A 279,345-nucleotide genomic window follows, 5' to 3' on the forward strand; every position below is an offset into this window, starting at 1 on the left:
TTTAAACAGAGTGCAGGCCTCTACTTCACCTGGAGGTTTTTGGCACACTCTCGGGGATCCCCGTAGATCTGTCTCCACAACAGAGACACTATGGGGCTGTCTCATTTTCTGTGTGGCTGGAAACACAACAACAACAACAGATGGTGGGCACACACCATGATGTTTATCAAAGAAATTGACTTAATCGGCGGGTTTGGACCTCGTTAAAACAGATTGTGAGACTTCACAGATTGACATCTATGTGGAGTTTCACTTTATTCGTTTTGAACACAAAGTATTCTGACTTTGCTTTTAAGTTATTTTCCTTCGAGCCCACTTCTCGTCACTTCCCTGTGTGTCCTGCAGCAAAGCGAGACCCCATGCCTTTATTGTTTAATGGGGCCACAGATTGAGAGGGGAAGAGGCGAGAGGTTCAGGACACGAGTACATCTGATCTAGAGAAGCACTCAAGAGCCTCTCTATCAAAGCAGCTTTCCTTCCGCCCATAAATACCAAGTCAATGAATGATTTCCCTTCTTCTATCCATACGACGGGCACCGAGTCAAAACCACAGATCTGGTCAACACATGAGCACCCAGCATCCCTACAGTCCAGGTCTCTCATTCATGAAGACATTATACTCGCGGCAGATCTTCCTACTCTCTTGTTGGTGTCAGTGTCGTTGTTAGCTAGGGCATTACCTGTATGACTGGGATTCCTATAGGTGTAACATTGTAGGAGCTTACCTGTGTGGCAGGTGTTTCTGAGGAATCAAATAAGTGAAGAACTTTATAAAGTATTTTTGACATTCATTGAAAACTCATCAACTGGAAACTCATCCATCCAGACATTCAACCCTTCTGTGGAAGAGGAGCAGAGGACCTGAATACCCAGTGGTTATATTTCCTCACTAATGGCATAACCTGGATGTTGGCTCTGACAGACGGATGCTGGGATGCTTCAATTCCTGTGCTCCTGGGGGGAGTCTGACCTCACTTCCTGTACTCCTGGTGTGTGTCTAACCACCGCGGCGGTGTGGTCTGACAAAGGCTTCTCTGGCAGCTTCAGCAGAGGTCCTGTGGTCCGAAACAGCCTGTTAGAGGATTACTGCAGGATCCCCCTGCAAAAAGACACACTTCCTTTATCCACCACAGAGGACAGGAGGGGGACATTACTGACTATATTCTGTGAGGCCTCCCATCTTTTCTTTTTAGAGAGCTTGGCAGACGGGAGGGGTTGTTCCCTTCTTCCAGCAGATATGCAACGCTGAGGACTTCTGCCAGCGAGCAGCGCTTTGAAAGTGAAACGTTAGATTGGCAGATCACAGGGGCCAAGAAAAATGATATTCTCCTCGTTATGACTCCCCCGGCCGATCCCTTTGTTGTGGGGCTTCTGCTTTAAACTGGAAACAGGTCTGCAGTGTCCTAGAATGGGCCTGCAAACACGCACACACACACACACGTGCATTTCGACATGCACACACACACACACACCATCCTTTTTTCATCTACTACTAAGGCATGGTGTCAGCTCGTTAAACCAGATGCCACATGCACAAGCTCTGCATCTGCAGGTGCTACACATGTCATCACCTGTGTGAGAGTAAAGAAAGAAATGCAGGGAGATGAGGGCAGAAATGCAGGGAGATGAGGGCAGAAATGCAGGGAGATGAGGGCAGAAATGCAGGGAGATGAGGGGAGAGCACCAGAGACGGCAACAAGCCGTGAGCTGGGTTAGTTAACACACAGCTAAACAGGACTGTCATTGTCACCTCTAGACAAGTGTAGGATACTGAGAGGAAACTCAGTGTGGAAGGGCAAGAGTCGGCTCAGAGTGACGTGGCAAGGCTCTAAATCCCTCACACTGTTCCACTGCTTTGGGCTGCAGGCGTCCTGGCCGCTGGTTTTATGGCTGAGTGCTGGTGTTGGGAGCCAAGTCTGCACAGCGCTTAAATGAAACACCCTAGGGCGTGCGCGGCGCAGCACAACACAGATCTTTGTCCCTTCTGCAGGTCCTTCCCTCAGAACTCTTCAGCGCTCATGCTTTCTATTTGCCATCTGATATTGCTGAATTTCAGGGATTTCATGCTTTGTTGAATAAAACAAAAAGTTGTGTAAAACTAATGCGGCGCCACTTTTATTTGGGAAATATGCTTTTGTCTCCGTCACCCCGCTTGTGCTTTCCGAAGGGGAGGGGTCAGCAGGCTTCAGAAGCAGAGTGGAGCCTGTAGCGTGTGAGCCCATAGCATGAGAACACTCATCTTTTCAGGATTAAAGCACAGGGGGTGATTGACAGCCTTCGATGGCTGCTGGAGGATGGGATTTGGGTCTGATTTTGGATTTTCTCGTCTGTACCGTCACACAAACGCACAAATGGTACAGTCTTAATACACAAGTCGACTTGAGAAATGCTCACATTTCAGCAAGACAATGAAAGATGTCGCACACCTGACAGATAGTTTCTCTTTTCCGAAGCTACTTTTCTAATTAGATATTCAAGTCCATGACAAATGACAGAAAAATGAAAGTCTCAACGTGGCCGACTGTAGGTTGCATCTCTGACGACTCTAGTCTAGGTCTCCAACCTATCGGTTCTTGTCTCGTCTGTGACAGGGACCGAGCTTCTCCCTCCTTCTCCCTACACATCTGCTGCAGCTCGTTAAATGAAGAAACGCTGTAAAAAATATTTACTTCCCTCCTCTCTTTGAGCTAAATATACTTCTGGAGACACTGTAATTATTGGGCCCTCAAAATGGCGTTCCTCCATCTTTATGTGCAGCTGTAACAAATTGAGTGTCTGATTTTCATCAGTTGTGTACTTTCCCAGCCTGCAATGAATTACTGTCACCCACATCCCCTCGCCAGCGCGGGGTGTCTGAGAGATGGATGCCGTCATGCTGTACTGTACCTCCACAAACAGACAGCCCCAGAAGCACAAACACTGGAATGTAAAGTCAGGGATTCTAACTTCTGCTACGAAACAGCATAGAGACAGAATCAAGGTTAGGCTGTTGACAACCAAATGACCGGGCTCTTTCCGAAGTAGACAGCAACCTTCTCAAATGTGTTCACGGGCTCCTTGGCTCGTCTTTGTCGGGAGCCTCAAGACTTTGGCTTGAGACTGCATCAGTAATCCAGACACAATCAGACTGAGTAATGCTTGCAGCACATGTGCACAAACGAAAGTGACTCAGAACATCACATGAACGGTACAGAAGTTCCTCCAAAACAAGAAAGACAAATGGCAAGAGAGCTGCGGGCCATTCGTCTCTCTCATCACTCGCTCTCATACCAAATGAAAGTCCTCCATGTTTTTCTTAAAAAGTGGAGAAGCAGCGAGTGCAGATGTAGGCTGGTAGCTGAGTAGGAGGATGGTGACAGTGCATCACAGACGCCCTGGTCCTCCAGTGAAACTGAGAGCCTGACTGCCTGGTAGAGACTCAGCTAGCATACACAAACACACATGAACTATGCAGACACATGCACACACAAGCACACGGAGGCCCAAGATGTCTGATGTCACTTGTGGGTGACTAGAAATGTCCAGTTCTTATCAGAGTCATCAGGCCCTCACCAGAGCGACCCAAAGAGCTGTTCTTTTCTCCGCTGTACATTTTAGTTGTTGGGTGACATTTTTGCAATCATTTACAATATTTTACAAGAAAATGTACAAAAAGTAAAGAAGTCTGAACTCCCCCATGGTTGAAAGGATTTGTGAAGTAAATGGGCTGGATCCTGAGGCCTGGTTAAACTGCCGTCACAGTGAGTTGAAACTTCCAGACTTCACCAATACCATGAAGAGCCCCAAGTCCCCACATAGTCGTTCAGGTCAAAAGCCTGATCTACGTCTGGAGGAATGATGGTTTACACCATTATGTTAGAGCCAGAGGAAGCTCAAATTGTATTATACATATTGAAAATAAAAATGTGTTTTTAATGTTTCATACGAAGACAAGAAAAGACAGGATACAGAGAGGCTGAGTAGAAAGAGGCAGGGCAAAGAGAGGCAGGGTAGAGAGAGAAGCGAGATAGAGGCAGGGTTTACAGAGGCAGGACCGAGAAGCAGGGTAGGAAGAGGCAGAGTAGGAAGAGGCAGAGAGAGGCAAGGAAGAGAGAGGTAGGATGGAGAGGCAGTGTAGAGAAAATCAGGGTAAGAAAAGGCAGGATAGAGAGAGGCAGGACAGACGCAAGGTAGATAGAAAGTCAGGGTAGAGAGAGGGCCAGGATAGAGAAGGGAAAAGTAGAAAGAGGCAGAGTAGAGAGGCATGGTAGAGACAGGCAGGGTAGAGAGAGATAGGGAAGAGAGAGACGGGATACAGAGAAGAAGGGTATAGAGATGCAGGGCAGCGAGAGACAGGGCAGAGGAAGGCAGGGTAGAAAGAGGAGCGGCGAAGGAAAACACCTAGACAATGCATCCCACATGTCCCGGGCCAGCCTGGCTGTTGCCTGGGGGCAGACGCAGCATATGGAACGGGTTTTCCACCCGCACCCCCCAAACACGTCTCAGGAGCAGCAGCGAGATACGGTCCACGATAGGCATCAGAGCCAACTGAGCATTAACACAATTTACACCTCACTTCTAGCAGGTAACACCACCCCTCCCTCAGGGGGCGCCAACGTGTGAGACTTGGCCCCTGCCTCAGACCCAGCACTCACCTTCACAGTCGACGCACTTCAAACACATACTACTTTCACAGAGAGAGAGATGTTTTCAAGAAGCCTGGCTCTGTTACCGTAGAGATTGAATGTACAATGAATAAATTGAATTTGAAAGCTGTAATGAAATAGAGAGACAGAATCTAATTTAAACATCACTGCACCCACTGCTGTTTTCAAATGCTTGAACAACTTCTCTGGGCGTTTTGTTACGTTCGTGGAGAGTTGAGACACCGTGACATTCACTGAATTTGCTCTCATGCTCTCTCACGCTCTTACACTCTTGCTTTGGCTTATACTCTCTCACGCTTCTCTCTCACTTTCTTCTCATCCCTCCATCCACAGTTTAGGAGACTGCAACATTTTAAGAGGAATGACCAAGGACCTTTGTGTAATGGACACCAGTCATCGATGACACCACAGATATGTGTGAGCTAGAGCTCCTTGCATTGTGATAAACACAAACAACAACTTTCACGGTAGCGATCTTCACAACTGTGCCACATGGTGTGGAAAGAACTCGTCTGAGGGAGACAATGGTGATTTAAGAACTGAAAATCAGTCTAATCAATGAAATCCATTCAGGGAGGTTATCCTATGCATCGGGACATGTCCTGTCAAAGCACACACACACACACACTGTCCTGTCAAAGCACACACACACACACACTGTCCTGTCAAAGCACACACACACACACACTGTCCTGTCAAAGCACACACACACACACACTGTCCTGTCAAAGCACACACACACACACACTGTCCTGTCAAAGCACACACACACACACACTGTCCTGTCAAAGCACACACACACACACACTGTCCTGTCAAAGCACACACACACACACACTGTCCTGTCAAAGCACACACACACACACACTGTCCTGTCAAAGCACACACACACACACACTGTCCTGTCAAAGCACACACACACACACACTGTCCTGTCAAAGCACACACACACACACACTGTCCTGTCAAAGCACACACACACACACACTGTCCTGTCAAAGCACACACACACACACACTGTCCTGTCAAAGCACACACACACACACACTGTCCTGTCAAAGCACACACACACACACACTGTCCTGTCAAAGCACACACACACACACACTGTCCTGTCAAAGCACACACACACACACACTGTCCTGTCAAAGCACACACACACACTGTCCTGTCAAAGCACACACACACCCTCAGAGCAGGAACTCTGACACACCAGGCATTCAACACGCTGTTGACCCGAGGTGCTGCTCTGCCCCTTTTATATGAATGCATACAAAGAGGGAGCGGGGCCCGCAGAGTGCTGACAAGAGAGGTTGGCCTCTGTGGGCCGAGCAAAGGCTGAGGGGGGTGGGGGGGGCTGAGGGGGGGCTGAGGGGGGTGGGGGGGGCTGATGGGGGTGGGGGGGGGCTGAGGGGGGGCTAAGGGGGGTAGGGGGGGGGGCTGATGGGGGTGGGGGGGGCTGAGGGAAACTGGGAGGCGGGAGGGGGGAGTGTGTCTCACATGAGAGGCAACAGGCTAGGCCACCAAACCAGGACGATTAAGGTAAGACATTTCGGATTTACTCTTCCTGTTTAATGTGCAGCAGGGTGTTTCCAGATACCATCTACATTCCTTATCCCTATCTCAAATGGATGCAGGAAACAACCATCATCTTGTTGGATAGGACTTGCTGTCCATCCCACATAACACAGGACTCAAAGAACTTTGTTAGTTAACATGATGTAATGAAACACATTGGCATTCTCAGGAGGGGGTTCACTTCTAATTCTTAGTTATTAGATTTGAAATGATAGCAACTTTTATTATTATAAATTATAAACATTGTAATTATGAACCAAGTCTCCTGACCACTATCTGAAACAAAATGATCCATAGATGGTGTATTCATGAACAAGTCTCACACACCTTTGGGCCTCTGGAAATGTACTTCAACTAAGTGCATCAATCAATCTCCACTGGGAGTTAATGGAAAAAGGATTGTTAGCAACGATATGTTACAACAGAAAAATAAATGTAATTTAAAGAGGAAAGAAACAACACTTAGTGTGTTGAAGTAGCTGTGATGTGTTCCTGTCAGAACTGCCAAGAGTTGTTGGTGAGCTGTATGCTGTTTTGTTGATACTTGTTGGTGTTTGTACTGGTGTCCTGCTCTGGACTGTCATGGTTGCCGTTGGAGATAAAGCACGTCTATTATTCAGTATTACACTGCCCTCAAGTGTTTACAGCTCAGTGCTCAGTCACACACAGTATACATCAAAGCTCTGGTGTTTATACAGGTATGAATACAGCTCTGCCAATGAATATTTAGCTTATTTCCATTCTTTTGACTTGGTGTATGCTTCAAACAGTGTAGCACCTGTTCAGTTTACTGTGATATCCTCCTCAGGTTATGTATATTTCAGGAGCTGTCAAGTCCATCCAAATTGAATGAGCATCTCTCGTTGTGGCTGTTACCGGTGAGATACACATGTCCACACCTCCAACACAAACCCATCTCTGCTGGCTGACCCAGCCTCTGTGTTGAGGGCACCCTGGTCAGTCATCTAACTCCAGTCATTATTGAATGTACAGTATGTCAGGCCCTGTGTTATGCTTAATGTACCTGGCCATACTGTAGTGTGCAGAGTGGTCTAACGGTCACCATGGTAACAGCTCACTATGGGTCTCACGGTCATCAGCACATTTCCTGCCATTGTAAATACAAAGAGGCCAGGGGTCACCATGGGGTCACACACTCACCGGTAGAGCTGATCTCTCAGTTTAATAGGTATTAGAATTGATGACGTTAAGCATGCTTAACATCTAGGCAGGATTGCATGGTTCTACCAAGGGATGTTTGACAGAATAGAATGTCTGGTCAGTTGTTGACCGAAGAATCCTGGAATTAACTCAGAACATGGTTATTCTATAATGGAGTCCATAGTGCAAGAGAACTGAGTAAACTTTAACTATTTACTGTCGGTCTTGTTTTAGAAAGTTTTGTCGTTTATAGGGGTCACTTTTTACTTTAATCTTACCTACTTTTATCAAGTCTTATCTACAACCACTGTTGCTGGGACAATCAGATCAAATATATTCTTCTACTTTTGCTGTATGCAGTAGGCTACTGGTTGTACACCCCTAGTTTTTCTCTGTTAGTTGGTATAGTTCACCAGAGGTGTGCTAATCTTCAACCCTGCTCTGACTTTGTTGGTTGGTTGACTACCTTGATCTGGACAAGCTAACAGACGCTCCGAATGTCATCTAATAGGTACAGTAGGTATTATACAGGCTGAAGTCCACTGTAGGCTATCCACTGTTAGACTACGACTGTATTTTGTAAACGAAAGTAGGCCTACTATCGTTGGGTCATAGAATGTTAGGCGTAGGCTATTTCTGTGCCGTTCAGTCTTATGATTTGGCATTTCAGTATTGGGTCTAATTCACAAACAGCTTTGGTAATAGAGCGTTACCAGAAATCTGTCCGTAAACTGTGTTTACAAATGTTTTTCGCACAAATCCCGGATTCGTGGATATTTCCTTAACTGAATTTGTTCGTACTCTGAGAAATTATGACAGCCCGGCTGTTTTAGAAAATGTAAACACACACCTTTTAACTAAAAGCATTCCATGTTAAAACATTAAAAGAATATTTAATATGCACTAATAATTAAACCCGTACATTTTCGAATACATTGACCAAATTCATAACCTTAACATTGACGCCCTTTCATCCTCATCAATCATTGTCATAATAAAATATTTTACAATAAAAACAAAAAATCCCGGTCATAGCGCACAATGCGAAATGTTTCGGTTGTCATTGTTTTTATTGACCTGGCCTATAATTATTGGTTATTTGAAGTAGCAAATTGACTACACTAGCCTACTATCTAGTGCCACGAAACAGCGCTTGTGTTAATTGGCAGCCACTTGGTCTTCAGAGACCGACATGCGTGAGTGACGAATAGCTTGTCAGCCGTTTCCGACTGACAAGATGAGTAGAAACAGGGCGTAGAAGTATACTTATTGCAAATTGCGGGCACGTGCCTGTCTGTTAGAATTGTAGAATAAAATTAGCCGGTGCACTCGTGTCACGAAAACAACTGTACGTTTGCGTCCACACTTATTGAGTGAATGTGGCCCAATAAGTGTTATAACCAATATACTGATAATTTGTAAAATAAAAATAAACAATATTGGTGAAGCAGGTACTAATGAATCCAAAATACTATTTTACATAAACAAAAATATATGTATACTTCTTCATACCAATGCACCCACTGATGTGACAGAGAGGGTGGGCGCTGTGCCGAGATGGCTATGGTGTGTCTCACAGACTTCGAGGTGTATGCCAAGGAGCACCTGTCCAAGGCCACCTGGGACTACTACGCCGCCGGAGCAGACGAATGCTGCACCAGGGATGACAATCTACTGGCCTACAAACGGTACCTCCTTGAACAACACTTCCCACAATCCCCGCACCTTAACAGAAGCGCAAAGAATACTTCACCCATAGACCTGCACATCCCTCCTATAAAGGGGACCTTTCCAGCTCCCTCTGTCCTACATTGTCCTAACACACAGGCCAGATGTACGGTCAGAGAGAGGGCTGGCTGACCGCAGCGTGTGTGTATCCCCCCCACCACCACCCTCAGGATCCGTCTGAGACCGCGCGTACTGCGGGACGTGTCCGTGAGCGACACCAGGACCACGGTCCTGGGCACGGAGATCAGCTTCCCCGTGGGCATTGCACCAACAGCCTTCCACTGTCTGGCCTGGCCTGAGGGAGAGGTGGCCACTGCTAGGGGTGAGGATAGCCTGCAGCCATCTGCAGCACTCTCGTCTATGATATAAGGTTGCAGTCCTAATGGAGGAACCATGTTTGCGTGTCTACAGAAGACATTTAGAAGGGAGAATTGATGATACCAGTCCAACTCCCAGGCATGTAACCACTAGATGGCAGTGCAGCACTGCTGTGGTGTAGCATATAGCAGCTGTGGCTTATACACCAACACTGCTGATGGTGATGTGGCTGATAACATCTCTCTGTCTGCCACCTGGCTTCCTGCACCTCAGCTACGGAGTCTGTGAACACCTGCTACATCACCAGCACCTACTCGACCTGCTCGGTGGAAGAAATTGTGGCTGCAGCTCCTACCGGCTACCGCTGGTTCCAGCTGTACGTGTACCGGGACCGCAAGCTGTCCGAGCAGCTTGTCAACCGGGTAGAGGCGCTGGGATACAAGGCCCTCGTCCTCACTGTTGACGTTCCCTACACCGGGAAGCGCCGTAGCGACATACGCAACCAGTTCCAGCTACCTCCACATCTGAAAGTGAAGAACTTTGATGGGGTCTTCCAGGTAACAGTAAATATCCTCAACTTTCATAACTTGCAGCATGCAATAGACGTACAGCTGAATGGTAGCATATGGCAACACCGTTTATTCACTTCACATAACAATACACCAATCAATCAATGATTTGAGGAAGGGTTACTGATACTAGGTGGTTGTGTGCGTGTGTTTGGTTGATTGTGTGTGTGTGTGTGTGGTGTCTGGGTGTCATGGCTAACCTTGCAGGAGGCCGCTGGGCCAGAGGAGTACGGGGTCCCGGCCAACACCCTGGACCCCTCCATCAGCTGGAAGGACGTGTACTGGCTGCAATCCCTCACCCGCCTGCCCATCATCATCAAGGGCATCCTGACCAAGGAGGACGCTGAGCTGGCCGTGGAGCACGGCGTCCAGGGCATCATCGTGTCCAATCACGGGGGTCGGCAGCTAGATGGAGGTCCGGCCACGGTGAGGACAACTACCTCCAAGATGTGACACCTTCTATAGCCTCCAACTGCACCTTCTATATAAATTACTTTACCACACCCTTCTACTATATAACATCCACCACACCTTCCATAACCGACACTAGAAAACAATTAATTGGTTATGGTTAGGTGCTGCGGCTACCCCAGTAGTTACAATCGCCACACCAGACATAATTGTACGTAACTGTATGACTTGATTGTGTTAACTGTAGTCAGACTCTCATCTTGGTCTGAAGATTATCTCCCAGTCTAGGTCACCTACCATGAGAACTGACTACTGACCTGATATCTCCATGAAAGTGTGTTTCTGCCATCTCCTACCACAGATAGATGTCTTGTCTGAGATCGTGGACACGGTGCAGGGCAGGATCGAGGTGTACCTGGACGGAGGGATCCGCACAGGCAGCGACGTGCTGAAGGCCGTGGCCCTGGGAGCCAAGTGTGTGTTCATTGGCCGGCCAGCCGTGTGGGGCCTTGCCTACAAGGTAACAGCAACAGGCAGGCTGAGTTTTAGGGACATTGAAATGAATCATGAAAAATGTATACTGAATCCCCAAATATTAAGTTACTAAATGCAAACCATTTCAGTTGTAATTATTCAATTTGAATTAACTTTTATCTTGAAACGGTTACATTGTTTTTAACGGAACCTCACCTCCATGTAAAATATGTTGGAACACCTATGAGAGATTCTATCTGGTTCTGCAGGGTGAAGATGGGGTGAAGGAAGTACTGCAGATTTTAAATGATGAGTTCCGTCTGTCCATGGCTTTATCTGGTGAGTTTACCAGATAGACCCTCTTAGTCAAAGACTGACGTTATGTTAAAATAGTTTACAAAAATACATATTTTAATACAATATTTTGGGGGGGGGTGTCTTTTATTTCAGGGTGCAGGAACGTGGCTGAGATAAACAAGAATCTGATTCAGTTAGCCAAACTTTGAGATGACAGCAGGGGCTAAAGCAAGACAACTATGACCACATAATAACTAGTCAAACTGTGGCTTTCTGCTTTGAGTTTCAGATCATAAATATCTCTTAAAGAGTTAAGATTTTGACAACATTATTCATTCACATATGGATCTTAGAGTGCATGCCATAATATAACTTTTCAATATGAAAAAAGCTTCTGGAATATGTAATCATAGATTGATAGTTAATTTCTGTACCTTGAGGTCACAAATCGGCCACTATCGGAAAGCAAGATTGGCCTCTGATGCGAATTATTTCAGACTCTCAGGCTGTTTGGGTGACTAAAGGGTAGGTGTGGGCAGAGTGGCTTGAGTAAGTGAAATAGGAACGGGAGGATGCTGCAACAGTGGGGGTTGCACGTCCTCAGATCTGATAGTAATGATTGTTATGGCTGTAAGGTGAAGGTAGAGCTATGAATGGAAAAAACACAAAAGCATTACACTCCTAGCAACATGTCAGATGGTAGATCTAGTATGTTGTATTCTAGAGTGTAATGTCTCCAAAAAGAGTGAGACAGTAAAGGCCTCAAGCTGTGGAGTCAAGAGAGGCTTGATGCTTGATGACATGAGATCTGACGACTTTGAGATTAAAAACTTTGTTACTGGCTTTTCGTCTCTTTTCTGTTAAGTGTGTGTGTTAAACAATCTTAAACATTGTTGTTAATGGTGTTTTAGGTGAGACATGGGGTTAGGTTTATGGTCTGTGTTAAAATAATATATCAAATATAACAAAATATTTATATTACTATGATAAAATTAAATGTAGTTTGTAGACACTTCTTCAGAGAAGATCTACATCAGTTGTAATAATATATTTAATATAAATGTAAACTTTTAATCTTAGTGAATTCTTCAATAGATCAAAAGCTGTTCTCTAGACGAGTCTTGACAATAGCAAGTGTGTCAACAGAAGGGTGGTGAAAGTCAAGACACGGAAAGAGAGAGAAAAAGAGAACTGACACAGGAAGTCCCTGAGGTCTGGTTTGCTCACCCCAGTGTTGAGAGAACATCCAGCTTCTGCACTGAGCATTCAGAAACTGGGTTATTCTAGGTGTGCATGCTGGAGGGCGACCGGAGAGTGAGTCTGTTGAGGAGGATAACTTCAAGGTAAGTTCTTTTACAATGTGAAGTTGGTAGATGTTGTGCTGTGTGAAGAGGACCCAAGCAGAAAGTGATGCAGAATATATACTTCTGAGACATGAGAGATTTTGAAAGGCAAAACTTCAAGAAGTTTGAAATATGCAGTCATTAAGAAATTCTAAAAGTAATTAAATTGAGTTACATCAGAAAACCAAAGAAAATCTGTGATACCATGCATCCACACATGGTTAACACAGAAACTGTAAAAAAGATGTTGAGGATGACATGTTTTGAAACCTTGTTTTTCGATGCAGACGATGACCTTATGATCATAAAACTACACAGTTCCAAAACAGCAGTTTCAGTATTACTTTAAACAACTAGGTCAGTGCAGTTTGATGCAGGAAGCAAATTATCAGGTTCCTCTTTTTTCAAACTATGACTAACTTTAACTCACAATATGTCTTTGTTAAAGGAGTTCTTCACAGAGACATCAGCAGCAACGCCAACAAATACCAGAGCACATGGGGTAAGTGACTGGGACTTGCTAAACAGTTGCTATGCTAACAGATGTTTAACATTTGTTACAAGACATGTGCATTGCTGTAGACATCAACATGTGTAAGAGCAGCTGGAAAGAGCCCATGTAGGAATGTGGGCAGAGAACCACATGTAAACAAACAAACACCATCAGGATGAATGTTGTACAGGATGTCCTGCTGTGGATGGTGGTGTTACTCAGACCTGTCCTCCATCTGTTTCCATGGCAGCGGAGATGACAGTGGACCGGGGAAACTGCACCGCAGGTTGTCTCGTCTGGGGAGCCGGAACCACAACAGAGCCCCGCCCCCCCAGCCTGCCCCGCCCCCCCAGCCTGCCCAACCCCCCCAGCCTGCCCAACCCCCCCAAGCTGCCCAGCCAAACAGACCCTCTGCTCAGGAGGACAGACCAGCACCTCCTGTTCCTAAACCTCTACCCCCAGCACAATCAGAACTAGCCTCCAAAGCTGGTGAGACCCCCTCAAAACTCACCCCTGTCACACAGAAGCCAAAACCCCCCCCTCGGCCCCTGAATAGGGTGTTCAGCAGCACAGCGCATGGGGCGGCCATCTTGCAGGTACAACGCGAAGAACATTCATTTCAATACACACACTTATGGTGACAAAGTTGTACACCTTTATAATAAGATATGCATATATTCCATGCACCAGCCTCTGTGGGTGAGTTACAACATGCTTCACTTTTTCCAAAGGGACTTGAGCAGCTCAGAGGAGACAAGGCACTGTGTGACGTCACCCTGGTGCCGGGGGACAGCAGTGACACGTTTCCAGTGCACCGAGTCATCATGGCATCCGCCAGTGACTACTTCAAGGCCATGTTCACAGGTGAGTGTGGAGGAGTAAATCCTTCCCCAGTACATATTAGAGGTTGAATCATTTTAAAGTACAGAAGAAGATGATGTCACCTCAGGGCTGTCTGAGCCATTCAAAGATGTGTCCATGTGTTTCCTGTACTGAATAACACTTAAAGGGACAGTTGTTGTCGTCGTCCCCCCGTCCTGTCCCCCCAATTATTTTTTTCAAATATATATTTTTCCCTCTTACCTGTAGTGCTACATTTAAAACAAATTCTGTCTTCTAAACTACACCCGGAAACCAAATCACCGTGCAGCGCTCTTACACATGAGTAGATGTACACTTCTTTGATGCATGTTGATGTAGTTAGCGAGTACAGTTTGGTAAAAAGAAAATAGTTCCTACATAAAATTGCCCACAACAAGGTCTTTGGATTGTCTTGAGTAATTGGGTCTCGATTTCTGCCAAAGGCATTGGTGTTGAGTTTTCCTTGTATACCATGTATTTTTTGGCGCTTTGAGTACCACAAGCCGAGTGCCCTCCTGCTCCTTTATATTTGAGAGAAGGCAGACAGCAAAATGTACCTACCCTGCTTTAAGTAACTAGTGCAGTGCCCGTGATGCAGCTGGTGATGAAAAGTTATTTTCAGTGGCTTTGGTAGGCCTACTTCTCAGATCACAATTGAAATTCTGTCATCTCTGAAGTACTTCCACGTCATCTATTCTAGTCACTTATGCACATCATAAAAGCAATTTCTCTCTCTTTTTTTTAACTAATTTTCAATGTTCTGGTACATTCCTGCAAATGATAATGTAGCCTAAGGGGTGTTTGCTATGTTTATTTGTATTTGTGCTATGCAATACTGTAAAATAGTACTGTATTTTCTTTCTCATAAATAATGACAGAGGAGACTAAATTTGTAAGAACAGTGGGTAACACTTTAGATGAGCTCACCAAATTCATAATTTATTAACCAATTTGTTACCTATTAGTTAACGGTTTGTTCACCATTAGTTATTTATTGTTTATACAAAATGTATCATTAGTAAAGCATTTGTTCACACAGTTAGGGTTATGGTTCGGGTTTAGGGCTAGGGTTTAGGTTCAGGGTTTAAGTTTTGGTTAGGGTTTAGCTTTACTAATGCTTTACTAATGATACATTTTGTATGAACAACAAATAACTAATGGTAACAAATTGGTTAATAAATTATTAATTTGGTGAGCTCATCTAAAGTGTTACCGAACATTGTTCCTGTCGCTATATCCATGCCTTAAGAAACCGACCCAAGGAGGCTAAAGTGGTAGTAATTCTGCCCATGTCCGTGATGTGCTGGTGATTATAATGTCGTAGTTGATTTGGTGTTGAGTTTTGTGCACATTTGCATTGTGCAGGTAGTTTTGACATCAGTAAACACGTAAATGTATGTAACAAAATTCACTGATCTATACTGAAAGTATATACTTTATATTGTCGTTCTGTTAGCTAGCCAGAATTTCATTCATAAAGGAAACCCTTTGAAAGCATGCTGATTTAGCAGTCAGTACTTGTAGCTAATAACCTTCCAGCTACACCTACTGAAATACACCATTCACTTAAAATATTCAACTTGTCACGGTGAGGGTTAAAGGGATGACTAGAGGACAAATCAGAGTGAAGGGGCTGTGAGGAGTTCCCATGATATATGGGGATTGTTTCCCCCCAAAATCTAAATACTGATCCAAACACTGCACTCTTGGATTATAAAAAGGACACGTGCAAAATTATAAACTTTGCAGAGTGCCCGGTTCTCCAGATAATCGTGGGAAATTAACAAGGACACACAAACACACAGATATTCCTGGCGTTATTAGAGAGATGAGAACTTATATTCATACAGTATGCCTGACATAAACCTACAGCTTTTAAGATCATTGGTTATTGCCAAAATTGGACACCGATTCCAATGTGCATACCACATTTTCATATCCATATGGAGTTAGATTAGTTTCATAATTCAAACAAACAAACGCAACACGATTCAAACAAATTTAACACGATCCAAACAAACGTAACACGATTTATACAAACATAACACGATTCAAACAAACAAACGTAACACGATTCAAACAAACGTAACACGATTCACAAATGTATTTCGTGATTCACAAATGTAACGCGATTCACAAATAAATGACCCTATTACATTCGTTTGCAACCTGACAAACACAAGTTACAAATCCCTGCATTCGTTGGTGTGAATCCTTGCATTCGTTCGTGTGGATTTTTGGAACTTTCCTGACGCGCTTTGATCCACAAATGCATTTTTTCTAAAAGATATCCTCAGCAGCCTATCAGATCGTCTCTTCCAATTTTAGCCAATCACATTAACGTGTCTATGTGGACTTCAACAACCTGCCATAAAGACGGACATCGTCTCCTTCAGATCACGAGCAATGTCGTCTGGTAGCATGTAGGTGAATTATTGCTTGTTAATCTTATTAAACCGATTATCATACCTGATTAAATATTGTTGAGAATGGCAGGATTCATGTTTAGTCATTTTCCGTGTTTCCTAGGCTAAGGCAGAGCCCGTCTACCCATATTAGACATTCTCCGGTGATTGGCTAAAATTGGAGACATCTGATAGGCTGCAGAGGATATCTTTTAGAAAAAATGCATTTTTGGATCAAAGCGCGTCAGGAAAGTTCCAAAAATCCACAGGAACCAATGCAAGGATTCACACCAACGAATGCAGGGATTTGTAACTTGTGTTTGTCAGGTTGCAAACAAATGTAATAGGGTCATTTATTTGTGAATCGTGTTACATTTGTGAATCACAAAATACATTTGTGAATCGTGTTACGTTTGTTTGAATCGTGTTATGTTTGTATGAATCGTGTTACGTTTGTTTGGATCGTGTTAAGTTTGTTTGAATCGTGTTGCGTTTGTTTGTTTGAATTATGAAACTAATCTAACTCCATATATCCAAGAGAATGTTTTTCCTGTGTGTTTGACAGGGGGAATGAGAGAGCAGGAGATGAGGGAGATCAAGCTGCACGGCGTGAGCAAAACAGGCCTAAAGAACATCATAGACTTCATCTACACCTCCAGGGTGAACCTCTGCTTGGCCAACCTCCAGGACACACTGGAGGCGGCCAACTTCCTGCAGGTGCTGCCTGTCCTGGGGTTCTGCAACGAGCTCCTGAGCAGCGAGGTGAGAGGACCACAGCTGGCTGAGGTATAGAATGTCCGATATGGGTTTGAATGGACACCTATGGATCCATGTTGTCTTGTTTTCCTGTTTCTTTCAGATCACCATCGATAACTGCATAGAGGTGGAGCGCATCGCCGCAGACATGCTCCTGGAGGAGGTGCAGGTGAACATCGGGGAGTTTGTGTGTCAGAACCTCCCGGATCTGGTGCAGAGCGGCCGCTACCTGCAGCTCTCCCAGACCAGCCTGGCTTATGCCCTAGCCAGCGACTCCTTGAAGGGTTTCTCCGAGATGGAGCTGTACCGCATTGCCAGGGCCTGGCTGGACCACGACCCGCCCGCCCGCCGCTCCTCCGTCTACGCCCTGATGCGCCACATCCGCTTCCCCCTCATGAGCCCCATGGAGCTCATGCAAATCTCCCAGGAGGACGAGGGCACCAACGGGAACACCGTGATGCGCTCCGACACTGCCTGCGTCAACCTCCTGCTGGAGGCCAGCAACTACCAGATGATGCCCTTCCTCCAGCCGGCACTGCAGACCGAGCGCACGCGCATCCGGTCGGACGCCAGGCACCTGCTGGCGCTGGGCGGCGTGATGCGGCAGCAGCTGGTGGTGAGCCGAGAGCTGCGTCTCTACGATGAGGAGAGCGGCCACTGGAGGGCGCTCCAGCCCATGGAGGTGCCTCGCTATCAGCATGGCGTGGCGCTGCTAGGGGGCTTCCTCTACATTGTCGGGGGCCAAAGCACCTATGACACCAAGGGCAAGACGGCGGTGGACAGCGCGTACCGATACGACCCGCGCTTCAACAGGTGGCTGCAGGTAGCGTCGCTGAACGAGAAGAGGACCTTCTTCCACTTGAGCGCTCTCAAGGGGAGGATCTTTGCTGTGGGGGGTAGGAACGCCTCGGGAGAGATTGGTAAGTCACTATGGCTCCTCAAGATGTGAGTTCCATTCTGATCTACATGTTTTTCATATTTGTTTTCAACCCTTACAGACTCAGTGGAGTGCTACGACCTTAGGAAGAACGAGTGGACGTTTGTGTCGCATATGATTGAGCCCCACTACGGCCACGCAGGGACCGTCCATGGGGAGCTGATGTACGTCTCAGGTGAGGCTTCCATTCGAATTTTAAATTCAGATTCAAACGGCAGTAACCGTGGAGATCTGGACTGTTTTTAAACAAACCAATTCACGACGCGCAAAGGCAGTTACAATCTATTGCTCCACAGTTTTAAAAGACTGGCAAAGCATTTCTGGTTTGTTCGAAATGCATCTTGGTTGGGTTCTGTAATGTGACCGTAGCAACCATGGAAGATAAACTAGTTTCTAGGCCAAAATCATAAACAGATGTTGCAGTTACTGTACATGAGCAGATATGTGACCCCAAAAATACTGTAGAACTATGCATGAATGCTATAAAGCGTCCGTTAAATGAATAAAATGTCAAATAAGTATGTGACTGTCAAATATGTGACTGCCAGCTAACACAAATACATTTGTTTAAATGAGGTCACATTGTCACTGAGGTTAACCAAAAGCTATCGAAAGCCTTTCAAATGTCAAGAATTGCTTTGGTCAAGTAAACATGCACTGTTGCAAAAGGAACAGGTGAATTCCATTGTGTGTGGGGGTGACATTGTTGTGATGGACATATCTCAAAGCACCACATCCTTCCTGTTCATACCAGAAATGTTTCACTCTGTGCAGTTCTAACAAAAACGAGAAGAGAGATAGAGGGTAGGAGTACCTGACCACTATCTCACAGCTCAGACATGCCTTGCTTCCTTCTCTGTGTCATTCTTTCTCAGATACTCAATACTGGCACAAAAACTGTTATTAGAAAATGCATTTCATTGAAATATTACTTGATGAAAAGTGTACATGTATTCTCTGTGCATCAAACACTTAAAAACACTACATGTCCCTCATCCCATAGGTGGCATCACCCGAGACACGTTTCAGAAGGAGCTGTATTGCTACGACCCCGACACAGACTCCTGGAGCCGGAGGGCGGACATGACAGAGCTGCGTGGCCTGCACTGCATGTGCACTGTGGGCGACCGCCTCTTTGTCATGGGCGGTAACCACTTCCGAGGCAGCAGCGACTACGACGACGTGCTGGGCTGTGAGTACTACAGCCCCGCCGCCGACCAGTGGACAGTGGTGGCGGCCATGCCTCGCGGCCAGAGCGACGTGGGCGTGGCTGTGTTCCAGGACCAGATCTATGTGGTGGGCGGCTACTCATGGAACAGCCGCTGCATGGTGGACATTGTGCAGCGCTATGACCCCCAGACAGACGAGTGGGACCGGGTGTTCAACGTCCTAGAGCCCCTGGGGGGCATCCGGTCCTGCACCCTGACTGTGCATCTGCCTGAGGGAGCCGTGGACGACGCCCAGATACAGGACTGCCCGCTGCCTGCGGCTGCCAAGACATGAAAGCGGATCCTTCCAAGGACTCACTTGACTCTTTAAATCAGGGGTGTCAAATCCTGGTCCTCGAGAGCCGCTGTCCTGCATGTTTTAGATGTTTCCCTAATCCAGCTCACCTGATTCAAATGAATGGTCGTTATAACAACCCATTTAATTGAATCAGGTGTGTTGGAGCAGAGAAACGTCTAAAATATGCAGGACAGCGCCTCTCGAGGACCAGGGTTTGCCCCCCCCTGCACTAAATGCTCATGCTGCACTGCTGAAGTATTACGTTTTGGCTTTTGGCTCTTCTGTTTCATTGTTGGATTATGATCCCTACATATGAGCTCCCACATTAACAGCCCAATATAGTAAATTGGTACAGATGCATCAATAACAAGTTTGCAACATATGTGACCTATGCTCTTTTGTAAAGCTCTCTCTTGGAAGTCGCTTTGGATAAAAGCGACCGCTAAATGCATGAATGTAAATGTAAATGTAAACATGACTTTTAATGTTTTTGTTTTTTTGACATAGGATTTGATTTAGGATTATTTGGCTTTACTCATGAAACAATTTTTCATTCATAATAAAAATACTAAGGTACGATTTGATCTTTCAATTCAAAATGACCACACAAAATTCATAACTCCAGTTTACAGAGCACACATACACAGCCCTGACTGACGGCTGTGCCAAGGTCTCTTGACACAGATAGATGAAGCTTCAGGGTAAGACATGGCCCAGGCAAACACTACCAAAACAATGTCAGTTTGTTACATCTTTACCTCTCTCACAATTTAAAATGTATTTCTAGCTGGTAGGTACTAGTTCAGTCTGAAAACAGCTGTTCATTTTAAATATGGAAAACCAAGCACAAAATGCCAAACATGTACAAGTAAAACTATGAAAAACACATTCAGAAAAACTGGTGCAGTGCCTGTTCCGTGATCCCTGTGATGCAACCATTGATTACAAAGTCCGTTAGTTGATCTGGTGTCAACTTAATCAACCTGTCAACCTGAGTTTGTGGTGATTTATTTGCATTATGGCTTGTGCTCCGTATTTCCCCCCGAAAAATGCACTCTGATGATGATGTTGAGATATGATGCGTTTTAAGAAAGGTTAACTTTTAAATCTAACATCATGGCCAACAATGAATTCATCAGAACAGTATTCTTGACGCAGGGCTGTCCCAGGGTCCCTGGCCCTGGTCCCCAGGGGCCACTGTCCTGAATGTTTTAGATGTTTCCCTGCTCCAGCACACCTGATTCAAGTGAATAGTCATTACCAGGCTACAGAGCTTGATAACCCATTCATTTGACTCATAACGAGGCGTCAAAGACTACCAAAATAAAAGACTGCTTTAACCATGACCAATGGAAGTTAATCGCCATGATGAGCAAGAACAAACAAACGCAATGTGACCTTGACTGCTCCTGCACTGTTTTCATTCGTCTGGAGTTGGTGGCCTTGGGCTGTCCTTGGCAGACACAGGGATATAAAACCTGCTCCTTTGGGCTGTTGCTCCCAGCATGCCTCCTGTCCCACAGAGCCGTGTCAGTGTTTCTTCCCTCTTCCAGCACGTTCCACGAGGGTGAGCCAGGGAGATTCCAAGGGTTCAGAGCGGCCGCTATGTCTCTGAGAGGCGAAGTGTGTGTGGTGACAGGGGCTGGTGGATTCCTGGGGGAGAGGTTAGTCCGGCTACTCCTGGAAGAAGAGAGACTTACAGAGATCCGACTGTTGGACAAACACTTCAGACCCCAGCCCTTACAGGCTCTGGAAGGTCAGTACTGACAGAATGATTGCCTGTTGTCTCTGTCTTGAGACAATACTAATTTGAAGTATCTATAATATACTTCAAATAATAGTATATATAAAAATTGTATACTCAAGTAGTTCTACTACTAAAGAGCTGGAAAATATATCTGAGCCAAGCTAGTTTCGCTGGTGAACATCAAACCAGCTATCATATCTAATATCCTGAGTCACAAACAATACACAGTTTGTAGGGGGAAGACTGACTGATTTGATTTTGTATGTTAAGATTGCAGAGGTGAGACAAAGGTGAGTGTTTTTGAGGGGGACATTCGGGACAGTAATCTTCTGAGGAGAGCGTGCCAGGGAGCTACCCTGGTATTCCACACTGCATCCCTCATCGACGTCATTGGGACTGTGGAGTACAGTGAGCTACATGGTGTCAACGTCAAAGGTATGGCGGTCTCTAAAGTTTTCAGCTGGTGACAGCTGAACATTTACTTTCTTGTGTGGATAGTTAAGGCTAGTTTGCTGAGAGGATTGGCTGTTCTCATGTATCAATCGAAAAAGTATCAAGTATTTCATTTCCAAAAAGTGGTTGATGTGAACTTAGTGCATGTTTCCAAGGGACCCAGCTACTCCTGGAGATGTGTATCCAGGAGAACGTGGCCTCCTTTATCTACACCAGCAGTATTGAGGTGGCCGGGCCCAATCCCAGGGGCGATCCCATTATCAACGGTGACGAGGACACCCCATACACATCCTCCCTGAAGTTTCCCTACAGCAGAACCAAGGAAGAGGCTGAGCGCGTCACGTTACAAGCCCAGCACGAGGGGCTCCAGAACGGGGGCCGGCTGGCCACCTGCGCCCTCAGGCCCATGTACATCTACGGCGAGGGCTGCCGCTTCTTGCTGGGCCACATGGCTGACGGGATCAAGAACGGGGACGTGCTGTATCGCACCTCACTTCCAGAGGCCCGCGTCAACCCGGTGTATGTGGGAAACGCGGCACTCGGCCACCTCCAGGCAGCCCGCAGCCTCAAGGACCCCCAGAAAAGAGGCACTGTCGGAGGTAACATCTACTACATCGCAGACGACACACCTCCAGTCAGCTATTCTGACTTTAACCACGCCGTGATGTCATCACTCGGGTTCCGCATTCAGGAACGGCCCGTCCTGCCGCTGCCCCTCCTCTACCTCATTTGCTTCCTGCTGGAGACGCTGCAGGCGCTGCTCCACCCCTTCACACGCTTTGTCCCGCCTCTGAACCGCCAGCTGCTCACCATGCTGAACACAGCCTTCAGCTTCTCCTATGGCAAGGCTCAGAGGGATCTCGGCTACTCCCCCAAGTTCAGCTGGGAGGAGGCTCGAGGGCGCACCACCGACTGGCTTGCTTCCCAGCTGCCCAAGGAGAGAGCTCGAATAAAGGGCAAATAGTTTTTGTACAACTGTTTCACCATTACCATCCATTTTATTACAATATAACCCTTGTTATTGTGTATGCCATAAAATAAGATGTAGTGCATATGAATGATCTGAAACTGTACAATAAAGATGTGTGAAACAAATCTGTGAACTTCATTTGTATTAATAATACAAAAAATTATGTAATATTGAACCAGATAGGCCTACTTAGTAGGCTTAGTCACAGACATAACAATGCATTTAATCTAGTTCAATCAAGGTCATAATCTTTGCCTTTGTGTAAACTGCTGGGGTTAGTCAAACCCACAATGAGCTTACAACTGTAGTCTCTAATAACTTTAATAACTCCCTCAGCATGGAAAACTCCAAAGTAAAGGCCAATTCTAGAACTAGCACATGTATGCTCTATTGTTCACTAAGAAAAAGGGATGGTTACGAGTATTTTAATTGACTAAAACAAGTTAGCTGCATTTAATTTAATGGAATGCTATGATGCAAGAGAACAAACGCAGGGAGCTTGGTATAGCCTCTATGGTCGTCTATTAAATGGTTTCAGGTGTGCGACACAGGCATGTAGCAATCACGCGCATATTACAAAGAAAAAAGTTGCATGTATAATCCCTTTCATCGAGCTAGGATTGGCTAGGGAACAACTGATTTAAAACGCTAAATGGTTCAATTAATGTGTGCCTTGCGGTTAGTTGTGATAATGGTGGAGGATTAATCAGATTTTTTTTATTTTTAATGGAAATACAGACCAAAAGCGCACTGCTACGTTGGAACTGATGCAGTGATTTCGTGGTCAGGAATTATGATACCCCGCTAGTGCTCTTGACATGTATAAGGTAAGAAATCTGAATACTGAAAAAAATAATGTTGGTGGCCATCCCTAATCCAGAGCAGCTAATTGCTTCTGAAAAGTCTCTGACGTCACACGCCGAGGTGTAAGAGTGTGCCCTCACTCCCATACGCTGAGTTCAGTAGACAGCAAGGCCAGAGTCCAGCCTTCAAACAAACAGCCATTGACCACCAATGAGGTCATGATTGCACCAGTAGCAGTGTTGTGGGATCGTTTGTCCCACTGACTCGGAGCAGGAGACGTCTGTGGGTCTGCTGTAATAAGACTCGGTTACTAACAAATCTCATTTACAAGAAAGGACCTCCTAACCCCCTGTTAATCAGCTGTTGTAGCATTTTCAGTGCCAGGTATTGTGAAACCTTTTAAACTCCTATAAGTGAATTCCTAACCAGCTTGTGGCTACTGTTTCACAGTAGGTGGGATTTAACTGTGTTTTTTTCCTAAGAGTTTCACTGTCAACAGCTACAGTGAGATAGAGGGCTGCACAGGCTGGTGAGAGACAACGCTGTGGACCAACCATTCACTGTTCATGACTGGATTCTACCAAGAGACAAGGAAATGAAAACTGTCACACTACTCATCATTGCGGCACTCTACATTACTAATGTGGTGTTAGGTAAGTAATCTGTTCTGAGGGGAATTTGGTTTTGAGATGTAGATTCCTTCAGCATTACCCAAACAATATGAATGTGGCAGTATGTCATACAATATAATGAAGCTACGGTAGTTTGTTTTTCATTATTAGAATCAAAATTGTTTTTATTGCCATGTAAGTTTATGCACACAGAATTTACTGTGGTAGGAAGGTGCATAGATGAGAGGATTTCCCCACTTTTAGATGTTACATGTCTTATTTTTATAAAAAAAATGTGCATGCAAATGTAATTGTTGAGATGTTAGGAGCTGGTTCAGTATCTCTAAGAGGAGTCTTCCAGTCAAGTGGCAGTGGAGCCGTGGTGGTTGAAACCGGTCTGGGACCTGAAGCTCTATTAACTAGTTCCAGAGTTATCTACATTTTCACATGCCTGCTTCCTTTTGAAACGTCCGACTCCCAAGACTTTTATACATCACATAATTAAATACTTCTATTTATTATTATTCATTTATTTGCACGTGAAGCTAGGAAAACACGTACACGCACCGGAACTCCTCAGGGCTGCGTCCTTTCCCCTCTGCTCTTCTCCCTGTACACCAACAGCTGCAGTCATCAGTCTGTCAAACTCCTGAAGTTTGCAGACACTCTCATTGGGCTCATCTCTGGCGGGGATGAGTCTGACTGAAGGTGGGAAGCTGACAACCTGGTGACCTGGTGCAGTCAGAACAACTTGGAGCTCAATGCTCTGAAAACAGTGGAGATGGTTGTGGACTTCAGGGAGAACCCCACTCAGCCCCATCACCCTGTGTGACTCCCCAGTCAACACTGTGGAGTCCTTCCACTTCCTGGGCACTATCCTCTCCCTGGACCTCAACTGAACATCAGCTCCCTCACCAACAAAGCACAACAGAGGATGTACTTCCTGCAGCAGCTGAAGAAGTTCAACCTGCCAAAGACAATGATAGTGCACTTCTACACGGCCATCAATGAGTTCATCCTCACCTCCTCCATCACCATCTGGTACTCTGCTGTCACTGCCAAAGACAACGGCAGACTGCAGCTTATCATCCGTGCAGCTGAGAAGGTGATAGGCTGCAATCTGCCTTCCCTCGAGGACTTGTACACTTCTAGGACCCTGAGGCGAGCAAGGAAGATTGTGGTCCAGATTGTGTTGGCCTGAGGCTGTGGTCCATCAGGACCAAAACCTCATGTCACCAGAACAGTTTCTTGCCATCTGCAGCTGGCCTCATCAACAAGGCCCAGGATTCCCAATTGACACTAACTCACGTATAAAATACTGAGCGTTACATTAACACTCCTCTGGCAAACAGCCTCACTGCACTCTTTTACTTTATATTTATATTTTTTTTTACTTTGTACAGTTTTGTATTTTTATATTTAAGGACTGCACACACTTTTTTAAGATGTGTAAATGTTTACTGTATGCACCTGCCTACCAAAGTAAATTTCTTGTTGTGTAAAGATTAAAACGTATTCAGATTCAGATGCCTGGGTCTGTTGTTAGAACAGACATTAACTGTATGTATTTTGAATGTCAGGAGAAGCCCAGAACAGCTCCTCAGGCTGTGCTGACTTCAGCAACACCACCTGGCTGGAGTACAGGCAGGGCTCCAAGCTGCAGGTGCACTACCTGCTTTTCACACGCAGAAATGCACACTGCCCCAGCGTCTTCAGCCAGGACTCCCTCAACAGCACACGCACACTCTTCAACCCTTTTCTGCCGACCAAAGTCATTGTCCATGGATACAGGTGAGGGGGAGCATGGGGAAAAGTAACAGTTTTGTTCTATTGGTATGAAATGTTACAAATCCTTTCCTTTCCATTGTTTTGCTTCAATTTCTTAATTTCCCTTGAATTTGTTTTCTTTCTTTATCCTTCTTTCTTTCATGATTGAATTTGTGGCAGGGCTCTGGGGACCAAGCCGTCGTGGGTGAGTGTGCTGGCGCGAGCGCTGCTGGGTGTCCAGGATGTGAACGTGGTGGTGGTGGACTGGGTGTACGGAGCCTCCTTCGCCTACAACCTGGTAGTAGAAAACTACAAGGAGGTGGCGGTACGAATCTCTGTCCTCATCAACCAGCTTCAGGTGAGGAACTAACACTAGAAGCACTGGATCACTCCAATACTACGCCTCAGTTTGAAGATGTCATGGAAACTAACCACACTGGAGTTGATGAGGATTTGATGTGTATTTGACAGAATCATGGATGCAAACTGGAATCCTTGCATTTTATTGGTGTTAGTCTGGGAGCACACGTAGCAGGGTTCGTAGGAACCTTGTTCGAGGGGAAGCTGGGAAGAATCACAGGTGAGAACAACTGTATTTAAGGTTTTTTGACTGAAAGGCTTTGTAGTTTAAATTACCAATCACAATTAAGTATGCATGAAACAAAAACAAAAAAACGAATCAAATGAGTCTGTTTGGTAGCACAGGAGCTGTCTCCGGGGCAAAGGTGAGAAACAGTCCTCATTTCTGCAAGTATGTGTGAACGATGCTTTCAAAGAGACAGAGAGCACTCCAAAAAATGACAACAGCCCTTTTGAGAGGCACTCTGAAATTGGGAGCAAGGGAGATGCCCCCAGTCTGGGCCACGAAATGATCACAATAGTGTTCTTGTTCATATCAGATGGTTTTATCTGGGCAGAGGCCTTTATTCTAGTCTGCAAAAGTTTGAATGGTTGCATTCCTTTTTTATGAAAGATTAATTCCTTTCAAAAGGGACTTATTGATACCTGTGGAATGCATTTGTATCAGTAAGGTTTGTGTTTTATTACTCTTCATCAAGCTTTTTATTTTTACTAGGTCTGGATCCAGCTGGCCCAATGTTTAAGGGAGCAGACACCTTTGACCGCCTTGACCCCTCAGATGCACTGTTTGTGGATGCCATCCATACAGACTCTGACTGTGAGAATATACTTGATCTCAATAACATACTTTTTTTTTCTAAGGTAAAACATAACAGGTTCCTATATAAAAAATGCTCAAGTGAAATGTCAAGTTCCAGTCACATCCATTCTCTGTGAAACAGAACCTACTGTCTCGTAGGTCATTGAAATTTACAAGGTGGCTTTAAATTATTGCCTGATGGCTTGCCTTCAGATATGATTAACAATGTTTTAACTTATTTTGTTGTCACTCCCGTTTCTCCATGTTGTTCTTCAGACTTTGGTATCTCCATCCCAGTTGGCCATATCGACTTCTTCTTAAATGGCGGGATGGACCAAGCTGGGTGCGCTCGGTCCAGGTTTGCTTCAAGTAAGTCACGTGCACATCCATCCCGAAAACGTATATTTTTATAATAAATAACATCTATTCATGTTTTTGTTGATGTGGTACATATATATCTAACAAACATCAAAATTAATCCATTCATTTCCAGTTTTTAGTTAGCAGGCAATAGGTCTGGCTGGATGCTGTCTCCCTGAGAATTTGTTTGTTGTCAGTTCTTGTGTATTTCCCAGTGTATGGCTATGTGATATGTGACCACATGAGGGCGCTGCACGTCTACATAAGTGCCCTTAATGGCTCGTGCCCATTGATCGGCATTCCCTGCTCAAGTTATGAAGACTTCCTCAAAGGCCAATGTGTGGACTGCAAGGGTGTCCTTAATGGCACCTGCCCACAAATAGGTACGAGCATGTAATGATGAATTCACAAACATAAACCCCCTTTTAACAATGTCCCCTTTGCTTTTAGTGGAATTTAATCAAATGAATTTTCCAGTAACTGTATTGCAGGATGTCGAGTTCTACTTTTGTCATAAACATTATTGTTATTCTATCTTATAATTGATTACTTCGTTTGACTTAGCTGAAGCTGTTGCTGTTAAGTAATGAATGGTGATCTGCTCAGGTTCGGTTCTGCAGGCTGCAGCATCACAGCTGAAATGCAATCAGGGGGAAAGTTTGCACAGCGCAAGTCACGTCTGGCCTGGAGATTCCCTATCTCTGTGGAGCTGTAGATAGAACCTGACTGATACAGTAGCAGAGTTAATGCACTCTGGGCTGTGTTAGAACATGTGTGACTGAGGCGTCGCTATGGGACTCTGCTTTGTTTCAGGGTTATCAGACAACAGTGGGATAACAGTCTCTCCTCCTCCCAGAGAACAAAGACTTTTCCTCCTCACAATGGCAGCCCCCCCTTTCTGTGGTAAGCAAGCATGGACTGAACAGTAGGTTTGTCTGAAGGTTTGTGTTTTTGGATGTCTTTGTTTGTCTGTTCCCAACACCCTACCGTTGTCCCTACCAGTTCTCTCTAATTCAGACTCAGCACCTCCGTGTTCCATCACCAAGGCCAAGGTCATTTGAAATGTGTAATGTTAATTACCATAACATCTGTTGTGTCCTTGCTGTGCTCCTCCACCCCCCACCAGCACACCACATCCTGGTGGAGTTGGAGGTGTCTCCCCTGGACAAGAGTGCTGAGGTGGAGGTGGTTCTTGGCACTCAGGGTCTGCCTCTGACAGAGCAGAGACTCAGATTGTACGTATAAATGTAATCCTGGCTATACAAGGCTTTGTCACATTCACTCTGTGGACCTGAGCTAGACGGAGGTAAGCTACTAGTAACAGGCTCCCTGTGTGTGTGTTCCAGAGAGACAGGCCGTACTGTGTACAGGAGAGTGGTAGCCCACCCCTTGCCTCTGTGTGAGATCGACTCCATCCTTCTGAAGAACACGGGTGCTCGGTTCTACAGACAGGGAGATATCCACTTTGTGTCCGTGTGCTTGTCGGAGATTCCCTACCTCAGGTCCGATCCATGGCGTCTCTGCGCCACATTTGTACACGCTGATAAGGCCAAAATGAAACAACATGGTGTATTTGATGGTTTATCGTACAAGTAGTGTTGTGTGTTTCTGCTTCAGGAAGGAGGAGCCGGTGTGCGTGAAGAACGTTGCTGTACGCCGTGGAGTTCCGTGGGCCCATGACTTGGTGCAGGTGTGTGGGAGCACCTGAGGGTTGATACTGAGCCTCCACTCACCCTCGTCCTCCGGTCTCACCCACATTCATGCATGGGACACTAGCTTCAACAGGCGAGAGAGATGTGTTTGGGTGTAGGCTTCTACATGGCACAGACACATCCAAGTTACACACTCACTTTACCATGCTCTTTATTTACAACCAAACAGTAGAAAAGATGGACCTCTCATTTTTTCTAGACACTAGTGTTTATGCCGGATTTTCCCACAGCAACAGAACTGCATATCTGCATATTGCTAAATTCCAATACAAATCAGAAGAAATACACTAATTATAACAATCCTATAACGTATGCATTCATCTCTAAAGAATGAGGGGCAACAGTCATCATACTGTAGCAGAGGGGAGATTTCAAAGCATTTTGACCCAGAGTTTAATCGAGAAGCATTGGCCCCATGAAACTGTTTCTATGATGTATCTTTGGACATCCTTAAAACAAAACAACAAAAGCACAGTTGATTCACAGTATTCAGTTCCACTGTCTGTATACTGTGAACTCAGTTCATTATCTAGTACAAATATCTACTGCACATGGACCAAACACTGCAAATCTGTGAATTATATTTCCAGGTATGTCCGCAAGCGAATATAATTCAGACTTTACAGCACTTTGCATAAACCAATAAGATACATGTTCCCTTTACCAACTGTTCATTTCAAAATAAACAACTGCTGTTCCAGATGAATTATAGATGCATGTGTGAGTGAAGTAAAAACATCACTTAAGTGACCTGACTAATAAAACGCTCTTTCTCTGGTCAGTGTCTCGCATGGTCAGTGTCTCGCATGGATGACATCAGGAGATGGGGTGGATGGGGGGGTGTAAGGTGTGTATGTGTGTTCAGTCAATGACTGGGCCGAATGTAACTGAAACCAAGACAGTGTTTCCATGTGCACTCCGGGAGGAACCATTCTCACAGCTTGGGGGTGTTGGTTGGGGCGAGCGGAGCCCTGCCTCTCTGGTATCGAGGTGGAAGGTTCTTGGCACTTTCACCTGAGGAAACAACAGTGATATCTTTAAACGCATGTGTGTCCAGACCACAGGCACTCTGACATCTGTACCTCCATCTGTCCCACTGGAACGCTGTCCTGCCCTGGCTGGCTTCTAGCAGCTCAGCGGTCACGTGACCCACATCTCCCCCGCTCTCTCCTTCCCGAGAGAGCCACAGCTATCTGAAGGTCATATGAAATATGATCTGTCCTCCCTGATTGGTTCAGGGATGTTTTGCAGTCGGGCAGGTGGGAGGGGCTTTAAAAGGGTGAACACGTGGATGGATGGCCTGGCATGAGATATTTGGATATCCCCAAAGTTACTGTGCTCTAATCCTGACACACAAACACACACACACACACACACACAACACACACAGTCACACACAGCTGCTATGGAACCTCAGGCCTCTGCTCTCTACCATCCCTCACCAAGGCCCTCATTAAGGCTCCATCTGTTACAAACTAAAATAAACAACATGGTCATTTTGTAATCAGCAAATTTATGTTCAAAGCCAATCCTCTGTCTGTGGAAGCAAATTATTTCAGTGGGGAAGGACAAATTAAACAAACAGTGTGCATCCTGGACAGAGAGAGCAGTAGGAGCAGAGAGGTGGAGGATTCCTGGGATTTCTTCAGTTGCTGAGTAGTTAAGAAAACTGTCTTAAGAGCTTGGGGCTCATCATTTAAATATTTTTATTGAATTTCTTTGCCCCTGAATCGCTTGCCATGAAAAAATTATAAAGTAAAATGGCCAGTGCATAGCATCTGCACCAAATCAACACAGTAGACACCTTGCTCCCCCCTGTATTACCATCATCCTTCAAGCCAATTTAAAACTATGTTAGTGAGTGAGTGAGAATGTGGACACAGCAAACCAAACAGACATATACACACCCCCACCGCCCTTTCTGAAACAAGCCGGTGTACTTACATGTAGCTTAAGTAACGGCCCAGTGTGTTAGCTCCAGCACCCAGCGTCCTATCTTAAATAATCCCTCTCACTCCCATAATCCATTAAGGACCCCGTCATATCAGCAAAGTCCTCCAAGACCAGGCTGGTCGAGTCCTCACCAGAGGGCGGCTCTGTGTCTGAGGTCCAGGGCTGGCGGCACGGGGGGGCCTGGCGCTGGGCCGGGGGGGTCTGGTCCTCTCCTTCCTGGGCATCCTGGGGCTGAGGGGGGGTCGACTGCTGGTAGGCAGGGGCGGGGTCTTCCTCCTCCACCCTCAGCTGCTCCCCCGGGGGCCCTGGGCCCCTGCCGTCACCCTCGCTGCCCGGGGGGGAGGGGGCCAGGACGTGGTACAGGCTGGGCAGGCGGATGTCCAGGCGCACGCCACTTTTGGCAAACAGCTTGTCGTTGAGGGCGTAGAGCTTGTCAGCGATGTCGCTGCCGAGCATGACAGAAAAGATGCGTGCGATGTAGCGCTCCTTGGACAGCAGCATGTAGAGACGACGGCGCCGCCACGAGATGTAGCGACACTCCGTCTCTGCCGTCAAGGTCACCTGGGGGCAGGGTTAATGTCAAAGGTTAAGGTTTTGAGAGAAAGAGTTGAAACCTTTAAGGTTCATCAGTCTATCAGTGTTTCCTGAGTTAGCTGAATTGAATTTCCTTCTGTCCTGATCCTTCCAGATCCAAAGCAAATGAGAAATGAGCCAGATTAGAGTATTGAGTATTGTGTCCTGAAGAAATATTTCTACACACACAGACTATGAATGCACCGACAGGTGGACAGAGAAGAGTTCATGTTTAGCAGGCGCCCAGGATACCTGAAAGTTCCCTTCCTCATTGGGTCTGAGAGACTCCCACTCTGGAGAGTCCAGGAACTGGTGAGGGAAGATGTAGTGGAGAAACTGACCCTCCAAAGACACACGGATCCTAGACGGGAGGAAAGGGGGAACGGAGGTACGAAGGGACATGGTTAGGATAAGGGAAGAGGGGGACATTAAGGGTATTAAGACAAGGGAAACAGCATGGCAAAACTAAAACATGAGAACGAGCTAGCAGTAAATATCAATAAAATATCTAAAAACTATTTGTTTATGCCATCCTTCCAAAAGGTCAAGAAACTGAAAATCAAGGTGTAACTGATACCACACTGCTTTCACAGTTTTAAAATGGCATAAACAGTCTAACAACTGATCACAGTTGTGGAGATCAACATTATGTGGGGGAGCTACTATGGTTACCTACTGTCAGATATTTGGCTAGCAGAAAGCTGTCAACATTTTATTTTAGGAAAGACAGCGGAGCCGTTTACTGTGTCATTACACAACGCCAGACAGCAGTGATATTAAGATATCACAACACTGCTGCTAACACCCATGGTAGAGACTAGAACACAGTGCTTTACTCTCAGAGACTAGACCACAGTGCTTCACAGGTAGACAAACACTGTTTAACAACCAACACGTCTGGTCTCAACTTAAGGAGAACCAACAATTCTAAACTACAACTCTTCCAATCCACAACTTCCACTGGCCTGAAGATCCTAACTCATTATAGCATCCGTAAAGCTACTTGTGTTGTATCTGTGCCCCGGGTTCTTTGACACAGTCCAGTCCAGTCATAGGGACAGTATGTCAGAGACATAAGAGCCGGCAGGAGCATCAGACAGCTAGCTATATGTCTGCTTCTCCAACAGCTCATTACAGTAAAGCTTAGTCTCAGCACGAACAGGTATATTTTCTTCGACCCCTGTCTCTGGTTCACCTGGCTTTACCTCTGTCTCATCAAAGTTACAGAGATGCTGACAGCACTTTATAAAGAATCATTAAAACATTGTTGTGTCTCACCTCCCCGAGAGCAGAAAGGACAGCTGGTCGATGGGGGTTTTACCCTCCACCGCATAGGTCTCTTCCACATCCAGCGCTAGCACTCTGTTCTCACAGGCACTGGCGATGTCCTTGAACGCCTGCACGGGCACGTCGAGGGGCAGGTAGACGGCAGAGAAGAGAGCGGAGAGCTCGGGGCTGGGGAGGCCCTCCTGGTGGAGCCGGTAGATGAGGTGGCAGATCTGGGCGAGGCAAGCCAGCAGCAGCAGCAGGTTCCAGATGAACACATCCAGGCCACACATGCTAAACCAGCCCCACATGTTCAGACACACGTAGGAGGGCACGAGGAAGCCGAAGATGAACAGTGCCCCGTATGCTCCGCTGCCCCCCATGTACCCAAGGAACATGATGGTGTTGCCCAGGTGGTAGAAGGCACCCTCGGTGTTGTTGGTCCAGCCCTCACATAAGGGGTGCCCGTAGATCACAGAATCCAGCATGGTGGAGTTGTCTGCACTCATGTTGGTTACCCTCACTACAGCACTGCACTGACTACCAAAACAAGTGGACCGAAGTCTATAAAGCTACTAGAAGAAAAATATTCTGGTGGTGGACCACAGAATTGTCCGCAAACTTACAATCGATTCTCAAGCATTCAAGAGATTAATTGTTAAAAGAAAAAGCATCAAAAAATACGATTGTTGAATTTAAAATGTTGTTCCCTGTTGTTCTCTTAAAGTAAGTGCAGTTGGAAATCCCGACGGAGAGAATTTTTGCTTAGCTGTTAGCTGCTTCACCATAAACATGACTGGAGTGGCTTTCCTCTTACATTGTGTGGCTCTCCCTCACTCCTCCACCCTCACCTCTTCTTTCCCAGTGTTTAGAGGTGTCTGTCACTTGCTCTTCTGTCTGTCCTCCTCACCCATACGCTTGCTCTGGAAAGCTGGCCGTTGGCAGCACAGAGAGAGGTGGGAAGAGAGAGGGGGAGACCACTGACCCCCAGAAGGATAACCATGTTTGGAATTGAAACCCAAGTAGGAGAGTCACAGACAGAAAACAGACCAGCTACTTAACATAACACTGGTAGAGAAGAGGGGGGGTGATAGCAAGTGACATAAACGGCCCCTGGCTAAATCTCCAGGAACTCTTGAATCCTTGCTTCTGCCAGTAGTGAACCAAATTGCCTCTTCAACAAATAATTGTACCTCAGTTCTCACTGATGCAGTCTACTGCCAGAAGAAGGGCTTTGCCTGTGCATATTTAGAGACACTGAAATAGGCAGAATGACTGCACAGGTCAGGTTTCAGAGATGGACGACCTCCCCCCATATTTCACATACTATGCCCCACCAACCTTGGCACCCATAGAGAGCTAGTTCATGTATCACTGGCATAGGCATCAAGATGGTGTCTCCCTAATCTCACATGAAAGAATTAATGTGAGTCTACTCTACACACATTTTGGTTCAGGGACGCTAATTTGTAGGCTCTTATCTCTGTCGGTAACTTCATACAAAAGCTGGTAAGCTCTGAGCTGATTGATGCATAATATTTTTATTATTTGCTGATGTTTTCTATTTTTGCATGTACAAATATTATTTGGTAGGTCTAATTTTGATACAGTTAGCTGTACTGTGCAAGCAAATGATGAGACATAAAATGTATTTCGAGCAATTGATATATTTTGTTCATATAACTGGTGGATTGATGGAACACATTTTAGTGATTAGAGATGAATGTAGTTGACAGTTGAATCAAGTCACTGTTTACGCAGATAACACAGTCTTGATGACACATGACCTCCTTTCAACAATCTCTGAAGCCATTTGAAAGACATAAGTCAAATGGACACTATGTTACCACCTCCAGTCAAACAGTCCTGTTTCACACACACACACATTCTCCTTACAGGCTGATGAGAATGTTGCTAGGTGCATCAGACTTGCCGGCCAGGGTTCTTACCACCCAGCCTGGAAACACCCCTCCTGAAGGGAAAGGTCACTACGCTTTAGTCTGGATTGGCGTCACGACCATACAAGGCACTGAGCCAGAGACCAGTTACCCACCCTCGTCACTCCCAACATGATAACAATAACATTCTCCACGACATACTCATTACTAAAATGATCCTGTATGTAAAATCAGTATTGAACCTTACAATTGCTCTCCTTCGTAGGTTCATTTCAAGCAACGGGGTCATTGCCCATATTTGCTTTAGTTATAGATCTTTCTGCCATCAGCCTAAAAGATTTGCCAACTTCCCACAATGATGCTCAATTGCTTATAAAATAGCAAGGTAGGGCACATGCTACTTCAAAAAACTGTGGCACATTGTTAAGGGAGGAATGTTGATATGCCAAGTGTTGGCTGCAGCAAGGGTATGGGTTATTTTAAGCTTGGGTGCATACTTGAAAGAGCAGCTGTGACAAGCCAGTCTTTAACAGGAAACAAAATACGAAAGGACCTTTAAACCAGGAAGCTTATGCCAGAGGAAACTGTCAAAAAAGAACATTTTATTTAACCAACTCGTTCTGCCAAATAAAATAAATTTAAGTTGTGTTGCATAGGAGATTTATTTAATTGCAATCAGCTGAACAATGTATTCACACAATTTCTCAAAGACAGACATTAAGACGTTTTACTCCACAGCCATTAACATCCCAGCAACACATCTCTCACCACAATGCCAATCTTCCCTTCACATTTGAGGTATAAATAAAAACCAGCCGATTATCGAAGGTCCCCTTTCAGAATGCTGGTCAGCCATGACACTGTAACAGAGAGGAGAGTGTGCATGAGTTCCTATGGCACACGGGTCAAGCAATTCAATGAGCATCAAGACAGGGGTTTATCTTCTGTTAAATTACATTAGTAGGCCTAGCAGGTGAACAGTATATCGTCTACTTAACCTACTGATCTTATTTTTTATCTCTAAATTGACATAAGAAATACCATCAGAAACATGTATCTGTCAATCTTGCAAAAGGCCGTCGGCAGCCACGAAATGATACCGCCTAACATTGCCGCATACCAGCAAAAAATCCTGGATAACAGGCTTCAGGGGAGCAAGTCATCTTGAGCCCCACCCGTTCACTCCCATCGTCCACAGTCCTCTCGCGAATGTTTAATTTGTGTGATATGTGACAATCCATTCCAGTTTACGTTTTATGTATTTTGGACCACCACCAACCACATTGGCTACATATCGTTTAAGATCAGTTAACACTAGCGGGAATACAAGGCGAAAGTTTAGAAGTACGCTGTAATTAGTTAAGCACTTACCAACACGCAATCTCATAATGGGGCACTTAAATTTTAAATCCAAGCGCCCTCATACAATCTTTATGAGCCTCAATCAGATCTGTGCAATTCTCTTCTCCTTTTTCAATGATGCTGCAAAGCAAGAACAAAAACGTTACAACTTGCACTACAAACTGCATGTAGCAAATGATTAGCCAACTCGCAATGAAACTACACGTCAACTACTCACCAAGCATCTCTGACTTTCTTCGTTTCGGGACACGCACAACAGGGTTTCAGTGGTTTCTTCTCATCCGTGCCCTCAATTGCAGGAGTAGGCTCAACACTGGCAGCGGATAAGGATGACATCTTCGGGCTAAAAACGTCGGTACAGACATTATTTTTCTTAACAGATGGGAGGTACTGGAGAATAATTTCACACTTACGATCACAAGCAATGTTTAGAAGTATGTTAATATATTGATATATAAATCGTGATAGTCCTTCACTTTCATTACTGTCACACTGAAATGGAAAGTCGACCTCTAAGTAATGCGACAGGCTAGCTAATGTTACCCATCTCATCACCTGCTATGTTGCACTTGCGAATCGCCTGCACCTTGAGTAGGGTATGTGACGGTATACTGCACCATGTGTATTTGGTATATGTCAATATGGTATAACAGGTTAAATGTAGATATAACAATCATGAGCTCATCCTACAACATAGCTGGCTACCGATATTTACAGTTTGCTAGCTAGATCGAGGTTGATGAGGTTTCTAGCTTGCTAGCTCACACGCTAAACATCCTCAATGTCACAAACGAGCCAGGAAAATATGCAGGAATGGATCATTCATTATTGTAAGCCAGCGAGTGAAAACTAAACTGCACACATACTGTACTACTTAAATAAGCCTCGTACAACTTACTACTAGCTAGTTGTTTGCTCGCCTTCTGATATGGAAGATGACTCACATGTGTCCTTCCTTACACAACATATTAGAACCATGCATGATTATAAAAAATGCTTCCGCGGCTAAGCGGCTCTGGGACATGTAGTTTTGACTTGACAACCTCTCGCGCGTGCGTGCATGGGGCCATTTCTGTCCAGAGAACGTTTGTTTACTTTAATTGTAGCCTAATATATTACTGAGGAGGAATTTAATAGCCTACATAACTTGCATATTTAGAATATAATTATTTTAAACTAGGAAGAATGCCTGGTGCAGAACATCTAGACGTTTAGTTTAGGACCAGACAGACGGGGAAAACCTGAAAAACATGGACCCATTATGTAGACCAAACATCAAAGCTGATGATTGGGAAATAACGTACGAAAGTCACTATGTCAAGAGCTCAGTAGCGCATTGAAGCTCGAGAGATATGGTCAGCGCCATGTTAAACTACTCTTCTCGCGCAGGAGATCTCGCTGTGCTCCACTTTTTTTCTTTTCTTTTTTTTTCTTCCTTTCTTTACTGTATGCTTTATCAACAATAGAAATTCACCCCCAAATCCTATCAAATTACAACTGTACATTGCCAGGGTTCCTAAATTGAAATATTATACACAATACTACATGTTTTCATGGCTTGCTTGGTTAATTTGACATAAAGTAAGCTGGTGTCATATACATTTCTTTCAGTAATGTACTGATGATAACGTTATCATCCTGAAAACATAAAAAAATATCTCTTCTATACAATTCCATATTACACACCCAGTGTTTATCTTTCAAAAATGATATATCTAAAATATCCAAAATATTATGTGCATTAACATTATAAATGTCTCTTCTTTTCCAATCCATAAAAATCACAATTATAAATAATGTCTAGTTTAAACCTCTCTAGCACATGTTTAACAGGATATATTCTGTGCGAAACCTTAAAAGAAACTTCCTTTACTTTGTTGTGATGCAAAATTCATATGTCATGGAAATTACACAAATGTTTCCAATTTAAATGGCTTAAAATAGGAAACATAAACAATCTTGCTGGAGGTAATGTAGCATTGACAATAAGATTTCTGATACTTTTATTATATCATTTATCTCCCAACATTTCCAACATAAATATCAACATCTGTACCAACTGAACTGCTACAATATTGGAGTTTCAAAATAAATTATGCCCCCTTGGGAATAGCATCAAACATTATAGGAAATTCCTTTGGTGAAATCAGAATTTTTATTAATAATAATATTTTTGGTATGAAAAAAAATGCTGTGCTCCTGCCTTATTGAATGGCCAATGTTGTCTGTGACACAAGAATAAAATGGGGTGCTAGTTTACCCATTCCTGATCTGTTTCAAACTCAACAAAATCAGCAAAAAATAATTGTGAAAAGCTAACCAAATTCGAGAACAGGAAAAAATATATTGGTTAAGAAAGGTTTGGATATTTTGAGTGAAAGTAAGACTGAAAAACGTTTGCAATGAAATAAAGACATTCATTGAAACTCCACCAATTTTATGTTTACATTAATTTAACACTCTTTGATGTATTTATATGAGGTTTGATGAGAAGGAGATTTACAACCTGGTGTCCAAGTACTTGAAAGAGATGAATAAGTATTTGAGGCACATTGTGATTAAAAACCTAGATATAAATACTGACTGCCATGTGCTCAAAACTACAAAATAGCACATCTATGTTCCAGAACCAATTTAATCGGCACAATTCTTCTCAAGCTACTGTTGAAGGTCTTCCAGGAAGGTGATAACATTGTTCACCAGCACGCACCTGGAGACCACATGTTCTTTGAGCAAGGCCAGGTGCTGATGGAGGCAAAGTCCTTCCAGAAGGAGTTGTGTGACAGAGACCACTTTGGAGGTGGGCTGTGAAAATACCTGGAGTGTGTGTGTGCGAGCGTTTTCCACCACACCTTGCTTCCACTGTGTAATTCTCTTGAATCAGCAAAGCACTAGGACAGATTTACCTAACCAATTTATCATGACACCTTTGCAGAGGGCCATATTTAGCTGTGTAAAAAAAATGTTACAGCAGGATTGGTGCAATAATATAATTATGTCTTTGTTCCTCAGAGATCTCCCTCCCGACCAGAAACAAGCGTGTGATCACCATGAAAGCTCTGACTCTGCTAGCTGTTCTCCACCAATAGCTCTGAGCAGGTTCTGCAGGCTTTCCCAGGTGCAGGGGCAGATGTGGAGAGATTGGCCAAGCAGGACATGAGGAGTGACAAAACCTCTGGGAGTTTCCGCTTAGGACCACCTTTGTCCCTGCTGTGTGTACATGTTACACATGCCTTGGACATTTAAAAGTGAGGTTTGTACTTCTACCACTTGTGTTTACAGAGTGCAGCATGCAACAAAGTGGCTCCAAACCGAAGCATACAGCAGAACATGAAACTGACTGAATGAGGCTGTGCACGAGACAAACCATTAATCATTAGTTTTACAGTAACCCACTTTCAGTTAAAGATTTCTCAGCAGTAAATAAAAAAAATGGATGTACAATTGTATACAATATGCATTGCTTGCATGTTCTATTTCCCCTGTGTCACCTTACTTTGTTACCTAACATTGTAACAAAGCAGCTTCTCCAACCTGACGGATATAAATGTTGTTTCCTGTGGGTGTTTTACATCCTCAGTGGGCCTTTTGAAAAAGATTTTCAATGGCTTTTTCTCCTTCTGTCACTACTAAGCTTGATGTCACGCAAGCATGTGCTCTGATACTCATTAAGCATTAACTCTGAGCTTAGCATAATAAAGTATCACATTAACCAGGCTGTCCAAAATATTGCATCCTTGTAATAAATGATTTGATTACATAATTAAAACATTTACAAATAACATCTGTTTAATTACATAAATATAAATTATGTAAACTTACACCTGACCTCTTATAAAATATTTAAAATAATTAGAAATGAAAATATTTTGATGTCAGCTCTTGGTAAATACGAAATACATGCACATGTTTGTGGCGTTGTTTACCTTTCCTTCTTTATTTCCATGATCAGATTACACTTTTTATTATCTACTGCTCAAGACAACCTGACCTGTATTGAACCTTTCAACTGTATACTGTATACAGTAACTGTATCTGTCTGACAGATCTGTAGTTCAAATTACAGTAATTGTGATACTCAAAACCCCCCTATTGTGTTCAGTATTAATGTGAGACAGCCATACCCCTTTGACTAGGCTTGATTCATGTGTGGATGAGACCGAGATGCTGAATAGTTGATGAGCTGGGGGAGAGAGAAAAAAATAGAGAGAGAGAGAGAGAGAGGAGGGAGAGAGAGAGAGGAGGGAGGGAAAGAGGAGGGAGAGAGGAGGGAGAGAGAGAGAGGAGGGAGAGAGAGAGAGAGGAGGGAGAGAGGAGGGAGAGAGAGAGAGGAGGGAGGGGACAAAAAAGAAAGAGGGATAGAGCGGAAAGTCTGCTTCTCATTTTCCTCCCACCAAAGTAAGCCCCGGACAGGGTGCTGTGATGGAAAATTACCCTGTGACTAAGGAGAGAGGTCAGCAGCATACAGCAAGTTCCAGCACTGATCCACAATCTTACACTGGAAGGATGGCCAGAGCATTCGGCTGATCCGAGTGGGCCCGCGCTGGGATGAACCGGTCCAGACGCCCTGCAGCGGGGGTTCCCGTGGCCTCGACCTGCGGGTGGAAGGCTCTGTTACTCCCTCAGCAGAACCGGCAGTCTCTATACGTCTACGGCAGTGAGGTGGCCGTGGAGAAAGAATGTATTCGACAACTACAGAGCGGCGTGTGGGTCATCCACCCCTTCAGTCAGATCAGGTATCTGCTAACAACTGTCTGATGATTCTTTGCTTTTGGTTTCACATGAATAGTGATGCCAAGGTAAAGTGGCATTATTGTTTGGCAAAGGAAATTGATACAATGATGATTCATTAATAGGAATTTGCTATGTTTGTGCGGAATTTGTAAAACGTGATTTTTAATTCCCCCAGGAGTTATTACATTATGTGTATGATGGCCATCACATTTCTCAACCTTATTGGGATCCCGATGGAGATAGCTTTTCTGGATGGTCGCAGTGGTGTGGGCTGGGAAGGCTTTAACGTTTTCTCTGATACACTGTTCCTGATTGACGTGGCCCTGAATTTTCGGATGGGCATCATTTCTGAGGACAGTGAGGTGAGAGAAGCCGCACTCCACTTTCAAACAGTTTGGGATTGTTTATAATCTGCTTCACAGAGCATGCAATCTCCCTTTCTGCCCTATTTGTAATCTACTCTAAAAATGTAGGGGTAGATTAACCATTCTCATGCACGAACTTGGACATGGTTAGCACCTGTTATAGCTTGAGGGGATTAAGTGCAAATGAAAACTTCAGAGCGACGCAGTACATCAGTGGAATTAATGTGTTGTTTTCTGTTTCTTCTGTTGTTGTCAAATCAGAGACTTTAATCTGGTGCTCGGAAAAGAGATGTTGGTTTGTTGTGTCTCTATGGGCTGGTTTATCAGGACACAATTAAACCCAATCCCAGAATACTTATTACTTTTAATGAAGGATCTCCACTAAGTATGTTTTTTAGTCTTAGATTGTCTTTAAGCTTTGACCTCTGAATAACCACTGTTATGTAATGTTTTATCTAGCTGTTTTTAACTAGCAGCTTTGGGGCAACATCGTGTCAGCTTCTTTATCAGTTGTATTCATGCAAAGTCGTTTTGCAATATTGATGTACAGTTTGGCCATTTGATGATGCTGTCAAGTTAATATTAATTTTCCTGTCTATGAATAGAATCCTGACTCTGAATCGCAACAGTCCCATCTAAATTTGGGCACAATCCCAAAACATTTTTGTTCAGTTGAAGTGTTAAATTATTCAAATTGCTGAGACATACTGCCAAGAATTTTCATCCATCAACCTAACAATTTCTCTGTTTGATTCCAATTGCACAGGTCGCTATTCTGGATCTCAAACAGATCCGCCTGTGTTACCTCAGGACCTGGTTTATACCCGATGTGATCGCAGCATTCCCTATTGGCTACATCCTGCTAATTGCTGTAATTATACCTAAACTATGGGAACAGCTCAAAGACGCTGTATTGTCATTGTAATCATGATGGACCAAATGCAATACTTTAACATGTCTTCATTTTCTTTCATGACAGGACTTACAGTTTCAGAGTGATCCGAACTCTTCTAAAGCCAGCAGAATGATGCGGATCCTAATGTTTGTCAGAATCCTCAGTCTGGTGCGGCTCCTTCGAGTGTCCAGACTCGTTAGATTCTTCAATGAAGTGGAAAAAGTAAGTCCAGACGTGTGATTATATCCAAATTACAACTCAAGATCCTATAAAATGATATGCACACAATTGTTTCTGCTGGTGGGCCTAATAATAACCCAAACGTAAAAATGGATGTAATTTAGGAGAATAAGATTGTGGGTGAGCTGGTCTGCAGAAAAGGATGAGTGTAACTTTTACAGTTCAGATTGTGGGGTAATTTAATATGAAATCAAATCAAATTTATTTGAATAACCCTTTTTACAAGCAATGTCACAGAGGCCTTCAAAACCACATTGTTACGATCAATTTGTTGTTTATGTTTTACTCCCACAGATTTCAAATGCAAACCTGGATGTAGTTCGGCTATTTTTCAGGGTACTGTCATTGTTCATGATGATATTCCTGCTGTGCCACTGGAACGGCTGCATCCAGTACTTCATCCCTATGCTTGAGGAGTTTCCCTCAGACTGCTGGATCAGGAGAGAGAACCTAATGGTGAGCCCAGAATACCACCGTGGTTTTCAGATCAATTTCAAAGGATTGTTTACATTCTGATACCAAGGTCAGACTTCTCCTACACTGACGAAACATCGATTTTAAGGATTTATATAGCCTTAATGGTTTTGCGTCATAAAATAAATCTTGACTTCAGCCTCCCCGAATCTATTTGTCCCAGAATGCCACTGTAGGTGAGAAGTACTCCTTTGGCGTTTTTCGCGCTCTGTCACAAATGATTGCGTTATCCTACGGGTCCACAGAAACACCGACCAGTAAGTGTTCTAGCCTTGCCAAGACATAAGAAATATGTTACACTGGTTGTGTTCCCACCTATGAAACTAAATGAGTGTTATTGTGGTCACCTGGCCAGATGAGACAGAGATGTGGATCGTCATGGTGAGCATGGTGTCAGGAGCGCTGATGTACACGGTCCTGGTTGCCAACACGGCTGCCATCATAACAGAAGGAGACCCTACAGCCCAAGCATACAAGAGCAAGGTACTCTCAGCAGAAAAACAAAACATGTTTTTACACAGATTTATCAGAACAATGGCCTTCCTCAGAGAATAAGGGTTGAATAATCCACAGATCAGTCACCTGGAACACTACATGACCTTCATGAAACTTCCAGCCGACCTTCAACTCCGCATCAACAAGTACTACCAGGCTCGCTTTGGGGGAAAGTGGTTTGATGAGCGGGACATTCTCAACCTGGTATCCTCCTCCTTGAAAGAGGTACCCGACCCAGTGCCACACAATATGAACAAACAGGAATGTAGTGTTTGACAACATGCCCGACATTGCCCCTGTTTTGTTTTGTCATCTTGGTAATGTTTGGTCATCTTTGTAATTGTTGATCATACAGAAAGCCACTCAAAACAAATCTAATACATTTTATTTGCATAGCCCTTTTTACAAGCAAAGTCACAGAGGGCTTCACATAGAACTGAACCATTGAACTGACCCTCAACCAACCTAAACCCTCAATGAAGACAAGGAAAAACTCAGAGTAAAACTCATTGAGGAAAAAATAAAAAATAAACCGTGGGAGGAGCAATTCGGAGAGGGATCCCCTCCTCCACTGGCGCTTCACAGCTGTGTATCTTTCTTTTCTCTATCGTCTTTCTCCAGGAGATTCTAACAATCATGTGTGCCCGGCTGGTGTACAAGGTACCCATGTTCCAGAGCTTCAACTGCAACTTCATCAACGCTCTCCTTGTCAAGCTCCAGCACGAGGTCTTCCAGGAGGGGGATTTCATCATCCGGCAGAGCGCCCCCGGTGACCGCATGTTCTTCATCGAGCACGGCCAGGTGCTGGAGGAAACAGAGTCATCCCAGAGGGAACTGTGTGACGGAGACTACTTTGGAGGTGGGTTCATGTCCTCAAAGTAAACAGTATTATTAGATGCGTGATGGTGTTCATCTGCCCGGGATCTAATCCAAACTAAAGCATTCTCCTGTTTGACCTCAAGCTCACTGAGGCAGTACCGCGCTGGTGCTGGAGCTAAGCAGCTGGAGAACATCCCTGTCATTAATGCAGCCAGGTGTTCATGTTCGGAGCTGAAACATATGCTCTGTTCGTCCGACACATCACCACCATACTGTTTCATCATTTTGAGCATCTGTGATCACATGAGATGAGACTGCAATATGTTCCATGTTGAATTTCTGTGTGCTGCTTCCACAGAGACATGTCTGCTGACCAGAGGGAAGCATGTGTCCACAGTGCAAGCACTGACCACCTGCCAGGCTTTCTCTCTTGACGTGGACAGCTTTCATTCCACCCTGGATGGCTTCCCCGATGTGAAGACCGAACTGAATAAGATTGCCCTGCAACAGCAGGAGTCTGTTTGATGCAACTACAGACTGAACTGAATAAGATTGCCCTGCAACAGCAGGAGTCTGTTTGATGTAACTACAGACTAAACTGAATAAGATTGCCCTGCAACAGCAGGAGTCTGTTTGATGCAACTACAGACTGAACTGAATAAGATTGCCCTGCAACTTGCAGGAGTCTGTTTGATGCAACTACAGACTGAACTCTATATATTACTGTATAGAAGAGTAGCGCACATAGAAACAACACTAATGAACATGTACAACATTTAAAAGGTATTTATATAATCCACTCCATTCCAGTGGTTTGTTTGGCAATATTTATATAATTACATATCAAGACTTGCCATTTTCAGTCTTACAGTATCATTAAGCAATATCTTTGTGCAACTATAAGCCATATCAAACCATAGATTATCTCAGTGTGTTTGTGAAAAAAGTAAATCATCAGAATGTAAAGTTTTTCTAAAATCTTTATTTGGAAGAAGTAGTTACAGTTGTCAATAGCACAGTGGTACAGTAGAAATAAAGAGATGCCATCTTTGTTCGTGTCTGAGAGAGAATCATGGTTTATGTGAGACCTCAGTTGCCCACGGCGGGTTTGAAATGGAGCATTCATGTGTACCTAACCAAGTTATAACCGCAACAGCTTAGGCTTAACTCTCTGGCTGACGTTCCCCTCTCTCTCTCTCTCTCTCTCTCTCTCTCTCTCTCTCTGTCTCTCTCTCTCTCTTTTTCTGTCTGTGCACCTCACTCTCTCTCTCACTCCCTGCCCCATTACCTCCTCTCTCTCTCAATCTGTCTCTCTCTAGCCTCTCCCTTGCGGTCTCTCCCTGCTCTATCTCTGCTTCCTCTTATCCAAACACGCACACAGTGCCTGAGGCCAGCCTGTGCTTGTACTCGTACAGGTAGTAGGAAGCCGGGGGGAAGTTACACTTCATCTCCATTTTGCCTGGCACCACGTGCACTGCCACGCCTGTGCCCAGCCCCTCCCTCAGCTTGGTGAGCATGCGTGCAGCCAGGTAGCGCCTTGCCTTCTCAGGGTGCTCCTCGATGGCGGCGTACACCTCGGGAGGGGGGTTGGGGATCTTCCACTCCAAGTCCACGATCAGCTGGTGGATGCGGCTCTTGTCAAGTGAGGTGGGCGTGTCCCGGTAGCACGCCACCACGTGTGGGCAGGGCGCCTCAAAAGCCACAGACAGGAAGTTCTCTGGCAACTGGCCCAGCTCGGCATCCTTCCCATCCTCCCAGGGCCCCACGGTCGGGTGGAGCATGACCGCCCAGCGCAGCCAATCATAGTTCTTCTCCAGTGTCTTGAGGACGCTGGCGGCCGCCTCCTCAGGCGCGGCACGGCTCCTCTGGGCCTCCAGCAACTGCTGGCGCACGTCCTCCTCGGCCTGCTCCAGGAAGTAGCCTGAGCAGCGGCCCCCGGTGCTCTTCATCTTCCTGTAGAGGGCGCCCATGCGGTCCGACCAGGTCCTCGTGAGCAGAGCCTGGTCGCGGCCAGTCAGGGAGGCCTGGGTGAAGAGACACAGCAGACCGGTGCCAAGGACAAAGTTCACCTGGTGGGAGCCGAGAGAGATGAGGAAAGGTTTAATGTGGCAGTTACAGGCTACAGCTCATGGCATAATGAGGTGATTAACGTGAAGAGTGGCCGTGCGTTGGATCAGCGCCCAGTGCTGATATGAGTCCAATTTTTGTGGTATCAGCATTTGGAAGCTTATCATAATTGGGAAGCATATTATGGGCTGTTAATATAACTGAATGTGCAGTAACGGTATACGCTGAAAATTAGATTTCATAGAGTGCCTGAAATGTAGTTTTTTTTTATCAGGCTCATACATCATGGTGCTATGTTTGAAGATGATAAGTCCTTCAAGGTGAACACAGGCTCTTTATGTGGTTTTCTTTCCCCAAGGTCAATTTCCACACGCTCTCTACTTGCTCAGAGACAAATGTAAATAGACTTGACATTTCTCTCCCGTCCTCATTTCACAGTGTAACCAAAGGTGCTTCACTATTATTGGCTGCTACATTATCATCTTTTCTCAAATCTTGAGGCACTATAGACTTTACACCATACATAAATAACTTTTTTGTGATTTTAATGTCATTAGATGTTAGCAAACTCTTATCGAAAGTGAAACAATAGTACCTTTCCCGGTATGGTAATATATGGCCTATTATTTATAATTTTCTGTCAGAGTTGAACTTGTTAATAAACGTGTTACAGTGATTAAAACTGATATATTACCCTCCCACATGTATAGGGTTTCTGTTGGCCTAGGTCAGTATGGGGCCTTCACTGACCTTCACGCAGAAGTCTCTCATCTCCCAGCGTTTGGGCTTGCATCTCTCCACCAGCTCCTCCAGCAGCGTGGGCTGGTCGGTCAGGGCAGAGACGCCCATGAGGCGGCTGTGGAGGGCCGTCAGCTGCCTCTCCAGGCGGTGTTCCTGGACGTACTGGAGGAACACCTCCGTCTCCCGCTTGGTGAACTCTGGCTGTGCCCGGACTGCCGCGCCCAGCTGGTAGTAGACCACGGCCAGGTCGTCCTCCAGGCGGTGCACCTCCTGGTCCTTCAGAAGGCCCTGGCTGGCGCTGCCCAGCTCCTTGTCGATGTAGTCCAGGTTCTTCTTCGTCAAGTCGGTCTCCTCAGAGGTGGCGGACCCGCCCAGGTAGGAGCAGACGCCTTCGACGAGGACCCGCATGGTCTGCATGTAGCCTACTGGCTCTAAGACCTTCCCGAACATCGCCATGACTATTTTAAATTCGGTATGGCACCTCACTGCTTAAGAAAATAAAGTAATTAAAAATATATATATATGCATTATATGCAATATAGTAATGTATGTAGTACAGTAATGTATTTTAAGTATGCAGAAACTGAAACTGAATCTTGGAACATTGACGTTGAACAGAAATAGGAACGCTGTTATCGTCTGTGTGACTTACCTGATTGTTTCAGTGTACAGGTGTGTGGTGACCTTCAGTGGTTTCCCAGTATTTATACACTCCAAAATAGCTAGTTATCTGATAAAGGTTATTTGATCTTCAAGGCATTTTTTTCTCTCCAAAGGAGAACCATGTGAAACATATCAACGAAATCATCAATGGTTCTTTAGTTCTTCCAGTAGCATAAGTAATTGCTGATCTTGTTTTCATAAAGAACATATCCCCTTGAATTACACATTTCTCTATGTTGCTTTTCTTTAAAAAGAATGTATTCTATGGCTGGAATACCATCAAGCAACTAGAATCAAAACTCTCAGCTTCAGATATAGCCCAGCAAAATGGTCCAGGATTTAATAATGCAAATATTGAGGAACAGACAGATTGCAGTTGTGGGGAGAAAACAATAAAGTGACATTTATTCAATTCACATGAGGTTCAAAACCATCTTCCATTTCAACTCATTTTTAGTGGGAGCCTTTTGTTTAAATCCTAAAGTTTTATATAAAGGACCTATATTTGTAGAATTGGGTCAACGCATGATCTACTTTTGGTCTACTTTTGGTCTACTTTTGGTCTTTTTTTCGTCTTTTTTTGGTCTACTTTTGGTCTATGTTTTAATCTGTATATGCTTCCTCTGGGAGATATCATTAGGAAACACAACGTCTCGTTTCATTTTTATGCTGATGACACACAGCTTTATCTGTCTTTGAGACTTAATGATTCTGTTCAACCTCTCTTGGACTGCATTGTGGATATAAAAAAGTTTTTTTCTAATAACTTTCTCCAACTGAGCGATGAAAAGACTGAAGTGATTATTTTTGGTCCTGCGGGTTTTAGAGCTAGTCGTGTTAACACTTTTAGCAATTTTTTCCCTAATGTCAGATCTCATGTAAAGAATCTTGATTTCATCATAGACTCGGACATTGGGTTAGTTAAGTAGATTAACACAGTGGTGAAAAACAGTTTCTATCAGTTACGACTGATTTCTAAATTTAAATCTGCATTGTCTTTTAAACACCTTGAAAATGTTATTCATGCTTTTATCACCTCACGTTTAGATTATTGCAATTCCCTTATGATGTGTCACAAACCAGGGGAAACAGACCAGCCAACCCAGCACAGGGGGCGGGTCCATAGGCTCAGATTGGGGGAGGTGATAGAGGGAGTCTATCTGCCTGTGTAAGTGCCTGCAGCCACTTGGCACATGGCACTGGTCACACCTGCAGCCCATCAGGTGATTAGGGGAAGGATTAAGGGAGCCAGCCCAAGGCCGCAAGGAAGGAGAGTGAGGAACAAAGGACCAGAGAGGCAACACTGCAGGAGTTTTGTTCAGTAAGGAGATTGGCTGGAAAAAGGACTGACCTCTCACTCTGCTCTAAACCCCCCACAGGACAACACCGCATGAAGGGTGACAGACCCCAGGAGGGAAGACGTTAGTTTGTCCCACTACTCTTTTCCTGGCATAAGTTATTAAAGGACACTATGTTAAAGCTAACTGTCTCTGAGTCTCCTATTGTCATTGTGAATCAGTCTCCTGGGTTGCTACAGATGGTGTTCCCCAGTCGTCACTCTCCCGTCTTCAGATGGTGCAGAATGCTGCTGCCAGAATTTGATCATCCACTAGGAAGTTTGATCACATTTCCCCAGTCTTGGCCTCTTTGCACTTGCTTCTTGTCCAGTATAGAGTACATTTTACAATGTCATTGTTTTTAAAGCTCTTAAAGGCCCCTTTGTATATCTCGGACCTCAGACAACTACACTCACCCATTAGGTCACTGAGGTCTGCGGACAAACTACTTTTATACACTCCCCGGTCACGCTGCACACGTACAGGTGATAGAGCCTTTGCGGTTGCCGGTCCTAGGCTGTGGAATCAACTTCCCCTTTCTCTCAGGCAGGCTCCTTCATTGTCTGTTTTTAAAACGCACTCATATGCACTAGCGTTTCCCACTACCTCTTGAGTTGGAATGTTACTTATTTTACTGTTATTGGCCGCGTTTCCATTGACTTTTGGTTTTACTACGTATTTTATGGTGTCTTTTTTGTGTGTTTGTCAGGCACCTCGGTCAGCCTTGCTGTGTTAGTGTGCTTTATAAATAAAATGTACTTACTACCTCTTAAAGTTTAAAATAGAAAGCTCAGAATACAAATAAAACATTTGATGGGATGACCATCCCAGAGCTGACAAACACTTCAAAAGGTGTGATGATGAAATTCACTTTTAATATTCGTTTCATAACACAAGTGAAAAAACAGCTGTAACAAAGCAGTCTAGCCTGTCTGCTTCAGTCTCCTGCCCGACTAAAAGCAAGTGGATAATTCATCAAGCACACCATCGAGAGAACACAACAGATTGAGAAAACCATGAATAATGGATTTGTGGCCTTGCAGATGACAAAGAGGACAACCGGATAAGGAAAAGGACACTGTAAGTTAGTGTAGTGTTGACATACAGTATGAGAGTAAGTTTATTGTCAAGGGAGGCTTAACAGCCGGTTTGGGTTGCTTGCTCTTGCAACATTTTGAACACATATTGTCCCACAGGCTAAAAAGGACATTTCAAACAGAGGAAGCTTTACAGGGCATGTTACACTGTGTGCAATATTAATGTCATGTATCAGAATCAGCATTTCTTTGTCTTTGAACTTGCCCTTTGTTTATCTTATACCAGAAAAAAACAAGACTTGAAGAGAATTATTCTAACTCTTGACGGAAGCAAAAAGTGCATTTGAAATTGAAGTGAAAACATCCACCGCTGAGCTATGACAATGTTTTGAGTAGATGGGTTTTAACTTTTTCTCATATTCATCAATAAATGCTACCATTGTTTAATCATACTTTTTTTGCATCACAATTTCTCCCACTGTAACAGTGTAGACACATACAAGCTCTGTCTCCATGAACATGTGTTGTTTGATGAATAAACATTGCTCTGGAGAACTTATTGTCATTATCATAATTTGATTCACTGTTATTACTCAGTTTGTGTGAGTGTAATACTACAATCTTTGCTGCGAGAGAGGGGGCAAGTTTAAGCATGGCTGAGCATCTAAAATTTTACACTCCGAACTTTACTGGGTCAGGGTTGGAGCCATTACGTCCACCCCTCCCCCCTCCCCCCTCCCCCTACATGTATCACAGGAAGGGTATAGGTATAGCTTGGTTGAGTAGACATCACAAGCTTGTATTTCAGCCTCTCTGCATTGGCTAATTGTGCCTCGTCTGCCAGAAAGCAAACACAGAAGAAGAACAGTTTCCGGATCATGTTGGGTTAAGCCTAGGGGGACTGGAGCAGGGCACCCTGCAGTGGTGCCTGGTGGCAACAAGAGAGTGATATGAAAGGGGCAGAAGGGAACAGAAGGGCAGAGAGACGTTCCATACCATGTAATGTAAATGTAAATGTAAATACCAATGCACGGACTGTCTGTTTAGCTGAATAACTGTTAGAGGACCTCATTAGTTTACACAACATCCTTATTGTGCTTATTATTATTTAATGAAACAACTTATGAGTTATGAAGGATAATATAATGAAATGTAGGTGGGGAGTGACTGCTCTTACACTCAAGGACAATAGATGGCGATGTATGCAGTTTTGGTCCTTGGATCCGCCAACCAGAACCCAAAGGAGTGAAGGACAGTTTCCGGACAGTAGCGGAACTGGCGCCAAATTCGAAAGTACGTGCCAGACAGAAAGTAAACACGGCCGTTTAGCACCAACTCATCTGCAGAAATGGACTTATCAGCTCGTTTTTTCACTAAGCTACGAACATTAGCGGTGTCATTGGAGACCGAAACTGCAAGTCTTCAGCATGCACATCAAAACTTCGACGAAGAGGGTACGGTAGTTATGCCTTCTATGTAAAATGTATAGCTAGCTAATTAAGTTAGCAAGTTAGGCTAACTTGACTTTGCCTGCCAGGTCATCCGGAACCTATCTAACTAAGAATAAGTGTAACTTACGAACAGGGCGGGCTACAGGTAGTTACTGAGTGGGTTTATTTCAATAGCATAATGGCTAGCGGGGTTTCTAGTTTTGTACAACAACTGTCAGGAAGCTTGAACACCGTCTTTGTGTTCAGGGAGCACAGAGTGTGCTGTGCGACTTCTTCACGAGCTGCACTCCGAGGTACGGGACTTGAAGGTAGGTTGAGACTCCCGAGAATGACTTAATTAAACACAGCCCATCAGATGATACTAAGTCATCTCTCATAATCTATACGTTTGACCCCATGCACTTATACCAGAGGGAAGTAGGCGACCAAATTTCCCATCAGCAAGCAAAGGAGACTGAAACCAGGAACTTTATAAAGGCGTGCATGGTGCTCAAGCAGAGGAGCACTGAGGACATCCAGAGACTTCAACGATACTATGAAAAATACGGCTACCAAGCTCCCAAGAATGTACACAAATGTTCAGGTAAGCCTCCTCCACATCAAAGAGCTGGTTGCATGTGTATATTTTGGACTCATCGTTGGGTGACTGTCACTAAATATTTGACTATTATGGGAAGATATGTTTGTATGTATTTCCTACTACAACCATTACTCTCATATCACCTTCAAACTAGCTATGTCTAGCATGCTATTGCAATTCAGTACCAATGCAGTGATAAACTTCCATCCACAGTGGACACAAGGCAAGATACAGAAGATCCTTCTGAAGAGGATGAGGAGGAAGAGGAAGGGAAGGTAGGAGAGGAGGAGCAGCAGATACCGCCAGTGACTCCCATGAAGGTACCCCCTCCTCCCACCAGTGACCCCATGCGAACACCACAGCTCTCTGACTTCGGCCTGTCAGAGATCCACCTGAAGAACGTTCTGGGCGTCTCAGGGTTTTCTTGTGACCCCGTCCCCATGCCTGTGATGCCACTCCCATACCCCTCCACGACCAGGACCGTGCATCTTCCCACGCCCAAAACGCCCAAGTGCACCCTGCGCATGGACGAGGACGACCTGCTGACCCCCCGCATGGAGGACTTGGGGATCTCTGAGGACACCATGTGCCTCAACAACGACTTTACCATGGACTTGCATCGCAAGCATTCTTCAAAGACCCTGAGGTGTGTGTGTCCTCTACGTTTAGTTGAATGCTGTGTCCAATCACTCAACAATCATCGCTTTCATGTTTCGTTACGGATTGCGTTCTGTCTTCCGCAGCTCGTCGGCATCCTCTGGTCTGAAAGCGAGAACGTGCCCGGTCCTCTCCACCACACCCTTGAACCCTGACCTGCACAGCTTTGCTTCCGACGGTATCTTTCCCAGACTGGGATACTTTTACATGAGCAGTATCGTAGTGGTGTTCGGTAAGACTTTGGGAGTGGTTATTGATGTGGTTGCTTTTCGACAGAGGGCATGAAGACTCCAGAGCCACCTGAGTTTTGCACTCCGGGTTTTATGATCACCAAGTCGCACGGAAGCTCCTCTCCTTCTCCCCCGGAACCGACGGGCGACATGTGTCCCAGCCCCGAGATCCCTGCATTCCAGACCCTCTGCAAAACTAGAAAGGTAGATACATAGTTCTGCTGATGACTGTATCAGAGAGATGGCTTTTGCAAACCGTTTGTAACAGACTGTTTGTAACAGTTCTTCACTGTTACAGGATGACAGGGGGTATCCAGCCTCCAGCAGGGGCTATCACAAGGCCTGGGAGTATGAGGTCCCGGAGATGACCATTGGATGTCCAGAGGACAAACACACACCAGAGACGCCAAGCCTGGAGTCATTTATAGGCAGCTCTTTATCCGGTGTAAGTAGAAACTTACAGTATCAGGATCCATTATTCATGATACTATACTAGGTTTATCTTTGGTGTCAAGGAAACAGACTGAAAGAAGGTCAATCTGCGTACATGCATTATTGAAACTAGGAGAACTACTGCATTTCATTTATAAGTCTGTGTCTTTCAGAGGGGTGTAGGAGGGAATGAAGCAGTGGGTGAGTGTGAGATGGGTTCTGGAGGGCCCGGTACACCCTGCGGTCTGGAGCAGGACTGTCCCACCCAGGAGTTCAACCTGTGCAGCCCCAGGGTGCGAAAGGAGTACCCTGAGCCCAGAACCCCTGAGATGCCTGACTTCAGCTCGGTCACACAAGACATCTGTAAAGTACGAACAGTTACTTGACATGCAATGACACCACAAAATGAGGGAGCTGATGTTAAGTGACGTTCCAAGTAATCAAACTAAATGTATCAGTATTCAAGCTCTCCAGCGAGAAATGACTGTTGTTGACAATCTGCAGGGTGAATGGTAACCTTTGGTGGTCCCTTGTATCGTAGATGGTTTCCCGGATGAAGAAACCTCCCCCTGCAGGGATCCAGTCACAGACCAGACCCACAGGAAAGGAGAACAGGTAGAGTCTCAACAACCCAGTGGAACACTCCAGGGGTAGTGAGTCAGATGTGTTACATCAATGACCTGTAACCCGTTGAAACAGTTGCTTCCCCATGGCGTGTTTTATGTCCCCCCTCTCTCCCCGTAGGAGAGGCCAGGGTATGTCTGTGGTGTCAGAGCAAGAGTTCCTGAGTCTGCCCAGCTACCTGAGGCAGATATCTCTGTCCAGCCTCAACCAGACCATCCATCAAATCAACAGTGCTGCAGAGAAGCAGCTCTGTGGTCAGTGTCTCAAAGCAATGAGCCCAACACAAATCTTAAGCTGCTTTCCCCCAGCTGATCCCTAGTGGACTAATGTCCTGTGCTGCCCTCTACAGGCGGAGGTGCTGCAGTGTTTCTGATGGAGGAGCTGAAGTCCATCACAGGCACGGGCACCAAGGCCCCCTTGTACTTCCTGTGTCTGAAGGAGCTGAAGAGGCTGGAGCACTTGCAGGATGTGGGGACCGCCGCCACGTACAGAGTCCTGACACACATCTGACCCCTCCACATCTAGAGGAGCTTACTGGCTGAGCCAGTCTCCCCACAAGAGGATGCATGACTGTATTACTCCATGTTGATACTTTGTTTCTACTTACAGTATGTGAGCTCAAATCTGTCCAGCCTTTTTTAGTGTGTGCGTCTAAGAAATGTGTATAGACATCTACCAATAAATGCAATAATAAGTCAAATGTTTTATTATTTAGGTTTATTATAAACGTTCAAAATTCACCATTTCAGAAGACACAGTAGTTGCAATGGACAAATCAGGGTATTTTCCAGCAAGAAATTATTTTTATCCTGTTTAAATTCCTGTTCCCACTACGTTCTCAAATGAAAAACGGTAGAAAAAAAACAATAAAAAATTCTGACCCAGTACCAGGGTCAATACGGTCTCATGCGCCCAGGAACGGGAGGGGCTCGGTTTGGGGGGGTGATGGCGATATCCAGGTAGTCTCCAATCTGAAAGCGCTGGGACTGTAGAGTCATGGCATCATCAGTGCCCTTCCGGCCAGACACAGTTGTTCCAATATCCTTCACTCTGAAACAAATAAAGTCGTGGAGACGCTCGTTATTAGCGTTGGTATTTATGTTTACATTTGAGTAGAGTGGTACTTAATTGAAACTGCACACATGGAGCTAGGCTACCTATAGCCGGGTCTCTGGGGGTCCGGGTAGACGATGGCAAAGCCAAAATGTGTGCCTTTTTTCCTAGCGTCGGGGTACACTTCTTTCACGAGACTGGTAAGCTCTTTTAAAGTAGCATCCATCCTATGAAAACACACACAAACCAAGTTAAAAAGAAAGATTACTTATCGTTGAATCGTTTAACATGTGTAGCAGTTACATTATGTCCACATATGATCGCTTTACCAGGTGTATATCTGGAGCTCGCTGGATGGGACATTGCCCCTATTAAACTCGTCCATCCTGTGATGCCTTCCCGTAGTTGTGGTGAAAACCCTTAGTAGAAGGGGACATGTCTGTTGAAACGGAGAGAAGAGATTATTTGCATTGTTCAGCGTTCGTTCTACTTCAGGCACCAATAACAACGAATCCGTTTTCAAATAATTGTATTAAAACGTCGACAGCAATGACTACTGTAACAGAACGTTATCCACATTGATCATTATTCAAAGGCTACAATTATGGCTTACACCGTAGGGCGCCAAGCACCACTGCGACACGAGAGCCAGGTTATGAAATTAACCTAGGTTTGTGGTCAGTTAGCAAGTTACCTTCTCTCTGTCCACTGGCTTTTCGGGTTCCTTTTTAATTTCCTCTTGTGTGACTCTCGATTCTACAGCCATATTTTAAAAGGAGTGATGCAGCTTCCGAGCTAATGCTAACGAAATAAGTAAAGCAATAGTCGCATGTAAGTGACGTGGATATGGGCGTTTACAATAAATACGGTGGCCAATCTCATCATCGAACGCGAGTACATCAGAGGAAACTGAAGTGACGACACAAAAGTCCAGCGTTTCTTGTTTTTCAGCCACCATTTTGGGAGTCAAAATATTCGTGAAAAGCTAACACACCTCCACGGGTTTCGTGGCCTTACTATGGTTCACACGTGTGTCGTGACTGGCTGTCGTAACAGAAGAACGCTAGGCACCTCACTGTCTTTTTACCGTTTCCCACGCGACCCCGAGAGAAAACAACGTTGGATTGCAGCTGTAAACCGCGAGGGATGGGTTCCAAATGACGGGAGTAGACTGTGTAGTAATCATTTCATCTCAGGTATGCAGTCTAACTTGTTAAAACCGTCAGTGAGTATGGAAGACCGTATTTTATGGTTCCATTTAATTTACAGTTTCCTTTTTAAACATAACATAATCACTTAGTGGGAAATGCCACATATAAAATATGCTTCTTGCATGGTTTTATTAAGTGTATAAAGTGTATAAACTTTTAATAGTTCATCTTACAGACCTTTTGCTTATACAGAATACATGACATGCTTGAGATCTTCATAATGCACCTCTCAAAGTTTCTATTCCTTCTCTCCCTTTGTTTTCAGGTAAACAGGTGAAGAACCCCCGGTCACCAGATTATGTTCCTACTGTGTTTGCTGCCCCTCCTCCATCTCCAGAGATGAAAGAAACAGGTTCCTTTGAACTTCTAGATAAGCAGGAAGCCCAAGTGGAGGCGGCAAACGCCTTGCTCTTCCTCCAGGGTCAGGGCAGGGTCAAGTGTGAACTAGGCCAGAGCCAGGAGGACCAAGAAACAGCTGAGACCGCAACCTCATCTTCCAGCAGTGAAGAAGGGGAGGAGTCAGACCTTTCGAGTGACAGCAAAAGTAAGGGAGGAAAGCCCACCAAAATGTCTACCACGCCCACCAAGTACGAAGACACCCTCCTGGCGTTGAAGAAGGAGAACCGGGCTCTCAGAGAGGCTGTGGAAAAGCAGTCTCTAACTGAGAACTCCCTCAGGAACGACCCGGAGAAGGTGAGGTTTTACACCGGCCTGCCCAACTACTTTGTGTTTGAGACGGTCATGTGGCTCCTGGCGCCGCACATGGACGGAGCCAAGAACGTGAAGCTAGCCAAGTTCCAGCAGCTGCTGCTAACCCTGATGCGTTTCCGCCTGGACCTTCGCAACCAGGACCTGGCCTACCGCTTTGGCGTGAAGGTCGGCACGGTGACCAGGACTGTGCACAGGATGGTCAACATCATGTCCAACACGCTGGTGCCCACCGCTGTCTTCTGGCCCTCCAGAGCCGAGCTCCGCAAGAACCTCCCTGCAGCGCTGCGCACGTCCTACCCAGACTGCGCTGTCATCATAGACTGCTTCAGGGTGACCTTCGAGAAGCCCGCATCTCAGACCAACCAACAAGAGGCTGCTGGGACACCATCTGCGCAAGGGGCGGGGCGCAACACGCTGAAGTACCTGATAGGTGTGGCCCCGCAGGGCGTGGTCACCTTTATCTCCAGGGGGTCCCCGGGGGACGTCAGTGACAAGAGCGTGGCGGAGGGGTGTGGCTTCCTGTGTAAGCTCCTACCAGGGGACGTGGTCTTGGCAGAGCGGGATCTGGAGATTGGAGAGTCCGTAGCAGCTTGCGGTGCCCTGTTGCAGGTAACGGGGGGCCACGTGGACGCGTACGACGGGGACTCCTCGCTGGAAGAGGCGTCCTTGGAGAGGCAGAGCGTGCGCAGACACGTGGAGCGGGTCATCGCCATGGTGAAGCAGCGGTACGCCATGCTGGCGGGCCCTGTGGAGAGCTGCTTCATGGCTGCCGAGCGCACGTCAAACCTGACCACGTTTGATAAGATTGTGCAAGTGGCTTGTGCCTTAAACAACCTGTGCATCTCTGCTGCTCCTCTGGAGTGATTTTCACTAGAGCTGCTGGTTATGGGCAGCCTGCACTGTGTATGATCTCATACACTAACAAGTGTTTCCTTCTCTGGAGAAAGAAGCTGTTTTCTGGTTAGATTAATTTGTATAATTGAAATGAACAGAGCATTCCTTTGGCTTTAATTTTGGACCAGTATATGCCTGATTTATTTTTTGTAATTGTGGACAAAGTATCAAGGACAGTTTCTTCTTTGTTGAGTTGGGCTCATCAGCTTTTTCAGCTGATGTGGGTTCTTGGGATTTAAAAAGTATTTCCACAGATAACGGAGAATCTGGACCCCAGCTTGCTGGATCCCGTGTTGCTGAAAGCTGATATTTTAACTTATCACTTGAAGTAGTCGTTTTGGACTATGACCGTTCCGTGAAGTTACAGCTGAACTGGACATGCACACAGCCCTCAGGTTACAGTGCCTTAGAGTGTATTGCTGGCACTGTTGTAACAAAACAGCCTGCATTTGTATTTTTTCCGTTATACAGAATGCCTCAAGATCCTTTCCTGACTCTACTTTGTTAGTAAAAACATGCAAGAACTCTCAAGAAGCACTGAAAAGTGTAATATACTGTCACTGAATGCTATGTAAGATTTACTTTGTGCTATGTGTGATTTCTTACCAAATCTTTGCTTTTGTATAATTTGAATGGTGGCAGGTTGAGTTGACTGTTATGCCTTCTATACTCTAGAGATGCTGGGAACTGGATGCCCTCTGGTGTTGGACTAATTTGTGTCTTATGAAAACAGCTTTTGCACACTACCCTTCTTTTGGTTGTATGTTATTGTTCACCAATGTATGTAGGGCCTACATATACCATGACTATGATTTACTACAAATTTGTGGTTCACAAATAAATGTTTCATTCGAAGCTTGGTCTCGTGTCTAACATGACTTTTTACATAATTTATTTAGCTATGCAGATTCAGTCATGTTATGTTTGATATCCATGTTTAAATAGGGGACAGGTAGGCCTGCTGGATAGTTTACAGAGGCGTAGTTTTCTACGCTAAAGTGTGTGAGGCAAAAACGTGTGTTTAAGGGTTGCCATTGCAACTTAAGGAAAGACCTCTTATGAACGCCAATGTAGATATTTGTACTCATTATAACTGCAAATAATAATTTCTAGCGAGTTGATGAGTTATGCAGCCACAGTACTGAGCATTCTGAGAAAATCCCATGTTTTATTGTTTTATTGTTGAAATTGCAAAATGGCAAGCCCCGCCTGGACTGTGTGGTGCTGACGTGCATTGGTCCATCACGTGACCCCTAGGAATGTTAACAATGCAGTAAGTGTCCAACTTCGTACTGCATTCTAATTCTGCCTGGAGTTAGGAGAAAATGGAGTCTCTTCGCATGATATTTACTCAGGCCTTAAGTTAAACAAAGCTTGATACATTCTAAAAGGTGGTTTACAATAAAGGGATTGGATATCGTCCGGAAAAGGGTAAATCGATTGGATTTATGTTCGAATCAGAGCTTTTCCTTAAACTTCTATCACATGGTAAGTTTAAAATTTTACAAATGGAGATTTCCCAAAGTTTAATTTGGGAGAAAACGTTTTTTTTGCGGATACTATAGTCAGATAATAGCAAACGTAAGTCTTTTCTCAGCCAACGCGTCAAACTTTAGGGCGCATGAAGACTGCGGGGACTTAGCTACATTCTCCCTACATTGGAATGTCGGGGCTGCTCTAGCAGAATTGCGTTCCTCTCACCCCAGTTGGCCCAGCTAGCTTAACTTCGGCCCTGCTTAAAGTTGAGAAGGCCCCACAATCTTTTATCGTTTGACTGATTAGACTCGATTTAACCATGTCAATAAAATACCGCTATACAGCTTTTTAAATACTTAATTAGATGCTAAGTTAATGTCTTTATTTGGATTTCATGTTCAGTGTAAGGGGTGTAGTGTTTGGCCTGGCGATAAAATATTTCTACATAGTAAACAAACATTTTACTATTATGAGTTATTTTTGTTATGACCTGCTCTAATATGCAATACTTCTCAAATTTATGGTAGGGTTTGGATGTCTGAAATGTCAGTTCCAATTCCAATACAGTAGCAAATTATTTGGTTGATTATAAAATGCTTAATGGGCACTTTGTGGCTTGTGTGTCTGTATTTATGTGTGAATAAAAACGCGTTGATTGATTTGTTGTATATCTCACGGGACTTTTTTGTTTGTTAGCTAAATGTGTTGTTGACAGTTTGTAAAGCTGCACAGCTTAAATATGTAAACCTGAATCTCTTCGTTAATGTTTGATATCCAGCAAAGTTTGGTTATGTTGAAACAAACCATTTGTGCGTCATTCAGGTGTGCAGACAGGTGGTAGACTAGTCATCTCTCTAAATACAAACTTGAGAACCCCATAACATGCACATGGCAAAGGCACTTAGGCCACAGTGTATCAAACCCAAGACATAAGGCATCAGTAAGATCACAACCCAGTTGAGTCTATTGGATAAGTATTAACATTAATCTCTTGGAATTTATATTAATTTCAGTCTATACACCACCTGTCACATGACTGTGGCCCATGAAGTTATTCTGTTGAACTGGTATCTTAACCAAACTATCCTCATTTTCCTACACATGGGGCTCCTTAGTGTTCTCCAAAGGTAGTGGCAACACCACTGTTTTCAACCAGCAGCGAAGGACCTCTGGGTCAAAGGTCAGACAGGCAGGTTGCACACACCATCAGCTTGGTCTATGCCTGGTTCAAGCAGCAGTGATTTAAGCTTGATCACACGGCTACCCGGTCCCCGTGCCCCCACTGCCTATCGTCAGGCTAACCCTTCGGATCGTTTATGTTGGTCTGCCATGCCGCCTCATGCGATGGAATGAGTCTTCTTGTTGTTACTTGCGGAATGGAATGCTCTCTGATGAGATGCAGCGCTCCAAGCATCGCCAGAATGGCGGCGGAGGAACATCCTGGAGATTGGGCAACTGTAGCGTGGAGTTTGGCATCGCCGTCTTGAGAATGGGTTTGTCTAAAAATAAAAAAGGGAGTCAGGTGGCTAAGCGGGTAGAGCATCGAGCTAGTAATCTGAAGGTTGTCAGTTCGATTCCCGGCCGCTGCACATGATGTTGTGTCCTTGGGCAAGGCACTTCACCCTACTTGCCTCGGGGAGAATGTCCCTGTACTTGCTGTAAGACGCTCTTGATAAGAGCATCTGCTAAATGACTAAATGTAAAAACTATTTTACAAACAGCGAGCGTGTAGTTGCTGTCAAGAAAACCTGCAATAGGCTGAACCCCCATGGGTCATAGCAGGGGTGTGCCTGGGTGGTTTAGACATACCAGGGTGAGTCCTGGTTTAGACAGACCAATAGTCTTGACCAAAGTTAAAGAACTCCTGGTCTTCCAGATCCCAGGGCCATAAGGAACTTGGATGTGTGCTCTAATTGCTAAGGGCGGCCTCTTCTAACACTTGGTTGTTTTGGGTGAAAATCAAGTCTCTTAATCGCTGAACTTGTAATGTTACCACCACATGTATTGACACTGTGGTTGTGTCAAGGCCCTGTTTAGGCTGTTAGCAAAGGCTTAGCAAGGTCATCATGGTTACATTTATAGCTTTGTGTTGAGGGTTGTTGTTGTGGAATATCATGGGAAAAGTGTTTCTAAAGCTGTAGGAATGCTTTGTAAACTCTCATGGAGTATTTCGTCCCAGATAGACCATCATGTACGTCTGTGGCCTGCTTATCACACATGTTGTGTGCACAAACACATTGCTGTCATGGAGTTTTAGGCAGAATGCTGTGATTATACACCAGTAAAGGACTGTTGCTGTGTCACTGTTTCCACATGGGGCTCTGACATATGCTTCTTTCCATTGTGCTTGAATGCAGATAGTGTTCCTCAAGATAAGATTGTTAAAGTGAGATCACACCCTGAGAAGCTAAGTATATGGCTAATCTGATGTGACTGAGTGTCCACTGCCTGACCACTCCTAGACCATAAGCCACCTGACCGCGCCGCGTCCTAACACTTTTTTGGTTTGTGTGTGTCTCCGCAGGCGCAGATGTGCATCAGCATGGTTTGGGGCGAGGGCACCCTGACGGACCCTCACATGTGTGGTGCTGAGGGGGACCTAGACCCCTAGACGCACAGCATGGGATGCCAGTAGGTTTCTGACCAGGAGACAGAGACCCAGAAACACACCCCAGCCCAGAGCCCAAGCTCTACAGAAACACACAGCTCTCGGGCCTACCGAAACACACAGCTCTCAGCCCTCCAGAAACACACAGCTCTCAGCCCTCCAGAAACACACAGCTCTCAGCCCTACCGAAACACACAGCTCTCAGCCCTCCAGAAACACACAGCTCTCAGCCCTACAGGAATCTTTGTCTGTCCTCTCGCCTGTCCCCACAAGTCAGAATCACCTATCAGATCTGGCTAACTAGAGAGCAGAGGTCAGAGAGCTCAAGAGGGCTCTTTTTCGCGGTGTGTGTCTGTGAGGGCGCCCCCCACGAAGGAACCCTAACCAGGGGAGTGCCATGCGGCCCAAGACGTTCCCAGCCAGCCCGTATGTGGGCAACACACGCCAGCGCCTCCAGGAGATCAAGGAGGGGCTGAAACAGCCGGCCAAGCTGGTGAGCCAGGCGCTGCTGGGGGGCAGTGCCCGCGGCGAAGGTGGGCGAGGGGCCGAGGGCAAGGGCAAAGACCCCGGCAGCCGCCAGCAGCAGCTCAGACCCCCCCAGAAGTTCAACAACTACCAAAACGCGCTGCGCGAAATCCGCAAGTCCCTCATGCCCTTCGCCAACGAGTCGGGACCGTCCTCTGGCTCTGCCCACCCAGTCGGCGACGTCAACAGACAGATGCTGCAGGAGCTGGTCAACGCTGGCTGTGACCAGGTGAGGTTTGGTGTGTGTGTGTGTGTGTTCGCGTGTGTGGGGAGTGTGTTCACTGCCAGGTGATTTTGTGTGTTCTGTGTTCATGCTTGTTTTTCTGCCAGACTGGTGGTTGGACTGTGTCAACCTCTCAGTGCTGTGTGAACCTCAGTCTTTGTCACTGCTGTGTGTTGCACTCTGGGTTGTTTTGGTCATAGTGTGTGTGTGCGGTATTTGTGGAGTGAGGAGTGTACTTACAATAATAGTTTGTCCTTGAGCATAACTACAAAGTGCCTAGTATAACCGACTTTTAATAAAAGTACAAGGGAGCAGTTCAAAATGTACAATACAATGCATCCTTTCTGTGCCAAGGGTACATTGTAATAGTGAGTTACACAATGCCAAGTGCATGAGATGTTGAAATATCAGTTTTACGTTTTTTTTCTCTCTCTGGGAGTGAGAACTCTGTGGAACATCAACGCGCAGAGGGACGAGGAGAAGCGGGAACGTTTCCGCAGGAAGCCAAAGGGTCTCGAACCTTTGGCCCAGAGAACACACGAGTGACAATGCTATGTAAGACTGGAAAATCGTAGTAAAAACCAGACTGGCTAGTCAAATCTGTGAGGGTCTAGCAAACACGAAACCGAAACACACAAACTGGTGGCCACAGAGCTGCCTGCGAGGATCTCGACAGATGTGAGGGCTAACTGAGAAGCTGATCTGAAAACAGGCCGTGTGAAGGTGCCCGGGATGTGGAGAATGCTTTTCTCAAGCCCATGCACAACACTATAGAGAAATCCACACTACAGAGGAATGAAGAGCGCTGGCGAGATGGAGAGATTTGAGGCGAGCCAAATAGATTTAGGCCATCAGAAGGCTGCTGTGTGCCTGCTGTGGAGGCCTATGGTCTTCTTCTGGTCTTTGTAACAGATCCGTCTGTTCTGCTTCTTCTCCAGTATGGATTGTAGAACTTCTAGTGGGATGTAGCTGTCCTGGTTTATTTTGGAGTAAGGTTGTATCAGATTTAGACTTACGGATTCTATCGTGTGGTTCAGAGCAATGAGCAAACAGCCTCAAGAAAATAATTTACAAAACACTCTTACCTCTACAGGGGATCACTAAAACACCCAAACAAAATATCCAGAATTATTACAGTTACTATTATCGTGGATGTGCTCTAATTTGACAAGTTTAGCCCCATGTAGCCACAAACCAAGTTACATAGTACATGGGTGTATTTTTATTGAAATGATATAATGCTGTTGGACCGGGAGTGCGGTTTTGGCCTCCAGTCTGTCTGAGTGGGCCAGATGAGGGAGGGGCCTGTCAATACAAACAGGAAGTGGCCATTCAATGGCAGCTGGGTGGAACAGTTCCTTCAGCTACCATCGTGTCGCCACCCAGAATGTGGCCCTGCGTCTGCTGGCCTCCCTGCCTCTCTTTCCTTCCCCAAGCTCTCTCAGCAGCATATAGACTACACAACTTTGATCAAGCTCTTAGAAGTGCATTGAACCTTACCAAAGGCTGTATATAATTATTCTCAAAACAATACATGTTAGAACTGCTTTGCTGTGGATACAAGTGCCTGAGAATTGACAGTAATCCTCATTGATATTCATTCTTTACTACTCAACCAATACCAGAAACCTCCTAGTCATTTCTGCCTGGCCGTCTCCCTTAAAAGTGATGAATTAGGGTACATCTGTAAAGTAGTGGACCTGTGTGTGTGTAATGGAAATGTTGTGTGTGTGCACTCACGTTTACAAGGCCAGCTTCCTCTCTGTGACCCTGTAACTTTCCCAGACCAGTGTATGTGACTGTTCCCACAGTAAAAGACAACCTATCACAGCAGTTCAGCATGTCACTCTGCCCTCCCGATTCAAGCACTTGTAGCTCCCCTTCTAAACCTTTTATGCACGTTGTGTGATGGGACAGGGTCGGTATTTTTAGTCTTCTTGTGACTGGGCGAGGATGAAGGGGGGCACTGGACAGACCATGACTGTGGGGCCTACCCCCCTCCCACCACATTACATTCCAGAGAATACTGGCTGCCGTGTAATTCCGCCCCCCTGCCCCTTTGGCTTGACTCTTATCTACCTCCTCCCCTGGCCGCAAATTACAGAGCAATGTGAGCGTTACATAATCTTAGAGGAGGATATGTTTTTCTTTGGGGGGGGGGGGGGGGGGGGGCTTTGAGGATGCGGAGGTGGAGGAGGGGGAAAGGCGAAAGGGGAGGAGGAAGGAGTCTCCGCCCCCTGCATCAGGACAGGCGCTGCAGTGTACGGCGTGGGCAGCAGGAGACGGAAGGCCTTCCTGAGCTCACTAGGCGTATTTACGCTCTGATCTAGGAAATAACAAACATTGCCATTTATGTAACTGTAAGGTTGATAGAACATGTCTGTGTGTGTGTGGGGGGGGGGGGGCGGGGGGGGACGTACGTAGTCACGTATACATATGACTGTGTGTGTTTGCGTTAGTGCTTTCTCAGGGTAGAGCATGCATGTTCATCATCTGGAGTTGAAGATGATAAGATAAAGGCTGACACTGAACAGCCCTGTTGGTGTCCCACTTGAGTCTATCTAAACTGTCTCTCTCCAGGTTTTCCATATGGCTTTCATTTGCAGGGTCCCGTGGCGGAATGCGGTAGGGAATTGGGTCAAAGTGAAAAGTAATATAAAAAAAAAACGCTTTTGTTCATCTCTCTGTAACAACGATGGCTCTGTGCTGTCACTACGCCCTGGGAATGTGTTTTGTACATGTTTCCCTTCAGTGTGGGGTACGTGTGAGACACTTTCTGCCACAATGTGTTTTGTGCCTGTGTGCACTGTCATTAGTCGGTGAAGTGTGTGTGGTGTTTGGGACAAACAGACTTGGAGATTTAACCATCACAACAAGGTTGAAAATGCGGTCGATATTTTGGGCTGAAAGCCATTGTAAACACACTGCAGACGGTGTGTGAGAAAGAGATCGAGTCTGAGAACTCGATTGACAGCTAAAGGAAAAGACGGACACAAAAGGACAGATTTCAAAATGGCTTGAATTCCTGCTTCCTGGCCTGTGGAATGTTGGGAACATCTGTCGCCGTGACAGCCGGGGTCAAGGTTGGAAGGCACCAACCGGCCCATCCACAGCCTCGTCCACCCAGCCTCTCAGAGGAGGGAGGCTGACGCTCACACAGTGAATGAGAAGAAGGGGAATGGTAGTCGAGAGGAAGGGAGGCTCGACGACGTGAAGGTGATTCAGGAACATGGCTAGGAGGAGGAGGCAGCCAGGCAGCGTCCTCCCTAGTTAAGACGGGCCCCTCACTGAGAGTGACCATAAACACACACTGATGTTTATACTCCGTTTCCTGTGTGTGCGCACGTGTGTGTGTGTGTGGCAAAGTGTGTCTTTGTGCCTGCGTGTTATTGATGGGTGTGTGTATAATGAGTGGGCGAGTGAGAGGGAACAGGACAATGCATGTGTGTACTCCAAAAGTATATTCGAGTCTGGTTGTACGAACACACACACACAGAATGTGTAGAATGTCTGTGGCTGTGGTGTTTCCTGGCTTAGAGCTGAATATGCCCACGGTTGCTATGCAGCGCTGTTCTTTAACCCTCTGGTGTCCAACTGGGATTCTTCCCCAGAAATAGTCTGGCAGGCAGAATAGGAGACGTAGCCGTCCCACTGCACACGAGCATGTTAGTGAACTGCTCATAGTAAGTAAGCACGTGTATATATTACATTTTTACGTAAATAAATCAATTTGTTGTCCATGACAGGGGATGTTTGTTGAAGTTGTCAAAATGTGGTTGCTGTTCCACTTATGACCAGAGGTGGCAGCGCGAGCAGGAATGCCTGTCTGCGTGGCTGAGGTTTGGCTTCCATGACTTTAGGGTGAGGTCATCTGCCATTCAGGGGGATTTCCTCATGTAGGTGTGGGTCCTGGTAGGACTGGACTTATAATACTGTTATTTACAGTGGAGTATGTCTGGAGTTGGGACCAGCTTACTGGTTAAATACAGGAGGACTCATGCCAGGTCATATTGGTACTGGGAATGTAAGTGAAACTAGGCCTCTGACTGTAACAGTGACTAGAACAGTTACTATTTGTAGGTCGCTTTGGATAAAATTAATGACCGAATGGTCAAATGTAATTGTGTGTTGTTGCCTACAAGACCTTACAAATGTTACCTACATTCATCGTTTGTTTTAGAGCGAAACGACAGGAAACGGACGAAGGCTAACATCCGTGTTCGTAGCAGACAGAGAGGGGAGACCCTGGATATGAGACCAGGGTCAGCGCAGAAGTCTGTTACCAAAATCCCCTCTGTGCTCCGTGTTGTTGTGTCCAGCACAGGAAGTGCCTGGTACATGACCCCGAGACGGAGAGGATGCAGGTGCACAAGCGCCTTGCGGGGCAGTGTTTTAACCGTCACCTGACTGGTGTGTGTGTGTTTCAGGAGATGGCGGTGCGAGCCCTGAAGCAGACAGGAAGTAGAAACATTGAGGCAGCGCTGGAGTACATTAGCAAGATGGGCTACCTGGACCCCCGCAACGAGCTCATCGTCCGCATAATCAAACAGACCTCGCCAGGTAACTATACCATGCAGAATGCCATTACACAAGTGCTCATAATGATATGGAATAATCATAATGATATGGAATTTATTCATAGAAGTTCAATAGTAATTCAGTTCATTTGTTCACAGGAAAAGGGGGAATGCCAAACTCAATGGACCACCGGCCTTCGTTGGAGGGGACAAGTGAGGGTGCCATGCCTGCATACCATCAGATGGGGGCACCAATGTACGAAGGTTCCCAGTACGGACCTGAGGGGGAGATGCCTCGACCATACATGGGCGCTCCCCCTGTCATGAACTACATGATGCCCCCCACAGGGGCAGCGCAGGGTGCTGCCATGGGCAACCCTCTGGGCCGGCCCCCCAGCATGGGGCCCTACCCCCCTGCAATGTCGACCCAGAACAACCCCGGCAACCCCATGTACACCCCAGGGCCGCAGCAGAAGGCCTACCCTGGCAGCATGGAGCAGCATGGGCCCATGCTGAGCTACAGCGTCCCTGGACAGCCCCTGCAGCTCCAGCCCCAGCCACCAGGGGGCCCCGGCCCTCACTACGACTACAGTCATGCCCGGCCGCACATGATGGAGCCTTCAGGGTACGGGGTCCAGAGGAGTGCCTCCTTTCAGAACAAGATGGCCCCCATGGCGCCGGACAACTACATCAGCATGCAAGGCAAAGGGGGGCTGGGGCAGAACGGGGGGGTTTACCCTCCTAATCTGTACCTCCCGCCCCACTCTCACCCCCGCCAGTCCAGCCCCACCTCCCACCAGGTCCACATGATGTCTCGCTCCCCCGGGGGGGCCACTGCCATGGGCCCTGACTTCTCCGACATCCCCCAGGGCCTGTTGACGCCCTCCAGGGCCAGCCTCAACCTGGACCTGTACGAGCACCACTGGGTCGGGCCCCAGGGTCCAGACGGGGCCCCTCCATCCAGGCAGCCCCAGCCTCAGGGGCCCTTCCGGGGGGAGGTGCGTGTGCCCAGCAGGACCAACTCATTCAACAACCGCTCCACCCCCAACAACGTCCGGCCCACCATGGCCACACCTGCAACCAACAAGCAAGAGTCCACCCTTGGCCCTCCCAACACCATCACTGCTGTGACGTCACCCCCTATCCAGCAGCCGGTGAAGAGCATCCGGGTAATGAGGCCTGAGCCCAAGACAGCAGTAGGGCCATGTCACCCTGGCTGGCTGGCTGCCCAGGAAGCAGCCGATCCCCACTCCTACATACCCGAGGAGACCTACACCTTGGAGCCAGCCCAGGAGCCCCGCTGCCCGCCGCCACCCTATCCCAAAACCCTGCTGCTGCCTGGGGCTGCTGGTGAGTCTGGGGCGCTGGAGGGGGCTGGAGCCATGGGCGGGGTGCCTGACCTCAGCGGCCCCACCCGGTCTGCGCACGGCAGCGGAGGAAGCGGAAAGGGAGAGGAGGGCAACGTGAAGGAGAAGACCAAGAAAGGAGAGAAGGCAGTGAAGGACAAGAAGCAGATCCAGACATCGCCGGTGCCGGTGAGGAAGAACGGCCGTGACGAGGAGAAGAGGGAGTCGCGCATCAAGAGCTACTCGCCCTTTGCCTTCAAGTTCTACATGGAGCAGCACGTTGAGAACGTGATGAAGACCTACCAGCAGAAACTGAACCGCAGGCTCCAGCTGGAGCAGGAGATGTCCAAGGTGAGTTTAGAAACCAAACTTGTCCTATTCCCTCATGGAGTTGGTAAGTTGATTGGACTGGTTGTATTTAAACTGAGCTTGTGGTGTTTGTTGTAAGTGTGATTGAATGTCACCTGGTGGTTTAGACCTGAGCCATAGATGTTGACAACAGTATAGGACACAGGGCTCTGCTCATATCTTAGCCTGAGGTCCTGGAGGTCAAATGTCAGGAATTCACCCAGGGGCTAAATCTCTCAGACGATACCCAAAGCCACAGAGTTCATGGTTGTTTTTGCTTGGGCATGTCCAAAATCATTGCTTAAGCTTCTGACCTTGGAACACCTTGTTTGACAAACAAGAAAGTCAACAAAAACCAGCTGCGTCCAGTTTTTTTTTTGTCTGTTCTTGAGTCATGCATCTATTTTGGTATTCATCCCTTTGCTCCGTCTTCCCCTCCCTGTATACCCCCCCCCCCCTCCCTCCTCAGGCTGGCCTATCAGAAGCGGAGCAGAAGCAGATGAGGAAAATGCTCAACCAGAAGGAGTCAAACTACAACCGCCTGCGGCGTGCCAAGATGGACAAGTCCATGTTCGTCAAGATCAAGACGCTGGGCATCGGCGCCTTTGGCGAGGTGTGCCTGACGCGCAAGGTGGACACGGGCGCCCTGTACGCCATGAAAACGCTCCGCAAGAAGGACGTGCTCAACCGCAACCAGGTGGCCCACGTCAAGGCTGAGCGCGACATCCTGGCTGAGGCCGATAACGAGTGGGTGGTGCGTCTCTACTACTCCTTCCAGGACAGGGACAGTCTGTACTTTGTCATGGACTACATCCCCGGAGGTGACATGATGAGCCTGCTCATCCGCATGGGGGTGTTCCCCGAGCCGCTGGCACGCTTCTATGTGGCGGAGCTGACGCTGGCCATCGAAAGTGTTCACAAGATGGGCTTCATCCACCGCGACATCAAGCCCGACAACATCCTCATCGACCTGGACGGACACATCAAGCTGACGGACTTCGGCCTCTGCACGGGCTTCCGCTGGACACACAACTCCAAGTACTACCAGAAAGGTGAGTGACTTGAGTCCCTTTTTAAGTGAGTCACGTGACCCGTGGGCCGCAGTATTTCATGGCCTGTGTGTGTGGTCTCCAGGGAGCCACGTCAGGCAGGACAGCATGGAGCCCAGTGACTTCTGGGACGATGTGTCCAACTGTCGCTGTGGCGACCGCCTGATGACCCTGGAGCAGCGCGCCAGCCGCCAGCACCAGCGCTGCCTGGCCCACTCCCTGGTGGGAACGCCCAACTACATCGCCCCAGAGGTGCTGCTACGCAAAGGTGAGTCAGAGAGAGCCAGGCTGGGGGATCGCAGAGAGAGACGGTGGTATTCAGGCTGGGTTTGATGGAAAACATCCCCAGGGAACTCCAGGGGCACCAATAGGCAGCCTTGATGCACACCATTTAGGTGTCTCATAGCGAGGAACACGCTAGTGACGCTAGCTGTGCGTGAAGTTGTCTACCGTTGTGGTCTCTGCAGGCTACACCCAGCTGTGTGACTGGTGGAGTGTGGGAGTGATCCTGTTTGAGATGCTTGTGGGACAGCCGCCCTTCCTGGCCCCCACCCCCACTGAGACGCAGATCAAGGTTGGTCGAACTTCTCTCCCTGCCTGCCTTCTGATCATTCACAATGTGAAGTTGGGAAGGCTACAATATCCTTACCTCCCTCTCCCCTCTCCAGGTGATCAACTGGGAGAGCACGCTGCAGGTGCCCCCCCAGGTGAAGCTCAGCCCGGAGGCCGTGGACATCATCGGCCGTCTCTGCTGCTCTGCCGAGGAGCGTCTTGGCAGGAACGGCGCTGGAGAAATCAAGGCCCACTCATTCTTCCACCAGATGGACTTCTCCAGCAACCCGCGCACCCAGCCAGCCCCTTACCGACCCAAGATTGCCCACCCCATGGACACGTCAAACTTCGACCCTGTGGAGGAGGAGGGGGGACCCGGGGCGTGGAGTGACAGCGGGGACAGCGCTCGTGCCTGGGAGACGTTGTGCTCCCCTCACGGGAAACACCCGGAACACGCCTTCTACGAGTTCACCTTCCGTAGGTTTTTTGACGACAATGGTTGCCCCTTCCGCTACCCTAAGCCCCCCGAGAACACCCACGACCCGTCCAGCAGCAGGGCCGGCAGCCTGGGCCCTGAGGAAGAAGATGAGGAGGATGAGGAGGAGGAGGATGAGGAGGAGGAAGAACAGGCAGAGGGCTGTGAGCCTGTGTATGTGTAGGACATACTGGTTGGCCTCTCCTCCAATCAACAACCCACAACTGGCCGTTTGTCAATGCTCTACTCAGAAGCGTGCGTGTGTGTGTGTGTTTTTGTGAGATTGAGAGTGAAATTGAGAACAGGATGACCTGACAACTGTTTAACAACTCAGCCACTACTGTGTGGAATCTCCAGCGTTAGGAGACAGAGCGAAGCAGGACTCCCCCTGACCAGGACCAAGAACCTCCATACTGTGTATGACTGAGCAAGGTGTGGGACATACTACCTTGACCAGAGAACAGATACCTGAACAGAAGGTCAAAGGTGTTCCGCGGTCAGAACATCAAGATTAAGAGTTTGAACCTGGGACCATGACTCATTGTAGTCTTCATGGTCCTAGTGCTCTGTGATTCCCATTCCTTTCACTGCGGGTCTTATCGAGATCCCTGGAACTCCAGACTGGCCTGTGGGTAGGAAGCTTACGCAAACACTTCCTACTTCCTGTTTCAACACTCCCTCCTCTATTGGTGACTGGTGATCCGGAACCAGTATCTTTCCTTTGAGGTTAGAGATGGACTGAACTGACTGGTAGTACAGCAAACTGGGGAACTATTCAAATATTACAAATGTCTCACAGTAGAGCCAAAATAATCTACCAAACATTCTCACGCACACACATAAAAACAATCTATACAGGACTCTCTGTGAATGTTGCATTAGGTGTTTGAAATAATGCTCCAGTGTTTCCAAAGATTGTTGTTGTCAAATCAGACAATCTCAGCATAGTCATATGTTGTTTTGACCCTGCAGCCCCACAGTCAACCGGAGTCCCTCTAGTGGTAACGCAAGCACTGTGACCTCTTGTGCTGTAAACTACCAATGAAAATTGAGATTCAGAATGAGTGTTAATATTTAGCTGAAGACACAATCTCTATATGTAAAGTATGGAGTTTTGATCAGTCTGACTGTTTGGGTTGATGAGTCAATCAATGCAAATTATTCTCCAGCTGATTGTGTTCAGTTCCAAGGATATGTGGGACTGAAAGTGTGGGCCGTGTTTTTTTCTGTGGGCAGGAGCCATTCTTCCCCTCGGTTGTTGACTGTCCTTCTTCATACTTACACTAATCACATTTTATCCACCTTAACATTTCAAAGCTCCACCCACACACGCGCGCGCACGCACAAACACATGCGTGCAGACACACACAGGCACACACTCTTTCAGTATTACAGACGTGCAAGTGGCACTGCTGTCCCGCCCATGGTGATCTGAGCGCTGAGTTTTCTAGTTTGGAGACAGATGCCTGAATAATGAATAACTGAATTAAAAGTTAAAAACATGTGATAGCGTTACCATGTGCAATACAGAAAACACAATATAGTTTTCTAAACACTTAATATCCTTTTGAACTTTTAATACTGAAATACGCTATGTACAAATATATTGGTTTATATTATATCTGTGTAGTTACATGACCCCCCATGCTGCTTATTTTTGTGATTAATATTATTTACATTATTATCATTTCAGTTATACAAGTGTTTTTGGTGTGTGCAGAACAAGTGTGGGTTTGACTGTGTGTGTGGTTTGGAAAGTGAGGAACTATGTGCCTTCTAGTAGAATGTTGGTGCGTGTTCACCTCATGGCACTCAGTGTTGAGGCTGAGTACCGACAGTAGTGATGGCTACCCCCCCCTCTCTTTCTCTCTCTCTTTCTCTGCATCCAGGCTGGCCCTGTATGTAAGAAGGGGGGGTGGGAGGTGGGGGGGTCACAGGTAGGGGTGAGGTGGGAGGATTACAGGTAGAGGTGGGGGGGTCACAGGTAGAGGTGAGGGGGAGGTGGGGGATCACAGGTAAGGGTGGGGATCACAGGTAGGGGTGAGGGGGAGGTGGGAGGTCACAGGTAGGGGTGAGGGGGAAGGGGGCGGTGAACAAGGAAACCAAGAAGGGACACAAGTTAGAGAGGCAGCAAGAACGAAGAATAGAAGCAGGGTTGAAATGTGAGAAGATCGATTATTATCTCAGTATTTCTAGACCATGTGACAAAGAGTTTGGTACATTTTAATTTATCCACAAGTTTATTAGGCTATTGTGTTGCAAAACTATGTTTGTTCCGGCCTCAGAGCAGGAAATTGTTTTCTCCAATATCTCTGTGCTCATTGACAATCAATAATGTTGTTCTTTATATCACATTGAACATCATTTTTCGCTTTTTATATCAAACTTCAACACCATTCTGTTTTTTGATGTTCCATGTCAGTTTGCCAGCACCTTATCCGAAAGGTGAAAGTAATATTTGAAGCAATTACAAATGTGTTATTCAGACATGCTATTGTTTTAGCTCGCTCCCAGCCTGAGCTGCAAAGTTACTTATTTGCTTTAAAAAATCATGATTTCCAATAATTTGATCATCCTCAAAGCAGGAAATCACCACACCTGTTCACATTCACATGGGTGGTCTACTCAGTGAACAATAGCTTTATATTAGAATACTTCTCTCTGGGTCAGGTCTTAGAGTGTGTGAGAGCATGTGTGTGATGTTTGTTCTGGATTAGGTTGGCTCCCTGTTTGAGTGATGACTGACAATCTTTGACTGCCTTGATATCCTTAGATCTGATTCATGTTGGGACTTTCTTACTTATGAACCTTTTTTGTAGTTTTACTGTGGGGAGTTTCTCATGGTCTTGGTTCTCCTTAATGTATAATACCATTCTGTTACTTTTGAATATATATTTATACAGATATACATATTTTTTGTATCTTTATTCTTTTTCATTTCTTTGACCTAATGTTCAAACCTCTGTGTCTACTCAGTATTATAGGCAGCATCATTTGACAACATATATCTCTTTTTTACATTTTATGTATGAACTGAGAATTTGTAAAGATTCCTTCACTGTCCTCACATGTAAAATATATGTATAAATTAAATTAAACTTTGACTAGTGTTTTTATTTTCATTCTCTACAAACATGTCAGCAGCACATTGTTACATTCTAAACACGGGAGTCAGGTGGCTGAGCGGTTAGCAGTCGGGATCGTAATCAGAAGGTTACCGGTACGAATTCTGGCCGTGCATTATGACATTGCGTCCTTGGGCAAGGCACTTCACCCTACTTGCCTCAGGGGGAATGTCCCTGTACTTACTGTAAGTGGCTCTGGATGAGAGCGTCTGCTAAATGACTAAACGTAAACACGCCATACACACAGGGTATAAGCCTATACTGTACATTGTATGTACAGTGCCCTCCAAAAGTATTGGAACAGTGAGGCAAATTCCTTTATTTTTGCTGTAGACTGAAAACATTTGGGCTTGACATCAAATAATGAACGTGAGACCAGAGATCAACGTTTCAGCTTTTATTTCCAGGTATTTACATCAGGATCTGATGCACAACTAAGAAAATATCACATTTTGTTTGAATCCACCCATTTGTCATGTGAGCAAAAGTATTGGAACAGATATACTTAAAACATATTTAAGTGAATAAGACTTAATATTTAGTTGCAAATCCTTTGCTTTCAATAACTGCAGCAAGTCTGTGACCCATTGACGTCACCAAACTTTTGCATTCTTCCTTTTTGATGCTTTCCCAGGCTTTCACTGCAGCCTCTTTCAGTTGTTGTTTGTTTTGTGGGGTTCCTCCCTTCAGTCTCCTCTTAAGCAGGTAAAATGCATGCTCTATAGGGTTTAAGTCTGGAGATTGACTTGGCCAGTCTAATACCTTCCATTTCTTGCCCCTGATGAACTCCTTTGTTGTTTTGGCAGTGTGTTTTGGGTCGTTATCTTGCTGCATGATGAAGGCTCTACCAATCAGTTTGGTTGCATCTTTCCTTAAATTGGCAGACAAAATGTTTCTGTAGACTTCCGAGTTCATTTTGCTGCTGCCATCATGTGTTACATCCTCAATGAAGATTAATGAGCCCGTCCTAGAAGAAGCCATGCAAGCCCAAGCCATGACATTACCTCCACCGTGTTTCACAGATGAGCTTGTGTGTTTGGGATCATGAGCAGTTCCTTTCTTTCTCCAAACTTTAGCCTTTCCATCACTTTGGTAAAAGTTAATCTTTGTCTCATCAGTCCATAAAACTTTGTCCCAGAATTTTTGAGGTTCATCTCTGTACTTTTTGGCAAATTCCAGCCTGGCCTTCCTATTCTTCTTGCTAATGAGTGGTTTGCATCTTCTGGTGTAGCCCTTGTACTTTTGTTCATGAAGTCTTCTGCGAACAGTAGATAGTGATACCTTCACTCCTGCCATCTGGAGGTTGTTGCTGATCTCACTAACAGTTGTTTTAGGGTCTTTCTTTACAGCTCTCACAATGTTTCTGTCATCAACTGCTGATGTTTTCCTTGGTCTACCTGTTTGACGTCTGTTACTTAGTACACCAGTTGTTTTCTTCTTCTTCAGGACATTCCAAATGGTTGTACTGGCTATGGCCAATGTTTCTGCAATGGCTCTGATTGATTTTCCATCTTCTCTAAGACTCACAATTGCTTGTTTTTCACCCAAAGACAGCGCTCCGGTTTTCATGTTGTTTTCACCTCTGAATACAGTCTGCATAGACAAAACCTATCTTACCCAATCTGAACCTGAGTGTAGACATTCAGTGGTATTTATTGATTGAATAATGTATGTAATAGGACACACCTGGGCAACAAAACACACCTGTCAGTCACATGTTCCAATACTTTTGCTCACGTGACAAATGGGTGGGTTCGAACAAAAAGGTGATATTTTCTAATTTGTGCATCAGATCCTGATGTAAATACCTGGAAATAAAAGCTGAAACGTTGATCTCTGGTTTCACATTCATCGTTTGATGTCAAGCCCAAATGTTTTCAGTCTACAGCAAAAATAAAGGAATTGGCCTCACTGTTCCAATACTTTTGGAGGGCACTGTATTTCACTACCAGGGAAAGGATGTGTATTTTGGTAACTACTGTCAGGAACATCATTGTAACTCAATCAATGTTTTACTTAATTCCTATGAGGTGGGATGTATGTAAAGATAAACACTTAAAAATGGTTTCACAAAACTTTACACCCCACTTTTGGCAACTATCAATAGGTTACTTGAATAATAAGACAATGCTAGTAAGATTGGTGGAACCTTGTGCCAAGTATTACTTTTGAATTGATATCATGTTTGATATGCAATTGAAAAGAATCAGTCATAAGTTAGACATTTAGACACAATTCCTGAACCATCTTCTGACATTGCTGACACTGTTTTCTGTGTATCAATGAAACATAAACAATAATACAGCATATCCCATTTTAAATTGTATTTGCAGACGTCCTTGTCAGGTCAAGACACACACTTTGAAATCTTTTGTGGCTATCTTTTAGATTACGTAACCTCCATGGGGCACGCAGCGTTCTGAAACTCTCAGCCAAAAGTGTATCATGAACCCATTGGCCCGGAGTGCCGCTTAACCCATAATGCAGCGCATGGCGCGTCATTGAAGGGAGACGATGATGGCGGCGGTCGGTGCACCAGAAGTGATTTCACAGCTGGAAAGCGCTGCCAAAGTTTTAATGGTGAGAAATAAAATGTTGTTTTTGTTGTGTGTGAGGGTATGTGTTCACACTTGGTTCTATAAAGAGTTGTAATACGACGACTCGTGTGAAACGGCTTAGTTATTTAACAAATGAGGGGATAGCGATGCGTGGCGCAGTGCTTGTCTCCATCCCGCAAAAATCCAGCATAGCCATCATCAGACCCCCGAAAGACCCCATGTGTGACACGATTGGTTGTGTCGTTGGTTATATAAACTTCACTAACAAAACATAAAGGCTTTAAAATACAGACACAGTTGTCAAGTTTGATATAAAACCAAGTAGATATCTCAGTAGACATTCTGAATAGACTGAGCATCACCATGGCTGCCCATGTCGATGCTGATAAAACACGCTGTTGATTCATCCATGTTAGTCTGATATCTGAGTAGTTTTAGCACCGGTGTTGAGTAACTATCAAGAAAAGTGCCAGATCGACTTTGCTTCCAATTTCTAATGGAGTAGAGAACTATTACTCTTTCGGATGAAACTAGTCACAATGCGGCACATGTCAGAAACACTTGGCTAGGTTGCTAAAAGTTAGTCACGCACCATGCTTGACGTTAATGTTGAACAGCGCTCGTCTGAAATGGCCCAGTCGCCAACTTGTTCATTGTTTCCATTCGAACGAACTTGTACTGTGTTCCACCATTCTCAAGCCACAACTGTGTTATATGACCTGACTGTTGCTAGCTACCAAATACAGTCGTCTGTTGTTTACAACACATTTGAATCAGCTGGTTTCTTTTATGTTTTAGGAAAGCTAAATCCATTCAGTTAAACTAATTTAGATTAGGATACACGGCATAGGAAGAACTCAATATTTAGCCTACCCTAATCTCTTCCCATTCTATAATATCAACATTGTGTGGATACGACCCCTTAACGTTGTTGGAGATACTTAATATGTTAGTCAGACCTATGCTAAGTCAATTTACAGTACATTTATGGTTAAGGTATATTTATGTTCATAATTTTAATACTTGGCTAAAATAAAGTTGTAAGTCTTATGAACTATGATATGTTTGATTAGTACTGAAGATACTGGAGCAGAATATTATTAATCTGGAAGTGGTTATAGTAGATCCTTTATGAGAAACACCAAAACAAGGAGAATTAATAATGTTCCTCCTTGGCCCTGACCACTACTTTTGGCAGATTGATCATCCCAGATGTTTTAGTTTTACTATTTTGTGTGTTACATCATGATTTAGCTTAAAATGTGATATAGCCGGTCCAATAACAGCCTATCTGCTAGCTATTCACGTTGTAACAGTAGCCTGTCTCTCTCAGATTATATCTAAATAGCCAATGGGCCCTACATATCATCGATACATCAACGGTATTGTTTTAAAACAGGGTGGGTCAGCAATTTGAAAATGTAACAAATTAATACAGGTTAATCATAGGAAGATATGTCAGTGCAGATGACTTTAATGAGTTGCTGTCCATAGTGTCAATAGTGCTGTCCTAATCCTGTTAGGCCCAGACCTGCCTGTGCTGAGCCAGCATTGTGAGACCTAAGGAAGGTTAAGTCAAGGCTGGGATTGATTGATGTGACCACAGGGGTAGTAATAAGTGTCTGTTACTATACTATTCGCCAGGCTGCTTCCAGAGCCAAGTAATCATATAAAATTCAGAGTTCAGGGCTGTAGTGTGTTAGTGATGTTCAGGGCTGTAGTGCGTTAGTGATGTTAAGGGCTGTAGTGCGTTAGTGATGTTCAGGGCTGTAGTGCGTTAGTGATGTTCAGGGCTGTAGTGTGTTAGTGATGTTCAGGGCTGTAGTGTGTTAGTGATGTTCAGGGCTGTAGTGTGTTAGGTGTTAGTGATGTTGAGGGCTGTAGTGCGTTAGTGATGTTCAGGGCTGTAGTGTGTTAGTGATGTTCAGGGCTGTAGTGTGTTAGTGATGTTCAGGGCTGTAGTGTGTTAGTGATGTTCAGGGCTGTAGTGTGTTAGTGATGTTCAGGGCTGTTAGGTGTTAGTGATGTTCAGGGCTGTAGTGTGTTAGGTGTTAGTGATGTTCAGGGCTTCAGTGTGTTAGTGATGTTCAGGGCTGTAGTGTGTTAGTGATGTTCAGGGCTGTAGTGTGTTAGTGATGTTCAGGGCTGTAGTGTATTAGTGATGTTGAGGGCTGTAGTGTGTTAGTGATGTTCAGGTTGCAGGCCTGCGAAAGGCCCTGGTTCCTGTGGTCAGGGACAGATGAAAGGGCCTTTCTCTCTGTGCTCACAAACTCTGGGCGGCGTTCACTGCAATTAGGTATGGAATGCGATCTCCCCGCTGAGCCGTGTATGAGAGGGGCAGCCTTCCTCTGAGATGAAGGGCTGCCGTCTTGCGCTGGATCTTGTGATTAGCATCGATGTTTTGAATCACATGCTTTATGTGTACGGGACATGCTGTCTTTGTGTTGGTGTGTCATTTATACTGTACTGTGTGTGTTTGCAGGCACCGCCGTCCATGGTCAGCACAGAGCAGAGACAACATGCAGAGCACATATTCCTCTCCTTCAGGAAGTCTAAATCCCCCTTCGCTATCTGCAAGCACATTCTTGGTAAGAGGTTGATTGACATATCAATTTATATAGATTGTAGCACCTTATAGCTTGTTGATTTTAGCTATTGGGTTGTATAGTACTTTATTTATATATTGTTTTTTGGTCTGTTTTGTTTCGTAAATGTTGTATCATTTTTTAATCTAAAGTAAAATATTCTTCATCATGAAACATTATTTCTGAGATGAGCTGGTCTCCGACCTACAAACAGCCGTCACATAGACTGCATACATGTACCAACAGACTAGTCACAGAGCCTAGCGACAGACCCTCAGAGAGCTGCACACATGTACCTTACCAACAGAGTAGTCCCAGAGCCTAGCGACAGACCCTTAAGAGAGCTGCACACATGTACCTTACCAACACACTAGTCACAGAGCCTAGCGACAGACCCTCAGAGAGGACACTCTTAGAATAAGGCCCGTTCAGACATCTAACAAACTACTAATACCCTATTAGTAGTTTAATACCCTATTAATATTATCCATATAGACTATACCAATATACTACTCAAATACACTAGTAATAGAACACTGAAATATCTACTAGAAATATATTAGACTACTACTAATACATTTCGTTCATTTAGCATAAGCTTTTTCCAAAGTGACATACAAATAGTGCATGGAGAAAGTACAGAATAAAGTTAACAATCAGAGCTTCATACTAGACTACTAACAGAAGACTAAGAGACTACACACAGAGCTGCCCCAGAACCCTGACAGCTCCCCCTCTACTCCACAGAGACCAGTAAGGTGGACTATGTGCTGTTCCAGGCGGCCACAGCAATCATGGAGGCCGTGGTGAGGGAGTGGATCCTGCTGGAGAAGGCCAGCATCGAGTCTCTACGTACATTCCTCCTCACCTATGTTCTACAGAGACCCAAGTATGTTAACGTGTATGTGTGTGTGTTTGTGTTGGCAGTATGAAGCGAGGACATACCCCATACCCTCTAAGAATAGGCTGGGAATCAGTTCATAAATGCTGCTGTCTCTGCTTTGTAACAGGCCTGCCTATGTTACGCTGTGAATCCTTGCGATTGGGCCTGCTTATGTTGTTTTGAATCCTTGTGATTGGGCCTGCTAATGTTGCTGGGAATTCTTGTGATAGGCCTGCTAATGTTGCTGGGAATTCTCGCGACCATACCTGCTTATGATGCTGCTTATCCTTGTGACCGTACCTGCTTATGATGCTGCTTATCCTTGTGACCAAACCTGCTTATGATGCTGCTTATCCTTGTGACCGTACCTGCTTATGATGCTGCTTATCCTTGTGACCGTACCTGCTTATGATGCTGCTTATCCTTGTGACCGTACCTGCTTATGATGCTGCTTATCCTTGTGACCGTACCTGCTTATGATGCTGCTTATCCTTGTGACCGTACCTGCTTATGATGCTGCTTATCCTTGTGACCGTACCTGCTTATGATGCTGCTTATCCTTGTGACCAAGCCTGCTCATGTTTCTCTCCTCGTCCTCAGCCTGCAGAAGTACGTGCGCGAGCAGATGCTTCTGGCCGTGGCCGTCATTGTGAAGCGCGGCTCCCTAGACAAGTCCATCAACTGTAAAGGCATCTTCCATGAGGTCAGCCAGCTCATCAGCAGCGGCAACCCCACAGTGGTGAGAGAGCTCTAGACTGGGACTAACCTGACCCTAAACACACTGCTACTGTTCTAAGGTACTGTCCTGACCCACACTGGTACTGTCCTGTCCCACACTGGTACTGTCCTGACCCACACTGGTACTGTCCTGACCCACACTGGTACCATCCTGACCCACACTGGTACCGTCCTGACCCACACTGGTACTATCCTGACCCACACTGGTACTGTCCTGTCCGGACATGCAGGTACTATCCTGTCCGGACATGCAGGTACGATCCTACCTGGGCCTGGGCGATGAAACGATGCGTACCGCTGTTGACGCTTCATCAGTAGCAATAAGAAATGTATTCAGTAGAATGTTTGATAGTTTCAATTCATTTAATTCAAACCTCAAGGAAAGAACATAGCAAATACGCTACATTCCCAAGCGTGCTCCCTTCCTGATTCATAAACGGAGGAATTTGACAATAAAAAAGGACAGGTCAGCTTGCCGGAATGTCAGTTAGTCTGAACGATACCAGAACACTGGTTGTTGTAAAATTTGCAGGAATACCGCTCCGACCAAGAGCTGGAAGACCACAAACGTATTTTCTTTAGTAGTAGGCAGCATGTTGTCAGTCACAACCTACTTCTGCCATTTATCTCAAGATAAAATTAAGTGGTTACATTTAAATAAAGGTGGTTAAATAATGTTTTAACCTGTTAATTAAAGAGTTAATTAAATGAAAGCTAATTAAAAATGATTTATATTGACATTAATGAAACATTTTAAAGTGAACCATAATTTGGTTATATTGGCCAGCTCTAATCTTACCCCACACTGGGTACTGTCTTATCTTAGACTGGGATGATCCTAGTCCACACTGGGACCAGCCCTAGACTCACCAGGATATGTAGCACACACTGTCTGTACACCACTATTATCATATGAAGATTTCATGAGAGAGATCATGAGATTCACACCCAAGACGATATAGTTTCAGCCTACATCGAATTTGTCTGGTAAGATGAGTGTGCCTGGTGTCCAGCAGGTGGCAGTGTCCTCCAGATGGTAGACCCTCCTGCCCAGTTATGGGTTATGTTATGTGCTTCCTGTGACCTTTGCCCTGTGCCCCCTGCAGCAGACCCTGGCCTGTTCCATCCTGACGGCTCTGCTCAGTGAGTTCTCCAGCTCCAGCAAGACCAGCAACATCGGACTTAGCATGGAGTTCCACGGCAGCTGCAAACGCATCTTCCAGGTCTGCTTCTCGTGTTTGTGTCTCACTTTCCTACTGGTCTGTGTGTACGTCAAATCTAATTCTGTGTAATGATGAGTGTGTGTGAAAAGTCAGTGTGTTTATTGACAAGTGTGTGCGCTGTTATGCGTGCATGTGTGTACTGTCTGTGTGTGTACTGTTGAGAGTGTGTAACATCAGAGTGTGTACTGATGAGTGTGTGTGTGACAGTGTGTGTTCTGATATGTGTGTGTAAAAGCGTGTGTTCTGATGTGTGCGTGTGTAACAGCGTGTTTACTGATGACAGTGTGTGTAACAATGTGTGTACTAGGGTTGCAACAATTCAACAAGCCCACGGTTTGTATTGCGGTTTATGGGTTTCGGTTCGGTTTGTTTAGCACATTAGGGGGGGGGGGAAACATTACCATTTCAGTTTCTCAATTTTTTTTCTAATCATACTCATGCTATTTAAAGCAAACATAAACATTCTTCAATCTCTGTTTTTCCTTCCATCAAAGAGTAGCGTCGCACATATGTAATCGTTCAAATGCGGGTCTCACAGCGTAACGTCGCAAATATGCGATTTCGAACATTCCAATTGAATATTTTCCGATAGACAAAAACTAAGCGACAAACGCTTTAGTATGGCTTCAAAATGTACTTCTGAGAAGGCTAACAAGTAACACTAGCATGGTATTAGCATTGCTACGAGTATTATGCTAGGTTATTTAGCCCGGAAGCTAACTAAAGCTAGCTAGCTACCGCTTCGGAAAAATAACTTGCGCTGTAGGGACTTTCGAAAAAAAATTGAACTCAAGCATCTAAAGGTTTATTGCAAAAATAACAAATAAAATAACATTATATAACAGGTAATCTTTCTAAATACGTAGCTCTCTTAGTACTCTCCGGGAAAGTGGAAGGACAAAGGGTATTAGGTTGTGTTTTCTCGGTTTTGCACCCCTAGTGTAGCCTGGCTGCCAGCCCAATTTATCCCCGCCCACAAAAGAATTTGGTCGGGAAGTTGGGTCTGGAGGGGCTCGATTGCGGTAAAACTATATCCGAACAGGAGCTCTTCGGACCAATTAAATTGTCAGGGCGGAATTTATGCGATGATGGACAGATGATCAACAGTAACATAATCAACAACGTCAAATTCGTTTTCAACAATTCGGTTGAATTCGTTTTCAACAAACAACATATTACGTTGCTCTGATAGGTTGTAGGTCTATCCATTTGAGCGAAGAGGCATTTGTTTTACGAGCTCGGTTGACACAGGCCCCGTAGTCACAGCCCAACGTAGAGTTTTCAGACTCATATTCTGACTAGAATTATTAGTATGACAACGTCAGGCTACCCCTAGTGTGTACTGATGGTTTTGCACCCCTAGTGTGTACTGATGGTTTTGCACCCCTAGTGTGTACTGATGGTTTTGCACCCCTAGTGTGTACTGATGCCTGTGTGTCGCAGGAGGAGGACCTCCGGCAGATCTTCATGTTGACCATGGACGTTCTCCAGGAGTTCAGCCGCAGGGAGAACCTCAACGCCCAGATGTCCTCTGTGTTCCAGCGCTACCTGGCCCTGGCCAATCAGGTGCTCAGTTGGAACTTCCTCCCGCCCAATCATATCCTTTTTCACATCCCAGACAGCAAGACTGGCACTGTGGGCCTTGGGCCCCTGTGCGATAGGACAGCCTTTATAAGGTTGCTAGGGATATTACATTTGTATCGGATTATTAACTTATAGTTAATATGGTCAGCACAAGTTTGTATTCTACATGACAGGTGATTTGTATATCAGTTTAGTTGTAATAGAAGGGTTGGGAAGGGAGACGTGAGGGTCAGGGTTAAGTAGGTGAGTAGCAGGCTGGGACTGGGGCAGACTTGGTCGTTGTGTTACGGTAAGAGAGGTGAATCGGGGGGGGGGGGGGGGGGGGGGGGGCAGAGTTAGGGTCAGGGTCAAGGAGGTGAGTGGGACTAGGGCATGGGTTTACTGTTTGACAGCTGGTTTACTGGGATCAGAAGTGGGGGGTCAAGGATCACTGGGCTGTTGGCTTGAGGGTGCGTGCTTGCACAAGCTCTGACCAGCTCCTCACGAGCAGGTCTCCTCCTGGAGGGTTAGCGGGCCCCTCTTAACCCCACAGCTTGCTGAGTGTCTGTCAGGAATGGCTGGCATGCTCAATTTGGCATGCGCGTCTGTGATTGTGTATGTTTGCGTGTGTGCATGTGTCTGTGATTGATTGAGTGTGTCTGTGACTGTGTGTGGAACTGTGTTGGCTTGTGTAATTGCAGTGGGGGTGTGCCCAAGGGACTTGGTTGGAACTGAGAACAGATTTATGAAGGCCGCTGGGAAGGAGAAGTGTGGTCGTCAGATTGTCAGAACATGTTGTGTGTGTGTGTGTGTGTGAGCGAGCTCAGGGACCGCTACTAATTAAATGCCTGACAGCCGCAGTTGTCTCCCCCCCAACACGCGCACACACACACTCCACCATCCCAAAGAGCCTTTTTAAAACGCCACACGTCCTCCATCCTTCAGAGCCCGACCGCCCGGCATGCGAGTCATCTGTCCTCGCCGCGGCCCCGCCACTCGTGTCATCTGTCCAAGACACGCTCCCCGAGCGTTTGTCGGACAGCGCGTCTCTCCTCGCCGCCGTTGACCCCGGAGGGGGGCGGGGTCACGGCCAGTCCCCGGCTCTCCAGCACAGAGGGCAGCTGCTGTGAATGGCTGAAGCAGATGACAGACAGGACTAAGCCCAGCCCCGCTGTGGAGATGAGTCTTAAGGTCCTATTGGCTTGGCTGAGTTTGGGTTGGGTGGGGCGTGGTCTGGTCAGTCCACTGGTCTGGGCTGGGGACGCCATCGGCGGGGGCTGGCCTCGGGTGTGAGGCCGGAGAAGGCCTGGCTCAGGGCCTGGGCGGCAGCCCCCTGTTTGAACAAGCAGGACAGGATTCCTTGGTGACAACTGTCCAAACTGAAGCCAGACAGAGTGTTATATTATGTGTAGGGGCAGGGTTGGGGTGGTGGAAAGGGGTGGGGGGAGGGATGTTGAAGGGACATTCCTGGACTGTTTTTGCACATGGCAAGGCAGCAGGCAGGACTTAAAGAGGATGTATCACTTAAACCCTCCGCTCTCCTTAACATAGCACTGCTCCCTGAGCTCAGTGTGGGCCAACACTGCCTCAGCACAGGCCTGGCCAGCCTCAGGCTATTACTATGCCTACTATGGGGGCAAGACACACTGGTCTTCCCTCCTGCTCACCTGAACATGGGAATAACTGATAGACATGTCATCTCTCACATACCTACACCTCGGGTTAGGAAAGTATCTGGAACAGGAGTCTATTCCCACCAGGCGGCGTTTGGTTTGACGATGTTGTTTGAATAGCGGGCCATGAGTCAGAGTAGTCTGCTATATGTATTAAGCAGGATACCGACATTGGTCCTTCACTGGAGATGTGGCACTGGAAAGTATTCAGAGCCAGTGTGGTGTTATTTTGGAGGGTTCTGGAAGAGATCATGGCAGGTGAGCTCGAGAAAGGTCGCACCAGACCACAGCCCATGTGTCACTAGTCAGTCTGGGCTCATTAGTCAACTTGTAGGCATGCACACACACCAGGATTGGATTCATTGATGTGGGGTCGGACTCCGGGGTCTTCATATCTTCATATTAGGGCCTCCCTCTCTCGCTTTCTCAATCTCTCCTTTCTCTCTATCTCTCTTTCTCTCCTCCTCTCAATTTCTCCTCTCAATTTCTCCTCTTTCTTCCTCTCAATATCACCTCTCTTCTCAGTGTCTCCTCTCTCTCTCTCTTTCTCACATACATAAGAAGGTTCACTCAGAGTTCTGATGCTGGACCAGGGCTATTTATAACCAGGCCATAAAGACAAGGCTGCTGGAAGCAGTGAGCAGAGTACGCACACATGCACACCGCCAAAAAGCTGGCACCTGTCTCAATGAGCTGTGTTTGTTGTCTGTGTGAGTGTAAGTGTGTGTAAAGTGTGGTGTGGGGCTGTGTGTGTGTGTGCGTGTAGGGGAGTAGGGTGCTGTGGCGGGTGTAGGGGAGTGACTGGGTTTGGCCTCGCGGAATGCTTGGCCTGAGCCGATGACTGGCTTTCATCTTGCATTCCTGTGGGAAGTTCCTCACTCTGTCTGCCTCACGAGACCTGAGGGGGAGGCCACAGGCGACACTGAGGGCACAGGGAGAGGGAGGGAGGGAGGGAGGAGGAGTGTGAGACACAGGCCAGGAGCTCAGTGGCGATGCAGGCAGAGCAGATGGGACAGAGCTACTGAGAGAGTTACAGCTACTTTCCACTGCCACCACAGAGCAGCCAGACGATAGAGAGAGAGAGAGAGAGAGAGAGAGAGAGAGAGAGAGAGAGAGAGAGAGAGAGAGAGACACACAGAGAAAACACACCCTGTGAGGGAGACAGCTAGTTGACAGACCTGTGAGCGAGCAAGTGTTCCCCATGCTGCTGTTGTCCTTGACCTGCGGTGCACTGGGACGCCACTACATCGCCATGTTCGAGTCCACCCAGAACGTGATGCTGAAGCCCACAGAGACATGGAGGGAGGCCCTGCTGGACACGCGCGTCATGGACCTCTTCTTCACAGTGAGTATCTCCTGGTCATGGACCTCTGGTCTTCTTCACATTCGGCGCCTTCTCAAACAGGCCTCCCAAAAGAGGAAACATGGCTAGATTGTTGGTTTTAGTGAGCTAAGGACATTTCTTTTACCTGGTGCCTTAACTGTATAAGTTCAAGTGAAAAAGAATTGTGAGTAGAGCTGGTTAAAGTGATGCTGATGCTGACAGTGAGGTCTTTGCTGTCAGGAAAATAGGTTATATATCTCCAGGCTGTCTGGAGAATGGGTTATAGACCTCCAGACTGTCTGGAGAGTGGGTTATAGACCTCCAGACTGTCTGAAGAGTGGGTTATAGACCTCCAGACTGTCTGGAGAGTGGGTTATATACCTCCAAACTGTGAGGAGTGGGTTATAGACCTCCAGACTGTCTGAAGAGTGGGTTATAGACCTTTAGACTGTCTGGAGAGTGGGTTATATACCTCCAGACTGTGAAGAGTGGGTTATAGACCTCCAGACTGTCTGAAGAGTGGGTTATAGACCTCCAGATTGTCTGGAGAGTGGGTTATAGACCTCCAGACTGTCTGGAGAGTGGACTTTAGACCTCCAGACTGTCTGGAGAGTTGGTTAAAGACTTCCAGGCTAAGTGGGGTGGCTGGAACTACCCAGTCAATTGTCCCCTCATTATCTCTCTACAGATACATCAGCATCTCTGCCACCACATAGTGTGCCACTGACATCCATGTCTCCAGCATGTCTGCTGCCACATACTGCTCCTTAGTTTTTTTTTGGTGGCATCCAGTACGCAATACATGTTCATTGCGTACATCCGAAATGTCACATTTGAAAGCAAGGGGGAACACAAATTGACACCAATACTGATCATCGTAGTGTTAACAGTATGGAGTGCCTAGATGGATGTTGAGCTGTAGTCAGCTGTCCAGTGCTGGACATCATCTGGAGGTGTGCAGAGGGTCCAGGACCGGAGCTGGGTGCTCTCCACACGGGAAACTAGGTTCTGATGTGGTCTTTCAAGACAGACTTTCAATCCGTAGACCTGGGGATGCTTGGTATGTTGTTTTGTGCGTGCCCATTAACCGCTGTTTAGAGTTCATAGTAATCACATCCTCACAGTGCCACAACATCACATCTATAATGCCATGGAGCCACGCTAGGAAATAACTGTATAATTATATGAGAGCGAGTTACATTACCAGAGGGCCAGTGCAGCTTATCAGCTGTAAGACGACCTGCTGATGGCTACATAGTAGCAGAGTAGTCTTACCTCCTGGTATTTGTGGAGGCTTTGGTGTTTGTTATTGTAGTTGGTCGAGTCGCTATCAGCTGTCTGTCTCTGTGAGTGTGTGTGTGTGCGCGTGTTTATGTGTGTCTAAGGGCCTGTCTGTGTGTGTCTTTACGTGTGCTTCTTTGTCTGTGCATCTGTGGGCCTTTCTGTGAGTGTGTATCTGTGGGCCTGTATATATGTGTGTGTGTTTGTGTGTGTCTATGGGCCTGTCTGAGTGTGAGTGTGTGTGTGTGTCAGCTGCCAGCCCTCACTCCTCAGCTGTGAGCAGCGTCCAGACACGCGCCGCCAGGGTCAGAGTGTGGAGCGTCCTGGTGGTAGGATTAGGGCCTAACCCCCGGGATTAGGGGCCCCCGTTAACGGCAGCCCCCCCACCTCCCTCACCCTCCTCTGGGCCTCCTCCCCCCGGCCGCACCCCCCTAGTGGGTGTCAATCTCCCCTTAAACAGCTCCACTCAAACAAAGTTGTCTTCAAGGGGAGAGAATACGTTTGTCAATTGACGCCTCACTCAGAACACTGTCTGCCTGTTGAGGTTTTGAGAAAGGCAGCTCATTAGGAAGTTTGGTTGCACTCACTCTGATGAAACAAGTCGAGCTCCAAGTCAACTGTCTACAAGTCTGGGCCGAGAGGTGTTGGCAGAGGAGAGAGACAGCGAAGCCCCTTGTTCCTTAAACACTTGACAGACATATGTCATTTGGATTGAACAGTTTTGTGGCTGGACATGGTTTAAGGATGACTTCATTTGAGTCAGTTGGATCTGTTATTTAATGTGTGTGTTTGTGTGTGTGCGCGCTTAGATTTCCCAGGCATACTTGTGTCAGTGTGAATAATCAAATATATATATACTCCACACGCACACAAGCCACATCTGTGTTGACTAGGTAAACTCAATCTGGCTGATTCGAGAGAGCTGGGTCTGATGAGGTTGTCTATGCCCAGGGCGCCAGTAACCGCATCCCAACGAACCAAAGAGTGATAAAGAGGCAGGAGACAACCAGTCGAAAGCACGGTGTCGATTTGAAAAAAGAGAAACCTTGAAAGGCGATCCTCTGATTCCCCATAGGAAGCAGACACTAGGCTTTGTCTCCTTCTATAAATACCCGGTCTCATTCTCTCTGGGCGAGGAGGAGTGCCCGGTCTTGTTTTGATTTACCCCTCTCCGCCCCCCTGCCCGTCTCTAACTATAGGGCAACTCAAGGCGATAGGCATAGCTAGCGTCGCACGGATTGTTAGTTGGTGCAGCTGTTTTTAGAGCGCGTGCAGCAATCCTTTGGCCTTGCGCTCTCTCTCGCTCTCTCCTCGTCTCCTCTCTCTCTCTGTCCCCCACCCCCCCTTCCCCTCTCTCCCCCCTTTTCCCTCTCTCCCTCCCCTAGCCCTCTCTCTTTCCCTCCCCTTCCCTCATCTCCTCCAAAGAATGACTTCACACTCTGGAGGCCAGCGCTACCCGACGGCTCGGAGCGTTGCAGCGACGCTAGGTTAGCATCGGGGCCAGCTCACACCCTGCCGCTCCGGCTGCAAACGAGGGGGAGGAAAGGAACAAGGGAGGGAAAGGGAGTGAGACAAAGACTCGGGGTGAGGGAGGTCTTTCCCTCAAACCAGACGGAAGAGTTGTGCTGGCTCTGTTGTGGGACTGTAAGATTAGAAGAGAGACTGGAGAGACTGGAGAGACTGGAAAGAGAGAGAGAGAGAGAGAGAGAGGAAAGGGAGGGAAAAGGGAGGGGAGAGAGAGATAAAGAGAGAGAGAGAGAGAGAGAGAGAAAGAGAGAGAGGAAAGGGGGGGGGGGAGGGGAGAAAGGGGGGGGGGGGAGAGGGAGGGGAGAAAGGGAGGGAGGGAGTGCGTGAGCATAGGGGAGTGTTTGGGTCCAGACCTCACCATTGTGCTGTCAGTGGAAACACATGTTGGAGAGAGGAGCTGGAGCCTGGCTGTGCTGGCGTGCTTACCCAGCCCCACCATGCCCTCACCCTCACAGACAATAACACGTCTGACCCTCTGACTTCAGCTCTCACTCTGGGCTCCGCCGGGACTGTCTGTGGAGACATTCAGGCGGCTCAGTGATCGATTGAGTCGGGAGTGTGGCGGCGGCGTCTCGGGCTGAAGTTTCTCGGTCCAGACTTGTAGACAGTTGACTTTCCGCTTGACTCGTTTCATCTGACGGTGAGTGCATCCAAACTTCTCATCTTTTTTACTGATCTGAGATCAGGGTTGACGTCTCCCCGTGTTTGTCGGAATGCCCTGGGGGAGATCTGTAGGAACTAGCCTGTTTGCCTCTTTACGCGCAATCTCAGTCATGATCGCGGTCTGCAGTACAGCAGTGATCTCAACAGTCAGGGCTGAGTGGAGACAGCCTGGTTGCCATGCTGGCTTTTGCTGGAGCAGGAACACAGCTTCCAGGTCGAGTCATGGGGTTGTGAAGCCAAATGGGATTTTTTTACAAGCAGAGGGCTACACACAGAGGGCTACACAGATGCCCACAGATCAGCACCGTTAACCAACCTGAACCCCTCAAAGAAGACAAGGGGAAATACTCCCCAAAGCTACGGACGAGCAATTGATCAACGGATGGTGGTGCAGACCGTAGGCTTGGGAGACAATTATACCATGGCAATCAAACAGCCATTCACATTCAGATCCTGTGTGTCCATGACCTCACCCTTCACAGTCACTCAGCGTGGCCTTAAGTTTCCCTGGCGGTTAAGACGGTTACCTCCAGAGGCTGTCCATGAAATCCCAGTTTCCTAGATCGAAGAGTTGTATGAACAGACGATGGTTGCCTTCTGGGAGGTATCTGAGGCACTGGCAAGCCTGACTTGGCCTCAATTGTTTTCTTATTCAACTGCAGCCTTTCAAGGTTTTCCACTGTTTCCAGTTATCAACAAACCGATCTTCCACTATGATGTCTTCAGCTCAGTATGGCTGGTAAATCTACCAAGAGGATAGGTGTGTCTGAGTTCTGCCTAATTCAACTGGAGCACTATTTCCTGGCAGTTGATGTTCCGTATTCCGTTCCATAGATCACTGTGTTTACCCTGGCCTACCTGTGTGTCAAACAGCTGTGTTTGCCTGCAGAGCTAAAGCCTCAGCTAGGGTTTCTCAGTGTTGTTGGAATGAGGCAAGGCGACATTCTCACTCCACAACAGTTCCAGTTTGATTCCCCTCCGTCACGCTCGCCCCAGCTGACTCGCCGATAAATCGAATAACCCTGACAGACTCGGATGTCGAGGTCATGTGTAATAATGTTGTCTGTCTGCGGTGCGTCTCTGCTCAGGTGCACAGGAAGATCCGGGAGGACTCAGACATGGCCCAGGACTCGCTGCAGTGCCTGGCCCAGCTGGCCTCCATGCACGGACCCATCTTCCCCGACGAGAGCGCCCAGGTGTCTTACCTGGCCCACCTGGTGGAGGGGCTGCTCAGCATGATCAACGGGTGAGCTACCTGGACACACACACCCGGACACACACACCCGGACACACACACCCGGACACACACACATGGACACACCCAGACACACACACACACCCGGACACACACACCTGGACACACACGCACACACCTGGACATAGGCACACACACCTGGATACACCTGGACACACACACACCCGGACACACACACACCCGGACACACACACACCAGGACACACACACCCGGACACGGACACACCCGGACACACACCAGGACACACACACACCCGGACACACACATACCAGGACACACACACACCTGGACACTTACACACACACTTGGACACTCACACCTGGGGCTCGTCAACCTAGGTCTTCATCTGATTCGTTGGGTGAATTTAATGGTCTTGAAATTGTAAACGCTGAGGTTTATCAAAGTAGTAAATTTATGTTTTTACACTCACCAGGTACAGAAATCCTGTTTTACCCTGGGATGTAAACAATCAGGGATTTTAAGTAGCTAGCCCCACTGTCAAAGGGGAAGGCAAGGAGTGTCAAATCTATCTGCATAATATCTTTAGTGTTGCAGTTAAAATTGCAATTGACTGTTATTGAACAGTGTTTAAACTGGCCTTAAATCTATGAAGGAGGAGGATCCTTTAAAACAATGAACAATGTTTTACCAGCAATGGGTTATTTACAGTGTGAGTTGATGTGCCAAAGGGTTTTGTGATCTGTTGTGATAGGGAGGTCATATTTGAAAGGAAGTGCCAGCCAATCCATTCCCATGGGCACAACTACCGCCATGTCCTTAATCATTATAACGGGATGCGTGTGTGTTTTCTGGTACTTTAAGAAGTGAGCACTTGGGATTTGAATAATGTGTGTGTTAATGTGATTTGTTGTTTTATAGTTTGTGGCCTTAGTAGTAAATTCAGAGGCCTTTGATTTATAAATAACAGGCACACATGCTGGAGCCTGGAACGCCTGAGTCAGTAAGCCAAGTGGGTCTCTCTCTCTCTCCACACCTCTCTCTGGCCCCTCTCTCTCCCTCACCCCTCTCTCTTTTCCCCCTCTTTCTCTGCCTCTCTCTCCCTCACACCTCTCTCTGTTCCCACTCTCTCTCTGCCTCTCTCTCCCTCACCCCTCTCTCTTTTCCCCCTCTCTCTCTGCCTCTCTCCCTCACCCCTCTCTCTTTTCTCTCTCTCTCTCTGCCTCTCTCTCCCTCACCCCTCTCTCTTTTCCCCCTCTCTCTCTGCCTCTCTCTCCCTCACCCCTCTCTCTTTTCCCCCTCTCTCTCTGCCTCTCTCTCCCTCACCCTTTTCTCTGTTCCCACTCTCTCTCTGCCTCTCTCTCCCTCACCCCTCTCTCTTTTCCCCCTCTCTCTCTGCCTCTCTCTTTCTCTGTAATCACCTATTCTTGGAGCTTTTTTCCAGTTGCATCATGTGAAAGCCATGCGGGACAGGAGGGGGTGTCCACAGTGATTGAGCAGCTCTGCTAGTGATTTACCCCCATCTCATAGAGGTCAGGGGGCCGCTGGGAGGCCGGCCTCTAACCGGGGCTCTGGGAACACAGCCTCCCCAGAGACTAGAGATTGGATCAGTCGAACCTGGGGATTGATGTATAGAACTCTGTGTAAATTCATTCATAAAAGTATGCGCATCGTGGAAACAGGAAAACTCTGAACATGACCGGTACTCATGGTTATTTTCACGGATCCCAATTTACTTGTGCTTGACTCGCCAACTCCCACATTTAACCTTCAATGGTTGTTGAAACCGTTCGGAATTTTCTTTCAAGAGAACTCCCCAAAACGTTACAAATGCTAATTCTGAATACAAAAAAATTCTCGTCTTCAGGACTTAGGTCGACTTAGGTCGATAGGTCAGTGGTGACTGAGAAGTGCGTTGTTAAAAGGGGAGTTTTTTCGACCACTGGAGAGGATGGAGAAGGGTTAGGGTTAGGGCGCTTGAGAATCCTCCTCTTTAATGAGCACAGCTTCCATTAATTGGTCACATATTAAACATACTTTTAGTCGTCCGAAACACATCTTCTTTCACACTCAAAACATTTTATCGTTAATGGCTACATGGATACATTAACAAACAACCATTGTAGGCCAAGCACCCTCATTAATGATTTGATTGATTGGTTTGACTCGAGGACAGATCAGGCCTAGGTCACAACTTCCTCTCCTCCCACATGGACTTTCTGATCAGATGAAGCTGTCATGTGTTCCGTCTGTGTTCCGTCTGTGTTCCGTCTGTGTTCCGTCTGTGTTCCGTCTGTGTTCCGTCTGTGTTCCGTTTGTGTTCCGTCTGTGTTCCGTCTGTGTTCCGTCTGTGTTCCGTCTGTGTCCTGTCTGTGTCCCCTGGCGTCTGTTGTACTGAGCTGGTGCGCTGGTTCCTCCTCCCTCACAGAATAGAGATCGAGGACTCTGAGGCCGTGGGCATCTCCAACATCATCTCCAACCTCATCACTACGTTTCCCAGAAGCACCCTGACGGCCCTGCCCAGCGAGCTCTTCACCTCCTTCATCAACTGCCTCACTCTGCTCACCTGCTCCTTCGGGCGCAGCGCCGCCCTAGAGGAAGTGGTGAGTACCACACGTCTACAATGTTACGTAAAAAGTAAAATGGCTTACTCATTTCATTTTTTTCATTTCATTTTCATTTGGATCCCCATTAGCGGCCAGTTTAATGGCAGCTAATCTTCATGGGGTCCTCTGGCTTACTCCATTTGCCTCATGCCAAACACACCTTTAGAATGACCACATTATTCATAAAATGCACGCCCGTCACTCAGGAAGGATTCCACAATCTGTTCACTCATAATCAGTTTTCTTTGACTCACTACCTTTCTCCTTCTCCCACCCTTTACACCCTTCCCCCCCCCAGCTGGACAAGGATGACATGGTGTACATGGAGGCGTATGATAGGTTGCTGGAGTCGTGGCTGACGCTGGTGCAGGATGACGAGCACTTCCCTCGCGGCTGCTTCGTCCAGCCGGCCGTGCAGGTCTTCAACTCCTACATCCAGTGTCACCTGGCGGCCCCCGATGGCACGCGGAACCTGGTGAGCTGTCACTACCCCCCCCCCCACCCCACCGTTCCTCTCTTCTCCTTCTCTCCGCTCCATCTCCGTCTCTCTCCTCCCTGTCTCTCTCTCTCTCTGCTGTCTTTCCCTTTCCAGTTTCTTTGAAGATGTTAATTGAATATACTCTTTATATTTAGCAAAAAAATAACTTAGTTTATTCTGCTTTACAGTAACTCTGCTTTATAAGACTGTTCAACTAATCTACCTCTGTCAGAGCCACCATCACAGAACTGCACTAAACCTGTCTCCTTGCACTTTATTCTATTGTATTGTATTTTATTGTATTCAAATATACCGGCTGCTATGACAACTTAATTTCCCTTCGGGGATGAATAAAGTACTCTATCTATCTATCTTTACAGTAACTCTCCGTCCTCATTCCTCCCTCTCTCTTCACCCTCTTCTCTGTTCTCCCTCCAGACAGCGAACGGCGTGGCGTCGCACGAGGACGATGAGATCAGTGAGCTGCAGGAGGATGACAGGGAGCTGTTTTCTGATCAGCTGGCCAGCATAGGCATGCTGGGACGCATCGCAGCCAACCACTGCATCCCCCTTCTGACCAGGTACACACTCTCACTCACTCATTCAATGCTGATCATTACATCCCCTTGACCGCTGACCCTTGCCTGTGATTGGCCAGTCTGCTGGAGGAGCGTGTGACTCGTCTGCACGGGCAGCTCCAGAGGACCCAGCAGCACCTGCTGGCCTCGCCCCACGCTGGCTCTGTGGACCGCAAGGTCCTGGATGACCTCTACGAAGACATCCACTGGCTCATACTGGTCACAGGTCAGTAGCTCTGCACTGGTCAGTAGATCTGGACAGGTCAGTAGCTCTGTACTGGTCACAGGTCAGTAGCTCTGTACTGGTCACAGGTCAGTAGATCTGCACTGGTCACAGGTCAGTAGCTCTGTACTGGTCACAGGTCAGTAGCTCTGCACTGGTCAGTAGATCTGGACAGGTCAGTAGCTCTGTACTGGTCACAGGTCAGTAGCTCTGTACTGGTCACAGGTCAGTAGATCTGCACTGGTCACAGGTCAGTAGCTCTGCACTGGTCACAGGTCAGTAGCTCTGTTCTAGTCACAGGTCAGTAGATCGGTACTGGTAAAACAGTTAAACACTGAATGGACCCCCACCCTGGACAGGCCCATGCTAGCAGTAGACCCTACCACTCCTGCTACGCTAGGCTGCTGCATATCTGAATAACATCAAGCTTCTCACCAGAGCCAACTTGGTAATCTGTTCATTACCTGACAGTTATAGCATTCAGTCGTGTTGGAATCCGTCAGCCCCGAGAACAGGCTGCTGTGTGCCCAGGGGGCCGGCCCCCAGCTTAGCGGCGCGGCAGAGCTAAGTTTAGCCTGAGGATGAAGGCCGGCTAGGTCTGTGCGCGAGTGGAATCTGATGTAAGGAAGGGAGAGCTACCAGCTGTGTGACCCTGCTTTTGTTCTGGGGATTTCTGTCCATCTATTGGGAATAAATGTTCTTTTGTGTGGAGATTTTCCACTGTCAGTCTGCCTCATACCACCATTGTAGCGTTTCAGAACAAAAACCGTTCAAGTGGAGGTGAAAATAAACGCCCCCTGTTGACAGCCTGTTTTCCAAGGATAATTGATGTTCTATACCATGTTCTCCAGGGTACCTACTGATAGATGAGGTTCTATACCATGTTCTCAAGTGTACCTACCATTAGATGAGGTTCTATACCGTGTTCTCCAGGGTACTTGCTGGCAGACGATGCCCAGGGCGAGACACCGCTCATCCCCCCGGAAGTGATGGAGTACTCCATCAACCACTCCACGGAGGTGGACATCAACAGCACCCTGCAGGTCCTGGGCTCCCCCGGAGAGAAGGCCTCCTCCATCCCAGGATGCAACAGGACAGACTCTGTCATCAGGTAAGGACCCGCCCAGTCCATGGGGATTGGTTGAATCTTGTGGCCTGTCGGTTGTACCCTCACTGTTGGGTTGCTGTGGGTGGGCTGGAGGAATTATTGGAAGGCTCCTCTAGATCCCAGCCGGGGCTGTTCAGTCACGCTTCCATGAGACCCCGTCTGGACGGCACACAGCTCTGCTTTCCCTGTGGGGGTGACGGTCCCAGGGAGGGAATTTCCTGGCCATGCCCCACACACTGACCCATCCATGCCCCACACACTGACCCATCCATGCCCCACACACATGCCCCAGCCATGCCCCACACACTGACCCAGCCATGCCCCACACACATGCCCAGCCATGCCCCAACACACTGACCCAGCCATGCCCCACACACATGCCCAGCCATGCCCCAACACACTGACCCAGCCATGCCCCACACACAGCCCCAGCCATGCCCCACACACTGACCCAGCCATGCCCCAACACACTGACCCAGCCATGCCCCACACACAGCCCAAGCCATGCCCCACACACAGCCCCAGCCATGCCCCACACACAGCCCCAGCCATGCCCCACACACAGCCCCAGCCATGCCCCACACACAGCCCCAGCCATGCCCCACACACAGGCCCTGCCTTAGAACAGCCGCGGTGCTGGTCAGTCAAGCCCCTGGACCACCCTGGCACCACTATACGTTTACATTTTTAAACCCACAAACAAATAGTGCATATAAAACGTTAAGCCGAAAATCAAGGATCAGAAGTACATAGTTCAAAAACACCTTTTTGTGGGTATGGTCTAGAAACAGTATGTATTTACCAGGCATCGTACAAAATAACATCTCAACCACGAATTATGGTGTTACAAACTATGTAATATCATAAGTGCAACATTAAACAATTCTTACAAGACAGTGGTACATCAGGATCTTAAAGTCAACATACAGAGACAAAGACACATTTTCAGGCACTTCAAGAACTATTGTACTGCACTGCTAAGTGCAGCTTCCATACATGCTATATAAGGATGGGGCAGCTGCTGGTAGAGCAGGGTCAGTAAGGCAGGGTCGGACTGTAGGGTCCACACTCAGGTGGAGAGGATAGAGTGTTCTGTAGGGTAGGGTAGAGTTTAGGGTGGAGAGGGGTAGAGGGTTCTGTAGGGTAGGGTAGAGAGGGTTCTGTAGGCTAGGGTGGAGAGGGTAGAGGGTTCTGTAGGCTACGGTAGAGAAGGGTAGGGGTTAGGGTGAAGAGGGTAAAGAGTTCTCTTTGGTAGGGTACAGAGGGTAGGGGGTTATGTACGGTAGGATTGCAGGGTAGAGGGTACAAGAAGGGGGAGGATGTTCCGTGAGCGAGACATGGAGACATTTGGCATTTTTGGCGTGGTTGGCGGTGTAAGATGATTGTTCCTAGCCGGGCATGTGGAGGTGGCCGACAGCAGAGACAGGGGATTGGAGGGACAGGGACACGGGCATCAGGTTTCCTAATAACTGCACTTGAACCCGCCTCCGTCAAATGTCAGTGGGGTTTTGTTTTCTGCAAACAATGTGAAACAGTGCACTGTCCGACAGCAAAGGGGCCTCTGACACAGATTTCTAAGCTGATTTAAGCCCTGCTGTCCTGTGTGCCTGTGTGTAATAATGTTTAAACCATGCGCAAAGAATAATGTGTGTTGAGCTTTTTGTTATGTCGCCGGGCAACTGAAACAAACAGCTGTTGTCTCCCATCTCTCTTTTGTTCTGCCATTCTTTCCTCCCCCCCCCCCCCCCCCCCCCCCCCGGCTCGTGCTCATCCCGACCTTGGCTTTCTCTCTTCCCTTTCTCTCATTCCCTCTGCCTCTCATTCTCTTCCCCCTCCTCTCTCTGCCTCTCTTCCCCTCTACCCTCTTATCCTTCTCTTCCACTCCTTCCCTCTCTTCTCACCTGCTCCTTCCTCTATCCTTTTCCTCTCTCTTCCTCGTCCTCCTGGTATCGGCAGGTTGCTGTCTGCGGTGCTGAGGACATCTGAGGTGGAGTCCAGGGCCACCAGAGCCAGCCTGACCGGCCTGCTCAGCCCTCAGATGGGGAAGGACATCGTCTGGTTCCTCCGTCGCTGGGCCAAGACCTACCTGCTGGTGGACGAGAAGCTGTATGGACAGGTGTGACACAAAGTCCAAGCCCGCCTTCAGCTCTAACCCCTAGCCCAGCCCCCATATCTAACCCGGGCCCAACCCCAGACCTGACTCTAGCCCAGCCCCATATCTAATCCTAGCCCAGCTCCAGACCTAGCCCCCCTTCCTCTGTCATCCTCTCATCTCTCCATCTTCTCCTCCATCATCCTCTCATTTCTTTACTCCCGTCTATCATTCTTTTTGTTTCATTCTCCCCTCCATCTTCCTCTCATCTCCCTGTCCTCTCCTCTTCCATCATCCTCTCATCTCCTTGTCCTCTCCTCTTCAATCATCCTCTCATCTCCCTGTCCTCTCCTCTTCCATCATCCTCTCATCTCCCTGTCCTCTCCTCTTCCATCATCCTCTCATCTCCCTGTCCTTTCCTCTTCCATCATCCTCTCATCTCTGTCTGCTCCTCCATCATCCTCTCATCTCTCCGTTCTCCCATCCAGATCAGCATGGCTCTTAGCACGGCCTTCGGGGCAGACACTGAGGGGGCCAAGTGGATTGTGGGATACCTGCTGGAGAAGGTGATCAACAACCTATCGGTGTGGAGCTCGGAGCCGGAGCTGGCCAATGAAACAGTGGAGCTGCTGGTGACCCTGGTGGAGAAGAGGGAGAGGTGAGGAAGGCTCCCCCTGGTGGTGGATGGGGCGAATAGACTTCTATAAACTTGGCCATGGAGAAATACTTTTAGCAGACACAAGCCGTGTTGCGCAGGAATCTTTAGAAAGGTTCACTGCATCAGATTTTAGTCTCGCTGCGGCCATATCTGTTTGTCCTTGGTGCTGACACATATCTAACTGATCCTTCTCTGTCCCCTCTCCCCTTTCCCTCCTTCTCCACCCCTCCAGGGCCAACATTGTGGTGCAGTGTGAGAACTGGTGGAACCTGGCCAAGCAGTTTGCCAGCCGCAGCCCTCCCTTGCACCTGCTGTCCAGCTCCGTCCAGAGGACCCTGATGAAGGCTCTGGTCTTGGGGGGCTTCGCCCACATGGACTCTGACACCAAGCAGCAGTACTGGACCGAGGTACACACACACACATGCACACGCACAACCCGGGGAGGACAAGGCATGGGTTTAGCCCTGCACATCGTTTCAGACCTGTTTCAATGTCTCCATCTCCCTTGGTTTCTCTCTCCATCTCTCTGTCTCTCCATCTCTCTTGGTTTCTCTGTCTCTCTCCATCTCTCTTGGTTTCTCTCTCTCTGTGTCTCTCTCCATCTCTCTTGGTTTCTCTGTCTCTCTCCATCTCTCTTGGTTTCTCTCTCTCTGTGTCTCTCTCCATCTCTCTTGGTTTCTCTGTCTCTCTCCAACTCTCTTGGTTTCTCACTCTCTCTGTCTCTCTCCATCTCTCTTGGTTTCACTCCCTCCATCTCTCTATCCTCCCCCAGGTGCTGCACCCCCTCCAACAGCGTTTCCTCAGCCTGATCAACCAGGAGAACTTCGCCCAGATTAGCCAGGAGGAGGGAGTGAAGCGGGAGATCGTCGCCACGCTGGAGGCCCTGTGCGGCATCGCCGAGGCGACGCAGATCGACAACGTGGCGTCGCTCTTCAGCTTTCTCATGGACTTCCTGTCCAGCTGCATCGGCCTGATGGAGGTGTACCGCAACACCCCGGAGACCATCAACCTCATCATCGAGGTGTTTGTGGAGGTGGCCCACAAACAGATCTGCTACCTGGGGGAGGTGAGGGCCCATCCTAACCCTAATCCTCTTCTTTTTGCACTTCTGGTTAAATGCTAACTGCATTTCATTGGCATTGTTACCTGTACTCTGGACAATGTTGAATCTAGTCCTGTACCTGCAGTGTTTCCCACAGATTAGAAACCTAATTGTGGCGGGGAGGGGTGGGGGTTGTCAGACCGGGGGGGGGGGGGTACAGTTACAGTTAATTTGTTAGTAATTTGTTACATTAAATATTAATCCAAAATGATTCACACCTTCACAAAATTAACAACAACTAACATATTATTTCTGCATTATGCATGTAGCAACCCTAGTGCTAAACAACTATTTAACTGGTCGGCTCCATGACGCCGGGTAAGCTAGCTCTTGAGACTTCTCACCAAAAGAACGAAGGGGAAACTTCGAGTACTGTAATTCGCTCTGGATAAGAGCGTCTGCTAAATGACTAAATGTAAATGTGAGTAAGGTACCTCGCGAAAAGTAGCCTCAACTTTTCTCGACTTTTAGCTACGGCACTAATGCTGAAGGCTCGCTGATATAGCTGTCGGTCTTACTAGAACGGCATATGTATGCGTTGTTGTTGCTAACGTGTGCTGACGTTGTGACTGTGCATATGTGAGAAAGACGCATGAGTGACAGAGAGACGGAGGGAGAGCAGGGGAAAGGAAATGCAGCTGAACGAATACGCTGCGTGTTTTAACCTAAATAGCGATAAAAACAAATATTTTACGAAACGCAATGTGTGGCGGCCGGTGTTGATTCTGTGGCGCACCGCCACAAATTAGTCTATGTGTGGGAAACACTGACCTGGATGCTCTTCCTACTGCTCTGCCACAGGGACAGTAATCTGCAGCACCTCTCACAGTACTGACATCCCTGTCCTGTCTCTCACCCCCCCCCCCCCCACCCACCCCCCCCCCCCCCCCCCCCCCCCCAGTCCAAGTCAATGAAGCTGTACGAGGCGTGTCTGACGCTGCTGCAGGTCTACTCCAAGAACAACCTGGGCCGCAAGCGGTCGGACGTGGCGGCGGAGGAGGACCAGTACCAGGACCTGCTGCTCATCATGGAGCTGCTCACCAACCTGCTCTCCAAGGAGTTCATCGACTTCAGCGACACCGGTGGGTCAGGTGTGTGTTGAGTACAGGGGGGGGGGGGGGGGGGGCGGAGGGAGGGAGGGAGGTGGGTCAGGTGTATATTGAGGAGGAAGCGTGAGGGGGAAAGGGAGGCCGGGAGGGAGGTGTGTTGAGGAAGAGGGAGGGGGATAGAGGTGAAGGGGGGGGGTTGTGCACCATGTTACAGGGTAGAGGGCTGTTTATTTAGTCACAGTCCAACATTGTCAGTTCTAATGAAGTCTTCCTATGTGTGTTTATTTTGATATATATACAAATATATATATACGTGTTTGTGTGTAGATGAGGTGTTCCGGGGCCAGGAGCAGGGTACAGCAGCGTCGGGTCGCTCTGTGTCTGCTGCAGACGTGGTTCTGTTTGGAGTCAACATCGTGCTTCCCCTCATGTCTCAGGACCTGCTCAAGGTCAGGCCGAACTCCAAATGCAAATCCAAACAGAATGTCAGGATGACACTTTTACATTCCCATCGATTTCAAAGGCGTTTTTCCTGGTCTTCACTCCTGTGTGTCGATCTGCTTTCTATGCTCCAGTTCCCGTCCCTGTGCAACCAGTACTACAAGCTCATCACCTTCATCTGCGAGATCTTCCCAGAGAAGATCCCCCAGCTGCCTGAGGAGCTCTTCAAGAGCCTCATGTTCTCCCTGGAGCTGGGGATGACTGCGTATCCTTTTTTTTTTGGTGGTTGGGGTTGAGTGTGTTGTGCGTCCATGCATATGTACCTCTGTTGGTCTTCTTCTGGTCAGGCAGTGCATGACCTATAGCCTAGCAGTCCAGCTCTCCCTGTATACAGCCTGTAGACCAGTGTGTGTGTTGGCCCTTGACCCCGAGTGTGCAGGATGAGTTCAGAGGTCAGCCAGTTGTGTCTGGAGGCTCTGTCCCCATTGGCGGAGCAGTGTGCCAAAACCCAGGAGAAGGACACGCCCCTCTTCATCGCCACGCGCCACTTCCTCAAGGTCAGACACGGCCCCTGGGACTCGTCACTCGCTTGTCGTTCCTTGCACACTCCCCCCCCCCCCGCCCCCCCTCACACTCTCTCAGCCCCTCACAAACACTCGCATTCTCTCCCCCCCTCACACTTTTTCCCTCTCTCCACCTCACTCTCTCATTTTTCTTCAACTCTTTCTTTCTCTCCCCCCCCCCCCCACCCATCTCCTTCTCTAGTTGGTGTTTGACATGCTGGTTCTGCAGAAGCACAACACAGAGATGACCGTGGCTGCAGGAGAGGCTCTGTACACTCTAGTCTGCCTGCACCAAGTGAGTACCACCGCCCTCATGTCCTTGGGCAAGGCACACGTCGGTCGAAGGGGAATCAGAACATCGATTGCCCCTACATAAACATTACATAACACGCCGATTTGATATCTGCTACTTTATTTTTCGCCCAGACAGTGTGGCAAAAGAAAATGTGTGCTCCGTGTTCATATGTTTACATGAAGATGTGTCACTGTGTGCCCCGTCAGACGGAGTACTCTGAGCTGGTGGAGTCTCTGCTCTCCACCCAGAGAGACGCCGTCATCTACCAGCGTCTGGCCGACGCCTTCAACAAGCTGACTGCCAGCAGCACGCCCCCCAGCATGGACCGCAAGCAGAAGTTGGCCTTCCTCAAGAGCCTGGAGGAGTTTGTGGCTAACGTGGGGGGGCTGCTCTGTGTCAAATAACCACTGTTTCCTCAACATCCCCTCCCTTATCCCCTGCCACCTGACTACCCCCTGCTGGTCCTTTGGACTGCCTGCCTGGTCTTCTGCACCTCCCCCCCCCCCCCCCCCCAGGCCCCTGCGGACTGGGCCTGAACACTAAGGAGACAGGGGACCTTGTAGCTCTGGATCCTCCAGGGCGGATACTGACGGGGTAGAGGTGGGGTGGTGGCCTCCAGGACTGAGGGGGTGGAGATGGGGGTAGGACTGGGGGTGGAGGGGGCAGGGTAGGTTGGTAGTCAGGCCTCTTACCTTTCCAATCATTGTTTACTTTATTGGTGCTGGGGTGAAGGCAGGAGGGAGGGGGATGATCTGTTCCAGGAACACCACGCCCCTCCTCCCCTACCTCTCCCTCGCCACTCCGACCCTGCCCCCCTCCCTGAGTGCCTTTGTTTTCTTGATTGTGTCGTGTGTCGACTCCTGCGTTGTCGCCGTGGCGAGCTGGAACAAGTCTCCCCATGACGTTGGTGCCTGTCATTCAAACTGCAAACTACGCACGCATCACAGATCGCCATGACAACGAGGCCTCACTGGCTTTTTCCAGACTGTCTAGGAGGGTCGGGTGTTTTGGAGGGTCGTCGACAGACAAACCAAATCACTTTGTGTTTCATTAAGGGTGTATATATGTTTTCAACAAAAAAAAGGAGAAAAAAATTAGTTTCAAAATTATGACTGAAAGGTTTTTATAAGATAATTGATAAAAGAGAGGTTGACCAGAGGAAGAGGAGGGGTGAGTTGTGAACTCGGGATGTAATCTTCCTCCTCACTGGAGGTAAGTTCTATCCTGTGCCTCCACTCTCTTCCCCAGCGAAACAGCAGGGGGGTGGAAGCCTTAGAAACGCTCAGCCTCTCAACTTTAGCATAAACTCTAGTTTTATTTTTCTACGACACATTCACTCTTCTACACTTCAAAAACACACTGGATGGACAAGACAAGACCCTACAATACCGAAGAAAGCAATAACAAACCAAAAAAAGGAACGAGCCACTTGTTTTAACTATGGCATTGAAGATGGACCTTCAGATCTTCTTGTTGAGAGCACTACCCTGGTTGTTTTGGAATGCCTGAATGAATTGTAACGAATTGTAAAAGTGTACATAAACTTATTATATAAAATGTCCAGACGTATGTATTTCATTTCTTCGTTTACCGTTGCCTTATGTTAACACTTTCTTTCTGTTAGTTTCAAGTGGATTAGTGTCCATCAGACGGATAATGTGGAAATAAAACCGTTAAGTATTAGCATAATTTAGATATGTATTGAAGCATGAATGTGCAGGCTATGTAGTATTTTGTCTTGTGTGAAACGCGATGTCAAAGCTTGTTGGTACGAGAAAACGTCAAACAAGTTTGCTCTTTGGCGGATTGTCGCCTCTCGGGAACCGTAGTTTGGCCAGTTATACGTGCTGCACATGGACTCTGAAGGCTGTGAAGTACCAGAAACAACCGAGGTAATAAACTAACTCAATACTAACCAATCCTTATCATACGAAATACCAGGTAGTATAGTGTTAGTCCGCCTTATCTTTACATTACTTAAAGACTATTTAGCCAGATGTACTATAGTTAGCTATACTACCAACCATCCCGTGTCGTTTTGCTGTAACTAGTAAGCTAGCTATGAGTCGCAACTTGCAACTGTGACAGCTGGGAGACACTGATACTTTATAGCATAATATGTATCAGGTATTCAGGCTAGGTTTCTTTTGTATAATCAAAGTTTTCATTCCAGTCTAGGTTTCCATATGACTAACCAGCTAACATACTCTTGGCTAACTTGCTAGTTAGCCACCACCCTATAGGTCTATAGAAATTCTGACCGACCACTAGGATGAGTGACACTGACGATGATGTCCCTCAACTGTCCGCGGGGGCTTTGGCTGCCTTGCAAGAGTTCTACGACGAGGAAAAGAACGGTGTAACCCACAGCACTGTGCCGGTGGACAAGTATTCAGTTGGAGCTGTGGAGGAGGACTGGGTAGGGTTGTAGAACGTTATTAATGCAGTGTTGTATCAGTAAATACATGTTGTTAATGAGCTAATTTGTACCCGAATACTCTTCTCTCCATAGGGGATGAGCCAGTTCTGGTACAGTGATGACACGGCCACACGGCTGGCAGAGGAGCTCATTCACGAAGCAGGAGAGGGCGGCAGGTGAGCAAAATGACTGGCGCATGCACTGTACTCAACACGCATTCTATCACTCCCTTCCAACCTCTGGAGATCTGATGTCCATCTCTGCCCGATGCTGTACCATCTCTAACAAGGTGACTGTGCCCCCCCCCCCCCCCCCCCCCCCCCCCCCCCCCAGGATAGCCTGTCTGAGCGCTCCGAGCGTTTACCAGAAACTCAAGCAAGGTGTGGTGGCAGGCTCCGACCACGTGACGGCCGTGGTGCTGGAGTACGACCGGCGCTTCTCCGCCTACGGACAAGACTTCATCTTCTACGACTACAACAACCCTCTGTCCCTGCCGGAAGAAGTGACGCGGCAGAGCTTCGACATTGTCCTGGCGGACCCCCCCTACCTGTCTCTGGAGTGCCTCAGCAAGGTGGCAGAGACCATCCAGTACCTCAGCAAGGGCAAGGTGCTGCTTTGCACAGGTCAGTATCTTCCAGTCATACGTTACTGACCAGTCAACTGTGGACATTTTGAACCCAGTGTCTTAGTGGTAGTCTTGAGGAGAAGCATGGAGCATGGTCGAAGACACAGTTAGGATCTTAAGAGTTGTTGTGCTGCTGACGGTGTTCCTTGTCCCTCGCGTGTCCAGGAGCCATCATGGAGGAGCCTGCGGAGCAGCTTCTGGGGCTGAAGATGTGCAGCTTCCTCCCCAAACACAACAAGAACCTGGCCAACGAGTTCCGCTGCTACGTCAACTACCCCTCCTGCCTGTCTTGAGGGAGCGCTCTGTGTGTGTGGGGGGGGGGGGGTAACAGCGCCCCCTGGTGGTCTGGAGGGAACACATCTAAACCCCTCTGCAGAGATACATGCTCCTGATGCTGGGGATGTCTGACAGACAGACATATCACTGATCTTCGACTGGTGATGTCTGTTTCACTGACGTTAGAGGGACGTCTGGCTGGAATCAGGTCCCATGTTGGTGACCCAAATGATTCACTGTGCCTGCGTTACACTTTTAAAGACTTGCGACTAATCATTTAATATAGAACATAATTATGCAGTGCAATGATAAAAGAAGCTATTCATGTTTGAATTTGTAAATATTTCATATTACAGTAAATAAAGACTTGACATGTACGTTGTGGAAAATTAGGTTACATTTTGAGACATCTTCCCCATCCTTGTTTTTTGGCCATTTAATAGTGTCCCCATGGTGACAGGTACTTCTAGATAACACATTAGGTATAACCAACTGTTCAAAAGTTTGGGTTCACTTACAAATGTCCATGTTTTCTTAAACAAAAATGCAAATTCTTGGTTATTAAAATGACATCAAATTGATCAGAAATACAGTACAGTGCATTGTTTTACATATGTATATAACACAGGACTGATGGTTGCTGATAATGGACCTCTGTACGCCTATGTAGATACTCTAAATATTATATTAAATATATCTGGCTTTTATTGTTATTTACAACAGTCAGTCAAACTTCTGAACGGTAGTATACTTGTCGTGACCCATATGGAGAAGGAGTGCTCAGATGTTGACCCTCAATGATGGAACAAACATAAACATGCAATGAATCAAGTGAAACAGTAGAAAGTGAAATGTATAAAGAGCTACAACGCATATATGGGAGGTGTGGACCTGCACGACCAATGAGTGAACTGTTGCCGGATTGGCATTTGATCAAAGAAGTGGTGTCCATGCTACAGCTGGGCACTCAACAGTCCTATGATCCTCTCCTCCTGGTGTTACAGGTCCATGGGGGTGTAATGGGAAGAGGGAGGGGAGGCTTTGGGTGGAAGGGTGGGGTCTATATCTTTGGTGGTATGACACCCAAAAAAAAACTGTATAATTTCATTCATTCAAAACCCACCAAATATCCATTCATACAGGTCATATGAAGAGGGAGACCAATCTCCCTCTCCTTTAAAAGGTTGGTTGCCCAGAGTCTCCTCCAGCACCATGGGATGAGGCCACAGGGGCTTGGAGGAAGGTCAGCGTTGGGCTCTGCAATGTGAGGCGGAAAGATTTGACCATTTGAACCACTGTCGAAAATGTGATGGAAAAACTCCCTTTGCATGTGAGAAATGTGATGTTGCTTTGCATGTTGATTGCTTCAAGGTCTTTCATGTGAAACAGTAAAACCACCCGTAGGGAGAGGAACAGAGGGAGAAAGATAGATGGAAAGGTAGAACAGGTACGACACGAGACAACTTCCTATTATGAATTTTAATAATTTTCTCTTCAATTTATTTTCATTTAACTTTTTGATACACAGTGGCCTGTTGGGGCAACTTAATGTCTGCATTTTGTGCTGTACTATGTTATACCACTGTTATACCCAGACAAATGGGTTTGTTGTTGACTGTTTAAATCCCCATGTATTCAAGAAGATTTTGAAATGTTTGTGTTTTCATATTCAAAAGATTATAAGCTAGAGGCAGCTTTTTGGGGTTAGCAGACAATGTTCTTACACTTTTATACTAAATGTGTTTATGAATAAAGATGGGGTCAACTGAAAGCAGTTATTTTTAATTAGATGCCAAATGTTCTCCTATTCAAATTTGACATTGGAGGGGTGCGTACAACGTAGGCCTATTTGCCCACCAGCAACTATAGTTGCTGGACTGATAGCTGTGCAGTCAAGAAAGAAAGGAAAAAAACTGGGGGAAGTGTTTGCAGAATATGTTCTTATAGGACACTACACGACTATGAAACCTTTTAGAAACATTTTGGCACAAATGGGAAATCTAGTTCCTCTCCAGGTGGCAGTGTATGTAGATAAGTGCAGTTTGGCTTTTGAATTGATGAACGACTGGCTACTAAGTCTGCCGTGGTAAGGAGAAGGGGGGAAAGTATTAGTATTGGCGCAGGCATATATTACACAACTCTATTCCAACATCTTCTTATAGGGTTCCTCTTGACGCACACGGCCTATACTGTTCGTTAAACGTTCTTATCATTGATGAGCGGTTTGGCCTGCGCTCGTTCCAGACTCTGGTTGCTAGTCTGTACGTCCCTGTCTTTCGCCAGCAGCGGGACGCACGTGCAGCCCACTGGGATGGAGACATAGCTCTCGGTGTAGGAATGACGACCCCCCACGCAGGAGCCAGTGCGTTGCAAGATGACGGACGGCATATAGACCGGGGTGCTACGGTACTGGTCACTCTCCTGTCCGAAGGGACCCGTCAGGCAACCTTTACATAAACAGTAAGCTTCTGGAATGAACCGGGGGTACCTTGCTGGGTCGTGGGAAATCCTGTCAATATACATTGAACAACAATATATTGAATATTTCTGAACGGGGTTTCAGCATTAAATACATTTCTTATCCATGCCTTATCATAATTTTTTGTAACCTGCGTACCTGTATGCCCATGGAGAGAGGCTGAGAAAGTTCACTGGGATCCGGGACTTTCTATCGGGAACCGGGCGGCCAGCGGATGGGCAGGTCAGATTTTGTCTCTCCAGCGGCGCCAGCTGCAGAGTATGGTGGAATGCGCTAAGGACACCGACCGAAAGTCGTCCGAACATTTGTTCCAGGATCTCCTCCGGTAAATCAAGACACGAACGACTTCGGGTAGTTTTCCTGGATGTCCTGGCTGCCAGAACCCCCTCGCTCAAAAGGACAAGATGCAAAAACATAGGGAAAACTCGATAAAACATTGTTGCGCACTAGATTGCAACCTGCGAACGGCTTAAAATAGTATAGCAAAAACTTGGGGTAAAAAACTACGCAGAATTTAGAAACTATTCACACGTGACGTCACATTTGAAATGTGGTTGACCAAGTAGTCCGACTTTTTCTCACAATATGCCAAATACTTGTCTAATCTACTTTCTTGCGTGTAAATCTTTTAGCGGTCTCTGCGTGTGATCGCCAAGTGACAGTTAATAAATGTACACAGTATAATGAATAATATACTGATAAACGATGAAGCCGTCCATTTTAAGTGTCCTGTTTCTCCCGAGTTTCTGCAGAGCAGGAGAAGGTTTGTGCTCTCAGGAGAGCAGGGGGTAGGACACTTGGCGCTGGCTTTTTGTCGTCTCTGCAGAATAATACGCACAGATCTTTCTTCTGACACATATTTTCCGAGTTGAGAACAGATGAGTTATAGGACCAGAATGCTTCGTAAAGGATTCTCCCACCTGCGCTATGGGAAGACTTTCCAGTGACTTAACTGCAGTATAACTGTAAAGAGGAGCTCTTAATTAACCTGCCATGTCATGGAGATAAAGGTTATGTAAAGTTGAAGTCATTCTACATACCGTTCGCATTTGTGTAGAAGTGCAGCATTCAATTTATAACCTTTTATTTAACAAGTCCTTGAGTAGAAAAAACGAACTGACTTGTGATTGAAAAATAACATTTGATCTTGCATAAGAAAATAAGAAAAAGACAATCAAGAACTGTTGCTGTAACTTCACTCAAAGTTACACAAAATATACTCACACACAATAAATAATCCATTTGTTACAACTAATATAAACTGTATCAAGCATTCCATGAAATATGATGACTGACTCTTCTATGATACATGGAGCTCTATAGATATAATGATGACAGAATTTCCATTGATGCCTTCCAGCTGATGAATGCCTTTAGAGTCACATAAGGAAAACGTATCGTTTCAGTTGGCCCGTGTCAGTGCTGTGGAGGTGTCACGTGGTGTGCTGGAGCGTGCTCCTCTCTGGGAGAGGAGGTGGCGGGCTACTCTGGCAGGAGGTCCTCTCCCAGCTCCTCATCCGCAAACTCATCGTCTTCCATGCGCTTTTTGGCCGCAGTCTTCGGTCTCTCCATCTGTGGCCCCAGAGGGTCCACGTAGGAGGCATCTAGCACACAGACACCATCCGTCAACACGGCTGACATTCACCACACTGGCTACTGCATGGTAACATCTGTAGTAACGAGACTGTGGCAACCACTACTGTCACCTCAAGCCCATTGAGGTAATAGTGGTGTAGTAGTGGCCAGACAGACAGTTTGTCTCTCTTTCTTAATAATACTTTGGCTTTGACGAACAAAAAACACCTTACTTTTTCCAATCCTTCTTTTAAATCTACCATTCTGCTGCAGTAAAGTAACTGCTGTGTATTATGGTGTGATGGTTTAGCAGTGTGGCCCATCATTACACAGGCTGACATATGTATGTAGCAGTACGTAACAACATAGGAAGAGAGCAGCTCAATGTGATGGGTTACGACATACACCTGCGGGGGAAGACGGAGGTGAGAGGTCACCAGAGGTGACGTGATTGGCCGGCTCACCTATGTCTCTCTGGCTGCTGGCCTCGTAGGGCTCGTTGGCGCCGGGCAGCGCCCTCAGCCTGGCGCTCAGACGCTCTCCTTTGGCACTGGCACCATGGCTGCTCTGCCCGCTGTCTGAGCGTTGAGGACAAACACAGTGTTAACACTGAGGATGCACGCGCACACACACACACACACACACACCACACACACACACATACAGGGCAACTCAGCCTTGAGGACAAACACAGTGTTAACACTGAGGATGCACGCACACACACACACACACACACACACACAAACACACACACACACAAACACTTTAAACAGTGAGGACACACACACAGACAAACAAATACACTGTGTTAACAGTGAGGACACACACACACACAGGGTCAATGTTGTCTAAATACACAAACACACACAGGGTTAACTATGAGGACAAAAACACACAAGATTAACGCTGAGGACAAACACACAGGGTTACAGCGTTAATTAAATATGAATATATTAAATTAACGGATATACAACAAATATACAAACACACACAAGGTTGACGTCATCAGGTTTCTGGCTAACTGGCTGTGTGTGGGAGTGTGTGTGTGTGTGCGTGTGCGTGCGTGTGAGCTCTAGGCCCACGTGGCAGTTTAGAGAAATGGGGGACAGGCCAGACTCCCCCACACCCCACATCTGGCCACCATGTAGTCGTGGAAACAAGTCCAGGAAGCTAGGAAAACAGGAAGGAGCACGAGCATTCCCCTGTCCTCCCTCTCCTCCTGCAGATGAGCCCCAACCTGGAGGCCCTGTTCCCTTCACATCCACCAGCTCCACACATCCCCCCCACCACGGCCAGCTGCCTGCACCGTCCCATGGGTAGGGACAACTCTACAACACGGTTGTTTATGACCCTCTTCACCCTTTGGATGAAACGCACACAGCTGTACACACTAAGCTGAGAGCGCACTGCGTGTGGGAGTATCACAACGCCCTCCACACAGTGTGGAGCGTGCCCGCTCTGAGGACGCGGCAGCTACACGGCAGAGTCGTGCTTTTCACAGTCGTCGCCTGTCTAAAAGGTTTAAGCCGGAGTTGTACGCGTCCTGAGTTTACAGCCCACCGGGTCTAAGGGGGCCCATTCCTGTGGAAAGTGTTCCTGAAAGCTTTTTCAGTCGTGGCTCTCGCACCTCTTTGCAGAGTGCTCAGTGCAAACACTCAGAGGAGGGAGGGGAGGGGAGGGAGGGAGACATTCTTGGCAAACAAGGATGACAGCAGCCTGTGAGAGATTTCTGGGATGATGTGAACTGAAGAACGTGCTAGTTGAAATCCAGGTGGACACATATTTTTTATGGGTATCTGTTTTTACTGAGGACATAATGTACCTACTTGTCACATTAACGTCTAAAATAAGTCCCTGTCCAAGATTCTATCATCTCAGCAGAGGCCCAGCCTGCGTGCTACATACCTCTGCCTGGCTCCAGAACTGGACTGTGTTTAGTCTCAGAGACCGACACTGAGCAGACCCAGAGAGAAAATCAGGGAGAACAGAGAGAGGAGACAGATACATGCAAGACCGGGTTAAGAATAGAAGGTTAGACAGCTCTCTAGTGTAGAGGACAGGTGGAGGGACATGGAGAAAGAGAATTGATGGTCTGTGTGCGCGTGTGTGTGCACGTGTGTGTGCGCGTGTGTGTCTGCTCACCTGCTTTGTTTTCCACATCTGAAGCAGTGTGAGAGGAGAGAGAAGAGGAGAATGTAGAGTTGTAGCTTCAGGCAACAGCTGTCTGGCTGCACTGGTGACTGCAACCTCATCACTACACAAATCTGGGCCTGGTTAGAGAAGCTGCAACTTTGCCTGTCTCCCATACACAACGCTGATGGTGAATCTGGTTTCCACTGTCAGAGCCAGAGGAACCACGTGTGCTTGCTCTAAGCACACAGAGAAGCAGAAAGAAAAAGAATCTACTCTGCCTCTACAAACACAGATTCAACTCTGGCTATAAACAGAGACTATACTCTGACTCTATACAGTCTACTCTGACTCTATACAGTCTACTCTGACTCTATACAGTCTACTCTGACTCTATACAGTCTACTCTGACTCTACAGAAGTAGGCTCTACTTTGACGCTACACACAGATACACTACTCCGACATTACAAACACAGAGACATGATTGTACCTATGGCCTTCTTGGGAGAGGTTTGGACAGGCTTCGGGGTACCCAAAGGGGTACCCACTGTCCAGGAAATGCAAGAACCAACAGGTAAGAAAAGAATGTTGGGAAAATGGAATATCATCTGTACTGGAGGTGGCTAGTACTGAAAGGTTATAGCTGAGGATGTGTTGTCAGGCATATTTGAGGGGATTGGATGACGTCAGGAGTGAAGATGTGTAGGGTCCGATTGTTCACTCACCACTACTGGCACTGCCCTCTCTGCGGCCCCTGGCACTGCCCTCCCTGGCCGACTTCACCCTCTATCACACACAGACACACACACATACATCTTGGTGAGCTTTAGGGCTGTGCCACAGTGTAATAATACATCATCAAGGGTCACCCCCCCCCCCCCCCCCCCCCCCTCAACATTTCTACAAAATCCTAGGATGAGGTGTTTAGTTGGTCTCTACGGTCAGCAATCAGTATAAGAGAGACCTGCAGGCTGTGGCCAAATAGTGGAGTTAGTTGACGACATCATGCTGGCCTGAGCCAGAGAGCAGAGCAGGCCTCCAGACCCATCCTAATGCAACAACATCTCAATGTGGATTTAGCAAACAGCTGCTTCTAATTCCAAGAGAGGTTTATCTCAGGATCTGTCTGTAGGGGCTCGGGTGTGTGTGTGTGTGAGTGTGTGTGTGTGTGTGTGCGTGAATGTGTTTTTGAGTGAAAGGGGGGGGCACGCCAGTAGAAGTACGTGCTTTGACAGCAAAAATGATCCCCTTATAGAGGGTTAAGGAGTAGGATGGAAGTACCTGCTCTCTGATTTCCTTCATCTTCTCCACTTTCTTCAGTTTGGTGGCATAGTCCTGGACCTCCTTCAGCCCCATGTCTGTGCACAGCCTCACCAGAAAACGAAGACCTACACGAACACACACGCACACACACGTCCACAGTTACACAATAACTGAATTCCTATTTGGAAGCCAACATCATCACAGAGATAGAGAGTGATGGCGGAGAGCTTACATTCAACATTCTCTGGGAACTTCCGATGTATGTCTTTGTATGTCTCCAGAGCTCTCTGATAGTTTCCTGGAAAGACAGAGGGGTGTTGTTCAACACTGGTCTGCTAAGCTGATGTTGTGGTACACAGCATGCATATTATGATGAGGTGAAACATAGAGACTCACCACTCCTCCTGTAACAGCTAGCCACCATCAGCTGCCACTTCACCTGGGTGGGTCTGGAAGCACGCACACACACACACACACGCACACACACACACACACACACACACACACACACACACACACACACACACACACACACACACACACTATGTTCACACACGCCATGTTCAGGCACACAGCCAACTGATCATAGTGTGGTCGTACTGTCGACTTACTGGATGAGTGTGGCTCTCTCAAAGTACTGGATGGCCTTCTCACAGAACTGGGTGTCGATGTAGTAAGCTCCCAGCCACTCTATCACCTCCATGTTGGAGGGGAAGTATCTGAACGACTGCGCAGGAGGAGGGAGAGCAGAGAGACAGGCTTCAGAGAGAGCAGAGAGACAGACATTAGAGAGAGCAGAGAGACAGACAGACTTTAGAGAGAGCAGGGAGACAGACTTTAGAGAGAGCAGAGAGACAGGATTTAGAGAGAGCAGAGAGACAGGCTTTAGACAGAGGAGATAGACAGGCTTTATAGAGAGCAGAGAGACAGGCTTTAGAGAGAACAGAGACAGGCTTTAGAGAGAGCAGAGAGACAGGCCTTAGAGAGAACAGAGAGACAGGCTTTAGACAGAGGAGATAGACAGGCTTTAGTGAGAGCAGCCTCTTTAGTGATGTGTCTGTGTGAGTAAACCACCGCGCTCAGCCATCGTCCTAATCTATAGTGTGTTCCTTATTTGTGTCAGAGAGGCAGGCTCCCCCTACAGCATGGCAGGGTGTACTGCACCTCATAGTAGTACTGGAAGGCCTGGGATTTATCTCCCTCGCTGTCATACAGCTCCCCCAGCTTGGCCAGCACGTGGGGGTCTGTGGGCGTCACGCTGATCAACTGCATCAGCCACTCGATAGCCTGGTGGGGGTCCTCCAGCTTCTCATAGCTGGGGGGGGGGGGTCAAGGATTACACACACACCCCTAAACACACGCACATAACCACACACGCATGTGCTGTATACCTTAATACACACACACCTAAACACACACACATAACCAAACACATGCACACACATAACCCACACACATGCACGTATACCTTGGCGCACATGCACCTAAACACGCACATAACCACACACATAAGCACCCCCACACACTTCCACGTATACCTTAACACACACAGATAACCATGCACACCCATAACCACCCCAAACGCATGACCTCACACACACAACCTCACACAAACATAACCATTTTCAAGTGTGCCTAAGCCCAGCCCAGATGGTTGGGTGTGTGTCAGGATACAGGCTGGCCAGCTGGTGCATAACCTGAGCGCTGTTCCGGAGGATGGCGTGCAGTTTGAGGAAGCAGTCCAGAGACTCCTCCAGACGAACCAGGTGCTTATAGGTCAGACCTGCAGGAGGGGAGGGCCTTCAGTCCAGAGTAGCTCACCCTCATCTCTGCTTCGACTAGGACCTCTGACAACACTACCAGCCAATGAGGTCTTTCCTGACCTTACTCAGGTTGTAGAGGACCAATCAGCAGTTAGCTTACCCAGGTTATAGAGGACCAATCAGCAGTGAGTTTACCCAGGTTGTAGAGGACCAATCAGCAGTGAGCTTACCCAGGTTATAGAGGACCAATCAGCAGTGAGTTTACCCAGGTTGTAAAGGACCAATCAGCAGTGAGCTTACCCAAGTTGTAGAGGACCAATCAGCAGTGAGCTTACCCAGGTTGTAGAGGACCAATCAGCAGTGAGCTTACCCAAGTTGTAGAGGACCAATCAGCAGTGAGCTTACCCAGGTTGTAGAGGACCAATCAGCAGTGAGCTTACCCAGGTTGTACAGGGCCTCGGTGCAGGAGGAGTCGTTCCTGAGGGCCTCCTTGTAGAACTCAGCAGCCTTTGCGTAGTCATGCCTCACGAACACCGTGTTGCCCTTGTTGATCAACGCGGCCGGGTTGTAGCGGTCCGCCGTCATGGCCAGGTCGGCGTAGCGGTCCGCCTGGGCGTAGTCCTTCTCCTGAGGGGCCAGAGGTCAAAGGTCAGAGTGACAACCCCTTTAGAAGGTCTCTCTGTGTCTCGAGTCTGCAGCTGTAGGGTCACCTCCAAGTCGTTGACTTGAAGACTTACCAGGAAAAACAGGAAGGAGAGGTTGGTGGCAGCAGCGCTCTTCACTCGGCTGTCTTTCTTCTCAAAGGTCCTCAGGGTTTCCACAGCCTGTACAAGCACACCCCCAGACCCCAGCCCAGGGTCAACACAACTCAGGTCCTGCTCACACGCTGGCATGACCACCACACTGTAGGATGTAGGTCATTTAATGACATTATTTTAGCATGAAGCTAATTTAATGAGAGTATCCAATGTAGGATGATGGTACTTTATTAGTAACATCAGCAAAAGCAAATCCAATGACTTGAAAGGAGGTCGGAAGACAGAAGACACACATACCTCAACCTCAGAGGCCATGCAGGTGGAGACAAGGAGAGCAGGACAAACAAAACAGTGGAAGTGAACAAAGCGAACTGTATGGAAACCGGTCTGAACCGGCCACAGGCCATGCAACATGACGTTTAAATGGACCAGCAACACCAGCATGGAGAACAGGGGACGGAGGAAACGAAGGAGCCTCTGGCTTTGTGACGGAGGAAGAAGGCGGCACACTCACTTGGTTGAAGTCCCTCTGTCGGAGGTAGGTGATGGCTTTGTTGATCTCCAGATCATTGGCCAACTCCACGTACTGGGAACTCTTCACCATCTCCACACACCTGCAGGAAAACACGCCCGACCGTTACCATGGAATTACATCACCTACCATAACCTATATCACCCTCCTCAATAGACCACGACAGCTAGCTAGCTAGCTAGCTTGGCCAGGACAATTAGTCTAGCAGACAGATGTGCAGCCAGTCGGTCTGCTGCTGAGGTTTGCTGCAACGCACCAGTCAAACCCAGCAGCAAAGGATGTCTCGATGGCTGGAGCAATGAGCTTGGCAGACGTCATGATGAACTTCTCAGCCAAGGCTTTCCTGTGAAGGAGAGGAAACACAGGACAGCCAGAGAGAACAGTCAGAGGAAGGTGGCAGATGCTGTTTGCTGTTTGAGCTGGAGGAAGAGAGGAGTCGAAGGAAACAAAGAAGACAGTTACCGCTCTCTTTCCATCTGGTGCAGCTTGTCGTTCTTGATCGCTTCGATCACCAGGTTGGCTTTGGTGTCGTCCTGAGAACCACACAAGGGAATCGATCACCAAGTTATGATTACAACCGTCCTCGGGATTCCGACTCTTTAGGAAGGCAATGCACCTGACCCAAAACCAGGAACATGAATCCTAACCCCAGACCGGTAACATGAACACAGACTGACATTGGGAAGAACTGCTTCGACATGGTCAGAACTCCACCACATCGTCACTGTGCTGATCATGGATAAGGCAGTGCTCACGTTGGTGGGGATGTACTTGTCTTCCTCATCGATGCCCAGAGGAACGCAGATGAGCTTCTGGAAGGACTTCTTCATCCTCTCCCTGTCTCCGATGGCGTAGTAGCACAGGATGAGGTTGAAGCCCGTCTTGATGTTTGGGCTTTCGCTCATGATGTGTTCAAAGGAGGTGATGGCATCCGAGTATTGGCCCATACGGATGAAGCCGATGCCGATGTTCTGCATGATCTTGATCCTCATCTCCTTGTGGGCGTTGGAGATCTGGTCCAGGGCCATGCGGTAGAACTTGATAGCCTTGGGGTAGTTCTTCTGCTTGAAGTAGATGTTGGCCATGTTGACTTTTAGCCTTCCTGGAGGGATACAGTGGAACGTGTGTGAGATGCTACTAGCTTTAGCTGTAATCTGTCTTTCTTATATATTGAAAGGGCAACAATAAAAAAAATATGGGTGTACGGTTGGTCTATCACAGTTATTATTTGAAACTTTTTGGGGATACGGTGGCTAGAATGAGTTATGTCATCAGTCATTGACGTGGCATCGACCTGCGTTAGTGAACATCTTGTTCTTCACAATGACCTGGTACGTGTTCAGGGCTTCTGGGTACATCTCATTGTTACCATACTGGGTCGCCAAGTTGAACAGAACCTGGGGAAAACCAGACATCTCAGTCAGGAAGACACCAGATGTAGAATGAGCCCCAGGACCCGCTGCAGGTGAGGTGACGGGGGCGGGGAGTGTAGTTAGAATCAGAAGTAACTTTACACAAACAAGGAATATACTCTGGTGGGCAGGTGCATACAGTAAACGTATGGTACAAATGTAGAATCTTGAAATGTGCGTGCAATGTGTTAGTGTCAGGGGTAGAGAACTGACGTGCCACTTACAGAGTAGGTGAGGTCCAGGTTGATGTGGTCAGCGTTGCCTGACTGCTCTCTCTGTCTCGCAAGAGCTCTTTCCTTTCGACCTGCTTCTTTGGCCTTCTCCAGAGACTGGAACACAAACACACCAGATTAAAGGTCAGGCATGAGGCATCTGCAGTGAGTAGCGGGGTCCGTAGCGCTGGGAGCTTACCAGCTGCAGGTCCCCTCGGCCGTGAGCCAGGCAGCTCTCCTCGATCAGATCATTCACGTTCTTCTCCAGGAGCTTGTTCTTCTCCTCAGGCCTGGGCAACAGGGCAATCACATCTACTATCATGTACAGAGCAGCATGATATGGGCCTATGACATAACATGCAACCGTCAACAACAGGAACAGACACTGAAACATACGTATCCTCATTTTTGGCCTCCAGAGGGGGGGCGGGTCCCTTGGACTGACCCAGAGGGTCAAAGGTCGAACCTGAAAACGCATATTTATATCAATCAGGACATGTCACCTGCACATATGCAACTTTCACTATGATGCACGTGACTGTGCCTTAGCATTTTGATCTCATGTCTGTGTCTTTCGGTAGTGTGAGCTCACCTCTGCTCATGGTTGATGTGTAGCCGGCAGCTCTAACAGCAGTCATAGGCCTGGCCGCTCCATCCTGACACACACACACAAACAGCTAAGACTTAGGCTTCATTCATAATGAGAGGGAAACACTATCACTAAGCACCAAGCTCTGAGTAAGGGTAATATTATATATTACCCTTTATATTATATGCATATATATAGTTTGAATAGTCTTCAAATATACATAGTAGTATCTGAAGACTATTCATTGGGACAAGCAGACCAGGCTATTCTCTCTGTGTTCCTCCTCACCTGTACAGCTCCTGTCATGGGTCGACCCATAGAAGAGGCCATGGGAATCCTGGACTGGAACGCGTAACACGGTCAAATGAATTAAAACGACAACAAACCTTGTCTGAACTATACCTTCTTCCATTATTCTAGTTTCATAAGTGGAGATGTGTGTCAGGAATCCTGTAACAGCTGCTGATCTGGAATGTAACCTTTCTTTCATGTGCGTATCATGTCCTGTTTCTATGTCTTATCTCACCTGCAAAAGCCTGCTCTCCCTGCCAAATCTGCTCTCAACCTAACATTTTGAAATATCACACTTGCTCAGATACATGTGACAATACAATTATAATGTAATGGAGGTCTCTGATGCACAGCATACCTGGATTCCTGTCTTCAACTGATACACAGACCATATTGATCTAGATGTTCACATATTTCATTTAATTCATAACTCACTCCAAAAGCTGTCCCCAAAGGTCGTCCTCCAATTGCAGTGCCTGGGAACTTAGCAGTCATCTGGAATATGAACAAGCAGTTTATTATAACGCATTCAACACAATTAACACAAAACCTGTAGCTGGACAAACACAAGCATAAGGTTATACATCATGTGTGTATAGCAAAATACATATATTGTCACTCACTGGAGGTCTTCTACCATGACTGGTTTTGACAGCCTGCTGGAAACCAGCATCATTGTCAAGCTCCTGGAATAAACAAAACACAGGATGTTCTTTGAGTTTTAACAAATTAATGAGAAATCTCTCTATGAAACATGGAACCTCGCTTAGTTTTAGTTGCAGGTTGGCTAGCAAACGACGTTACTGTACCTCCGAGTCAAACGTTGGGTTGTAGTCATTGTAGCCCGAGTACAGGTCATCCTCCTCCTCTCCAGCAAGATGCACATGCTCCATCACACCCTACAAAACTTTCGAAAATATGTCAAAAACTAATGTAATTGGTAATTTTACAAAGATGGCATTCGTTTTGCAAGCTACCCTGGTTATCTGGCTGGTACAGTAGCAGTAGCTTTCTAGTTGACTACAGAAGGTTTCACTGTACAGAAGTTTAGCTAGCTAGTGCTAGTTAGCTAGCCACTGTTTTAGTAGCTAGTTACCAACATAAAACGCCAGCGAGCTACATTCACCTACATATGCTATTGGATAACTGCAAAAAAAAAAAAAAAGATGACCTAGCGTTATGTTATTTCGGATTTTAGCTAGCTAGACTAGCTTGCTATCTGTGCGGAATTGTTTGTTGTCATTTGATAATCGTCACCAAACTGGGCGGTAAAGTATTTTTCCAAGGACCCGGTTGGTTAAACACATGTCTATCATTTATTTGAGGTAATGCAATTGGATACGATTTCTGATGTAGTTGCTAGGATACGATACGGCTAAAGGGTTACTCCAGAAACATCTAAGCTCGTTCGGTATGAAATGTATTAGTGCACACTTTTCCGCGTCCTTGTGATTGTTTTTAATTCATTAAAATGTAGAAATGTACTACAGTTACTACTAATAATCAATCAAATGTTTAACAAAATATATTTACCAGTTGTGGATTTTTATTTGGTTTTCTACAGCATTGTTTTGAACCTTTCGAGACACCATACAAATTAGACCCTACGCTCAGCTTGACTGGAAGGGGCGTTCCAGCTAGATTTTTGATACAATTCTCTTTTTGTTAATAGTGAAAGAACTTGCTCAGCTTCCATATTGCAATGAGTTCGTCTAAAGGGAAAATCATTACGGTCGTTGGCAGGTGAGAATAAACGTTTGAAATGAATTTGTTTCGTGGTCATAATGGTCATTGGTGGTAAACTGCCTTCTGCAGTCATGCACCACAAGTTAAGTCAGAAGTTTGGTCTTGAAAATCGACCTGTAATCTTAACGCAAAGCCTTATGATTGACAAAATAATATTTTTATTCTGATTTAATATGTATTTCATTAGCATGACCTGAGAGTGTTTCATAAACACGGCTGTTACTTGATTATATATGTTAACAAACTCAATTTGTAAGATTGTGTTTACATAACTAAATAACATCAGTGTTAATGGTACCAACACAGATTTGTACAACAATAAAGCAATATAGTCCTACTGATGTCATATTTAGTCAAAAACACCTTTATGTATATCCTTCCGTTCAATGAGTTGTTCTTGTCTAGGAATCATTTTTAGGGGATTAAATTCCTGAATGTGTTTTTCTGGCGTAAACCTTCAATGAAAACCATTCAAACACGTCGACCTGGGCTAAATTTTAGCTTAAATTGTAAGACCTTCTTATCTTCTACTTTGACTTTAACCTTATGTCTCATCCATGTAGTTCCTCATTAAAAGACGTTTTTGACTCGTCACACTGAGCTCTGACGAACACCATGGATAGTGAGTGTAGCCAAGGCAGGTACAGTCTCAGAGACTGCAGGCCTGTCATATGAAGGTAGTGTTATTTCAAACTGACATTTCTACATTCTATGATGTTCAAATGTCCATATTCAATGATCAATGTCCATATTCAATGATCAAGGAGGAGGAAGGGTCCGAGCCAGAGAAAAGGGGAGGGAGAGAGACAGAAGGATGGAGGGAACAGGAAGAGGGGGAAATGAAGGGAGAGGGGATATGATGGAGGAAGCTGGAGGAGGAAAGAGGGTTGTTCAATGGGAACAAGAAAAGAGCCTGTTTGACCGGGCTAAGACTGTTGGCCCTGTTGGTGCTTGGTGTGTTCCAGCGGGCTGATAGGCCGGTCCTGGGCCATGGTGTTCCTGAGTGGAGGCTACAGGGTGCAGATCTACGACAACCAGGCGGGCCAGGCCGCCAGGGCACTGCTGGAGGTCAGGTCAGTGCAGCGGAGCCTGGGAGAAACATTAACCAAACGTGAACCAAATACGCTACTGCACTCACACAGAGTTGCATGGACAAGTACACTGTGCTCTCGATGTTAATAAAGACACTTGACGAACACAAATCTTCTTCACTGCCTTTGTCTTGTGCAACCACAGGACAGGACACACTGAAAAACAAGATGACTCAGCACCTCTGCCGTACGCCCCTGGGTTTTAGTTTGTTAAACAATAGGTATCTGGGTAGCACATGTAATTAATCACCATGTAACATTATAGTAATACCTGTGGTACCAGCATTATAGTTACATAGCAGTTTCTACAGGCATTAGCATGACATTACATTGTAATCATTCAAAGCTCAAGATGTGGTGTGTAGTCTTACCAAAGTGCTTTTCAGAAAAGGGAAATGGATCATTCTATGTATCAAGCATCCAGCAGAGGTAGATGTTTGACTACAAACAAACTGCTCTTGCTACACTGAGAGTGATTCTCCCAGCTGGGCTCATGGATATTGAGTCTAAACTAAACTAAAATACAATACTTTGTATTTAGGTCTTCCAGTGCTTTGGGTAATCAATAGATTTATGCAGATTTTCTGCTTCAGGAAAAGTGCTCCTCTATGTACTTTAAACTGACCTTGATTCCCAAATCGCATACTTAAAAAAAACATTTAGTATGTACTGCAGCTTCTCTTAGAAAGTACACAATTTGGCATGCAGTAAGTATGCATACATTGGGACACTACTTTCTTCAAAAATTGTGCCTTAAACTTTGACCTTGCTCATACATCCGTCACAGTGCGTAGTGCAAAATGTCTGAATTGTTGAAAAAATTATTGTTCATTGAGTTATGTATATTAAATGTTTATGTAACCATAGGAAATATAGCATAACCAGTCTAGGTCAGAAACAGTATACACTGGAACCAGCATAGACTGCAACTGGTGTTGACTGGAATTTACTAAGCATTTAGAGAGTATGTAGTCAGAGATGTTGACAAGCCACTTCCATAGTTACTGTGCTCCCTGACACCTGACATAATAACAGTACTCAGGGTTAGCAGGCCTGGTCTCTGGTGTGTCTGGAAAGCTCTAAGGGTGTGCGTGTGTTGATTTATTATTTGTCAAAGTAGTTTGTGCTGTGCGAATGGACTGTCAGAATGTATCATTATCATAATATCATAATAATGTATCATTAGTATTGTGTGGCATTTGACCAATGTTTATCCACTTGTGCAAGTTGACCCCTGGTTTCCTGTTGGACAGGAAGCAGTTGGAGGAGCTGCAGGAAGCTGGCATGCTGAGGGGTGACCTGAGTGCCACACAGCAGCTAGCCCTGCTGACTAGTCATGATGACCTCCCCCAGGCCTTAAAGGGAGCCTTCTTCGTCCAGGTACTGAAGGAGGACTGAAGTAGCCTACAGAATGCCATGGGCCCTGTCTGACTGCCCTTCCTGTTTGTCTCCTTCATAGATGTGTAAGGTCAGGGTTAAAAGCTTGTGATTTGTTCTTTGGCATCTAGCACTTTTGAGAGGTGGGGAGGGACACTTTCTAAGAGGAGGAGGGAGGGAGACTGTCGAAGGAGAGGAGGGAGAGAGTAGATACCATCAGTGTAGCGCTAAGGGTGTCCTGCCACAAGACGGATGATGCATGGGTAACAGTCACATGATTATTAAATCCATTAAGCATGTCAACACCCGCCATGTCTTAGTCATGCTCCCTGCACACACAAGCCGAGGAGACACCATACTTAAAAAAGAGTCATGTTGCATTCCGACTCTGAAATGCAGTGGTTTTCCTCAAGGTTCAGGCATATTTGTCCCTGTCCCTGGGTTGGCATGGCCAGGTATAAGGTGTCACATAGGCTTAATCATTACCGTGGATCTATCCAGCATCCAGGAGGACACTGACACCGATGTCAACAGAGGGTTTGTTCGATATGAGGAAGTGGTGGGCAAAAATAACCTTTTTCCACAATGAAACACTTGTTTGTCAGGGAAACCCCAGTTTTACACTATCATCAATCAATACATACAGTTTTGCCTGAATGTGATTCATATCCATAAGTGTACAACAACAACAAAAATGATAGAATAACTTAATACGCATAAAATCCAAATAATGCCATAACTGTGTGAAAATACGGAGTGAATATGCAGTGAAAAAGACATAGAGCTGTAGAGAGGTTGTTTGTACGGAAACAAAAGACTATTCACAATCAAATTTTTGTTGCTGTTTTTTGGGGGGGACATTTTCTCAGGCAAAAACAAAGTACTTTCAATATTCAGCAGTACTCCACTGTACTCCACCCCCCCCCCCCCCCCCCCCCCCCCCAACCCCATGCCCCACTCCTAACTCATCCACACCAGATGCGCTTCTATGGCCAGTTACTAAAAGGCGGGTCTTCTGGCAAGTCTGAAAACAGAACACTCTTGGTTGCTCCAATTAAACAAACAGAGATACTGTATCATCTTCAGCACAATGTTTACAGAAGGTCATTTGTAGTCTCTTTTTTATCACGGTGATATGATAGCTATGATTCTCACCCAGCCATTTTCTGAGAATGACACATTTTTTAGAGAAGAGCGCTAGAAGGAAATTCCTGAAGGCCTGCAGAGTTTAAACAGATTTGTTCAGATCAAAGGTGTATGCTGACTGTTCTGGTGAATTTGTACTTGTAGACCTCAGTCGTGATGAGTTGGAGGTACAGGCGTTAAGAGAGTGTGTTCCAGTCGATCCGTTCCATGTTTGTTTTTACCGTGTCGAGAGAGTTTTAGTCATTCAACTTCTCACGTGAGCGTTCCACCCCACCTCAGACCAGAAGATGCTCCTGGCAACATCCAAGTTTCTCTTCTTCCTGAATGAATGAGAAATGGGGAATTTAAATACGAATTATGATTCAGTAGCACTACGTGTCTACTCTGTCTCAAGATAGTGGTGTACTGTAGTCACTTATTATCTTTCCTATCCTAAACAGCCACGTCTTTGTGCTGCAACTGTGTGGCTGAGTAATGTGGCGAAGATGGCACCATTTTTTAAATGGCTGCACAGCATGTCTGCACAAGAATGTTGTAGTCAGCAGTAACTGATAGTTTTGCTTATTCTGGTTTGAATGTTAAGCCTCTGTGTCTTGATACTAGACTTTCTCTGAACCGACATGTTCTAGCATAAGTTGATCCTCACATACCTAAATGTGTGTAACATACTGCCACTTTACCCCTAAGCATTTTTGTATTTGTGTGTTCAGGAGTGTGTGTTTGAGCAGCTTGAGGCCAAGCAGGAAGTGTTCCGGGCTGTGGAGAGCCATGTTGGAGACGACGTGGTCCTCAGTAGCTCCACTTCCTGCCTGCTACCTAGCAACGTCTTCTCTCAGGTCCAGAACCGGAAACGGTGCATCATATCTCACCCGGTCAGTACCTACTTTAACCAGACCCAGAGCTTCTTAGTACTGACACCTCCTGGCTAGTACCTACCCTGACCCTCGACTGACCTTCAGTACCTAGGCTGAACCAAACTCCTTTCTAGCACCTCCTATGTTTGTCTCATAGGTATTTGCGCTCTGTGCAAAGGAAGGATTATCCTGGTCCCACAGTTTGAACACCCTTTAGGGTCAAATCTCAAGGCTGCACTGCCTTTTATTGGACTTTTTCCTTTAAGTATCTTAACAACCTACAAAAATTCCACCATTGGGTGTGTTTACTATGTGTGTGTGTGTGTGTATGCTTGTGTGTGTATGTGGTGAATATTTAATCCTGTCCAAAAGGCATTCCCAGGAGATGGTGAGATAAGCTCCAGTCATCGATAGCTGCAATGTTCTTCTTCTTCTAGGGAACTGGTCACAATAACATTGGTCTTGCTTGTGTACCGTGTCTCGTCTTCATATGCCCCCAGGTGAATCCTCCCTACTACGTGAAACTGGTGGAGCTGGTGCCGCACCCCGAGACGTTGCCGGCGGTGATGGATGCCACCTACGCGCTTATGAGCGAGGTGGGCCAGGCGCCAGTCCGCCTGCGGAAGGAGATTGACGGCTTTGCCCTGAACCGGGTGCAGTATGCCATCATTGCTGAGTCCTGGAGGCTGGTCAAGGTGGGCACGGTTGAGGAGCAGCCCCCCTGTTTAGTAGATGTTGATGGGTTTTATTGGGGAGGGGGGGGGGGGTGTTCCTGTTGTTGAGGGTCGAGGTGCATAATTGCAGAACAGGGCTCGGCCATAATGGGCCTGGAATGAAAAGGATGCATTGATAAGGGACAGTGTTTTATTTCTCAGTCCTCAGCCTAATGTTGGGGGAATTATGGGTAAAAAAAATCCTATCAGTCATCTGGTGACAGTCAAAGCTGTAATGGGAGTGATCATTGGCTGAAATCAGTCATCTCTGTTATCTCCTTCACACAAGAGGAAGGGACTGACTCAGCTATAATGCTGCCTTCACAGTCCACCCCGGTTACTAAATCTGTTTCTCTGCGCACATGAGATGGCTAATAAAGACTCTTCATTCATGTAAACCAGGACATTGTGTCCCTGTGTGACACGATGCGTCAGTTACAGTGTATCAGATGGCTGGTGACTAGCCAGAACCCCACTCTCACCCCACTCCCTCCCCCTCCCTCGCCCACCCCCTCCCTCCCTCCCTCACCCTGCATTGCCCACCCCCTCCCTCCCTCACTCACCCCCAACCCCTCCTGTCGCTGCCTGCTCAAGGTTAGGGTGCCCAGGCTGATTTTGCAGTTAGCAGCCTGGTCCAAACAGACACAAAAACAGACACACAAAAGCTACTCTGTTACTGATATTGCTGTCAAGCCACCAGCTTGAACACCTGGGGCAGTGCTAGGTCCACACCCGCAGCAGGGTTGTATTTCCCCAGCCTTGCCTGCCCGCTGCCTTCACTAGAACTCCTGGTAGCCGCGCCAGGTACACCTGCTTCTGGACTGCCTTGGGTAGGTCTTGAGCAGTTAGTCCAGTCGAGGTTGGGTTTGTCATGAGACGTTAGTCTTGTGAGTTGGTCTTTAGAGCTAGTTCAGTCAAGTGCTCTTTAGTTACGCAGTGTGTCTTTGTTTGATGACAATTCTTACCTTTTCTAAGAAGTCAGACCAGCCCTTTTTTCATGCCTGCAGAAATAATGTAGCCAAATTACATCAGCATTCTTTAAGGAGGCGAGAGCACAAAACCCTATTCATGAGTAGCAGACATTGTTTCCTGTTTTATGATTGTAAGATTTCTTAAGCCTGTACCAAATGAGCTCTTACAAAGACATGAGGATGGAATCCATGTCAGTGCCGTCATACAAGTTAAAGCAAGGCGCGCCTGAATGCATTGTAAATAATTCATCTGTATTGTCTGCTAATGCCACCATAATTCCCTGACTGTGTCAGTGAATAGTAGCCTGAAACAGTCATACAAAGTGTTGTGCCATCTATGCAGCAGGTTTAGTATGTGTCTGCTCCACAAACCTGAAGTGTTTACAACCCAGAGGAACTGGAAAGGGCAGTCACTCTGTCTGGAGTGTTGTTAAGGGGTTGGTGGCAGTTTGTATTGGATTGACGGTAGACTGGATTTCTTCTCAAATGATTCTATTCATTTAGAGGAAAGATTTCTCCATCTCGACCTACAAAGAGTGTATACGTAAGAGCAGATAATTATGGATCAGAAGTGCATAGTTCTTTTTTGAGCCATTTCTTTATTGTTTATGAGTAACTATGAGAGAGAAGGGTTAGAAAGGAGATGACATGAAATGAACGGCCCGGGCTGGAATCGAACCCGGGCCGCTCCAGTAAGGCCTTAGACCATGTGGTACACGTTTTTCAGTCAGTGGGGACGCCTCAGAAAGGAAAAAGGCCTGTGTTTTTACCAGGCAGCGGACAACATCCACCATTTACTTCACAGGGAAAGTCCAGTGAACAAGGCTGTGGGGTCGTGACCCGTGTGAAGCCTGAAACACAGAAGGTCTGTTTGGTTCCTGGCTCAGGGCGCCACGGTCCTCCTCCTGCTCCTGGGCGCCTCACGTGTGAGCAGAGGTTCGGATCCTGACACGACCGTGAGGAAACATAGACGCATGTCTGTACCACATTCCATATCACCATGGAGACTATATATGGTTACTAGAGGGGGTCTGCAGCACTGGGAGCCGTTGGCCCTCTCTTACATAAATGCCACTTGGCTGTGACTGTTCAGATGTCATACGAGGAAGTGTGGAGTTTCTCATCCTATTGAATATTAGAAATGTTTGTCATGTTTTCCTCCTTGGTAGTGACAACACCAGTGTCCCTTATGAACCTCATGCCCCAAACCCCTCCAAAAGGTTTGGTACCGAGTCATTTGGTTTGCGTTTTAACAAACAAAATCCATTAAAGAAATATTTGTATATGGTATGGGGCTATGGAGGGGTAGGTTGCAATGGATGACTTCTTTACTGTGGTGTGTATCTTAGTAACCTAGTCATTGTACTTTGGACATCTCTGAAACGTCCTGATTTGGTACACAGGGAATCAGAATCACAGAGTACATGAAACCAGATTCATAGAAATGAGCAAAGCCTAGTTCAGGCATAGCGCCTCATTACGATAAGGCAGCAGTATAATTTCCGCACAGATACTCCTTCACTCACTCCTGGTTGTTGTATTATTGTGCTGCTGCCACCCACCACCATCCCCTTCTCCCCCATGTTGTCTGTATGTTACTATCAATGAGGGGGATTATTTCTCCATTTGCTCCCTGCCTCATATTCTATGTATGTTGCTCGCTCATGCTAGAGGCAGGGAGTGCTTCCTCTAGATACATTCACTATGACAAAGTCAAACCTAGAAGAATCGGAGGCTGGGAGACAGGGCTGAGGCTGAGGCTGGGAGACTGGGCTGAGGCAGGGCTGAGGCAGGGCTGAGGCAGGGAGACTGGGCTGGGGCAGGGCTGAGGCAGGGCTGAGGCAGGGAGACTGGGCTGGGACAGGGCTGGGGCAGGGCTGAGGCAGGGCTGAGGCTGGTCTCTTTATTCACAGGGCACTCCTACTATAGGACTGCATCTACAGTATAGAATAGAATAGAAAAGCCTTTATTGTCCTGGTATTTGCATACAACGAAATTTGGAGTGGTCTCCTGTCGGTTCAACGAGGGACAACATATAACACAACAACATATAACACAACAATATTACAACTATCTAAAAACAGTACGAATAGCTTAAAAATATATATAAAGGAGTTCACGTTCGGTGGTATAGATTAAAGTACTTCCCTGAGGAACAATAAATACATCAAAAGTACTTCCCTGAGGTTCTTTACAATAAATACAGAAACAGTCATGTTCATACACATGTGTAAGGTGACTGAGATGGTATGAGTGACTTGAGGTCAATAAAGTGATCAGTCGTTATAATTCTTTTTTTTTTGCAGGTGTCAACTACTGTACTATATATGACAAGTTACCTCCACCTAATGACTGAGGGAGATATGTAGGAGTTCACACACAAAGACACTTTGACACAGTTATGAACATTGTTAGCTGTGATCTGTTGCATGGTTAAGAATGTGGTTCAGGACTGGTTGGGCCTTCTTTTGACAGACAAAAATCTTAGGAATTGACCCTTTCTGTACTTGTCACTCCCCCACAGTCAACATGCTGGGCCTCACTACAAACTTATTAGTGGTTTGGGACATTTGTTTGTAATGATTCAAGTAGTGTAGTGTGTCCCTCATGTGACCCCCAACTCCACCTAGCACACACAAACACACACACACAGAGAAGCTGGGCTTTGAGGCTGGGCCAGTGCTGGAAAGCGGAGTGGCTGAGAAAGCAGCCGGTTGCCTCCCGTGATTACGGCCTCTTTTCACGACTCCCCTGAGCTGGCCGCCGCGCTGCCTCACCAAGATAACTGATCCGTTGTTGAACACTGGACACAAACAAAGACGACCCTGTCCCCCCCCCCCCCCCCCCCCCCCCCCCCCCCCCCCTCCCCCCCCCCCCCCCTCCCTGCACTCCGTATCTCTGTCCCAGCTTTGATTCCCCAGAAGGTATCTGTGTGCTGCAGTAACCTGAGAGAAGAGAGGGTCCAGCCTGGCACTGCCCACCCTGGGCCCTCCCATTCTCCAGAGGAAAGAGGACTGGGCGATTAGGGAAACACAATCTGGTGGGAGTCACTGTACTGCTGTACCTGGTGGAATTGGAAGTGATGGGTCGGCCAGTGATCAGGGGGGTCAGCCAGTGATCAGGGGGGTCAGCCAGTGTTCTGGGGGGTCAGCCAGTGAACTGGGGGGTCAGCCAGTGATCTGGTGGGTCAGCCAGTGATCTGGTGGGTCAGCCAGTGATCAGGGGGGTCAGCCAGTGAACTGGGTGGACAGCCAGTGATCTGGTGGGTCAGCCAGTGAATTGGGGGGTCAGCCAGTGTTTAGGGGGGTCAGCCAGTGAACTAGGGGGTCAGCCAGTGATCAGGGGGGTCAGCCAGTGAATTGGGGGGTCAGCCAGTGTTTAGGGGGGTCAGCCAGTGATCAGGGGGGTCAGACAGTGAATTGGGGGGTCAGCCAGTGAATTGGGGGGTCAGCCAGTCTTTAGGGGGGTCAGCCAGTGAACTGGGGGGTCAGCCAGTGAATTGGGGGGTCAGCCAGTGTTTAGGGGGGTCAGCCAGTGAACTTGGGGGGTCAGCCAGTGATCAGGGGGGTCAGCCAGTGTTTAGGGGGGTCAGCCAGTGATCAGGGGGGTCACCCAGTGATCTGGTGGGTCAGCCAGTGATCTGGTGGGTCAGCCAGTGTTCTGGGGGGTCAGCCAGTGATCAGGGGGGTCAGCCAGTGTTCTGGGGGGTCAGCCAGTGTTCGGGGGGGTTAGATGGTGTCCTGGGGGGGGGGGGGGGGGGGTGAGCCAGTGTTCTGATGGGTGGAGGGTTGGGGAGTTGGTGTTCTGGTGGGTGGGTTTGCTGTTACAGGGACAATACTCTAATCTAATTAGTCTCTTCCTGGTATCACTAGGACGGTGTTATCTCAGTAAAGGACATCGACCTGGTGATGTCAGAGGGTCTGGGAATGCGCTACGCCTTTATTGGTCCCATGGAAACCATGCATCTGAATGCACCTGAAGGTGAGTGTCACAGACACACACACTCACACACACATACTTAGACCCCCAGAGAGCAGAGAGCTAATTCAGACCAGGATCAACCCTGATTACAGACGGGGTTCTGAGCCTCACATGTGCCAGCCAGCCTTTACCATAGGTATACTCAGGGTGAGGGTGTGTGTGTGTGTGAGCGAGCGAGCGAGCGAGAGTGAACCGTCATGTAGATGGAGAATATCAAAGGCCAGTGTGAAAACCAGAGAGTAACCCTGCTTTGAGTGCAGTCTCTGCTCCCTGGAAACAAAGATGTCTTTTGATGAAGGCAGGAGAATAAACCCCCTCACACCAGTAATTGAACACCGGGGTCTAGCTCTTCAACACAGGGACCTCAGATCAGTAATACCTGTGCTGTACTGTACCCGCACTTTACATTACTCTGTCTTCAGCCGTTCTTTTTTTCTTTTTCTTGTTTTTCAAGAGAAACAACAGTTTCTCAGTCAGGAGTTCTTCTCCTCCAGAGGTCACCTGGGTCTGTTCTGGTTGTTTCTGTAGGTCCTCTAACCATCCAATCAGATACAAAAACACTCAGATCCACTTGGCTGAGCGGCTGGCCTTTAGGAACAAGACACAGAAGAGCTCTTACACTACAAACACTAAGTCATTCTAGGAGCAAAACATGAGACTTAACCAACCAAATCACTTGTTTTGTTCTCACTATGAAGTATCGAATCACGTGGCGGTAGCCATCTTGGAGCAATGGCTAAAAATGGCCCATCAGGTCTCTCCCACCCAAACACAAACTCTGGGAAAGTGTTTGGTTAGACGGAGCTGGCAGTTATCACACTCTAGTGTTAGCTTTAGTCTGTCCCTGTAAGGTCCATGTTCACGTTTCACGTTAACTTCGGGTGCATGAATATCAATCTGAAAAAGCATTTGACACCCATGAGAGGACTGCATGTGTAAATGCTTCAGCCACATGTTGACTCGATCAAAGAGAACCCTCTAATCTACATGACCACTCATCCTTCCCAGAAGTCTTTGTTAGCAGATTACTCATCCCTTTATGTTGGAGCCTGAAGTAGCATGAGAGTAGGTCTTGTGGGGTCAAGCCTAAGTTAGTGTACAACCAGAAACATCACAATATATCGAACGTCATGTTGAGTCTCAAGTCCTGGAGCCAAGATGGAGGGGGGTTGGGTAACTTATCGAAAGAGTACACAATCACGTTAATGCTGTTTTAACCCTATGGGTCAGACAGTAGCGTACAAGTCAATACATCTGGTTATCTGTATTGTGCATAGCGTCCATGTTGAAAACTGGGCTGTGTGCCTGAGTGAAGTGTTTGTGTCTCTGCAGGGCTGCAGGACTACCTCCAGAGGTACTCGCAGGGCATGGGGAGGGTGCTGGAGGCCTTTGGGCCCGTTCCTGACTTCTCCGGGGAGGCTGCCTCTCAAATCAACAAAGTATGTGCTTGTTTGTCGTTTGTTGATGTTCCTAACTGTGGCTTTAGGTCACGTAAGTGGGATGCGAAAGAAAACGAAGGTCCAGAATGGTCAGGGTTTCTCACTGGGTAGATATCTGTCCTTGAAGCACGATAACGCTGTCTACTGATTAGGCGTTACTAAGCCACGTTATCAGGCTGTTTAAACGTTTCCCACAGTCAAGTGATGCTCATCATGTGACCACATACTCATCCCAGGCGTGAAGCCTAACATATTGACCCCTGGTCCGTGTGCCTGAAGAATTCGTTCATCACGCTCTGAAGGTTTTAGCAGAAAAGAGTAACCATCTTGTTTATCTGTTCTTGTTAACAGGAAATGTGTGAGCTGATCCCCAGCGATCATGAGCACCTGTCTGCCCGGAGGGAGAGAAGGGACCAGCTACTCATGGGCCTGGCCGCACTGAAGAAGTGACGGGCCGAGGCTCGCGGGGAGGCTGGGGCTGAGGCTGGGCCCCTCTGGATCTCCGCTGTAACTGTCTAAGCTGTGGAGCAAGGTGGACAAGATAGCTTCAACCTCAGAGGATCTCAAGGCAAAGATGAGGCTTAATCACAATGATGATCAGGCTGAGTTTGGCTGTTTAATGAATTAATAATGTGAATCTTTTTGCTATTATTTTGACTGATCGTTAACAAAGATCAAAGCCATTTCTAGTGTTTATTGTACTGTGAATGAAGAAGATCGTTGAATAATAAAAGATTGCGAACTAATCTGCATTGAAACCTATTCTTTTTTTTTTCAATTAAACTATCGTAGGGCCCACTGTCGTTGTATGGTGTGCATGACAAGCTTTCACGGCCTTATTTTCGCAGTACAGACACTACTGAGCCTTACGGAAATCTCATGACTGCACGATTGAACGTAGAATTCTTAGAGTTGATTATCATAACAATTTGAACTGTGTTATACACTACATAGCATGTTATCTTCGATACAATAGTTTAAACGACCCATTCTTTAATACACTTTAAATTCATATCATTCATTTGTATCGAATACTTTTAGAAGTAGCGTTTTTAATTGCGTTCTCATTTGGCAGCCTTATGCCAAAGAATACATATAGTCTAGAATAGATGCTTACTGTAATTTGCCCCGCCCCTCGAAAGAGGGTTGTCCTCAAGAGAAGTTAAGTCTCAGGTGCATCTCACTGTCGCTGTTTCTTCGTGCTTTGGAACTACTACAAACACCCAGAGGAACAGATTGCTTCTCATTTATGGAAACCAGCTAATCAAGATTTTGATTTGGTGAGTTTTAACTTATGTAACGATATTGCTAATTAGTTAGTTCACATTTTGCCGTCATAACAACATTCCATCATCTCAACCTAGCCTTGTAGGCCTACTCCTGTATCTTGTCTTAAAAGGGATATATCCCTTGGCAGTAAAGGATAAAGCCATATCATAACACATGATAGAAACTAAACTTTTTGACAAGTATGTGTTTAGGGAAATTCCAATTTAAAGTTAACGTTAAATTAAAACGTTAAGTGACCGACAGATCTATAGGAAACCAGAACAAAAACCCAACCATACTCTTATTCATTTTGTGGTTTAGTGTCCCCCCCCCCCAAAAAAAATAACACTGATTAAAAAGAATAATCATAAGTTCACTTGTATATGTGAATCTTGCTGGTAATTGGCTGCAAATTTACATTTGGTACAAGGTTTTGAAAGAGGCTGCAACATTTTTGATTATATAGACATTTACATTTAGTCATTTAGCAGACGCTCTATGCCTACATTATGTGTACCAATAGAACCAGACAGTCAGAATTCCCTGTCAGAACGATTCAAGGATCTAAAACTTACCCACAGAGTGGAATTTTCAATGTATTTATTATAGTTAACAATAATTATTACAACCTTTTTTATTTTACTACAAAAGGCTGTGCTATTTTACACAATGTTCTCAATACCACCCTTTAGACTAAATAGCTGCTTTAGAAAACGATCAAATACTTCTGTGTTATTCACTCCTCTGAATACATCTTATTATTGATAATATCTTTATGAGGTGTATAATTGAAAACCGCTAGAGAGGACATGTTGATCCTGAGCCTGCTGTTTGCTGTGTCCCTCAGGTTGTTCCCCAGTTTGTCTGAGCCGGAGCCGTCAGGATGAGTTGGGGTGCCCTGTATGCCCAGCTGGGTGGAGTCAACAAGCACTCCACTAGCCTGGGGAAGATCTGGCTGTCTGTCCTCTTCATCTTCCGGATCACAATCCTGGTCTTGGCTGCTGAGAGTGTCTGGGGCGACGAACAGTCTGACTTCACCTGCAACACCCAACAGCCCGGCTGCAAGAATGTCTGCTACGACCACTTCTTCCCGGTGTCCCACATCCGCCTTTGGTGCCTGCAGCTCATCTTCGTGTCCACACCCGCCCTGCTGGTCGCCATGCACGTGGCCTACAGGAAGCGAGGCGACAAGAGGACCATCATGGCCACGCACGACAAGATGTGCGAGCACGACCTGGAGAACCTGAAGAAGCGGCGTCTCCCCATCACCGGGCCACTGTGGTGGACCTACACCTGCAGCCTGTTCTTCCGGCTTATCTTCGAGGGTGGCTTCATGTACGCGCTCTACTTCGTCTACGACGGCTTCCAGATGCCCCGGCTGGTCAAGTGCGAGCAGTGGCCGTGCCCCAACAAGGTGGACTGCTTCATCTCGCGGCCCACGGAGAAGACCATCTTCACCATCTTCATGGTGGCGTCCTCGACCATCTGCATGGTGCTGAACGTGGCGGAACTGTTCTACCTCATCGGCAAGGCCCTGATGAGGTGCTCCAACAGGATGTCCAAGAAAGGGCGCTCCTACAGTCACCCGGACCCCGTGAACCCGGACAAGGCCCTACTGCAGAACAAAAAGAATGAGATGCTGCTTTCGGCCTGCACGGACGCCTCAAGCAACAAGACAGTGTGAACACGCCCCGTAGAGACTGAGGACCAGACGGAACCCTATCAGTGTTGTTAACTGTGACACCATGTTTGCATTTCAGAGAGCAAAAGCCTGTGGTTCTGCCTGCTGTTGAAGTGTATCTGCGCCTTCCACAACTTTCCAAACTGTTCCCTAACTAACATAGTGCGTTATTTAGGGCACCGGGAATGGTAGTGTTAGAATGTATACCGGCATTAGGCTGTTGGATATACATTACATTTACATTTAGTCATTTAGCAGACGCTCTTATCCAGAGCGACTCACAGTAAGTACAGGGACATTACCCCCGAGGCAAGTAGGGTTAAGTGCCTTGCCCAAGGACACAACGTCATTTGGCACAGCCGGGAATCGAACTGGCAACCTTCTGATTACTAGCCCGATTCTCTCACCGCTCAGCCACCTGACTCCATATGGAGTGTGAAGTGTTTGATCGGAGTGTGAAGTGTTTGAAGTTGTCCGTTTTGGTGCTGTGTCCAGGCGTCTCAGAGCAGAACTGACCTAGGATCAGCTCTCCTGAGCTGTTATTGGGGTCAGCACACACCACTGACCCAGGGTCAGCCCTCCTGCTGATGCACCTGACGAAACACAGGACCCAGGTCTCTTAAAGAGCATCATATGTCTGTAGCGCCCTCTTGTGGTGGTTTAGCAGCAGTCTTCATCTCAAGCTTGCTTGGCTTGTATGTGTTTATGGGAGTGTTTTATTCCAGCAGAGCCTGTGCAGCAGCACCAGTCTGTCAAAGACAGGAGGCTCGTACAGTAGAGATGCTAGCAGCACCATCCACCAGCCATCCAGTTAACTGTGAACTGCTGCCAGCCATCATGTACCAAAGCAATACTCTGTGGTGCCTTAAGTCATTTTCTGTCTTGCAAATTAAAGATTTCATATACCACTGACAACTACTTTAGTCTGGAGCTCTCCACTAAAAATGTCAACTACAACAACATAGAACAACCTGTGCAAGTCCCATAGATGTTGTGACATTGGACACAGTCAAATCCATTGGTGTTTCAAGGCCCTGGTTTTAAAATGTATTATTGGGTTGCTTGTTCCTTTCTGTTGCCGGTGGGAGAGGTGTTGGCGCCCCCCAGTGGTGAGACTGAAGCTTTAGGAACCGATCACAACTGGTGGTGTCACCTTTCATCTGGTGCCTTAATTTAGCCACTTAATCACTCTTCACCCTTTCAATGTGAGCAGCCATGGCGGAAGCATTTGTTGTGGCCAGATCAAGTTGACCGTGTCCACTGTAAACAGGCAATGAACTGTAGACAATCTTTTATCTGTAGATGGGAGAGGATGTGATCAGAGACTCAGTGGTGAATAAGCACTCCGAGAAGGCTTTGCTACTTTTTAAAACATTTTGTAGATGTGGATGGTTGTGATTTTATTTCATTTCTGGTTTTATATATATATATATAATGTATATATTATATTTGTAATGTGATTGCTGTAAGTGGATGCCAAAAGATTTATGAACATTTTCCAATTTGAAGGTGTAGAAAATTTGTTTAAAAGCCTTAAACCTCTGGTCCCAGTTTGCACATCTAATGTTGTCATGTCATAACGCCTACTAACGTTCTGGATCTCGTTTCTAACTGCATGCTTCAAGGAAATGATGATTATTGTAGCCTATTTTTGAAAGGCACTTTGACCCCCATTTTCGATGATCTGTAAGACCTTTCGATACATTTTAATACACTTTTGAAATGTACAGCATTTATTGTTCAGCTGTGTACTTCTATTATTATTCGGCACCAAATGGAAGATGTGTTTCTGTAAATAACCAAGGGAGGGTGGCTGTTTTTAATTCTTTGGTTGGGAGGAGTGCGTGTTATTTGGGGGCTGCGATGGGGTTAGTAGGGGTTTATTTAATTTCACAACTTAATTTAACTCTACAAAACAGTTCATGTTTTAATAAATAGCTTTTAGTTGTTCACATAAGGGTTCATATTGTCAGCTGTCAACACCATTATCCATACTAACGACGCGGGTTTCAAACTGAAAAAAAACAAGTACACAACAACAGTTTGCCAAAGTAGAACCCACAACCGAAGCTTGAGTGATGATTTTTTAGGTTGACAGGGGCGTGGCGTGTATGAGTACTGGGTGATGAGTGATTTCACTCATGCATGGTCACACAATGTGGCAGACGCGATGGCTGGGAACGGGAGGCAGCTGCGAGTCGCGGAACCCCAAGTTCAATTCTCCAAGAAAAACTAGCTTTTCTTGCGCTAGTTAGAACGACAGTCCACGAGTGAAGAAGTCTGTGCACGAATAACTTGGCTGTCTGCTTTTAAGAGTTTGGTAAGCTGGCTGAAGCTCCAGGTTTTGGGGACGGGAGAGGGGAGGGTTGCTGCTATACGTCGGGAGCCGTGTATTCTATCCAACGCACTCAAAATATGGCTCCACTGGCAGATGGATATTGCTTTCGATATTTAAGTTGGGCATCTCCAGTCTAAGGTATGATAAAAGCTGCTTAGATGTATATTTTTTTTTTACAATTTGCCATGTAGTTCATGGAGTGATGCATGTAGCCCAAATTTACTGTTCAACTTAATTAATATTATGGCTCATCTAGTGTTACCCCAAATTAACCATGCGAAACAATACAAATTACAAAGGTTGGAACGTTTAAATGGTGCCAATGGACGCTCTGGTACTCTCCATATTGTCAAGTTGACAGGCTGCATACTTTTGTATTTGAACTATGCTCAACCAAGTTGACTTTACTTAGCCTACATTTCACTTACATCAATTATGATGTATGCAACCAGATTAGTTCGTTGTTTTCCTTAAAGAAGGCCCGAGTTACATTAATTATGGACTGTACTTTTATCTGGAAAACATCATGCATAAAACCTGAAAAACAAAACAAACAAAAGAAAACAGCTGTTGTTTCAACATCCAAAACATGGCCTCAAACTAGTTATACTAACGTCCCTGTTTAATCAGCAGATAGCGTACGTATTCGTATACGGTGAGAAACTACCTTTATTACATGAATCTTGTTCAATATCGGGCCATCTGACCACAGAGCTTATTAACTCTATTTCATTGTAATTAATGGAATATTTAAAAATACCTGATAAAAAGGAATACAAATAAAATAAAAACCTGACTAATGAAACTTTTAACAATTAATTTTACAACCTGGAGCTGTCTTAGCCTATATCAGATCAACTGTCTCCAATAAGCCTCCAAAACTAGAAACGTCTCGCCAAACATATGATGATGTACTGATAAAGGCCTCCATATTATTTTAGAGCATATTATATTTATATCATGACTTGGGTACCAATAAGGGGTGAACAATATTTATAGCCTCCGTGCCAGTTTTTCCGTGAGAAATCTATTATTAACCAGAACAGAAGAGAACAGAAGTAATCTACTGTACGGTTCAAATTTCTACAGTTATTGAAAATAATTCCAACGTTACCTCTATAAAAGTAAGCTACATTATATTTACAAAAGATTTAGAAAATATTATTTGAAGTTTGTAATAAAATATGTAGTTGTAAATAAGGACATTTTATTTTCGTTTCAGGTGTCACATATTCTGAGCCCTAGTCGATGGATTTATCACCCCTGACACAAGAACACTTTAGTAAGTTTATTTCACTTTCCATTTCTTTGTCTTATTGTTTGAGCTTTAGTAGGAGACAGGGCATTTTCTGGCAAGTTCATATGGGCTGGGCCGACATAAAACGCCAAACAAACGATACAAGGGCAACAAAGGCTCATGTGACTGGTGTTGTCAGATGTTTTGGAATGCCTTCGTTTTATCTTTTTCCCTTATTATCTTCTACATCAATTTAATTGTAAATACCTCTTTACAATAAACAGCTGCAGTGCTTGGAGCAAAACACATTTTGTTTAGCAGGTATTAGCTTTAGGTTCTTGTTAAAACTATAAATGTCTTAAATGTCTTAAATATTGCTACAGTATCAATATTTCAATTAGTAGATTGTTCCTTGGTTTATCAATGACAAAATTGCATGGAAAATCGGAGGATTCTTTTATGTGTATGTGTTAATGTATGTGTGGTGTAAATGTGAAGTGATTAGACGTGACCTCCATGGCCTGGAGTTGATATACAGTGGGAGTGGTGAAGCAGGGGACACAGCACTCCTACAATATCAGCTCTCTGCTGTTTTTGAACTTTATAATGTTGATCTCAGCACATGCCTGCTGGGCAGTGGAGCGAGAGAGAGAAAAAGAGAGAGAGGGAGGGAGGGAGAGAGAGAGATGAAATGAGAGAGCGAAAGAGGGAAAGAGAGGGAGAGAGAAAGAGAGAATGGGACAGCACAAGAAGTGTAGTGACATACAGTAGGAAAGTCCTCATTTTTTCAGACACAAGTGTCTAAGCTATGTTGTGACATCAAATGTTTTTATTACTTTGAAGAATATTTCATAGGTGACATTGTTGTTCATTTCAATTAATGGTTCATTCCTCGTGTAGATCTTTTACATGTTGCTAAAGACCAACTGATGTGCATATTATAGTCATTTGCTGTATGTGGAAAGGGGAAAATGTGTGTGTGTGTGAGAGAACCTTCTAATCTCAGGAATAAGATCAACAGGTCTGCACAATGTAGTAAGGTAGAAGGAGTGGAGGGTGGAGATGTAGGAAAGTGGTGTAGGAGGGTTAGGTGAGAGGGGTGTAGGTCGAGAAGGAGATTTAGAGAAAGGGCTGTACATGTTCAGCTTATTTCATCACATGAACTCCACCTTCTCCATCCTCCTTATCCATCCTCTGTTCACCTGTGCTTCCTCCCCAGGCTAGACTTGTGAAGCATGGGTGACTGGAGCTTCCTGGGACGGCTGCTGGAGAACGCCCAGGAGCATTCGACAGTTATCGGCAAGGTGTGGTTGACAGTCCTCTTCATCTTCCGTATCCTGGTGTTGGGGGCTGCGGCGGAGGAGGTGTGGGGCGATGAGCAGTCCGACTTTACCTGCAACACGCAGCAGCCCGGCTGCGAGAACGTCTGCTACGACGAGGCGTTCCCCATCTCCCACATTCGCTTCTGGGTGCTGCAGATCATCTTTGTGTCCACGCCCACGCTCATCTACCTGGGCCACGTCCTGCACATCGTACGGATGGAGGAGAAGCACCGGGAGAAGGAGGAGGAGCTGCGCAAGGCCAACAGGCTCCAGGAGGAGAAAGAACTCCTATACAGAGATGGTGGAGGGGACGGAAGAGGGGGTGGGGACGCAGGGGGCGGAGGGGGCGGAGGGAAAGGCAAAGGAGGTAAGAAGGTGAAGCCGCCCATCAGGGATGAGCATGGCAAGATTCGCATCCGAGGTGCATTGCTGCGCACGTATGTGTTCAATATTATATTCAAAACCCTGTTTGAAGTGGGGTTCATTTTAGGTCAGTATTTGCTCTATGGCTTCCAGCTGAGGCCCCTATACAAGTGTGCCCGGTGGCCCTGCCCTAACACCGTGGACTGCTTTATATCTAGGCCCACTGAAAAGACCATTTTTATCATATTTATGCTTGTGGTGGCTTGCGTGTCTCTTTTGCTGAATTTGTTAGAGATTTATCACCTGGGATGGAAGAAGGTTAAACAGGGGATGGCAAGCGAGTGTGCCCTCGACCAGGAGTCTCTGCACCGCTCTCCTGTGTTCCCTGACTCTGCCTCCAGAACTGCCCCTGCCCCCCTCAGCCCCCCCCCCAACTATGCCAGCGTGCCGGCAGGGAGCGGGGCGTTCTTGGCACCTGTGGCCCCCCTGCAGGACGAGCTGACAGAGCCTGACTCCGCCTTCTACATCAGCAGCAACAACCACAGGCTGGCCGCGCAGCAGAACTGGGCCAACATGGCCACTGAGCAGCAGACTCGGGAGATGAACGCCTCTTCCTCCTCCTCTTCCTCCTCCTCCAGTGGCAATGAGCCGCCTCCTGGCGGGCCCCCCCCCATCCCCTTCCCTAACTCCGCCCCCACCTTTCCTAGCTCCGCCCCCACCCCTTGCCCCAGCTCTGCACCCACCCCTTGCCCTAGCTCCGCCCCCACCCCCTGCCCCAGCTCTAACCCCACCCCTTGCCCTAGCTCCGCCCCCAGCTCCTCCCCCACCCCCACCCCCTGCCCCAGCTCCAGCGCTGGCAGCCTGAGTGGTGGGAAGAGCGAGCGGGAGGACTGCCCCCTCACCACCACCGTTCAGATGCACCAACCCCCGGTCTACGTGGCAGCAGACCCTCGCAGGCTGAGCAGAGCGAGCAAGAGCAGCAGCATCAGGGCCAGGCCCAATGACCTGGCTGTGTAGTCGTGTTAGAGAGAAACCTTCCCAGACGCCTGCATGGTACCCAGGCATGCTTGATTTTGGTATCCTCATGCCTCTTCCTTTTTTACATCCAGGTCATATCTCATCCATCAGATATTTGGCATTTCTTTTTGTATAGGTTGAACATTAGAGGTAGAAGCTGTCCTACAACTCATTGATGCAGACACAGTAGATCAGTAGATCACAGATCACCAACCTCCTCCAAGAACCTGCATTGCCGCATTGATTCAGACACAGTCAGTAGACGACATACCACCCTCATCCTCCAGATTCAAACACAGTCAGTGGACGACATATCACCCTCATCCTCTAGATTCAGACACAGTCAGTCGATCACAGTTCACCTCATCCTCCACATACAGCAGACACTGTTGTATCAGAGCAGTTTCACTGGGTGTCTACTGTGACAAGGTATGCAAGATGGTGTCCCTGATTCCTTCTGCGAATCCTGACAAGGCTCCAGTCCTGTCACACACTGTAGATACTGGGACAAGACCAGTGGTGAAGGCTACATGATAATTGGCACATGTATATGCCCACTGGGACTTCCTGAATACCCAATATTAAAGGTGCAGTGATACATGGGTGGGGAAGAGGGGGGCTTGGTAAAGTGACAGCATGGCCACTACTTGATACTAGATTACATTGCTGTGGAGGGAAGCTGGAGCCAGATGAGGAACATGTTCTTTCAGAGCCCAGCTTTTGCCATGCTGCCAGCTGGATGGTGGCCTTCATAGTTCCAGCTCCTGGTAAATGAACACCTATGGCGGCCACAAAAAAAAGCATAGTGATATGCACCAAAAAAAAAAATCTAAAACCGAAATACTTTTACTTCCTAAACAAATATGGACAAATACCATGTTACTGAATGCGTCTTGAACCTGGCATTAATTGCTATCTCACATTCAGTAATAGCATAACATTTAATAATTAAATATTTCTTCCATTAAAAAAACATTACATGTGATACTTCATTATTTTCATTATGAAAAGTGCTGTTTTCAAATGAAAATTGAACTATCATGATAAATTGCTGTCTGTTGTTAGTTTGTGATTGGCAAACAGATATCTGGTATGAAAAGTACAAAGGAAAAGATATGGCAAGTGTTAGTAATCCAGGCCGTAGTCTGTCTCCCAGTTATTGTCCTGTAAATCTTGATACTGTGGATCTGACCACAGTTGCTGTGGTAACCAGGTGTCTTTAGTTTGAATGCTGTGTGAGGTGAACACACCCAGGGACACACATAGCAGGCTTCTATCCACTGAGGAGCAGTGTATGCTGGGTAAGGAAGCAGGATCCAGGTCTCAGATAGAGGGAACACAGGAGACTGGAAGTGTGATCTCTTACAACAATGCAAACTAAAAACAACCGCAGGAATAAAGTACTGGATCGTTGCCTGTGACATTGTTATTTTCCTTAAACCAGTGTTAACTTTGTTCCCAATGTTATATTTTAATTTAATTTAAGCTATTTAAATGTACCAATTCACAAGAATTTGTTCGGCATTTGTTGTTTTGGTTCCTAAAGTTTACATTTTAGTAAATAGATAAAAGATTTGCACATTTAGGCTCAACTTGTTTGACAAAGATGAGCAGATAAAAAGACACCAGGCTATGACAATGTTTATAATCCTTAAAGTCTTAACATTAAAACCTTGTGTCTCTTTAAATTAAAGGCAGTATTGCTATAACCATTATATAGTAGGGACACATTAAGTCATTTTTTTAGCAGACACTCTTATCCAGAGCGACACAATATCAATTGTTATATTACAATAAAAAGTTTGAATCTTCAACACTGGGAAGAGTATTATCAGTGAGTATTCAGTGCATGCTCACTAAGTCTTTACACAATTGCTCTTTGGCTTCCCGAGTTTGACAACATTAACAACATTGACAACATTCAGTCCCACTAATGTCACTTGCCCCTCCCTTCAATCCTCTCCCCTCTCCTCCTCTCTCCTCCTCTCTCCCCCTCCCTCCCTCCTTTCCTCCCTCCCTCCCTCCCTCCCCCCCCCCCCCATCTCTCACAGTCCTGAGTACCTCATCCCAGGTTCCTGACGAGGTTCACGCTCAGCCTGAGTTCTCTGGCCAGTCAGGGAAGGAACCCTCTACAACACCAGCCTGTTTAAATACTGTCTTAACAGAAGTGCCTTGTGTATGACATTTTGTAAGAACAAGTTGATGTAAATGTTCATTTACCTCAAATGTTTACAAAACTGCTACTAAATAAACTTTTTGTACCATATATCTGGTGTTGTCCTGATCATTCAGGGGAGTGGAACTCCTGGAAGTCTTACAACGGGTCCCTAGCTCATTCTGAATTCCAGGAGAAGACGTGAGAATGTGATTGAAATGTGAGTTAGGGGGAAGCAGGGAGGGAATGTAGATCCTAACTGGACACACACATCCACATATTATTACACTGAAGCGGCTGTGACACACACAATAGGACCCCAAAACACTTGAAATCTACTTGGCCCCTCAAACACGAAGATGAATTCTACCTGGCCCATGGAACATGAGTCAAAGGGGTGAGGCAGAATCTTTTTCTGTACTTGGATCAACAGGGGGGTGTTGTTGCGGGTTGGTGTTCCTATCAACAAAAGCAGTCCTGGGGGGTGAGGTCTAGGGAGTGAGGTCTGGGGGGGTGGTGAGGACTTGAGGGGGTGAGAGGTCTATGGGGTGAGGAAGTGTCGGGAGACTGCAATGCTGGCAGGGGGCCTGGCACAAGGGCCACTGAGACAACAGCCCAGAACAGACATGGGTATTTATAGATTTTAATCACCCAGCCACCACTCTGGCCTCACTGCGAATACTTCACTCCACTACTGGTTATTTCAGGACTGGAGTCTTTGTTCACTGGGTCCGGCCAATGGCTTCCACTACACACTTTAGACCTCAAAGACAAACTGTAGGGCCTGACTGACTGATTTAACGAGTGACACTGTACGTTTTGTAGTTTTTGATCATATCGTCCATGACAGTAATAAACCACAATAGGTCATCATAGCAATACTGTCCATTGGAGCAATAGTATTGTCAGACGTATTAGTCTGGTGATTCTCAGCATGCATCTGGGTGACTGGTGTAGTTGGTGTAGCTGGTGTAGTTGGCAACAGGGGTGGGGCTTGTGAAGAGAGGAAGTCAGCAGTCCAGGTGCTGGAGAGCAGGTCTGTCTGGAGGGCAGGTCTGTCTGGAAGGCAGGTCTGTCTGCAGGCTAGGTCTGTCTGGAGGGCAGGTCTGTCTGCAGGGCAGGTCTGTCTGGAGGGCAGGTCTGTCGGCAGGCTAGGTCTGTCTGGAGGGCAGGTCTGTCGGCAGGCTAGGTCTGCCTGGAGGGCAGGTCTGTCTGGAGGGTAGGTCTGTCTGAAGGGCAGGTCTGTCTAGAGAGCAGGTCTGTCTGGAGGGTAGGTCTGTCTGCAGGCTAGGTCTATCTGAAGGGCAGGTTATCCCAACAACGACACCTGCAGGCTGTGACGAGTACATGTGCACCAACCAGGGCTGGTGGTCCACTCAGAATGACATTCAGTACTGAGTCGAGGGGTGGGGTCGGTGTGGTCTGGGGCGTACAGGCTGCTGAAGGACAGCCGCAGGTGTTCCTCAGGGGTGTGCAGGCCCAGGTACTTGGTGTTGAGGTAGACCAGGGAATGCAGCAGGGCTGGGGGACTGTGCTCCCCCAACACCTTGCAGCTCCACAAGCTCTGCTCCTCCACACGGCTCCAGCAGGAGCCTGAACACACACACCACACACGTTTTCCCACATTTTTCTAATTCATACTGTACACTGTGGCAAGTAAATGAGTTCCTTGACTCTGATCACTGATATACTGTTAGAACTATGCTCTTCTTATCTTTCATCTTCAGCTGTATTTTCTAAGAGCACTATTTATACGTCTTTTGGATAAAGGGATCGGCTAATTGAGTAAAATGTAAACACTTGTGGATGGTTCACAGCAAGCTGGTCCATTTTCTAAAAATGAACTTCATATAGTGTACAGTACGATAGTTTATTTTATACCTTATTCTTTAAACAACCCTATCCAACACGGGTACGCTTTTGGCTCGGGGACATGTAAAGGAGGAGAACTCCTCTATTTCCATCCTAATTAGGGATATGTCATCCTAAATTTACCCTAATCCCCCCCTTAGCACACAAGCAGCATTCAACCCAGCCTTCCAAGGTTACAGCAGGGATCAAAAGACGATCTACGTATTTTCATGATAGTGGGCCAATGAAGACCCTGTAGTGAGGTTCAGTTCAGGGCTTGTTAGGAGGGTCAGTGACGTTTAAACAACACCTGCTACAGGATAATACACACATTGTCTGCGTGGCCATGATATGACATTTCAGAAATTGCATCCCTGAACTTTTCTTGTATTGAACTCTGAACACACATTTTACCCTGTGGCTGGTTAGTCTGAGACAGGTCGAGGGACACAACGTTACAAATGTAGTCGTCATCCATTCCAGCCCCCTACAGCTGTAACCCCCCCCCCCCCCCTCCGCATCTCCCCACCTCCCCCTCCCCACCACCCTTGCAGCTGCAACCCCAGCCCCTCCCCATCTCTGTTGTTTTATCATTAAATGGCGACATTAGTTCATATCATGTGATTCGAAAAGGATTCATTGCACATTAGAGGCCCTAATCGCCACCTATAGTCTGGCGCTGGCTCTGCCTCAGTCCTGTCCCACACGACCCTGCTGAGCCCAGCACTTCCTTTATGCCCCCTGAAAGAACCGGGGATTGAGCCCAAACAAAAAAAACACAAGGGTGAAAAAATGTTTTTACACCCGCCCGCCCGCTCTCTCTCTCTCTCTCCCTCTCTCTCTCCCTGCCTCGCTCTCTCGCAGAGCTGTCTGTGAGTGCCCACAGGGCGTTTTAGCTTTAGATCAATGGGACAAGTTATTGGAGTCTGGCCAACTCTAACAGATAGGAAAGAAAGAAAAAAGCTGCCTCTTCAAAAATGGGGTTGTCACACCTTTGTGAAAAATGCACATGAAGTGGCCTGATCTGAGACTATTTAGAACATTTTGCATGAAAGTGAAGTTGATTTAGGTGATATCCTTCCTCTGAAGATTTAGACAGGTGTCAGGGAGGGAAGTCTGTACACGGGCTGGGCCACTGGGTGGGGGTAGGTGTGTGTGTGTGTGGGTGGGGGGGTGGGTGGGGGTTTGGGTTTAATGGGGACTGCTTTGCGTCGGTCATACAAAGAGGAACACTTTCAGACGACTCTGCCGTAGCAGCAGCTGGGCATGCTGGGTAATATCGGAACACTATGCTGGGATGTTCCTGGATAAAGGAGCGGGTCTTCTGCCTCTAACTTTACCCTGGTCAACAAGGCATGAACAGCCTGGCATATAGCGCCCTCTATCGTGAATATGTTGCAACATCACTACGCTTGAAATCATTGTTTATAAGTTCTCGAGTAACTGGTTTTGGCAGGCTGTGGTCTACTGGCATAAAATAACATTTATCTGAGCATTATTAAAGTAGAAAGCTAGCGTATTCCTTATTGTCCTACTTTATATGCTATTTTAGGTTCCAGAAATTAGGCAATTTATCTTAATTCAATATTGTCACTGACATTCAATATTTGTAATGGCATTCACAATACTTCTAAAACTATTATACAATTCATATGCACATCAACTACATGCTAATCTATGTGTTAGTGTACTGTATCAGTCTAACTGGAGAAGTGTTGTCTCCTTTCCCTGGACACCAAACTGCCCTCAGCTGCTGACATGTTGCCGAGACGACCCCCCCCTCACAGATAAGGGCTGTCGCCAGGGCGACACATCTACCACCTTGTTACCATACAGACAACAGTCATGGGCCCTGTATGTAAACCCTGCCCTCCTGTCATGGGCCCTGTATGTAAACCCTGCCCTCCTGTCATAGGCCCTGTATGTAAACCCTGCCCTGTCATGGGCCCTGTATCTAAACCCGGTCCTCCAGTGAGGTGCTTTGTCCTGGTCATGCCTCCAAGGAGGCGGAGCTACAAACGTGATGGCACTGTAACAGGTGACACATCTCTCACCCGTCCTGTACACGCCAACACGGGAAAGGCACATCCGAACATTTAGAAGAAAGACTAACAGGGTTTTTTCCTTTTCAGAAATAAACATAAAATGAAGTTATTTATTTAATCATTTGGCAGGTCAGCCCACACACTGCAACAGGCTCAATTCACATGGCCACACAAACACACGGACTTCCATTACACACAGATAGGCACATTCATGACAGGCACCAGAGGCAGCCTCGGCACCCAGCATCCTCTCCTCCTCCTCCCACCTCGCTGCCAAGCTGACAGACACACAGCATGACTTTCAAAAAGCAACGCAGGAGGGTGGCAATTCAAACGAAACAATTTCCTACACAAGACTGGAACATGATAAAAGGAGGTATTCTCTTGCAATTTATTGATATAAAAAAAAAAATACAAACGAAACACAAAACTTTAAATGGAAAAAAGGCTAACACTCCCTTTTTTTAACGCCATAAATAACAACATCCCAGGGTGCCTCTGGCGTCCCAGGGTGCCTCTGGCGTCCCAGGGTGCCTCTGGCGTCCCAGGGTGCCTCTGGTTTACGAGGGGGAAGGACCTGTGGAAGGAACCACGGATGGAGCGCGTTCACAACCATATCGCTGGAGTGAGCGGTACAGGAGTCTCGCTGTGACGGGTCTGACAGCTAACAGAGTAATGCAGAAAGGACTACGTTTACTAAATCCTTAACATGGGATAGCTTACATAGGACGTACAGTAACAAAGAAAAAAATGAGTGTCACAAGCACACAATTGTCTTGAATCATCTTTAGTCCTTTAGTGCTTGTCTGCCACACACACACACACACACACACACACACACACACACACACACACACACACACACACACACACACACACACACACACACACACACACACACACACACACACACACACACACACACACACACACACACACACACACACACACACACACACACACACAGTAAGAAGAGACAGGAGCAGGGCTGCAGCGCAGTTTAATGCTATGAACGAAGGGAAGAAAAAATGGCACACACGGTACATTTCCAACACGCACGCGCGCACGCACACACACACGCACGCTCGATCCAGAACCCAAAAGAAGATGCACTTGAACCAAGACCAATCAACCGCAATAAATAAATATCATCTATTAAAAGGCTTCATGGCTCAACACTGAGGTGGATACAGAGGTCCACAGGTCACCTCTGCCCCACCTCACGTCCTATATTTCCATAACTATGTACACCTCAAACAAGCCCGATCTGGGCCTTGCAATTAATGCTACATAACGTTCACACCAGTCTGTCCTATGGGCTGAAAAGCAGCAGTTGATGGTGTCTGTTTTTCCCCCCATGGTGCTTCCTTGTCTTCCCTGTAATTCAGAACAGCTCATCCTCGTTGAGTTCTCAGGAGCTCTGTTTGTCCCTTCTGAGCTCCTGTCCTCCCTCGCCCCTCTAGCCTCCACGCGCTGCGGGCTCACAGCTGGCCTGAGATCAGTTTGGTTGGGGGGGGGGGGGGGGGGGCAAGGATGTCGCTATGGAGATGGGGAGGTGATGTTGCCATGGAGACTGGTTGGTGAGAGGGAGGCAAAACGAGGAGGATGGAATTGGGGATGGAGAATACGGATTACTCCTCCTCCTCCCCTCTTTCCTCCTCCGGGGGGCGTGTCTCTCTGCTGACCTCCTTCACCAGGAGCACACGGGGGAGGAGGAGCTCCAGGGCTCGGCGCCCCAGCGGGGCGGAGCTGAACCAGAGGGGGCGGTCCGGGCTGAAGGGCTCCTCTGGTTGAACGTAGAACAAATCAGAACTGGACCTCAGAGACTCCGGGCTGGGGGGAGAGAGTTGGCTGATTTATTTTAAAATCCATCAGGCTATTTGTATCACATACATTTTTGTAATTAACAATAGGAATATATATTTTTTCCCAGGAATTTTGTAATTAACAATAGGAGTATATCTATTTTCCCAGGAATTTAACACAGTTAACACATTAACCAAATAAATGTTAACTTGGTAATAGTGTGTCCAGCTAGCCATTTTCTTATTTAACCTTTATTTAACTAAGTGAGCCAATTGAGAACATATTCTCATTTGCAACGGCAACCTGGCCAATATGTGTCCTCATATTCCATCAGTCAACAGCTTGTTTCAGGATGTGAACAGCAATGAGATATAATCATTGGACATTGATGAAGAACAGAGCAGGGAGAGAGAGGATGGCTAGATAGCTGGAGGGATAAAGATATGTGCAGGGAGGGATGACTGACCACTTGGAGCGGTAGAGCTCATACAGCTGACACTCTTCCTTTCTGAGGGGACAGTGGGCAGGACTTCCCGAGGCGTCGTCCGGGTCGTTCTCCGGGGCTCCGCCCTCGTCTCCTCTCTTCCTCTTCTTGGACGCTGCTTGTACTGGAAACAGGAGGATCAAAGCATGAGCACCCCCTATGGGGGAGACCGGCACTGCAGGGGTGAGTGTGTGTGTGAGGCTTATCACACTCATGTATGGTAGGTGTGTGTGTGTGTGTGTGTACTCACGACTGTGCTCCTGGGCTCTGGAGGGCGTCCGGATGCAGACCGAGGTCTGCTGTGTGGTGGGGTCGGTGTGGTCTGGGGCGTACAGGCTGCTGAAGGACAGCCGCAGGTGTTCCTCAGGGGTGTGCAGGCCCAGGTACTTGGTGTTGAGGTAGACCAGGGAACGCAGCAGGGCTGGGGGACTGTGCTCCCCCAACACCTTGCAGCTCCACAAGCTCTGCTCCTCCACACGGCTCCAGCGGGAGCCTGAACACACCACACACACAGCTTGAGTCAAACAAGTAGACCATTCTCCAAATCGGAACCCCCAGTACCACAACTGTTCAATTAGAATAATCTTTTAGTCATTCAGATGTTATTGTTGCACTGTCGTTTAGCTATTTCTGTTGTTGCACCTGGTAGCTGAGATTTAGTACTGCACCATACAAACCGATCATTAACATTATTTTGGTGGCTAGACTCAATAATGCACTTCTGATCCTTGATTTTTATCTTTTAATAAAAAGGTCAAATGTTATGTAAAACACATAACCAGCAGCTAATCAGTAAGACTGACAGAGAACGTGCCATATTTGCAGGTCACACAGTCTCAGGTATGTAAATAAAAACGGCTTGATGTTCCACAAAGTTCAGACTGAGGGAGTCATAGAGACGGATGTCCCGCTAAACGCCTGGTGAATTCATAGGGATGAAACCATTTACCATCAGGCAGTATACTGGGCTTCCAGGCCTTCAGGACCTTGTTGAGCTCCTCTCCAAAGCTCTGGTAGCCGGGGTCACTGAACAGGTCGTCCTTTCTCCCGCGGTTCTGAAGGTGCTGCTCTCACACACACACACACACACACACAACTCTGCTTAGATCTCACATGTATAACATTACTAAGATATTAGCTGTGTGGCCAAGTGTCCTCATATTTCAATAGTCAACAGTTTTTTTCAGGATGTGAACAGCAATAAGGTATAATCATTGGACACATTAAAACACAGAACAAAAAAACTTTCACCTTTACTGTATCATCGGAAGTCACATGATCATGGAATTTGCCCATTTTGAAAATGTACTCCCCAAATGGGAGGAGCTAGGAGATGTGACAGGACGTGAGGACTGACCTGCTGGAGACCGAGGCAGAGGTAAAGGAGGCTGTCGGGGGCGTAGCGCTCTCCGTTGGGGCGGCGTACCTCGCTGACGAAGCGGGCCAGGGCCTGGTTGAGCTCCGGGACGCTCAGGGAGAGGAGACTGGACCGGGCCAGCGCTCCTGGAGGTGGAGGAATGAAGACATGGAGAGGTAAACACATGGAGAGATATGGAGACATGGAGAGGCGGCCATTACACCTACAGCCTGACAATCCCAAAGATGGTATGAACTCCCTGCAGCCCAGTCATACCCCTCCTTCCCCCTCCCCGCAGACTCACGTTTGGGGTTGTCCTTCCCGTTGCCGTTGCTAGACGGTTCCTTGGAGGCCAGCGCCCAACGCGTCCAGGCATTGAGGCCGTAGCGCGCCTTCAGGGGCAGCGAGCAGCACGCTGCCGGCGAGCCGCCTGGAGGGGGCGGGGACCGCGTCGACGCCTCGGCCTCGACCGCACGCCTCTTCAGTCCCTGAAACCAAAACCCATGTACAGTGAGACCAGGCCCATACGTTTAAGTGAGATCCACAGAAGCAAGTCATAGCTCTGGGTACATTTGAATATCTGTGCAATATTTAGTATCAGGATGTCAACAGCCGGGTCTGGGCCGGCGTCAGTGTGTCGCACCCGTGTCCGTGGGCGGGGTCCGGGGGTCTCCTTTTCAGCTGGAACACTGGGACCCTTCTCTTCCTTCATGCCGTCCTGCACGGCCTGCTGTCCCGACGCTGTAGGGACAGAGACAGGAACGCTTAGACCAGACTGAACAGAACCTACCGGAGCCGAGCCAGGTTAGACCAGGCTGTGTGGAGTGAGGGATGGTCGGTCCTAGTGGACCAAAGTAGATACCACTATAGTTGAGGTCTAGTTTTAAGCTTCATTTCTGGTACATTCCGAATCAGCAGTGTGTGTATGAATACCCTTCGCCCTTCTATTTCAGACAGGGCAGGCAGGCAGGCTAGAAATAACCCAGCAGGAGTGCTTATGTACTACTGTACTGTTATACAGATGCCATATGACCAGGTGGTGGTGACCAACCTCTTCACTATACCACACCAGGGTTCAGCATCAGGAGCAGCTGTATCTAGAGGGGGGGGGGGGTCGGCCAGGCAGCCAGAGGGATCCTCACCTAAAGGGAAGTCCTTCTCCAGGTCCAGGTCTGGTTCATACTTCTCCTGCTGCTCCTCCTCCTCCTTCTGCTGCTCCTCCTCCTCCTGCTGCTGCTCCTCCTCCTCCTGCTGCTCCTTCTGCTGCTCCTCCTCCTCCTGCTGCTCCTCCTCCTCCTGCTGCTGCTCCTCCTCCTGCTGCTGCTCCTCCTCCTCCTGCTGCTGCTCCTCCTGCTGCTGCTCCTGCTGCTCCTCACAGTTGCTGCTGTTGGAGCCTTCTTTCTTTCCTTCTCCTCCTCTCTCATTCTTCACCTTCACACACTTGACATCTGCAACACACCCAGTAACAGACTGCTGTTACAATCTGAAAGTCACCCAGTAACAGACGGCTGTTAGCAGTCTGAAATAGTCACCCAGTAACAAACAATTACAGCAGCACCTTCAGAGCATGGAAGGACAACAGGAAGCTGAGGAGAACCACTTCCTGTAGCTGGTTTCTGGTCTTCTGCTATCACATGGGCCATGGCGAGGAGGTCTGCCTCGCAGGCGTCAGAGGGCACCTCGTCCTTTAGCTCGGAAATGGTCTGGATGATTTGCTCCACGCCAGCCAGTGTGGTGGGCAGGAAGATAGGCACAGGTACCTGGGCAGAGGGGGGAGAGAGGGCATGAGAGATTGGCACAGTGCTCGGGAGGAGGGAGAGAGGGCATGACTGGCACAGTGCTCAGGAGGAGGGAGAGAGGGCATGAGAGGCACAGTGCTCAGAGGACATTGGTGGCTGCACACCAGCATGATCTAGAAGCAGATACAGCTCAGTAGTAGAGCATTTGACTAGATATAGATCTAGAGGTTCCAGGTTCAAATACCCCGGCGTATCAATTTAGATTAAAGCGTCTACTGAAGGAATACATTATAATCATCATCATCAAGTGAACCAACGCTAGACATCAGATATACAATTCTTAAGTTAGATTCTAGTGATTATATTCATCGAGTAGGTAATTTATATTGAGATTTGGATTCAACATTATTGTCTATTGTCTAGTTTCTCAAAAACTGGACCTAGCGGGCAGACGTTAAGTGACTCCCCAGGACTGAGGTTGGCTGTTGCTAGGCGCCGCATACCGGAACAGGGAGCGTGACAGGCGTGGGGGTGAGCTGGGCGTAGAGGTTCATGGGAACGGGGATGAAGACAGGCACAGGGATGGGCACCGGAATGTACTCCCTCTTAACGCCATCGTCTGCATCTGGAGAGACAGAGCACAGCACAGCACGAGGAATGATTCTTAGGTTTAACGGAACTTAGATTGGTTTGGGTTAGGGTTAGTTAATGGTCTCAAAGGCCTATGATATATGTGTGCCTTTACCATAGGCCTTTGAGATTATCATTATTTATGTCCTAATACCAGATGTTACTGGTTCCCCACAGCACCAACCCCCCCCCTACCTGTCTGCAGGTGTTTACTCTGCATGTGAGGCTTGCAGTAGGTGGCCTTGGTGAGGGTGAGAGGCTTGCAGAGGACCGCCTTGTTCTTCACGTCCTTCAGCATGCCCCCGCCTGCCGCGTACGACACCGGAGCCTGGTTCAGCATCTAGCAGGACGACACAGGGAGCGGGTCAGGGGGAGGAGTCCTGGCCTGGGTTCTACCACCTCAGGTGTTCTAATTTCAGGGTTCCAATTAGTGCCAATCCAATTCCAGTACTGCAAGTCATGTACCCGTTTTAAAACGTGTAAGATGTGTATCGAAAGAGAAGGAAACACTGGAGAGAAAGAAATGTTTTCATTCATGTCAATAGTGATGTAACAAAATATCCTGCCATTCTACATTGAAATCAGGTTTGAAAACTCACCGCCAGTTTGGTTCCTTGCGTTTGAATGCCGATCTCTGTCAAAGGAAAACATCAAATTCCATTAGTGAACTATTCATTGGCTATAGACCATAACCTTCTGACACACACACACACACACACACCCAGGCTGGTGTTTTCCGGGCCCTTCTGGGTTACCAGGATGGGCTGGTTCTGCTGACAGTAGAATCTCAGAAGACAGTGCTGGTCACAGAAGTGCTTCATCTCCGCCCGCCACTGAACTGCCTCTGTCAGGTTCCCCTGCACCTTGCAGCAGTCGCATCGCGCCGCCTAGTGGACACACGGGGAAACGCAGCCTCTCACACCTGTACCACAGCACCTTGTCCGCTGGACGAACAGAACCTGCTAACTTCTTTAGCAAGCTGGCTGACTAGTTTGCCAGCTCTCATCAACATTTGTCCAGGCCTATTGTGCATTTGAGCAGGCCTATTGAAATTCCAGGTCTAATTTGTGTCGATAAACCTACAATTTATCATGAATTTATAGTCACAACCACATCAGAAGTTTAGTCAAGTGAGGATCTAATCCTTCAGCAGCAGCATGTAGGTGTGAAGGGAGCGGGAGCTGACCTTGTGGTACCAGTCATGGAACTTCTTGGCACACGCCTCACTGCAGAGGTCCCTGGTGACCCCCCCCAGCGTGCGTGTGATGCCCCTCTTACACAGCTGGCTGCAGTGGTTACAGGACACACACTTCAGCCCCAGACGCTTGGTGAACTCCTGCTTGAACAGCAGCTTGCAGCCTGGGTTGGGAAGGAGGACATGGGAGGGAGTCAGACACCACTACTGTTAGGAATCTAACACGACAAGGTTCCACAACGTGGCACTGACAAGCCTGCAATAAAAAGGGGCAACTGAACTGATGTGTAGGATGACGAAAGTACACCATCTAGTGGCAGCAAAGAACATGTCATGAATGAAAGTGGACCAATCCATCTGTGTGTGATGTCGATTTGGGGGCGATGGTAGAATCACACTCCCACACCACGTTTCTCACCCTCCACCCCACCCCTTCAACCCCCCCTCCCCCACAAGCCCACTGCTCCCCCCTCTCCCTCCCTCACCCACCCTCGCTGCAGAAGGGTCTTTTGACCCCGGAGAACTGGACCGTTTCGTGCAGGGTCTTCTCCTCCTGGCAGTGGTGGCAGAAGGTGACGATGCAGTGCAGCTTCTTGTAGTCCTCACAGCACACCTTGCTGCAGAACTGGTACACCTTGTCCTGCACACAGCAACACACCCGTCACGTCATCACGCAGCCTCTTCAACAGCGCACGCAGGCACACGTTCACTAGCAGAGGAGGGATTATGCTTAGGGGTAAAATGGTCAGTGGATTTACCTCCCACTCCAGGGTCTCTGGCTTCAGGCTAAAGGACCCACGACAGTAGTTACACTTGAGCTGGATGCTGTTGGTGGTCGAGAGGAGGGCCTGTCCGTTAGTGCTCGTCTGAATGGTTGCATTCTGAGAGAGCGAGAGAGAGCGAGAGAGAGAGAGCGAGAGAGGTAGCAAGAGAGGTCAGGAGAAAGTCAAGTTATGATCTCTAGGCCCTGATTCTAGAATGGTCTTTGTTCTACAAGTGCCTGGTTCTAGAATGGTCTTAGTTTTACAAGGTCCTGGTCTGAGGCTGTACCTGGAACTTGGTGACACATTGAGAGCTGCAGAAGCTGAGGACGTTCCCCTCTGGCAGCGTGGCCTGGTACTGGGGCAACGAGCTCCTCTTACAGAAGTGACACGTGGGCTCCGAGTCTGCACACGGTGGGGGCCCAGACACAACGTCAGAAACACACCATGCCTCAGAAACGCTCCAAACATTAAAAACACTCCAAACGGACACACCTTACATGAACTTCTCTCTCTCTCTCCCACACACATACAGCAGTACCCAACACAGAGTTGCACACGCAAAGTAAATACCATTTCCACTGAGGTGGGTGCTGAGTGGGACCCCAGCTGCAGACTCACTGAGGATGGTGGTGACAGGGGCCACCTTGGACTTGTTCATGCAGGCAGAGGAGCAGTAGGTCTCCATGGAGCCACTGGGGCCCAGCCCCTGGGTCACCTCCCCGGTCTTGATGATGGTCTTACAGCTGCTACAGCTGGCCAGCTTACTGTGAGCCTGCTCACACACAGGGGCATGCACTGAGATGGAGGAAGACACAACCTCATCTTAAGGGCCCGTGTCTGGCCAGGTAACTCTGCTACACCTGCAGTTAGTCTGGTCTACATCACTGATGTGCATTCTCTTTGCCCTTCTGGTTACCAATGGGCATTCTCTTTTTTTCTTGTTGCTTTGTATCATCGAACAACTAGTCTGATGATTTAACCATTTGTACAAGGAGAAAGCAGAGGAGACGTAACAGCCTATCTCATGTCACCTTATTTGTTAGCAGTGTTACATTTACATTTAGCAGACACTCTTAACCAGCGCAATTTACAGTAAGTACAGGGACATTCCCCCAAGGCAAGTAGGGTGAAGTGGCCTTGTCCAAGGACACAACGTCATTTGGCACGTCCGGGAATTGAACTGGCAATCTTCAGATTACTAGCCGGATTCCCTAACCGTTCAGCCACCTGACTGGTGGCATTGTGATGCCACCTGTTTGCTATAGGGGCCAATGTGGCTGCAGATGAAAATGCTACCCAGCCACAGCTTTTTTTAGAAGCCAATTCAATGACTAAATGATTCCAACATTCTAATGTGGATATGTTTCCTCTTTATGTAGGCTAATCTTTACAGTCTTTGCCAAAAAGTAGGCTAACCATATAACCCCCTATCTGCATTTTCGCTTGAGGGATATTGTTAGAATTGGGTAATCAACCAAAATGTTACGTGAGCACTCAAATATTTAAATTAACGCCCATCCCCAGCCCTGGACTGTCCCTGTACATCTACTAGAACTATGACAGGGCCCTGGTTACCTGCTTGAAGTCCTTGACACAGTTTTGGCAGCAGAAGCGTTTGCTCTGTCCGTCGACCAGCAGGAAGTGGTTTGCGGAAGCGCGGCTGGGCAGGTAATCGCCACACTGCTCGCAGCAGTTCATGATGAGCCCGTTGGCCATGCGGTAGCGGTTGAAGCAGGAGTCGCTGCAGATCTTGTGCGTGACGTTCTTGAAGCTCACCTCGTGACGGATCTGTGTTTGGAAGGACAAACACAGGTGTGTGTAAGGAGGGGGGGGGTCATATTATAGCATATATATTATGCTCAGGATAGAAAGCTAGGAAACAGACAAATGTAGACATTGGGTGAGATATAGCTGCTGTTGAGTTGGCATCCGTATAAATGATCCATTGTGCGATAGAAAAACAACCCTGTCTGGTGCAAACTGTTCTCCATTCAGTAACCATGGACACCAGCCTGAAGGCTTGGATGAGAAACCGGGCCTTGGGCAGCCATACTGGAAAGGGGAGAGGAGAAGACAAAGAGACAGATAGAGGAAGAGAGAAAGAGAAATACTACGTATCAGACTGACCTCAGTAAGCTTGCTACAGACGGTGCACTTTGTTTTGATGGCAGACTTGGGTGGGTTCTGCTTGTTCTCGTAGGCCCCCAGGCAACCAGTACTGCAGAACTCCTGGAAGGACTCACTGGAGTCCACCTGGGCCACGATGGTGCCCTTCATGGTGGTGATGTCTCTGGAACACAAACATGGGGAAAACAAATATATATATTGAATGCATGTACCACATCTGTTTCCCATTGGTCATTTAGACATCCATCATCACCATCTTACTTCTTGCACATGGTGCAGCTCTTCTTGGGGGCGGGCTTGTGTGAGAAGGCGGAGAGGCAGGTGGTGGAGCAGAACAGGTGTGTGGAGCCTTTGCGCTGGTAGGCCGTCTGGCCTTTCCTCAGAGGCTTCTTGCAGTTGGCGCAGGTTACCTTGACGACGCGGGGCTGTGAGCCCGAGGGGGCGGGGCCGGGGGGCTTAGGCAGCGAGGCGGCCGGGGAGGCGGAGTCCACACCCGTCTGTTTTTGGTTCCGTGGAAACGTGGCGGACTGGGAGATCCAGGAATCTGAAGAGGAGAACATGCACACCGTAACTAGCTTGTACTGGTCAGATGACCTTGTATAGAGGAGGTCAGGCTCACTAGCACAGGCAGGATTCAGGCAAACTAGCACAGTGGAGATCAGGCTAACTAGCACAGTGGAGATCATGGGAGGTCAGGACACCTAGCACAGGGGAGATCACACAAACTAGCACTGGGGAGGTCAGGCTAACTAGCACAGAGGAAAATCAGGCTACCTAGCAGAGGAAAGATTAGGCTGACGAGCACAAGGAAGGTCAGGCAACTGACACTATAGACTAGTATGGATAGAAAGTGTGGGAGTACAGGAGGGAGTGTGTGTGAAGGCAGGTATATGTATAGGCAGGTGTGTATAGTGCCAGGCCTCTGAAGTGTTCATGTGTATGTAAACATTTGTCTGTGTGTGTATAGTACCAGGCCTCTCTCACTGTGAATGTATCACCAGGCCTCTGACGTGCCCCTGTGTGTGTGTGTGTGTGTGCAGTACCAGGTCTCTGGTGCGTTCCGGTCTCTCCGTTCTGTACGGGCTGGTTGGCAGTGCCAGCGCGGCCGGGGTTGAAGGAGGCAGGACTGCGTGCCCCGGCTCCCTCGGTGCTCAGGCTGAAGGTGCTGCTTATCTGCAGGCCGTTCTCCAGCCCTTCCCCCGCAGCCTGCAGCGACGTCACGCTGGTGATCCTCAGGTTCATGTCCCCCTCTGCCTCGGGGGCCGGCGCCGTGGTTACGCTTCCCTCGGCGGGGGTGGGCCCCAGCGTGGTGACGCTGGCGATCTTGATCTCAGAGTCTGGCTCCGTGCTGCTGAGGAGGCCTGCAGTACCTCCCTCCGCCAGGCCTGCCGGGGTGGGCTCTACTGAGGCAGACGAGTCTCTGTGCCCAGGGTCTTCCTCGTCATCGATGACAATGGGCTCTGTGGGGGCCTTGGGGGCTGCATTAGAGGGGCTGGGTGAAGCCGCTGTCGCTGTGGTGGTTTCCATGGTATCCGTTCTCGTGGCAGCGGGTTGAGTGGAGTCTGCGATTACGAGGACGGGGGCGTCAGATGGCGTGGGCGTGGCCACAGGAGAGGTGGGGGCCTCCTCCACCAGCACAACGTCGTCGTCGTTGTCCGACACGGCCCGGGGGGTTTCCCCTGTTGCTGTGGCAACCGTTTCCTGGGCTCCATCAAGGGGTGTGGTCTGCTCTGAGAAGGGGGTGGCCTCCATGGGCTCCTCCTCCAGAGAGGGCCTGGGCTCCGACTCCCCATCCATCTCTTACGCTACCACCTGTTGCGCACAAAACACACGTTGGTGAGCAGGGTCTAGGTCTGGCTGTCAGCCAACAGCAGCCTCCACTCTCCTGCTCGACTTCACTCTTCCAGTGCCCTCTCTAATGCTGCCTTGTTTCCAGGTGACACTATAGACAGCGCAGAGGCCACACCTGATGAGCACCCGCTGCCTATAGGAGAGCCAGGCACCGTAGGCATAGGTGTGCTAGAGGTCTGCAGTACCACCAACTAACCTGTGGGTGTGCTGTGTCCAACCCACTTCTCTTTGCTACTTCCTACTCTGGAGGTTCTCATTTACCTTTGTTCCTCAACGCAGCACCTTACACCCTTTTCCTCATACACCTATCCTCTTTCCCCTCACACCAATCCTCTCCTCCACCCACCCACAAACACTATTCTCTCTTCTCCTCACCCATCTTTTTCTTCTCGCCACACTTTATCTTTTCACCTCACACATCCATCGTCGCTTTTCCGCACAAACAATCTTGTCTTTTCACACACAACCACCTACCTATTTCTTCTCCTCACATGCCTAGCCTCTCTCTCTCTCTCTTCTCCTCACACACACTACACTGCTTCCTCCTCACACATCCTCCTCACATGCAATCCTTTCTTCTCACCCCCACACCTATATCCTCTCCTTACACACCTATCCCCTCTTCTGTCTTTGTCTCTCTTCCACTCCTCCCCCTATATTAACTACAGCAGCTCAGTTGCTCCTGGCAGCAGTAGCTCCTGCTACTGTGGTTGCCGTAGTGATGTAGCGCTCGCACACACACACACACACACACACACACACACACACACACACACACACACACACACACACACACACACACACACACACACACACACACACACACACACACACACACACACACACACCACAACCATGGGGACTTGTTCTCAGAGGGTAGACAGATATCAAGCCATGTCCAGACTCCAGAGTACGAAGACAGAACATGATGTCAAATGTAAGCAGATATGAATTATTGGATGGTCAGAACTGCTCTAGCTGGAAAACGACCACTGATGATCAGCGTCCCTCCTGGAGATGCACCGTCATACACCAGATACCTGCAGCATGTATACTAGACAAATCCCACATACACCTGCAGCATGTATACTAGACACATTCCACATATACCAGACACCTGCAGCATGTATACTAGACACATTCCACATACACCAAACACCTGCAGCATGTATACTAGACACATTCCACATACACCAGACACCTGCAGCATGTATACTAGACACATTCCACATACACCTGCAGCATTTATACTAGACAGCTTCAGCCTATTATATATATACACACACACACATACACACCTGCAGCGCATCTAGAAACCTTCAGCATTTACACTTTTACATCCTAGATGCAACATGCACTGTTATACTCAAGATAACAACAAACACTGTTATTCACAATGTACAGAAAGTCTCTGTGCTTGTCACTGAAGTGTGTAACAGCACGTCTATGGGAGTACAGCTGAATGGAAACTCTGTTGTCCGCATTCAGAGGAAACTCAAAAGAAATCTCAAAACCCTAGGAGCCATCTTGGCCTAAACCAGGAGCAGTGTCTCAGCATCATCGGAGCCATCTTGGCTCAAACCAGTAGCAGTAGCTCTCAGCATTATGGGAGCCATCTTGGCTAAAACCAGTCCATAGCTTAGCATCATGGGAGGCTTATTGACTCAAACCAGGACAGTCTCTTAGAATTTTTGGAGCAATACAGTAGGCCCCATCCTTTTTCCACAATTCTTTGAGGGGCGACATGGCTCAGTACAAATAGTGTGCCAGAGCTAACTGAGGACACCAGGGAACTACCACTGCTGTGACTCACGCCATAGATGACGAATGCTAAATTGTCTCATTAACCTACGGGGAACAGTAGAGTATGCTAGGGGTGGGCGGTATACCGGTATGAACGCGAATACCGGTATTGCGTTGTGCCATGATATGGATTTTGCCATATCCTGGATATCACGATATAAATGTATTAGTAAAGTGTTTTGTGTTTGATACTGCCCAGTGGGCTAGTTCAAATTTGTATCTTTTACAAAAAAAACATGCAGCATGGACGCTGCAAGCATTGTGCCAGCCAATAAAAGTCAACAAACAAGCTAGCGCAACTCCAGAGGAAGCAAACATTCATATGAGTAAACTGCTTTTGTTGGCAAGTGTAAGCAAGCGTTAATGATGTCTGAAAATAATGCCAGTGGGGTTGATTTGCCAGACAAAGAAGAATTGGTTAAAAAAAATGCCTCTGTCGTTTGGAAATGATTTGGTTTCAAGTTATCCGACATCGACCAGTAGCCTACTCTGTAAGTTGTGTCGTCAGATTGTGCTAGCCAAAGTTGGAAACACTAGCAATCTCTTTCACCACCTGAAAGCCATGCATGTGCGCGAAAATGAATCTACCAGAACGCGTTTGACAAATCCAATGCCAGGTTGGTTAGAATTGTGAAATGTATGTTTATTGTAGGCCAACAGAATCGAGTATTCAGCCATGCAATAATTGTTTATAGTTAGAGCTAACTTTACCATTTAACAGTTTTTTTGCGATCCCATAAACGTAGGCTACTGTTGAACGCGTAGGCTACTGAGAAGTCAATCGTCCGTGGCAATTAAACGCTGCAAAAGTTTTAAAATTCACGTGACAGTGACACACCGGTACCCAATCCAAATCCGTCCGAGTAAGGTAGATTAGCCGCTGCAGTGCGGATTGCATTGTCATGACATTTTAAGAATAACTAATATATCGTGATAAATACCGATACCGTCAGTGCTTACGAATTATACAGTGATAAACATTTTAGGCCATACCGCCCAGCCCTAGAGTATGCTACTGTTCACAGTATATTTTACAAACCGTAACCAATAACATCCTGTTAGCAACACTTTATTTTGTAAAGGCCTAGGCAACTGAATTATGTTCAGCTACTCATGCAGTTAATGCATTCCTTACAACCAGGCATGTTGATCAGCTAAAGTCTGTACAACAGCAAAATCTGAAGATTTCATAACCTATGAAATCTATACAATTTCAACATCATATTGCTTAATAAAGGCAAGAAACTGTCTTCTTAACACGGTTTCCGCCATGTTGAGCTGCACTAGGTGATATAGCCATGGATCTCACAATAAATAAATGGTCACAGCATTAGCATTAGCCGCCAACGGGCAATGCAGTAGAGGCTTAAAGCTGCAATATGTAACATTATAAAATGCATTCTATGAGAAACGGCGTCCCCAATTCTTGTCTGAATCCATGGTTTCCTCCAGCTCAAATTTGATTAACAGTCAGTTTCACAAAATGTACCTAGGCAGAAGGCAAGCCTAGCTGAAGCAGATTGGCTGGAACATTACTGGTAGGAAAGTAGAGGGCCGCTTAAAATTTTGAAATTGACATTCCACTGGCTCTGAGCAGTCGGTATTGCTAAACAATTCTCTGAGGGCTTAGCTTACATGTTTATAGAGGACAAACTTATTTTTTTAACGCTTACCTACTCTACCTTTAAAGGCTGGTTATAGTTTTGGGTTATGATTAGCAATGGAACCCAACCAGAATCCCTATCCACACAATACATCATACAGGTCCATAACACATTATTGCCACCATAAACCAAGTCCAAGTTCAAACAGGGCTAAGCAGACTCACTGATGCACCAAGGAAAAAATAGCCTTCAGACTGCAATGCAGCCCCATGAAGCAGACTGCATTCACGTGGACGAGGGATGGGGGCTCCAACTAAAGGGCTTGGATGTTGCAACCTTCCTCCAAGCACCGCCTGTACCATCACAGGTGACGCCCCGCAATGAGAGATTCGATCTGAACACCGCTGGACCACACCGCCAATATGCAGCCTACTCTTAACATCACACGCCTCCGTCTGAGTCTGTACGGTGTCCAAATTCTGATGTATTGGTGAAAGTAGCCGAAATGGGCAACAGCCACCTCGCAATAATGTTGGGTCATTTGGGGGGGGGGGGGGGGGGTGACGGTCTTAATTACATCATACCTGACCACATATCCCGTGCGCATGTCATCCTACCCGCGGTAGATAAAGCGTTAAAAACGGTAGACTGGTATTCTCCACCGTATCACCATCCGGTAATGTTATGTAATGCTTAGGAAACTGTTTGTACTATGCGCAATGAAGCATCTTCTGACCAACCAGCTGATGTAAAATATTGCTCATTACAGCCGCCACACTGCGAATTGAAAAACCCTCCTCTATTTAAAGCCCTGTGACTAGTTTATTCGATCCAACAGCTGATCGCCGCATTATAAGCACTGGCTGTGGAAACATGAAAAAGCCTACCACATTTGGCCCTGGTAGGCTAACTATCCCCATACCGTGCCCTTGACTACACACAGGGGTAGGACCTCTGTTTCAACGAGGACCAAAGCTCCACACTGTCAAGGCAACCGGATAACCTCGTTTGTCACCCGCCCTTGTCGAAGCACTTTTACTCACACAACTCAAAAGATAATTAAACTCGCATAGACAAAACTTTAAATTGATAAGGACCAATGACAAATTATGGTTACCTGGTCAGCCCTTACAACTGCAGGAAGGGGGGTCAGACAGCCAACTTGAGAAACACAAATGTGCAGTTCAGAGTGTTCCGTTCCCACCCCTGGCCTTCTTCGCGCACACAGACAGTGGATTAGCGGCGAATCAAGAGGAGAGCCAGCGACTGCGCCATTGCATTGTTAATACAGAAAATTGATCTAAAGTTATTTGTATACATTCGTTGTAAAAGACGAATAGCAAACCCATAGTCACATCATAAAATGAGGTAGCTAGCTAACTGTTAGCTTAATTGTAAACAGTCTGCGTTGTGTGTTGGCTAGTTCCTCCCAATCCTCTGAGAAATGGCTGTTATTAGGTTTACACAAACCAATAAATACAAAACAGCCTGAAAATCCGAACAAATATATCATTGTTGTGATACCTGTGTAACGTTAACGTTTAATTGGAAAGTTACCCCAGAGAGACCACCCTGGGCAATCAGAGAAAATGCACGTGGCAACCCGAGGGGGCGCTACACGTTACACATCAAACCAACTGCCCCGGTTGTGTGTTGTTATGAGAGGAAACGGATCGTAAACATCCTCTGAAATCAGCAAAAGCCCACTGTAGAATGGTAAACTCATCCGGGGTGCTAACATAACATTTTCAAATCGGACTCCGATTTGCCCCCCTTACGTCAGAAAGAAGCACTGCCTCACGTCCGCCATTAGAGAGCGAGCTAAACAATACGTGGGAGCAGTGGCAATACTACCCTGCCACGGCGGAGAGGGGGAGAAAATCTCAGAAGGGGTACAAATTAACTGTTAATTCGTTACAAAATGAGACTTTCAAACGTTCCACAAGCCTCAAGGTAGTCCTTAGACAGGAATCTGAATCCCTGGATAGTTGTTGAAAGTTTGAAGAATAAACCGTAAAAATTGGAATAAAATGTGTCTGAAATTCTTACCGGAGTAAAGGCTTGAAACGATATAGCGCCACTTTTGTGCCTTGCCTTCACACTAATCCGGTGAACGCATGCGCCTGAACGTCAACGTTCTTGTCGGCGCGTGGGAGGATACTGCCAACGGGATCCTTTTCGTTTTCCTTCGTCGCGCAAGCGCACATTGTTCAATCAAGAGCGGTGCGGTTAACAACTAAATTGACCCCAAATATATTATCTACGTAACCAATAACTTTTTTTTTTTCTTCCGTGTTACCATAAAGCATTTCTAATAACTAAATCCACAATGACTGGGCATTTTACTACGGCAGCTAGGGCTGTTTGTTGAACCGTAATATGTGGTCGCATGAACCACATTGTTAAGATCCAATCAGCATTCAGCTTTTCTACGTTGAAAGAGGTTAGGTTACGTTCAGGCTTCAACACAAACATCTATGGTGGTTGGACCACAAAATTGTTCAGTGAAAGAAGAAAACGGTATTCCATGTGAAGATAACATTAATCCGTAATATGGTCATGATGAATTATATAAACGTTTGCGCATCCCATTTTGTAGCCTGTTTTATTTGAAACGATACGATATGAAACGATATAAATTCTCGGAACACAAGGATCCAAACAGTTATTGCACGACCACAGTGGACGACGTTTATTATTTTTAGATATTTACCTGTTTGAGCAACTCTCAGAGGACAAGGCAAGGTGGAACTGATATGTTGCGAGCAAGAGAGAGCACGGACAGTAGCCTAGTAAAAGTAAAATACACATTAAACTACAGGGTGGCTTAATATGGCGGATCAGGTGCGCTATCATCAGATACATGTGATTTTGACTGAAGCAATGGGTTTTTATGTTTTATCAGACACCAACCAGCTGCTGTTCAGTCTACATTTGAAAACTTACCGAATTATGACGAAGCATATGGGTGTTACTTGCAAATGAAGTTGACGAATTCTACGACGACATCAATCAGAGCTCTGTCTGTCCCTGGTTTGAGTGTTGATTCGAATCCGCCTGGTTTGACCTAATTTTGCCCCTTTATAATAATCTCCAAAATGCAAAACTGGCCCTAGACTGCGAGGCATGTCCATCCACAGCCTTAAGTTTGACTCCGCCAAGCGGTGAAATAACACATTACAAATAACTGTGGAATTGGTAGAGGATGCGTGCAGGGCATATACATGTACACATGTCACTGCATGGCTGATCACAGTCTTCATGAGGTTCAGTTTGCAATAATATACACAGGGCTGTATCACTTAAGGTGAATTATCAGATCAAATCTGGTTGATTTAATGCAGTGCAATGTCCAACAGGTGCAGGTATTTTTTTATTTTTTTATGTCTTACTAGTATGGCTAGAATCCCTGATGAGCCTAGAATAACCATTTGCAGACAACCTGAGACCATACAATCAGTGTCCATCTTGATATTAAACCATAACTGAAATATACTCTTAATATATAGTAAATTTCTCTTCAGCAATGAATACAAATATGCCAAGACCATACCTTTATGTTGAAACATATGTAGATTTTATTACTGCACATCTGAACCTACAGGAATCCTACAGGCTCTCTTCAATGCCACATCCAAGAGAAATGAGGGCTATCTCGTTATGATCAGTGACCTATGCACTTTTGTAAAGCTCTCTCTTGGAAGTCGCTTTGGATAAAAGCATCTGCTAAATGCATAAATGAAAATTATGTGTAGGACCACAAGTACAGACAGAAAGAACACCTCCCTCATGTTGTGCAACATTGAGACTTGTAGAAAATGTGCATATTCGACTTTATTATGGGCAACTATCATTTGAGATTTTAGAATACAGTGAGATTTAAAAAAAATGGCAAACAGCTGATCTAACGAAAGAAACATGCCTGGAAAAGTATTATCGGATGTAAAAAAGACAGATTTTAATATCTTAGCATGACTCTTGGATACCCTATGCCCTTGAATGTTCCTGTTTCATTTCCCAGCGCCGCACTGATATTGATAAGGTTGAGGAAGGAGACGAGAGTCCAGTCCAACAGTGATGATTATCAAGGCAGGATGGAGCAGCTTTATCCGCAAACACCCCTCAGCAATCAACACTTCCTTCATGTAACCGGTAGTCTGACCAACCTTTCTTTTCCTCTAACAGGTTAACAATGGCATGTTGCTAAGGGGGTTCCTCAGCATGGTCACAATCAAGAAGTACCATTGACTTGATGGTTGCTCTGGACTCGTACACACATTTATGAACACTTACAGCTGATTACTCTAAAACGCTTGTTCTAAATTCTAGCAGTACTGCTGCTTCCTAAGGACGGACCTTTTAGCCCTTGAAGTAAATTAACATCTGAGGCAGCTTTGCACTGTACACGCTATATAACTCCACCCACTTCAATTGTGGCAAAAGTGCCTATTGCAAAAACAACAGCAGCTGTCAACATACTGACACCTGTATGAACAGAAGACATATTCATAAACTCTGGTGAATTCTTGTCTAAAATAGTCACACACACAAAAAAAAAAAAAAACTTTGGGGTAAGCTTTAACAAGTCTTCCAGTCAAGATGCAGCACTATAAATGTACCCATAGTGCACTTCTTCCTTTATACCCCCAGTCACTTACCAGATGAGCTTACGTAAACACACAAAATACACACATTCAGTATCAAAAACAAGCTAAAGAAAAGCACAAAGAAAACACACACAAAGGCACAACCCAAGGTGTATGGGTGGAGGCAGACACTGGGTAAGGGATTAGGACAATGTTACTGAAACTAAATGACTTCCAGTCTCTACAATCAGTAAATGGGACCTTCCACACATTGCTTTGTTTAAATAGCTGTGTTCGTGTTCTTAAAAGAACCACAGACTTCTGCTCCACTCTTCACAACACTGACACCCATATGAACTGTACGTCTTCTCCAATCACAGTGATGCGCAAGGAAAACCCTTCCCATTCATAGAAGAGGCTTATGACTGTCTGCAGTGCTCCACAAAGACCTGCAGGGGGTGGTATTCCCTGAATGTCGGTATGCCTACAAGACATCATGGTGCTGCCGGGCTTACAGTCTCCAACATTCCCACAAATACCATCCGAGAAAAGCAACAGCAAACGTAATGTGATGGCATGGGTGGCAAGGGAGTTCATTTGAAATTACTTTGTGTAAATATAAATATGTGTGTGTGTAGTATTTTCTGTTCTGTGGGTAGCAGTCAAGACTTCTTGTGACCTTTGACCAGGGCAAGAGGAGGAAATTACTGCAGTTGGACTCTGTATGCACAGATAAGGAGCTTGACCTGTGGAGAGAGAGCATTCCAGGGTCCATTAGAGACAGCGAGTGATAATTACTGTAAACTGAAATCAAGGACTAATATCAATAAATGAAAAATGTATTGTGAGACTGCATTGACTTGATGTGTGTGTGAGAGAGAGAGAACCCAAGGCATCCAGCTTCACTGCTGTCTTAGCAAGCCTCACCTTAGCCGTTGGGGACTCTGCCAGGCGAACAAACAGCTTGTTGATGCCCGGCACAGGGCTGAAGGAGTAGATGAAATGACTATCCTGAGAAACAAATAGTTAAGCCCAACACACAGAGTTAGCACGGGCAAGTCATCTTTCAACAGGTTTCTTGATACTTTGATAGTGTTATTGCAGTGGTTCTACTGTGGTAGTTGTTTTAGACAATGTATTGTGGATGTATTATGGCATCTCACCAGGAAGATGGGCAACTGGAACTTGTCATTGAGCACAACAGCGTGCACGCTACAGGGGCCGCACAGCCGAGCAGAGATCTCAGACAGGAAGTTAGCGTGGAAGATGAAGAGGAGAATGCCTGAGCCTAGAGGGGTGGGGAGAGAGCGAGAAAGAGAGAGAAAAAAAGGGTGCCTTAAGGTCTTCACAAAGTGTCTAAGTACTCCCCTCAAGTCTTAAATGTTTGTGTTTGGGGTTTGTGTCTTTGTGTGCATCTTACCCTCTGCAGGTGTGTGTGGAGGGGGCTTGTAGCCAAATTCTAGAGAGAAGTCTGGGCCTTCACACAGTCTGTGACACGCTAGAGGAAACACAGGCTCCAGCAGGGCCAGTCTGGACTCAAAGTAAGCACGGATCGTGTCCTCTGCTACACTAGATAACCTGTGTGTGACACAGAAATATATTTCTTACATCAACAAATCCGCCCAAGGAAAAGGAAATCAATGCTGTTAAATTTGTTAGGACATAGTCTTTTTGTGTATAGTGTGGTGGTTTGTTTACAAGGTGTGTGTATGTACTACTGTGCTTGTGTTTTGTTTACAGGGTGTGATTGTGTGTGTGTGAAAGAAGGCTTCAGCACTCACATCTGGATGTGGTCCTTGATGAGGTCGAAAACCATGATGTTGTTGCTGACCTTGGCGAAGTACATGGCTGTGTTCTTGTGTTTGGAGGTGATGTTGCAGTCTGCCCCGTACTCCAGCAGCAGGCGCACCACGTCAGCATTACCCCTCTTACATGCCTGGGAGGGATGAGGCACTGTTACTGCACCACCGTCACTGTTCTACCATGACTATTACCCTTCTTATGCCTGCGGAGCAGAAGGGACTGTTACCGGGAAACCACGACTGTTACTGGGCTACTTCAACTGTTACTGGGCAACCACGAACCATGAGTTTTCCCTTCTATTGCGGGTTTAAGGTTGGGTGAGCTGCAGTTCTATGAGCATGTGTGAAACCCTCTTTGACATTGTTTGGAAAAAGGGTTATACAAATACAATTTGATACCACGACTGTTACTGCTTCTGGGCTACCAGGACTGTTAGGACTCCTCACCTTCATGAGGGCAGTCTCACCCCCCAGCGTCTGAGCGTTTACAAAGGATCCCGCTTCCAGCAAGATGGCGACTGTGGTCAGGAAGTTCTGGAAACAAGATGACAATAAGAGCTAGTGAGACAACATGGATGCTGTTCTGCATTGTCGGGTCACACATCGTAGCCTTTTCAGTTTCCAAGCACCAGGGGCCAGTTGTTCAAAAAGTTTAATCTGGATCAGAATTATCTGGATTTTGAAATCCCATGTTTTGCTATCCAGGATCAGGTAATCCATTTTACATTTGTACTATTTTTTCAAAGCAACATTGGATTTGATCACCCTGATCCAGATACAAACTTTTCAAGATGACCAAATTCTGATTCCCAGTGTAGTAAATGGGACTACGTATAACAATGTAGGCCAATGTAGTAAGCTAGCCAAGTAAAGAATAGGTTCAATAGCCAGCATGGGGTCACTTTTAACATTTAGTCATTTAGTCATTTTTTAAAGTGTTTTGATTTGAAGACACAGAAAAAGTCAAAGGAGAGTTTAAAAAGGTGGTCTCTCCACAACCGAAGACTAACTTTGAAAGTTGTGTGATATATTGAACTATTGGACATTTAGCCCTTTTCTGATTTTGAAACTTGTTCAAAATAGTCACATTGTATTTGTGAAGAATGTATATTTGTTTGTTGGTCAGATGGTGGCTTTGACTGTTTGGATTGTTTTATTTGACTTTTTCTGCCTGGATGCACTGAGGCCTGGATGAGTGGGGAGGAGGTGGACGGCTGGGGAAGTGGTGGAGAGAAGTGTTGAAGTGGAGGAGGAGTGGTGAGGAGGTGGAGGAGTGGTGGGGAGGAGGAGGAGCGGTGGGGTGGTGGAGGAGCGGTGGAGGAGTGGTGGAGGAGTGGTGGGGAGGTGGAGGAGCGGTGGAGGAGTGGTGGAGGAGTGGTGGGGAGGTGGAGGAGTGGTGGGGAGGTGGAGGAATGGTGGCGTGGTGGAGGAGCGGTGGGGAGGTGGAGGAGTGGTGGGGAGGTGGAGGAATGGTGGCGTGGTGGAGGAGCGGTGGGGAGGTGGGGGAGGAAGAGTGGTGGGGAGGTGGAGGAGTGGTGGCGTGGTGGGGAGGAGGAGTGGTGTGGAGGTGGAGGAGTGGTGGCGTGGTGGAGTGGTGGGGAGGTGGAGGAGCGGTGGGGAGGTGGAGGAGTGGTGGGGAGGTGGAGGAGTGGTGGGGAGGTGGAGGAGTGGTGGAGGAGTGGTGGGGAGGTGGAGGAGTGGTGGCGTGGTGGAGGAGTGGCAAAGAGGTGGAGGAGTGGCGGGGAGGTGGAGGAGGTGGAGTGGTGGGGAGGTGGAAGAGTGGTGGGGAGGTTGAGGAGTGGTGGCGTGGTGGAGGTGGAGGAGTGGCGGGGAGGTGGAGGAGGTGGAGTGGTGGGGGAGGAGGAGTGGCGGGGAGGTGGCGGGGAGGGCGAGGAGTGGCGGGGAGGTGGAGGAGTGGCGGGGAGGTGGAGGAGTGGCGGGGAGGTGGAGGAGTGGTGGGGAGGTGGAGGAGTGGCGGGGAGGTGGAGGAGTGGTCGGGAGGTGGAGAGAAGACTACCTTCTCTGCAGCGTGCATCAGTGCTGTTGTGCCGTTCTTCTGCCGTCCATTCATCTTCACTCCCTTCTTGATCAGGAGCCTGAGGATGTCATCTTGGCCACCCGCGGCTGCCAACATGCACAAGGACATACCGCTGGAATCCTGCATGGGACACACACACACACACACATGTATCCATTTCATTTTAAAAAGACATGGACAAGTACAGCAAAATCATGTGGCAATGCATGGCAATTCAGCCGTGTCATGTGATGCAAAACACAGACACTGTCTAATTAAGTACTGTGAGAAGACTGTCATGCGCATAAACCTCACAATCCTACTGAGACAGATGTCCAACAACCTTTACTATTTTTGCCAAGTTGTAGTTTATTTCCCCATCAGACGTGGAGTCATACAGTTAACAACAGCAGCACTGGGTAAGGGAGCTACGTAACAGCAGTCTGGATAGCAGCACAATATACTGAAGAACCATGAAATTAGCAGTAAGTCTACGCAAGTACCTAGAAGTGGATTAAATCGCTCACGGATTTCTTCAGCCAACAACCAACTACACCGATTACGACAGCGATTATGAAGAATAAACTTCTAACGGATATAGTTGCTTACATGTCTGAGTAAAAGGAGGAAATATGTATTTTAACACGTTACAGAATCCCTATCAAACAGCTGATGTAAAAAAGGTAAGAGGGAGGCAGTTTCGTATGTACAGTGCCCTCCAAAAGTATTGGAACAGTGAGGCCAATTCCTTTATTTTTGCTGTAGACTGAAAACATTTGGGCTTGACATCAAACGATGAATGTGAAACCAGAGATCAACGTTTCAGCTTTTATTTCCAGGTATTTACATCAGGATCTGATGCACAAATTAGAAAATATCACCTTTTTGTTCGAACCCACCCATTTGTCACGTGAGCAAAAGTATTGGAACATGTGACTGACAGGTGTGTTTTGTTGCCCAGGTGTGTCCTATTACATACATTATTCAATCAATAAATACCACTGAATGTCTACACTCAGGTTCAGATTGGGTAAGATAGGTTTTGTCTATGCAGACTGTATTCAGAGGTGAAAACAACATGAAAACCAGAGCGCTGTCTTTGGGTGAAAAACAAGCAATTGTGAGTCTTAGAGAAGATGGAAAATCAATCAGAGCCATTGCAGAAACATTGGCCATAGCCAGTACAACCATTTGGAATGTCCTGAAGAAGAAGAAAACTACTGGTGTACTAAGTAACAGACGTCGAACAGGTAGACCAAGGAAAACATCAGCAGTTGATGACAGAAACATTGTGAGAGCTGTAAAGAAAGACCCTAAAACAACTGTTAGTGAGATCAGCAACAACCTCCAGATGGCAGGAGTGAAGGTATCACTATCTACTGTTCGCAGAAGACTTCATGAACAAAAGTACAAGGGCTACACCAGAAGATGCAAACCACTCATTAGCAAGAAGAATAGGAAGGCCAGGCTGGAATTTGCCAAAAAGTACAGAGATGAACCTCAAAAATTCTGGGACAAAGTTTTATGGACTGATGAGACAAAGATTAACTTTTACCAAAGTGATGGAAAGGCTAAAGTTTGGAGAAAGAAAGGAACTGCTCATGATCCCAAACACACAAGCTCATCTGTGAAACACGGTGGAGGTAATGTCATGGCTTAGGCTTGCATGGCTTCTTCTGGGACGGGCTCATTAATCTTCATTGAGGATGTAACACATGATGGCAGCAGCAAAATGAACTCGGAAGTCTACAGAAACATTTTGTCTGCCAATTTAAGGAAAGATGCAACCAAACTGATTGGCAGAGCCTTCATCATGCAGCAAGATAACGACCCAAAACACACTGCCAAAACAACAAAGGAGTTCATCAGGGGCAAGAAATGGAAGGTATTAGACTGGCCAAGTCAATCTCCAGACTTAAACCCTATAGAGCATGCATTTTACCTGCTTAAGAGGAGACTGAAGGGAGGAACCCCACAAAACAAACAACAACTGAAAGAGGCTGCAGTGAAAGCCTGGGAAAGCATCAAAAAGGAAGAATGCAAAAGTTTGGTGACGTCAATGGGTCACAGACTTGCTGCAGTTATTGAAAGCAAAGGATTTGCAACTAAATATTAAGTCTTATTCACTTAAATATGTTTTAAGTATATCTGTTCCAATACTTTTGATCACATGACAAATGGGTGGATTCAAACAAAATGTGATATTTTCTTAGTTGTGCATCAGATCCTGATGTAAATACCTGGAAATAAAAGCTGAAACGTTGATCTCTGGTCTCACGTTCATTATTTGATGTCAAGCCCAAATGTTTTCAGTCTACAGCAAAAATAAAGGAATTCGCCTCACTGTTCCAATACTTTTGGAGGGCACTGTATGTCAGTCAGTCAGTCTGCGCCACGTGTGCCTGCTTCTACTACAGAGGTTGTAATATGGGGGGAAATGAGAAGAACAATTTAGAAAAAGTAGCGATATTGGAAAAGAATGAGCCATGTGATGTGTCCTCCGTTTAGATTCTAACTGTAGGGACTCTTCTCCTTGCTATTTGGCACAGACATGCTTGTAAATGCGTAACTGTGGGTACTATAGGGGCCCTCTACCATAAACACACACATTTTCCACTAAAACATTCAACCATGGTGATCCTTTTACAAGAATCAGTGGAAACCTCCATGTGAAAACTTGAACATTATATGCTTGGCTTAGATCATTTAAAACAATTGCTATAAAAATAAAAATATACAAAGTTGCAACTGAAGATTTGAAATGCACATTATATCTATACTTTTGATAACTTGATACCGTTCAAAGGGTCTCCATCCAGAGCGATGTAACATATGTATTAATGTCATTAACTAGAAATTTTATTTATTTAACAGAGGTGTAATATCAAACAAACTTGGTGAAAATTGTTAACACTAATAGAAGCCTGAAAACTGATCTAAAATACTGTATACGGAGCCACTAACAGTGACTTCATGAAATTACCTGAATTCCCAGGCCTGTTGGTCAGTATTTTCTCATTGATTCAACTAAATCAAAGTAAATATGAGGGCTACAGGTACAGCAGTGCAGACATTACTATGACATTACAAACTTTTTACACGTCTGCATCGTCTACCCATTTGGTGAAAATATACAAATATAACTTGAATGCATACATCAATATTTTTCTAAATGTGTCATATTGGGTTGGCTTCCAACTTTTGTCTTCTTTATGTGGATAGTACAGTCTGATATAATGAGAAGATGATCCTTATTTAGCTAAACAAACAAGTATCCCTTCCAGAAGTACTCAGGGTGTAAGTTTCACTTAATGCATGGTCACAATGACATTTAGAATAATCCACATTCAAAACTCACAATTAAGGTTTCATGCCGGATATATGCAGCTATAGAGTAGTGTTAAATGGAGTTGTGAAAGCCACAACAAAAGTATATTTCAAAATTGTGTGAGGATGGTCACAAAGTACTTAACGTAATGTTCTCTCTCTTTCGCTCAAATGTTTCCAGAATCGTTCCAGGAAGCCAGTTACAAGAATGTGTACACAGGAGCAGTGGGGGGTGCCTCCAGCTCCTCTTCAGGTGTCTGCCTCTCCAGGTCTGGTCCTCCAACATCCTCCATCGGACTGCGTACGGGGCCTTGTTTCTTCCTGGTCTGTAGTCTGTTGTGTGCATAGTTCTTTATTTCCTTCCACACCCTGTCTTTAAGAGCTGGCTCAGCGGCAATACATGCATCACATTCACTCTTCCCCGGGGCCTTGATCATGAAGACGAAGTCGTTGAACTGGCGCCTCAACGCAGCCTGTTCCTCGTCACTCCACGAACCCCTTTTCCTGGGTTTTGCTGCTGTAACAGGCCTGGTTTTCTCTGTGTGAACCTTACTGTGTACCATTGCATCAGGAACGTCACCATCTCCTTCCTCCTCTCTCTTTCGCTTTCTGATCTCCGCTTTCTGTCTACTCCGGAGTAGTTCCGGGTTGACGACGTCCATGTCGGCGCTGACCTGGAAGTGCTTCTTCCTTATGGTCTGTAGTGTGTTGTGCACATAGTTCTTTATGTCCTTCCAGGTCCTAGTCTGGAGAACAGGCTCTGCGTCGATGCAGGCGTCGCATTCCCGTTTGCCTGGGACGGTCATCTCTGAGATGGAGGCCGCTAGCTGGCGCTTCACAGCCGCCTGCTCTTCATCGCTCCAGGTCCGCTTCTTGTGAGTTTGTGCACAAACAGGAAACACCACTGAAAAATGACAATGAAGAGATGTACGAGGGTGAATACGAGCAGTGGTGCGTGCAACCATCATAGAAGTCATAGCATAAAAACACCATTAAGTAAAACACATACAAAAGTAAGAAGGTCCATGTTCAGGTAGGTTCTTATCATAGAGAAAGAATAGAGCATTCTAATACCATCTCATAGGCTACACATTGACACTATAAAGCAACAGTTGCCTGTATTCCCCCGAAACGTACACTTACCACAGGTGTGGTCTTTGTTGGAATCCAGATCCGAGTTCTGATCCAGACTGACAGCAAGCTGGCTGAGTTCCGCCAGTAGGGATGGGTTTTCTGCCAGCCTGTAGCAGTCTAGGTGTTCCCGTCCAAACAACTGTGACACTCGATCGAGTTCACGATCATTGAGATTCAACAGCTGACAATGGGATGCAATCAGTTTCCTTAGTTTGCCGGAAGAAAAGATATCTGCGTTTGTCACGTCACATTGTTGTAAAGCCCTTCTGAGACAATCATGCCCACGGGTGTTGGACAAGGCTTCCCTTCGTCCAAAGACATAGGGGTTGTCTTCAGGCACCCCGGCCTTCTCACGATTCTCAGTTAGGATATCAATAGACAAAACCATCTCTTCACTGAGTAGGAGTGGCATTTTCCTACCCCCATTTCCTTCCAACTCCATCCTTGTCAGAGAGTCACCAAGGAACACCTCCATCTTCGTCAGCCTGTTTAATACATCTGCAGTAACTGGAGTTCTTTTGCATTTCCTGCTTGCATAGGTCTCCAGAAGAAGCTTTCCTGCATCCCCCCCTCTGCTCTTGTTAAAGAGGAACACTTCTGTGAGGAGAGTTTCACACAGTTTCTTCCAGGCCAACGGGCTGGGGGTTTCAAGTAGCTCTTTTTTGGATTCATCAGCTGATTTTTTAAGAAATTTGTGGAGTTTAATCAAGTCTGTGGTCAGTGACGAAGCATCAAGTTCTTTCCGTTCTGCCCGGCGAAGAGAGCTCAGGACACTACGAGAAAACAGATTACTCCACTCCATATCGAGAAGTTTAATGAACTCCCTGACTTGACATTCCGTCTCACTATCCTCCGTCATGCGACTCTCTCCAAAAGCTATTTCCGCAGCTCTTTTCAAAGAATAGCCAATTTTTGAAACAAGGGTTGTGGTTTTAAACTTGTTAGACATTTCATCAAAACCACTAACTTTCTTGGCACCTTCAACCGCCAACTCAAATTTAGATGGCAGACAGATTTCATGCAGATATTTAACACTCTTGTCAACTTCATTTACCGCCAGCATAAATCTGGCCAATTCCCTCATTTTCTGTGCAATGTAAGCATACTGTGATTTGTCATGATCATGTCGAGCCGATAACGCGTTGCCATATTTGCAAATCAAGGGATCGTTTCTGATGTGCACTGCAATCTCATCCTGGTTCATCTTATGTATGATTTCTTCACAGCCTCCTGTGGCATAGGCTAATGGAAGAAGTCGAGACGACATCGACTGGACACGGGTTTTTGTTCTCCTCTTCGGCTCCGCATCGACTTTTCTGAATTTACATACGCGCTCATGTCGCCACAACTCACTTTTGCGGAAAAAAGCACAACAGAATTGGCAAGGAAGAAAGTCACGCACAGACGTTGGGCGGCTCGTCCTTTTCTTTGTTACCAGTTCCCCATTTCCACGTCGGAGAACTTCGTAATTGTGATGATAGTCCCCTGTATTGCGAAGTTGGCTAAACAAATCTTTCCTGATTGATGAGCCTTTGGGGAAGTGTATAGCATGGGCAACAGCCATTTCTCCTGCATGTTTGGTTTGTAAGTGTCTACCTATCTTAGTGTGAGGTGCTTTGCAATACAAACAGTAGTGTTTTTTATCCCATTTTCGTTTACCATTAACCTTTTTGCTCAATGGTATGATAGTCACTTCAGAGCTTGCCGTTTTCGAGTCTTCGCGTTTTTTCCCATTTCTCAACACTGACAATATTTTTGCGGTATTGTTTAATCCGTTATCGGAGGAAAGGCCTTCATCAGATGAGATATGATCAGATTCACTTGCGACTGTAGAATCCAACCATTCAGAATCACTGCTTGAGCTGTTCTCTTCCTCATCACTTGAACTATTTGATTTTTCATAGCAATTCTTCTTGGGTCTTGATCTCAACCTCTCACTGGATCTTAGTCTTGCAGAGGAACTGATGTCTTCTTCATTGCAGTTGTTTTCCTCCACACTGGAGTTCCTCACTTTATCACTTGACTTGGATTGCTTACTGGGATCATCTATTCTTCCTTCTGATCTCACTATGCTGCTAGAACTTAACCTGCCAGTGGAATCTTGCTCTTCTTTGCCAGAGTTCACTTCCTCATCACTCGAACTGTTTAATTGGTCACTGGAGCTCTTTACTTCTTCTCTTAATCTCAATTTGCCACTGGAATTATTTTCTACTTCCTTGTTGGAGTGCTTGTCGCCAGCATTTAAGTCTTTTTCTTGATCTGTGGAATTCTTCGTATCTTTTGAACTTTTTTCTTTCTCGATCAAATCCCTCTCTTCATCAATTAAACTCTTCTTCTCAACAGTACACGCCTGTAAGAGAATAAGTATATGTAAGGGTTACTCCTCAAACCTGATGAATAATTGTCTTTTAATAAAAATACAGTTCAAAAACTGTCATAATGAATTCAAAACAACATTTTAGTAGCATCATAGTACCACGCTAGCCTAAAATGTATCAACATTTTTGGCCAAAGGTTGTATTTAGTTCTGTTTAGAGTGTGATGGCAAAACTGCACTGCAACATCAAGCAGCAGCTGTTTATGAAAGCATTGTACACCTGGCACTATCTGAGAACGCAAAGCACCTTGGCAACGGCCCCATGCCCAGTCAAACAAGTTAATGAAATGGCCACACACTGCCATGTACACTAATATTCCGTGCTGTTGTGTGCAAATACGAAACATTCTGATAACAAAAACCACGTGACCCATTCAAGGAATAGTTTATGGCTTTATTGTATTAAGCAGCGGCTGCAACGGTTTGACATTGTATAGAGTCTGGAGAAAAATTAATGTCATGTCGGATGAAATGCTGCATGAAGACAACAGAAAATGCAAAGATGATGTTTTGATAGCGGTTAGATATATCTATGTTAATCTTCCGTATTTGATGCCATTCTGGACTTTGTTTTCACATTTTGTGTTTTCTCAGTACCTTTAGGAACATAAAGTATGAGCAAACTAATTATGGAGTTTTGCCGAAAGGTACCAGATATTGTGAATGGAATAGTGCCAGTCACATAATGCCTTTTGATTTTGGTAAGGAAAGTTTGCCTTACTATTAAGTCCAACCGCAGACTTTATATACGAAAACACTCATTGCTAACTGGTTTGCTTTAAAACCAGCCACAACAATATCCACAAATTAGCACATACTGTAATTTCAATCAGTACATTTACTTTTAGTTCTTCTGATTGAGCCATTTATATGCACGAATATAGGTTAAGAATGCAAAGAAGATATTTCTGTATTCAAATGTTGTAATTGATCCAAAACCTTTCTGAATTTGACCTAAGAAAAACAAAGGATGGTAATGTCTTAGTTTATCCATCTTTTCAGTTTTTCTGTAATGCCTAGCTGATGATGGGAATGAGTAAGCCATGCAAGGAACTACAACCGATACCGTCTCTAGTGGCAATAACGGTCATCTGAGCATGACGACAACACTAACGCGCTCCGTGGATCATGAAAGAATGCTTTGTGAATGTCGTGCTGTACGTACCTGCATCAAAGGACACAGTTCGCCAGCCATTTCCTTCGTTCATCGTCTTTTGGCTTCCCGCATTCCTGAATGAAAACATACCTTATGAGTATGTACAATAGTGATGTTCAGACAAACATCAATGTTTAAATGTAATTCTAAATCCATGTGTATTTATAACAAACTTGAATTACTAATAGTTACTAAAGAGAAAAAGTTAAACTTTTGACTTAATTAAAAAGTAGGAGAAGAGCATTGCTCTCTTACCTTTGCTTCTTCCATTGCATCCTTTGATATACTGCATGTCGTTTGATCCCAGATCGTGAGTATATCATGCTTTGTTGACTAGTTGACTAATTTCATGACTGATTTGAAGCGACAGGCAGATATAGATCTCTTGGAGAGAGGGTGCCCGGTGTAATATTTCCATGGGCAGTGATGATAGAGATGTTATGGCCTCAAGCAGGATGCCTTGAGCTGTTCTACCAACAACTGTTCAATGTGGTCTAATACGGTTTCATGTGAACGTGGAGGTTGTGTAAGCAAGGGCTTACATAAGTCCTTATGTACACAATTTCACATCCACAACACACACCGTGCGCACACACACACACACACACACACACACACACACACACCTGGGGGCAGCCAAGGTGCAAATCATCAAAATCCACCGTAAGTTACCTTTCTTACCTATGACGTGACCTAGTTATTTGTAAATTGCGGAAGAGTTTTTGTCTAACAGTTTACTTTTTCACAGCTTCATAGAACACCAGAATATTTTGACATTTGACCTTAATGAACTGAAACAAAGCAGCACCCTAAAAGAGGGTGGAGCCTTGAGACGGTGTCTGAATATCCTGAGACTAACTACATACCTCCTGGTCCAAATTGTAGTCCTCCTTGGAATTGAGTGCAAGTTTGACCGACATGTAATCCCCACTTTTCACAGCATCCCGCAGCTCACCTGGAGGAAAGGTCAGATAGTGAAATACTGTAATTGTACAATCAATGTTGAGTGTGTGCTTGAGTGTGTGGTAGAGAGAGATACTGACTAGGTGATAGTGGAGGGGCTGAGAGAATCTCATCTTCTCCATTCAAATGTTTTTGAAATTCATCCAGTGTCATCCAGTCCAGATTAAGGTCCATCCCCAGACTTAGCGTGGCTGGAGCCTTGTCTGAATCACACAAGGCAGAGATAATAGATTCAGTTTGTGTCAATGCATTCAGACTCGTGTCAATGCTCATATGAGCCACTTTTGTCACTTTCTGAATCTTGACGGCAACAAACTGCAGCCTACCAGATTTGTCTGCGCTCTCCAGGGAATCCTGAGGATCCTGATTGTCATCACAAGCGATAAAGAGCCTTGGCTCGCTGTCCTCCCTCTTCTTTCTCTTGTCCGCTGCCTCGAAGGAAGGGTTCCTCCTCTCCCAGCGCTCTCCTCCCCTCGGCCCTTCCTCCTGCCTTTCTCTCCGCTCGCGAGAATCCTCGCAGACCTTTAACCTCATCACAGGCACTTCTCCTCGCCTGTCTCCCAGAGTATCTGCTTCGACATCCATTTTATCATCTGGGGAGACAGAAAGAAAGAGGAGAATTTTAGTCAAGACAGTGCAGACTTTCAGATTGAGTTACAGGGAGCAGCTGGACATCTATCTGCCCCTCGCCCTCCGTGTGTCCACTCACTCTCCGTGTGCCCCGTCACCCTCCGTGTGCCCCTCGCCCTCCGTGTGCCCCCTCACCCTCCGTGTGCCCCCTCACCCTCCGTGTGCCCCCTCACCCTCCGTGTGCCCCTCACTCTACGTGTGCCCCACACCCTCCGTGTGCCCCCTCACCCTCCGTGTGCCCCCTCACTCTCCGTGTGCCCCTCGCCCTCCGTGTGCCCCTCGCCCTCCGTGTGCCCCCTCACCCTCCATGTGCCCCCTCACCCTCCGTGTGCCCCTCGCCCTCCGTGTGCCCCCTGACCCATGTGCCCCTCGCCCTCCGTGTGCCCCCTCGCCCTCCGTGTGCCCCCTCGCCCTCCGTGTGCCCCCTCGCCCTCCGTGTGCCCCCTCACCCTCCGTGTGCCCCTCACTCTACGTGTGCCCCACACCCTCCGTGTGCCCCCTCACCCTCCGTGTGCCCCCTCACTCTCCGTGTGCCCCTCGCCCTCCGTGTGCCCCTCGCCCTCCGTGTGCCCCTCGCCCTCCGTGTGCCCCCTCACCCTCCGTGTGCCCCCTCACTCTCCGTGTGCCCCTCGCTCTCCGTGTGCCCCTCGCCCTCCGTGTGCCCCTCGCCCTCCGTGTGCCCCGTCACCCTCCGTGTGCCCCTCTTTCCTCCGTGTGCCCCTCGCCCTCCGTGTGTCCCCTCAATCTCCGTGTGCCCCCTGACCCTCCGTGTGCCCCCTCACTCTCCGTGTGCCCCCTCACTCTCCGTGTGCCCCTCACTCTCCGTGTGCCCCTCACTCTACGTGTGCCCCACACCCTCCGTGTGCCCCCTCACCCTCCGTGTGCCCCCTCACCCTCCGTGTGCCCCCTCACCCTCCGTGTGCCCCTCACTCTCCGTGTGCCCCTCACTCTACGTGTGCCCCACACCCTCCGTGTGCCCCCTCACCCTCCGTGTGCCCCCTCACCCTCCGTGTGCCCCCTCACCCTCCGTGTGCCCCCTCACTCTCCGTGTGCCCCTCGCCCTCCGTGTGCCCCTCGCCCTCCGTGTGCCCCCTCACCCTCCATGTGCCCCCTCACCCTCCGTGTGCCCCTCGCCCTCCGTGTGCCCCCTGACCCATGTGCCCCTCGCCCTCCGTGTGCCCCCTCGCCCTCCGTGTGCCCCCTCGCCCTCCGTGTGCCCCCTCGCCCTCCGTGTGCCCCTCACCCTCCGTGTGCCCCTCAACCTCCGTGTGCCCCCTCACCCTCTGTGTGCCTGGGTTTCTCTGTCTTCTCCTCTGATCTACGGGCTGGAGACTCCTTCGCTGACTTGGCCTTCTTCTCAATCTTTCCAATCAGCTGAAATTTGAACGAAAAAAAAAAAAAAAGAACAAAAAGAAAAGAAGAATAGAATAAAAGCTATTTCCACAAAAGATCACTGAACAGAAGAGACCATTGTGACCAAGATGACCACATAATCCCTCTCCGCACATCAGGCACAGCTCCTCGGCTTACCTTTGGTGCTTTGCCTGCCTCAGCTGGGGAGGGCTGGTGAACCGCCTGTCTGCGAGGAACGCGGTCTTTGGCCTCACAGTTTAGCAGGAACTTCTCAAACAGATTGGTGGAGGCAGACTGCTCTTTCTCCTTGGGGGCGTCCTCTCGAGGCTCCTCCTCCCTGGCCTTGCTAGTGCTGGCTGCTGCGATGGAGGAGGAGGAGGAGGTGGAGGAGGACGAGGAGGGGACTTTGGGTGGGACAGTGGCGCTCTCCGCGCCCTTGCTCTTGGCTTTCTTGTGGAGCGAGGAGCTGTCGCTGGAGTCAGACGACAGAGGCACAGCCTCATCCCTGCTCCTAGAGGAGGAAAGGATCTTGAGCTTGTTCTCCCTCTGGGAGAGTGTGGGAGAGGGCGTGTCCGGTTTCTTGCTCCTCTTGTCGTGGAGGAAGTCCTTGATGCCCTGCAGCTTCAACTCAGACTTGCCCGTCTTCTTCTTGGGCATGTCGTCCGCACGCCCTCTCTCGGATGACTTCCGGGTGGGGTCGTCTGTCTGGGATTCGGAGGGCTCATCGCTCAAATCCTCCTCCAGGGGGGCAGTGCCCTCTTCCTCTGAAGTCTCCACCTGATGCCTCCGCTCCTTCTTACCTCCCTTTCTCTGCCTGCCCTCCTCTGATCTCTCCTTCCTGTGCTTCCCTCCCTCTTTGGTCTTGCTTTTCCGGTGTTTCTTGGAGGGAACGGGCACCTCATCCTCGTCCTCAGAGTCCACCAGTCTCTTCTTGCCGTCAGTTGGTTTGTCCTTGTGGGCCGAGGGCGCTGGAAGGGAGGGCGCTTGCTCGTCCTCTTCGTCAGACTCGGGCGCCGGTCGAGGTCGGATATCCTCCTTTCTCTTTTCTTTCTTCTTCTTCCTCTTTTCCTTTGAAGACGCCTCCTCGTCTTCCACCTCCTCGTCCAGTGGCCTTCTCTTCTTCTTCTTCTTCGTGGGCGTCTCTGTCGGCCGCTCCTTGTCGCTCTCACTCGAGTCTGCGTCAAATACGTCACTCTTCATGGGCAGCTTCTGAACGCCAAAGAAGGATCAGATTGTTAACAACAGGAACGACCGTTCCAAATGCTGAGTGTCTAACCTGTATATGTTATACTATAATGCAATCAGACACAACTTGACGTCTTAGTTTACTAAAAGATGTGCAATGGATAAAAGTCAATCATCCAAAAATTTTGCCCATTATTGCCTTGCATGGCTGGGTTATACTACAAACTGATTAGCACCTGGATGGGACTCACAATGCCTTTCTTGGCCTCCGCCTCCGCCAGGGCACGCTTATAGGCCAGTAACACCTCTCTGCAGTCGTCCAGGTGAGCCTCCGGCTCCCAGGTGTCATCGTCCGAGGCGTAGTTCTTCCATCGTACGCGGTACAAGACTTCCCCCTACAGATACAGGAGGTCAAAGGTCACTCAGTCAGAATATGGAGGTAGTGGAAGAAGAGGATCGGTGGACCAATGTTGTTTAATGTTATTGTCAGAGGCAGCCAAGTTCCTCTGAATAAATAATCACTCATCTTCAGGGACTTCCTCAACTCCTCATAAGCGACTGATGAATTGAACAAATAAGTAAATAAACGGAAAATTCTAGAAACGGGAGACAATGAGACGAAGAGGATGGCAGACGATTTAACTACAGCAGACATCCATTTGAGCCACAACTCTGCATGCATTACTAACTATTGGGACACTAGTTTTGACAACCCAACTCATCACCTTTCTAGCACAACTCTCTTTGGTTACAACCATTACATTTTGCAGGACTGCATACACGTAATTAATTTAACAGTTGATATCCTGCTGTAGATATCTTCCCATGCAGTGAAACCTGTTGCTTTTAAATTGTAAAATTATTATTTTTTTGTTTTACATTTGTAGTTGCTCAGGTGCCTAGAGCTATGGGCTTCTTCAAATGTAGTGTGTGACTCAACAGCAGACTCCTCTGTACAATGACAAGCTTGAAGCAGCTATATTTATGTGTATTTATGTGTTACCAATCAAAACAAGGACATGTATGTGTATTACTCCCTCAACACACTGAAGCATGTGAGCTGTGTGTTATTAACCTGGCAGCATTTGCCCTACTTACTAAGGGACTGTTAGTGTCAGGTGTGCACTCGTGGAGCATTCTGAAATGCACACACACACACACACACATTCAGTAGAATGTCTGTGTCTGTCTGGAGCACAGCCAGTCCCCCCCGACAGCCCACCCCTCAGGGGCACAACACAGTCCGCAGTCACAAGGGGGATTTGGAAGGACCAACCCAACACAAACACAGCACAGACAGACACAAGCATAAGTGTATGTGGCACTTGTATTTTCACGACCTAAAAATGTTGGATCACCAGGGATGTGTATATGAAAGCTAACACGAGTGTAACTACTGTCTTGTGACTACATTGTAAACAAACTTGAGAAGGCAATGGTTAGCCCTGCCTGGTGTTCCGTACAAGCTTCCTTGTGTTTAAGCAGGCCACTTTCTGGCACCGCCCCTCACCAGAATGACTATGCCTCTCCCAGAATACTCTAGAACCTCTGTGAGGCTTCAGTAACCATTACATAGCTGCAGCTTTCCTCTCCTATGTACTAGTGATGTCACGAGAACATAATATGATAGCTATCTGTCTGATTCCTGGGGCTAATTGAAGGCAAGATGAGACCCTAACTCACTGTCTCACTGAAAATGTACATTGGTTTTATAGTTGGGTATGGGCAAACATAACAACACGTCTGATATTTATGAATACCCAATGTTCCAAATCCAATGTAGGTTACCTGTACTTGTAACAAATGCAATTGCAATCAACTTCGACCTGCAGTCTTGCGTGGATGCCTGCTAGTAAGTTTTAAGGACTCAACGGAAGGGTTTATCAGGAGGAGACACTTGCAAAGCTTAGAACACAGGCTGGTTAGCATTTTCGTCCCCTTTTAATGTAGGCTAGCTGGTAACATATCTCATTAGCTGTCAACATAGGTCTATTTAAGCCCTGAAATTATAACTTACTTTTACTACAAATTAGTTTGGTGGAACGTTATTATGACCGTGTACTGTCTGATGGTGAATACAGCAGCAGGCACACATTTTGAAGCTACCTCCTGGCTTCAAGTTCTACGTAGAAGGAAAACCAAGCTAGCAAGCTAGACTAGTTAGTAACAAACCGAAGCTTGGCCGCAAAATCTGAAACTGATAGTCTAGCCAAGCTGTTTCAGCAGCAGTAAACTATCTCAGCATACCAACTAGTAATCTAGTAAAGGTACTGTTTGGTTAACTAGTCTATGCTACCTAACTAACGTTATCCTGCTTGACAATGACCGTGGCTCTGTGTGCATCATTGTGCTGTGGACGCTGGGCAAAGTTGTGCAGCCAGCCATTGATTGTTGCTTTACATATCTCAGTCAACGTTATCCCTCACACCTAATCGATAAACTACAGACAATGCAATAATAACAGGTGTTAAACTGCCTATACGTGTTTGTCAAATTGAGAAGTCTGAGCGGGTTGTTGACTTACTGGCTAGCTAGGACCATAGCATTGCAAAGTAGACTGTGTACATGCTATGCTAACAACAGAACACACTTCTGGCACTGCAGCTGGCTAACAACGTACGCTAGCTACACAGCAAGTCAGCATTTACCTCCTCAGTTCGCACGTCAATAATCCTCTCCACTTCGTAGACGTTTTCTTCATCTTGTTCACTGTCTACCAGATCGGTCTTTTCGCCCCCCGATGTCATTTCGGAACTATATACCAAGATACCTATCTAGCGAGCAATGTCCTTCACACAAACACGCCTTGTCGAGTGAAATCCGTTTCCCTCGGAGGGCCTAGCCAACTGCCTCCACTTTAGCTTCAATGGCTAGTTTAGCTTGGCTAATGTCAGCCTTACCCCGCGCCACTGTGTGCAACTAATAGTACCGTGGCCGGGGGCGTTCCGTAGACACGTGAGTACGTAGCTTGCTAGCTTCTAAACATAGGCAAAAGGCTGGTATTGTGTGGCAAAGTAGGGTGAATCCCAATACCCATAGGCTACTATATTTTGTATGGCACAAACATATTTTGTATGTCCCAATACAGCATCATTTTACTAGCTGTAATGCCAGAAATCGGTTTGTGTCTGCAGCTCGATTATCTTGCAAACTGGGCACTGTGTGAAGTAAAAATTTGGCAGGTGTGGCGCTCAAGACCCAAGGATATGCAGTGAAGAGGGTAAAGTTGTTCGGACGCGACAAAGAAAAGTATATTTGAGGCGAAAAGGAGCAGCCTTTTTAACAGGCAATGCAGGTCATCGCCCGTTAGGGTGTACTCGAGAGCTGATCAATTATCACCCTACGTCACACGACTGTCAGGCAGGGTCAACTGCGCATATCGGTTGCAAAAGACGAACTTCTCCCGGGTCTATTACACTTTGTGTTGATCAGGCAGTGGCGGATTTAGTGATTTGGGGGCCCCAGGCAAAGACAGGCATGGGGCCCCCTTAACTCATATTCTCACTCTTTTCAATCCCTATAATCATTATTAATATAATAATAACTGGAGAGGGTACAATTGTATTGTGTGCTAGCTGTACGGAAGCGCCCTGCTGGGGATGGATCAGGCTGCTCTGGACTTCAGCTCCCAGGAGCAGGAGAGTCGGAGGCCCAGGAGAGCCAACACCTGGAGCTCCTTGTTGAACTCCATCAACGTCAAGTATCAGATCTGGAAACTGGGAGTTGTGTTCACAGATAATTCCTTCCTGTACCTGGCCTGGTACATGATCATGTCCGTCCTGGGACACTACAACAACTTCTTCTTCGCTGCTCATCTGCTGGACATTGCCATGGGCTTCAAGACCCTGCGCACCATCCTCTACCCCCTTGTCATGTTTGTGTATTAGAAACCGCAAGTGGCAGCTCGGATCTAAGACTGATTCAAGAGACTGCAGATAGAGTGCGGCTAGTTAGATCAACACTTGTATTATTGTTTTTGTTGATTTTATGTAAAGCACTTTGAGCTGCAATTCTTGAATGAAAAGTGCTATATAAATAAAGTCTTACTTGCTAGCGTCAGTTGCAGATGGGTCCGTTTATTATTAACTGTAATTTATAACTTATATTTCTGTATATTTTATATAAAAATGCATACTTACTATTTATGAAGATTGCATACATTTAAAAGCATACATTTGTTGCTGCTCATTTACAATTCAAAATACAAAAAGTGAAGTGTTGAATAAAACGGTTGTCTTTCATTTCCCCTGCAAGAGGGAATATTGATAAGCTATATAGGCCTCAGTTAAAAAGTTGAATCAAACTAAGATATTGGGCAATCCGGTGTAAAACCGTCCTAACCTCAATGACTCTATGCCACCTAAAGTTTTTCCCTTCTAGTGATATTTTCAAGCATTTAGCCTACTCATATTGCATTAATTCATTAGAACCACCTTGAAACACGCTATTGTAACAACTTGTCACCGGCAGTAGAATATTTCATATGGAATCGCGACTTTAACAGTACCATGTGCTAACTGAAAATATGACCCCAAGAACGTAAATAAGCTTGACATTTAGTTAGGGGGAAATGGCTAATTCAAAGAAAGTTTGCTGGAAGCAATCATTGTCAGTAACAATGCCAAATCTGGTCTCAATCTAGAGCCCTGCGTGGAGAAACTGACCCCGGTAAATTGTGCTACAAGCAAGCTAGCCTAGTTGCTGCTGCTAGCCAAACTTCAATGAGCAGAACTTGTACTAGCTGCCGAATCATTGGATACCAGTGGAGAGAAAAATTACGTTTCCTTATGTTGTTAGACAGTCAGTTTGGCAACTACTTGTCTTACTCTCCTCTTTTGTGCTCCGCTCGGGGAGTTGCGTTTCATTTTGCAAATAGTTTTTTGCATTCATTTCACTCTTCTACTGTCTCATATTAACCAACTGATGACGTGCTTTGCTGAGCAGTTGCTGCAATCGATGGAATAGTCCACAGTAGTATCGGGTGGGAGGGGAAGCCTGCGTTGACACAAATAGAATAAACGCTCTGTTGGTATCTTTGTTGATACTTTTGGGGACTTTTAATCGATTTGTATTATTATTTTAGTTATTATTGATCATATAGTGTGATATGCCTCGTAGCTTGGGGCCCTAGGCGGTTGCCTACTTTGCCTAATGGGTAACTCCGCCCCTGCGATCAGGTCATCATAATAGGTGCGTTCGACATGGACTGCGGTTGCATGAAACGACCGGCGAGAGTAGCCGCTTGCAGTCGGGGAGGAGTTGAAAACGGCTCTGTGAAGTCGGACATTCCAGCTTCTCGTGGTTTGCTGCGTTGATGTCAGTCATGGCCGATCAAGTGCTGTTTGCTTACTTTACTTTATTTATAATTTAACTTGGTCTTTCCGTTAGTGAAGAGGCTGACTAAAACCTTTTCTTCAACACATTTTTTCTTCAATTAAACTTTTTAAAGCGTTAGCGAAACTGAAGGTGTCCGAATATTCCAAAACACGTGTCAAAGTTGTTGTGTGTGAGTCTGGCCAATCATGAAATAGCTGTGTCGTAACTTGAACCCGTGCAGTTGCTCTTGAGAAAGTGCGCTCGGCTACACAGCCGGCAGTTCTCAAATCGATCTCACGGTACTTTGATGGCAACGTCACAGTGACGTATCCTTGGCGCCGCCTCAAGTTGGACAAAAAGTCTAACCAGAATTCACGCCTGCAGCTTGCTGCAGCGCCGCATTAAGTCGGGTCATGTCGAACGCCACCATCTGTCACGGCCACAGCTGTGCCCCCCTATTGTTTTTGGTTTTGCCCTGTCCTAGTGTTTCCCTAGCCTGGTTCTAACCAGACCCTCGTACGTTTCATTTGTACAGAGGGTCTGGGATGTCTCGATTGACAAACGTTAACTTCCTTGAAGGCGGGTCCTCTGTTGAAGTTTAAAACTATTGGATCCGCCCAGAGCCACTCTGATTTGCCATAACCAATCGCAAGCGTTCGCCTTAGCCAACTCCTTCACCACTACTGTAACGGAGCTAGGTGCCGTAGCTGGAAAATCAAACTTTACCCGAACCCCGTGGGGAGGAGGGCCACAACATCATGGCCACCAACAAAACTCAGCAAGGAATGTTCTTGCTCCGGCTTTAACCTATATTCGGCAGCGTTGCCACAACCGCAGAATAGTTTCGCTCGCATCTTTATCCGCCGCCATTACTGAACTACTCAAACAAGTGCACAACATTAACGTCATCGTTTTCAGCCACTCCCTCTGTTCGCTGATTGAACCTACAAAAAATTTGTTTCTGGAAACCGACTTCAGAACTGACATCCCAGACCTAGTACAGAAGCAAAGTCCAAATTGAGCGGAAGTACGTAGGAGGGCAGAGCCAGGCTAGTGTTTCCCTATCATTGTCTTCACCTGTGTCTGGTTCTCGTTAGTATCATTGTCTTAACCTGTGTGTCGTTTGGTTCTGTGTATTTAGGTTTCTGTTTAGTGTCCAGTCTTTGTCTTGTCATACTGCTTCTCCTGTCTGCGTGAGTACCCTACTTGTTCCCTGTTTTTGGATAATAAACCCCTTTGTTCTACAATGCTTCGCATCTCTCCTGCGTTTGGGTCCTACCCCTCCTCACACCCTGACACCATCAAGAGGGGAAATACAGAAGAGCTCATCAAGTGTGCAAAGGTTTGTGAGTCTTTTGATGGATGGGTCTACAGACAGCTCCATGAAAGAGGAGGAATTGCTGTACATCCAGACATGCACTGAAGGAAGAGTGACTGTCAGATTTGTCGGGATCAACGCCGTGGAAAAGACTGACGCTGAACACATCATATCTGAAATCTCCAGCATGATGGACAGTGTGGATGAGGAGTGACGTAAAAAGGTTGTTGCCTGTGCCACTGATGGAGCAGCGGTGATGGTCAGTGTACACAATGGTGTGGTGAGACGGTTGCGGGAGGACCGAGAATATGTAGTAAAAAAATACAAATATTACAAAAATTACAAATGGTACAAGATACAATTGTGTGATGCAGGAAATTTGGGTGGTAAAAAAAAAAGTTAATGTCGAGCCCTGGGCACAGACACATGGGCATTGCGAGTCAGTGCAGTGGACTGGTGTGCAGCTTGAGAGGTTAACATAGCATTAGCAAATATAGCAGCTATCCATCTTTGCCTCCCCACTACCTCAGTGGACGTACCCATAGGAATGGAAAAGCCAAGTTTGAGTTCTCTTTTTTATCTGATGTTCTTCTCCTAGACCCAAATGAGTTCTACACCAATTTCAGATTGAATTTTCAGGGGCGTAAATATAGGGGGTGCAGCAGGTGCGGCTGCACCTGGGCCCGTGGGGTGTCGGGGCCCGTAGCCGGGCCCAAAGACATACACGGGTCATTCGACAGGTGTGTGTTGTTGTCCAATGTCAAGTCTAAATTTGATCATGTGACGATACACTACGTTATAGTTACACCAATTCGAAGGTCACGACAGTGTTACCAAATCTGGCGACTTTATTAGCAAAAAGCGACTAGCGACAAATCTAGCGACTTTTTTGTCATTTGGTGGATTGTGTTGACAAAGCACTGCAAAAGCATCTCACATATCCCGTCCTGCAGTTCTCGTTTCAACCGATCTCACGAGAGTACAGCGAGAGCTGTCGCTGTCTCCTTTCCACTCACATAGCGCCTGCGTGGCCAGTCTGACCAGATAGCAGACCTACAGTGCCAGCCAGACCGCACCGTGACCACTCTGAGCAAGAACGGCCTGCAAATGAATCGCGCGTGCGCAGCTTACCTCTAATACAGACAATGATTTTGAGCAGTTGGCAGTTGCTTGGTGGTGACTCGATATTTGTAGATATGTATTTGTTTAAATATTTACCTTTTTTCGGCTCACACTCAAATATCCCTCACACTCTGTCCCAGACAGTCAGTCTCAGTCACACACAACCTGACACAATGTTTTTGCAGTTTATTGACAGTTTATTAGCAATATTTACAGTTTTATTTGCATAGTAGTATGGCTCAGTCAAAAGCTTACAACCAGAAATATTGGAGGGAGTGGGAGTCATACCCTGAATTCAAGGGCTGGTTGAAGCCACATGTCGGGGATGATACGCGGGCATACTGCCTGTATTGCAAATCTGACTTTTATGCAAAGATAGGTGACGTAAGAAAGCACATGGCAACTAAAAGGCATGCCCAAAAGGTCTTGTCTGAGCTCCTTTGCTGGAGCCTGGATCAGTAACGCTGCCCTTAGACAGGTAACCTATGGCTATTGTGATAGCTATACATTTCAAGCAAAGTTATAACCGACATACATTATGGTCGGGCTGGATAACTACAATACAAGTTGGGTAAATAGTGGTCACTACTTTTCAAGTGTTTCCCCATTTATTCCAATGTAAAACATGCTGCTAAAGTGCCTGTGAGACAGGCAGATGTTCCTGTTTTTCTGTAGGACCGTCTTGCACAGACTTATGTCGTTGTTGTAACATTTAAAGGCCATATGGCAGGTTAACCACCACTGTCGATTAATGGGTACACAAAGCACTCAAGATATTAATATTATACAAGAAATCTCCAAATGGTGTCTCAAAATTGTGTTTAAGACCAGTTTTTGTCATTTTTTGTGTTAGCAATAGCATACTAGCGCAATTTGACGATGACGTCACAATGGGGAGTCGTGGAGCAGAGTAGCCTCAGTCTAGTACCAGAACTATGGTGACTGACCGGGATGAAGAAGAGGTGGCAAGAACCACTAATGTATAGGATGGTCCACATCCGACCGTCAAAGCCATATAAATTATTCATTTATTAAACGGTTCATCGTACCGAGGAGAATGGGTGGAGGGTTTAGTGGCCTCCTGGTGAGTTGCTATGATTTAGCAACGCAGCAACGACCTCTGGAGCTTGTCTACAAACAGCAGTCCACATATACGATTCATTTTTACTGTCAGTGAATAGCACAGAGTGGAAGTCAAAATGTATTTATGTCTAGTCATCATTCAGGGCCTGACATTACTTTTTGAGGCAATACACCAGCTCACATTTACGTTTCACTTTTCCATGCACTAAAGTCACGTCCGGGTAAACATTGTGCCTTTGACCAACGAAGTTGAGCTGTAATATTATACAAATGATAACAATTGAGGTGTTAAAAAAACGGTATTTGTTACATGAAACATTTACACAATTTCAGCAGAATGAAACACTTTCTGTTATGTACTGAATTGCAGCTTTGTCCCAATATATCTACAGACCGTGCAGCTAATCTGACTTGAAAGAGGGCTTATTACCTGAGAGAGGAATTATTTACTGCGTCTTCTCAGTTACATTATCAGGGCTTGGAAATACTGTGACTTGCTAAAGTTGGCAAATGGCTAGAAGTAGAACATAACATTTGATATAATTTCAATCAAACAGCTGCAAGACTCAGTGAAATGTTATATACAGCTAGCATCGCTAACGACATTGGCTAACTCAATTTCGGTAGGTTATCCTCAGTATTGCAAGCTGGCCAGTGCAAGTAACATGCCATTTTATTTTGTTTGAGTTTAAACTTGTCCAGTGGGGCAAGTACATTCTCTTCCACTTTCCCTACAAATCCACTTGTTCCGGACAATCATGTCGTTGTAGTTCAGATAAGTAGACTACCGGGTAAACGTAGCTCTATCTAGATGAAAAATATGAAATATGATACATAAAACTGTACAAAACAGAATAAGGAAAAATAGAATAACGAGTGTCAGGACAGTTATCTTCCAGTCCCTCAGTTTCTTTTGTGTTGGCACAATTACAACAACGACTTAAGTTGAGGGGGACAACGTGTGTGTGATAGGTGTGACCCATCTGTACTCTAGGTTAAAAGCTCTGATCCTTCAAATTACATAGTAGCTAAGCTGGCATGCCCTGCCCTAAATCGATTTAGGGCTCAGATTCAAAAATAAGAAATAAAAAAACTTATTTGTCTCAGGATTGACAGAAAACAAAGTGGCAAATTTATGTTCTTCTCCTAGACACAAATGAGTTCTACTTGACATCAATTTCAGATATAATTTATTTTCTTATATTTCTGAAATGTAGCTCCTGAGAAACAACCTCAGGTTTAGCTATAATTAAGAAAAATGTAAGATCTATTACATTTCTGAAGTTAGTCTCAAAATAATTCTCACTATATTTCTTAAGATTTGCTATGAGCAAGTTAAAAATAAGAAATACAAATGTATTTATCTCAGGATTGACTGAAAATAGTCGCTCTGGATAAGAGCGTCTGCTAAATGACTAAAATGACTAAATGTAAATGTAAAATAAAGCGGCAAATTCTATGCCCTCTATTTGTCATGTTCTCATTCGCCTTTTGTGATTGGTAGTTGGAGATGAACACACAAAAGGATTTACAGACGTTAAATTTGAAAACCTATCTGTTCAGTTTAAGCTAACAGCATACTGTACCAAGCAGGTGAGCAGAACAATTATGTATATTTGTCATATTATATAAGTTTAACCGAAATATGAATCTGATTTAAGTTCTCCAGCCATTATGTTTTGCTAGACATAGCTATCTTTCTAGCTCACTTTGTTAGCTAAACCTAAAAAGTAATATTGGAATTGTTATCTAGGTTACTGTATTGGCTTACAGTACTGTAGCTTGCTAGCTAACAAAGTTACTGTAGGTATAGTTAACATTTGTTACCGTATTAGCTGTCTTTTAATAATGAATAGCTATGATTATTTTTGACTGATACGTTTACATTACATTGAGTTAAGCAGTTATAATATCTGGATTACAGTTAGCTACCTTTAGCTCAGCAGCTAAATATTAGCTACCACATCTGCTTATCTTAGCTAGCTAGTTTACAGTTACTCAGTCATGCCAGAGAAAGATGGCTGGATGGGTTGTGTGCTTTCGTCCTCGCTCTAACAAATTGTGTGGGCCAGTTAGACTGAGCAGTCTCCCCCAGTCCATGCATACTTTTGGGCAAAGCAAACAGCAGTTATCTGACTAGTAGATCAGCTAATACTGTTGCAAGGTGTTTGCACATCTGGTTCTTTTGTCTCACTGTACAATATACTGTACAAAACTTTCAGAATGCCTCACAATTTTTCTTTTCTTTCTTGGGAGTCCTTCTGGCCATACTTGTTACATAGTGTTCTAAAACACTACAACTGAATCAAATTCTGAACTTAATATTATATAATATAAATGATTTTATTATTTATAGTGCAAGTTTTAAAACAGAACATTCAACATAAGTTCATTTTTATTTTTACAGAATGTAATGACGAACTCAACGTCACAACGTAACAACCGTTAAGTTCTACTCTAATGGGGGGAGGGTTTTTGTACCGCCACCATTTATGTAATTTTTCTCCCTGTACATTTTACGTTGACATACAGCCTGGCTTTTTCCAGGCAAGCCTGGAATGGCTCCCACAAACTCTCCTGGATATCCAGGAGAGCTCCGTTGGACAGCAGGACCTCCATCTGTCCTTCTGTGCTGCCCTCTGCGACACCCAGGACCTCCACCCTGACTGCCTCCTGTGTCACGGGTACCATCTGCCAAAATAAATATTTCTTTTGTCTCATGACATCTTGCGATCAAATAGTAAACTATTTTTTTCATTTCAATATCACTTGTCCCTTTATATCTGCATGATACATTTCAGTCTTGAAAACCACAACCATTTGAGGATATATTAAATAAACTCAAAGCCCTGTCATGATCTGCTCAGGAGATTAATGCCTAACAAGGACACCTATGGTTGTATACCTAATTTTGGATACCTAATTCAACACATTCAAGTTTTTTTTCACATCCTGAATGTTGGTCTGTATAAACCACAGATATTTCTGTTAAGATAGATATTTTCCATTTATTGCATTGAATTTATTTATTTCCATCAATGTCTTTGTCAATAGGAATTGCGATTTACCTTTATGTTGGTGTAGGCCGTTGACTGAAGCTGATCACCCCGTGCAGCCCTACTTGTCATGTGTGAGAACCTATATGTGCTGCCAAGCACCAGCTCCTCAACAGCAGCATCACGCTACAGGTTGATGGTGACATCAGATTTATCCTGGAAATCACACAGAATGATATATTAGAACTACATAAGAGTTCTACTTTATATGTATATGTGTGTGTGTATATATCTCCTATGCTTTGAAAGATGAACATTTGGAGGTAAAATGGATAAAGATTGAGAAGAGTTTAATTGATTTGGTAATGCTAAAGCCTTAAGTCCTAAAAGAAAACAATTTATAATTCAACACAGACATTCTGATATTGAGCAGATCCTTGCCTTCACTGACATATGTTGATCTAAAGAAATTACAGTAAACATATTCAGATTTTTATTTTTATTCAGCAATCCAACAAACCTACAACATGTAATTTAACTGCTAAAGTTTCAGCTACTGCCACTAAGCAATGCTGTGATATATTACATGGATATAGTTAGCAATACAAATTATAATGCAGAAAACGCTTTTAAAAAAGCAATTTCTATTGTGTTTGCCAGGAAACTGTTTAAATGCTTGGCACCATGGAGCTGTTTGAAAGTACTGACAACTTTGTATGACAACTCTCTTTTAAAGGATGATGAAACAGGCAATTTTACATTTTATGATTGAAGGGGTTAGTCCCTGTCTCATCCTCACATTCTCATGTCTTACCTGCCGGAGCTTCACCTCTCTTAGTGGCACCTCCTCTCTCCCACTGCGGACTTTTTTCACAGCTGAAAGCTGATAACAACAAGGTACATCACTTACTGATCTAATTAGACCTAAACATTTCACTGTGACATTTAAGTTAAAAAAAATAATTAATAGCTGGCTTTCCCAGATTCGTTAAGAAGCTCTTAAAGCGTCAAGAGCTTCTTAACGAATCTGGGAAACCCAGCCAATATTGGTCTGGTTAAACAAAAAAACTACAGAAGATCCATTGTTTCAGATTCTTATGTGATGGGTATGTAACAGCTGTAGCCACGCTCCGTCACGACAAGGCTCGTTCGCCACTCACTGGGCTTGAATGCACAACCTCCGACTTGCCAAGCGTGACCACTACCAGCTAAGTCAAAGAAAAGCTAGCTCTTCGTTGACACGTATAATAACCGAGGAGCGAGTTTCACGGTTCTAACTCCGTTACACTTACTGTATTACTTAGTCAGAAAAACGTAATATCTCTGAATTACAACAAGATAAGCTAAGTAAACAGACTGAAACTACTGGGAATGTAAATTGAGTGTATTACGCTTATGAACAGAATCAGCATACTTGCACAATGTCCCCCTCCACTGTGAGGAGGCCCTTGCTGTCCTTAACCTTCTCCAGTGTTGTCTGTAAGGACGGGGGACAGAGGAGGGGCTCTCGTCTGCTCCATAAGCCTGTCCTTACAGACAACTGGCGAGCTCCTGAAGAACTTGTTCCCTGGTTACTAAAACAAAGTGAGGAGGGGACTCTCCCCGTAAGGAGTGCCCCCTCATAATGTAACTTCCCCTCCATTATTTTTGAGGGTTAGGGAGGAGTTACAACTCCTCGAACATTGTCACTCTGGTGACTGTCTCCCCATCCGTGATGGCCACAATTGTATTTTTCTTTGTGGTTTTGGCCACCGCAGAGCTCTCCCTGAACTCCCATGTGATTACTCGTGGCTGATCTATCATCATGAGGACCTTGATCCGGAGCTCAGGGGGCCTGTAATACGGGCTGGGTTTGGTGGTACCGAGGGTCGCTGTCAGTGCCATTCTGTAATTACAATAGAAAAAGAATGACTTGATATGTGACTCATGTATATGTAGGCCTACACGAATCACATGTCATATATATACATATAACACACATTTAAACATACACATATAAAGTCGGAGCTGTAAACTGAAGTTGTACTACTGGTCCGTCTCGCGCGCCCCCTGTCGCACTCTTATTTGCCTAACAGCCCTTTCCTGCCGGATCATTCAATAGCCTGTGAGAAATAAAATTCCCACGGTTCCCGCTTTAATAGGCTTTGCCTTTGTAATGGCGAGAGATTTATATGATTAGGCCCTATACTAATATGCCGTCATAAAAGTTCACATCATGTCAAAGTTTTATTGAAAAATACAATTTCACATTACAAGTTGTAAATTACTCATTTTACAAGCACGTATGTGTCACAATAGCCCTACTCTGTTCATATTAGATAACCAGGGTTTTTTTACGATGTGAATAAATATATTATTACCTAAGGCAAATCATCCATCTACCAACGCCAACTGTCGTATCAGTGTGCGCAGCCAGTCGTTGTTAGTCGGATGGAGTTTTCGAGTTTGACATGTCCAGTCAGGTCTGGTGGAGTTGTGGAAAGTATGACCAGTGTGCACTGTTTTCCAACTAACTGCAACATTCTGATAGTATATTCCCTTGACAACTAGTCCATATTTGCGTGCGCAACGTCGGTGTGCACAATTTTCTTTGATGTCAAAAACTGTAGAGCCAACTGTCTATTACTGATACTGTTGGTTTGCTCAAATATTTTATATAAAAGATGGCTGTGTTTTGGACACAGGAACGAGAAGAACGCTTGATTGAGTTGTGGGAAGAAAAACCCCAACTCTATAATACAGGGCCGGCCCAAGCCTTTATGGGGCCTTAGGCAGAATTGATTTGGGGGCCCCTTGGCGTTGCCAATTATATATATATTTTTTTTAATTACCGTATTTATTCTATTAAACTTTGATTTATTACACATTGTTCATTTTTGGTGCGGCGTTTAATCGAAGAAATGTAAACAATAAGCCCCAAGAGACCGTGTTAATTATAGTTAAATAATAGTTCCTACATAAATCGTTGCCACGCAACAGCCAGAGGGACACCTTTGCCGTCTTTTTTTATTTGAAATATTCGATGCGCAATAATATGGAATGTTAAAGAATGTTATGAGGACAACCTGTAAGGTTATGCTGGATTTTACAACTGCATGGAACGCGATGTAGCCAATCACAATCAAGGATGGGAACAACCAGTTTTAGAAATTGTATTCTAGGCTGTCTGCGCTAGCATGCTAACGTGTTAGTTTGCTACATTAAATGTTCGTACAGATAGTTTGAACAATAAGGTTGTCTAAATCACCGATAAAGCAACAATCAAATGTCAATGTTAGTTAGACTAACTAGCTCTATCTCATCTGCTTTTTGTAAATGCTGATTTGCAAGGAACGCAAGAACAGGTGGATAGCGAAAACACCCAGGCTACCAACTGTAAACTAGTCTAGCTTGGTAACGCAAGAGCACCTGCTTCTCTCCAGTTCTTTCAATAGATAATCTAGACAGGCGTTAGCAATAGGCAAACGGCTATTCGTTTTCTGTCATTTTTTTTCGTAAGCTTCCCTTCTAATGTCTATTCCCTTCTAGCTAGAGTCATTTGCTAAGTAAGTTAGCTATGTTTAGATATTTGAAACGCATAGCTAGCAGTGGACCCCGAGTAAAACAAAACAGAATGTTTATTAAAATGACATGCTGCTACTAGATATTTCAGGACATGCTGCTCCTACCGTATTTCTTGGGCGGCGTTTATTACACAATGTTCATTTTAGGTGCGGCGTTAAATCGAGGGCAGCGTTTAATCGAAGAAACACGGTACATTAAACTGTAATTTAATGTGCTTTTGGGGGCCTTCTGGTAGCCACGGGGGCCCTAAGCAACTGCTTAGTTTGCTAATGCCTTGGGCCGGCCCTGCTATAATATTAGCTCTAAGGCATTTTCAACCGCGACAGCTAGATCAACGCTGTGAAATACATTGCGGAGAAACTGGGGTAATCTGGTGAGTAGCTAAAGTACATTTACTGTAACCTGTTGTCTTAACTAGCTAGGGCTAACAACATTGAATTGTAAAAACTTTTAACAATTGAATTAGCGTTACGAATGTCTCAATAAAAATGTCATTAATTTTATTTTAGTCACGGGGGGTGGGCGCTCTGAGATCTAGCTCGGCCTCCAATTGTAGTCTAAACTGTCTAAACATTTGCAATTAGGCCTATGTGCTTGTATCCGATCCCAGATGGTTATTTGTAACATTCACACCCAGGCTACTTGGAACTCAAGTTGAATATTTAATGGTCAAATTGTAGCTATGTACCTGGCTATATTTGATATACTAGCTAGTAACGACTGACAAAATACACAAAATAACATACACAAAAAAGACATGATCTTCTGTCATATTATCTACAATAATACATTTTTTGTTTATTAATGGTGGCTGGATCTCTTGCTTGTTTTACAGAGACCATGGCAAAAGCAAAGATGGAGACAATGATGACTCAATACAGTCGATATCTTAAGGCAAAGCCATCAGGCAGTGTCGGTAGTCCTGGATCTTGCTGAAACTGAAGCTTATTGAGATCCACATAAAAAAGGCAGTCGAAATCAAACATCCCTCAAAACGTGAGTTTATTTATTCTACATCTGCAATTAAATCTACCAATCCTACTCTACAGGCTAAGATCATCTGGACACATCTAGATACTGTCCCATTGCCATGCAACAGCACCATTATCTGAGTTAAAATACTCAGTTAGGACTTCCCTAGGGATCTTAGCCTGTTGAGTAGGATTGGTAGACCCAGACAGAACAGCATGCTGCAAAGAAGTATTTGTTTCTGGTCCATCACATACTGCACTGTTTTCCTCTCTGAGGAAGTTGGGCATGGCACAGCAGACAAGGACCATATTTTCCACCACATCTGGTCGTTGGTTGATGGGTGACAGTAGTATACGCCACCTGTTGGACAGTATGCCAAAGGCATTTTCTACCACCCTATGTGCTATTCATAGTCTGTAATTGAAGACTCTGTATGTAGAAAGACTTCTCCTAGCATATGGCTTCATGATGTATGGTTTTAGGGGGAATGCTTCGTCTGCTACCATGTAGTATGGTAACTCCTTTTCTGATTCAAGCAGAGGAGCAGGTAGAGGGATGTTGGCTGTTTGCCGCTCCAGGGACTCTTGAAGTGGGCATCCCCTGAACACTCTGCCATTGCATCCAATGTCCACATTTATAAATGTATAGTTGCTGTCGACCAGGGCAATGAGTACTATCAAATTAATGATATTGCCTGTAATTATAAAACTGAGCCTCTATTTGGTGAGGGTCGAATTGCTACATGTTTACCACCCAAAGCACCCAGACAGTGGAGGAACTGCCTCTTTTTCTGGAACCCATCACCAACCTCCAGCCATTCAGATGTTGTGTTTGGGCACTAAATGGACAAAGTATATTAACATTAGTAACATTAATATTTGTTTTAACAGGACACTTCATCCAACACAGAAACAAAAAATGAGAATGAAGAGGACAACACTTCTAACGATGCTGCCAACAGAGATGATATGACAAACAGGGGAGAGGAGGAACCAGCCCCATGTGATAAGACACCGCCATTCATTATGCGCAAGATGAAGTCCCCAGACACACAAGCGCAAGATAAAGATTTCCTAGTGCTGTAGATGGTTAATGCTACTCTGCATTAGTGATGGGAAGTTTGGTTCATTTTACTGATTCGGATCTTTGAATCTCGTTCAGTAAAATGAACAAATCTTTTTTCGAGTCATTTGTTCATTTCAATGGGGGGGGGAGGGGGGCTATACGTCCACTGCAAACACGTATGATATGCTCATGAAGGTTAGTGCATGACGTGCTCCAGCAGATACTATTTCGAAAGAAATTCCTGCATTAAAATAATGTATCATGAGTTTGTAGGATGTGGTGATGTATTATCACACTAGCATTTAATTATCAAACAATTACACTGCACTAAACTGTAAGTGTAAATGTAAAGTGAAAATAACAAAATCAGTCAGTATGATGACTTAAGCGAATATCATTCACGTCTTACTAAAATAGCGGCCACGCGAAAGGGAATAAGGAAACTGTTTCCTCTACCAAAACATACAATGCGGGTCACGTGAAAAAAGGATCCAAAGACTCGTAGAAAGACCGAGTCGTGAAATTAACGAATCGTTCGTTTCCTCTAGCTACCAGTACAGAGCCTATGCAGGTCACAAAATGATCCAAAGACTCGTAGAAAGACTGAGTCGGGGAATGAACGAACCACTAGTTGAGAGGACTCGTTACTCCCGAGTCCTTAGAATGATTCGAATCGTTCACGAACGACACATCACTACTCTGCATACTTACTGAGAGTGCAGTTGCCAAACGTTCTGACAACATACTGTCAGTATTTAGAGCATGAATTTAGAGCCTTTCAAGAGTCCGACCCCCCACGTTATTTTAGATATGTACAAGCTCAGATAGGTCAGCTTATCGATAATGTGCCAAGCAATCAAAACCATTTGTCGCAGAATGACAACCCTTTTGCATTTAACCTCTCCTGAAAACTGTTAAATGTGCCTTAAAACGCCTAAACAGCATACCCAAAGTAAATTGACTGCTGTTCTTAAACCATTTGGAGTAGAGGCATGTAAATGGACTATTTTGAAAGCTGACACTCTGAAGTTATGTTCCTTGTTGTCAGGACCCCTGTCAGTCCTACTGGTGTTGAGACATAGAAGCTTGAACACAAGGAAAGTGAAAGTTTCTATTTCCGCCTAGATTTTGTTTTGAAAACACAGGCCTGAAGAGGCCTAGAGGTGGTAGGTATTAGCTGGAAGACAGAATTGGACCACAGGTTGAAGCCTTACCCAATTCAGAGCAAAAGTCAAACATGATACCACAATATATTCATATTTAACACATGTTTTTATAAGAGTACATCCAGGCGTTTTCTAAAAGGGCCTTTTGGAGACTCCAGAATTACCCTTCTCACCAAGGTCAAATTCTTAGGATAAAAACGCATAATTGTTATCTCTAATGAAAGGTGGTACTTAGAACTATCATATATTACAGCTAAATCCCTCATTAGTATTACTGAAACACAAAAACTGAAGCAAGAACACTTTGGAGTGCTTTATCTGATTCCCAGGATTGGCACACAAAGAACACTGACATATTGCGCAATCGACTTTTATTTTGAAGGCTCCACAAAACCTGGCACATGGGGTATCGCCATTTAGAGCTAGCGCTAAGCTACAAGGATAACTAGCTCATTTCAGAGCCAGTCGAAGCCAGTTAGAAAAAATCGTGTAGAGGGGGCAGGGGGGTGGGACGCACAGACCTGGTTGGCTTTAGAGGGCTGTCACCGGGACATGAAAGCTCCTATTGGTCAAAACTTGGTCAATCAAAACCTCTGAGTGTAGCGGTCATTTTAAGACTATTCCCGCCTTTGAACTCGTCCCAGATCTCTTTCTATAAGCGATAGTATGTTAGAGACTGAAATAAAATAATTTGACGAAGGAAGAAGCAACAAGATCGTGGATATAATTCATTGTTTGGACAACTACTCGACATGGTTTGATACTTTGGACCCTTGGGAATGTAAGCAGATGAGGTTTGGATGAGTTGTGTTCATACCTGATAGCCAAGGATCAATCCTTTCTTCTTGCAATAATATCTGCTTACTCTCAATGTACGCTACCATTCATACATTATTATATGTATTCATAATCTTTTTCTGTTTATAAAAACTGACACTGTCAAGTATGTTTTCATGGCTTTGTGTGTTTTGCATCATTTACATTATTTTGATTACATATTTTGCTGAACGGTGTTTCTCAACCCTGGTCCTGGTGACCAACTGTTCTGCATTTTGTAGTTGTTTCACTATTCCAACACACCTGATTCAAATGAATGAGCTGACATGTTCTTATGGATTGGTTTCTTATAAAACAAAACTGTAAATTGTACACTTGAACTGTTTAGACCATATTGAAGAAAGGGGCTTTTCTAATTATATAAATGTATTTGTGATTATTTAATCGCGTCTTCATCTAGAAGATTTCAAACAGCTGTTTTTACAACAATCTTACAACTTCATTTTCAACCACTTTTATTACAAGATAGACATTTTTACAAGCAATGTCACAGAGGGCTTCACATACGCCCCTAGAACTGCCACTCAACCAACCTAAACCCTTAAGGAAGACAATGAAAAACTCCCAGAAAAACTCACTAGAGGAGAAAAAATGGAAGAAATCTTGGGAGGAACAATTCAGTGAGGGATCCCCTCCTTCAGAGATGATTCGTGAAAGAGAGGTGCAGAACACAGGCTAAACAATGAGTGTTGAAACACCAAAATCTAGTGTTCAACTTGGATCAGAGTTGGTAAATGTCAGTTTAAGCAGACGTAGCCACAGTGCTGGAGACTGTGACCGGTGCAGCATCACAGGCAGGGGACGAGAAAAGGGACCGGGAACTCACTGTTGTCCGTCAGGGAGACTGGTGTCCAGTTGGCGACTAGATCCAGCTTTGGCAGACTGTCACAAATCGATGTCCACACAGGCTACTAGGCGTTGGCAGACCAACGACCATGCAGGTGCTGACAGCTCAAACCCTGTATACCACAGGGTGTGGAGGGGGGACAGAGAGAGGAGAGCAGAAATTAGAGAATGCCAGGAGCAACTAACAGTAATATTAGAACGAGGTCCCAACCGGTCAAGTGTGGACTAGTGCAGCAATTTAGCAGAGCAAAAAATTGTATTTTTGGGGTACTTAGTAGGGCTTTCCCCACTCAGTTGACTAGTCAATCTTCTGGTCGATATGCTCTTGGTCGATTAAGATTTTTTTTTTGTCGAGCTGTCGTATGGCAGTGTGAGATCTGATTCCCGCTTGTGTCATCATTGCTGAATTAACTAAATGTTCTACAGAAATTGTAGATTATATTATTTAATTCCTTGACACGCACTGAGAAAACAAAAAGGATCATCCAATTAAATGTTTTATCTGCTAAGTAACTTATCTTTCATCCATAACAATAAATAAAAAAACAGAAATTTAGCAGTTTTATGTACTTAAGATTTACATTTAGTCATTTAGCAGACGCTCTTATCCAGAGCGACTTACAGTAAATACAGGGACATTCCCCCCGAGGCAAGAAGGGTGAAGTGCCTTGCCCAAGGATATAACATCATTTGGCACAGAGTGGAATTGATCAGGCAACCTTCTGATTACTAGTCCGACTCCCTCACCGCTCAGCCATCTGACTCCCTAGATCACATTTTACTCAGAATGTACATGATTTTTTAATAAATATTGGCACCATTTCTCTCTTTTTTTAAGTTATGATGAACACAATTGGTAAAAGTTAAAATGAGCCATTATTGTTACATCTGTTATATTATGGGTCAAAATTGACAGCATACTTTCATATGAAAAAAGGAGACAAGTCATTGAATGAAAAATACCACTTTATTTTGGTCAATCACACTAAAAGATGAACAAGTTTAATCTCTGGAAAGGTGTGTATGTGCAAGTGTGTGTCTGTGTGCATGTAGTTATGTATGTGTTAATGTTTAAACGCATGATGGGCAGTATGTGAAGGATTGGGTGTGCGTCTTACAAATGTACTTCTGACATTTGTGGTAAATGGTGCTGGTCTTCTTGTCCTTCTTGTAAGGGCAGCAATGGCATATCTTCCCCTTGTTTCCAGTAGGCAAAGCCAGATGCATTGGTCCTGCTGCTTCCTTGGCTTGAAGCTGCATCACCATGTTGGCAGAAGCAGGGGTTCGGGGCAGACATCGTCATTGCTCAATTTGAGGGGTCACCAAAGCTTTTCCTAGCTCCTCCTAAAAGAGCCTCCTCTTACATGGCTTTGCAGAGTACCACCCAGGATTAATTTCAGTCCACACTACAAAAGCATTGTATGCTGTTACATCCAAAATGTTGCAAAATATGACCAAAGGGCACCTTGCCAATGGGCACCAAATTGTCTACTCTTCCTTTGTTTTTGTTATAATCCAGGATTATATCTGTTTTTTTGTCTTCCCTGCTGCTCACAGCTGCGGTCCTGTGAAGTGTGCTCATCAGCACCACATTTTTGTTTTTCTTGGGACAGTATGAAACAACTGTGGTGTCTTTGGTGAGGGCAAACTTTGAGGAAAGAACAGCCCTGTCCTTTGTTCCTAGAAGTGCAGGACACAGCTCAGGTTTGTTTTTCTCCTGACTGTCCTCACCATGGTCAGCTTTTTGCGTTCAACCCATTGGTCCCACACCCACACCTCTCTTATGGGTGCAAGTTTATCTTTCTCACGACGAGCCAACCTCTCCTCACTATTGTCAAATCGAATGACTCTCAAAAAACATGGACGTTTTGAAGGGACATTGTAGCCCGGAAAATAGCTTGACCTGTTTCAGCATCCCATAAACTTGAAGTGGCCTCATTGTTGGACTTGTATACCACAAAGTATCAGCAGCCCCATGTAGGCATGGAAATGTCCATCTCATTCCAACTGTTCCCAAACACTCTTCTCCCCTCCATGTCGGTCATGTCAATAATGATCTTTTCTATTGGTCTTGGTATAAAAACTCAAAAGCAGTTTTAATGTCTTTGACATGTGAGACAGCATACCTTGTGGGACCTGGGGTCATTTTTATTATGTTATGTGATTTTTCTTTACCCTGGCTTTCATAGGGGATTGAGGACCATGGTATTTTGCAATGTTTGGACATCATTATCATCTTTTGAGCTGCTAAATCAATGGTGTCCTCTTCCTCATCAGAGCTATCTTCATTGTGGTCTGGATCCTATTCAATATTGTCCTCTGTTTCAGATACTTCCTCCTCTATTTCACACACTCTGCACTCCCTCTTCCTAATCATGATCACAAATATGATAAAGTGGTTCTTGAGTAGTGAGTCTTCTGCTCAGCTTCAGAATGAGATGGGTAAAGCCTAAAACAGGTCTTATTTATAGCAATTTCTGTAACCACTCCCCTCAAGCAGACAGACACACACACATAGATGCTCAAAACAATAACCTTTGATCTGTTAGGTGAGAAAGAAGCGGATTCCCCTTTCACGCACTGATAACAGCATAATATATACAGTTATAGATAAAAGGGTACTGTCTAGACGGTGTTTGTGTGTGCGCGCATGTAGGCTATGCCAAGTGTGTGGTCAAAAGGCCAAGCTCACCGAGGGACAGGAAATATGTATGTCTGTGTCAGTATGCTTTCTTGGCAATATATATATTTTCTATACTGACATTACAATACTATTATTATATTGTATTACTATTATTTTTGTTAAGCATATTTGTTTAGTATTCTAGATGGTTTGGGAACACTTTACTGTGGGTTTCTCTGCAGGAAGAATCCATCATTGCTACAGGATCAAATTTGACCTGTAACATCATAGATGTAACTTTTTTTTAAAGGTTTTTAAAAAAAAGAAGAAAACTGATCAAATTGTGTTTGATTGTATTGCCTGGCTGCCAACCCAACTTCTCCCCGCCCACAATTTTTTTGGGGGGGAAATTGGGTCTGGAGGGTCTCGTATTGGGGACAACTACAGAAAACCAGAATCGGGACGGACCAATGAAATTGCCAGGGGGGGCTTTATACGATGAAGGACAGATGATCAACAGTAACGTAATCAACAACGTCACGAAAGAGCGCTTGGGTTGAATTCGTTTTCAACAAACAACATATTACGTTGCTATGATTGGTTGTAGGTCTATCCAATTGAGCGAAGAGGCATTTGTTTTACGAGTTCGGTTGAAGCACACCCCGTAGTCACAGCCCAACGGAGAGTTTTCAGACTCATATTCTGACTAGAATTATGAGTATGACAACGTCAGGCTATAGTAGACCGCCATGGAGGCATTAATGAAGCCTTGTTTTGATCAGAAAAAATTAAAGGTGTTTTTCATGCATCTAAACTTAGGGTTAGGGTCAAATGGGAAATCAGTGTGCTTGGTGTGTAATCAGCAAGTTTCAGTGCTCTAGGAATTAAATATTCGGCGCCACTATGAGACTCATCATGGTAAAAAATACAACAATTTGCGAGGAAAACTGAGAATAGAGAAGATACATGAATTGTTAGCGGGTCTGAAGAAACAGCAGTCTATTTTTACCCGTAGCTAGCTACCTTATGGCTAACGAGATAGACGTTACGATCCAAGCCATTTTCTGAGGGTGAGTTCGTGAAAACATGCATGCTGAAGGTTGCAAAAATCGTGTGGCCTGAAAAGCAACAGACCTTTGCCAACATTAGCCTAACGAGGAACACTGTCGCAGATATAATTTCAGATCTCTCTGCAGACATGGACAGCCAAATGAATCACAAAGTCAATTCATTTGTTGCATTTTCGGTTGCAATTGATGAGAGCACTGATGTTACAGATGTTGCTCAACTGGCCATATTCATTCGTAGTGTTGATGAGACTTTGACAGTCACCGAGGAGCAATGCCGCCGCTCCCATAATGCGCACTACGAGCTGCGCGTAGGCCTCCAAGTCCTGAGGGGGCACCAAAGAATTGCCAACTGAAAAATCATCCTAGTTATTCTAATTATGATGCAGACAACCTCCCAAGCTCGCCGTGGGTGCCCTTTCCTATCTCAGTGGCCTGACAAACTTTTACAGTAGGCTATGTCAACTTTTTGAAAATGGCCTCAAAAAGACAACAGGAGTCAGGGGCAGAAAAATTAAAAAGAAAGAAACTGCGAGATGATGCCCGTGGATCACTTTCAAGTAAGTCCATGTTTAATCATTGTTAAATACGGGATATGTGCTGCTAATTTAATGGTTAGCCTATGCATACACTTCGAACTAGCTGACATTATTACTAATGTTAGCACACTCAATATGTTAGGTGCAAGCTAAATTGAGATTTTACTGTTAAACATTATCTATGCATTTGACAAGTAACTGACGCCAGCTAGCTGTTACTTTACATTCTATAATGCTTTTATATTTGATTTATCAAATCGTTTTTTAATGAGAAATAAAGGTGGAGAGCTCCTTGGCTGCATGCTTTCAGTTTTAAATGTTTATAATTTGGAAAACCAGGCTATGAAACGTAAGGGTGGGGCTGAAAAATTAAGAGACATAACCTTCACCATCACTAGATTACGGTTTTACCAATTGAAAAACGTCTGTTTATTTTACATGAAGTTTAAAAAAACTATTTTGCACTCAATTAAAGGCCCAAAAAATGTAACTCATTAAGTTGGGAACTCTGTAACTAGCATTATATCAAACACAGAATGTGGATGCATTGACAGGGCAGCTGTGGTGGCGTATACAGGTGCCGGTTCTGGAGGGCCGGTCTGGATCAAAGTCCAGGGCCTATTTTTACTCCCGATCCGTCCCTGCCAAGCCCTGATCAACCAACTATTTAGGGACATGCACAGCAGAGAACCACCACCTCTGAATAGGTGTTACATTATGACACTGGCAAAAAGAATGGGGGAACGGGGGGGGGGGGACGGGGGACGGCATCATAAAGGAATTATGCCTAGGGGACCAAAATGGCTAGCAACTGCACTGCCGAGGAGTTCCTTGGGTTGGTACCTAAGACGGATACTACTACAGCGGATGACATTATGAGCTCTCTCGTTGGAGCGCTGGACAGGGTCGGAGTGGACTGGAACCGTGTCGTCAGCCTGGCTACAGATGGTGCGCCATCAATGACCGGGAGAAAAGCAGGCGTCGGGGGGAATCTCAAAATTCAGAGAGAAAGTACAGGCCGCAAATGGAGGACAAGATTTTTGGACATTTCATTGTATTTTGCACCAGGGAGCATTGTGTTGCAAATCATAAAAAATTTATCATGTCATGGAAGTGGTTGTCTGCACTGTTAATTTCATCTTAGGTCTGAATCACCGTCAGTTTTACAGTCTTCTCAGTGATAAAGACATTACGCATGGCTTGCCATACCACACCGAAGTACGATGGTTGAGCCGAGGTGCAGTCCTGAAGCGTTTCTTTGAGCAACGAGAGGAAATTGGACAGTTCATGGAGAAAAAAGGCAAACCAGTGAAGGAACTTAAATGCCCAGAATTGGTGCAGGATGTTGCCTTCATGGTGGATATTACAGAGCACCTGAATAATCTTAACAAATTGTTGCAGGGCCGCAAAAAAGTTGTCACTGAATATTAAGACAGCATACGGGCATTCAAGTTGAAACTGTCACTCTGGGATACACAACTACCTAGCGGTGACACTTATTTCCCTTGTCTAAGAGATGTGCGTGCGACCGGACTTAATGCTGACATGGATAAATACTAAAACAAGATTACAGGATTGCTGCAGGAGTTTGAACGACGGTTTCAGGTCTTCGGTGATCGGTCTTCTAATATAATTTTTTTTCAGTGGATTGCTGGTAGGGGACCGAGGGTACGCCTGCCAGCCCTTTTTGATGACCCTCTATCCTGACCCGAACTCACACTCACAGAATGCCTTTAATGTGGACCTTAGCAGGACAAGGGTCAAGATAGAAATCACCTATGGAATCCTAAAAGCACACTTCAACTGCCTGCGTGGCCTCCGAGTAGCCCCAAACCGGGCTTGTCAAGTGGTGACAGCCTGTGTCGTGCTCCACAATGTGGCCTCCTTAAGAAGGGAGAGAGCCCCACCTGTCAGCCAGCAACCCCCAGATGTGGTAGACCCCATCACCCTCGACTACACTACTGGCAGGGCCGTGAGAGACGCTATAACGCGGCAGTTTTTTGTTTAAGGGGAGACAGGCTAAGCCATTTTTTTTACATTTAGTCATGTAGCAGCATTCTTTACCTTTTACTTTCAGTTGGGCTATTTTGGTTCCATAGCATTTGAGCTATATAGATTTATTTTGTGTCCTTGGACAAGGCACTTCACCCTACTAGTCCTGGGGAATGTCCATGTACTTACTGTAGAGTGCCCTCTGTAGAAATTGCCAACTGAATACTACTGTTAGGACATGATATTTCTCTTAATTACATTTATGCATTTAGCAGACGCTTTTATCCAAAGCGACTTCCAAGAGAGAGCTTTACAAAAGAGCATAGTTTACTGATAATAACAACGAGGTAGTCCCAAATATTGCAAGCAGCCAAAACATGAAGCATACATTGTGAAAAAACTAAACAAGTGCCAAAAGGGAAGACCCATAAGAGCATGCAGTTATACAAGTTACAAATTAAAAACACATGAACCATAAAAGAGTGCAGGACTGTACCTCAACAATCAATAGTAAAATATTTCACAGCGAGTACAAGATTTAACTTTGTTATAACTAACCTAAAAGAGCAACAAGTCACTCAATAAGAGTCATTGTGATCCCGGAGAAACTAACAACAGGTCTAGCAAAGCATTTCTAAGTGCCGTTGTACTCCCGGAACAAGTGCGTCTTGAGCCTTTTCTTGAAGGTGGAGGAGACAGTCAGTGTCCCTGATGGAGGTGGGGAGCTGGTTCCACCATTGGGGGGCCAGGCAGGAGAAGAGCTTGTGTTGGGACCTGGCAGTCTTGAGCGGTGGGACCACCAGGCGGTTGTCTGAGGAAGACTGTAGGTGACGGGTGGGGGTGTAAGGTTGTAGGAGAGACTTGATGTAGTCGGGTGCAGTCCCGTTCACTGCTTGGAAGGTCAGTACCATTGTCTTGAATCTGATACGGGCGATGATGGGTAGCCAGTGGAGAGAGATGAGGAGCGGGGTAACATGGGAGCGTCGGTAGATTGTAGACCAGGCGGGCCGCTGCGTTCTGAATCCTCTGAAGAGGGCGGGTTGCACATGCTGGGAGACCAGCGAGCAGCGAGTTGCAGTAGTCCAACTTGGAGAGGACCATTGCTTGGACTAGCAGCTGGGTGGAGTGCTCGGACAGGTATCTCCTGATCTTCCGGATGTTGTAGAGCAGGGTTTCCCAAAGTGTGGTGCGCGAGCTGCCTCTAGGGGGTGCGCGAGAGTAAAAATGTAAGGGTGGTCTACTGGTGTAATAATTGAAGTGGGATTTTTCACAATACAAAAACATGAATTATAAAAATTCCCGTTGTAAGACTAAATTAAAAACGTACAATTTAATAAATAAATGCACTTCAGCTTCTGCCACCTAACTGTCTTTTACGTACACTCTAGTGTTATGTCTCCATGACAACTAGCCGAGCTTGTGCACCTTACGTAAGTTAACAGCTAATTTCATTCATTCAGTAATTAATGAAATTCATTAACATTAATACAATAACAATAATACAATTATGCTAAACTGGCTTAAATCGGGGAAACTGTCAGAAGGGACATCTGAACCCATCAGTAATAAAAGAGGAGACGGACAGAGAGAGAGTGAAGAATCGGAGGCGAGAGAAACGGAGAGATGTGTTGTGGAGAGACCGGGAGAAGAGATCGAGCGGGAGTCAGAGAAAAATGAGACGGAGCAGACCAAAAAGGAGGAGGGGATAGCAAAGACGAATCGGGAGCACATAGGCCAATCGCGGAGTCAAGGTGAAAAAAGAGGAAACGAGAATGAGCATCAGACTGGGAAAAAAAGAGGAAATACGATGAAAATTATCTGGGTCTGGGCTTCATTTGGATTGGCAATGCAGATTGCCTAAAGCCACAGTGCATTGTGTGCAGTGAGGTTCTGGCTAAAAGCTGTCTGAAGCCCTCTTATTTACGTCGCCACCTGAACACCAAGCATGCCAGTGAAAGTCAAAAGCCCCTTAAATTTTTTTTATCAAAATTGGAGGAGTTACAAAACCGCCAAAAACAGATGCAGTCTCATTCATGTGTTGGGTCAACAAAAAACGCACTACGGGCTTTATATCAGGTCAGTTACATCATAGCAAAAAGGGGGCTACCTCACACAATCGTTGAAGACGTGTGCTTGCCAGCTGCCAAAAAGATGGTGGAATCTATGATTGGAAAGAGAGAAGCAAATAAATTGGACATGATCCCGGTGTCAAACAACACTGTGTCGCGCCGCATTGATGCTTTGTCGGAAGATGTCTTGGCTACATTAGTCGGTCGCGTGAAGAGGAGTGAGTTTTACTCTCTTCTAGTAGACGAGTCTACAGATGTGGCCAATCTGGCCAATCTTCTGGTATACGTCCGTTACCTTTTTGAAGGCACGGTGCTGGAAGATTTTTTGTTTTGTCGGCCCCTTGCTACCCGAACAACAGGCAAATAAATATTTAATTTAATTGACAATTTTATAAGCACCAATGGGATTGACTAGACACGCTGCGTGGGAATCTGCACTAACGGGGCAAAATCCATGACGGGGAAGCACACCGGGCTTATAGCGCACATAAGGCAAGTCTGTCCAACCATTCTCTGGTTGCATTGTAGTGTCCACAGAGAGGCCCTTGCAGCCAAAAACATGCCGGCTGATCTGTTTGCAGTCCTAAATGATGCCGTGAAACTGGTCAACTTTATTAAAGCACGCCCACTTAATTCAAGACTGTCCACGCTGTTGTGCAACGAGATGGGCAGCGAACACAAAGCACTGCTGCTGCATACCGAAGTGCGTTGGTTGTCCCGCGGCAGGGTACTGACAAGGCTGTTTGAACTGCGGCACGAACTGTCTACAGGGAGTCAGTGTCACTGTGTTTAACACACAAGACAAAATAGAAGCGATGATCAAGAAGCTACGGTTCTGGACAAGCTGTATGAGTGAGAATACGCTCCTGTGTTTCCCTACGCTTCACGCGTTCTTGGAGGCAAACAACATGATCATGGGGGAACCTGTTAAAAGCCTTATAATTGAACACCTCAAACAACTTGCCGAGCAGCTACGGAAATACTTCCCCCCCATGGACACATCTCAGACGTGGATTCGCAACCCATTTGAAGTTTCCCTCCCTGTCCCACATCTGTCATTTCAGGAGCAGCTGATTGAGCTGTCATCCGATGGAGCACTGCAGGTGCAGTTTAAAAGAAAGCCACTTGTGGATTTTTGGACCAAGGCAATGCCAGCATACCCAGTCCTGGCAAAGCAAGCCTTGAGGGTTTTGATGCCCTTCGCCACAACTTATCTGTGCGAAGCTGGTTTCTCTGCTCTGACAGCAGTGAAGACAAAATATCGGCAAAGACTGGATGCTGTTGAGAAAGATCTGCGGCTTAAACTATCTTCAATCGCGCCAAACATCGCAGAGCTTTGTCCAGAGATACAAGCCCATCCGTCGCATTAATATATGTAAGTATGTGGCCAAATGTTATTGTTATCATTGCTACTAGGTTACTGGGAATACTCACATCTTTCACTCTCTCCCCCTCCATCTCTTGTTGCAGGCTGAGCCACCTGAACATGTGAAAATCCTCAAATGGACTCCTCCTTTTTTTATCAATATCAGCCGTTATGTTTAACTTTATTGTTATGTGATTCGGATGAATGTTACCGCTGTTATTCATTGTAAATGACATGTGTTGCAATCTGCCTCTGAGCCTGTGCATGTGTCCTCGCCATCCGTATTGCTCTTTTTTTTTTTTTTTTTACATTGTAGCCTATAACTGAAATGTTTTGTAACTTTGTTGCAATGTTTCAGCTTTTTCAAACCTGTAGTTCCTTTGATAAAATGTTGCAGTTGCCCCTTTGTTTGGTTTGTGTTTACACTGCAACATTTAACCGCTGATTAAATATTTTGAACAAACTCCACGCGCCTGCAAACTGTTCTATTATTGGTCCGATTTTAATGCGCTGTTTAGGCACTGTTGCTTTTATTTTTATTGTTTACGTGTGTGTGTGTTTGTGGGGGGGGTGGTACGTGAACCCGGTCGGGATGTAGAAGGGGGTGCGTGTCCTAAAAAGTTTGGGAACCGCTGTTGTAGAGGGTGAATCTACAAGACCGGGAGACTGCGGCAATGTGGGCCGTGAGGGAGAGCTTGCATCCATGGTAACCCCAAGGTTCCTGGCAGAGGATGAAGGGGTCACCGTCGCACCGTACTTAAAATACAATTACTGAACAGTTATTACTGATGCTATAGTCAACCTTATTTAATATATTATGTAATAACAAAAAGAAGAAAACAGGTACAGTAGGGTGTAATACTGTGTGGCGCTCCCTTTGACTCCAGTGGTGGCACACCTGCTTTGTCAGGACGGGGTTCAAATCCCTGTGGTGTCTTTTGCCTTTATTAGTCGACTTAACATGATCAATATATGATCATACTGTAATTGTAGCCTAACCGTGGCACACCAGCCAAAACAATCTGTAGATGAACTCGAGCTTCATCTATTATGCCACAAATGATAATGCAAGTTATCTGTTTATTTCTACAGCCATGACATCCAGGCCCAAAACACGCCAACGCCCTGACCCGTGGGTCAGGCATCGGGGGTCTGCCAGCGTATCCACCGCTCCCAAGTCACCCATTAGTTCATCACAACCATCCACATTAAGAGAGCCACTTATGAAAGTTCAAGTGTACCACCATTTTCCCTCCCTCTCCCAACTCTCCTTCATTTCTCTCTGTCTCTTTCTGTAGATCATTCTGATGCAGTTGGTTGAAGCCTTGATACAATTTCACTGCTGGGGTGTCTTCAGACATTAAATCAGAGAAGCTTCTGGTTGAGACAGGTTCTGCTGTTCCACACATTGGGATTATAGACTTTGGCTGTGGCAGCAAAGAAGGATCCTACAATGAGTTACTTTGTAGTGAGCCTGTCATGAACGGGAGGTCCAGCCGTAAGACAAACATCCACACGCAGACGAGAAAAAAAAACATATACACAATAATGAGGCACAGACATGCTTTCTGTCTGTATCTTGACCACAATCTCCTCTCACATTTGCCATCTCTCTTTTTCTTTCGCTGATGTGATGTTTAGCAAAGTGTCCTAAAGACCGTCCCATTCCGGAGGAAGTTCTTCTCCACCCATGGCTGATTACAGAAGAGGAGAAGCATCCATGCAGATAACTTCTGCAAAAATAACAAACATTTAGTACTAAAGAGATTAAACTTGTGATATTAATTGTAACATTACCCAAATTACCCAATTATTTTCGTCCAACATGAAGTATCCTTTTCCAAGGATTGGTCATATCAGAAATAGTCCTGAACTCATTAGAGAATTCCACCTTGGTCCACCTACTACCGTCTGGATGGCAAAGCGTGAATTCACTTTCATCACACTCGTCAGGCCAGAACATTTCCTTTCCAATTTTTAGCAGATCGTCATAAGTGTCATCTCCCTGCAGGACAACATGGGGAGGGATCTCTTCCAAAATATTTTTTTTATATTTCCCTGACCTCTTTGCATTCCTGGGCCTCCAATCCATGGGAGCCAATGTAACCTAAGTTTAAGAAAAAGAAAGAATACATTTTATCTGACCAATACATTTCACTGAGACACCTTTTGCTTTTTGACCAAGTATTGTGTATATTTAGGGTCAGAAAAATACTTTTCTAACCTTAATATGTGAAGACTTGGAATGCTTAGCTGCCAGTGGATACTGCTTCTTCTTCACAACCTGCGGCTCTACAAGTGTTTTGGCTTTAGCAAAGACCTCAGCTGCAGCTGGAATGAACACATACATTTATTTAATTGGACATTAAATATAGGCTATTAAAAAATAACATATAGCCCATTTCTTCTTATTTTCAACATTCAATTGAACCAGAAATATTGGAACAAAATATGTAATAATTACAAAAAGATTACAAATGATAGAAAACATGTTGTACCATTTCAACAGCCTGTCAGCTTTTAGTAGCGCGTTCCAGTCCGTAGTGCAGGAGGAGAGGGCAACACGCATATCAGGCGCAGCATTCAGTCTGGAGTGCAGGAGGAGAGCGCAACACGCATATCAGGCGCAGCATTCAGTCTGGAGTGCAGGAGGAGAGCAAAACACGCATATCAGGCGCAGCATTCAGTCTGGAGTGCAGGAGGAGAGCGCAACACGCATATCAGGCTCAGCATTCAGTCTGTTTTTGTGCTTTGTCTTAATTTTTGTGAGCACAGAAAATCCCAATTCGCACATGTACATGGTAGTGAAAGGAATAAGTATAGAAATACTGGCCCTACTGAGGACAGGAAATTCTGACGAAATGCTCATCCAGAATGACGATAAGGTCACAGATCCATAGGGTCAGTGCGATCGCAGCTGAGCTGCAACAACACGGTTTCTTCTGTAGGATTAGGCGTCAACTCAAGCAAAGCAGGCCTATCAGGACTCTCAAATTCGAAGGGATTTTGCATCCTACTTTTATCATTCAGAATGGCATACCTCTCTGTTGGAAAATAGCAATCAAAGTTCTCAAATCTCTTTCAAAGGTCTTTCAAATAGGGGAAGCTCATTTTTGACCTAAATCATATATATTTTACATTAATTTTCTAGTTCACTGGCTAGTTCACCTATATGACACTAGCCTAGCCTACTTTATATTTATATGTATTCATTTAGCAGACGCTTTATCCAAAGCGACTTACAAGAGAGAGCTTTACAAAGTGCATAGGTCACTGATAATAACAACGAGATGGCCCCAAAACATTGCGGGTAGCCAAAACATGAAGCACACATTGTGAACAACCGAAATAAGTGCCAAAGGGAAGAACCATAAGAGCATGTAGTTAATTAAACAAGTTACAATTAAACAACATGAATCGCTATAAATGAAGGAGGGAACGATCAACAAAACAAGATTAAACTCAAAGAAAATGTTGGAATTAGGTTCAACTGAAACAAGGCATGTGGTGTAGCTATAATTGTATGAAACGTATGATGAAAATTTGCTAGCAACTTCGCCAAACAAATACCAAGAAATAGGTTGCAGCAGTTTGTCTTTCGACGACACTTAAAGAATCCGCAATGGGACTGAACTTGAATTGCTTCGGTGACTTTTTATAGTACAAAAGTAATGTCAATCAAAAGGAGATGCAGTCTTTCGACAGACCCTCCAATCATCACGCGGAAGCCCAGCGTCCAGGCCAGCCCACTCCTCCATTTACCCCCAGAGACGCTGAGCGTCCATGGGCGGGACATAATCACAGTTTCGAAGCACTGAAAAAAACTGTTCAAAACTGCCCCATCGAAGTCCATGGAAGCTGAGCTTCAACATGGAAATCGACTGTGGCGCTACGGGAATGAATGAGAAGGAAATCAGTCAGTCGACCTGTTAATATATGTAGCTGATTCTGAATGAACTCGTCTTCGATATGAACGTGTTCTAACGCATTTAAAATGTTAACACAATAGTAATTATCTGACCATTAATTTGTTTAAGAAATCGCCACTGGCAGAGATGCAGATCGTGACAAGGCGACCACCCAAAAAAATCTCTTGCGATCCACCTGAATGTCGCGACCCAGTCTTAGGGAAACACTGCATTATACTATTTGAGAATCTGATGTTTATACTGAAAAAGTGCAGCAATACTAAAGCCTACCAGTTTCCTTGGCCACCAGGAGCTTTTTCACTCTAGAGTCAAAACCTTTTTGAGTCAGCTCTCCTAGAAATTACATTTAAAGTAATCAATGTCTTTTGCAAAAATCATATTCACTTGCAACTAGGAGACAACCGGACAGCCACTGAAATTAGGGACATTTGTGTAAATGTAAAATATTAATTATTTCTCGGGTTGTCTGAGGGCAGGTGAATCTCTTGGTCTCAGGGCAGAACTTGTATTTTTCTGTTCTCAGGGCAGGGAGTCAACTGTGTCCTCCGGTCTCAGGGCGGGTTGTCTGAGGGCAGGTTAATCTGTCTTTAATGCTTCAGAATAAATACATGTTTTTAAATGTTGTCTTTTGTCTTTGCCTGTTAAGGGAAACTTAACCAAGCCAAATGAACAGTAAGTTATTCAATATTATTATTTTCCTAATATTAATTTATTTAATTTGTACGCTATATTTACTAGTTGATTGGATTACATTTGTGGCATTAACCTAAATAAGGTGACCTATTTTTGGACTTTGAATTTCTTCACCCATGCAGACTTAAAAACACTTGAGTCCCAAGGACTTAATAGTGAAGATTTAATTGGGACAGTTGGGCCCTTCCAAATCTTCCTTGGCGGTTTGGAGGCCCTTTTAGGCCCATTTGAATTTACAGATTAGGTAATTTTTTTTTTTTTTCAAGAATTATCCTCTTTTATTGTGATTTATTGCCGTTTTTATATATTTTATATATATATTTTATATATTTTTTTTTTACGTATTAATTCCCCAGGTAATGGATGCCCTATTTTACATCCTCAGCAGGGTAACCCATACCTTTATAATACTCTCTCTCACACATGCACACATACATACATCAAATATAGATATGACATGATTCAATGACTTAAACCATTTCTCTCCCTAGCTTAGAGCCAGCCTGGGACAGAGCCAATCAATAGCCAGGCTATGGCCCTGATTTTGGAGGGCAGCTCTAGGACCAGGAGTACTTATTTTTTAGTAAGATTTATGTACATTTTTACGGTTATTGTTCAGTGCTACAGAACACATTAGGTGTCAAGTTTATTTATGTTTGTTCATGAATAATTTCATATTTTCTTGTCAGAAAAACATTCTTAAAGGAGCCAGTGCTGTCTTCAGGCCCTACTTGGTGGGAGGGTGCCACTGGACCCTCTTTCTTTTTTGTAGGTTGCTGTTAGGTTATGCAGAGACCATTATGCGCTAAATAACACGACTAGTCCTCTTTATTGTTGCTGTTGTGTCATTCTCATTTGTGTTGTTTGAGCTGTTACTGCTTCCCATAATAAAATAATGTCAGTCATTTTCAACACATTTCAAGATTGGTTGAAATTCTCCTTCAAACCTTTCTCATAATTTTTCCAATCTTTTGTATAGCATTGCAACTTGAAAGAGTGTACTATTACATATGTGGACTCCTTTGGGGAGCAACCAAAGCTTTGCTCCAAAATCATCGAAAATTGAAGGTACAAGGTACATTTTTGATTTGCTCTATAAAATGAGATAATGAAAATTCAGCAGAGATCTCCTTCACAATTATTTTCTCTTATCTTTCAGCTTATTTGCTGCTAGCAGAGGCTGCCAAGGGCCCTGGAAGTTAATAATCAGTGACCATGACTTTCAAAACGACTCAGTGTCATGTGGAGTGTTCTCAATAATGGTACATTTTGGTCATTTTCTCCATCATGTTTCTGTTCTCTTGAAAATATTGATATTTTTAGTTTTCACTTTAATTAAAGCTATTTTGAATGAAAGTTGCATATCAAATATTAATGAATCTTGGACACAGTGCTACTTTCAGCACATGATACAGGAGTCATGATCGTATCATTATTAAATGAGAACCATAATCTTCACCCTTAAATAGCCAGACCAAGTGATCGGGCAAAACTAGCCTGGCTCAAGGAGGTCGCTTTTTCAGGCAAATGACGAATGCAACAGGCTCGGTTAAAGAAATCCAAGATGCTGGCTATCTTCATCAGGCTCGTATCTACATTAGGCAGTCCTCCCTGACGTTTCTTGTGCATAATGGAGTGAAATACAACATTCTGCACACTGCCAATGAGCGAGTCTGACTGAGGCTAACGTCAGTTTAACGGGGACGCAGTCTTACTCAGATTGCCAGTTTAATCAAATCAGAAAAATAATTGGACCAGCTGGCTAAAAGCAGAATTCGCATATCTCTTGAAAGCTGCCCTGCTCGACTTTTTAGATGTAAAATTGACTGTAAAACTGTAAAATTATTAACTTTGTGACATGACGTGAAGACATGGTTGTCGCCGACTATGCGGTCTGTACCGGGCGAATTCTCACTAAAATGTAAAGACTTTCGTGACCCAAATCAAAATTCTGATGCGACAGATCAATGAGTAATCGCTTTTTCTCTCAAAGGCTGTCCTCCTCGACCTTTTTGGTATTTTTAAATCTAACTATTTGTATTATCCGTGTGGTCCTTTTGCCATTTAAAATGCTATCCTTTCCCAGTATTCTGCAACCACGTTACAAGCGCATCACAAATGTCTACAAACAAATAATTGGTCTATTACAGGTTTTGTTATTTTTACTTTTATCATCTCGGCCACGAGAAAATTATACAAGCGGAGCTGGTTCATGCAGGGGTCGCGAGACCCAGCGCATGACTAGCAAATTGTCATCACGCATCAAGGCACACCTTCCTATTTGGGCAATGTATATAGCAGGGATCCCGGCACTTGCATTGCTAGTGCGACACAGACGCTCTTGCTCTCCTGCGGCCTCCGCCTCCCCACCCTTTGTCTGATCTTCTTTCTCAGGGTTTGCTGCTCTCTGCCCGGATGTCAAGACGGTTTCTCAGGAGACGGACGGTGTCTCAGGAGACAGACGGTGTCTCAGTCAGGTCCGGCAGGGAACCGCTGCGAGGACAACCATATGCCAAATCAAATATTACAATAATATATTGTAATGTGAGGGATAATTTATCAGTTAATGACTCTACTCAGTCCTCCTGCCTGAACCAATCACTCTCTCTCAGACTACTCGTTACTCCCGAGTCATACTAAGGATTTGTTTAAAAATGAACGAGTTCACGAACGACACATCGCTACTTGAGATGTTGTTCACTGAGTAGGTCTCTACTGAACGCAGTGAATAAACCACCTTGTATTTATTGTACAGGCCTTGTTACAAACACACATCATGACATTTCTGACTGGCTGGCTAATTAACTACATAATGCTGCAGTTTTCACTTCAAAAACTTTAATTCTGCCTAAACCGTGCAATGGAACCTTAATTAAAATACAAGCAATGGAACCAGGATCAAGAAGAACATTTTGACACCGACACTGTCTATGTAGTGCAAACATTTTGGGATGAGTTAGGTTGGGTAAAAATACTAGAATATAGGATGTGCCTTGCCATAGGCACAGTCACACCGTGTAATAAAAATTTTAACTTTTACTGAATCAAACTTATATTAATGAACATCAGCAGTGTTGCCCAAATACATCTCACCAGTAGTTGCTATTGGCTCTCTGAAATGTCACTCAATAATGTAATGTCATCAACCTTTACATCTCTAGATGCAATTAGAATAATTACAGATCAAATAACCTACTTCTATACACATACGAAAAGCTAGAACACTAAGAAAGTTGGTAAAAGGTTATTTTGCTACTGCTCAACAACGAAAATGGAGATTCCCAAAATAGTGGAAAGTCGCTAGATTTGTCGTTAGTCGCAGCTATTAAACTCATGTCAAACTAAGGTGAGGGAGAGGCTCTGGTGGTATTTGGGGGCCAAGAATGTATGTGTACACAGACAATTACTTAAGTTTGCAGGGAATGACACAATATTTGTTTAAATTACAGAGGTTTAAATATCTGGGGAAATTCTGAGGTGTACTTCTGTCGGTTCCAGCTCTGGGCCATTATTATTATTATTACTATATCACCTACAAGTCTTTTTTTTATACTAATAACAAACATTCAAATAATGTTCATGAGTGTACTGACATTTTACAACTGATATTTCTGTATATTTTTATTAAGTATGCATACTTGAGGATTGATAAATTAAAAATCATAAATTTGTTGCAGCTCATTTACAAAATACTAAGAATGAAGTGTAGAATGAAACAGAGTTCTCTTTTCATTTGTCTTAGTACCAAAAGGCATGGTGATATAGGCTACGGCAGCCTAACATAATTGACAAAGTTGTGTCAAAATAAAAAAAATGGGCATTTCTGTTTTAAACTTTAATTGGTCCTATACATAACCTGTTGGTATACATAATTGCAGATAATATTTAGCACACAATCATAGTAGGAATTCCATACAACTCTTCATAGTTACATGAAACTCATGGCTGTAACCATACAAACTAGAATGTCCATAGCTCTTGCTCTGAGTTGGCAGATCATTTTTAGGGACTTTCTGTGGGATCCATTTCTCCCAAATTTTTTGAACGCTGCTGTCAGCTGCAATCTTCTGCAGAATATTACGTCCATGGAACCTTTGGGATAGAGCATCTTTACATTACAATGTGTTATACATGATTTCACATCCTATCATAGTGTTACCTAATCTCGTACTGTTGCCTGGCATGTTATAGCATTCCTTATAACGTCACATTATATGCAATGCACATTGCTGATAAACTACAGGCGTAACTCCCAACCTGACTTCCAGTCCAGAGTCCAGTGCCAGTTAACTGACGGGGATTAGAAAGTGTCCTGTCAGGTCCCTCTTCTAGACGGCCCCAGGACATCGGCCAGGGTCCCCAGGTGTTAAGCAGTGCTGCTCCTAACCGCTACGTTATGGTGGCTGAGGAAGGACAAATGCAGGACTGTGAAGAGACACAGATACATGGAGGAGGAAGATCTAGTTTAATCACTTCAGAACAATTTAATTTATGTACGAGTTACAGTGATATGCATGTGTGAGATTTCCAGTCAGTACACTCCTAAGATTACTAGTGAGTCTCTATAGGCGATCTTCTTCTGTCCTTACTTAAATTGAAGACACCATTCCAATTTTTCATTCCTAATACCACTTGTCTAAACCTCAACTGGGCTGATACAGCTAACAGTTTGAATCTCTCACGTAAATGTTCTAGTTGCTCATCTATTCAATCTAAAGTTATCCACAAGTCCCCATACTTACCATCTCCAATGTCAACTTTTGCTTTGTGACTTCCCTGTCTTTATGATCCTAGACACCTGCAAAATCCTAAATCTGTCATCCCTAATGGCTTGAGCACGCTCACAGAAAACCTGCACTGATGCTCTAGCTACAGCTAACACCTGTGGTTTCCTGTTTCCATCTGATCCTGACAGCCATTCCCAAGACCGATTCTGCTTGAAAAGCATAATGCCCGGTATACCTGTGCCCTTACTTTCTCTCAAAGAAGCCCATCAAAAAAAACGAAGTCACGGCTGACATTTGTTGTAGGTCCTGAGGCAAGTTGGTCAACCAGTTCCTCAGACACATTTGCATAGCGCCCATGTGGTCCACCTGCATTTTGGTACTGTGAGGGAATGATAGCATTATACTGCTGATCAATGCTGCTATACCAATCAATATCTAATATGAATATGTAAACACACATGTTTTGTAATGCTAATAACTAAGATACAAATATTGAATGTGATCAATTGATTTAATAAAGTAACAGATAAGAAACATTGAAATGTAACTTTGGTGTGTGGACAAGAATGCAGATGTCAGGCAAACTGACTTGGGAGGCGAGTTCGTGACGCTCAGGGACTGGTGTGAGCACAATGAGCTAGTCAGCTCATGGGAGTAAAAGTGTCAACTTGGGAGATAAGGTGATGCTGGGAACATAACTCTTCTCTGCTTCAGGACGAGTCAGACCGGACAGTTCTTACTATGGATAATATGCCCCCTTCCCCTGGAGACCCTGCCCCCCCCCCCTTCTCACTGGATGCTCCCCTTCTCCTTGGAGCCCATCTGCCCCTTTACATCATCTGACCTAGGAGTGGTCTTACCCTCTCCCCTTCCCCTTGAAGACCCCACCCCGTATATCATCAGGACCTCGAGATGACCTGCTCTCAACTCTGGAGAACTCAAACCCCCCCCCCCCCCTTGGATTGCATCAGACCTGTGGGTCTTGTCCACCCCCCTCCCTGAACAACACCAGACCTGTGGGTCTTCTCTGCCCCCTCCCTCTCCTAACATCACCAGGTCCGTGGACTGCCCACCTTGCGCCAGCATGAACGCCCTGGACATTTAATTGGTTAACAATAGCCACCCCAAGGTCTCCTGACCAATGGCCACTCACCAGACCTCCCTCTCTGGGGAGTACAAGATCTGTCACCCAAGGGCGGGGAGACAGAACTTGGGAGGGGCAGAACTTTCTCTGATATTCTGTCACGACCACTTTCTCAACGAAGGCCTTCGTTCGTTCTAATCTTATACTCTGTTTTGGTGGGATGACTGCTGTTGCATCATCGACTGATTCATTGTACTAGACTACGGACATCTTGGTGTATTGTTTTCATTGTGTATCTTGTGATTGCATCATTACTAATTAAACTACAAATAACTTGGTCCGATGCTTAACCATGTATCATTCTTCCTCTCAACACCCAGTTTACACTATCCTTAACAATTGGTGACCTTCCGACGTGCCTGGGTGAGAGATCTGGACGAGAGGTCCCTGAGAAGGGGACCCCAGCCGGCAGGAGCGGGACAGCTGTGGTTCACTGACACTCACTTGGATATCCACAAAAATAGGGTAAGCAGAGCCTGTTTAAACGAAATCTGCATAGCTTAGGACTTTAGCTTTTAGGAGTGAGTGTCTTTAAACTGCACTGTACTGTGACTCTGGGCTGCACACTTTGAATCAAATTGTCCATAGAGAGATTAACGTTGATGCAAACTCAATGATACATTTGTAATTGTGAAACGAGGTGGGGTCTGGCAGATGTGGCACTGTGACGGGAGCGCTTGGCAGTTTCTACGTGAAACGAGGCGGGGTCTGGCAGTAGTCACACTGTGACGGGAGCACCTGGCTGTTTCTGATTGTGTCTATTGTGAAACGAGGTGGGGTCTGGCAGATGTGGCACTGTGACGGGAGCGCTTGGCAGTTTCTACGTGAAACGAGGCGGGGTCTGGCAGTAGTCACACTGTGACGGGAGCACCTGGCTGTTTCTGATTGTGTCTATTGTGAAACGAGGTGGGGTCTGGCAGATGTGGCACTGTGACGGGAGCGCTTGGCAGTTTCTACGTGAAACGAGGCGGGGTCTGGCAGTAGTCACACTGTGACGGGAGCACCTGGCTGTTTCTGATTGTGTCTATTGTGAAACGAGGTGGGGTCTGGCAGATGTGGCACTGTGACGGGAGCGCCTGGCAGTTTCTACGTGAAACGAGGCGGGGTCTGGCAGTAGTCACACTGTGACGGGAGCACCTGGCTGTTTCTGATAGTCGTAAATAATATGTTTGTGGAGATTTAAGGAGTAGCAAACCTCTTTTTCTTGCTTTCTCTCTCTTTCTCCCTATCTACTGCATTGCTGGAATGGGCTATGCCGAGGTTCGAGCAGGGCACATTTCACAAGCAGACTCTCTCTCTTTCTTGCTCTCTCTCCCTTTCTCTCTATTGCATTGTCGGGATGGGGCCATGCCGAGGTTCGAGCATGGCGCATTTTAGACAAGCTCTCTCTCTCTCCCTTTCTCTCGCTCTCTCTCTCTCGCTATCTCTTAGCATTGTTGGGTTAATAATGTGTATCTCTCCCTTTCTTGCTCTCTCTCCCTTTCTCTCTATTGCATTGTCGGGATGGGGCCATGCCGAGGTTCGAGCATGGCGCATTTTAGACAAGCTCTCTCTCTCTCCCTTTCTCTCGCTCTCTCTCTCTCTCTCTCTCGCTATCTCTTAGCATTGTTGGGTTAATAATGTGTATCTCTCCCTTTCTTGCTCTCTCTCCCTTTCTCTCTATTGCATTGTCGGGATGGGGCCATGCCGAGGTTCGAGCATGGCGCATTTTAGACAAGCTCTCTCTCTCTCCCTTTCTCTCGCTCTCTCTCTCTCTCTCTCTCGCTATCTCTTAGCATTGTTGGGTTAATAATGTGTATCTCTCCCCTCGCACCTTTCCCCTCCCCTCTCCTCTCCTCTCACCCCTCCCCTCTCACACACTCTCCCTTCACACACCTCCCCTCCCTTCCCTTCCCCTCTCCTCTCCTCCCCTCTCCTCTCCTCCCCTCTCCACTCCTCTCCTCTCCTTTCTCCTCTCCTCTCCCTTCACACATCTCCCCTCAACTCCCTACCCCTCCAACCCCTACCCTCTCACACACTCTCTCACTCTCGCCCTCTCTCTCTCGCTCTCCCCACCTCCCCTCTCCTCTCCTCCCCCCTCCTCTCCTCTCTCCCCTCCCCTCCCCCCCTCACACACTCTCTCCCTTCACACACCTCCCCTCAACTCCCAACCCCTCCCCTCCAACCCCTCCCCTCTCACACACCCTCTCGTCTCTCCCTTCACACACCTCACCTCCCCACCACTCCCCTCTCACACACTCTCTCCCTTCACACACCTCCCCACCCCTCTCCTCCCCTCCCCTCTCTTGCACTACACACACTCTCTCTCTCTCTCTCTCTCTCTATGTCTCTCTCTCTCTTTACCTCTCTCTGGTCAAGGAGCTGAGACCTACCGGTGCCAACTAAACTCCTTGTCTCTCTCTCTCTCTCTCTCTCTCTCTCTCTCTCTCTCTCTCTCTAATACTGATGTGTATGTATGGATCTTTGAGACTCTACCCACAGCTACGACCAGCAACAGGTTACAATTATTTTGGTGGTTGGCATTGACTGGTGACAGTGGGTTGCAGCTGTTACTAGCCTGGATCCGGCTGGTGGCAGTTGGGTGGTTGGTGAGCTCAGACTGGTGGTGGATTATATTATTGCAGTTGTGTTTTGTCTGTGGCTCCGACTGGTGGTGGATGGCATTATTGCAGTTCTATTTTGTCTGGCTCCGACTAGTGGTACATGGCATTACTACAGCTGTTATTGTTTGATTCCAACCAGTGGTGGAACAACAAGTATTTATGGTCAGACGTGACCTTGCTATCTGTGTGTGTCTGTTATGTTTGCCTTATGTTGCCTATATGTATCTGTCATGTTTGTTTTATGTCTGTTTCAAACAAGAGAAAATTATGTTTATGTGTCTTTAAGGAGAGGACAAATGGAGTGGCGTCCATCGCACGTTGAATTAAGGCCAGGTTATAAAATATTAGACTGGTGGCAGACCAAATACACAGTCAACCCAGATACTGGGTTTAAAGAAGGCAGCGGTAAAAAAGACCCCACAACCAACAGAAGAGTGGCATTAACTGAGGAAGAATACAAACTTGTGTTTGCAGGATCGCTGCAGTGCATAAACAAGGAGGAAATAAAAGAACAGTATCCAGCACAAGCAGAATATTTCGAGAAGCTGGCATCACAAATTATAGTCGAACCTTCACACTTGCAGCCAATCTAGGGCAGCAGGCACAGTGTTATCTGGAGGAAATGGTGGAATTTGAAGTTCACTCAGAGATCGAGCGTTTCTGTGAGGCTACAAGTGGACAGGACTGGAGCGACGGCTGTCGCTAGGGCCATGTTCTCTTTCCTCACGGCATTATCTTTTGAACCCCTTTACTTTCACTAATCACGTCCTTATTTACACTGGGACATATCTTAATCAGTAATGTCCAGTTTGATTGTTATTCAATGTTCTCAAATTTATTTTATTACAATTCTAAAAGCTTGGCTAAAGTTGTATGTATGTGGTGAAGGGGACCTGTGAGTATGTTCAGGTCTGCCGTGGGTACATGGATGTCGAATGTCCACTCTGCGGAGTGACGGTGGGTTTTCCCCTATAACATCATTAGGGTTTTCCCACTGTGTCCAGTGTGTCCACACCACTTGGCCATAACGCTGCATAGTCTCATTATTATCGTTCTAAGCATTGTGTTCCTTAACGGGATATTTTAAATGTTGTGTTAGTTGTCACACCCTTTAAAGGGTGTGAAAGGAGGGATTCCATGAAAACTTTAAAATATCCTGTCCGAATTAACAGTTTCTTTCTACATGTATTGACTCTTTTAATGTTCTGTTTAACAGATTGACTGATCGTACGATATGGTCGTCACACCCTTTAGAGGGTGTGAAAGGAGGGTGAGTTCTAGTGAAAAAAAAAAAAAAAAAAATTATATATATCTTCCTGTAATCTGACTGACTGTTTCTTATTGCTCATCTGAACTAACCTCCATTGTTTGCTCACACAGGTTCATAATATTTTACATTTGTGTAGTCACACCCTTTAGAGGGTGTGAAAGGAGGGATCCATGAAACTTTAAAATATCCAGTTTTAATGTTGACACCACATAGTGGTGTCAAAGGAGGGATTGTGAGGGAATGATAGCATTATACTGCTGATCAATGCTGCTATACCAATCAATATCTAATATGAATATGTAAACACACATGTTTTGTAATGCTAATAACTAAGATACAAATATTGAATGTGATCAATTGATTTAATAAAGTAACAGATAAGAAACATTGAAATGTAACTTTGGTGTGTGGACAAGAATGCAGATGTCAGGCAAACTGACTTGGGAGGCGAGTTCGTGACGCTCAGGGACTGGTGTGAGCACAATGAGCTAGTCAGCTCATGGGAGTAAAAGTGTCAACTTGGGAGATAAGGTGATGCTGGGAACATAACTCTTCTCTGCTTCAGGACGAGTCAGACCGGACAGTTCTTACTATGGATAATATGCCCCCTTCCCCTGGAGACCCTGCCCCCCCCCCCTTCTCACTGGATGCTCCCCTTCTCCTTGGAGCCCATCTGCCCCTTTACATCATCTGACCTAGGAGTGGTCTTACCCTCTCCCCTTCCCCTTGAAGACCCCACCCCGTATATCATCAGGACCTCGAGATGACCTGCTCTCAACTCTGGAGAACTCAAACCCCCCCCCCCCCCTTGGATTGCATCAGACCTGTGGGTCTTGTCCACCCCCCTCCCTGAACAACACCAGACCTGTGGGTCTTCTCTGCCCCCTCCCTCTCCTAACATCACCAGGTCCGTGGACTGCCCACCTTGCGCCAGCATGAACGCCCTGGACATTTAATTGGTTAACAATAGCCACCCCAAGGTCTCCTGACCAATGGCCACTCACCAGACCTCCCTCTCTGGGGAGTACAAGATCTGTCACCCAAGGGCGGGGAGACAGAACTTGGGAGGGGCAGAACTTTCTCTGATATTCTGTCACGACCACTTTCTCAACGAAGGCCTTCGTTCGTTCTAATCTTATACTCTGTTTTGGTGGGATGACTGCTGTTGCATCATCGACTGATTCATTGTACTAGACTACGGACATCTTGGTGTATTGTTTTCATTGTGTATCTTGTGATTGCATCATTACTAATTAAACTACAAATAACTTGGTCCGATGCTTAACCATGTATCATTCTTCCTCTCAACACCCAGTTTACACTATCCTTAACAGTACACACCTTCACCAAGCTGGCTTAAACTGGCTCTACAGCCTGCACTGTCAAGCCATCAAAATATACGTCAGTATTTGTAGTCAATTACTGGACTATCATGGACAGCTCCTCAAAGAGTCACTTCCGCTGTAAGACGTGAAGCTCCATCCACCTGCCACTCTAAGCTTTCTGCCAAGCTCCTGATACCTGCCATTCATAACCAGCACATTTTCCTTCCTAGAAAGTGCCTGCCACACAGTATCAACAACTAGCTTCCCAACAAGTAAACAAAATGTCTTTGCACGAATATGCAGGTTTTATTGCAGAAAACAGAATAAATTGAATGTATTGTGGTGATATCACCACTGCGTTATGTACCCAGTTTGGAACGACACAGGGTTTTTCTGAGAGGAATGTGCGGAGGTGGTGTGCTAAACAGGGGCTTGTCAGGGACTTCTGCCCTGATAGCCAACTTGAAGTTGAAATCGCTGAAAGTATTACTGAGGTAGGTTTTTTTATCATCCACCTTTCCCAATTACCGCTTTTGTTAAACATACAAAGGAATGCTACTCTTAAATAAAAAGCTGACCACAGTTATATGCTAAGTTGGGCATCTGACTGGGGCTAATGAAATGTTTAGATTTAATTTGATCACCATAAACACGTTGGTTGTTTATCAACAGAAGATATTTAAGTATTTTTTTTTATGCATGTCTTAATCACATTATTGTCATTTATCATTTAGGATAACAATTGACATTTAAACTAAGATGATTTATTATTTATAATACAAATAAAAACAAATATTATGTACACAAAACATAATCCCCCCACCCCCCAGAGTGGATCGTCTTTTGGTCTAAAGATTATGACTTAATCAAAGATTTTAAAGCTTCTGAGTGCAGAGTGGGCAATGTGTTGAGAAGTATTCATCAACCCTACCACATTGCAAGACAGCAGGTAAGGTCAAATAGCATTGTTTTTTCTGCATTTCAATAGAACATAAGTGTTGAGATTCTAATCATACGAAGATAACTTAGTTTTTGTAATAATGTAATTCTTATATTTTAGGCTGCCCGGAATCTGAACCCCATACCCTACAATGCAGAATACATGGATCACAAGCTGCATGTAGATAAAAATGAGAAGCTTATGATGTTTGGAGTGACCCATGTAATGGCTATTGAAGGTTTCAGCAAGAAGGTTGTCGGTCACTCAAACATGGCAATAAAGAACAACATTTTCATTTATGAGGAAGTGTACCGGTAAAACAAAACAAAAACACGAGTGCTAGTAGTACTAGTGGTTCTTAGACTTTTTTAAAGGGGTGATTGATTGCAAAACTGATTTTACGTTGTCAGAGTTGAAAAATGACAGTTTGGTGTGTAAAATAGACATACAGGGAACCTTAAAGTCCATTGAAACCTCTTTCCTATCAACAGTTCACTTCTCACTACTATTTTGAAACTGCAACTTGCAAATGCTAGCTTTTGAAACAGTGCAACCAGTGACGTCACAAGTTGCAGCATCAACTTTGTCACGCCCTCTGGTTTTCTGGTCTAAAAACATTAACGGAGGTCGCGTGGATCTCCGACACTTTTTTTTAGCTAGCTGCGCGCTGCTCTGTACTTCCACAGGAATTACAAATAAGAAAGTTACTAAGTTTTCAAGATATTGAAAATATAACGCTGTAAATGCAGTGTTCCAGGCTGTACCGGGAATCCTGACACTTTTCACCATCTTCCCAAAGAATAAGACAGTCGATGGCCATGGCTGATGTTTTTGTATGAGAAGATCCCTGTTAAGTTTGACACATATTATTCATTTCCTTGAACCATTTCACCAAAGACAGTTTTAAATGAAAACCTTTGACTATTTAAAGATCCTGTAAAGTGGAATTAAAAACAAGTTTCAAGTTCACCACACCACAGAATAATGTGTTATTAACTACCCATCCAAATTCGATGAAAAAAAACAGGCATGTATGTTAAATTAGGCTTTGAAATCACAAGAAAATCTGCAGTCTTCTCTGTTCGAGACTGGGGGGGGGGGGGGGGGGGGGGGGGGGGGGCGTGTCACCTGAAGGAGCTTAAGCTCGGCCCCCTCGCTGGAGGGCGCCCCCTCTCTCGAGTAAGCTACCTACGACCCAGATAATGGACGCTACGTCAAGCCGAACAAAACAGTATAGAATTAGAATGGATTTGTTCAATGAGTGAAACATACAGATGCATATAAATGAAATATTCCCCTGAGCTGTAATACAGGAGTAAACATTTACAGCAGAGACAGCAGACAGTGAGCTCTCCAACTACTTCTAGCACATAAGCTACCATTTCACCAAAATACCATCATTCTACACCTGGATAGGTCTTAATTTTTTTTGTGTCATGTCAGTCAATCACCCCTTTAAGGTGGAACCCAAAGTTGTCTCCTTAGGACCTAGACTTGATAAAGTACATACAAAAAGTTTAAACCTAGATTTGTAATATGAAAATAAATAATTAGGCAAAAAAACATTATTTTCTCTCTTTCACAGTTTCGTAGTTTATTTTCCAGTTTTACTGTTATTGATATCATTCCAATTTTGACAAAATAAATGTTTTTTTAATTGTCACTTTAGCTGAGACTAAAGGCCGATTTATACTTCTGTGTCTCCGTTAACGGACAGACGCACGCACGAAGTCAGACGGATTGGTTGAATTTATACTACTCCGACGGCTCTGCGTCCTGAAAGCAATTCACCGCCAGAACAGTAGATGGCGCTGCACTGCGATGCTAGCTAGGTAATCGAAAAGTCGGAGCAAATTTACAAATTAACCGTTTCATCAATAAAATAAGCACATTTTCAGCAACTACACTGCCCATTTCTCGTTACATTTTAATTCAGATGCTGATTACATGCACATGCTAAACAGATACATGTACTGTTTAGCTGAAATAAATTGTAAAAACTTAAGCAAGCAAACAAGAATGCTAGGTTTTGGTAAATAAAATGTGCTGAAATCAACACAAAAATAAAGGGATAGTCACAGGTTGGAGGGGGAGTGAAACAGGGTTTTGACACACCTGTTACCAATCTGACTAATTAGTGAAGGAAGAAAGTGCTGACGAGCGTTCACACTGCAGCGTTTTCTAACGCTCTGCACCGCTGCCTTCCCACAGTGCACCACGCTTGGGGGCGTGTTAGAAAAGTTAATACAGAGTTGTAGCTAACTCTATGGTTGTAGCAGAGCCTGTTTAAGGAGAGCCTGCCCACTCCCTATTAAGCCCCATTGTACCGAATTTTGTTGCAGTTCCACCAGAGTTCCACTGGGAGTGATCGCGGTCGAGTGCAAAATGAATGGGCGTCTATGGAGCTAAACGGCTACATTTGTCTCTTTCGCCTGATTGTCGTTGATAAATCTCAGATTTGATGGTAGTTTGTGCATGTTCAACATGGATTACAGGTAAAAAGTTGAATGAACAAGTACTTATGTCTTCTCGATTTCTTACAGGGTAAGTCGTTGTTGCCCATAACACGCTAGCATTCTGCTAACGAATGCTGATTGGTTAGTGAAGGACTGACTATGACCAGAGATCCCGCTTGATGGCATCCGAAGCAGAACCAGAATGTCAGAGCATTAACAACATTAGCAACAACATTAGCAAGCCAAAACTCTTTCTAGCATGTGTATTGACAGGGAGAGCCTAACCTGTCAGCTGTGTTGTCGATGCCTCGAGAGAAAAGTGGAAGTAACCAGAGCTTGCCGTCAAGCAGTAGCTCTGGTCGTACGATGTGTATGACGTCAATGACATTTTCAAAGGCTTTTAGAATGGAAAGGCGACTTAAAAAAATCTAACACCCAGCGGTGTGTATTTTTTTTGCCTCCCTTTCCAATTCCGAATTCAAATTACTAGACAAAAAATTATATCCAGAGAAAAGTGGATTTTGAGGGGTATAGCTCCATAGACCTCAATTCATTCTGCACTCGACCGTTAGCGCCCTCATATGGAACTTCAGTGGAACTGCAACCAGTTCAGAACCCGGTAATTTCCCGAGAGTGGGAGTTCTCCCTTTATTAGACATTCTCTGGTTGAAGTTCTCTAAGGCAGGGCCGGGCCAAAGACATAAGCGAACTAAGCGGCTGCTTAGGGCCCCCTTAGCTGTCAGTGGGCCCCCAATATACATGAAATTACAGATAAAAAAAAATATTTGTAATAAATGTAATCGATGAATGATTGCAATTAAGAAAAATTGAGTGTGCAGACTTGGGTTCATGTACTTACAATATCGATCATTATTGATATACAGGTGCTCCTGTATCCTGTCGATTAACATACAGCTTTTACACGGCCCCCAGGATTTTGCGGGCCTTTTTTGTGATGGTTGCAGGCTAAAATTCCTGATTTCGCAGGAGCATTTCCAAAAAGTTGCAATGAAAGTTGCGGTGTTTTTTCAAGAGTATCATGCCCTCCCGCCTCATGCCCTCCTGCCTCATGACCTCCCGCCTCATGCCCTCCCGTCTCATGCCCTCCTGTCTCATGCCTCTACTTTTCAAAATAAAAGCTTGTCCGCTATTTCTCCTTTTTTTTTTGCTAGACTGCAACAACGGTTGAGGTTAGGATTAGTGTAAGGCCAGGAGTCGTAGCATAGGTCGAGGTTAAGGTTAGGCACAACCACGACGGTTGGGGGACAATGATGGTCAGTACAGCACACCGTGCATTTTGTCACCTGCTGTGTGTTCTTTTTTTTAAAGACACTGGTGTGTACCTTAAGGATAATCACAAAAAGAAACCATCAAAGGTTGCAACCATAAATTGCTCTATGTAACATTAGCTAATAGCTATTCTCCTGCCTGGCCCCCCAATGGTGGAACCAGCTCCCCACCTCCATCAGGGACACCGACTGTCTCCCCACCTTCAAGAAAAGGCTCAAGACACACTTGTTCAGGGAGTACAACGGCACTTAGGAATGCTTGGCTAGACCTGTTGCTAGTTTCCTCCAGGAACACAATGACTCTTATTGAGTGACTTGTTGCTCTTGTAGGTTAGTTATAACGAAGTTAAGTCTTGTACTCGCTGTGAAATATTTTACTATTGATTGTTCTTCCACAGGTACAGTCCTGCACTTTTTGTGGTTCATGTTGTTTTAATTTGCACTTTTTGTGGTTCATGTTGTTTTAATTTGTAAACGTGTATAACTGCATGCTCTTATGGGTCTTCCCTTTTGGCACTTGTTTAGTTTTCCACAATGTATGCTTCATGTTTTGGCTGCTTGCAATGTTTGGGACTACCTCGTTGTTATGATCAGTGACCTATGCTCTTTTGTAAAGCTCTCTCTTGGAAGTCGCTTTGGATAAAAGCGTATGCTAAATGCATAAATGTAAATGTCATATTCGCTAACAAATGTCAACATAAAACGCTGATGCAGTTTTAAATGAAGGTCATAGCAGGTTTCATCAAATATACGTTAACATCAGGGACAGAACAATAACGTCCATAAATCAGCAAATAATATATTGATAAAAAAAAATACAATTTCAAGTTTTTCAATTTATTGCAACAAACGTGCTCACGAACGTACCTTTAAATCCATCCGTAAAATAATTCGCGTTTTACTATGTTTGACCCTCTAAATTTACCGTTGGACAGCTTGGGCATTAGACGGGATGGCATGAGACGGGAGGCTGCAGGCTGCAGCCATACTCGTCTTTGTTTTTTAGCTGTTTATTGTGACCAGACGTCCTCTTTTACCCGGACATGTCCTCTTTTCGAGACCTAAAAAATGCATCCGTCATGGATTCCAAAATTGTCAGGGATATTTGTATTTCTCTGGGTCTTTCACAAACTATTACGCCCTTACAAGTTTTGGAAAGGGTATCTCCCTTACGTTCCACATTCTTGCGCGAGCACTGACTGTTGAGAGAACTGTCATTTTAATCAGATAGTGCGTCATGCAATACACGACCAGCACTACCCGGACTACTTCGACGCGAGGCAGTGTCCTTTTTTTCACAAACTCAAATCTGGTCACCCTAAAACCATTGAGAAATGGTCCCCTAAATAACCTTACCAACATGCCAATTTTCATCATTTCCAAATTGTTATCCTCATCCAACTAGGATTCGCATTGAAGCGAGGAATCTCCCTTTTTTTAATAGATTGAAATCTTTATCTGTATGCAATACCGCTCTCGGCCTTTACGCAACTTAGGAGCTCTCACGCTTGCCAGGCATAGACAGTAGAAGAAAGCACACGCAGCGATTCAGAATCAGAATGGGATTTATTCGCCATGAAAGTTTGCACAGACAAGGAATTTGCTTTGGCAGGAAGGTGCATACAGTAAACATGAAGTACATCCTCTGTTGTGCTTTCTTGGTGAGGGAGCTAATGTTCAGTTCCCACTTGAGGTCCTGGGAGAGGATAGTGCCCAGGAAGCGGAAGTACTCCACAGTGTTGACTGGGGAGTCACACAGGGTGATGGGGGTGAGTGGGGCTGTGTTCTTCCTGAAGTCCACAACCATCTCCACTGTCTTGAGAGCATTGAGCTTTAGGTTGTTCTGGCTGCACCAGGTCACCAGGTTGTCTGCTTCCCACCTATAATCAGACTCGTCTCCACCAGAGATGAGCCCAATGAGGGTGGTGTCGTCTGCAAACTTCAGTAGTTTCACGGACGGATGACTGGAGATGCAGCTGTTGGTGTACAGGGAGAAGAGTAGAGGAGAAAGGACGCAGCCCTGGGGAGATCCAGTGCTGATGGACCGGGAATCAGAGACTTGTGTTCCCAGCTTAACGCACTGCTTCCTGTCAGACAGGAAGTCTGTGATTGACTGGTTGGGCAACCCTGGATACATGACTGTTAACTGTGTTTTTCTCCTGGAAGTCTGTAGAAATCTGGGACCTTATTGAACTAAATTAAAAAGAGTGAAAGAGTTCGCAGACACCAGTATGAACGCGTTCACAGTATCGTTCATTAGGCAGTAATACAGTGCGTTCAGTTCACGTTCACCAAAATTATGAAAAAGTTCATGAACTTTCGTTCGATGAATGCATTCAGACGGAACACTGGATTTAAACGCCAACTGGAGAGAGTTGTGGGAGACGATGATGATTGGTCAAAGTTGCGGGAAAATTGCGGTGATTGGTTAAAATTGCAACGTTGCGCTGAATTCGCAGGGAATCGTTGAATTTCGCAACATTGCAAATTCCTGGAGGCATGGCCGCAGGAACTAGGGGTGCTGAGGGTTCAACACGCTCATCTGTATAGTCATCTTATCAAACCCAGGCTGGTAGGGGCTACGCCTAAAGTTAGGAGTAATAATGACAATTATTTTGTATTATTACACTTCGATATCGGGTCTAGCACTCTCGTTATGATGCCTCTCAAGTCTAAAACTCTGGGGAGAGTCTGCCCACCAAAGCCTTATGTCACGTATACTGCATACGTCTCTTTTAACCTCCACTGTTTTTGAACTCATCTACATAGGCCCATTTCATGTAAGATGTACTCGAATGCTTTGAAAGGCATCCCCCAAATAAAATATGATTATTATGCCAAGTAATGCCAACCACATGAGAGCGGAGAAGGTGAAACCATTTATTTTCTAAAATCCCCCCCGAGGGCAAGCCAAAAATTGTGGCGACAGCGGCAAGGAACAACTCCCTCATGGGGGAGAAACCTTGAGAGGATCCGGGCCCTTGGGGGGGGCAGCCTATCCTCCTGAGGCTAGACTGGCATGCTGCAGACAGGGGGCCAGCCGTGTCTCTGGAGCAGCTCGCACAGTCCCTGGTTTCACATCCCCGGCGCAGGACGGCTGTCAGGCGCGTCTGCTCTACTGCAGAGGGAGCAGAGAACATCAACATCAGTGTGGAGCAGGATGTCACCCCACATTTTGGAGTCGAGCAGCGGAGTGGAGAGAGATGGGTGAGGGTCAGGCCGTGTGGGGGAAGTCAAGTGTTTGGCTTTTCCGTACCCGTCTCTCGTAGAACAGCATGTAGGAGCTCCTCTGCCTGCGCTCGCAGACTAACTCGCCGGTCGTCTCCGTGACGATGTGGTCGTTGTAGGAGAGCCAGCGGTCTGTTGGGTCGTCGGGGTCCCCGTCTGCGTAGTGACAGTCACAGATGTAGTGGCCTATAGGGAGAGGAGGGTGCTCTGTTAGGTAGGGTAGAGCCAATCGGGGTTATACTCACCTGTTCACCCCACCGTGGTGCTGTCAGTGTGAGTGTGGATACTCACCCCTGAATGGTGTGTTATCCTCACCCGTGAATGGTGTGTTATACTCACCCGTGAATGGTGTATGTGTGTGTATACTTACCCCCGGCAACCTAAATAAGTCAATTTGTTTTAAACAAGCAGCTGAATAGGGTCATTTAGGTTGGACATACGTGTAAGGGTGTATCATTGTAATACTTACAAACAGTTCCTGTGTGAGTGTAACATGGTGTGAGCCTTACCCGAGTTGGTAGAAGAACCAATGTGACTCAACACACTGACCAGGCTGTACCTTGAGCTCTGGAAACAGACACCCAGCAGTCACACACACAGTGCAGCACAGTGAACACACTTTCAAAAGAGCATCCGTCTTTATCCTGAAGTAGGATATATATATTTTTTGTACAGCTAATCCTTTCTTTCTGATTAGATAGAGTATATGTCTGATATTTGGTGTCTCTCTCCTATCTCTGTCCTCACCATGGGGGGGCTTCCCTGTCTCTCTGACCCCTCCTCAGTGCTCACGAGAACTGGATCAGACAAGGGTGGTAACACAGTAAACTGACAAGCTCTGAACTCCTTAGTCATCTCCCAGCTGTGGAGCTGTGTGTTCTAATCAGGACTGATCTGAGCATGTGTGGTGCCAAGTCTCCAAACCCATCACACAGTGCCGTCAGCAGAGCTGCTGAACCACAACTCCCCTGTACTGTACCTGAGGCATGAGGGCTGGTCAGCTGGGTGACCCCTGTCCCGGCCTGGGTGTGTCCCTGGCCCCCAGGAGTCTGGCCCTGCTCCTGGGTGTGCCCCTGGCCCCCAGGAGTCTGGCCCTGCTCCTGGGTGTGCCCCTGGCCCCCAGGAGTCTGACCCTGCTCCTGGGTGTCTCCCTGGCCCCCAGGAGCCTGGCCCTGCTCCTGGGCAGCCCTGCTGGGTAGTGCCTTGTCGCCGCTCGGTCTAGAGCAGAGCAGCAGCTCCCTGCTGAGAAGAATGGGCTCCTCCAACTTCTCCAGCTGCCACTGTGCGCCGTGACAGAATCGGTTCAACTGGAACACGATCACTCTGCACGGGGAAGAAGGTGAAGGAAAGTTCTGCCGTTAGAATGTTAGCCTACTGAGGGACCAGGAATGACACAGCTGGCAGACTCACTGGGGCAGGGTCAGGAACGACCACCGCAGTCCTGAGCGGCATCCTCCACAGCTGCAGCGAAACTCCAGTTCAGTCTCCTACAGCAAAGAAGAGATGGGGGAGGGGGGGGGGGGGCAGTTATTATGTGATACACATCATCCTTAGATGGCACTCCAAGGCTAATTGGAGTAGTCTAGTGCGTAGCGGGAGCTTCTGACCTGGAGGTACTGCTGCAGGCAGGCCTCGACGGAGCTCCCGGCCGTCAGGGCCAGAGACAAGTTGGAGAACTCCTCCTGTCTGGAGGACTGCAGTCCACACCTCGACACAGAATTCAAGTCTCATTTTACAAACCTTTGGTAAAAGTTGCCATGAGCAAACATGTGCATCCCTGTGAGTGAGGCGCGTGTGCAGCGCAGCATAGCAGGAGCATGTCCACGTGTCTTACTGCCTGCAAGTCCTCGTGCTGAGCATCTGGAAGAGCAGGTTGGTGCGGACCGGGCAGGTGTACGCCCCTCCGCCCCATGCCCCTCCCTCCAGGAGGGGGGCCAGAGCTGCCATCTGGGCCACAGTGACGCAGAAGAACTCGTGGGCGTCCTAAACACACACCCGGGCAACACAGACACAGAGATCAAATGTGTTCACGTAAACATTGGCGTTGATGGATTCCCTCTCCCGTTATGAAAACTAGGCTTTTGGTTGAGGACAGTTAGGGGTGGTGCTCTCACCTTCTGGCCGCCATCCCGGAACTCATCTGCCTCCTCAGCCACGCAGTCAAGCAGAGCCTTAAGGACGATGCGTTTGTACGCCGGTTGGTGGCCAAATCTGGCCACCTTGACGTCAACAAAGCACCTACATGGAGAGAGATGGTGAGAGAAAGATAAAGAGAGAGAGATAAAGAGAGAGATAAATAGAGACACGGGGAGGGAGAGATAAATAGAGACACGGGGAGGGAGAGATAAAGAGAGAGATGGGGAGGGAGAGATAAAGAGAGATGGGGAGGGAGAGATAAAGAGAGAGGTGGGGAGGGAGAGATAAAGAGAGATGGGGAGGGAGAGATAAAGAGAGAGATGGGGAGGGAGAGATAAAGAGAGACACGGGGAGGGAGAGATAAAGAGAGACACAGGGAGGGAGAGATAAAGAGGGAGGGGAGACAGGAAAAAAAGGCAGGGAGCAAAAGGGCGACAAGATTCATGACGTGTATGATAGGTTTTCTGAGTCACAGTTAAGTCAATCTTGATAAGAGGAGTGTGTGTACTTGAGCAGGCCGGCGGCTGGATTGTTCCTCCAGATGTGCTGCTGTTGCAAAAGCTGCTGGCAAAAGCCCCCCATCCTCAGCATACACTGAATTGCAGCATTCAAGTAGCAGCTTTCACTCAGATTTGGCAACCTTTGAAGAGGCAAAACCAAACAGGACTATGGATTAGAGGACTCTAAAATGAAGGTGTGTGACACCAGTCCAGTCTTGACTGGAATCTCTTACCCCAGGCACTGCAGTTGTTCACTGGTGAGCAGCTGCATGGTTTGAACTGGGAGCCTGGGCATGTCGGACTGGACCTCCGGAACATGGATGCTGGCCCAGTCCAGCTGGGGGACCATCAAAGCCAAACGGTCTGGGTCCCGGTCGCCCTGCGGGGAGGCCAACACAGTCACTGACAGTCTGGGACCAGGTCACAGAGGGACAGGATCATGTCGAGGACACTTCATACTTCATAATATGAGCATGGCAAACAATATTCAAACAGCTCCAGTCCCAAAGAACACACTTGTCATTCTGTGTATGCATTCAGGGGTGGTGAATTACAGTTTAAGCACCAGTGAGACAATGGAGAGGAGTTTCTTACTGACCTGTACAGGGACCTGGAGTCCCGGTCCTCCTTCAGCAGGTGAGAGGCTGGGGGAGAAGAGGAGATAACACTGGCTCATATCGCAACCTCAGACATTACCATAGACCAGTGGTTCCCAAACTTTGAACAATCCTGTACCCTGGGACATACATCCTACCGAGCACCCTAGCACCATGAATACTAACGTCAATGGATTTTGTTTGTAATTCTGCTGCATAAACATGAAAGTAAACACACATGCCATCATACACAATGAGAAAGAAGAAATAATCATTCCTGCTTTTTATTTGGATTTCAAGCAGGTGACCTGCACCTAAACTCACGCACAACATAAAGGTAACGTAATTGGTCAGCAACAAACTGGACTATATATACTGTGCCTGCCAATTTGAACTGCACTCTACACACTACAGTGTGGGAAGGGCTTACCTGCCACAGATGATGGGATGGTGTTTGGCTTCACCTTGACAGGAGTGATATCCTTCCCTTCCACCAGATTGGGGTGATGAGGGGTGGGATTCACCACTGGGGTAGAGGCAGACTTCACCACCTTTTCAGCGGTACAGTACATCACCTTGGTGGGGGTGGCAGGCCTCACCATGGTGGGGGTGACAGGCTTCACAGGGGTGAGGGTGGACCGGACCACCTTGGTGGGGGTGGACTGGACCACGTTGGTGGGGGTGGCAGGCTTCACCATGGTGGGGGTGGACCGGACCACCTTGGTGGGGGTGGACTGGACCACGTTGGTGGGGGTGGCAGGCTTCACCATGGTGGGGGTGACAGGCTTCACCGGGGTGAGGGTGGACCGGACCACGTTGGTGGGGGTGGCAGGCCTCACCATGGTGAGGGTGGACTGGACCACATTGGTGGGGGTGGACTGGACCACCTTGGTGGGGGAAGGTTGTGCAACCTTGATAGGGGAAGCAGCCTTAATCCTTTTGGTGGCCTCGGTGCTACCCTCTGGAGCTGCCATTGTCACCTGGCCGGAGGTAGAAGACCCACGCCTCCTGCTGCAAGACGAAACGGTTTCACTTTCTCAACATTTCAAAAGGTAAAGGATTCTCTGCAATAATAGACAAAGCGAACTTCTGAAGCCTTTTGGTATCCATAAATTCAGCTTTTATCTGAGATTTTCTGATTCTCTTACCACTGACGCATGTCCTCCACAACCTCAACTTGCTGTACAGGAGACACTTGGTTTTCCTATTGTATACAAAAGACAATTAACATTTACATTTAGGCATTTAGCAGATGCTCTTATCCAGAGCGACTTACAGTAAGTACAGGGACATTTCCCCCAAGGCAAGTGGGGCGAAGTGCCTTGCCCAAGGACACAACGTAATTTTGCACGCCCGGGAATCAAACCGGTAACCTTCAGATTACTAGCCCGATTCCCTAACCGCTCAGCCCCCTGACTCCCCATTTAACCAGTAAGCCTACTTACAAAAATACAATCTGTAAAGAGTTTTCTAGTAAGGTGAGAGAGACTGTGAGCATATCCAGTTAAATAACATTGTCAACTTAACAAGGGTATAATAGCTCAATAAATATTCTAAAATCATATTCTAATACATTTACTTATGTATTTTATCATAATTATATTATATTGTAGCAAAATCAAACCTTTGTGTCACTGTCAGGGCAGTAAGGCATCTGTTCTTCTGAAGAATTAATACATCCCATGTTGAGGCTTTCGTTGACAGACTTCTAATGAAATGCATCCTGGAACCCCGGCTTACTTTGTACACCATTTCCATTATGACGTGGCCTTAATTGTAATCACCTTGGAAACGTCTTCAGATGCCAAGCTTTTGTGTTGTTTAAATGGCTACTGTTCGCTAAATGGCATAGCCTATGTAGGGTTGCCAACTTTGTCTCTATGAAATAGGGGACAAAGGGTGGCCTGCCGCAGCAATGGTTTTGTGTGAATATACTGTGTTGTATACATTGTTTGGCTTTATGCTCCATAGATATGCACACGACAGTTATACACATTTCGGGAAACCAGTCAGGTCTACACTTCCGGTGAAGTTTTAAACAAAACAGATTATGTTAACCCTTAGCATTGTTTTCTTAACCCTACACTCAGATTGTGCGGAGTCTTGCTCTTTCCATCGAACGATAATAGGTCGCCCCCACGGAGATATCCCGTCCCGTTTCCAGATTTTAGAAACTGAGAAAGACATGTTACATTCAGGGGCGGTGCGTCCCATTGGGCAAGTCGGGCAGTTGCCCGGGGCCTCGGCCACCAGGGGAGCCTCGGCATATAGTATTTTTTATTAATTAAAATAAATCACTAGTCATTGCAAACGAATGACAATTCAAATCAAGCATGAAAACGCAATTATTTAATTCTATTCTTTATAGCTAAACTTTATCTTAAATCCTGCATGGAACATGATTCAGGTCATGAAGTTTCTATCAGGAGAATTTGTCGTGTGGTGGAGTGTCTATGATTGAATCGGGGCTTATTACTTGGAATTATTTACTGTGTCATCTTGGTTAAATTATCAGGGCTTGGAAATACAGTGACTTGCTAAAGTAGGCAAATGGCTAGTAGAAGATAACATTTCATAATAATTTTAGTTAATCAAACAGCTGCAAGACCCAGTGAAATGTCATAGGCTAGCTAGCAAAATAACGCTAGCATCGCTAACAACATTACTAATTCAACATTGGTAGTGTAACCAAGCTCTTTGTAAGTTTGTTTTAGATACATATGATCGTTTGGACAATAAGACACGGACGCGGTCTCTTTTCATAACTTGTATTTTACCACTGCTTTTCTTGACATCACCATTCGAACAGCCCTCACTGAATTCACATAATAATTTCTGCATCTAGCCTACGGCAACTCCGGAGGGTCAAAACACCCTTGTCCGTTGTGACATAGAAAGGTCTGCTACAGTAGGCTATCCTCAGGATTTGTAAGCTAGCTAAACTTAGACTGTATCTAAAATAATTTTGTAGACATAACAATGGATTTTGCCACTAAATTAGTGACTTGGCTTTATTTTTGGACATACCATCCACAACCGAAGTGTGTTACACAATGCTGTAAGATTGCATATAGGCCTACTCATGCATTGCTGTTGGTACCCAGAATGCCCTAATGCAAGCTGAAAAGCTACTAAGTTAAGGGCAATAGTTTAGTTAAATAAGAGTTGTTTGAAGTTCTATTGTTGTGTTTGTTCTGTTTTGATATGTGTAATGCTATGGTCTATAGGTTAAATAATTTGAGTGTTCACCTAGATTGCAAATGTTGTTTAGTTAGATCGGTATCCAAGGTGTCCGCCACATTAGTACGTCTGGGCAGGCGCAACGTATTGGTCATAGCTTGAAAGTGCAGTTTATACTCCACTTCACATACACACAGGGTTCTTTCCGGGGGTTTGCGGCTTATGGGGGGCCTCAAAATTGTTCTTTGCCCAGGGCCTCCAATAGCTAAAACCGCCCCTGGTTACATTGGGCTACATTATCCATAGGCACAGGAAACTAATATGACACACCAATTAGTCTTCTTCTGTTAGCATTAACGACTAGCAAGCCAGCCATCAGATAATTGAGTAGCCTACATTATTAGCTAGCCTAGCTCTAGTATAATGTTACTGCTCAAATCGGTTAGATGCTAGCTAAAACTAGGGCTAGTTATACTTAACCTTACTGAGTTAGATTAACCTTACCTTAGTCGATGTAGCTAACGTATTCCCTCCTGCTTGAAGGGAAGTAGGCCTACATAATCATAAGTGTCATTTTGGTAAAATCACCCAAACTCCTCGTAAAAAACGGCATATTGTGTGAGAGAACAAGAGCTAACGTAACTGCTTGCTACCAGAAGTTGTTGACCTGGTTTATGTAATGCATTTACTTAATGAATACTGATCTTTTTACCGTAGGCCTACAGCTTTTTACAGTAGGCCTACTCTTTTTTACAGTACTTTTTACAGCTACTGCGCGTGAAGGTGTGCTGTGTTAGTGATCAGTTCTTAAATGTCGGGATCAGCACTGCTGCTGCTGTAGCTTGTGTCAGTCAGTGGATAGATCAGCATTAGTCAATAAACGGGACAAGGGAGGTCACGTATGGGACAAATCATTTAGACCCAATATAAGGGACGTCCCGACTAATATGGGACAGTTAGCAACACTAGATATACTTTAAACTAGTGTAACCAGGTAGAAAGTGGGGCAAGATTCACATAGTAAGACCGCCTATCAAAGGCTTACATATAGCGATCCAACATCACGCTGGCCCTTTAATTAGACCCAAGTTTTTTGGACGTTGACGTTCTTGCAAGTTTATCTGACCACTACAGGATTGGAGGTGAATGCAAATAATGAATGTATGCTCAAAATGCAGACATTCATCTATAATTTGTAATTCTTAATAAATCTGTTGCAGTCAGTGACTGACCACAGGATGCAAGTACCCTCAAATTAAAGCTGAAACTCTGCACTTTAAGCTCATAGTCATTATTGTCAACTCCTGTATGCTGTGATAGACAACTAAAATAACAAGTCGTAACTTTTTGGCAAAAATATTAATATCACCCAACTGTAACCCCTTTAATCTCACTACTCAGTTTTCTGTCTTTCAGGAAGGGTAATACCAAATGAACTGGCTAAAGAAGGGTGTCCTTCAAAACTTCCCGAGGAACTTCTGCCTGTTGGTGCTGTTGCAGCTGACCTGTATCAGCAGGAAATGGGATCAGCCTTTAAAAGGGAATTCATTTTGGATGTGATCCTTTCCCCTCTGAAGAAGCCCAACAATGGACTGAAACTGAGTTTGGTTCTCTCTTTGACTTGTCATCACTAGACTAAAATGTGGTTTAATATAACTATGGGCCTTTTATAAATGCAGGTCTCTTATTGATATCACCAGAGGACATGTGTGAGCTGTTACACAGTGACCTGCAATGGTCAATAAAGAAGCAGTATACTTCCAAAAATAACATTTATTACAGAGGAAACTGTAAAAGCTGTTTAAATTAACAACAATTTGGATACATTTCACATACAATCTTGTAACTCTGATTGTTTGCAATAAACACTTACCATCTTTTAAGTATTTTACATTACATTTACATTTATTCATTTAGCAGACGCTTTTATCCAAAGCGACTTCCAAGAGAGAGCTTACAAAAGAGCATAGGTCACTGATCATAACAACGAGATAGTCCCAAACATTGCAAGTAGCCAAAACATGAAGCATACATTGTGAAAAGCTAAACAAGTGCCAAAGGGAAGACCCATAAGAGCATGCAGTTATACAAGTTACAAATTAAACAACATGAACCACAAAAGTGCAGGACTGTACCTGTAAAAGAACAATCAACAGTAAAAATATTTCACAGCGAGTACAAGACTTAACTTCGTTATATCTAACCTAAAAGAGCAACAAGTCACTCAATAAGAGTCATTGTGATCCTGGAGGAAACTAACAAGTCCAGCCAAGCATTCTTAAGTGCCGTTGTACTCCCGGAACAAGTGCGTCTTGAGCCTTTTGATTTTAAATCGTCATTTTATTTTATGGTCATGTAAATAAGTTGAGCTTTTGCCTAAAAACTAAGCTCATCAGATTTAATGTGAAGAATGTAACATCAGTTAATCTGTTTAACTATTTTCTTGATGAACTGTTATTTTTAACAGATAAACTGCAGTTACCAGCTACTGTTCCATTCCATAACTTGGAATGGAGCTTAAACATCCATTAGGGCTTTAAACATTATAACATCCAAGTAAACAAGCTGATGTGATTTTTTAGCTTAGACTAAACCACAGGTGATTAGACATGTTCCTGGAAAGCTGCAGAGGTTGCAGGTTGTCATTCCAACTTAACACTACAACAGTTGATTTCACTGACAAGTTCCTCTTCCTTTTGCAGCCTCTGTAGCTTTCCGGTAACATGTTTGCCCATCCTTACGGAAACAATAATACATGCGTTATTCCGTTTGTCTCTCCTTGAAAAAAGACAAGGCAGCAGAGAGACCCTTAACCTGGTGTACCTTGCAGTCAAACTCTTCTGCTCTGGATTTAGACAGTGATCTCCAGTTAACAGTCACTGGTCCACACATGTTCAGCATGAAACCAGAAACTTGCAGCATGTGTTAAAAATTGTCTCTTCCATTACAGCTGTAGGTAAAAATTGTTTTTTTTAATGATGCAGAAAATAGCATTTAATAGTTACTTTCATTATAGAAGAAGGAAATTAACTGTAGGCTATCAGAATTGTATTTAATTGCCAAGTGAGTGTTGACAATGGCACTGAACACCGGTGACAGCTGGTCAGTGAAGTGCTTGAGGGTGGCAGGTGGTTATGTTTTGTACTGTAGAATTACCTACCGTTACATATCTTACACGTACCTTTACTAACGAGACAGGTGAACGCGTCCTTTATAGGGTGCAGACCGGCATCTGCCATTACTGATGTGTTATTGGTCTTTGCAAGCTCGCACAGCTGGAATTGTTGAAGTGATGTCTTGGAGGCTTCCGGCAGCTTGCTTTAGTTGATCAATTTTACCAATGACCTCTTGTAGAACTGTCTTCATCCCTTCGACTTAAAAGTATGAACAGAAAAGAAAGGATTTAAGATTTTTTTATATGGTGCATATGAACAAATGTTTAAATATCTTTCTGAATAATTTATAAATGGGTTTTTTCTCTGTAAAAGCATCAACATATGAGACATTTAGTTATTCTATTTTTACAATTCTGTTGGGTTATTTATCATATAATTAAATCATAATGATCATCACTCAAAAAAGCAGACCAAATTAAGTTCAAATAATAATTATGTCTATGAACTAATATAGGAAAAAAGTCACTGGCACACAAAGTAACTCAACCTAAATCTAGACACTTTTTTTATTCAGGAGTTTGCCTACACATCAAATGTTGTATTACCTTGCTTTAGCTCTTCTTCCATTTTGGAACTCCACAAAGTCATATTCAGAGATGGCATATATTTGTTGGAGTTCTGTTTCCAAAAATGGGAACCTTAGGAGTCAGAAAACATTAACTTTACTTCTGTTAAAAAAAATTCGCCTTCGCCTTTCTCTCCTCTCTCTCCACGTCCTTTTCTCTGTCGCTTTTCCTCTCTCTCTCAATTCAATTCAATTGGCTTTATTGGCATAAAGAAACAAATGTTCATATTGCCAAAGCAACGGTGGAACCACAGAACAATATCAACCAAACATGGCAAATTCAGTTGAAAGATTACTGTAAAGGAAACTTTAACATAACCTTAAGATTGGTTATTATATATACATATATATACACATACACGTCAGTCACACACAGTATATGTTGTGTGTGTGCTTTGTTTGTGTGCATTGTGTGTCTAGGTCACTCACTGTCTCTCGGGTTGTGGCATGTTGATACATACTGGGCAGCAAGGTATGCCCTGTCTCTTTCTCCTAGGAGGATTTTTACCTTTGAGAGGTCACTAAGACCTTTGAAATCTGAGGTTACAGAGTGGAATTTGTTCCAGTAACCATTTCTTATAGCACTGAATGTTTCACATTTAAGGAGGAAGTGCATCTCTGTCTCAACCTCACCTGTCGAACAGTGACCACATATTCTTTTTTCGTTTTCTTTTGGTTGTCATTTTGTGTCGTCCTGTTTCAATTGCCAATTGGTGGTCACTGAGCCTGTATTTGGTTAGGATCTGTCTCTGCTTTTAAATCTCTGACAGTAGAGAGATAGTCTGCCAGTTTATAATCTCTTTCTAAGGCTAGATAACATTCTTATCTACTTTGGCTTTTAGTTTATTCTTTCCAATGTTCCTGGTAGGTTACTTTACATTTTGTTATAATTTGGTTGACTCTGATTGGTGTTTGGAAAGCAGTGTTGGTTTGAGACTGGTCAGGGTGTGTCTGAGTGGGGGCAGTTATTCTCAGCACCAACTGACATAGGGGATTCTTATCTGGGTTCAGCTCTTGGGTTTGGAGGGCTTTGGAATGGAGGGTGTCTAGAGGGCTGGATTTAAGGTGATTGAAGAAATGTAGTGCTCTCTTTTGGATATTAATTATCAATATGATAATTAATACTCTCTCTCTCTCTCTCTGAACAAGAACATAGCTGAGCTGGAGAAGCATTCAGAGGAGATGATGGAGTGGGTTCTCCATGTGGTCAATGAGGGGGTGCTGCCCGTCATGGCCATTTACCAGGTCCATTACCTCAGCCAAGACCCGGTCTGGCGCTTCCTCCCACAGCAACTGTGTCTCCATGAGCAGCAGATCTTCTTTGGCAGATATGCTGTCTCCAGTCCGGTTTGGTGTTGAGTGAGAAGATATGTTTCATCCCTTTGGCTTCTCCAGACTTCAGGAGGGAGAGTTCATGCTCTCATCAGGCCCAGGTCCGGGCCTCTTCTCAGGGCTCAGACCAACCTGACGTCCCCCAGGGTGTTCTAAGAAGCAGGCGGAGCAGTAACAGCAGCAACCAGGGAGAGCTGCTGGGGAACATGGTCCAGGAAGGGAGGAGAAGGAGGCTTGCACACCCTCGTGTCAGGAAAGCCTCCCTCTCTACTCCCAGTAGGAGGAGTGCAGCTCTGCCAGCAAGGAGGAGCAGGAGGAAGAGAACCTGCAGAAGGAGGAGACCTCTCCTGTCTTCTCTAAGTCAGCCACCAGGAGCCCTAGTCCCTGGAGTGAGGCTAACAGTGTTGCTAGTTGCCACGACCTTAACCTCACTGCTCAAAAAATGTTAGACATTGTTGTGCAGATGGCACACTCGGCCTCCATATCTGTCACTGATGACGAAGACTGCGAAAGTGACGAAGGCTCCTCCGTCTCGTCCTTCGACCAGGTAGAATACGACCTGGACCGCCTGCTGGTGTCCCAAAGCACTGGTACGAGGGTGTTGCAGACGAGGATAGACTGCTTCTCCGAGGAGCTGATTATTCACCTATATCATCTGCTCCCGGAGACACAGATGGGACGATTCCCCTCAGCATGCCGCTGCCACTCCCAGCCCAACATTCAGAATCTTGAGGCCAAGCAGTGCCTGGACTGGGAGCTCTTCAGTCCTCTGATATACAACTTCCTCCACTTGGCATTCAAACAACTGATGGAGAACTTCCTTGGCCTGGTCATCTTTCTTCCGGACGAACGTGTCCTGATGAACAATCATCTTAAATGGATGTGGAAGGAGGACAGGGCCGACTTTTCTAAGCTGCGCCTGCGCCTGCCCTGTCGGCGACTCGCTACCTGGCTCTGTGTTTATGTTTTTATGTTCCTCGTTTCTTGTTTTACTTAACTGTTTTAAGCTGTCACAGTGGTAGATGTGTGGTGAACTTCCAATTAGTAAAATGTTTGGTCAAAAAGTTTGCGCGCTTGGACTTTTCTTGTGGTTTTTCCTGTGGACGGAATTTGTTTGTGAGGCTGTGCGAGCCCAGGGGGTGGCTGCTCCGGCCGCGTCCACGTACACATACAGCCCGGATGAACTACGCAGCATTCGGGATGCTGCGGCGATCTGTACCCCCCCTCCCCTGGATCTACCCCCAGAGCTGAAGCGGAGGAAAAGAGGCCGACGGAGCGGCATGCGGGTGAAAAACAGGTTGAGGAAATTTAAGCCTGTTCTACCATCGGTGATTATGGGTAACGTTCGCTCCCTAGCGAACAAAGTTGATGAACTCGCAGGGCTTCTGAAATACGATCGGATGTTTCGGCAAAGCAGCCTGCTTTGTTTTACGGAGTCTTGGCTTAATGACACAATTCCTATGGATTACACGGACATGGATGGCTTCACAATGATCCGACAGGATAGGGATCACGTCATGACAGGCAAGCGGACGGGAGGCGGAGTCTGCCTGTATGTGAATGAACAGTGGTGTCACTCTGGGCACATCACAATTAAGGAGAGAGTGTGCGACAAGAACATTGAATTGCTGGCGGTGAGTTGCAGGCCCTACTATCTTCCTCGCAAATTTTCCAATGTCATTGTTCTGGTTGTATACATCCCACCATCTGCAAATGCAAAACTTGCAAATGACACTATAGCCAGAGCTGCTCACAGTCTCTTAAGTCACACTCCAGATGCTCTCATTATTATAAATGGTGATTTCAACCACTGCACCCTCTCCTCCACACTGCCATCCTTCAAGCAGTTTGTTACATGTCCAACAAGGAATCACAGGACTATCGATTTGTTTTATGCCAACATCAAAGACAGTTACACATCCACTGCTCTGCCACCACTTGGCAGCTCTGACCATGATGTCACGGGGACCATATTCAGTACCGTATTAAACCAACTAGCTGCAGGTGTGCAGCAGGGAAGCACCTAGCTGGTCGCAATTAACCGGGGGATTGGGAGGGTTTTTAAACTCAGATCACCGTCAATCAAGCAGCGTTGGGGACTGGAAGGAGAACTGAAACTGGTGGCGGAGAGAAGGACTGGAAGCGGAGAGAAGGACTGGAAGCAGAGCGAAGGACTGGAAGCAGAGAGAGGACTGGAAGCAGAGAGAGAGGACTGGGGGAGCAAGGGACTGCAACACAGCGCGCACGGAGACGGACTTTCGCCGAAGCTGAGTACCGTGAATTCTACACAGTCAAGCTTGTGGAACGTGCTGCCCGGACTGCTCGGCCTATTGATACACCTGAGTTTGAGGTTTTATCCACAGTTGTGTTACGCTTGCACACGTGAGTTTGATGTGTGGTGTGCCCATGTTCCACTGTTTTACAGATTTTGCCGTTCATGCACTAGTTGGAGCACCCTGCAGTCCCGGGTGGGCGATAGGATTACGTCCAGTGTGCGCAGAATAATCAATCGGACTATTCCAGCAGTCTCCGGATAACCCCCCTTCCCCCTGCTGGAGGAGGCCAACATCAGCGGCCACCAGAGGAACCAGGCTACCTTATCTCCTGCCAGAGCCTCTTGAGGCGATCAACAACAAGGACTTCCTTTTCTTTTTGTGTTTTTTTTTACCAATAAACCTAATACATTTTATACCTCGATGCTACGAGTTTTGGCATCTTTTGAGTGGGAGATACGTTTTGCTCCTCAGAGTAAGAGTAGACTAAGTGGAGGCACCAGCGCCCCCACCTGTGACAATAACCTAGTGCTGCTTTCAACCAAATACACCACACAGGCCCGAAAACAACCCACATCCACCAAATCAGTTCGTGTGTGGTCTACGGAGGCATGTGAAGAATTAAAGGCCTGCTTCGAAAGCACAGACTGGTCCGTGTTTAAGGACGAGGACAATTTTGATAGTTTTAACCGGATTGACAGTGTGGCTGATTGTGTTTCTGATTATATAAAGTTCTGTACTGACATGATCATCCCATGTAAAACCATCAAACTCTTCACAAACAACAAGCCGTGGGTCACTAAGGAAATAAAGAGTGCTATTAACAACAAAAAGGCTGCCTTCATGAGCAGAGATAGGGAAAAAATTAAATCGGCACAGAAACATCTTAAACAGGTCATAAGGCAGGGTAAGAGGGATTTTAAGGTAAAGGTGGAAAATAAACTTGAGGAGTGCGACACTAAAGGTCTATGGAGGGGCCTTAAGTCAATAACAGGTTATGGCACTGCCAGTTCTCACCTCAAGGAGGGTACTTTCACACCGGATGAGGCCAACCAATTCTTTGCCCGGTTTGAAACCATGGACCTCCCAGCTGTGGACATGGCAACCCACTCCACCCTGGGGGAGTCGAGGGGTAGCCTCAGCCCCTGTCCCCCTATAACGGTCACAGTGGATGAAGTACGCTCACAGCTTTTAAGGCTCAATGTAAATAAGGCACCTGGTCCGGATGGGGTCATGCTACGAGTTTTAAAAGTATGTGCTGATCAGCTGTGTACAGTATTGCATTTTATATTTTCTTTGTCTCTGTCCCTGTCTAAAATTCCAGTTTCATGGAAAACCTCATGTATTGTGCCCGTGCCTAAGAAACCTAACGCCAGAGCACTTAAAGACATGAGACCTATTGCCTTAACCTCTCACTTAATGAAATGTTTTGAAAGGACTGTACTAGGGCACTTAAAGAAGCAGGTCTGTGCCTTTCAGGACCCACTACAGTTTGCCTATAGAGAAGGGCTGGGTGTGGACGATGCCCTCCTCTACCTGTTGCACAGAGTATACAGCCATCTGGAGCAAACCTATGCATCTGTACTAATAATGTTTTTTGATTTTTCTAGTGCTTTTAACACACTGCAGCCACATATTTTAGCCAGCAAGCTTTTAAATTTTAACCTCAACAGCTCCACTGTTGCATGGGTCACAGACTACCTCACTAGTAGACCCCAGTTTGTACGGCTTCATGGTACTAGCTCTGGCATTATTACCACAAATACTGGGGCCCCACAAGGTACGGTTCTATCTCCGTTTTTATTTTCTATGTACACCTCTGACCACAGGCATAGCAGTGAACTTTGTCATTTACAAAAACTTTCGGATGACTCTGCCCTAGTTGGCTATATAACTAAAGATGCCAATACGGCTTACCAAACAGAAGTTGATAGCTTTGTCAGTTGGTGTGAGGATGCCCACCTGATTCTTAATATTGATAAGACGAAGGAGCTCATTATTGATTTTAGAAAGAAAAAAGCACAGGCAACCCCCATCCTCATTAGGGGACAGTCAGTTGAGGTGGTCCCCTCGTACAAATATCTTTGTGTACATCTGGACAGTACACTTGACTGGAAATTGAACACCAGTGTCATTTAAAAAAAGGCCCAGTCCAGATTGTTTTTTTTAAGGAAACTCAGGTCATTTGAAATCAGCAGATCACTTCTTAATGTTTTTTATCACGGTATTGTTGCAAGTGTCCTTTTTTATGCTGTTGTTTGTTGGGGTGGCAGCTTGACAGTAGAGGACAGGAACAGGGTCAACAAACTGATAAAAAAGGCAGGATCCATTATTGGTATGAGCCCTGATTCTCTGGAGGTCATCACGGAGCAGAGAACCAGGAGGAAGCTTAGGACTGTCCTGTCACATGACGACCACCCCCTGCACTGCACTTTTGTTAGAAGTGGAAGGAGCAAACGTCTCCTGTTACCAAAGTGCTCTACAGAGAGATTCAGGAGGTCTTTTGTTCCTGCAGCAGCTAGGCTTTTTAATCATGACTGCTGATTTGATTTGATTGTATTACTGCACATTGCTCATTTGCACATCATAATATTGTTATGTATTCCCTGTTTTAACCTTCTATTTTTACTGTGGTAGTGGATGTTAAGGATAGTGTAAACTGGGTGTTGAGAGGAAGAATGATACATGGTTAAGCATCGGACCAAGTTATTTGTAGTTTAATTAGTAATGATGCAATCACAAGATACACAATGAAAACAATACACCAAGATGTCCGTAGTCTAGTACAATGAATCAGTCGATGATGCAACAGCAGTCATCCCACCAAAACAGAGTATAAGACTAGAACAAACGAAGGCCTTCGTTGAGAAAGTGGTCGTGACAGAATATCCGAGAAAGTTCTGCCCCTCCCAAGTTCTGTCTCCCTGCCCTTGGGAGACAGATCTTGTACTCCCCAGAGAGGGAGGTCTGGTGAGTGGCCATTGGTCAGGAGACCTTGGGGTGGCTATTGTTAACCAATTAAATGTCCAGGGCGTTCATGCTGGTGCAAGGTGGGCAGTCCACGGACCTGGTGATGTTGGGAGAGGGAGGGGGCAGAGAAGACCCACAGGTCTGGTGTTGTTCAGGGAGGGGGTGGACAAGACCCACAGGTCTGATGCAATCCAAGGGGGGGGGGGTTTTGAGTTCTCCAGAGTTGAGAGCAGGTCATCTCGAGGTCCTGATGATATACGGGGTGGGGTCTTCAAGGGGAAGGGGAGAGGGTAAGACCACTCCTAGGTCAGATGATGTAAAGGGGCAGATGGGCTCCAAGGAGAAGGGGGGCATCCAGTGAGAAGGGGGGGGGGCAGGGTCTCCAGGGGAAGGGGGCATCCAGTGAGAAAGGGGGGGGGGGGCAGGGTCTCCAGGGGAAGGGGGCATATTATCCATAGTAAGAACTGTCCGGTCTGACTCGTCCTGAAGCAGAGAAGAGTTATGTTCCCAGCATCACCTTATCTCCCAAGTTGACACTTTTACTCCCATGAGCTGACTAGCTCATTGTGCTCACACCAGTCCCTGAGCGTCACGAACTCGCCTCCCAAGTCAGTTTGCCTGACATCTGCATTCTTGTCCACACACCAAAGTTACATTTCAATGTTTCTTATCTGTTACTTTATTAAATCAATTGATCACATTCAATATTTGTATCTTAGTTATTAGCATTACAAAACATGTGTGTTTACATATTCATATTAGATAATGATTGGTATGGCAGCATTGATCAGCAGTATAATGCTATCATTTCCTCACAATCCCTCCTTTGACACCACTATGTGGTGTCAACATTAAAACTGGATATTTTAAAGTTTCATGGATCCCTCCTTTCACACCCTCTAAAGGGTGTGACAACACAAATTTAAAATATACCAGTCTGGCAGTAAAGGCAAATCAGTTGTTAACTAGGTTAAACATGCGTAAAACACTTAAGCAATGAACCAAAATACAGTCAAACTAGATGTTAAAATGCAAAATCAGTCGATAACTAGGTTAAACATGCGCATATGGTCATCAAAACAGTCAAAATGTAATATTTTAAAGTTTTCATGGATCCCTCCTTTTACACCCTTTAAAGGGTGTGACTACACAAATTTAAAATATTATGAACCTGTGTGAGCAAACAATGGAGGTTAGTTCAGATGAGCAATAAGAAACAGTCAGTCAGATTACAGGAAGATATATATAACTTTTTTTTTTTTTTTTTTTTTCACTAGAACTCACCCTCCTTTCACACCCTCTAAAGGGTGTGACGCCTTACGATCAGTCAATCTGTTAAACAGAACATTAAAAGAGTCAATACATGTAGAAAGAAACTGTTAATTCGGACAGGATATTTTAAAGTTTTCTTGGAATCCCTCCTTTCACACCCTTTAAAGGGTGTGACAACTAACACAAAATTCAAAATATCCCGTTAAGGAACACAATGCTTAGAACGATAATAATGAGACTATGCAGCGTTATGGCCAAGTGGTGTGGACACACTGGACACAGTGGGAAAACCCTAATGATGTTATAGGGGAAAACCCACCGTCACTCCACAGAGTGGACATTCGACATCCATGTATCCACGGCAGACCTGGACATTCTCACAGGCCCCCTTCACCACATACATAGAACTTTAGCCAAGCTTTTAGAATTGTAATATAGAAAAAAATAAAATAAATTATCAAAAGAAATGTAATTCAAAATGTAACTGTCAAACCAATCTCCTGGTTTAACTCCTCCACTCTTTGGGTTACAGCTTCACCTGGAACAGAATTTAGCCTTGAATAAAAATCCATATGCTATAAACACTGTTTTGTCATCTCCACCCCTCCTGTTTGAGACATGATTCATCCCATGGCTCAAATCAGCACATAACGAAACAGATTCCTTAGTTCCATAAGTTCCTCCTGCGAATTTACATAACCTACCAGAATTTACAATCTGTTTCTTTGTTTCCTTATTTAAACAAAATCAACTGTTAATCTTGTTTCTTTCACTTCAAAAAAGGTTTTCTTTCTTTTAAAAGTTAAGTTTAAGACCTATATTGTTTCAGATTCTCAATTTTACCAAATCACACCTCTTTTCATCAAAGATATGATAAAATCAGTTTTCATTATGCCAAACCAGAATCTGTATGCTTCTTAAATGAAATATAGACCAATTAATGTTCTTAATGTAGCTAACCAAACATTTTTCCCAACTATATTTTCTACAAAGGTCAGATAGGTAGAACTTCATAACTCGTTTTGCTGCAGTTCAAAACGAGCCAATCAGCTCAAACCATCATAACCACAATTTATCAGACTTGATGAGTCTTCCCAAATGATTTCAGAACTCTGCTAATAACCCTCTTCACGCACTAATACCATTTATTAATACAACATTATCACAGCCTAACTATTTATCCCAAACAGTATGCCAGGCTCTGATAAAACTCTCAAATAAAACTTAAAACCAAATGACGATGAAACTCCAAATAAAAGTACATTGTAAATACTTTCTTAATTTTTAACCACAATGTTCCCCTTTCATTTCATAACCTTCCATGATCCTCTCTCACATTTCCTCAAACCAAAATAAAATAACTTTGCTTTTTTGAATTTGCTTAGCACTATCTATATCATAACTTTGTTTCATGGAATCCATGTTTAGATAGGATAAAACTGTTCCCAGACCTACGTCATTCAGTATTACGCTCTGTAATCATGTTAGCCAAACAATGCCCTTAAGACAAAAAGAAAATATAACTCAAAATGCTCCCTTTTTCTGTTTCAAACCCACAATTTAACAATGTAACCCATAAGACACAAACCCTTACTCTTTAACTTCTTAAAAGTCTTATCAAAACATGTAATATAGAATACTCCTTTGAATAAATGCGATTATTTCCCAGTCATTACGCCCTCTGCATGCATAATGCACGGATCTCAAATTGACATTTGCGGACCCGTAGATCGCTAATGAAAATATTTCATTTTCATATTTTGTTGTTAGTATATGGTTGAATGTAATACTCTTCTCACTTTTTCAATAACTCTTAGTTTTTACTCAATGAATCAACTCAAATAGACAATAGCCTATCTATCAGCGCGCGTCTCAAACTAGAAACAAACAAACTGCGCGCGCTGGCACAATTTTTTTTCTTTCAACAACACAGCTGTTAAGCGATTATAATCGGTATGTATACTGTCTATTCACCTAATTTCGCTGTAATATAACTTCCAGTTGTATTAGAACCAATTTAAAAACCGGGGGTTTAATTTCTGCATTTTTACTGAATACCATTACATCACAGATTGTCCGATTATAAATACAAGCTCTGGTCGGAAAGGTTTCAAAAAACCTCACTGTTTGGCTAGGAATTATAACAAATGTTGATCACGCATTTGTTAACCACCAAACTTGGAATTCATCTAACAGACACATCTCTCAGCATTAATACTCACATAATCATGCAGAGCTATACCCTCTGGGATCCCCTTTGTAAGATCTCAAGTGACGGGACTATTTTAGCCCCCACCTTTCTCCATCTCTCCCCTTGATTTCTTTAACTTCTTGGTCAAAGAAAAAACCACACCACACGCCTCTCTATTTTTATTCAGCACAATCTGACTCCACACACATATTGTTTAGGGACTCTAACTATTTTTAGGACACTTAACCTCAAGCACTAACTATTTTGAGGACACAACCTCAAGCACTAACTATTTTGAGGACACTTAACCTCAAACACTAACTAGATGTGTGAGAGGGTAGGGGTTGGAGGGGTAGGGAGTTGAGGGGAGGTGTGTGAGGGGAGAGGAGAGGAGAAAGGAGAGGAGAGGAGTGGAGAGGAGAGGGGAGGGGAGGAGAGGAGAGGGGAGGGGAGGAGAGGAGAGGGGAAGGGAAGGGAGGGGAGGTGTGTGAAGGGAGAGGAGAGGAGAAAGGAGAGGAGAGGAGTGGAGAGGGGAGGAGAGGAGAGGGGAGGAGAGGAGAGGGGAAGGAAAGGGAGGGGAGGTGTGTGAAGGGAGAGAGTGTGTGAGGGGGGAAAGGGAGGGGAGAGAGGAGAGGAGGGGGGAGGAGAGGAGAGGGGAGGTGGGGAGAGCGAGAGAGAGAGAGAGCGAGAGAAAGGGAGAGAGAGAGAGCTTGTCTAAAATGCGCCATGCTCGAACCTCGGCATGGCCCCATCCCGACAATGCAATAGAGAGAAAGGGAGAGAGAGCAAGAAAGGGAGAGATACACATTATTAACCCAACAATGCTAAGAGATAGCGAGAGAGAGAGAGAGAGAGAGAGTTTGTCTAAAATGCGCCATGCTCGAACCTCGGCATGGCCCCATCCCGACAATGCAATAGAGAAAGGGAGAGAGAGCAAGAAAGAGAGAGAGTCTGCTTGTGAAATGTGCCCTGCTCGAACCTCGGCATAGCCCATTCCAGCAATGCAGTAGATAGGGAGAAAGAGAGAGAAAGCAAGAAAAAGAGGTTTGCTACTCCTTAAATCTCCACAAACATATTATTTACGTCTATCTCAAACAGCCAGGTGCTCCCGTCACAGTGCCGCATTCTGCCGGACCCCACCTCGTTTTCCAATAGACACACTTAGAAACAGCCAGGTGTTCCCGTCACAGTGTGACCACTGCCAGGCAACGCCCCGTACCACGTAGAAACTGCCGAGCGCTCCTGTCACAGTGCCACATTCTGCCAGACCTCACCTCGTTTCACAATAGACACAATTAGAAACAGCCAGGTGTTCCCGTCAGTGTGACCACTGCCAGGCAACGCCCCGTACCACGTAGAAACTGCCGAGCGCTCCTGTCACAGTGCCACATCTGCCAGACCCCACCTCGTTTCACAATAGACACAATCAGAAACAGCCAGGTGCTCCCGTCACAGTGTGACTACTGCCAGACCCCGCCTCGTTTCACGTAGAAACTGCCAAGCGCTCCCGTCACAGTGCCACATCTGCCAGACCCCACCTCGTTTCACAATTACAAATGTATCATTGAGTTTGCATCAACGTTAATCTCTCTATGGACAATTTGATTCAAAGTGTGCAGCCCAGAGTCACAGTACAGTGCAGTTTAAAGACACTCACTCCTAAAAGCTAAAGTCCTAAGCTATGCAGATTTCGTTTAAACAGGCTCTGCTTACCCTATTTTTGTGGATATCCAAGTGAGTGTCAGTGAACCACAGCTGTCCCGCTCCTGCCGGCTGGGGTCCCCTTCTCAGGGACCTCTCGTCCAGATCTCTCACCCAGGCACGTCGGAAGGTCACCAATTGTTAAGGATAGTGTAAACTGGGTGTTGAGAGGAAGAATGATACATGGTTAAGCATCGGACCAAGTTATTTGTAGTTTAATTAGTAATGATGCAATCACAAGATACACAATGAAAACAATACACCAAGATGTCCGTAGTCTAGTACAATGAATCAGTCGATGATGCAACAGCAGTCATCCCACCAAAACAGAGTATAAGACTAGAACAAACGAAGGCCTTCGTTGAGAAAGTGGTCGTGACAGAATATCCGAGAAAGTTCTGCCCCTCCCAAGTTCTGTCTCCCTGCCCTTGGGAGACAGATCTTGTACTCCCCAGAGAGGGAGGTCTGGTGAGTGGCCATTGGTCAGGAGACCTTGGGGTGGCTATTGTTAACCAATTAAATGTCCAGGGCGTTCATGCTGGTGCAAGGTGGGCAGTCCACGGACCTGGTGATGTTGGGAGAGGGAGGGGGCAGAGAAGACCCACAGGTCTGGTGTTGTTCAGGGAGGGGGTGGACAAGACCCACAGGTCTGATGCAATCCAAGGGGGGGGGGGTTTGAGTTCTCCAGAGTTGAGAGCAGGTCATCTCGAGGTCCTGATGATATACGGGGTGGGGTCTTCAAGGGGAAGGGGAGAGGGTAAGACCACTCCTAGGTCAGATGATGTAAAGGGGCAGATGGGCTCCAAGGAGAAGGGGGGCATCCAGTGAGAAGGGGGGGGGGCAGGGTCTCCAGGGGAAGGGGGCATCCAGTGAGAAAGGGGGGGGGGGGGCAGGGTCTCCAGGGGAAGGGGGCATATTATCCATAGTAAGAACTGTCCGGTCTGACTCGTCCTGAAGCAGAGAAGAGTTATGTTCCCAGCATCACCTTATCTCCCAAGTTGACACTTTTACTCCCATGAGCTGACTAGCTCATTGTGCTCACACCAGTCCCTGAGCGTCACGAACTCGCCTCCCAAGTCAGTTTGCCTGACATCTGCATTCTTGTCCACACACCAAAGTTACATTTCAATGTTTCTTATCTGTTACTTTATTAAATCAATTGATCACATTCAATATTTGTATCTTAGTTATTAGCATTACAAAACATGTGTGTTTACATATTCATATTAGATAATGATTGGTATGGCAGCATTGATCAGCAGTATAATGCTATCATTTCCTCACATGGACCACACTCCCCCTGTGACTATGCTTGTTTTATGTTGTTACTGTATTCCTGTTTTGTATGTTGTACAGACTATGGTGGCAAACCAGTTTCCCCATTGGGGATCAATAAAGTAAATCATCACTCCGACAGCAATGTATCCTTGGACGACAGTGACAGCAGCGACTCGTCTCTGGACTGGTCCATCAAGTTTACGCCGGGCCCCAGCCAAGGGATTGTTGGTAGAAACATCTCACAGAGCATACTGTGACCATCTTCTTCTGCCAGCCAGGACCAGAGGGGGGCACTAGAGGCCATATCTGAGGTGTTAACCATAAAGGTGGGAGGTGTCCTTCACTGTACCTGCAATGACCCAGAAAAGGCCATGGCCATGGCCAACAAAGGTAGAGACATTTTTTACTCAATCACTACATTGACCCCGAAGGAAATTCAGGTGTTTGGGCAACTAATAACACTGTGTAACAAGAGTTGTAAATGTTACAGTACTGCTGAATGACAGTGTAGGTATAGTTAATAACTATAATATTAATATTAGCGATCAAAGTCAATCACTGTTTAAAGAAAAGTATAGGTAATAGCTTTAATAATAATAATAGGATACTTCAAAGTGTGAGTGTGTTTTGTTGTGCTAGGCCATGATGCTGAGGCCATGGCCAGGCTGGCGGATGTCCTTCGCAGCTCCTCTTCTGAAGCCACTGACCAGGAAGGGACAACAGGAAGTCCCAACCCAGAGTTGAGTTTAGGTTTCACCAACCAGGAAGTTTGCCAGTCAGAGAAGGCTGATATCATTGTCCCAAACAACGATAGGGTTGGTTACGTTTATGATTACCACAAAGAGGAAGAAATGTCAGATTGCCTGACCAAAGCCATCAACTTTGCCACGGAAATGAATATCGAGGAAGATCGGAAGGATGATGGAGTTTCAGGTTTCTCTAAGTAGGTCCAGGAGCTTTCCTGGTTGCCCCCAAGGCCCTCTGAGACCCCCCCCCCCCCCCTCCACCCGGGGAGGTTTTGATCCAGAAGAAGGTTTGAACACCCTCCGGGCCCAGTGCCCTGCACCACCAGACCCTGCGGGACCTCCTGCACGGGCTGATGGTACGCCTAGCCCTCGAGGAGTCCCCCTCGACCACCAGCGCCCCCACCCCCTCGAAGCTAGAGGCTACTCTCCTTCAGGAAGTGGGATGGATTCTTTGGACCCAAGACGGGATCAGCCTCATCCTGGATCACCAGCCCGAGCCCGTTCTTCAGTGGCACAGATGCCCTGGACGCCATGTTGGAGGCGGCCTACGCTAATCTGTCGCTCAGCTCCAACAGTAGCAGGGCCCAGCTGCCTGGATGTTACAGTCCATTTCGAAACAGGTTGCGAGGAGAAGGACAATGGTATGGACTCTGCTGGCTTGGAAAAGGCCGATGAAAGCTCCAGCTCCTTCAGAAGAAATGTGAAGATTGATGACGTATCTGAGAGGGAGACTATTGCCTAGTGCTAGATGTAGGGAAAAAGCTTGCTAATCTAGTTTGCTAATCTAGCTAGCTATAATCATAATGTTTGCAGAAGGATCTTTGTGACTTAATGCTATTACAGTCAGAGAATGTCTCATAAGGGTGCTTTGGCCACTGAAGGGAAAACTTCGGCAACTCTGACTTACTTTTCTCTTCCTCGAAAAACCCTCCTTATGTCCATCTCGTCTGTGTATCTCCCTATCTTGTCTGGGTATTATCCCTAATGATAAAATGGAACGGATGTGATTGTGAAGCAATGGAAAGATCGCTGGACTAGTTGACAAGTCATGCCAGGGGCGTCTTTAGACCCTCTATACTGGGGCACCCTAGTATAAATCAACTGTGCCCCCGTAAAATCTAAAGTACGAGTTTTAAAAATGTTCTAGTCAGTGCACTAATTTAGATCCCTGAAAAAATGTACGCAGTATCGAAATCGACACTTGTAAAAGTGTTAAACCAAAAACACTAACTGAACGCAGAATTCCATGTCAGCGCTCTCTTCTGAGCTTGCCAAATAGCCACTGCAGCATGCACACAGAAGTTCAGGTGTTCAGACTCGGCACACAAGTCAGAATTGAGTTAGGCTAAGAAAACATTACAATACTAAAGATGATAAATGATAGGCCTACCGATCATCTTATTTTTACTAGAACATAAAAACAATATTACATGAAGCAAAAAACAGTATTTAGGCTCAAATGAATGCAAATGATGCGCTCACATTAACTATTGATGACCTTGCCAAGCTGATATCAAACTTGCGTCCCTGAACTGTTGTATAGTGGGTTAAGCAAGGGGAGTTTCTATAGCCTAGCAGTGCATTGTGCGGACCAAGCTTGAAAGAAAAAAAAGTGATATGAATAGGGACTTGTGCCCCAGTAGAGTTTTATGTCTAACAACGCCTCTGAGTCATGCAGTAATGTTTTGATTGGAAATGTGGGGGGGTCCAAACAACTTAATTTCTTTTAGTGAAGGGGACGTGACCCCCCATAGCGTGGGGGGGGGGGGGGGGTCACGTCCCCTTTACTAAAAAAAATTCAGTTGTTTGGACCCCCCCACATTTCCAATCAAAACATTACTGCACGCTACATTGCAGCGATGCCCATGGTTACTCCCCTAAACTATGAAAGTGAGATCATGATATATTGTCAGATCATATTTGTTCATTTAGGTTTTCCAACTTCAGTTGGCTCCCCCACCATTTTAAACACACACACAAACTCGCACACTTTTTGTGTTGGTTAAGTGTGACGTCATCTTTTGTTGTGTGATGGTGTTTCCTGTCCAGGCCCAGATCGTCCAGCGTCCCAAGAAACAGAAGAAGAAGAAGTCCATTAAAGGCTTCTTCCGTAGGATTTCTGCAGCTCTCTCCAAGGCGTTCTGTTGTAGCTGCATGACTCACCAGTAGTGGCAGCCGCCTCTGCTTTTTGGCCTGACTTTGGCGACAGAGAAGACCTGTCCCTTCAACAACCACCGTAGGCATTTCCCACTCTGAAATGCATAACAGAGCTATTAATACTGTTTGTATCAATAAATACAATTAAAAAAAATATTGGCATTTATTTCATACCTCCCTTGTAATTGCTAAGTTGTTTGTGTTTAGGGTTGGGACATCTCCATATCAGGACTGCAGCCACACAAAGGCCTATTGTGTGTCACATTAAGTACACTGCCACTTTACTTCAGTACCTCAGTATAAAACTGAGATAAAACACTAGCATTTCTAAAGCTTTTAGATACATATAATTTACAAATTTAGGAAATGGTATCTCCCTTACATTCCACCTTCTTGCGCGAGCTCTGACCGTAGAGAGAACTGTCATTTTGATCAGCTTCACACATGTTGGTCTCTCAGATCGGGGATGCTAACTGTTCATGGATTCCCCTGAAAGACTGGCGACGAGCGCTAACTGCTCCTTCAGTTTGTATTCATTTTGTTTTTGGTAGGCCTAGAAAAATATGGATAGGCGTCTTTTCAGTTTTTTTAAACTTATTTTATTTGCGATGTGCACCCGGTGCATAATTTTTCTGAGATATTTTTGTTTTTGTTTTTCAAGCTGTCCCCCAAACAGTGGGGACAGCTTGAAGGCGTTCAAAAGTACAGATGCGTATCAATATGCTGTGGCTGGATGCTGTGGCATCATGCTTTTGTAATAATTACAATTACAACCCTTTTGAGGATTCAGTTATTTTTGGAGTGTTTGTTAGTTGAGGAAAGGACAAGAGAGCAGAGAGAGCAGAGAGCAGGGAGAGTTACTGCATCAGCATTTCATGAGGCAGCCAGGACAAATAACTCCCTTTTCAACAGCAGCAACCAGGTATACAGTTTAGAAATAAATAAATATTAACCATGCCTTTTTTTTTATAGGGGAGAACTGCCACTCTCGGTAAACTTCCGGGTTCTGAACTGGTTGCAGTTCCACTCTAGTTTCATATGAGGACGTAAACGGTCCAGTGCAGAATGAATGGAGGTCTATGGAGCTATACCCCTCAAAATCCACTTTTCTCAGGATTTAATTTTGTGTCTAGTAATTTGAATGTTGAATTTGAAAGGGGAGGCAAACAAAATACACACTGCTGGGTGTTAGATTTTTTGTCTTAAAAATACTTTTAAAATTTCTATGACATCATACACATCGTACGACCAGAGATATTGCTTTACGGCAAGCTTTGGTCATTTTCTCCCGAGGCATCGACAACACAGCTGACAGGTTAGGCTCTCCCTGTCAATATACATGCTAGAACAGGGGTGTCGAACTCCGGTCCTCGAGGGCCGCTGTCCTGCATGTTTTAGATGTTTCCCTGCTCCAACACACCTGATTCAATTAAAAGGGTTGTTATAACGACCATTCATTCGAATCAGGTGAGCTGGATCAGGGAAACATCTAAAACATGCAGGACAGCGGCCCTCGAGGACCGGAGTTCGACACCCCTGTGCTAGAAAGAGTTTTGGCTGCTAATGTTGTTGCTAATGTTGGCAATGATCTGACATTCTGGTTCCGCTTCAGATGCCATCAAGCAGGATCTCTGGTCGTAGTCAGTCCTTAACTAACCAATCAGCATTCGATAGCAGAATGCTAGCATATTATGGGCAACAACGACTTAGCTTGTAATAATAATAAATAATAATAAAAATAATAAATCAAAAGGACATAAATACTTGTTCATTCAACTTTCAACCTATAATCCATGTTAAACATGCAAACGACAATCAAATCTGAGATTTCTCAACGACAATCAGGCGAAAGAGACAAATTTTGCCATTTCATTCCATAGACTAAGGCTGTCCCTGACTTAATATTTTCTTTGGTCGACCAAGACTCGACTAAACACTTCTGAAAATCGATTAATCGTAATTTGATACGTTTTTTTCCTCTATTAATGTCCAAAAGTTTTTCATCAAACCCTTTTGTGTGACGTCTTACCTCACTGTTTTAAGAGATAATATGAAAGAAATACATATATAAGAAGGGAGATTGACAACAAGTCAAACATGCCGTACGTAGACCACGAGTGGGGCTTTTTAAAAGATTTTAAAACTTAAATAATATAATCTACAACTTCTGTACAACATTTCTTTAATTCAGCAATGGTGACACAAGCGGTAATCGGATTTCACACTGCCATACGCAGCTCAACTAAAAAAATCGACTAGTCGACTGAGTGGGTACAGTCCTAATCGACATTTTACACTTTTTGACTATGGATCCGGCGACATGTTATTTTACCTGGTTAAGTTATTATTGACACAGAAGGTCTACAGTCATTTAAACATCATATATTGACATGAATTTTCAACACACATATATGGGTCATTTAATGAAGTTGTTAGTAGACCAATTATGATTGCAGAAACCAAACTTTATAGGCCCTTTTTCGCATGGACGGACGGCCGACAGCAAGGATGTTGAGGGCCGTCCCTGTTTAGAATTGACGTCCGTCGCTAGGGGGAGCCCAGAGCATGGATGGACGGCGATGGCAGCTGAATGTTGACAGGGCCGTCCCTGGAAGGACAGACGATAATGTTGAGTAAGATGTACAATTTGACGGACGGTTGGGAAGGGATGTAGATGCGGATCGGTTGTGGTTGTGGACTGGCTGTAGCTTACATCAGAATCCAAATCTAGGATGAATATTGCCTTAAATTTAAAAAATCGCTAATAGCAGTGTAAGGCAAATGCAGATAGCTCTAAGTAGGCCAAATAAAATTGCATTTGACATTATAGTCGCATAGTGCCTCCGAAACAATAAAAGCATAATAACTGTTACAATTAAATATAGAAATAAAAAGTGTTTGGCCTTAAATGTTTAATTCAAATACAAAACCCCACCATCAATATTAAATCAAACAATGTAACATAAAATAAGACATCGAACCCGTCTCCTAAATAGCTTTCCTGCTATTGATAAATCAGCCATAGCGGCACATTTCTTGATGCCTGTATTAATATCATGACCTAAACAGCATCGCCGTCCATGCTCTATGCTCCCCCTAGTCAGGGATGTCCCTGCTAATCAGGGACGGCACTCTGAACAGCATCGCTGTCCGTCCATCGCCGTCCATGATGCTCTGAGGGATTTAGCCCCTACTGTAACTTTGGTGGACCACCAACACCCAGGTCTTGCAGGTCTGCCACATTGATCAGGTCGATTTTGTCACTGTTGGCATTAGGTGCGTTCGACATGGACTGCGGCTGCATGAAACGACTGGCGAGAGTAGCCGCTTGAAGTCAGGAAGGAGTTAAAAACGGCTCTGTGAAGTCGGACATTCCAACTTCTCGTTTATTGCGGTGACGTCAGTCATGGTCGATTAAGTTGTGTTTGCTAACTTCATTGCTGAAGAGCTGGACGCAATTGAAATTCCCTTGGTTTTGCAAGAAATTGTGTATAAAGAGCAACGAAGGTGAGTAAAACTATTAACCCATGCTGATATGTAAAGGCTACCGTTGTTTTTGTATCAACAACCTAAAACTTCTGTCTACCGTCAGTATTAGAAACTCTAATAACTACTGTACAGAGTTAGTTGTGTATTGTTTTCTGTAGGTTACATGCTATATGATCACATGAAATGACACATTCTGTTTACACAAACATATCATATTGGAGATATGGTTCCAACATTGTTTGTGGAGGATGTCGTCCCCCTCTACAGTCCCTCAGAATTTAAAGGCCATTTCAGGCTTCCCAAAGGACAGGTGGAGGTGTGTAGTTAATATTACATAAATGCAATTTTTGAACGTTGTTTTGATAACCCTCTTCTTTCTACCTCTGCAGGATGTCGTAAATGCCCTTGGTCCACATTACAAGAATTTTTTACAAACCAAACTGCCACTCAAACAGCGTTCTTGCCTGCCTATGGACACTGTCCAATCAGGAGTCCTATCGGGGTTGCAGATAGATTAAGCATCACAAAATCCACTCTTGCCAAGCACCTACATGATTTTTGTTCACTTATTAATGCACACATGGCCTACCACATTTCCTGGCTCAAAGACGAAAGCCTGCAGATGTGTACAGTAGGTTTTGGCACTGCAGGTTTCCCCAACACTGTTTGTGCAGTGGATGGGTGTCACATTCCAATAAGGAGACCCCATTGTGACAATCCCCTGGCGTACTATAACAGAAAGCAGTTCTAGTCTGTCATTCTCACTGGGTTTTGTGACAGTCAGCCGCGCTTGGCCTTTCCCCCTAAACAAGGTTTGTAAGACAGGCTAAACATTCTTACATCAATAAAAGTTAGACAACAAAATGGAAGAAACCTTAGGAGGAGCATCGGCCCAAGCCTTTCTGGGGCCTTAAGCAGAATTTATTTGGGGGCCCGTCGAGGTTGCCAATTATAATTTTTTCTTAATTACCGTAATTCTTCTATTAAATGTACTACACATAATTTTTTCCATCATTTTGTTGCACCGTTTATTTGAGGGCGGCATTTATTTGAGGGCGACGTTTACTTGAAGAAATACGGTATTCTATAGGCTAGCTGCGCTAGCATGCTATCGTGTTAGTTCGCTACATTCAATGTTCTTAAATAGTTTGAACAGTACGGTCTACTTAATCACCAATTAAGCAACGAGCAAATGTCAATGTTATTCTAGACTGGCCAGCTCTATCTCATCTGCTTTTTATTAAGGCTGATTTGCAAGGAATGCAAGAACAGCTAGATAGCGAAAACACCTACACTACTTTCTGTACTATAGCCTGTAAACCAGTTCAGCTTTTAACGCAAGAGCACCTGCTTCTCCAGTTCTTTCAATAGATACGCTAGACTTCTATTCTTTTTCTGGCTATTTTTTCGTAAGCTTCCATTCTAACGCAGCCTATCCCAAACCTAACAGTGGACCCCTAGTGCAACACAAGAGAATGTTCATTAAAATGACATGCTGCTACTGGGTATTTCAGGACATGCTACTCCTACCGTATTTCTTGGGCAGTGTTTATTACACAATGTACATTTTTGGTGCAGCGTTTAATCGAGAGCAGCGTTTAATTGAAGAATCACGGTCAGAGTTGGGGTAGTAGTATATTACACATTACTAGTTACTTTTTTTAAAGTAATGCTTTACTTTACTATATTACTCACAGCTGAAAGTAACTAGTTACACTACTAGTTACATTACTTTTGGATTACACCGTAACATCACCTGAGATGCACTATAACTTACTTGCCAAATAACAATATATGTACCACATATATATATATGCCCAAAAAAACTCAAATTCTTATTATAATGAGGACATATACAAGATGTTACGGAAAGACGGCGATTCCACGGTCGAAACAGGCAACATTTCCTCAACTATATATGCTCCTACAAGCCTGTTTAACGCTGATTTGGTAACCTGCTGTTGGAAGTCCAGTCGTGGCTGATTGGCTGGTGTCGGCAATGGCAAACTTTTATCCGCATCAGTTCGCGGCGGTGGAGAGGTGTTTTTGGCCTGGGCACAATGTACATTGTACAGTTACGTTTTTGCCCTTTTGCAGAACTAAAACAAAGTAATGTGCATACTTCCATCCCTCAAACGATGTCAGAATCAGAAGGATTTTATTCGCCATGAATGTTTGCACAAACAAGGAATTTACTTTGGCAGGGAGGTGCATACATTAAACATATAGGAATATTGAAACTTAAATATGTGGACTAACTATACAAAAGGAGCAAAGTCTAGCTAATACTAAGGGGGCTGTCCTAAGCGGCTCTGCCATTATGTTTTAGCCTCTTGAATTTTGGGGCTAAGGTCAAAGTGACGAGTGTCACGCAAACACACGTACTGTAAAGGGGAGATTGATTTATTTATTTTTCCTCCCGATATGCAGATTGCAGTAGTGCAAGTAACGCAAAAAAAATAATAAGTAACTGCAATGTGATTACTGAAGTTATCAACAGGAACGCGTTACATTACTGCGTTACAGACAAATGTAATATTATTACTTACCCCCAACACTGATCACGGTATATCAAACTGTAATTTAATGTGCTCTTGGGGGCCCTCTGGTGGCCATGGGGGGCCCTAAGCAGCCACTTAGTTCGCTTATGCCTTGGGCCGGCCCTGAGGAGCAGTCTAACAACTAGGGATGCACCGAATCCAGATTTTTGGGGTTCGGCCAAATACCGAATCCACTGGTTAAGATTTGGCCGAATACCAAATCCTACTCCCATCCTCAGTCCATTAACACAGTAAACACATTAATGAAAAAAACAACGTCCACAGCAGTGTTTTGTTTTTTTGTACTGTAAAAAGAAAAAAAATAGGCAATGTAATGCCAGGAAGACGAGTGTGTTTGGAAGACAATTATGTTTACCCTATCTCAAGATACAATCAATATCCAAAATATTATCCTTATTATTATCCTTAGTATTGTTTAGGGTCTTTGCCACCACGAGACAAATCGGCCAACTTACACATATGAAGGAAACCTTTTGTCTGTTATAATGTCCACTTTGCATATGTAAAGTTGTTGATCATTTGGTGAAAAGTGTAGCCTATGTTTCTCAAATTTATTTTTACCAGAGAAATACAGTGCTTTGATAAAAATGTAATTTCTGGCATACAACTCCTCATAGCAATTTAGTTTTCTGTAAAATAATTATAGCCTATATGAATAATTTCTACACAATAAGCAGTACATGTAAATTAACAATAAAATGACTTTGGATTGGAATTGCAAAGTTTTAAATCTAACAATATAAATATACTCTATATTGCAGGCGTCTCATTTTCTTAAACGGATAGTTACAACCAGAGGCGTTGTTAGACATAAAACTCTACTGGGGCAAAGGCCCCTATTCATATCCCTTTTTTTATTTCAAGCTTGCTGCGCACACTTGGCTATAGAAACTCCCCTCGCTTAACCCACAATACAACAGTTCAGGGACGCAAGTTTGAGATCAGCTCAAAAAAAAATCTGCATTCCTTTGAGTGCAAATACAGTTTTTTTTTGCTTCATGTAATATTGATTTTATGTTTTAGTCAAAATAAGATGATTGGTAGGCCAATCATTTAGAAACTATCTTTAGTTTTGTTTGTTTGTTTGTTTTCTTATCTCAATTTTGACTTGTGTGCTGAGACCGACACCTGGACTTCTGTGTCTGTGCTGCAGTGGCTATTTGGCAAGCTCAGAAGAGCGCTCTGACATGGAATTCTGCATGCATTTTTTCTGGGATTAAATTAATGCACTGACTAATAAAGTAAATTGTTAAAACTCAAACTTTTTTTTCAAAATTTTACTGGGGCACAGGAGATTTATACTGGGGCACGTGCCCCAGTAAAAAGGGTTTAACGCCGCCCCTGGTTTAGACCATTTTGAAGAAAAGCACTTTTCTAATTATGTAGATGCATGCATGATTATTTAAGGAAAATCATTCTTTATCAAGAAGATTTCAAACAGCATTTTTTACAATAATGTTGTCCATCCGTACAACCGTCCGTTTATTTTCAACCACTTTTATTACAAGATAGAAGAAAACTTAAAGCATATGAAACATACATAATTAATACTTAATTAAGACAAATTTGAAATATATTCTTTTGTTAAAAGTTATGACCATTGTAGGTATAAGTAACTCTTCTCGCCGGTCTCCCGGCATGCGCAACCCGCCCTCTCCAGATGATTCAGATCGCAGCAACCCGCCTGATCTTGAACCTACCCAGACGGTCCCATGTTACCCCGCTCTCCATCTCCTTCCATTGGCTACACATCAAGGCCCGCATCATATTCAACACTCTGGTATTGACCTTCCGAACGGTGAACGGGACTGCAAGTGACCTGACTACATCCAGTGTCTTGTCCAGCCTTTTTAACTACATGCTCTTCTGGTTCTAGTACCCATTGCCACTTAATTGCTTTTCACCAGGGGCAATTCTACATTTACATTTATGCATTTAGCAGACGCTTTTATCCAAAGCGACTTCCAAGAGAATTCTAGGATCCGACCTTTAGGTGTGCTCAGCCCCCAATGAGAATGTGACTTGAATACAGTGCCTTGCAAAAGTGTTAAACCCCCTTGCTAAGAAATCCCTAATTTCACTGGATAACAATGAATACATTTATGTATTATTACGCAAAATATTGAATGAATGAAAAAACGAAGGATGTCCCTTCCTTTATGAAATACCAGCATCAAATGATAGTAAACATTTTACCACAATCAAATTAGCCAAACAAATAATAGATATTTAGCTTAAGACGTACAAAATGTAGTTAGTTCATGTTTATTTAACAAGTTTCAAGTGATCATATAATTTTGTCCGAAACTGCGTTACTCCTACAAATACTTTGTAACTAAAAAGTTCAAACTTTTAATTGACAAAATGGGCAACACACAAAGAAACTTAATTAATGCGACAAACCTGACACCTACTTGATCCAAACCCGGCCGGTGCAGATTGCATTTTATTGAAAGAAGTGGACTAACATTTTTAAGAAAAACTCATATCATGATATATAGCCTACAGTTACTGTCCCAGCCACACAATTATACAATTTTGTAAAATTTAGGACATAAACATAGGTCTGGGCGGTAGGTCTAACACATCTCTGTTCCAGTTTTCATCTTCCAGTGAGGTAGGACAGAAGGGTGTAAACTACCCTGTTAACGGGTTATCTTGTAAATAGGACAAAAATGTAAAAATTTGTTTTAGAACCACCCAGTCTCTTCACCCTTGCACGCAAATGTAAATACAGAGAAGTCCGTCCATATTCTTCAACGATGGATGAAGATCAGTGTGCATTGGACGACTGATCATCAAATTCATATCACATTTATTTGTACAGACCTTTTTACAAGCAATGTCACAGGGCTTCACATACACAGAGGTGCAGAACACAGGCTGTTACGTCCCTGCCTTGTTTGCATGTGTGTTTGTCAAATGTTACAAACTTCACCCCTAGACAAGGTTCGTAACACAGGCTAAACAGTCTTACACCAATAAAAGTTAGACAACAAAATGGAAGAAACCTTAGGAGGAGCAGTCAGACAGCAGAGGATTTTAGATTTTTTATAGGCTGGTAGTTCTTCCAGCTGTGGGTCATACAGAAGTTCTTTCCGGTGGTGACTGCTGGGACAGCTTGGCCCCAGACATCACTGCTTTGGGGTTTCTTCTATTATGGACACGCAGGTGACTCTTCAGATGCCCATTTGTTTTACCTGAATAGTCACAGAGGTCACAGCTGTAGGGCTTCTCACCAGTGTGGATCCTGCTGTGAATTGTGAAATTGCTATACCTGCTAAAGGTTTTACCACAGAGGTCACAGCTGTAGCGTCTCTTTCCAGTGTGGATTGTGCGGTGAACTGTCAAACTTCTACCACTGCTAAAAGTTTCATCACAGAGGTCACAGCTGTAGGGCGTCTCTCCAGTGTGGGTTCTGTGGTGAATTGTGCAACTGCTAGCCTGGCTAAAGGTTTTACCACAGATATCACAGCTGTAGGGTTTCTCTCCACTGTGGATTCTGCAGTGAACTGTGAAATTGCTAACACTGCTAAATGTTTTATCACAGAGGTCACAGCTGTAGGGCTTCTCTCCAGTGTGGATTCTGCGGTGAATTGTAAAACCTTTAGCATGTCTAAAGGTTTTACCACAGAGGTCACAGCTGTATGGCTTCTCTCCAGTGTGGATTCTGCGGTGAACTGTCAAACTGCTACCACTACTAAAGGTTTTATCACAGAGGTCACAGCTGTGGGGCTTCTCTCCAGTGTGGATCCTGCTATGAGCTCTGACATGGCTAGCCTGGCTAAAGGATTTACCACAGACGTCACAGCTGTAGGGCTTCTCTCCAGTGTGGATCTTGCAGTGAACTGTGAAATTGCCAGCGTGCCTAAATGTTTTACCACAGAGGTCACAGCTGTAGGGCTTCTCTCCAGTGTGGATCCTACTGTGAACTATGAAATTTCTATAGCTGCTAAAGGTTTTATCACAGTGGTCACAGCTGTAGCACTTCTCTCCAGTGTGGATTCTGCGGTGAAATGTTAAACTGTTAGCATGGCTAAAGGTTTTTCCACAGAGGTCACAGCTGTAGGGCTTCTCTCCAGTGTGGATTCTGCGGTGAACTGTGAAACTGCTACCACTAATGAAAGTTTTATCACAGAGGTCGCAGCTGTAAGGCTTCTCTCCAGTGTGGGTTCTGCTGTGAACTGTGAAACTGCTATTACTGCTAAAGGTTTTACCACAGAGGTCACAGCTGTAAGGCTTCTCTCCAGTGTGGATTCTGCGGTGAACTGTGAAACTGCTATTGCTGCTAAAGGTTTTACCACAGAGGTCACAGCTGTAGGGCTTCTCTCCAGTGTGGATTCTGCGGTGATCTGTGAAACTGCTAGCACGGCTAAAGGTTTTGTCACAGAGGTCACAGCTGTAGGGCTTCTCTCCAGTGTGGATCCTGCTATGAGCTCTGAAATGAACAGCCTGGCTAAAGGTTTTACCACAGAGGTCACAGCTGTAGGGCTTCTCTCCAGTGTGGATCCTGCGGTGAACTGTGAAATTGGCAGCCTGGCTAAAGGTTTTATCACAGAGGTCACAGCTGTAGGGCTTCTCTCCAGTGTGGATCTTCATGTGCTTCTTAAGGTTACTAGATGAGGAAAGGCTCTTCCCACATGTAACACAGTGATGTGTCTCCATAACTCAGCTCTCACTTTGTTATCTGTCTGGTCTCTCTGAATTCTGTATCTAGAGTCTGGAAGCTTGTTTTTCTGGTTGATCCTCTGTCTGGTTACTGCTGTGTCTGGTTGAGTGTATATGGTTGAGTCTCTGTAGTCTCTCTGGAGCCTTAAGGTGTCTTTTATGTTTAGTCTCCGCCCATGATCAAGTACGATTGGCCAATAGTGGATCTGGAAGAAACAGTTCCAAGTTAATGACAACTCAGTTTTCACAGAAGAAGGAACTCTTTTGTCTGTCATAAAGTCCACTTTGCATATGTAATGTTGATCATTTGGTGGGAGGAGGAAGTTTCTCTGATTTATCTTTTGCTGGAGAAACTCACAACACTGATAAAAACGTACTCTCTGGCATACAACTCCGCATACTAATTTGGTTTTCTTCAAAATAATAATATCCTATATGATTAATTACTACAAAAATAAGCATTACATGTCAATTAACAATAAAATGACTTTGGATTGGAATTGCAAAGTTTTAAATCCAATAATATTAATTAATATATACATTGCATTTAGTCATTTAGTAGACGCTCTTATCCAGAGCGATTTACAGAAAGTACAGGGACATTCCCCCGAGGCAAATTGGGTGAAGTGTCTTGCCCAAGGACACAACGTCATTTGGCACGTCCGGGAATCGTACTGGGAACCTTTAGATTACTAGACCGATTCCTTAACCGCTCAGCCATCTGACCCCTGTATACTGTATTGCATGTGTCTAATTTTGTATTTCAAAACGGATAGTTACAACATAGAAAAGAACTGACGGAATGTTTATGAGCACTCAACTTATATTGGCTCCACCGCAGCAATACAGAACAAAGCACTATCTTTATGCAGCCACGAGGGCGGTCAAATTCACAAAACTGGAGTAAATACCTTGAGACTCACAAGACTGTCTGCATCTACATAACATAAAATCATATTACACACACTTTCCACAACGTACCAAGAATCCCCATTAATAAAGTCAAGACAAACACTGAATCTAACTAACTACACAGTCGAAGTAAAGCTAGCCTAGCTAGCTGTAGCACCGAAATGAGTTTAAACCGTCGCAAATCCTGGATACAACGCCAAAAGCAACGCATATAATGCTACAGTTGCACTTACCTAGCCTGCTCCTAACCAGACTCTCGTATATTTCATTTGTACAGTCTGGGCTCACTCCATTGACAAGCGTTGACTTCCTTGTAGGCAGGTACTCTGTTAAAGTTTAAAACTATTGGATCTGCCTAGAGCCACTCTGATCTGCCATAACCAATCGCTAGCATTCACCTTAGCCAATTCCTTCCCCACTACTGTAACAGAGCTAGCTGCCGTAGCTGGAAAATCTAAACTGTTCACTTTCATGGCTGTTAAAACTGCAACAGAGCTTTAATCTTTAAATACATTAGGTCTCAAAATAAACGTTAAAACGTAGAGACACTTAACTTTAGCCTACGTACAGTATATCCATGATAAACTACATTGATTTAGAGCTCACGTAACCGTGGATACAAACAAAATACTTTTTATAGTCAATGAAACAAACACTCAAGATGCAGTTGCACATTTGAAACACCAGGTGACACCAGAAAGGTAAAAATGCTAGAATGGTAGGATTCTTCTCACCAGAGCACTGTTGATAGACAATATCAAATATCAATATGAATCAGTTTACATTTCATTCTGCTCGAAGCTGTTTGCTTGCGGGTGAAGATTGTAGCCATGTTAACCACATTTCAGAAAAGTTGACCAAATAGGTTCTTTACTGTTTATTAATTGATGGCCCCCCAATGGTGGAATCAGCTCCCCTCCTCCATCAGAGACACTGACTGTCTCTCCACCTTCAAGAAAAGGCTCAAGACGCACTTGTTCCGGGAGTAAAACGGCATTTAAGAATGCTTGGCTGGACCTGATGTTAGTTTCCACCAGGATCACAATGACTCTTATTGAGAGACTTGTTGCTCTTTGTTGCGCTGTGAACTATTTTACTGTTGATTGTTCTTTTACAGGTACACTTGCACTTTTTTGAGTTTCATATTGTTTAATTGTAACTTGTTTAACTGCATGCTCTTATGGTTCTTCCCTTTGGCATCATTTGGTTTTTCACAATGTATGCTTCATGTTTTGGCTGCTTGCAATGTTTGGGGCTACCTTGTTGTTATGATCAGTGACCTATGCTCTTTTGTAAAGCTCTCTCTTGGAAGTCGCTTTGGATAAATTGCGTCTGCTGAATGCATAAATGTAATGTAAATGTTATCAGGCTATCATCTTGTAAATAGGACGATACACCCTTTTGTTTCAGAACCTTCCAGTCTCTTGACCCTTTACATGCAAATGTAAATACAGAGAAGTCTGTCCGTATTCTTTAACAATGAGAGAAGAAGATCAGTGTGCATTGGACTGATCATCTTTGTAAATGTTTTGTAAAGTTTAGACTTTTAATTGACTACACATAAACTTTAATTTACACAAAATGTCACCTCTGTTTTGTTGTAAAAATTGAAGATGTAACACATTTATCCTGTATAAGAATGATTCTGTGTTAAGCTTCCAATTTGAAGCAGTAAATCAAACGCTAGGAATTCTCCCATGGTATCCTGTCCGGGCTCCTTTTTGGCAAAAGATGGATGACGAGGATGACGATACATGTATTAATTCACGCCCAGTACCGCCTTAACAAAATAATGTGTTTATAGCATGCCTGCCATAGCTTAGGCTACTCCATCCAAATCCGGAATTGCATTGAACTGAAACAAATGGACAACATTTTTTAAGAAAAGCTCATATTGTGATATTTGCCCACCGTTACTGTTAGTGCTGCAAAATTATACTGTGATGACATACATTTTATGAAATAGGGCTGGGTCTGGGTGGTAGGACTATGTTTAACACAACTCTGTTCCAGTCTTCATCTTCCAGTGACGTAAGAGGGAAGGGTGTAAACGCCCTGTGTTATCAGGCTATCATCTGGTAAATAAGACAATAAACCCTTTTGTTTCAGAGCCATCCAGTCTCATCGCCTTTTACTTGCAAATGTAATTCAAAGAAGTGTGTTGTATTCTTCAACAATGGATAAAGATCAGTGTGCATTGGACAACTGATCATCAAATAGTTTATTTCATTTTTAAAGTTTATTTGTATAGAAATGTTTACAAGCAGTGTCACAGAGGGCTTGACATATGCCCTAGAACTGCCCCTAACCAACCCAAACACTTAAGAAAAGACAGAGAAAATGTGAGAACAAATAGAGGAAACCTTGGGAAGAGCAGTTCAATGCTTCCCTCCTCCAAAGTCAATTGGTGAAAGAGAGGTGCAGAAGAAGAGGTGTTCTGTCCCTCACCCGGTTTGCATGTGTGTTCTGTCTTGGGTGTTTTTCTAGTGTTACAGCCTTTCCCCCTAAACAAGGTTTGTAAGACAGGCTAAACATTCTTACATCATTAAAAGTTAGACAACAAAATGGAAGAAACCTTGCGAGGAGCAGTCTAACAACAGAGGATTTTGGATTTTTTTAGTTGTAGTCCGGTAGTTCTTCCAGCTGTGGGTCATACAGTGGTCATACAGTCATACTGTGGGTGGTAACTGCTAGGACAGCTTGGCCCCAGACATCACTGCGTTGGGCTTCTATTTTGGACACACAGGTGACTCTTCAGATTGTCATTTTATTTACCTAAATAGTCACAGAGGTTACAGCTGTACGGCTTCTCTTCAGTGTGGGTTCTGCGATGAATTGTGAAACTTTTCACATGGCTAAAGGTTTTACCACAGAGGTCACAGCTGTAGGGCTTCTCTCCAGTAATGATTCTGCGGTGATCTGTGAAATTGCTAAGACTGCTAAAGGTTTTACCACAGAGGTCACAGCTGTAGGGCTTCTCTCCAGTGTGGGTTTTGCGGTGTATTGTAAAATATCTAACACGGCTAAAGGTTTTACCACAGAGGTCACAGCTGTAGGGCTTCTCACCAGTGTGAATTGTGCGGTGAACTGTCAAACTTCTACCACTGCTAAATGTTTCATCACAGAGGTCACAGCTGTAGGGCGTCTCTCCAGTGTGGGTTCTGTGGTGAATTGTGCAACTGCTAGCCTGGCTAAAGGTTTTACCACAGATATCACAGCTGTAGGGTTTCTCTCCACTGTGGATTCTGCAGTGAACTGTGAAATTGCTAACACTGCTAAATGTTTTATCACAGAGGTCACAGCTGTAGGGCTTCTCTCCAGTGTGGATTCTGCGGTGAATTGTAAAACCTTGAGCATGTCTAAAGGTTTTACCACAGAGGTCACAGCTGTATGGCTTCTCTCCAGTGTGGATTCTGCGGTGATCTGTGAAACTGCTAGCACGGCTAAAGGTTTTGTCACAGAGGTCACAGCTGTAGGGCTTCTCTCCAGTGTGGATCCTGCTATGAGCTCTGACATGACTAGCCTGGCTAAAGGATTTACCACAGACGTCACAGCTGTAGGGCTTCTCTCCAGTGTGGATCTTGCAGTGAACTGTGTAATTGCCAGCGTGCCTAAAGGTTTTACCACAGAGGTCACAGCTGTAGGGCTTCTCTCCAGTGTGGATCCTACTGTGAACTATGAAATTTCTATAGCTGCTAAAGGTTTTTCCACAGAGGTCACAGCTGTGGGGCTTCTCTCCAGTGTGGATTCTGCGGTGAACTGTGAAACTGCTACCACTAATGAAAGTTTTATCACAGAGGTCGCAGCTGTAAGGCTTCTCTCCAGTGTGGGTTCTGCTGTGAACTGTGAAACTGCTATTACTGCTAAAGGTTTTACCACAGAGGTCACAGCTGTAGGGCTTCTCTCCAGTGTGGATTCTGCGGTGAACTGTGAAACTGCTATTGCTGCTAAAGGTTTTACCACAGAGGTCACAGCTGTAGGGCTTCTCTCCAGTGTGGATTCTGCGGTGATCTGTGAAACTGCTAGCACGGCTAAAGGTTTTGTCACAGAGGTCACAGCTGTAGGGCTTCTCTCCAGTGTGGATCCTGCTATGAGCTCTGAAATGAACAGCCTGGCTAAAGGTTCTACCACAGAGGTCACAGCTGTAGGGCTTCTCTCCAGTGTGGATCCTGCGGTGAACTGTGAAATTGCTAAGACTGATAAAGGTTTTATCACAGAGGTCACAGCTGTAGGGCTTCTCTCCAGTGTGGATCTTCATGTGCTTCTTAAGGTTACTAGATGAGGAAAGGCTTTTCCCACATGTAACACAGTGATGTGTCTCCATAACTCAGCTCTCACTTTGTTCTCTGTCTGGTCTCTCTGGATTCTGTATCTAGAGTCTGGAAGCTTGTTTTTCTGGTTGATCCTCTGTCTGGTTACTGCTGTGTCTGGTTGAGTGTATATGGTTGAGTCTCTGTAGTCTCTCTGGAGCCTTAAGGTGTCTTTTATGTTTAGTCTCCGCCCATGATCAAGTACGATTGGCCAATAGTGGATCTGGAAGAAACAGTTCCAAGTTAATGACAACTCAGTTTTCACAGAAGAAGGAACTCTTTTGTCTGTCATAAAGTCCACTTTGCATATGTAATGTTGATCATTTGGTGGGAGGAGGAAGTTTCTCTGATTTATCTTTTGCTGGAGAAACTCACAACACTGATAAAAACGTACTCTCTGGCATACAACTCCGCATACTAATTTGGTTTTCTTCAAAATAATAATATCCTATATGATTAATTACTACAAAAATAAGCAT

At 45.6% G+C, this 279,345-nt stretch overlaps 22 protein-coding genes and 1 long non-coding RNA gene across 49 annotated transcripts; 13 read left to right on the forward strand and 10 right to left on the reverse strand.

Moving 5' to 3' along the window:
• Positions 1–6,129: 6,129 nt before the first annotated feature.
• hao2 (hydroxyacid oxidase 2 (long chain)) lies at positions 6,130–12,025 on the forward strand. 3 transcript variants are annotated; one of them, XM_047047130.1, is made up of 9 exons: positions 6,130–6,188; positions 7,033–7,102; positions 8,921–9,073; positions 9,284–9,435; positions 9,705–9,988; positions 10,208–10,426; positions 10,773–10,931; positions 11,155–11,224; positions 11,336–12,025. In XM_047047130.1, exons 2-9 carry the CDS (start codon positions 7,074–7,076, stop codon positions 11,389–11,391), a joined length of 1,122 nt encoding a protein of 373 aa, XP_046903086.1. In that variant the 5' UTR covers positions 6,130–6,188; positions 7,033–7,073; the 3' UTR covers positions 11,392–12,025. The 3 variants fall into 3 exon arrangements, with proteins under 3 accessions (XP_046903086.1, XP_046903088.1, XP_046903089.1); XM_047047132.1 differs by having other exon boundaries at positions 6,167–6,188; positions 7,049–7,102; XM_047047133.1 differs by lacking the exons at positions 6,130–6,188; positions 7,033–7,102 and adding an exon at positions 7,787–7,896.
• Positions 12,026–12,397: 372 nt separating this feature from the next.
• On the forward strand, positions 12,398–20,060 carry si:rp71-68n21.9 (kelch-like protein 9). 2 transcript variants are annotated; one of them, XM_047047605.1, is made up of 9 exons: positions 12,398–12,525; positions 12,974–13,027; positions 13,269–13,614; positions 13,750–13,882; positions 16,850–17,046; positions 17,144–17,960; positions 18,039–18,152; positions 18,981–19,517; positions 19,691–20,060. In XM_047047605.1, exons 1-8 carry the CDS (start codon positions 12,476–12,478, stop codon positions 19,478–19,480), a joined length of 2,211 nt encoding a protein of 736 aa, XP_046903561.1. In that variant the 5' UTR covers positions 12,398–12,475; the 3' UTR covers positions 19,481–19,517; positions 19,691–20,060. The 2 variants fall into 2 exon arrangements, with proteins under 2 accessions (XP_046903561.1, XP_046903562.1); XM_047047606.1 differs by lacking the exon at positions 19,691–20,060 and having other exon boundaries at positions 18,039–18,141; positions 18,981–19,211.
• A 933-nt stretch (positions 20,061–20,993) lies between these two features.
• hsd3b1 (hydroxy-delta-5-steroid dehydrogenase, 3 beta- and steroid delta-isomerase 1) lies at positions 20,994–22,778 on the forward strand. Its single transcript, XM_047047265.1, has 3 exons — positions 20,994–21,239; positions 21,501–21,665; positions 21,839–22,778. The coding sequence occupies exons 1-3, from the start codon at positions 21,089–21,091 to the stop codon at positions 22,645–22,647; spliced, it is 1,125 nt and encodes a 374-aa protein (XP_046903221.1). The 5' UTR covers positions 20,994–21,088; the 3' UTR covers positions 22,648–22,778.
• Positions 22,779–23,724: 946 nt separating this feature from the next.
• Positions 23,725–29,845, forward strand: pla1a (phospholipase A1 member A). Of its 2 annotated transcripts, none has more exons than XM_047047726.1 (12): positions 23,725–23,841; positions 23,940–24,110; positions 25,649–25,859; positions 26,016–26,193; positions 26,307–26,415; positions 26,911–27,012; positions 27,271–27,363; positions 27,552–27,737; positions 28,168–28,257; positions 28,481–28,589; positions 28,701–28,856; positions 28,972–29,845. In XM_047047726.1, exons 2-12 carry the CDS (start codon positions 24,053–24,055, stop codon positions 29,060–29,062), a joined length of 1,383 nt encoding a protein of 460 aa, XP_046903682.1. In that variant the 5' UTR covers positions 23,725–23,841; positions 23,940–24,052; the 3' UTR covers positions 29,063–29,845. The 2 variants fall into 2 exon arrangements, with proteins under 2 accessions (XP_046903682.1, XP_046903683.1); XM_047047727.1 differs by having other exon boundaries at positions 27,570–27,737.
• On the reverse strand, positions 29,489–34,168 carry popdc2 (popeye domain containing 2). Of its 2 annotated transcripts, none has more exons than XM_047047728.1 (4): positions 32,871–34,164; positions 31,845–31,953; positions 31,011–31,580; positions 29,489–30,080 (listed from the first exon to the last, which is right to left on the reverse strand). In XM_047047728.1, exons 1-3 carry the CDS (start codon positions 33,365–33,367, stop codon positions 31,059–31,061), a joined length of 1,128 nt encoding a protein of 375 aa, XP_046903684.1. In that variant the 5' UTR covers positions 33,368–34,164; the 3' UTR covers positions 29,489–30,080; positions 31,011–31,058. The 2 variants fall into 2 exon arrangements, with proteins under 2 accessions (XP_046903684.1, XP_046903686.1); XM_047047730.1 differs by having other exon boundaries at positions 29,986–30,080; positions 31,151–31,580; positions 32,871–34,168.
• Positions 34,169–34,262: 94 nt separating this feature from the next.
• On the forward strand, positions 34,263–45,377 carry hcn5 (hyperpolarization activated cyclic nucleotide-gated potassium channel 5). Of its 7 annotated transcripts, XM_047047622.1 has the most exons (13): positions 34,263–34,367; positions 38,777–38,918; positions 39,131–39,371; positions 40,624–40,854; positions 41,028–41,214; positions 41,984–42,088; positions 42,197–42,334; positions 42,647–42,808; positions 42,990–43,083; positions 43,182–43,309; positions 43,400–43,546; positions 43,943–44,180; positions 44,499–45,377. In XM_047047622.1, exons 4-13 carry the CDS (start codon positions 40,667–40,669, stop codon positions 44,663–44,665), a joined length of 1,554 nt encoding a protein of 517 aa, XP_046903578.1. In that variant the 5' UTR covers positions 34,263–34,367; positions 38,777–38,918; positions 39,131–39,371; positions 40,624–40,666; the 3' UTR covers positions 44,666–45,377. The 7 variants fall into 7 exon arrangements, with proteins under 7 accessions (XP_046903578.1, XP_046903577.1, XP_046903573.1 ...); XM_047047621.1 differs by lacking the exon at positions 38,777–38,918; XM_047047617.1 differs by lacking the exons at positions 34,263–34,367; positions 38,777–38,918 and adding an exon at positions 36,388–36,473 and having other exon boundaries at positions 40,518–40,854.
• On the reverse strand, positions 35,400–37,124 carry LOC124485800 (cytochrome c oxidase copper chaperone). 2 transcript variants are annotated; one of them, XM_047047625.1, is made up of 4 exons: positions 37,017–37,124; positions 36,336–36,461; positions 36,128–36,238; positions 35,400–35,616 (listed from the first exon to the last, which is right to left on the reverse strand). In XM_047047625.1, the coding sequence occupies exons 2-3, from the start codon at positions 36,452–36,454 to the stop codon at positions 36,154–36,156; spliced, it is 204 nt and encodes a 67-aa protein (XP_046903581.1). In that variant the 5' UTR covers positions 36,455–36,461; positions 37,017–37,124; the 3' UTR covers positions 35,400–35,616; positions 36,128–36,153. The 2 variants fall into 2 exon arrangements, with proteins under 2 accessions (XP_046903581.1, XP_046903580.1); XM_047047624.1 differs by having other exon boundaries at positions 37,063–37,112.
• A 74-nt stretch (positions 45,378–45,451) lies between the features above and the next one.
• Positions 45,452–48,092, reverse strand: LOC124485656. 2 transcript variants are annotated; one of them, XM_047047377.1, is made up of 3 exons: positions 47,601–48,092; positions 46,958–47,433; positions 45,452–46,209 (listed from the first exon to the last, which is right to left on the reverse strand). In XM_047047377.1, exons 2-3 carry the CDS (start codon positions 47,402–47,404, stop codon positions 45,502–45,504), a joined length of 1,155 nt encoding a protein of 384 aa, XP_046903333.1. In that variant the 5' UTR covers positions 47,405–47,433; positions 47,601–48,092; the 3' UTR covers positions 45,452–45,501. The 2 variants fall into 2 exon arrangements, with proteins under 2 accessions (XP_046903333.1, XP_046903332.1); XM_047047376.1 differs by having other exon boundaries at positions 46,958–47,436.
• Positions 48,093–51,273: 3,181 nt separating this feature from the next.
• ska3 (spindle and kinetochore associated complex subunit 3) lies at positions 51,274–54,659 on the forward strand. The gene is made up of 11 exons (XM_047047446.1): positions 51,274–51,439; positions 51,683–51,744; positions 51,848–52,019; positions 52,230–52,662; positions 52,760–52,851; positions 52,950–53,107; positions 53,202–53,348; positions 53,509–53,703; positions 53,877–53,950; positions 54,080–54,213; positions 54,309–54,659. The coding sequence occupies exons 1-11, from the start codon at positions 51,334–51,336 to the stop codon at positions 54,467–54,469; spliced, it is 1,734 nt and encodes a 577-aa protein (XP_046903402.1). The 5' UTR covers positions 51,274–51,333; the 3' UTR covers positions 54,470–54,659.
• Positions 54,660–54,661: 2 nt separating this feature from the next.
• On the reverse strand, positions 54,662–55,864 carry sap18 (Sin3A-associated protein). The gene is made up of 4 exons (XM_047047448.1): positions 55,707–55,864; positions 55,342–55,451; positions 55,117–55,239; positions 54,662–55,009 (listed from the first exon to the last, which is right to left on the reverse strand). Exons 1-4 carry the CDS (start codon positions 55,776–55,778, stop codon positions 54,853–54,855), a joined length of 462 nt encoding a protein of 153 aa, XP_046903404.1. The 5' UTR covers positions 55,779–55,864; the 3' UTR covers positions 54,662–54,852.
• An 82-nt stretch (positions 55,865–55,946) lies between these two features.
• On the forward strand, positions 55,947–58,317 carry LOC124485696. Its single transcript, XM_047047447.1, has 2 exons — positions 55,947–56,208; positions 56,489–58,317. Exons 1-2 carry the CDS (start codon positions 56,031–56,033, stop codon positions 57,796–57,798), a joined length of 1,488 nt encoding a protein of 495 aa, XP_046903403.1. The 5' UTR covers positions 55,947–56,030; the 3' UTR covers positions 57,799–58,317.
• Positions 58,318–62,067: 3,750 nt separating this feature from the next.
• On the forward strand, positions 62,068–72,876 carry lats2 (large tumor suppressor kinase 2). Its single transcript, XM_047046661.1, has 7 exons — positions 62,068–62,666; positions 67,088–67,220; positions 67,337–68,874; positions 69,341–69,923; positions 70,006–70,188; positions 70,388–70,494; positions 70,589–72,876. Exons 1-7 carry the CDS (start codon positions 62,310–62,312, stop codon positions 71,129–71,131), a joined length of 3,444 nt encoding a protein of 1,147 aa, XP_046902617.1. The 5' UTR covers positions 62,068–62,309; the 3' UTR covers positions 71,132–72,876.
• A 3,702-nt stretch (positions 72,877–76,578) lies between these two features.
• Positions 76,579–104,058, forward strand: xpo4 (exportin 4). Of its 2 annotated transcripts, none has more exons than XM_047047260.1 (23): positions 76,579–76,652; positions 79,113–79,218; positions 79,963–80,104; positions 80,699–80,837; positions 81,943–82,059; positions 83,503–83,656; positions 86,528–86,640; positions 91,179–91,336; positions 93,733–93,907; positions 94,209–94,385; positions 94,827–94,969; positions 95,047–95,192; positions 96,123–96,300; positions 98,254–98,413; positions 98,878–99,047; positions 99,280–99,454; positions 99,820–100,113; positions 101,051–101,240; positions 101,526–101,647; positions 101,774–101,904; positions 102,079–102,196; positions 102,405–102,497; positions 102,704–104,058. In XM_047047260.1, exons 1-23 carry the CDS (start codon positions 76,587–76,589, stop codon positions 102,899–102,901), a joined length of 3,465 nt encoding a protein of 1,154 aa, XP_046903216.1. In that variant the 5' UTR covers positions 76,579–76,586; the 3' UTR covers positions 102,902–104,058. The 2 variants fall into 2 exon arrangements, with proteins under 2 accessions (XP_046903216.1, XP_046903217.1); XM_047047261.1 differs by having other exon boundaries at positions 81,946–82,059.
• A 218-nt stretch (positions 104,059–104,276) lies between these two features.
• Positions 104,277–107,135, forward strand: eef1akmt1 (EEF1A lysine methyltransferase 1). Of its 2 annotated transcripts, none has more exons than XM_047046332.1 (5): positions 104,277–104,389; positions 104,727–104,916; positions 105,010–105,092; positions 105,250–105,539; positions 105,707–107,135. In XM_047046332.1, the coding sequence occupies exons 2-5, from the start codon at positions 104,770–104,772 to the stop codon at positions 105,832–105,834; spliced, it is 648 nt and encodes a 215-aa protein (XP_046902288.1). In that variant the 5' UTR covers positions 104,277–104,389; positions 104,727–104,769; the 3' UTR covers positions 105,835–107,135. The 2 variants fall into 2 exon arrangements, with proteins under 2 accessions (XP_046902288.1, XP_046902287.1); XM_047046331.1 differs by having other exon boundaries at positions 104,278–104,389; positions 104,723–104,916.
• Positions 107,136–107,222: 87 nt separating this feature from the next.
• Positions 107,223–109,061, reverse strand: il17d (interleukin 17d). The gene is made up of 2 exons (XM_047046333.1): positions 108,435–109,061; positions 107,223–108,326 (listed from the first exon to the last, which is right to left on the reverse strand). The coding sequence occupies exons 1-2, from the start codon at positions 108,731–108,733 to the stop codon at positions 108,014–108,016; spliced, it is 612 nt and encodes a 203-aa protein (XP_046902289.1). The 5' UTR covers positions 108,734–109,061; the 3' UTR covers positions 107,223–108,013.
• Positions 109,062–109,383: 322 nt separating this feature from the next.
• ift88 (intraflagellar transport 88 homolog) lies at positions 109,384–120,407 on the reverse strand. Of its 4 annotated transcripts, none has more exons than XM_047046326.1 (26): positions 120,356–120,407; positions 119,632–119,729; positions 119,446–119,508; positions 119,258–119,317; positions 118,820–118,873; positions 118,535–118,598; positions 118,339–118,408; positions 118,142–118,232; positions 117,955–118,059; positions 117,613–117,715; positions 117,074–117,420; positions 116,781–116,851; positions 116,575–116,661; positions 116,301–116,400; positions 115,766–115,852; positions 115,469–115,655; positions 114,940–115,048; positions 114,430–114,580; positions 113,877–113,992; positions 113,662–113,714; positions 113,498–113,563; positions 113,284–113,390; positions 112,728–112,788; positions 112,014–112,031; positions 110,336–110,449; positions 109,384–109,900 (listed from the first exon to the last, which is right to left on the reverse strand). In XM_047046326.1, exons 2-26 carry the CDS (start codon positions 119,713–119,715, stop codon positions 109,779–109,781), a joined length of 2,490 nt encoding a protein of 829 aa, XP_046902282.1. In that variant the 5' UTR covers positions 119,716–119,729; positions 120,356–120,407; the 3' UTR covers positions 109,384–109,778. The 4 variants fall into 4 exon arrangements, with proteins under 4 accessions (XP_046902282.1, XP_046902284.1, XP_046902281.1 ...); XM_047046328.1 differs by lacking the exon at positions 120,356–120,407 and adding an exon at positions 111,777–111,824 and having other exon boundaries at positions 119,632–120,064; XM_047046325.1 differs by lacking the exon at positions 120,356–120,407 and having other exon boundaries at positions 119,632–120,064.
• A 7-nt stretch (positions 120,408–120,414) lies between these two features.
• On the forward strand, positions 120,415–132,886 carry cryl1 (crystallin, lambda 1). Its single transcript, XM_047046329.1, has 8 exons — positions 120,415–120,565; positions 121,534–121,641; positions 122,913–123,039; positions 124,893–125,054; positions 125,537–125,731; positions 130,593–130,701; positions 132,034–132,140; positions 132,492–132,886. Exons 1-8 carry the CDS (start codon positions 120,525–120,527, stop codon positions 132,588–132,590), a joined length of 948 nt encoding a protein of 315 aa, XP_046902285.1. The 5' UTR covers positions 120,415–120,524; the 3' UTR covers positions 132,591–132,886.
• A 445-nt stretch (positions 132,887–133,331) lies between these two features.
• gjb8 (gap junction protein beta 8) lies at positions 133,332–135,389 on the forward strand. The gene is made up of 2 exons (XM_047046330.1): positions 133,332–133,420; positions 134,257–135,389. The coding sequence occupies exon 2, from the start codon at positions 134,293–134,295 to the stop codon at positions 135,091–135,093; it is 801 nt and encodes a 266-aa protein (XP_046902286.1). The 5' UTR covers positions 133,332–133,420; positions 134,257–134,292; the 3' UTR covers positions 135,094–135,389.
• Positions 135,390–135,441: 52 nt separating this feature from the next.
• Positions 135,442–143,388, forward strand: gja3 (gap junction protein, alpha 3). 4 transcript variants are annotated; one of them, XM_047047704.1, is made up of 3 exons: positions 135,442–137,566; positions 138,651–138,710; positions 139,885–143,388. In XM_047047704.1, exon 3 carries the CDS (start codon positions 139,901–139,903, stop codon positions 141,365–141,367), a length of 1,467 nt encoding a protein of 488 aa, XP_046903660.1. In that variant the 5' UTR covers positions 135,442–137,566; positions 138,651–138,710; positions 139,885–139,900; the 3' UTR covers positions 141,368–143,388. The 4 variants fall into 4 exon arrangements, with proteins under 4 accessions (XP_046903660.1, XP_046903661.1, XP_046903664.1 ...); XM_047047707.1 differs by lacking the exon at positions 135,442–137,566 and adding an exon at positions 138,542–138,552; XM_047047705.1 differs by lacking the exon at positions 138,651–138,710.
• A 4,938-nt stretch (positions 143,389–148,326) lies between these two features.
• Positions 148,327–164,942, reverse strand: zmym2 (zinc finger, MYM-type 2). Of its 2 annotated transcripts, none has more exons than XM_047046870.1 (23): positions 164,828–164,942; positions 158,564–159,332; positions 157,782–158,064; positions 157,521–157,683; positions 156,969–157,181; positions 156,012–156,165; positions 155,680–155,795; positions 155,388–155,510; positions 155,119–155,269; positions 154,621–154,793; positions 154,156–154,321; positions 154,034–154,068; positions 153,630–153,774; positions 153,308–153,429; positions 152,624–152,825; positions 152,208–152,513; positions 151,709–151,806; positions 151,370–151,553; positions 151,066–151,211; positions 150,658–150,772; positions 149,959–150,201; positions 149,691–149,832; positions 148,327–149,251 (listed from the first exon to the last, which is right to left on the reverse strand). In XM_047046870.1, exons 2-23 carry the CDS (start codon positions 159,315–159,317, stop codon positions 149,050–149,052), a joined length of 4,236 nt encoding a protein of 1,411 aa, XP_046902826.1. In that variant the 5' UTR covers positions 159,318–159,332; positions 164,828–164,942; the 3' UTR covers positions 148,327–149,049. The 2 variants fall into 2 exon arrangements, with proteins under 2 accessions (XP_046902826.1, XP_046902825.1); XM_047046869.1 differs by having other exon boundaries at positions 155,964–156,165.
• Positions 164,943–167,309: 2,367 nt separating this feature from the next.
• Positions 167,310–186,432, reverse strand: mphosph8 (M-phase phosphoprotein 8). 5 transcript variants are annotated; one of them, XM_047046590.1, is made up of 14 exons: positions 185,957–186,430; positions 183,560–183,703; positions 182,301–183,332; positions 182,051–182,144; positions 180,467–180,733; positions 180,221–180,343; positions 180,044–180,132; positions 171,184–171,324; positions 169,614–169,700; positions 169,146–169,300; positions 168,785–168,942; positions 168,528–168,652; positions 168,292–168,375; positions 167,310–168,110 (listed from the first exon to the last, which is right to left on the reverse strand). In XM_047046590.1, the coding sequence occupies exons 1-14, from the start codon at positions 186,053–186,055 to the stop codon at positions 168,069–168,071; spliced, it is 2,640 nt and encodes an 879-aa protein (XP_046902546.1). In that variant the 5' UTR covers positions 186,056–186,430; the 3' UTR covers positions 167,310–168,068. The 5 variants fall into 5 exon arrangements, with proteins under 5 accessions (XP_046902546.1, XP_046902543.1, XP_046902542.1 ...); XM_047046587.1 differs by lacking the exons at positions 167,310–168,110; positions 168,292–168,375; positions 168,528–168,652; ... (2 more) ...; positions 169,614–169,700; positions 171,184–171,324 and adding exons at positions 173,502–175,414; positions 175,654–177,994 and having other exon boundaries at positions 182,051–182,141; positions 185,957–186,432; XM_047046586.1 differs by lacking the exons at positions 167,310–168,110; positions 168,292–168,375; positions 168,528–168,652; ... (2 more) ...; positions 169,614–169,700; positions 171,184–171,324 and adding exons at positions 173,502–175,414; positions 175,654–177,994 and having other exon boundaries at positions 185,957–186,432.
• A 49,279-nt stretch (positions 186,433–235,711) lies between these two features.
• On the reverse strand, positions 235,712–240,927 carry LOC124485911 (ubiquitin carboxyl-terminal hydrolase 37-like). Its single transcript, XM_047047804.1, has 13 exons — positions 240,730–240,927; positions 240,661–240,679; positions 240,516–240,627; positions 240,088–240,133; positions 239,723–239,868; positions 239,498–239,629; positions 238,968–239,091; positions 238,688–238,836; positions 238,461–238,560; positions 238,264–238,340; positions 237,833–238,176; positions 236,882–237,420; positions 235,712–236,743 (listed from the first exon to the last, which is right to left on the reverse strand). The coding sequence occupies exons 1-12, from the start codon at positions 240,925–240,927 to the stop codon at positions 237,359–237,361; spliced, it is 1,509 nt and encodes a 502-aa protein (XP_046903760.1). The 3' UTR covers positions 235,712–236,743; positions 236,882–237,358.
• A 68-nt stretch (positions 240,928–240,995) lies between these two features.
• LOC124484878 lies at positions 240,996–241,815 on the reverse strand. Its single transcript, XR_006958023.1, has 3 exons — positions 241,710–241,815; positions 241,234–241,289; positions 240,996–241,096 (listed from the first exon to the last, which is right to left on the reverse strand). It is a non-coding gene; the product is annotated as an uncharacterized LOC124484878 (long non-coding RNA).
• Between the last annotated feature and the right edge of the window lie 37,530 nt (positions 241,816–279,345).

The sequence above is a fragment of the Hypomesus transpacificus genome, chromosome 23 (assembly GCF_021917145.1).
Source record: "Hypomesus transpacificus isolate Combined female chromosome 23, fHypTra1, whole genome shotgun sequence".
In the NCBI taxonomy this organism is placed as follows: Eukaryota; Metazoa; Chordata; class Actinopteri; order Osmeriformes; family Osmeridae; genus Hypomesus; species Hypomesus transpacificus.

Excerpts from the sequence above, each read along its gene's own strand:
- hao2 (XM_047047130.1), top strand. The coding sequence starts at position 7,074 with ATGAGCATCTCTCGTTGTGGCTGTTACCG. Across the intron at positions 9,074-9,283 it reads AATCTACTGGCCTACAAACG|GATCCGTCTGAGACCGCGCG; the intron begins GTACCTCCTTGA and ends CACCACCCTCAG. Across the intron at positions 10,932-11,154 it reads TGTGGGGCCTTGCCTACAAG|GGTGAAGATGGGGTGAAGGA; the intron begins GTAACAGCAACA and ends CTGGTTCTGCAG.
- si:rp71-68n21.9 (XM_047047605.1), top strand. The coding sequence starts at position 12,476 with ATGCTGGAGGGCGACCGGAGAGTGAGTCTGTTGAGGAGGATAACTTCA. Across the intron at positions 13,883-16,849 it reads CTTCAAGGCCATGTTCACAG|GGGGAATGAGAGAGCAGGAG; the intron begins GTGAGTGTGGAG and ends TGTGTTTGACAG. Across the intron at positions 17,961-18,038 it reads GAACGCCTCGGGAGAGATTG|ACTCAGTGGAGTGCTACGAC; the intron begins GTAAGTCACTAT and ends CAACCCTTACAG.
- hsd3b1 (XM_047047265.1), top strand. The coding sequence starts at position 21,089 with ATGTCTCTGAGAGGCGAAGTGTGTGTGGTGACAGGGGCTGGTGGATTC. Across the intron at positions 21,240-21,500 it reads GCCCTTACAGGCTCTGGAAG|ATTGCAGAGGTGAGACAAAG; the intron begins GTCAGTACTGAC and ends TTGTATGTTAAG. Across the intron at positions 21,666-21,838 it reads ACATGGTGTCAACGTCAAAG|GGACCCAGCTACTCCTGGAG; the intron begins GTATGGCGGTCT and ends CATGTTTCCAAG.
- pla1a (XM_047047726.1), top strand. The coding sequence starts at position 24,053 with ATGAAAACTGTCACACTACTCATCATTGCGGCACTCTACATTACTAAT. Across the intron at positions 27,013-27,270 it reads CATCCATACAGACTCTGACT|ACTTTGGTATCTCCATCCCA; the intron begins GTGAGAATATAC and ends GTTGTTCTTCAG. Across the intron at positions 27,738-28,167 it reads TGGCACCTGCCCACAAATAG|GGTTATCAGACAACAGTGGG; the intron begins GTACGAGCATGT and ends GCTTTGTTTCAG.
- popdc2 (XM_047047728.1), bottom strand. The coding sequence starts at position 33,367 with ATGAGTGCAGACAACTCCACCATGCTGGATTCTGTGATCTACGGGCAC. Across the intron at positions 31,954-32,870 it reads TCCTTTCTGCTCTCGGGGAG|GATCCGTGTGTCTTTGGAGG; the intron begins GTGAGACACAAC and ends CCTCCCGTCTAG. Across the intron at positions 31,581-31,844 it reads ATGAGGAAGGGAACTTTCAG|GTGACCTTGACGGCAGAGAC; the intron begins GTATCCTGGGCG and ends CCCTGCCCCCAG.
- LOC124485800 (XM_047047624.1), bottom strand. The coding sequence starts at position 37,100 with ATGCATGGTTCTAATATGTTGTGTAAGGAAGGACACAT. Across the intron at positions 36,462-37,062 it reads TTGTGTAAGGAAGGACACAT|CCCGAAGATGTCATCCTTAT; the intron begins GTGAGTCATCTT and ends CGACGTTTTTAG. Across the intron at positions 36,239-36,335 it reads AAGAAAGTCAGAGATGCTTG|CATCATTGAAAAAGGAGAAG; the intron begins GTGAGTAGTTGA and ends CTTGCTTTGCAG.
- hcn5 (XM_047047622.1), top strand. The coding sequence starts at position 40,667 with ATGAACCGGTCCAGACGCCCTGCAGCGGGGGTTCCCGTGGCCTCGACC. Across the intron at positions 41,215-41,983 it reads TCATTTCTGAGGACAGTGAG|GTCGCTATTCTGGATCTCAA; the intron begins GTGAGAGAAGCC and ends CCAATTGCACAG. Across the intron at positions 42,809-42,989 it reads TCAGGAGAGAGAACCTAATG|AATGCCACTGTAGGTGAGAA; the intron begins GTGAGCCCAGAA and ends TATTTGTCCCAG.
- LOC124485656 (XM_047047377.1), bottom strand. The coding sequence starts at position 47,404 with ATGGCGATGTTCGGGAAGGTCTTAGAGCCAGTAGGCTACATGCAGACC. Across the intron at positions 46,210-46,957 it reads TGAGAGACTTCTGCGTGAAG|GTGAACTTTGTCCTTGGCAC; the intron begins GTCAGTGAAGGC and ends GGCTCCCACCAG.
- ska3 (XM_047047446.1), top strand. The coding sequence starts at position 51,334 with ATGGACTTATCAGCTCGTTTTTTCACTAAGCTACGAACATTAGCGGTG. Across the intron at positions 51,745-51,847 it reads CCGAGGTACGGGACTTGAAG|AGGGAAGTAGGCGACCAAAT; the intron begins GTAGGTTGAGAC and ends CACTTATACCAG. Across the intron at positions 52,852-52,949 it reads GCACAGCTTTGCTTCCGACG|AGGGCATGAAGACTCCAGAG; the intron begins GTATCTTTCCCA and ends GCTTTTCGACAG.
- sap18 (XM_047047448.1), bottom strand. The coding sequence starts at position 55,778 with ATGGCTGTAGAATCGAGAGTCACACAAGAGGAAATTAAAAAGGAACCC. Across the intron at positions 55,452-55,706 it reads AGCCAGTGGACAGAGAGAAG|ACATGTCCCCTTCTACTAAG; the intron begins GTAACTTGCTAA and ends CCGTTTCAACAG. Across the intron at positions 55,240-55,341 it reads GAGCTCCAGATATACACCTG|GATGGATGCTACTTTAAAAG; the intron begins GTAAAGCGATCA and ends GTGTTTTCATAG.
- LOC124485696 (XM_047047447.1), top strand. The coding sequence starts at position 56,031 with ATGGTTCACACGTGTGTCGTGACTGGCTGTCGTAACAGAAGAACGCTA. Across the intron at positions 56,209-56,488 it reads TAGTAATCATTTCATCTCAG|GTAAACAGGTGAAGAACCCC; the intron begins GTATGCAGTCTA and ends CTTTGTTTTCAG.
- lats2 (XM_047046661.1), top strand. The coding sequence starts at position 62,310 with ATGCGGCCCAAGACGTTCCCAGCCAGCCCGTATGTGGGCAACACACGC. Across the intron at positions 62,667-67,087 it reads TCAACGCTGGCTGTGACCAG|GAGATGGCGGTGCGAGCCCT; the intron begins GTGAGGTTTGGT and ends TGTGTGTTTCAG. Across the intron at positions 68,875-69,340 it reads TGGAGCAGGAGATGTCCAAG|GCTGGCCTATCAGAAGCGGA; the intron begins GTGAGTTTAGAA and ends CTCCCTCCTCAG.
- xpo4 (XM_047047260.1), top strand. The coding sequence starts at position 76,587 with ATGATGGCGGCGGTCGGTGCACCAGAAGTGATTTCACAGCTGGAAAGC. Across the intron at positions 94,386-94,826 it reads CCGATGGCACGCGGAACCTG|ACAGCGAACGGCGTGGCGTC; the intron begins GTGAGCTGTCAC and ends TTCTCCCTCCAG. Across the intron at positions 102,197-102,404 it reads CCACGCGCCACTTCCTCAAG|TTGGTGTTTGACATGCTGGT; the intron begins GTCAGACACGGC and ends CTCCTTCTCTAG.
- eef1akmt1 (XM_047046332.1), top strand. The coding sequence starts at position 104,770 with ATGAGTGACACTGACGATGATGTCCCTCAACTGTCCGCGGGGGCTTTG. Across the intron at positions 105,093-105,249 it reads GAAGCAGGAGAGGGCGGCAG|GATAGCCTGTCTGAGCGCTC; the intron begins GTGAGCAAAATG and ends CCCCCCCCCCAG. Across the intron at positions 105,540-105,706 it reads CAAGGTGCTGCTTTGCACAG|GAGCCATCATGGAGGAGCCT; the intron begins GTCAGTATCTTC and ends TCGCGTGTCCAG.
- il17d (XM_047046333.1), bottom strand. The coding sequence starts at position 108,733 with ATGTTTTATCGAGTTTTCCCTATGTTTTTGCATCTTGTCCTTTTGAGC. Across the intron at positions 108,327-108,434 it reads CTCTCTCCATGGGCATACAG|GATTTCCCACGACCCAGCAA; the intron begins GTACGCAGGTTA and ends GTATATTGACAG.
- ift88 (XM_047046328.1), bottom strand. The coding sequence starts at position 119,715 with ATGGAGCATGTGCATCTTGCTGGAGAGGAGGAGGATGACCTGTACTCG. Across the intron at positions 115,656-115,765 it reads TCTCCTTCCTGTTTTTCCTG|GAGAAGGACTACGCCCAGGC; the intron begins GTAAGTCTTCAA and ends CTGGCCCCTCAG. Across the intron at positions 109,901-110,335 it reads CAGCAGCCAGAGAGACATAG|ATGCCTCCTACGTGGACCCT; the intron begins GTGAGCCGGCCA and ends TCTGTGTGCTAG.
- cryl1 (XM_047046329.1), top strand. The coding sequence starts at position 120,525 with ATGAGTTCGTCTAAAGGGAAAATCATTACGGTCGTTGGCAG. Across the intron at positions 121,642-122,912 it reads AGGGCACTGCTGGAGGTCAG|GAAGCAGTTGGAGGAGCTGC; the intron begins GTCAGTGCAGCG and ends CCTGTTGGACAG. Across the intron at positions 125,732-130,592 it reads AGTCCTGGAGGCTGGTCAAG|GACGGTGTTATCTCAGTAAA; the intron begins GTGGGCACGGTT and ends TGGTATCACTAG.
- gjb8 (XM_047046330.1), top strand. The coding sequence starts at position 134,293 with ATGAGTTGGGGTGCCCTGTATGCCCAGCTGGGTGGAGTCAACAAGCAC.
- gja3 (XM_047047704.1), top strand. The coding sequence starts at position 139,901 with ATGGGTGACTGGAGCTTCCTGGGACGGCTGCTGGAGAACGCCCAGGAG.
- zmym2 (XM_047046869.1), bottom strand. The coding sequence starts at position 159,317 with ATGGATGGGGAGTCGGAGCCCAGGCCCTCTCTGGAGGAGGAGCCCATG. Across the intron at positions 154,322-154,620 it reads TCCATGACTGGTACCACAAG|GCGGCGCGATGCGACTGCTG; the intron begins GTCAGCTCCCGC and ends TGTGTCCACTAG. Across the intron at positions 150,773-151,065 it reads TCTGCCTCGGTCTCCAGCAG|CACCTTCAGAACCGCGGGAG; the intron begins GTCAGTCCTCAC and ends GTGTGAGAGCAG.
- mphosph8 (XM_047046586.1), bottom strand. The coding sequence starts at position 186,055 with ATGACATCGGGGGGCGAAAAGACCGATCTGGTAGACAGTGAACAAGAT. Across the intron at positions 180,344-180,466 it reads GGAGAGCGCAGACAAATCTG|ACAAGGCTCCAGCCACGCTA; the intron begins GTAGGCTGCAGT and ends TGTGTGATTCAG. Across the intron at positions 177,995-180,043 it reads ACTACAATTTGGACCAGGAG|GCGTGTACTGTTGAGAAGAA; the intron begins GTATGTAGTTAG and ends ATTCTCTTACAG.
- LOC124485911 (XM_047047804.1), bottom strand. The coding sequence starts at position 240,927 with ATGGTGAGGCCTGCCACCCCCACCAACGTGGTCCGGTCCACCCTCACC. Across the intron at positions 240,134-240,515 it reads CATCCCATCATCTGTGGCAG|CCTCTCACCTGCTGAAGGAG; the intron begins GTAAGCCCTTCC and ends CTTCTCCCCCAG. Across the intron at positions 239,869-240,087 it reads GACTCCAGGTCCCTGTACAG|GGCGACCGGGACCCAGACCG; the intron begins GTCAGTAAGAAA and ends GCCTCCCCGCAG.